General features: G+C 42.0%; 4 protein-coding genes, 1 long non-coding RNA gene and 1 pseudogene across 9 annotated transcripts; 4 read left to right on the forward strand and 2 right to left on the reverse strand.

The window, feature by feature from the left end:
- The first annotated feature begins 18352 nt into the window (after positions 1–18352).
- On the forward strand, positions 18353–19204 carry LOC115426856 (uncharacterized; annotated as a pseudogene).
- A 29485-nt stretch (positions 19205–48689) lies between these two features.
- LOC115426858 (uncharacterized) lies at positions 48690–63652 on the forward strand. Its single transcript, XM_030145086.1, has 10 exons — positions 48690–48877; positions 49229–49285; positions 49861–49917; positions 50493–50549; positions 51851–51907; positions 52599–52655; positions 54550–54648; positions 54758–54910; positions 56903–56959; positions 63390–63652. The coding sequence occupies exons 1-10, from the start codon at positions 48758–48760 to the stop codon at positions 63471–63473; spliced, it is 798 nt and encodes a 265-aa protein (XP_030000946.1). The 5' UTR covers positions 48690–48757; the 3' UTR covers positions 63474–63652.
- A 1570-nt stretch (positions 63653–65222) lies between these two features.
- On the forward strand, positions 65223–92420 carry LOC115426943 (nocturnin-like). 3 transcript variants are annotated; one of them, XM_030145226.1, is made up of 3 exons: positions 65223–65781; positions 88837–89130; positions 91204–92420. In XM_030145226.1, the coding sequence occupies exons 1-3, from the start codon at positions 65556–65558 to the stop codon at positions 92064–92066; spliced, it is 1383 nt and encodes a 460-aa protein (XP_030001086.1). In that variant the 5' UTR covers positions 65223–65555; the 3' UTR covers positions 92067–92420. The 3 variants fall into 3 exon arrangements, with proteins under 3 accessions (XP_030001086.1, XP_030001085.1, XP_030001087.1); XM_030145225.1 differs by lacking the exon at positions 65223–65781 and adding an exon at positions 85056–85197; XM_030145227.1 differs by lacking the exon at positions 65223–65781 and adding an exon at positions 87038–87164.
- Positions 92421–93242: 822 nt separating this feature from the next.
- On the reverse strand, positions 93243–181832 carry LOC115426941 (ETS-related transcription factor Elf-2-like). Of its 3 annotated transcripts, none has more exons than XM_030145224.1 (9): positions 181534–181832; positions 170434–170517; positions 155609–155849; positions 130884–130991; positions 129163–129276; positions 109796–109879; positions 98515–98707; positions 98158–98399; positions 93243–94423 (listed from the first exon to the last, which is right to left on the reverse strand). In XM_030145224.1, the coding sequence occupies exons 2-9, from the start codon at positions 170506–170508 to the stop codon at positions 93858–93860; spliced, it is 1623 nt and encodes a 540-aa protein (XP_030001084.1). In that variant the 5' UTR covers positions 170509–170517; positions 181534–181832; the 3' UTR covers positions 93243–93857. The 3 variants fall into 3 exon arrangements, with proteins under 3 accessions (XP_030001084.1, XP_030001082.1, XP_030001083.1); XM_030145222.1 differs by having other exon boundaries at positions 129163–129279; XM_030145223.1 differs by having other exon boundaries at positions 93243–94419; positions 98157–98399; positions 129163–129279.
- On the forward strand, positions 112124–131722 carry LOC115426944 (uncharacterized). The gene is made up of 3 exons (XR_003936408.1): positions 112124–112138; positions 118400–118405; positions 131549–131722. It is a non-coding gene; the product is annotated as an uncharacterized LOC115426944 (long non-coding RNA).
- Positions 181833–230094: 48262 nt separating the features above from the next.
- Positions 230095–257958, reverse strand: LOC115426668 (fibrous sheath CABYR-binding protein-like). Its single transcript, XM_030144803.1, has 9 exons — positions 257837–257958; positions 252298–252398; positions 251539–251644; positions 248586–248603; positions 234021–234359; positions 232036–232301; positions 231333–232000; positions 231044–231090; positions 230095–230846 (listed from the first exon to the last, which is right to left on the reverse strand). The coding sequence occupies exons 2-9, from the start codon at positions 252379–252381 to the stop codon at positions 230833–230835; spliced, it is 1542 nt and encodes a 513-aa protein (XP_030000663.1). The 5' UTR covers positions 252382–252398; positions 257837–257958; the 3' UTR covers positions 230095–230832.
- Between the last annotated feature and the right edge of the window lie 14570 nt (positions 257959–272528).

A 272528-nucleotide genomic window follows, 5' to 3' on the forward strand; every position in this document is an offset into this window, starting at 1 on the left:
CATTTGATACATTTGTTGGTTAAAAAAGGAATCTCATAATTATTTGCAGAATTTGGTCTTTCAATGACAGCAAAGAGTACTGCATTTAGACACAGTGACAGATTTTAAAGCAATATCTTATCACAGAAAAATATCTCAAGCTCTGAATACAAGAAAGCAATAATTTTGTGTATGTATTCATGTCAGTAATAACAAGTCAGTACTTTGTGACTTGCATTAATACCACCAATATGTACCTATTAACTCAGAAGGGAAGGCTTTGATTTTTTTTTGTCACAAATTAATACATTTCAGAGATGGATGTGCTGTAACTTACATGATCCTGCTTCATTTTCTGAATGTTCTCCTCAGCAATACCTCAGCTCTCCAGAAATATCCAAAGACTATCATCTTGTGGGAGGGAGCTATTTGAACACGTAGCCATAGCTGGCCCTGTACATTTGAAAAATGAAAACAAAACAAAAAAAAGCATGTCAAAATTAATTGCACCAACAAATCTGCTATATGCAAATAAAGGTCAGACATGTACCTTCACTAGTGTAACTGTATTAAATATGTAAAAAAAAAAAAACCAAACAAACAAAAAAAAAAAAAACTTTAAATGAGTTAAAAATGTTTACAGTGATTAAATCCAGTATTTTTATGATGTTTCCAAATGATATCAGAGCATGAATTATAATGAAGCTTAAAGGATGTTTGAAGTCTGTTTATGTTTTTATTAGTTTATTTGATTAGAACCACGCACAACACAGTTGTTAGGCCAGAGCAAGAAACTGCAGTCAAATTACATCTGTAGTCCTAAGCATTTTAGTTTGCACTTTTAAATCACCTGTTGCAAACACATTACTCAAACAGTAGTAATGCAGTGGTGACCAATCAAGTAGTACGACACATGTCACCCCCTTACTCATTGAGTTACACTGGCTACCCATAGCTGCCCGCATCAAATTCAAATCTTTAATCCTAGCCTACAAAATTCTCCGTGGGTCTGCTCCTGTCTACTTAGGTGCACTAATAAAAGCTTATGTCGCCCCACGACCACTCCGCTCGTCTGGGGAACGTAGTCTGGTGGTCCCCAGACCTTGTACAAGACAATCCAGGCTCTTTTCATGGGTCGTTCCACGTTGGTGGAACGCTCTACCAAGTGCTACAAGAACAGAGTCATCCCTGCCTATCTTCAAGAAGCTCCTGAAGACCCAGCTCTTCCGAGAGCACCTCCTGTCCTAGCACTTTCAAACATTCCATTTTAAATATTCTAATAAGGTTTTTCCCAGGACAACCACAGATTCTTTCACGATTATCTCTGGACCTGCTGCGGTGGTCCGGCCTCTTCCCTGCCCTCATCATCACCACTCACTTATCCTCAACCGCCTCCATGTGTCTCCCCCTACTCCCCCCTTCCCCCCCTCTCCCCCAGTCCCTATCTCTATCGCTCTCTCTTTTTCCCCTTCTCTACTCTCTCTCTTTAACCCCAACTGGTCAAGGCAGACGGCCATCCTCCAGGAGTCTGGGTCTGCTCGAGGTTTCTGCCTGTTAAAGGGAAGTTTTTCCTCGCCACTGTCACCAGTCACAAGTGTTTGCTCCAGGAGGATTCTGTTGGGTTTCTGTAGAATTGACTTAGAGTCTGGTTTTGACCAACTCTATATATAAAATGTCAAGAGATAACTTTTTTGTGATCTGGCGCTATATAAATAAAATTTGATTGATTGAGTGATTTAATTGGTTTTCCCCTGTAAGTCACTTTGGAAAAAAGCGTCTGCCAAATGCATAAACATAAACATAAACATAAACTCAACACATAAGACTACCTTAAGATAACGGTGTGGTACAGATAATACGGTCAGTATTACCTATGTGATTATTTGTTGTCATATGTAAAATACAAAGTAGAAGCCATGCAAACAGGTTTCTAGCCACAGCTAATTTGCGACCCCAGTCCATGGTTAGGCTTTTGGATTACTGTAATGTTATCATACAAGAAGTTTTAGCAGTTTTAAGGTATTACTGTACTCCTTTATTGTAGTTCACAACTAGTTAAAGAAAAAAAAAAACCTTGCATTTGAAGCACAGAGGAACAAAGATTGCTCGGAGAAGATCAGGGATGTAAACTGTACAGTAAATTGTGGACAGTCTTTTCACGAAGAGTCCGTTTTAAGTGTCTTTCAGCACAAAACAATCACTGTGTGTATGTGTATGTGTGTGTGTGTGTGTGTGTGTGTGTGTGTGTGTGTGCGCGTATGTTTGTACCATAAAGTATTTTTTTCCTCGTTATACCAGTGTGACACAAATATAACGAAGAAAAAAAATGCCTTATTCAAAAAGCCATAGTGTCTGTTTTGCAGTGTGAGAAGAAATTAGCTAGCTATTGATAGTACCAAAGTTGTGAACATTTGTACCCCTGCTCGATGCTTTTTGACTGACTGCAGTAACGTTATGCTACAGTACTGTCTTGTTACATTCCTTAGGCTATACAGTTAACTGTGTATTTAAATGTGTGCCCCTAGAAATATATACTTACATATATATTTAAAACACACAAAAAATTATACACTCTACATTGTGGAAATGTTGCAGCGGTATCATATACAGTTAGCTAGCTTATCATGCCAAGCAAGCATTGAGGCAATGCTAATAGTGAGACAAGTCGCAAACGATCACTTCGTTTGACCTCTTCCGTAACCTGTGCACAGCAAACACATTATCCCGACACATTATTAACATGTAACGTGTAAATTCTGCGTTAATACCTTATATGTTAACCCCGTTAGCTTTGAATCATCAAACTGTTGACGAAGCTCCAGCCTGGATCCGGCACCACTGTTCCACCGACACAAATAAACAGAGCTTTTTTTTTTTTTTTTTTTTTTTTTTTCCAGAAAACAGTATCTCGTAAACTCAGAAAAACAGAGCTTTTTTTTTTTTTTTCCGGAAAACAGTATCTCGTAAACTCATAAAAACAGAGCTTTTTTTTTTTTTTTTTTTTTTTTCGGAAAACAGTATCTCCTAAACTCATAAAAACAGAGCTTCTTTTTTTTCAGGAAACAGTATCTCATAAACTCAGAAAAACAGAGCTTTTTTTTTTTTTTTTCAGGAAACAGTATCTCATAAACTCAGAAAAACAGCGCCGATTTTTTTTTTAACTTATTTTTTCTCGTAATTATGAGATAATTATCTCATTAATTCAGAAAAACAGAGCCGAAATTTTTTTTTTTTTTTTTTGTGAATGCAATACGCTTCCGTACCAAAACAGCTTCTTATCGCGTGAAACGCTAAAAAATGACATTTTTGCCTCTTCTGCTCAGAAAAGCATGAAAACACTAAAAACAAGTCAAAAATAAGTGTTTTATGGCTGTTTTGTCAAAGTCTAATCAGTTCATGAAGTGTTGCTTGAGAAAAAAACATCCATGTGTCAAAGTGACCAAAACAGCTTCTTTTCGTCTGAAACGCTAAAAAATGACATTTTTGCCACTTCTACTCAGAAAAGTAGGAAAACGCTAAAAACAAGTATGAAATAAGTGGTTTATGGCCTTTTTGTTCAAGTCTTTTCAGTTCATAAAGTTTTCCTTGAGACAAACACATTCTTGTCTTAAAGTGAAAAAAACAGCTTCTCATCGTCTTAGACGCTCAAAAATGACATTTTTGCCTCTTCTTCTCAAAAAACAAGAAAAAACTGAGAGGTCTGGGCATTGTGGTGAGACTGTAGCCTGTAGCCCAGCGAAAGGAGCACGGAGCCTTGAGCCTGGAACTGAACACGAGACCGGAGCCTTGAGCCCATAAGCCTGGAAATGACCACAAACATGGAGCCCGGAGCTGAACCCGAGCCCGGAGTCTGGAGCCGGTAACCTGCAGAACGGAGCCTGCAACTTAAAAATAACCTGGAGCCTTGAGTCTGGAGGGCGGAGCCTGGAGCGCGAAGCTTAGAGCCACGGGCTTAAGGACTGGAACTCGGAGCCCAGATCCTCAAATTGACCCCGTGCCTGGAGCCATGAGCATGGAGCCGTTAGCCTGGAGCCGTGAGCATGGAGTTTTCAGCCTTGAGTCTGGAGCCTGGAAATGACCCCGTGCCTGAAACCTGGAGCTTTTAGCGCGGAGGAAGGAGCGTGGAGCAAAGAGCCCGTTCCTGGAGCCTGGAGCCTGGAACTGACCCCGAGCACGGAACCTTGAGTCCGGACCCAGGAGCCCGTAGACTGGAACTGACCCCGTTCCTGGAGCATGGATCTTGGAGCCTATAGCCCGGTGAATTGAGCCTTGAACTGACCCAGAGCCTTGAGCTTGGAGCCTGAAGCCGGGAGACTGGAACTTGGAACTGACTCCATGCCCGGAGCCTGGAGCCTGGAGCCTGGAGCCTAGAGTCTGGAGCCCGGAGCACGCAGCCCGCAGCCCGCAGCCTGCAGCCCAGAGCCCGGAGCCTGGGCACGGAGCCTGGAGCCGTGAACTGACACTGAGCCCGGAGCCTTGAGCCCAGAGCCTGAAGCATGGAGCCTGGAGCCTTGAATTGACCCCGTGAATGGAACCTGGATCCTGGATCCCAGAGCTTGTAGCATGGAGCCTGGAGAGCAGAGCCTGTAGCCTTGAGCGGGGAGCCCGGAGCCTGGAACTGACACTGAGCCCGGCGCCTGAAGCATGGAGCCTGGAACTGACCCCGAGCATGGAGCCTTTAGCCTGGATCCCAGAGACTGAAGCATGGACCCTGGAGAGCGGAACCTGGAGCATGGATCCTGGAGTCTTGAGCCCTGACCCCGGAGCATGGAGCCCAGAGCCTGGAACTGACACCGAGCCTAAAGCCAAGAGCTTGAAGCATGGCGCCTGGAGCCTGGAGCACGCAGCCTGCAGCCCGGAGCCCAGAGCCTGGTGCACGGAGCCTAGGGCACGGAGCCTGGAGCGTGGAGTCTGGAGTCTGGGGTCTGGAGTCTGGAGCCCTGACCCTGGAGCATGGAGCCCGGAGCCTGGAACTGACCCCGAGCCTGGATCCTGGAGCCAAGAGCTTGAAGCATGGTGCCTTGAGCCTGGAGCCCGGAGCCTAGAGCCTGGTGACTTAAGCCTGGAACTGACCCTGAGCCTTGGGCTTGGAGCCTTGAGCCCGGAGCAAGGAACTTAAACCGAGCCTGGAGCCTTGAGCTCAGTGCCTTAAGCCTGGAGCCTAGTGCTTGGAGCCTAGAGCCTGGAACGCATAGAAACGAACCTGGACTATGGAGCCTGTAGCCTGGAACTAACCCCAAGCCCGAAAAGTGGAGCCAAAAACCTGGAGACCGGAAGTTGGAACTGACCCCATGCCAAGAGCCTGGAGCACGGAGCCTGGAGCCTTGAGGGGGGAGCACGGAGCCTGGAACTGACACCGACCCTGGAGCCTGGAGCCTGGAGCCCAGAGCTTGAAGTATGGAGCCTTGAGCCTGGAGTCTAGAGCCTGGTGACTGGAGCCATGAACTGACCCTGAGCCTTGAGCCTCCAGCCCGGAGCCTTGAACCTGGAGCCAGGTGCCTGGAGCCTTGAATGCGTAGTCACGAGCCTTGAGCATAGAGCCTGTAGCCCTGAACTGAGCCCAAAATATGGAGCCTAAAACCTGGAATCCGGAGCCACGAACATACTCCGAGTCCAAAGCCTCGATCCCTTAGGAAGGAGCCTGGAGCCTGGAAATGACCCTCAGCAAGGAACCTGGAGCCTTGACCTTAAGTTTGGGTCATGGAGCCTGGAGCCTGGAGCCTGGAGCCTGGAGTCCGATGCGTAGTTCCTGAAACAGACCCCGAGCCTAGAGAAAGGAGCTTGGTGCCCGGAGCATGGAACTGACACCAAGCCTGGAGCCCTGTGCCTGGAACCAGGAGCCTGGAGCGCGGTGCCTGGATCCTTTAGCCTGGAACTGATCCCGAGCCAAGAGTCTTGAGCCGGTAGCCTGGAGAACAGAGTCTGCAACTGACCAAGACCCTGGAGCCTGGAGCCTTGAGCCTTGAGCCTGGAGCCATGAGCCTGGAGCCTGGAGCCTGGAGCCTGGAGCTTGGGGCCTGGAGCCATGAGCCTGGAGCCTAGAGCCTGGAGCCTAGAGCCTGGAAGAAGACCCCAAGCCCAAAGCCAAGAGCCCGAAGCCTGGAAAAAACCTCGTGCCGGGAGCCTGGAGCCTGGAACGCGTAGCAAGGAGCTTTGAAAATGGAGCCATTAGCCTGGAACTAACCTCGAGCCCGAAATGTGGAGCCTAAAACCTGGAGACTGGAACTTGGAACTGACCCCATGCCCAGAGCCTGGAGCCCAAAGCCTGGAGCCTTGAGCGGGAAGCCCGGAGCCTGGAACTGACACTGAGCCTGGAGCCTTGAGCCTGGAGCCTGAAGCATGGAGCCAGGAGCCTGGAACTGACCCCGTGAATGGAACCTTTAGCCTGGATCACAGAGCTTGTAGCATGGAGCCTGGAGAGCAGAGCCTGGAGCCTGGAGTCTGGAGTCTGGAGCCCTGACCCCGGAGCATGGAGCCCGGAGCCTGGAACTGACCCCGAGCCAAGAGTCTTGAGCCTGGAGCCCGGAGCATGGAACTGACCTCATGCCCTGTGTCTGAAACCAGGAGCCTTGAGCGCGGAGCCTGGATCCTTTAGCCCGGAGCGTGAAACTGATTCCGAGCCTGGAGTCTGGAACCGGTAGCCTGGAGAACGGAGACTGAAACTGACCAAGACCCTGGAGACTGGAGCCTGACACCTTGAGCCTGGAGCATGTAGCCGTGAGCCTGGAGCCTGGAGCCTTTAGCCTAGTGCATGGAATCTAGAGCCCAAACCTTAAAGACTGGAGCCCGGAACCCAGGTACTCGACGTGACCCCGAGCCTGGAGAAAAGAACCCGGAGCCTTGAACTGACCATGAACATTGAGTCTTGATCCCTGAGCCTGGAACCCAAACCCTGGAACTTACCCCAAGCCTGGATCCCGTAGCATGGAGCCGTGAGCTTGGAGCCTGGAGCATGGAGCCTGGAACTGACCTTAAGTCCGGACCTTGGAGCCTGGAGCCAAGAAATGATCCCGAGCCCGGAGCCCTGAACATGGAGCATGGAGCGCGGAGCCTGGAACTGACCCCGAGCACAGAACCTTTAGCTCGGAGCCTGGGGCCCGGAGCATGGAGCCGTGAGCCTGGAGCCGGGAGCCAAAAGTCTTGAACTGACCACGCGTCTGGAGCCTGGAGTCTTTAGCCCAGTGCCTGGAGCCTTGAGCCCAGAGTCTTGAACTGACCCCGAGCACAAAACCTTGAGCCAGGACCCTGAAGCCCAGACACTGGAACTGACCCCGAGCCTGGAGCCTGGAGCCTGGAGTCCGGAGCCTGGAACTGACCCAGAGTGCGGAGCCTTGAACCTGGATTCTGGAGCCCGGAGTGTGGAAATGACCCTGTTCTCAGAGCCTGGAGCCAGGGGCGTGGATCCCCGAGCATGGAACTTACCCCGAGCCCGAAGCCTGGAGCCTGAAGCCTGGAGTCCGGAGCCTGGAACTGACCCAGAGTGCGGAGCCTTGAACCTGGATTCTGGAGCCCGGAGTGTGGAAATGACCCTGTTCTCAGAGCCTGGAGCCAGGGGCGTGGATCCCCGAGCATGGAACTTACCCCGAGCCCGAAGCATGGAGCCTGAAGCCTGGAGCCTTGAGCCCAGATCCTGGAACAAAGAGCCTTGAGCCTGGAACCTGGAGCCTGGAGCATGTAGCCTTGAGCCTGGAACTTGAAGCTTGGAGCCTGGAGCCCCTAGCCTGAAGCCCGGAGCCTGGAACTGACATTGAGCCAAGAGCCCGGAGCCCTGAGTCCGGAACCAGGAGCCTTGAGCCTGGAGCCTGGAGCCTGGAGCCTGGAGCCTGGAGCCCGGAGCCTAGACCTGACCACACGTCCAGACCTTGGAGACCGGAGCCTAGAAATTACCACGTGCCTTGAGCTTGAGCCCAGAGCCTTGAGTGCAGGGCCTAGACGAAGGAGGCTGGAACCCAGAGCCTGGAATTGACCCTGAGCCTTGAGCGCGGAGCATGGAGTACGAAGCCTGGAACTGACCCTGAGACTGAAACCTGGAGCCTGGACCCTGGAACTAACCCTGAGCCAGGAGCCAGGAGCCAGGAGCAAGGAGCAAGGAGCCAGGAGCTTGGAGCATGGAGCCTGGAGCATGGAAATGATCCCGACCCTGGAGCCTGGAGCCTGGAGTCTGGAGCCTTGACCCAGGAGCCTTGAACTGACACCAATCCTGGAGTCTGGAGCCTTTAGCCTGGAGCTCGTAGCCTGGAAAAGACAAAAAGCTGGGATTCTGGAGCCTTTAGCCTGGAGCCTTGAGCCCGGAGCCTGGAACTGACCCCGAGCCCGGAGCAAGGAACGCGGAGCCTGGAGCGCGGAGCCTGGAGCCTGGAGCCCGGAGCCCGGAGCCCGGAGCCCGGAACTCAGAGCCTAGAGCCTTGAGCCTGGAGCCTGGAACCTGGAGCCTGGAGCCTGGAGCATGTAGCCTTGAGCCTGGAACTTGAAGCTTGGAGCCTGGAGCCCTGAGCCTGGAGCCCGGAGCCTGGAACTGACATTGAGCCCAGAGCCCAGATCCCTGAGCCCGGAACCAGGAGCCTGGAGCCCGGAGCCTAGAACTGACCACACATCCGGACCTTTGAGACCGGAGCCTAGAATGATCCCGTGCCTTGAGCCTGGAGCCTGGAGCCGTGAGTGCAGAGCCTTGACATAGGAGGCTGGAACACAGAGCCTGGAACTGACCCTGAGCTTTGAGTGCGGAGCATGGAGTACGAAGAATGGAACTGACCCTGAGAATGAAACCTCAATCCCGTAGCCTGGAACTAACCCTGAGCCTGGAGCCTGAAGCCTGGAGCCCGGAGCCCGGAGCCCGGAGCCAGGAGCTTGGAGCATGGAGCAAGGAGCCCGGAGCTTGGAGCATGGAGCCTGGAGCCCGGCGCCCGGAGCGTGGAACATGGAGTCTTGAATCTGTAGCCTGCAGCCCGGTGCCCAGAGCTTGGAACTGACCCCGAAACCAGAGCTTTGAGCCTGGAGCACGGAGCCTGGAGCATGGAAATGACCCCAACCCTGGAGCCTGGAGTCTGGAGCCTTGAGCCCGGAGCCTTGAACTGACCCCAATCCTTGAGTCTGGAGCCTTTAGCCTGGAGCTCGTAGTCTGGAAAAGACCAAAAGCTGGGATTCTGGAGCCTTTAGCCCGGAGCCCGGAGCCCGGAGCCCGGAGCCTACCTCGAGCCCGGAGCCATGAGCCATGAGCTTTGAGCTTGGAGGTTTGAGCCGGGAGAATTGAGCCTGGAGCCTGGAAGAAGACCCAAAGCCCAAAGCCTGGAGCCCGGAGACTGGAAATAGCCCCGTTCCCAGAGCATTGAGTCCAGGGCGTGGAACCCGGAGCCTGGCACTTACCCCGAGCCCGAAGCCTGGAGCCTGGAGCCTGGAGCCTGGAGCCTGGAGCCTGGGAGCCTGGAGCCTGGAGCCTGGAGCCTGGAGCCTGGATACCAGAACTAAAACCACTTATTTCTGACTCTTTTTAGTGTTTTCCTTCTTTACTGAGGAAAAGAGGCAAAAATGTCATTTTTGAGCGTTCAGACGATAAAAAGCTGTTTTTGTCACTTTGAGACAAGGATGAGTTTTTCTCAAGCAAAACTTCATGAAATGATAAGACTTTTACAAAACAGCCATAGAACACTTATTTCTGACTTGGTTTTAGTGTTTTCCTTCTTTTCTGAGTAGAAGAGGCAATAATGTCATTTTTGAGCGTCACAGACGATAAGAAACTTTTTTGGTCACTTTGAGGCAAGGATGTTTTTTCTCAAGCAGAACCTCATTGTCTGAGAAGACGTTGACAAAACAGCCATAAAACACTTATTTCTGACTTGTTTTTTGTGTTTTCATGCTTTTCTGACTATATTGGTAAAAATGTCCTTTTTGAGCGTTTCAGACGATAAAAAGCTGTTTTTGTCACTTTGAGACAAGTATTTTTTTTCTAAAGCAAATCTTCATGAACTGATAAGACTCGAAACAAAACAGCCATAAAACACTTATTTCTGACTTGTTTTCAGTGGTTTCCATCTTTTCTGAGGAGAAGAGGTAAAAATGTCATTTTTGAGCGTTTCAGACGATAAGAAGCTGTTGTTGTCACTTTGAGACAAAGACATTTTTTTCTAAAGCAAAACTTCATGAACTGATAAGACTCGAACAAAACAGCCATAAACCAGTTTTTTTCTGACTTGTTTTAGCGATTTTCTACTTTTCTGAGTAGAAGAGGCAAAAATGTCATTTTTGAGCGTTTCAAGCCATAAGAAGCTCTTTTTGTCACTTTGAGACAAGGACGTTTTTGCTCAAGCAGAACTTCATGATTTGAGAAGTCTTTGACAAAACAGCCATAAAAAACTTATTTGTGACTTGTTTTTAGTGTTTTCCTTCTTTTTTGAGTAGAAGAGGCAAAAATGTCATTTTTGAGCATTTCAGACGATAAGAAGCTGGTTTTGTCATTTTGAGACAAGGATGTTTTGTCAAGCAAGAACTTGATGACATGCTTTAGCACATTTACAAAACAGCAATAAACCACTTATTTCTGACTTGGTTTTAGTGTTTTCTTAATTTTCTGACTAGACTGGTAAAAATGTCATTTTTTTACGTTTCACGCAAGCAGAAGCTGTTTTGGTCGCTTTTGAGGCTAGGATGTTATCAAGCAGAACTTCATCACCTTCATCATTTCTCCGTTGACAAACAGCCAGAAACCACTTATTTTCTGACGTGTTTTTAGTGTTTTCTTGCATTTCTAAGTAGAGAAGGAAAAAATTTCTTTTTTGAGCGTTTCGCACGAAAATAAACGCTTTGAGACAAGGATGTTTTTTCTCAAGCAGAACTTCATGATACGACTTTGACAAAACAGCCACTTATTCCTGGCTTGTTTTTAACATTTTTCTGCTTTTCTGGGTAGAACCAGTAAAAATGTCATTTTTGAGTGTTTCGCTTCAAGAGAAGCTGTGGGACTTTTCAATTTTTCCAGCCTTTATCTTACTTTATTTTTTTCAAAGACAAAATCCTGGTTTACCTAACCCCCCTTTTTTTCTTTTTTTTTTTTTTTTTTTAACCTCCGGTGCTTCTCCTCATCTGGAGCTGGGAACCTAATCTCCTGGCCCGGTCTTACTTTTTTTTTTCTTTCTCGCTCCCCCTCTCTTCCCTCCAGCATCCTTAAAGTTGCACACTGAGTTCTGGCATTTTTCAAACTACCCCAGTGGAGAAGGAATGCTTCCCCACACCGAAAAAAAAACCCAGGGGTTAGAAAAAAAACCCAGGGGTTAGATCTCTGCTCCTCTTGGCCTAGTCTGACGTTTTTTTTCTGTCTCTCTCCCCCTCTTTTCTCTCCAGCGTCCTTAAAGCTTTACACTTAGTTGTGGCATTTTTCAATCCGCCCCGTGGAGATGGAATTCTGCCTCACATTGTAGCCACACACTAGTGGAAGAACTCTGTACATGGTCCTGATTCTTTGTCTTTCTTTCTCTCTCGCTCTCCCTCTTTCCTCCAACCCCCTTAAAGCTGCACACTGGCGTCCATGGACAAGGAAGAACACTGGGAAATGTCGCACTGACCCTTGTCAGGGTTCGAACAGGACGGCTGGTGGACGGTGTGGACTCATTCTTTTTTCCAGCCTGTGTGGGATATTGTTATTTTTCCAACGACAGAACACCGGTTAGCCTAACCCCTTTTTTAACCTCCGGTTCTTTTCTCATCTGGAGCTGGATAACGATGAAACATGAACCGCATGTTGAACTTTGTTATTTTTTTGTCCAGAGACAACCCCTGTAAGCCTAACACCTTTTTTATTAACCTCTGGGGCTTCTCCTCAACTTTCGCCGGAAACCTAACCTTGTTCCAGGTCTGACTCTTTTCCTCTCTCTCCCCCTCTCTTCTCTCCAGCCCCCTTAAAGCTGCTCACTGAGTTGTAGAACTTTTTCAAACCCCCCCAGTGGATACGGAATGCCTCCCCACATCAGAGCCTCACACTCGGGGAAGAACTCTCGCCCTGGTCCTGGTTCTTCTTTTTCCCGTCCCTCCCCCTTTTTCTTCCAGCCACCTTAAAGCTGCACGCTGGCTCTAGGCCTTTTTCAAACCCCCCAGTGGAGACGGAATGCACTACAGCCACACACTAGTGGCAGAACTTTTTCCCTGGTCCTGATTCTTTTTTTCTCTCTCTCTCTCTCCCCCTCTTTCTTCCAGTCACATTGGCATGCGCTGAGGAGGAGGAACGCCGGGAAGTGTCGCGCTGACCCAGGTCAGGATTAGGCCGGGACGGCCGGCGGACCGAGTGGACTCTGTCTTTTTTCCAGGCCTGTGTGGGACTTTGCTATTTTTCCAGGCCTGTGTGGGACTCTGTTATTTTTTTCAAAGACAGAACGCCGGTTAGCTGATCCCCTGTTAACCTCCGGTGCTTTTCTCATCCGGAGATGGATAACGGTAAAACTTGAACCATATGTGGGACTTTGTTATTTTTTTCCAGACAGAATCCCTGTAAGCCTAACCCCTTTTTGACCTCTGGTGCTTTTCTCACGTGGAGCTTGATAACGGTAAAACTCAAACCGTCTGTGGCCATTTTTCAGAACTCTGCTCCTCCTTACCCTGGTCTGAATCTTTTTTTCTGTCTCTCTCCCACTCTTTCCTCCAGCCACCTGAAAGCTGCACACTGAGTTCTGGCATTTTTCAAACTGCCCCGTGGAGAGCGAATGCTGCCCCACATTGCAGCCACACAGTGGGGGCTGAACTCTGGCCCTCCTTTCCTGTCTTCAGTGTGACTCGGGCTTCTACAAACTGATTGCAATTTCTGTATTTATCGTATTTTAAATGTATTGTAATTGTATTTTATTGTGTTTTTTATGGTATTTGAATTGTATTGTATTTGTACTGTCTATTTGTGCTTTGCACTGTAAAGAACTTTGTGACTGTGTCTGTGAAAAGTGCTCTATCAATAAAGTTTATTGACTATTTAGCCTACTTACTGTCTGACTGTTTTTTTTCCCCCTCTCTCCCCCTTTCTTCATCAGCCACCTTAAAGCTTCATGCTGGGGCTGAAAATCATGTCCTCTGGCCTGGATAGGGTTAGGGCTGAGGCCTGGGCCAGGGTTGGGGCTCCGGGCTCAGGCTCAGTTCCAGGGTTCAGGTTAGGGCTGAGGCCAGGGTTAGGGCTCCGGGCTCGGGCTCAGTTCCAGGGTTAGGGTTAGGGCTCAGTTCCAGGACCAGGGTTAGGGCTCCGGGCTTGGGCTCAGTTCCAGGGTTAGGGTTAGGGCTGAGGCCAGGGTCAGGGTTAGGGCTCCGAGCTCCAGCTCAGTTCCAGGCTCCAGGCTCAAGGCTCTAGGCTCTAGACTCAGGGTCAGTTCCAGGCTCCCGGCACAGGGCTCCATGCTCCAGGCAAAAGGCTCAAGGCTCAAGGCTCCAGGCTCCAGGCCCCAGGCTCAAGACTCCAGGCTCCAGGCTCCAGGCTCCAGGCTCCAGGCTCAAGGCTCAAGGCTCCAGACTCCAAACTAAGGGTCAAGGGTCCAGGCTCCATGTTTGGGGTCAGTTCTAAGCTCCGGGCTCCAGGCTCCAGGCTCCACGCTCCAGGGTCAAGATTCCAAGCGCTAAAAGAGGGCTCCTAGCGCTGGGCTACGGGCTACAGGCTCACCCCAATGCCCACACTTCTCGGTGAACCCATGTACCACACACTACAGCACTGCTTGCGGTGGAGCCAAGAAGGATGAAATCCCAGGCGCCGAAAGAATTGCACCCTTCGTAAAACCTTGTAGAAAAATAAAAAAAAAATTTTGAAAGAAGACTGAGAAGAAATTGACTTAGATTTCATTAATTTTAGTGTTTCACACGAAAAGAAGCTGTTTTGGTCACTTTGAGACTAGGATGTTTTTTTTTTTCTCAAGCGGAACTTCATGAACTGAAAAAGACTTGAACCAAACAACAATAAACCACTTATTTCTGACTTGTTTTTAGTGTTTCATGCTTTTCTGACTATATTGGTAAAATTGTCATTTTTGAGCGTGTTACACGATAAGAAGTCACTTTGAGAAAAGGATGTTTTTTCTCAAGCAGAACTTCATGATCTGAGAAGACTTTGATAAAACAGTCATAAAACACTTATTTCTGACTTGTTTTTAGTGTTTTCCTTCTTTTCTGAGGAGAAGAGGCAATAATGTTATTTTTGAGCGTTTCAGACGATAAGATGCTGTTTTTGTCACTTTGAGGCAAGGAAGTTTTTTCTCAAGCAGAACTTCATTAACTGAGAAGACTTTGACAAAACACCCATAAAACACTTATTTCTGACTTGTTTTTAGTGTTTTCCTTCTTTTCTGAGTAGAAGAGGCAAAATGTCATTTTTGAGCGTTTCAGACGATAAAAAGCTGTTTTTGTCACTTTGAGACAAGTGTAAGTGTCAGATAATATTTTCTTTGTCACATCCGGGGAGGAGTTATGTGAGGGTGGTGCTTAATTCACCGACGTAGTAAAATCAGCTGTTTGTACCTGTTTGAATGAATGAACTGAGGGGGTAAGGTCATACTTTTGCTGACCGCCGCCCAAGTATATTGTCTTGGGTGTTTTTTTAAATATTATTGGATTATTTCACTGTTTGTTTTTTTACCTTTAATAAACGTATGGACATTACTCTGGAGCTCATTTCCCTTTCTTTATTGTTTAGCAGCGCGTCCGGCAAATAAAGATTTTTTCCCTCGCTTAGCCTCTCGGCGACATTGTTTTTTTAAAAGTCGCCCCAACATTGTCAGCAAAAATGAGACAAAATAAACTGGACCGTTGCCGCGAATGAGTCGACAGGCCGTGGATGCGAAGCAAATGAAGATTGAATAAGTAATCACACACACGGACACCTCACAGCTCATCAGCCGGCAACATCGCATGGTGATCAGCGGTATGTAACCTGTTTGGTCTGTTGGAAACTGTATGAAATGGTTGCTGCTGGATGGAAGTCGGCGTGTTGCCTTGGTGTGTTCACTGACGCTGATGAAGAGGAGTTTAATGCAGTGTTTGGACTGATGCGTCCGGTCAGTGTGTGGTTGCTGTGCAGCGCTGGATTTCATGAAATTATTAATCCACGCGATTCCTGTGGCTGTTGATATTGCTGGCTTTGCATTGGATTGAATTGTCACTGTGATTATTATTTTGTGCATGAAAAATGAGCGCTACAAATGCTGGTTCAACTGTTGAGAAACCTGAAGAGAAAAGAAAAATAATTCTCACTGAAAAGGCCATGATGAATACAATTGAATCCATTCAAAAGGATCGTAAAAAGAAAGTGGATGAAATAAAACAACTAATTTTTTCTCTCAAATTGCTCATGGGGGATGAAAAAAATGTTTCACTGGTCAAATCTAAGCTGGATGTTTTAATGCAACTGTTTGATAATGCTACTGCTCTTCATGAATCTCTAATGCTTTTAATTCCCACTGATGAACAACAAAAACAAAAGCTATGTTTTTCAAAGGTCAATAAACACAAGGAAGGATGCATTGAGGATGTTGAAGCATGGTTTAAAATAATCCACATGTCTCAAGGTGAACCTTTATTGGAAACTCTGGAAGGCCCCAGCAGCAAGAGGCCTCGTCAGTGGAAAAGGATGCACAGGAGGATGTGGAAAATGGAGAACAATCTCAATTTCACCAAAATCTCCAAAATGATGATCAGGATGAAATAGCACCATGTGACAGCATTTCAAATCAAGGCAGTGTGAAATATAGCACAAAGTCTACTGTGTCATCTACTGCATCTGCACGTCTCAGAGCTGAGGCTGAAATGGCTGCTTTACTGGCTCGGCAAAAGTCACTCAGGGAAAAACATGCCCTGGAAGAGCAGGAAGAGCAAATAAGGAAACGAAAAGAGCAGCTCCAACTTGAAGCAGAGATAGCTGCATCCATGGCAAAGATAAATGTTTTGAGAACCTCTGGATCAAGTGTTAGGAGTGCTTCCTCTAAGAAATTGGATGGCATGGAGTCTTATTTTGAACAGAAACTTAATATCAATGCAGAGCCTTTTGTACCACAAAAGGATGGAAAAGATGGAGCAGGATCACCGCCTGTAATAAGAACTTTAAATCCATATTTTGGAGGTGCAAGATCAAAGCAATCTGAAGGAGCCAATTATTTACATCAGTCAAAACTCCAGAGCGCAGCTCCTAAGGATGAAGTGCCCTTAGTGTGTCATCTTAAAGATGCAACTGCACCTCCTTTCAGGAACCTCAGCAGTGAACATAACATAATGTCTGTAATGGAAAAACAAAATGAAATAACATCGATGCTGGTGCAGCAGCAAAGTTTAGCATCACTACCTAAAAGGGATATTCAGATCTTTGACGGCAATCCACTGCAATATCATGCTTTTATGCAGTCATTTGAACAAACAATAGAACAAAAGGCCGCCAATGGGATGGACTGTCTGCACTACCTGGAGCAATACACCAGGGGGCAACCACAGCAGTTAATCAGAAGCTGTCAACATATGACTGATGGAAATGGATATGCTACAGCAAAGGCTTTACTCCATGAACATTTTGGAAATAATCATGTCATAGCATCTGCTTATATGAATAAAATATTATCGTGGCCATCTATTAAATCAGAAGATACAAAGGCTTTGCAAGCATTCAGTCTGTTTTTACGTGGATGTTGTACCGCCATGAAAGATGTATATAATCTGTGTGATCTGAATACATCAGCAAATATGCTCACTGTGATTAAGAAGCTACCATACAAGCTTAGAGACAGGTGGCATACATCAGCTTGTGACATACAGGAAAGGTATCAACGCAGAGCTATGTTTGCTGATATTGTAACCTTTATTGAACGTCAAGTGAAGATTGCTATGGACCCCGTATTTGGAGACATACAGGATCCTCCAACACTGGTGGGAGTCAAGGAGAGTGGCAGAGTAAAATCTATGCCTTGTTCAAAGGTTGGTCGGAGCAGTTTCGCCACCACTGTTACGACCGTTAAAAGAGGAGCTCTTCCAGATAATAAGAGGGATGGATATGAGAAGGTCTGCCTCTACTGTAAAAACCAGGGACACACACTGGAATCGTGTACTCTACTGGAGAGAAAGGCTCACAGTGAAAAGATGAATTTCCTGAAAGCTAATGGAGTTTGCTTTGGCTGTTTGTGCACTGGGCACATCAGCAGAGAGTGTAGGAAGCGTCTTTCTTGTAAAATATGTGGCTCACGACACCCCAGTATGTTGCACATCCATCAAAAGGAAAATGAAAAGGCAGATGACAACAGTATGGTTGAAGTGCGAACTAGTGGTCTCACTGGGGCCGGTGACCAGGATTGTAAATTAGCCATCGTACCAGTCAAAGTCAGATCAAGTAAAGGCCAAAGGTCAGTGGAAACATATGCCTTTTTAGACCCAGGAAGTACTGCATCTTTCTGCACCATGGGTCTGATGGATAAGCTTGGTCTCTCTGGGAGAAAAACAATGATTCTTCTGTGTACAATGGGGCAAGAAAAGGTAGTTGACAGTCATATTGCGTCTTATTTGGAAGTTGCTGGATTGGACAATGACATGTATTGTGAAATACCAAAGTTATTTGTACAAAATAGGATGCCTGTTGACAAAAGCAACATCCCACGGCAGCAAGACTTGGAAAAATGGCCTCACTTGAAGCATATTTGTTTATCAGAAATAGATGCAGATGTGGGGATTTTGATGGGCATGAACGTTCCTAGTGCTTTGGAGCCCCTGGAAGTTATTAGGAGCATGAATGGAGGGCCATACACAGTCAAAACGGTGTTGGGTTGGACAGTAAATGGGCCACTTGGTGGATGCAGTGGTAGTCCTGGGTGTCAATCAGCAGTTACAGTAAATAGAATTTCAGCCATCACACTTGATGAGTTCTGGAACAAACAGTTTAAGACAGACTTCCCTGAGAACAACCAAGATGAGCTGCTGGGGATGTCAAGGGATGATTGCAGGTTCCTGGAAATGGCTGAAAGGTCTGTGAAACTGGTTGATGGTCATTACAGCATTGCTTTGCCTCTTAAAGACAGAAATATCAGTATGCCTAACAACCGCATAATTGCAGAACAACGCATTTTTAATCTGAAGAGGAGGTTTGTAAGGGAGCCATCATTCCATAAGGACTACATTGCATTCATGAATAATCTTATATCAAGTGGATTTGCAGAGAGTGCCAGACACAGATTTGGAACGCAGTGATGGCAAGGTTTGGTATATCCCTCATCATGGGGTATACCATCCTCAGAAGAAGAAGATGCGCGTTGTTTTTGATTGTGCAGCATCATTCAAAGAGGCCTCACTTAATGCACATCTCCTGCAAGGACCAGATCTCACAAGCACACTGATTGGTGTTTTAACCAGGTTCAGAAAGGAACCTATTGTACTGATGTCTGACATCGAGGCTATGTTTCACCAGGTTCGAGTGCCAGAAGAGGATGCAGACTTGTTACGTTTTCTATGGTGGCCCAATGGAGACTTTAGCCAGCGTTTGGAGGAGTATAGGATGGTTGTCCATCTGTTTGGGGCTACATCTTCCCCAAGCTGTGCTAATTTTGCTCTCCGGAGGTGCGCCACAGATAACAAAAACCTCTTCAGCCAGCAGGTGATTGAAACCATCATGCACAGCTTTTATGTTGATGACCTCCTTGCTTCAGTGGCCTCAGAGCAGCAAGCTATATGCCTGTATAAGGACCTAAGAAGGCTATGTGCTAAAGGAGGCTTCAATTTAACCAAGTGGACCAGTAATAGTCGCTGTGTGCTGGCAGCAATACCAGAGGAAGAAAGAGCAAAAGAGGTTGGAGACCTAGATCTGGATCAGGATATTTTACCAGTGGAGAGAGCACTGGGAGTGCAATGGTGAGCACAGTCTGACACATTTGGATTCAGTATAACCTTTCCAGATCGACCATTGACCCGAAGAGGAATCCTTTCAATTGTCAGCTCATTCTATGATCCTCTTGGAATCTTGTCTCCTGTGATTTTTACAGCTAAAAGGATCCTACAAGATCTGTGCCGCAAAGGGCTGGGATGGGATGACACTACAGCACCATCTGCTGCTGAGGAATGGACAGGCTGGGTGGAAGAGCTACAAACATTGGATGGCTTCAGCACCAGCAGATGTTTAATACCTCCCAACTTTGGAGAAATAGCCACCGCCCAGTTACATCATTTGCGGATGCAAGTGAAGAGGGATATGGGACCGTCACCTACCTGCTGTTGCACAATCACCAAGGTCTTTCACACAGTGCCTTTATAATGGGAAAATCCAGGGTTGCACCTTTAAAGCCTGTGACAATCCCACGAATGGAACTGACAGCAGCTGTGGTAGCAGCTCGCATGGACAAATTGTGGAGGAGAGAGCTGAGGATGATCCTACAAGATTCTGTTTTCTGGTCAGACAGTACCTCTGTTTTAAAATATATAAAGAATGAAACTACAAGATTTCGTGTCTTTTAGCTAACAGAGCCACAGAGATTCTAAAGACATCTAATCCATCTCAGTGGAGGTATGCGTCTACAAAACATAATCCTGCAGACCTTGTTTCCAGAGGTGTGAGAGTGGAATCTTTTTTAAAGAATGAAATGTGGATGTGTGGTCCCCCATTTCTCTTGGAGCCAAAGGAAACCTGGCCTGCTGATCCAGATGACTTGGGAGGGCTTCTGTTCGGAGATCCAGAAGTCAAGGTATCTGCAATGGTTTCTGTGGAACAAAAGGAAGAGAATGCTGTGACATGTTTGATAAACCGCAGCTCCTCCTGGACACGTCTCTTAAGAGTGATGGCCTGGATACTAAGACTCAAGGCCTTGTTATTAGAAATCAGGAAGAGGAAGGAAGTAAATGTACACTTTCCTGCATCAAATGTAAAGCAGCACAAGGATGTTAAGATGAGTTGTGGTCATCTCTCATTGGAAGAAATCAAAGCCAGTGAATTAGAAATAATCAAGTTCTGTCAGAGACAAAAATACTCAGAAGAATTTTCTTACCTCCAAAGGGGTGAGAGTGTGAGAGGGAACAGTCACATATACAAGCTCAATCCAATACAAGCTTAATCCAATACTGGATGATGGTGTTTTGAGAGTTGGAGGTCGGCTTAGTAAGGCGGCCATGCCTGAAGAGTCTAAACACCCAGCTATAATAGCTAAAGATCTTCATATCTCAGGTCTCATCATACGCCATATTCATCAAGAGGTCGGCCATGGTGGTAGGAACCATGTGTTATCAGGGTTACGTGAACGTTTTTGGATTCCCTCTGCCAGCATTGCCATAAGAAGGATTCTATCTAGATGTGTTGTCTGTCGCAGGTTACATGGAGCTGTCGGTCAACAACAAATGGCGGATCTGCCTGTCGACAGGATTTCACCAGATGAACCTCCCTTCAGTTATGTTGGGATAGATTATTTTGGACCTTTTGACATCAAGCGTGGAAGGAGTTTGATTAAAAGATACGGAGTCATCTTCACTTGTTTGGTGATAAGGGCGGTGCATATTGAAGTCGCTTCATCTTTGGACACAGACTCATTTATAAATGCGTTACGACGCTTTATTGCAAGAAGAGGACAGGTTAAGGAGCTCCGCTCAGACAATGGCACTAACTTCATTGGCGAAGAGCGTGAGTTAAAAAGAGCTATTGAAGAATGGAATCTGGAACAGGTCAACGACACACTCTCATTGAAAGGAATCAAATGGACCTTTAATCCTCCTACCAGATCATATCACGGTGGAGCATGGGAGAGGTTAATTCGTTCCATTAGAGGGGTTCTTAATTCAACTTTGAGAGCACAAAGTTTGGATGAGGAGGGACTCCAAACGGTTCTCTGTGAGGTTGAATCAATTCTCAATAGCAGACCTCTTACAAAGGAGTCTACAGATCTAAATGACTTGGAAGCATTAACACCGAACCATCTTCTGCTTCTAAAACCCAAGCCCTGTTTACCACCTGGTCTGTTTCACAAGGAGGACAGTTATGCACGTCGCAGATGGAAGCAAGTCCAATATATTTCTGATTTATTTTGGAAAAGGTGGACTAAGGAGTACTTACAACAACTACAGGAGTGCCAGAAGTGGACAAAGGTCAAGAGGAACTTCATTCCTGGGGACATCGTGTTAATAGTGGATGATTCTGCACCTCGGAATTCCTGGATCATTGGAAAGATCACTGAAGCAGTTACTGACAGAAGAGGATTAGTGCGGCAGGTCCAGATTAAGACCCGGACCAGTACTCTTTGTGGACCTGTGACCAAGATCTGCCTTCTACAGGAGTCTGCACAGTCTTAAAGGCTGTTTTGACTTATTTGACTTGACTGAGTGAATCAGGACATGTGCTGGAAACCTCTGTCCTAGACATGACTTGATTTGACTTGTGAAGACTGGGTCAAGATCTATGATGAACTGTATACATATGATGGAGACTAGTAAAGAAGATATGTAAAAAAAAAAAAAAAAAAAAAAAGGGGAGAAATGTAAATTGTATGTCTTCTGTCTTTTTACGTGGGTTATGTATTTGTAATTATTACTGGGGTAAGTGTAATAATTATGGGGCCGGAATGTAAGTGTCAGATAATATTTTCTTTGTCACATCCGGGGAGGAGTTATGTGAGGGTGGTGCTTATGTCACCGACGTAGTAAAATCAGCTGTTTGTACCCGTTTGAATGAATGAACTGAGGGGGGAAGGTCATACTTTTGCTGACCACCGCCAAAGTATATTGTCTTGGGTGTTTTTTTTTTAAATATTATTGGATTATTTCACTGTTTGTTTTTTACCTTTAATAAACGTATGCACATTACTCTGGAGCTCACTTCCCTATTTTTATTGTTTAGCAGCGCGTCCGGCAAATGAAGATTTTTTCCCTCGCTTAGCCTCTCGGCGACATTGTTTTTTAAAAGCTGCCCCAAACAACAAGGATGTTTTTTTCTCAAGCAAAACTTCATGAACTGATAAGACTTTTACAAAAAAAAGCCATAAACCACTTATTTCTGACTTGGTTTTAGTGTTTTCCTTCTTTTCTGAGTAGAAGAGGCATAAATGTCATTTTTGAGCGTTTCAGACGATAAGAAGCTGTTTTGGTCACTTTGAGACAAGGATGTTTTTTCTCAAGCAGAACTTCATTATCTGAGAAGACTTTGAAAAACAGCCATAAAACACTTATTTCTGACTTGTTTTTTGTGTGTTTATGCTTTTCTGACTATATTGATAAAAATGTCCTTTTTGAGTGTTTCAGACAATAAGACGCTGTTTTTGTCACTTTGAGACAAGGAAGTTTTTTCTCAAGCAGAACTTCCTTAACTGAGAAGACTTTGACAAAACAGCCATAAAACACTTATTTCTGACTTGTTTTTAGTGTTTTCCTTCTTTTCTGAGGAGAAGAGGCAAAAATGTAATTTTTGAGCGTTTCAGACGATAAAAAGCTGTTTTTTGTCACTTTGAGAAAAGGATGTTTTTTTCTCAAGCAAACTTCATGAACTGATAAGACTTTTACAAAACAGCCATAAACCACTTTTTTCTGACTTGGTTTTAGTGTTTTCCTTCTTTTCTGAGTAGAAGAGGCAAAAATGTCATTTTTGAGTGTTTCAGACGATAAGAAGCTGTTTTGGTCACTTTGAGACAAGGATGTTTTTTTTTCAAGCAGAACTTCATTATCTGAGAAGACTTTGGCAAAACAGCCATAAAACACTTACTTCTGACTTGTTTTTAGTGTTTTCCTTCTTTTCTGAGGAGAAGAGGCAATAGTGTCATTTTTGAGCGTTTCAGATGATAAAAAGCTGTTTTTGTCACTTTGAGACAAAAATGTTTTTTTCTGAAGCAAAACTTCATGAACTGATAAGACTTTTACAAAAAAAAGCCATAAAACACATATTTCTGACTTGGTTTTAGTGTTTCCTTCTTTTCTGAGTAGAAGAGGCAATAATGTCATTTTTGAGCGTTTCAGACGATAAAGAAGCTTTTTTGGTCACTTTCAGACAAGGATGTTTTTTTCTCAAGCAGAACTTCATTATCTGAGAAGACTTTGACAAAACAACCATAAAATACTTATTTCTGACTTGTTTTTAGTGTTTTCATGCTTTTCTGACTATATTGGTAAAAATGTCATTTTTGAGCGTTTTACACGATAAGCTGTTTTAGTCACTTCGAGACAAGGATGTTTTTTCTCAAGCAGAACTTCATTATCTGAGAAGACTTTGACAAAACGACCATAAAACACTTATTTCTGACTTGTTTTTAGTGTTTTCATGCTTTTTTTAATATATTGGTAAAAATGTCATTTTTGAGCGTTTTACACGATAAGAAGCTGTTTTGGTCACTTTGAGACAAGGATGTTATTTCCCAAGCAGAACTTCATTGTCTGAGAAGATGTTGACAAAACAGCCATACAACACTTATTTCTGACTTGTTTTTAGTGTTTTCATGCTTTTCTGAGTAGAAGAGGCAAAAATGTCATTTTTGAGCATTTCACGCCATAAGAAGCTCTTTTTGTCACTTTGAGACAAGGACGTTTTTTTTTCAAGCAAACCTTCATGACCTGAGAAGACTTTGACAAAACAGCCATAATACACTTATTTCTGACTTGTTTTTTGTGTTTTCATGCTTTTCTGACTATATTGGTAAAATGTCCTTTTTGAGTGTTTCAGACGATAAGACGCTGTGTTTGTCACTTTGAGATGAGTATGTTTTTTTCTAAAGCAAATCTTCATGAACTGATAAGACTCGAACAAAACAGCCATAAAACACTAATTTCTGACTTGTTTTTAGTGTTTTCCATCTTTTCTGAGGAGAAGAGGTAAAAATGTCATTTTTGAGCGTTTCAGACGATAAGAAGCTGTTGTCACTTTGAGACAAGGACATTTTTTTTCTAAAGCAAAACTTCAAGATTTGAGAAGTCTTTGACAAAACAGCCATAAAAAAAACTTATTTGTGACTTGTTTTTAGTGTTTTCCTTCTTTTTTGAATAGAAGAGGCAAAAATGTCATTTTTGAGCGTTTCAAATGATAAGAAGCTGGTTTTGTCATTTTGAGACAGGATGTTTTTTCAAACAAGAACTTGATGACATGCTTTAGCACATTGACAAAACGGCAATAAACCACTTATTTCTGACTTGGTTTTAGTGTTTTCTTAATTTTCTGACTAGACTGGTAAAATGTCCTTTTTGAGCGTTTCACGCAAGCAGAAGCTGTTTTGGTCACTTGTGAGACTAGGATGTTATTTCTGAAGCAGAACTTCATCACCTTCATCATTTCTCTGTTGACAAACAGCCAGAAACCACTTATTTTCTGACGTGTTTTAGTGTTTTCTTGCATTTCTAAGTAGAGAACGAAAAAAATTTCATTTTTGAGTGTTTCACACGAAAATAAACGCTTTGAGACAAGGATGTTTTTTCTCAAGTAGAACTTCATGATACGACTTTGACAAAACAGCCACTTATTCCTGGCTTGTTTTTAATATTTTTCTGCTTTTCTGGGTAGAACCAGTAAAAATGTCATTTTTGAGTGTTTCGCTTCAAGAGAAGCTGTGGGACTTTTCATTTTTCCAGCCTGTGTCTTACTTTATGTTTTTCAAAGACAAAACCCTGGTTTGCCTAACCTCCCCTTTTTTTTTTTTTTTTTTTAAAACCTCCAGTGCTTCTCCTCATCTGGAGCTGGGAACCTAATCTCCTGGCCCGGTCTGACTTTTTTTTTTCTGTCTCGCTCCCCCTCTCTTCCCTCCAGCATCCTTAAAGCTGCACACTGAGTTCTGGCATTTTTCAAACTACCCCAGTGGAGAAGGAATGCTTCCCCACACCGAAAAAAACCCAGGGGTTAGAAAAAAAACCCAGGGGTTAGATCTCTGCTCCTCTTGGCCTAGTCTGACTTTTTTTTTCTGTCTCTCTCCCCCTCTTTTCTCTCCAGCATCCTTAAAGCTTTACACTTAGTTGTGGCATTTTTCAATCCGCCCCGTGGAGATGGAATGCTGCCTCACATTGTAGCTAGTGGAAGAACTCTGTCCATGGTCCTGATTCTTTGTGTTTCTTTCTCTCTCGCTCTCTCTCTCCCTCTTTCCTCCAACCCCCTTAAAGCTGCACACTGGCGTCCATGGACGAGGAAGAACACTGGGAAATGTCGCACTGACCCTTGTCAGGGTTAGACCGGGACGGCTGGTGGATGGTGTGGACTCATTCTTTTTTCCAGCCTGTGTGGGATATTGTTATTTTTCCAACGACAGAACACCGGTTAGCCTAACCCCTTTTTTAACCTCCGGTTCTTTTCTTATCTGGAGCTGGATAACGATGAAACATGAACCGCATGTTTAACTTTGTTATTTTTTTGTCCAGAGACAACCCCTGTAAGCCTAACACCTTTTTTTGTTTTAACCTCTGGGGCTTCTCCTTAACTTTCGCCAGAAACCTAACCTTGTTCCAGGTCTGACTCTTTTCCTCTCTCTCCCCCTCTCTTCTCTCCAGCCCCCTTAAAGCTGCTCACTGAGTTGTAGAACTTTTTCAAACCCCCCCAGTGGAGACGGAATGCTTCCCCACATCAGAGCCTCACACTCGGGGAAGAACTCTCGCCCTGGTCCCGGTTCTTCATTTCTCCGTCCCTCCCCCTTTTTCTTCCAGCCACCTTAAAGCTGCACGCTGGCTCTAGGCCTTTTTCAAATCCCCCAGTGGAGACGGAATGCACTACAGCCACACACTAGTGGCAGACCTTTTTCCCTGGTCCTGATTCTTTTTCTCTCTCTCTCTCTCTCTCTCCTCTCTCTCTCTCTCTCTCTCTCTCCCCCTCTTTCTTCCAGCCACATTGGCATGCGCTGAGGAGGAGGAACGCCGGGAAGTGTCGCGCTGACCCGGGTCAGGATTAGGCCGGGACGGCCGGCGGACCGAGTGGACTCTGTCTTTTTTCCAGGCCTGTGTGGGACTTTGCTATTTTTCCAGGCCTGTGTGGGACTCTGTTATTTTTTTCAAAGACAGAACGCCGGTTAGCTGATCCCCTGTTAACCTCCGGTGCTTTTCTCATCCGGAGATGGATAACGGTAAAACTTGAACCATATGTGGGACTTTGTTATTTTTTTCCAGACAGAATCCCTGTAAGCCTAACCCCTTTTTGACCTCTGGTGCTTTTCTCAGGTGGAGCTTGATAACGGTAAAACTCAAACCGTCTGTGGCCATTTTTCGGAACTCTGCTCCTCCTTACCCTGGTCTGACTCTTTTTTTTCTGTCTCTCTCCCACTCTTTCCTCCAGCCACCTTAAAGCTGCACACTGAGTTCTGGCATTTTTCAAACCGCCCTGTGGAGACAGAATGCTGCCCCACATTGCAGCCACACAGTGGGGGCTGAATTCTGGCCCTCCTTGCCTGTCTTCAGTGTGACTCGGGCTTCTACAAACTGATTGCACTTGCTGTATTTATCATATTTTAAATGTATTGTAATTCTATTTATTGTGTTTTAATGGTATTTGAATTGTATCTTATTTGTACTGTTTATTTATGCTTTGCACTGTAAAGAACTTTGTGACTGTATCTGTGAAAAGTGCTCTATCAATAAAATTTATTGACTATTTAGCCTACTTACTGTCTGACTCTGTTTTTTTTCCCCCTCTCTCCCCCCTTCTTCATCAGCCACCTTAAAGCTTCACGCAGGGGCTGAAAATCATGTCCTCTGGCCCGGAAAGGGTTAGGGCTGAGGCCTGGGCTCCGGGCTCCGGGCTCAGGCTCCGTTCAAGGGTTTAGGGTTAGGGCTGAGGCCAGGGCCAGGGTTGGGGCTCCGGGCTCAGTTCCAGGGTTCAGGTTAGGGCTGAGGCCAGGGTTAGGGCTCCAGGCTCGGGCTCAGTTCCAGGGTTAGGGTTAGGGCTCAGTTCCAGGACCAGGGTTAGGGCTCCGGGCTTGGGCTCAGTTCCAGGGTTAGGGTTAGGGCTGAGGCCAGGGTCAGGGTTAGGGCTCCGAGCTCCGACTCAGTTCCAGGCTCTGGGCTCAAGGCTCTGGGCTCCGGGCTCAGTGATACAGGATCTCCGCTCCAGGCTTTTGGATCTGGGCTCAGGGCTCCGGATATTTGGTCAGTTCCATTCTCTGGGCTCAAGGCTCCAGCCTCTAGACTCAGGGTCAGTACCAGGCTCCCGGCACTGGGCTCCACGCTCCAGGCTTCGGGCTACAGGCTCAAGGCTCAAGGCTCAAGGCTCCAGTCTCTAGGCTCCAGGCTCCAAACTAATGGTCAAGGGTCCAGGCTCCATGTTTGGGGTCAGTTCTAAGCTTCGGGCTCCGGGCTCCATGCTCCAAGCTCCAGGTTCCAGGTTCCAGGCTCCAGGCTCCAGGTTCCAGGCTCCAGGCTCCGTGCTCAAGGCTCCATGCTCCAGGTTCCGGACATGGGGTCAGTTCAAAGTTCTGGGATCAAGGCTTCAGGCTCCAGGCTCCAGGCTTCGGGCTCGGGGTAAGTTCCAGGCTCCGGGTTCCACGCCCTGAGCTCAAGGCTCCAGGCACAGGGTTTTTTCCAGTCTCCGGGCTCCAGGCTTTGGGCTTTGGGTCTTCTTCCAGGCTCCAGGCTCCATGCTCCCGGCTCAAAGCTCCAGGTTCAAAGCTCATGGCTCATGGCTCCAGGCTCGGGATCAGTTCCAGGCTGCGGGCTCCAGGCCTCAGGTTCCGGGTTTGGGGTCAGTTCCAAGCTTGAAGCTTCGGTCTGAAGGCTCCGCAAACAAGGATCCAGGCTCCGGGCTCAGGGTCAGCTCCAGGCTCCGGGCTCCAGACTCCAGGCTCCAGGCTCCATTCTCCGGTTCAGTTCCAGTCTCGAGGTTCCTGGTTCAAGGCTCCGGGCTCCAGGCTTTTGGTTCGGGGTCTTCTTCCAGGCACCAGACTCCAGGCTCAAGGCTCAAAGCTCCAGGCTCCGCGCTCCAGGATATTGGCTCGTGATCAGTTCCAGGTTCTTGGCTCCAGGCTCCAGGTTCAGGGTTTGGGGTCAGTTCCAGGCTCCTGGCTCCAGGCTCCACGATCCAGGCTTTGGGCTCAGTGTCTTCTTCCATGCTCCAGACTCCAGGCTCCACACTCCAGGCTCTTGGCTCGTGATCATTTCCAGCCTTCGGGATCCAGGCTCCGGGCTCCGGGCTCCACGATCCCAGATCAATGCTCCGGAATCGGGGTTAGTTCCAGGCTCCAGTCTCGGGTTAAATTCCAGGCTCCAGGTTCCGGGTTCCAGGCTCCAGGCTCCAGGCTCCAGGCTCCAGGCTCCAGGCTCATGGCTTCAGGCTGCAGGCTCAAGTCTTGGGTTCAGTTTCAGGTTCCAGGTTCAGGGCTCCAGGCTCCAGACTCAGCACTAACGGCTCCAGGGCTCCAGGGCTCCAGGCTCCAGGCTCCAGGCTCCATGCACGGGGTCATTTCCAGGCTCCGGGCTCAAGACTTCAGGCCCCAAGCTCTGGACTCGGGGTCTGTTCAAGGCTTCAGGCTCCTGGCTCCAGGTTCACGGCTTTATGGTCACGGCTCCATGCTCAGAGCTCCAGGCTCCAAGCTCAAGGTTCCATGCTCGGGAATTGTTCCAGGCTCCGCGCTCCAGGCTCCATGTTCCCTGCACAGGGCTCCGGGCTCATGGTCATTTCTCAGCTCCGGGCTCCAAGGTCCAGGCTCCACGATCCAGGATCCGACTCCGGATTTGGGGTCACTTCCAGGCTCCAGTCTCCAGGCTCCAGTCTCAGGTTCAGTTCAAGGCTCCAGGTTTCGGGCTCCAGGCTCCAGCCTCCAGCCTCCAGGCTAAAGGCTCCAGGCTCATTGCCCCAAACTCCAGGTCAAGGCTCCAGGTTCCTTGCTCAGGGTCATTTCCAGGCTGCAGGCTCCAGGCTCCAGGCTCCAGGCTCCGGGCTCAGTGTCAGTTCCAGGCTTCGGGCTCCAAGCTCCATGCTCCATGCTCTGGGCTCGGGTTCAGTTAAGGGCTCCCGGCTCCAGTTCCAGGCTCCGTGCTCCATTCTCCGGTTTCCAGAATCCGGGCTAGGGTTAAGTTCAGGCTCCGGGCTGAGGGCTCAAGCCTCCAGTCTCCAGTCTTCAGATTCCGGGCTTCCTGCTCAAGGCTCTGAGCTCCACGCTCAAGGCTCCGGGCTCCAGGCTTCGGGCTCTGGGTCAGTTCCATGCTCCAAGCTCCAGGTACTGGGCTCCAGGCTACCCTCTCGGGGTTATTTCAAGGCTCCGGTATTCAGACCTTGGACTCGGGGTCAGTTCCAGGCTCCAGGCTCCAGGTTCAAGGCACCAGGCTCCAGGTTCCAGACTCCATGCTCCAGACTCCGGGATTGGGGTCAGTTTTTGGCTCCGGGCTCCGGTTTCCAGGCTCCAGGCTCCAGGCTCCAGGCTCATGGCACCGCACTCCTTCCTCAGGGTCCAGGCTTTGGGCTCGGAGTATGTTCCCAGCTCCGGGCTCCAGGTTTTAGGCTCCACATTTTGGGCTCAGTTCCAGGCTACAGGCTCTATGCTCCAGGCTCGTGACTACGTGTTCAAGGCTCCAGGCACCTGGCTCCAGGCTCAAGACTCCGGCCTGAGGGCTCCAGGCTGGGGGTCAGTTCCATGCTCCGGGTTCAAGACTCCAGGCTAAAGGCTCAGGGTCAGTTCATGGCTCCAGTCATCGGGCTCTAGACTCCAGGCTCCGGGCTCCTTGCTTCAGGCTCAGGGTCAAGGCTCCGGGCTCAGTGTCAGTTCCATGCTCCGGGCTCCCCGCTCAAGGCTCCAGGCTCTGGGCATGGGGTCATTTCCAAGTTCCAGTCTCCAGGTTTTAGGCTCCACATTTTGGGCTCGGGGTCAGTTCCAGGCTCCATGCTCCATGCCCCAGGCTCGTTGCTATGCGTTCCAGGCTCCTGGCTCCCGGCACCAGGCTCCAGGCTGAAAGCTCCAAGCTCAAGGCTCCAGGCTTGGGGTAAGTTCCATGCTCAAGGCTCCAAGCTCAAGGCTCGGGGTCTGTTCCAGGCTTGAGGCTCCGGGCTCAAGGCTCCATGCTTCAAGCTCTTGGCTCCAGACTCCAGGCTCGGGGTCAGTTCCAGGCTCCAGGCTCCATATTGGTCAGGGCTCCAGACTCCAGGATCCAGGCTCCACGCTCCAGGCTCCAGGCTCCAGGCTCCAGGCTCCAGACTCAGCTTTCCAGGCTCCGGGCTGTGGATGCCAGGTTCCGGGCTGCGGGCTCCAGGCTCCTCGCTCCTTCCTCAGGGATCCAGGCTTTGGGCTCAGAGTTTTTTCCTGGCTCCAGGCTCCAGGTGTTAGGCTCCACATTTCGAGCCCAGTTCCAGGCTACAGGATCTATGCTCTAGGCTTGTGACTATGCATTCCAGGCTCCAGGCACCTGGCTCAAGACTCCAGGCTCCGGACTCAGGGTCAGTTCATGGCTCCAGTCACCAGGCTCTAGACTCCAGGCTCAAGGCTCCATGCTTCAAGCTCTGAGCTCCAGGCTATAGGCTCCAGGCTCGGGGTCAATTTCAGGCTCCGGGCTCCATGCTTCAGGCTCCGGGCTAAAGGCTCCGGGCTCAGTGTCAGTCCCAGGCTCCGGGCTCCCCTCTCAAGGCTCCGGGCTCCAGGCTCCAGGGTCTTGGCATGGGGTCAGTTCCAGGTTCCGGTCTCCAGGTTTTAGGCTCAACATTTGGGCTCAGGGTCAGTTCCAGGCTATAGGCTCCATAGCCCAGGCTCATTGCTACACATTCCAGGCTCAAGGCTCCCAGCACCAGGCTCCAGGCTGAAGGCTCCAAGCTCAAGGCTCGAGGCTCGGGGTAAGTTCCATGCTCCGGGCTCCAGGCTCAAGGCTCTATGCTTCAAGCTCTTGGGTCCAGGCTCCGGGCTAAGGGTCAGTTCCAGGCTACAGGCTCTATGCTCTGGGGTCAGGGCTCCAGGCTCCGCTCTCCAGGCTCCAGGTTCCGCTCTCCAGGCTCCGGGCTGCGGGCTCCAGGCTCCGGGCTGCGGGCTCCAGGTTCCAGACTACAGGCTCCAGGTTCCGGACTACAGGCTCCAGGCTCCAGGCATGGAATCAGTTCCAAGTTCCGGTCTCCCGGCTTCAGGCTCCAGGCTTCTGGCTCAGGGTAATTTCCATGCTCTGGGTTCCACACACAGGGCTCCAGGCTCGGGGTTTTTTCAAGGCTCCGGGCTCCAGGCTTTGGGCTCTGGGTTGTCTTCCAGGGTCTAGGTTCCAGGCTCAAGGCTGATGGCTCCCGGCTCCCGGCTCCAGGCTCAAAGCTCCAGGCTCAAAGCTCCAGGCTCTGGGCTCGCCATCAGTTCCAGACTCCGGTCTCCAGGACCCAGGTTTCGGGTTCGGGGTGTATTCCATGCTCTGGCCTGCAGCCTCCAGGCTTCAGGCTCGGGGTAAGTTCCATGCTCAGGGTTCCACACCCTGGGCTCCAGCCTCCAAGAACGGGGTCAATTCCACACTCCTGGCTCCTAAATCCAGGTTCAAGGCTCCACACTTGGGGTCAGTTCAACGCTCCAGGCTCCAGGCTCCAAGCTCCATGCTCCGCGCTCCAGGCTATGGGCTCGTTATCAGTTCCAGGCTCCGGGCTCCAGGCCTCAGGCTCCAGGTTCTAGGCTCCAGGTTCGGATTTTGGGGTTAGTTCCAGGCTCCTTGCTCAAGGCTCCATGATCCAGGCTTTGGGCACGGTGTCTTCTTCCAGGCTCCAGACTCCGGGCTCGGGTGCAGTTCCAGCCTCGAGGTTCTTGGCTCAAGGCTCTGTGCTCCAGGCTTTGAGCTCGGGGTCTTCTTCCAGGCACCAGGCACCAGGCTCCAGGCTCTAAGCTCCAGACTCCAGGCTCCGCGCTACATGGCTATGGGACCGTAATCAGTTCCAGGCTCTAGGCTCCAGGTTCAGGGTTTGGGGTCAGTCCCAGGCTCCTGGCTCCAGGCTTCGCGATCCAGGCTTTTGGCTCGGTGTCTTCTTCCAGGTTCCAGACTAAAGCCTCCAGGCTCCGCGCTCCAGGCTCTTGGCTCGTGATCAGATGCAGATTCCGTGCTCCAGGCTACAGTTTCCGGGTTCGGACTCAGTTCTAGGCTCCGGGCTCAAGGCTCTGGGCTCCAGGCTCAAGGTTTGGGGTCAGTTTTAGGCTCCAGGCACCGGGCTCCAGGTTCCAAGTTCCAAGTTCAAGGCTCCAGGCTCCAGGCTCCAGGCTCATGGTCAGTTCCAGGCTCCGGAATCCAGGCTCCAGGCTCCAGGCTCCAGGCTCTTGGCTCGTGATCAGATGCAGATTCTGTGCTCCAGGCTACAGTTTCCGGGTTCAGATTCAGTTCTAGGTTCCGGGCTCCAGGCTCCGGGCTCCGGGCTCAAGGCTCTGGGCACCAGGCTCAAGGTCTGGGGTCAGTTTTAGGCTCCAGGCACCGGGCTCCAGGCTCCAAGTTCAAGGCTCCATGCTTCAAGCTCCAGGCTCCAGGCTCCAGGCTCCAGCCTCTAGGCTCAGTGTCAGTTCCAGGCTCCGCGCACCGGGCTCCAGGCTCCAGGTTCATTGCCCCAAACTCTGGGTCAAGGCTCCAGGTTCCTTGCTCAGGGTCATTTCCAGGCTCCCAGCTCAAGGCTTCAGGTTGCGGGCTCCAGGCTCCAGGCTCAGTGTTAGTTCCAGGCTTTGGGCTCCGGGCTCCAAGCTCCAGGCTCCATGCCCCGGGCTCGGGGTCAGTTAAGGGCTCCGGGCACCGGGCTCCAGCCTGCAGGCTCCGGGCTTGAGGCTCCACGCTCCATTCTCCGGTTTCCAGAATCCGGGCTAGGGTTAAGTTCCAGGCTCTGGGCTTAGGGCTCAAGCCTCCAGTCTCCAGCCTTCTGATTCCAGGCTTCCTGCTCAAGGCTCAAGGCTCCGCCCTGAAGGATCCAGGTTCCAGGCTTTAGGCTCCTGGCTTCGGGCTCTGGGTCAGTTCCAGGCTCTGGGCTGTAGGTACCAGGCTCCAGGCTCCACTTTTGGGGTTATTTCGAGGCTCAGGTATCCAGACCTTGGACTCGGGGTCAGTTCCAGGCTCCATGCTCCATGCTCCAGGCTCCAGGCTCCAGGCTCCAGGCTCCAGGTTCTGGGCACCAGGCTCCAGGTTCCAGATGCCATGCTCCAGGCTCTGGGATCGGGGTCAGTTCTAGGCTCTGGCCTCAAGGCTCCAGGATCAGGGTCAGTTTGTGGCTCCGGGCTCCGGTTTCCAGGCTCCAGAGTCTGGGTCATTTCCAGGCACCAGGCTCCGCGCTCCATGGTCCAGGCTCCGGGCTCTTGGTCTTTTCCTGCCTCCGGGCTACAGGCTCCAGGCTAAGGGTCAGTTCCAGGCTCTGGGCTCAAGGCCCAAGGCCCCAGGCTCCAGGCTTTGCGCTCCAGGCTACGGGTTCCAGGCTCCGGACTCGGGGTCAGGTCCAGGCTACGGGCTCCAGGCTCCATGTTTGGGATCAGTTCCAGGCTACGGGCTCCAAGCTCCAGGGTCAAGGCTCCAGGCTCGTGTTCAGTTCCAGGCTCCAAGCTCCGGGCTCCTATCTCCGGGCTACGGTCTACAGGCTCCAAGCTCTTGGCTCCAGGCTCTAGGCTCTGCACAACAGGCTTCTGGCTCCGGGCTCCGGGCTCCGGGCTCCGGGCTCTGGGCTCTGGGCTCCGGGCTCAGGGCGCTGGGTTCCGGGTTCCAGGCTCCAGGCTCTGGGCTCTGGGCTCGGGGTGAGTTCAGGGCTGTGGGCTCAGGGATCCAGATTCCGGGCTCGGGGTCAGTTAGAGACTCCGGGCTCCAGGCTCCAGGCATCAATGTTCCAAGCTCCAGGCTCCAGAATCGGGGCTCTGGGTTTGTTCTAGTCTCCAGACTAACGGCTCTTGGCTCCGGGCTCCAATCTCCGGGCTTGGGGTCAGTTCCATCCTCCGGGCTCCAGGCTTCAGGCTCCAGGCTCGGGGTCAGTTCAAGGCTCCAGGCTCCAGGCTCCAGGCTCCGGACTCCAGGCTCCAGGTCCATTTAAGGCTCTGGGCTCCAGGGTCAAGGTTCCGGGCTCTATGCTCCATTCACCAGGCTCAAGGCTCTGGCCTCCAGGCTGTGGGTCAGTTCCAGACCCCGGCCTCAAAGCTATCAGCTCAAGGATCCAGGCTCCAGGTTCCAGGCTCCGGCCTCCGGGCTTCAGGCTCTGGGTCAGTTCTAGGATCTGGGCTCCGGGCTCTGGGTTCCGGGTTTGGGGTTCGTTTCAGGCTCCAGGCTCCAGGCTCCAGGCTCCGGGCTCCAGGCTCCAGGCTCAGGGCTCCGGTTTTGTGGTAAGTTTCCTGCTCCTGGTTCCAGGCTCCAGGCTTGGGGTCAGTTCCAGGCTCAGGGCACCAGGCTCAGGGCACCAGGCTCTGGGCTCCTGGCTTCGGGCTCCAGGCTCCAAGCTTTGGGCTCCAGGCTCCAGGCTTCAGGCTTCAGGCTCTAGGCTCCAGGCTCCAAGCTCGAGGTCAGTTCCAGGCTCCAGGCTCCTGGGTTAAGGCTCCAGGCTCAGGGTCAGAACAAAGCTCTGGGCTCCCGGCTCCGGTTTCTAGATCCATGCTCCGGGTTCCAGACTCCAGGCTCCAGGCTCCGTGGTCATTGCTACGGGCTTGGGGTCAGTTCCAGGCTCAAGGCTCCGCGCTCCAGGCTCTTTGTTCCGGGCTCCAGAATCCATGCTCGGGGCCATTTCCAGGCTACAGGCTCCAGGCTAAATGCTCCCTGCTCCAGGCTCCAGGCTCCAGGCTCGGTGCTCTGGGTCAGTTTCAGGCTCTAGGCTCCAGGCTCCGGACTCCGGACTCCGGACTCCGGACTCCAGGCTCCAGCCTCCGGTTTCGGGGTCATTTCAAGGCTCTGGGCTCAACGCTCCAGGCTCCATGCTCTGGGCTCTGGGCTCGGGGCTCGGGGCTCGGGGCTCGGGGCTCGGGGCTCGGGGCTCGGGGTCAGTTCCAGGCTCCAGGCCCTGGGCTACTTGCTCCAGATCCCAGGCTCCATTCTCCAAGGTCCTTTATCCAGGCTCCATGCTCAGGGTTAGTTCCAGGCTGTAGCCTCAAGATTTCAGTTTCAGGGTCAGTTCCATGCTCCAGGCTCCGGGCTCCGGACTCCGGACTCCGGGCTTCGGGCACCGGGCTGTGCGCTACAGGCTCATGGCTCTGTGCTCGAGGGCCAGGGTTGGGGATCAGTTTCCGGAACTTTTTCAAACCCCCCAGTGGAGACGGAATGCTGCCCCACATTGCAGCCACACACTGGTGGAAGAAATTTTTTTCCTGGTCCTTGTCCCCCACCCCACCCCACCCCACCCTTCTTCAAGCCACCTTAAAGCTGCACTCTGGCTCTAGGCCTCTTTCAAACCCCCCAGTGAAGATGAAATGCTACCCCACATAAAAGCCACACACTGGGGGAAGAACTCTGGCCCTTATCCTGGTTCTTTTTTTCCCCCTCTCTCCCCCTCTCTTCACCAGCCACCTTAAAGCTTCACATGGGCTCTGGGCCTTTTTCAAAACGCCCCAGTGGAGACGAAATGCTGCCCCACACTGGGTGAAGAACTCTTGTCCTGGTTCTTTTTTTCCCCCTCTCTCCCCCTCTTTCTTCCAGCCATCTTTAATCTGCACACTGGCTCCAGGCCTCTTTCAAACCTCCCAGTGGAGATGGAATGCTGCCCCAAATCAGAGCCTCACACTCAAGGAAGAGCTCTCGCCCTGGTTCTTTTTTTCCATGTACCTCCCCCTTTTTATTCCAGCCACCTTAAAGCTGCACACTGGCTCTAGGCCTTTTTCAAACCCCCCAGTGGAGACGGAATACTGCCCTACATCAGAGCCACACACTGGGGTCAGAACTCTTCTCATCCTGGCCCTGGTCTGACTTTTTTTTTTTCCATCTCTCTCCCCCCCCTCTTCTCTACAACATCCTTAAAGCTGCACACTGGGTCTGGGCCTTTTTCAAACCGCCACGTGGAGATGGAATGCTGCCCCGTACTACAGCCACACAGTGGGGGCAGAACTTTTTCCCTGGTCCTGATTCTCTCTCTCTCTCTCTCTCTCTCTCTCTCTCTCTCTCTCTCTCTCTCCTCCTCTTTCTTCCAGCTACCTTAAAGCAGCACACTGGCGTGCGCTTAGGAGGAGGTACGCCAAGAAATGTAATGAAGTGTATGTGTAGTCGGCGGACCATGTGGACTCTGTCTTTTTTCCAGGCCTGTGTGGGACGTTGCCATTTTTCCAGGCCTGTGTGGGACTCTGTTATTTTTTTCAAAGACAAAACGCTGGTTAGCTGATCCCCTTTTTAACCTCCGGTGCTTTTCTCATCTGGAGCTGGATAACGGTAAAACGGTATGTGGGACTTTGTTATTTTTCCCTGACAGAACCCCTGTAAGCCTAACCCCTTTTTTATCTGTGGTGCTTTTCTACGTGGAGCTTGATAACGGTAAAACTCGGACCGTGTGTGGCCATTTTTCAGAACTCTGCTCCTCCTTGCTCTGGTCTGACTCTTTTTTTTTCTGTCTCTCCCCCACTCTTTCCTCCAGCCACCTGAAAGCTGCACACTGACTTCTGGCATTTTTCAAACTGCCCCATGGAGACGGAAGTCTGCCCCACATTGCAGCCACACACTGGGGGCTGAACTCTGGCCCTTCTTCCCTGTCTTCAGTGTGACTCGGGCTTCTACAAACTGATTGCACTTGCTGTATTTATTGTATCTTAAATGTATTGTAATTGTATTTTATTGTGTTTTAATGGTATTTGAATTGTATTTTATTCGTACTGGTTATTTAGGCTTTGTACTGTGAAGAACTTTTTGACTGTGTCTGTGAAAAGTGCTCTATCAATAAAATTTATTGACTATTTTTCCTACTTACTTGTCGTCGTCCCCCCCCCCCCCTTTTGTTCATCAGCCAGCTTAAAGCTTCACACTTGATCTGAAAATCATGTCCTCTGGCCCGGTTAGGGCTCTGGGCTCGGGCTCCACTCCAGGGTTAGGGATAGGGCTGAGGCCAGGGCCAGGGTTGGGGCTCCGGGCTCGGGCTCAGTTCCAGGGCCAGGGTTAGGGTCCGGGCTCGGGCTAAGTTCAAGTGTTAGGGTTAGGGCTGAGAGCAGGGTTAGGGTCAGGACTTTGGGCTCCGGGTCAGTTCAAGGCTCCTGGCTCCAGGCTCTAGGTCCTGGGATCCGGGCTCCAGGCTCCGCGCTCCAGGTTCCACGCTCCGGGCTCCAGGCTCCGGGCTCAGGGCTTGGGTTAGGGTTCGGGTTCGGGCTCCAGGCTCCAGTTAGAGTTAGGGTTAGGGCTCCAGGCTCTGGGCTCTGGTTAGAGGGTTAGGGTCAGGTTAGGGTTAGGGGGTTAGGGTAAGGGATTTTGAGTTAGGAGGTTTGGGTTAGGGTTAGAGGGATAGGGTTTGGGTTAGGGGGTTAGGGTTTTGGAGTTAGGGTTAGGGTTAAGGGGTTTGGGTTAGGGGGTTAGGGTTAGGGGAATAGGGTTAGGGGGTTAGGGTTCGGGCTCCAGGCTCTAGGCTCTGGTTAGGGTTAGGGCTCCAGGCTCCGGGCTCCGGTTAGCGGGTTAGGGTTTGGGTTAGAGGGTTAGGGTTAGGGTTAGGGGGTTAGGGTTAGGGAGTTAGAGTTAGGGTTAGGGGGTCAGGGCTAGGGAGTTAGGCAGTTAGGTTTAGGAGGTTAGGGTAAAGGGATTAGGATTAGGGTTTGGGGGTTAGGGTTAAGGTTAGGGGGTTAGGGTTAGTGTTAGGGTTAGTGAGTTTGGGTTAGGGGGTCAGGGTTAGGGTTAGGGGGTTACGGTTAGGGTAAGGGGGTTAGGGGGTTTGGGTTACGGTAAGGGGGTTAGGGAGTTAGGCCTAGGGTCAGGAGGTTAGGGTTAGGGGGTTAGGATTAGGGTTTGGGGGTTAGGGTTCAGGTTAGGGGGTTTGGGTTGGGGGGTTAGGGGGTTAGGGTTAGGGTTAGTTAAGGTTAGGGGGTTCGGAGGTTAGGGTTATGGTTAAGGGGTTAGGGGGTTAGGGTTAGGGTCAGGGGGTTTGGGTTAGGGGGTTAGGGTAGGGTTACGGTTAGAGTTATGGCCAGGGCCAGGGCCCCGGTTAGGGATTGGGTTAGAGCAGGATTACTACTGCAAAAACACATCATCAGTAGGGTAAAACTAACCTGTCTCACAACGGCCACGATCAATTGCCACCATTTGTCCAGCTCGTTCCTCTTCATTACATACACACAAAAACACAACAGAGAGTCTCCGGGTGCAGAGAGGTGCCATAGGCAGCACACAGGTTGGGTTCTGTCTGTGGTGCCATGACCCGGATCGTGGCACTTCGAGACCAAAGAGGAAGCTTGGGATTTACAGTGAATTTACAATGTAATATGTACAGAGTGCCAATTGGAGTTTTTATACAGTGAGTGGATAAAAACTCACTGTGTACAGACTGTACAGGAATACAGTCTGTAAAAATAAATAAATAAATAAATAAAATTATTATTATTATTATTATTATTATTATTATTATTATTATTATTATTATTGTAGCATCATGATGGTGCAGTCAGTGAACAGAGAACAGACTAGAGCTATTAATTAAATCATCTCTCTCTCCGTGTCAAACCAAATTCCTGAAAAGCCGTCCTGATCGGTTGGTATCAAGTCAAGGAAAGGACACCATTTTCAAATGACGTTTATGGTGACGGATGAGCTCCAAGAATGAACAAAGACAACAAAACTTAGACTCATTGTCACCTGTTCTTCATAAAGAGCCATCTCCCCTGTCGTGGTAATTTAGGGTACTCAGGAACTTAATGTTTACACTTAGTCGACCACCTTACTCTCAACATCTGTGTCCCATCTTTCTTGTTTTCCCAGAGGTGGAGGTAAACCAAAGGACAAAAGACTGAATAACAAAACTCGTATCTGTTGCCATGATTAATAGTGTCACAGTAATGTATTAATGTGATTGTACTCAGCATGTTAACTCTTTTATGTATACCTATGCATAAGCCATTTGCCTGACCTGTGGTTTCATATATGTGTGTCCTGTTCATGTTCACGGTGACTTATGTGAAAGTAAGAGTAATACTGCTTATAGCATGTCGGAATAATGGTGCTTATCTTACTGATGCTGAGTGAGGTTACAGGTGATGTATAAAGTTTGAGTGATCTTTTTTAAAGTTGGGAGAAGTTTTCTTACAAGTTTGCACAGTCCCGTCTCCCTCTCTAAGGGAGAAAGAGAAACTTGACGCCATTGGAGCATGCAAATGACTGGCAAAGTAGGCTGGATTAGCGCCAAAATGGACAAAGGAAGGCACGGCCCAGAGAGATCAATGACTCATCAATATGCACGAGGAGGGTGTGCTGGGTTGGTTCCTGGCCAAACTATAAAGGAAAAGGACCCAACTTCTCCCCATGCTTTTGCTTTTTGCTTTTTGCTTTATGCTTTTTGTTCTGTTCTTTTGTTCTTTCGGAGTCTTTAATCTTTAGCTTCGCCTTTGCTAACTCTCCAGTTCAGGCTCTTCAGTTTCGTGAGTTTCTTCTCAATTCTTTGGCCCTGTGCGTGCCTTCTCACCTCCTCGCCTCCTTGCCTTCTTGCCTCTTGCCTCCTCTGCTCGGGCCATGTCAACACCTGCTGCTGCTTCGAACTCTGTCAGAGATGTCATCACAACCTCCTCCATCCGCCGCAGAGACCGCTCCCAGCCGTTCCAGCTGTTTTCGTCCACACCGCTGCCATGTCACTCTAGCCGTGTTGGCTCCTTCTACAAAGTCAAGACCCGCATCCTTCAAAGACCTACAACCTGTAAGAAAACTTACTCCTGACTTATCTGAGTTGGTGTTATTCCCAATTTAAGTAGATTTACCTCACCTTAACCTCACTAACATTATAACATCTTGAATATAGCCATCTACCAATTTAGTTTACTTTTCTCCTGTCCACAATCTCCTGCTCCTTTTTGTCGTATTTGTCTCTTGTCTTTGTTTTATTTGTGTGTCTTAGTTTAGTTAATAAATTCTTTATGTGTGTATAAGTCCGCTGCCTCAGTTGTTCTTGTGTACTGTCTATTTTCACACTCGGGTTCCCTGTATAGTCATCGTCCCACCACCTTTGCAAGGTTTCCAAATTATTGGTTTGGGTTAATTTAAGTTTAAGATTTAATAGGTAGATGCGGGCATCTTCAACTATAAATCTGTAATTGAATTAAGCTATAAACCAATGCTCCTTTCTTAAATAATTTGGCTTCCTTTTGCTACATTATTATTATACACAGGAAACCCCACCACCCTCCCTTCCTCAACAACGACTCCACACCCTGGTCCCTGTCACAGCTGCCACTGCCCCCTCCCATTATCACACTCCCACCAAGTGGAAATCCCAACGTCATCTGTCACCCTGCCCATGGCCCACAGACAGTACATTACTTCCAACCATTATACCCACCATCATTTCATATCAAAGGCAAACCATTCGTCCTCCGTCCACTGTCATCCTTCTGTTGCCAACTTAAAAAACCTGATTTTAGTATCTCGACAACACATTAGCTTCCACACCATCTTTTACGCCAGTACATTTTGGCCTTTTAAATATTAGATCTTTAAACAACAAATCGTTTTTATGTCATGATTTTATTACTTTTAATAAATTGGAATTTTTTAATAATCACTGAGACCTAGCTTTCTGAAGGTGACTGTAGCCCCCTCATTGATGCAGCCCCCCCCAATTTTACTTACCTTCACCAACCCCAGCTGAAAGGCCAGGGAGGGGGGGATTGCTGTCATCTTCAGAAGATTTTAAATGCTCCCCCATCCCTCAGACTGATTTTACTACATTTGAATACCTTGGTTTTAAAATAGATCCTAAACACCGAGTTCTAATTTTAATAATCTACAGACCACCCAGGCCAAACAATGTTTTTATCCAAGAGTTTGCCAAGCTAGTATCTGGTTTTATTTCAAAGTTCAATAGAATTCTTATTTTAGGTGATTTTAACATACATGTGCGCTGCCCTGCTCAGTCTCTTGCCTCTGATTTTATGGATACATTGGATTCTTTTAATCTCACACAGATCATACAAGCTCCCACACATTCAAAAGGTCACACACTTGATGTTGTAATTCATCTCAGTCTCAATCCTGACAACCTCAATCTTAAGGATGTCTGTGTGTCAGACCATAAAACAATTTTATTTAAAGTAATCTTATCCAAACCACCTTTTAGTCACTTCGTTGTCGTGCTTTTAACTCTATGTCCACCAGATTGATTGGCTCTGGGAGTAGCAGAGAAGCTCCTGTTGGTGAAGACTACAGAGTTTAAATATTTCAAAATTTTAAATAAACCACATTGTCTCTATTTTCTGTGTAAATCATGTATTTTCCTATATTTAATTCACAGACCATGTCATAAAAAGTTCAGAGTAAATTCAAAAGTTTTTATATCAAAACAGAGAAAATCGATGAAAAAGTGTTTTTTTTTTCAGCAAAGAAATCTATCCTGAACATAAAATAAGTGTCTTCATCCACTATCATTGGTCAAACTACATGGTGAATCAGTGTTACAGAAGACGACAGTGTTTCCACGTTCAGAACATCGCCTCTGAATGTCCAAATGGGTCATATCTGATGATCATGAAAAGATGACAACCTGTATTTTACACCAATTATTTACATGTATTGATAGGATTAGTGGATCGACAGGTATTAAACATTTTACATCAGTAGATGCTTTTGGTCACCTGTGGCTGTTTCGGCCTTTATGAATTAAATAAAGAATCAAAAATATGTTTGCAGTTGATTTACAACTTAACACTAAATACACCATTACTTTTTACCCATTGTTCTTTTTTATTTTTTTTTTTCAAAACTTTTATCTTGTGTGTGTGTGTGTGTGTGTGTGTGTGTGTGTGTGTGTTCTTACTTATGTCCAAATTGGGGATTTTCATCAGCTCACACACCAGTTGATTGGGGACGCCATTGCCTTTGGGGACCAAAACCACGGTCCCCGATTAGATTTCATTGTAGTTGCATTCAGCATGCTCTAAAATGGGTTTCTGTATTAAAATCTCCATTGTCCCCAAAAATCACTTTTTTCAGATATTTTGTGTGTGTGTGTGGTCCCCCACCCCCGATCTGTGTATAACTCTACATCGCCCCTGATGGATGTGTGTGGAACTGCATGACCCCAAAGGTAGGGTAATAGGAAGGATACACAGTAAATGATAACTTAGCAAAAATAAAGTCTGACTGTGAAATAAATATATAATGTATATTTATGTATTATATTTAGATAATACATATTTATCTAGGGTTATCCATAGCAGGAAATGTAGCTGGCACTGCAGTAGCAGCATATACCAGTGCTATCTGCTCAAGTCATGTGGACTTGTCTAGGGTTTGCTTAACTTTAAATAAACCTAACTTGCTTAAAGTTAAGTACAGTTGTGAGTCACACTTTGTAAATTTTGAGAAACGTAATTCTTTTCACAGACTTTCAAGTTGCACTAACTTAGCAACATTAGCTAAGTGAATGTGCACTCCTATGTATTGCAAGCTATTGGAAGCGCATAGCTACCATTACTGAGCCTGCTTCTCCAAACCCTACTGTAGAAGTTGACTGCTGTCAGCGTGAGTCAAAGATAACACCAAATGCACATGACTGCATTTAATCTGTGTCTTCAGTAACTGGCAAGTGCGATACAGGACCCAAAGGAAAGTGAACCAGATCTCCATGCATTCTGACTGGATGAGAGTACACAGTACGGTGGCTCATGACAGTCAAACAGTATCATCATTCAGCCAAATGATCTACACCTACCAAGCAATCCAGACTGGAATGCATTAGTGTTCAAAGTCAGTACTGATATTCAGGAAGATATGATACTTGATACCATTTTTGACACCACAAGGGAGAAAATGATAACAGATTAAAGGAATAAAAAAATATTTTTGATAGTAAGAACAATGCTGAATGCAGTTCTCTGAGGTGTATCAATGTGTGTCATTCCTAAATGTGTATCCAGCTGGTTTATCTTGCTTTAATAAAATAATAATAGTAATGCATTTACATATGAATTTGTTCAGGAAATTTTGTCTATGCAAGTAGAGCTATTTTTGTTATGTTATGTTGTAAACAACATCTTGTTTATTTGCATTACCCCTCCATCACGAACCAGTGCCTACCTATAACCTCCCCAGTATTTAAGGTATTCTAAATCCTGTTACGCAGTTTCTAAGCTAGTCACCTACAGTAAACATCTCCTCACGATCTGCTAGCTGACTGTCCTCTGAATATGCTCTGAAAAAGTTCAGTCTGTGTGAACAACCCAGGCTGCACCAACCAGCCAGTCACTGACAAGAGGTACTGGGGGTTTGCATGCATGCACATGAAGTGGGGGTGGGAGAGTAGAGTAGATGAGAGAAGTTAGCTATAGGAGAGCGAGGACGGTAACACCGACAGAGAGACAACGAACAGTATTTTTTTGAAATTTGATATGGCTGACACAGGACCAAAAAGGAGACATTCAGGCGCTCATCTGGCCAAGAAGAGGGAAAAGGAGAAGGAACGAGCCAAGTCCTGTATTTATGCGTTCTAACCCTTATATGCATTCACGTCAGGGAGCACGAGAGGGGGAGAGGCAGAGATGGGGAGGGGCGAGAGACTATGTTTTGTTTGATAACATTTTTGAACGTCAACAGATGTGACGTCAGCCAACCATGCTTAGAGTACCTTTAACCTTATGACTTTTTTGTGACTGATTACATTTTTTTTGTCATTTGTTATGCTCCATTGTGTTTGCCTATTCCTGACATGATTATGAATGAAACTGGATCCATTGAGTTCCCTGCCTGCCATTTCCTGCATTGGATTCACCCAGGGGCATAGCCTTCATTTCAGAAGTGAAGGGGACAGATTGTTCAGGAGCAAGATGATTATAATCCTATAGATATTTCCTTAACCAGTTATAATGTCTCCTCACCTGTGAAGCCTCTCATTGACAGTCATCGCTGCTGCTTGGTCCCTGTCCTGATCCCTGAGGACTGCCTTCTGTCTGCTCTTTCTATTGCAATTATGGGCAATAAATATACGCAAAGAAAATCTAAATTGAGGGTAGAAATTAAGAAGAGTAGTTACAAAATATCTGTGGATATTACTCTAATTTTCACTCTCATCCTATAGATGTTTCCTTAACAAGCTATAATCTCTCCTCACCTGTGAAGCCTCTCCATGACAGTCATCACTGCTGCTGCTTGGTCGCTGTCCTGATCCCTGAGAACTGCCTTCTGTCTGCTCTTTCTATTGCAATATGAACAACAAATATATGTAAAGAAAATTTAAATTTAGCGTAGACATTAAGAAGATTAGGCATTAAATAACTTTGGAAATTCATGTCAAATTTACCTTCCAGCAGGACAATGACCCTAAACATAAAGCCAGAGCTACAATGGAATGGTTTTAAACAAAACATATTCATATGTTAGAATGGTCCAGTCAAAGTCCAGATCTAAATCCAATTGATAATCTGTGGCAAGATCTGAAAACTGCCATTCACAAAGGCTCTCCATCTAATCTGACTGAACTTGAGCTGTTTTGCAAAGAAGAATGGGCAAAAATTTCAGTCTCCAGATGTGCAAAGCTGGTAGAGACATACCACAAAAGACCTGCAGCTGTAACTGCAGCAAAAGGCAGTTCCACTCAGGGGGACTCAGGGGGGCTGAGTACTTTGAACATTGCACTTTGCAGTTTTTTATTTGTAAAAAAAAAAAAATAATTAAACCGTAAATTTCCAATAAAATATATCTATGCTTGTGGTTGTAACGTGACAAAATGTGGAAAAGTTCAAGGGGTATCAATACTTTTGCAAGTCACTGTAGCTTACATATGTAATGTCATTATTATGTTGCTGTTAGAAACATAGCATTCCATGACTGTACAATGCCAGATTTTTTTGTGACTCTGCTATAGTTGCTGCCTTCTAAACAAAAGAAATGTGTTGAACAAACAACTTATTCACAATAATATATTATGTAGCCATATTTTCAAATCTACACTCAACTTTGATGGACAAAGTTGCATTTCTGTTAAAAATGATGATACTTGCATAAAGCATTTTGATCTATAATACAAAATAAATAAATTATTATTGTGTTTGAGACAAATTATGATCTTAGATCCATAGCTCCATTTATGACTTTGCTGATTTTTTTTCTGCAAGTTACTAAAATGGACTTGTCTCTGTCTGTATGAACCATCGATGGAGCAAACCATGTTGATAGCTTGCTATTGCTAGTTAGCCTACATCGATCTTCTCTAGACCCACATGCCCCCCAACAACCATTTTAAGATACCTTAATGGGGAGGCCTTGTGCGTGTGCAGCCTTTTGTTGATACACAAATGATTAGAGTTAATTAACTTACTGACCTTCCTGCTTTATCAAAATAAACATTGTTATGTGTAGATTTTGGTTGATTTTGCATTCATTTATCATTGTTGCATGGGTGGAGTGCATGGTTGTTGAAATACAGAAACCTGAGAAAATAACCCACCGTATCAATAATATTATACTCACAAAAACAAAGGGATAGTTCATATACTACTCATTTATTTTCTTTTTCTTCTTCTTTTCCTTTCATCTTCGAAGCAGAATAAGAACACAGTGGGGACCAACACAGTAGTATTTGTTGTCATATGCTCTATGTCAGTTGTATTTAGTTCGAGGGACCCAAAACATTAAAGATGCACACTGTATAATGACTGACAACAATAAAGCCTCAAAACTCAAGAAACTCAATCTAGATGCAGAGTATAGAATTAGATCATTTTATACCAAAATGTGAAGAACTTGTTAGCTGTGGTTGATGTGAAACAGATCACTAAGGTTTGGAGTGATTCACATGGATCCAAATGGTCTGGGATAGAGGTAATAGGTTTTCATAACATGCATCCTTCGTTTTTGTCTTTCCTCAGCAGAGTTAATCTAATCTTGATTTAACCAAAGGTGAATGGAAGTAAGACTTATCAACATGCCATAAAGGGTATATAGCACTGCTGGATGAGTTTCAGTATTATGAAAATTGTAAACAATACTGCATATTAGGTGAGCAGTATTTGTGAATGTAGTTGAACTTAATACTACTACTACCACTATTACTAATAATAATTATTCTTTTAATTAATTAATTAAACACTCATATAACGCACAATTCAATCCACACATAACTACAAAGATCAACACCACCTCCAATAGCCAAAGCTAAATTTTGTGAAATCACGCACCACAGTCCATCCCCCACTCCGGACAGGAAGCGTGTCTCTTCCTGACAGCCCAGCGCATGCGCCACGGTCAATGTTGGAGGGAATGACAGCAGGATGTCATGAAGGAGTAACCTTCTAAGGTAGGCAAAACATTTTATTGCAATAGCAGGACTTTGTGCAGTGCGCCAACCGTGTAATGACTGTGACATCAGTAAAAATGTGCCGCTTCCGAGTTTCTGTTGAATTGGTGCAGATGACCGGACGTTTTAGCCCTGATGCTAATGACGCTAACGACGCTAACGTAGCATTAGCATAGCGGCGCTATGCAGGCTAATGGTAAGGTAAACTAGCGGAGTGAGTGACAGACGCAGGTGCACTAATTAGTTTGGGGGCAGATGAGTTGAGGGGTGCGCTGCGCAGATTAGCGTAGGTCTTTCTGAACTTTTTTTTGTGAATGTCGCTACAGTTTATGGTAAAAACTAATGATACAGTCTTTGGAGGAGGGAATAGCTCATTGAATTTTAAGTAGATTTTGCTGATTGCATTGACACTGAGATTTGCACTGAGATTTTCAATCAGTTATGGTTTAAATTTTGACAATGTGTTTAGTGTATTGTAATGAAAACACATTGTTCAAATTATTAAATTAAAAACTGTGTTCCAGGACTATACATCATCAGATTTTAAAGGGGATCTATAAATGACTATACTTATCTTGTGTGTATAATACAAATAAGCAATGTGTTTGATAGATTAGGGTTAATACTTCGATGATCTACACATTGTATTTGCTTTTTAAGAGGTTTTTATTATGAGGGTTAATAGTATGCATTAGTGTTTAGGTACGGCATCAATACAAAATTATGTCCAAGCATTTACAAAAGCAATGAATGGTACATGCTAGTTAACTGAGAATCTGTTAACTAATCTTGGTGACTCTCATAAATAAAAGTCTCCTCTCCAACAGATGAGATGGCTCACATTCGAAGTACAATGGAGAGAGTGAGGAAGAGAAAACGAGTCACTCCACAACAAGATGCAGAGCAACACATTCACTTGAAAATTGATAAGGCTGGACTCGAAGAGCGTTTTATCAATCTGCACAAAGGTTAGTTTTTAGATTTTTGATCTGATTTATGTTTTTTTTTTTTTGTATTAAGTCAGCACTGCATCTGATGCATATCTCATTTTTAATGGTAACTTTGTACAGGCTATGTGGATTGGGAGAGCTGGATTATGCAGTATTTTTGAGCCATTTTGGTAATATTTGGTTAAATTTTCTGTACATACATGTATTAATGAATCAGATGCTCAGAGAAATAACTCCACCCTACAATGCTGCCCACCCAGTATTTTTTTTCCCTGCTACAAGGTCATGCCATGTCTCTATATCAATGCAGAGTCTTCATGTCTGCATTATGATGTATCTTGTGATCAAAAAATGTCCGCACTTGTATTCATTACTTGTTGTATAATTGTGAATTTAGTAATACTCTGGTTTTGAAAACCTCCAAGGCACACCAGGACTTTTCTGATGGCCCACCATTTGGAAACCACTGCTCTTCTGATTTAAAATATGGCAGGCTGCTGTAGTAGATGAAAAATATTGATATGGTGTTTGCTTTTTCCTTATTTTAAAGGTCGGGGTGTTTTTGCTACTGAGGATTTCAGAAAAGGAGATTTTGTGCTTGAATACCGTGGCAACCTTCTCAAACAGGACAGCCCCCTTCATTTGAGGCACTATGATGACACTGAAGCAGTGTTCCTGTTTGATTTTAAGTGGAAAGGGAAAAGTTATTGGTAAGTAAGCGTGAATATGCTCCTTCCTTGCATGTGTAATCAGTAGGAATGCATGACATGGGCAGTTTTTTCCCCTTTCTTCCATGCAAATTAAATAGAAAAAAATTCCAATAGAAACCACTGATGAATATATTACCAACAGGAATGTTTAATGTAGAGACGTGTTGCAGGGATGACTTAAATTATCATACTGGTGTCATGCATCAAAAGATGTGAATGACACATTCTTGAAGCACTTTAGAAGAGTTTTTAAATTATTGAGATATATATTGTGTATCGTGATATAGCCTGAAATTATCGTGTCGCCCAGCCCTAATCTGTACAGTTTTATACACGAGAAAACTCAAATGAGACATTTGATGGTTAAATATGTTTAAATGGCTTAAACTCCTAAAACTCCTTCCTGCTTCACCTGATCTCAGTGAAACTCCGCACAGAGCGTGGGTGCTTCACGAGCATTTGGATTCTAGAGTTCCATGCCTTCACTGGCCTCATGTAAAAGGGATATTCACTCTAAATAAAGTACATTGTGTCAGGCGAAAATTGAAATATAGTGTAAATCTTCATTTAATCAGCCCCAGTAACAGATATTGTGATGCTTTCTCCTCTACAATAAACCCACAAGGGTTACCTTTGTTTTGATATTAAGATTATTCATATAGGTCTTGTAGTTGCAGAGATATTCTGTATTTTTCGTCCAGCTCTAGATTCATATCATACTTAAATGGCTTGCTCAGCGGTTGAATCAAACTTTCCCTTTTATCAAATCTTTCTTTATCCAAATTTTACATGATATTTTTAACTGTCTTAGTATGCTTAACAATGTATACAAACCAAGTAAGTAACTTTAACTCTGATCTTTATTGTTCTTTTTCTTAAGTCTTGATGCATCAGTTGAAGACAAGTCGCTGGGAAGGCTTGTGAATGATGACAACAAAAAGCCTAACTGCAAGATGAAAACTATTGATATTGGTGGGATGCCACATCTGTGCTTGTTTGCAATAAAAGACATTACCCCAGGTGAAGAAGTAACTTACAACTATGGGAATGCAGACTGGCCTTGGCGCAAGCAGGTACACCAGCATATCATGGATAATTGAATATGGAGCAATTTAACAAATGTTCGACTTTTCCTTTCAAATGATGAAAATATTACATAAGGTTAAATTGTGATAAAATTTGTTTAGGTTGTTTGAGTATGAATGTAACATGCTTTTCCATGACGTGTCCTGGAAATGGGTGGTATCCAGTTTTTGATGCATTTAAGCCTTGCATGAATTTAACTTGGTTGAACGTCTGTTAACACTGAGCAGTTAAAATGTTCCCAGACTTGACATAAATGGAGCCACCTTCATCCTCACACACTTAAATACAAACTTTAAGTCTTGTTGGTTTCTTAAATTGTATCTTGTTTCTGTTTCCAGCAGAAATCATCACCTGAAGTCAGCGAGCAGACTGTGGATGAGAGTGACAGACCTCAGGTAGGAGCCAGATTATAACACACTACTTAATCTCTCAGAGATCAGACAGTATTGGTTATCTGTGTTGTATATAGTGGGTCAGTGAGTATGAATGATGTCCCAGCACAGTCTTAAAGCAGCCCAAGTAGTCTGTGTCTGTAAGTACTTCTCATGTCTGTTGTTGGGATGGACTCTGTTTGTCAGTTACCACGCTACAAGTTTGGCTGGACTGATAAACTGGTGTCTAAAGGTTTCATCTAACGGGACGTCCCCAATTAGGTTTTGGTAGCAGGTGTGTGTGTGTTTTGAACGACCCCAAAAGTATGGCTCGACTAACAAACTGGTGTCAAAAGGTTTTGTCTACCAGACGTCCCCAATTAGGTTTTGGTAGCAAGTGTGTGTGTTTTGAACGACCCCAAAAGTATGGCTAGACTGACCAACTAAACTAAGTTTAACTTGGTTGAACGTCTGTTAACATTGAGCACTTACAATGTTCCCAGACTTGACATAAATGGAGCCACCTTCATCCTCACACACTTAAATACAAACTTTAAGTCTTGTTGGTTTCTTAAATTGTATCTTGTTTCTGTTTCCAGCAGAAATCATCACCTGAAGTCAGCGAGCAGACTGTGGATGAGAGTGACAGACCTCAGGTAGGAGCCAGATTATAACACACTACTTAATCTCTCAGAGATCAGACAGTATTGGTTATCTGTGTTGTATATAGTGGGTCAGTGAGTATGAATGACGTCCCAGCACAGTCTTAAAGCAGCCCAAGTAGTCTGTGTCTGTAAGTACTTCTCATGTCTGTTGTTGGGATGGACTCTGTTTGTCAGTTACCACGCTACAAGTTTGGCTGGACTGATAAACTGGTGTCTAAAGGTTTCATCTAACGGGACGTCCCCAATTAGGTTTTGGTAGCAGGTGTGTGTGTGTTTTGAACGACCCCAAAAGTATGGCTCGACTAACAAACTGGTGTCAAAAGGTTTTGTCTACCAGACGTCCCCAATTAGGTTTTGGTAGCAAGTGTGTGTGTTTTGAACGACCCCAAAAGTATGGCTAGACTGACCAACTAAACTAAGTTTAACTTGGTTGAACGTCTGTTAACATTGAGCACTTACAATGTTCCCAGACTTGACATAAATGGAGCCACCTTCATCCTCACACACTTAAATACAAACTTTAAGTCTTGTTGGTTTCTTAAATTGTATCTTGTTTCTGTTTCCAGCAGAAATCATCACCTGAAGTCAGCGAGCAGACTGTGGATGAGAGTGACAGACCTCAGGTAGGAGCCAGATTATAACACACTACTTAATCTCTCAGAGATCAGACAGTATTGGTTATCTGTGTTGTATATAGTGGGTCAGTGAGTATGAATGACGCCCCAGCACAAGTCAGCGAGCAGACTGTGGATGAGAGTGACAGACCTCAGGTAGGAGCCAGATTGTAACACACTACTTAATCCAGTGGTTCTTAACCTGGGTTCGATCGAACCCTAGGGGTTCGGTGAGTCAGTCTCAGGGGTTCGGCGGAGGTCAAGACACACACTCGACTCATTAGTCGGGTGTGTGTGTCGGGCTAGGTCTGTGTATGTAAACAAACGGCTTCGGAGACTCTTTCTCTGATTGACACCCAATATACGCAGTGTATTGTTGTTGCTTATAACACTACAACACATCCGGAAGTGTTTATAATCTCTTCGACTCGTCTGACGATGAATTATTTTCCACATCGTTGTTATGACTTTTGCTACTTCCTGTTAACCACGGAGGCAGCCATGTGTAGCGTTTGTTTACATTTTCAGTCACCGCACTGGTCAGTTACAATCATGTGACAACCGACGCACCGTCGCGGATGGAGAAAGAGAGTGGCACTTGCCAAGGTGAAGCCACGCATTTCTGAACTGGTCTGTCAAAGGCAACAGCAGAAGTCACACTGATTTGCAGTAAATATTCATTATTATTGTAGCCTGATGGAAATTAGGTGATGGGTGTGTGTTACAATGTTAAAAATGATAAATAGCATAAATACAATAAGTTCATTATTGGAATACATAAGGTTAAAAATTAAAACCATTTCAGTGTGGTAGTATTACAAAAGGTCATGTCTTTGTGAAAAGGTATGGAATTTGTTGTGACTTCATGCACTGTATTGGTTTTGTTCTTTGAACACAGTGATGTTAATGCACAGTTCATTTTGTGCACCAGTAAAACATATACCTGTGTCTTGAATTTGAAAAAAATAAAATTATATTTTTTAATAAAGAAGGGTTCGGTGAATGCACATATGAAACTGGTGGGGTTCAGTACCGCCAACAAGGTTAAGAACCACTGACTTAATCTCTCAGAGATCAGACAGTATTGGGTATCTGTGTTGTATATAGTGGGTCAGTGAGTATGAATGACGTCCCAGCACAGTCTTAAAGCAGCCCAAGTAGTCTCTGTCTGTAAGTACTTCTCAGGACTTCTCATTCACTTACAATGTTCCCAGACTTGACATAAATGGAGCCACCTTCATCCTCACACACTTAAATACAAACTTTAAGTCTTGTTGGTTTCTTAAATTGTATCTTGTTTCTGTTTCCAGCAGAAATCATCACCTGAAGTCAGCGAGCAGACTGTGGATGAGAGTGACAGACCTCAGGTAGGAGCCAGATTATAACACACTACTTAATCTCGCAGAGATCAGATCAATCATCAATATTTTTTAATAAAGAAGGGTTCGGTGAATGCACATATGAAACTGGTGGGGTTCAGTACCGCCAACAAGGTTAAGAACCACTGACTTAATCTCTCAGAGATCAGACAGTATTGGGTATCTGTGTTGTATATAGTGGGTCAGTGAGTATGAATGACGTCCCAGCACAGTCTTAAAGCAGCCCAAGTAGTCTCTGTCTGTAAGTACTTCTCATGTCTGTTGTTGGGATGGACTCTGTTTGTCAGTTACCACACTACAAGTTTGGCTGGACTGATAAACTGGTGTCTAAAGGTTTCATCTAACGGGACGTCCCCAATTAGGTTTTGGTAGCAGGTGTGTGTGTGTTTTGAACGACCCCAAAAGTATGGCTCGACTAACAAACTGGTGTCAAAAGGTTTTGTCTACCAGACGTCCCCAATTAGGTTTTGGTAGCAAGTGTGTGTGTTTTGAACGACCCCAAAAGTATGGCTAGACTGACCAACTAAACTAAGTTTAACTTGGTTGAACGTCTGTTAACATTGAGCACTTACAATATTCCCAGACTTGACATAAATGGAGCCACCTTCATCCTCACACACTTAAATACAAACTTTAAGTCTTGTTGGTTTCTTAAATTGTATCTTGTTTCTGTTTCCAGCAGAAATCATCACCTGAAGTCAGCGAGCAGACTGTGGATGAGAGTGACAGACCTCAGGTAGGAGCCAGATTATAACACACTACTTAATCTCGCAGAGATCAGACAGTATTGGTTATCTGTGTTGTATATAGTGGGTCAGTGAGTATGAATGACGTCCCAGCACAGTCTTAAAGCAGCCCAAGTAGTCTGTGTCTGTAAGTACTTCTCATGTCTGTTGTTGGGATGGACTCTGTTTGTCAGTTACCACACTACAAGTTTGGCTGGACTGATAAACTGGTGTCTAAAGGTTTCATCTAACGGGACGTCCCCAATTAGGTTTTGGTAGCAGGTGTGTGTGTGTTTTGAACAACCCCAGAAGTATGGCTCGACTAACAAACTGGTGTCAAAAGGTTTTGTCTACCAGACGTCCCCAAATAGGTTTGAGTAGCAAGTGTGTGTGTTTTGAACGACCCCAAAAGTATGGCTAGACTGACCAACTAAACTAAGTTTAACTTGGTTGAACGTCTGTTAACATTGAGCACTTACAATGTTCCCAGAAAAGGCCACTAAATAGCTTCATATTTGAAAATGAAAGTTTGGGGTTTTTTATCTGGGTTTACACAGACTTTTGATTATTCCACTACATGTGTTCCTAATAGGGCTGTCAGTTTTTCAAAAAAATCAACTTTTACAGGTCCTTTTAAATCCATCCAAATACGTGAGCCCACAAGTTTGTTTAGCAGCTGCTCCATGGTTTTGTTCCTTAATGTGCGCTACTGCAGTTCTCACCAGAAGCATTTCAGAAGCATTTCAGCAGTCGAGTGTTTTCCCCGCCTGATCATGTTTACTTGCTCAGATGTTTTTTGATTAGGTCCTCCTTCCTCGCTCTTGTGCGTCAACCATGGATAAGCAGCCTACGTAGTAAAATTGTTTTCTGTCTTTATGATCGTGAGTCAGGGTGTTTTATTTTGAAAATTAACCGGTTTCTACCCCCCTTTTCTATGTCTGACTTCCTGCCCGTTCAATCTGCTCTGTGTAAATTGTGTAAATAGACTTGCTGCTTAATGTCTGTGGAGCCGTGAGCCGCTTCTGGGATGAAGCTAAAACGTGCTGCAGCGCTTCTGGTGTAAACACGAACATTGACTGGAATGGGTGCATATCAGCTTGAGTGCTGCAGTGCAGCCATAAAGCAGTGCAGCCACGCCAATTAGCTGCTTTTTAGAAAGTCGACAAACAGCCTTATCTTTGTCCGTGACTTTGCCATCCACAGTGTAGAACCCAAAATACTTCCACAAGCTGCTTCTCAGATGTTTTGGTGTCGTGAATGTCCACTCAGGACGGCTTTCCTCGCTATTGTCCTTCATTTTTGCAGCAAAACTTCAACATTAGCTTCGTTTAGTGATAGATAGGGCATGCAATTATATTGATTTCATAGTGCGCCCTATTTTGGATCACACTGTCTGATGTACCTATTGAGACTGCAGCCGACATTTCGAACAGGTAATTACAGCTCGAACATGAACTTTTCACATCATGTCCCAACGAATGTTTGAAACTCAAATATAAAGTGCCCTTGTTCCTTTGATTTTTTAAAAAATTCAAATTCAACAAATGTTTTCTTAATTTATACTTTATATAGAAGTTTTGCACACTCCCTGGGATCTCTGGCACCCCCAACCCCAGGTGGAGAACCACTTCTGTAGAGAACAGCATGAATTTAATTTAATGAGCGTTCAATACAAGTGTGACAGTGCAGATTGCACGATATCAAAACATTGCAATTCATAATCAGCAATGCAGTACAATATTCTAGAGCCAAACCCATACCAACTTATGTTGGTATGGGTTTGGCTCTGAAACCACCAGTTTTCTTTTTCTTCACACAGTGCATAGGGTCTAAGGTTTGATACATTTTCATGTTGGCCAAAGAGTGTTCACTCACATGCTTACATATATGCTTTTTGTCTTTTAGCTGTTATCTGGTCCTGTAGATACATCAGTAATGGAAGATGAGATCAACTTCAACAGCAGCAATCCAGGGGCAAATAACAGCCATTTTTCATCTTTCAGTGTAATCACTATTACACCATTGCACATTTTTGACTGTAAAGTGTCTTGTTTCCAGGTAGTGTTTGCTTTGCTCAACAAGGTCTTACCTAATTTAATTGCTGTCCTCATAGTCTCGAATGGCCAAACTGAGAAAGCACCATGAAGAAAGCTTCAATCGACACAAAATTGCAGAGGAGCAGCGAAATGCTGAAGAAAGACGGCATACCGCGATTCTGTTAAAGCGTGCACGGCTGGCTCGGGAACTGGCAGAACTGGATGCTCTTGTGAGTAATGTGAACATTGCTGTCTGCCCAACTCATCATGTGTATTACCAGGAGATTCACTGCAAACCCAGCAGTATTGAATATCCTGTGTGTACAAGGGAACTGAACTTGAAGTAATGATTTCAAAATTCTGCTTAAATATTTGCAAGTAAATGTTTAATGATCAAATTAGAAGTAAATTTGAAGGTATAGGTACTTATTCAGTTCAATCAACTTAACCTCCTAATCAGATGTGTCACTCTGTACCGTGAGTAGCTGATGACAGCTGCAAATCTGGGGAAGAGGGCTGAATTAATTAAAAAAACTTGCTATTTAGAAGCTGATGTAGTTAACTCTATGTGTAGGCACAATTCTGTAGGTTTGCTTAAAGTCTTGCCCACACCACTACCTTATTTGTTACATGCCAACTCAGTTATATATACTGTGTACAACTTCTGAGTTGTACACAGTACACAATTGTCTCGTCTATCTTTTCACTGCAACTCTGTAGTCATGGAATCATAACTGTAGAAACTGACAGCTGTCAAACTCTGACATAGACAGAGGACAGAAGCAGCCCACCTGTAGTGTCAAAAATGTGGTAAAGAATAAGGTCAGTGTTTCTGAATACCAATACTACATGTATTTTGATTTATCTACAATATCAAAGAGAGATTAGAAAGTTACACAGTAATAATAATAAAAAAAGAGTATGAAGCATCTACACCAGGGGTCTCAAACTCCGATCCCTCTTCCAACACACCTGATTCAAATGATGAGCCTACCATCAAGCTCTGCAGAAGCCTGATAACGACCGTCAGGTGTGCTGGAAGAGGGAAACATCTAAAACATGCAGGATACCGGCCCTCGAGGATCGGAGTTTGAGACCCCTGATCTACACTGTCCAAGGTGCTTACCACGCCCACTCTGCCAACTGACAGAGACTTTTTTTAAAAAGACAATCATTCGATTAACTGGTGATGTAAGACCAGCTGCAGAAGCAACGCAGCGCTGTGTTTTGTCAAGTACAAATGGAAAACTTGCCATTGTACTCTATTTCAATCAGTCTTTAATTATTTTCCTCTTTAATGAAGAAGTGGAGCATTCTCACTCTCAGGCTTATTTATATTTAATATTGCATATTTAATTTATTTACAGGTTGATATATTTGCAGCTGTATATCCAAACAGGGAATGCAGTCATTTGCATTTTATTTTGATGAGTCTGTTTTCATTAAAAGTACTCTTGGCATCTCAGATATGGCTTTGACTTACAATTAAAAATTAAGAATTTAAAGGATAAGTTCGGTTTTTCGGTTAAATAAGGTCCAGGTGTCAAAAAAACGAACTTATCCTTTAATAATACCAAATGGATATCAGTGTAGACCCTAAAAATACAGAGACTTATTTTCTGTCTTCCTCTCAGTTATGACCACTATATGGAACCGCAGATTAGCTTCTCCTGGCATTATCACTGTGGAGTATTTGAATGTTTTGACCAAGTGAATTTGTGTGTGTAGAGGGCAAAATATAAGGCTGATCCACGTGCACACAATTTCAGCTGGACTGTTAAAATAAAGAGAACATTGAGTGCCGGTGTGTGTAGGCACTGTTTCATAAATCTGATTACTTTTTCTTTAGAGCATGCCATTTACATTTTTTGGGCACACGTGTGCTTTTAGTATAGATCCTGTGCAATGTTTTATAAATAAGATGAAGAACAGGAGGATCCAGCTTTCTGTGGCTTCAGCAAGGACACAGAGCCACATCCTTATGAGTTCTCAGTCTTGATTGGCTGAAGTGCGCTGGGATTCCAGAACATGTTTTTCCTTTTTTTCAAGACAGGGTACCGTGCCTTCTTTTATGACTTGCTGATTTTTACACATTAGTAAGAGTAAAGCATTATCAAAATTTTGTTTTTAATAACAATTGGTTTAATGTTACTGAAAGTTTCGTTATTGTACTTGAATAGAATATCATGTTTGCTTTAGTTGATTTTCTCTCTTTTCTTCAGCTGACTTCACAATCTCCCTTGGATGATGCCATTGAGGACGAGTGTGATGATGTTCAAGTATGTACAAAACTGACTGGGGCCAATGTTTACAATTACTCACATGTTCTTAATTAATCGAGCATTATTATAGCAGTGAAAGGGTTGCTATACATCTGCCTTTTTCTGAATGCAAACTGAATTTGAATATTGGAAATAGAAAGTTTGGTTTGTCCTTTTAGCCACTAGCCTCATCAGATGCTTCATCTGCGGATGAATCCACAATGGCCAGTGATTTAGTGGACAGTGGAGAGCCAGCAGCAACAACAAAGGTGACACTACTGCATTTTAACATTAGCTTGTTATTTGGTTTTCAGGAGTTTTCCACAGTATGGATAACATCAGTGTTATCATTTGACATCATTAATAAAAACATAATTCTAATTATCACTATTTTGTCAATTTTCATAATGCTGTTCAGAAATAAACTTTCTTCTTTATTTCCATAATGTTATTATCCGGGATGAGGATTGAAGTGTGATTTATCATTATGGTAGTGAATGGAAATTGTCAAAATCATGCCCTTTTAAAGGTCTGTATTGCCTATTGTTTATACAAGATTTATTCATACTGGAATGCTTTTATCCTTTTTGTTTGTCAGCCAAGAGCTCCTGTTATGTGTTCATCATCATCATCGTCAGCTTGTCCGAATCCTGAGGATTTTTCAGCGGATGACTCCAAAGGGAAGTCATTACGACAGAGAAAGGTATTCTCCTCCAATAATAAGTAAAGGTGTAACAGTATACAGAAGTCACAGTTTTGCGCATACCTTAACACAGGTATCACTGTTTAGAATGAGTTTGGTTCATTAATGTTTGACAGTAGTGCAGTTAGTGTTTTTGACCGACTTACAAATGAGATTTTTAAAAATTTTATGTAAAAAGACAATAAAACAAAGGACAATTTTTAAAAAATGTTTCATTAAATTAATTGCCTTTTAAATGCAATAACGAGACCAAGCAGATGACAACAGATTATAGAGGCTGATACCAAACTTAGCTAAAGCCACGGAGAACAGAAATGATTTAAGCCCTGCTTTAACTATCAATTGATGATTATTGGTTTAAATTTAGCAAACCTAAAGTCTTCAAAAAGATTGTTCTGCAGGTGGAGAGCTTAGAAACAAAAAGCTGCATCACCTTGTTTGGGAATGCATTAAGCAGTGAGCATACTCTCGCATGTGTCAGATTTTTATGTAAACAAAATAAAACAAAAAAACAAAAATAAATGTAATTTTAAATTACATTGTTAGTTTCTTTGGCCCTGCTTACTTTCACATATAGAAGCTACCCTAAAAACGGCAGGAATGTTGTTTATTAATTTTCTATTACTTTGTTCCAGTGATTGACACATGGTAAGTGATGCTGTCTATGTGTTAGCATGTTTGACATGTTTCCACTCTGTGGAACAATGCCAGCACAGCATCCTAACCCTTAGAGCTGATTTGAAAGCAGTGGGTGTGTCTTCCAGCTCCACTGTCTCATGAATTAGCTATAGTGCAACAGTGTCATCTTCTTTGTATTCATTTATTGTGTCATCTTTTGCTTTTTATGTTAAAAATGGCTGGAAAACAGCTTTGAGGCGCATTACTGCAATTTACTTAGTAGTGTACAATTTGATGTGTGAATTATCTCTTTTATTTAAATAAAATTTGGTAAATGTACCTTGTTTTCTCACATACAGCTAAAAGAGAGAAAGTTTATGTATGTGTAAAAAGTGCAGTCCATCTACACAGTGCAATAAACTTTGCATTTTTTTTTCCTCAAGGCCACTGCATGTAAGGAAAAATCCCCTGATGAATCTGATAACACAGACTACAATGATTCAGACTATGTTCCAGACACTGAAGGAAGTTATTCTGAGCCTGATGAGGACACAGAACTCCATCCAGTTGCAAAAAACCCTCTGCTATCTCTGCGAGATTCCCTTTTATCTTCAGCAAACCAAGCCATTGATTCTGGAACTCCTGTGAAAAACCCAACCAGAGACAACCCTAAGAAGTGGAACTCCAACACTCCAAGGAAGAGAAGGAGCTCATTTCCTCATTTGGGGAAGAGCAAGTCGAGCACTCCAAAGAAAAGCAGAGTCCAACATCTTTCTGACTCAATCAAAGTATGCCCTCCCTCAAAGTCTGGAAGTCGTCGAGTGTATAACAAAAGAAACTACTGTCTCTATTGCCTCAAGCCTTCTTCAAAAATTGGACGACACCTGGAAGCTGTGCACGGAAATGTAGAAGAGGTTGCCAGAGCAGTTCTACATCCAAAGAACTCAAAAGAGAGACGCAATGCATTAAATATTCTGAGACGGCGCGGAAACTTTGCCTATAATGCTCATGTTGTAAGTAAGGGAGCAGGAGAGCTCCAGGCCTGCTACAGACCTCGAAAAGCTAGATCTGCTGTTGAGTTTATTCATTGTTTTCATTGTCAAGGACTCTATGCCAAGAAGACTTTGTGGAAGCACATAAAAATCTGTCCAGCACGAGAAGAAACCGATGATGAATCCAGGACTGGGAAGCAGCGAGTTCGATCCAAATGTGCCCTTAAAACTGCTGTTGTTCAAGAGATTAGTGAGGGCTTGAAGAGTGTCATTTCCTGCATGAGCTATGATGAGGTCACTCTGACGATCCAAAATGACAAACTTCTGTTGCAGTTTGGACAACACCTCTTTGATCTAAATGGGTCAAGAAAGAACAGGCATGACTTGATAAGACAAAGACTTCGAGAGCTTGGGCGACTATTAGTAGTTGCTCAGAAGAAAACTCCTATACGGAAAGCAGAGGAACTCATCTATCCATCCAACTTCAACAGTGTGATATCTGCAGTGAAAGAGTTGGCTGGGTACAACACAGAGAACAACACATTTCGCACACCTTCCTTAGCCCTAAAAGTTGGCCACAGTCTGGGTGTACTTTGTGAGCTGGTAGAGACTGATAATCTGTCCACAGTTGACAGGGATGACAGCCTGGTGAAATATGCTCGCGAATTCAAGACCATTAAAAATTTCAGATGGAAGGCACTGATAACCAGAGGCGCAACAACCACTATGAAAGAGTTGAAGTGGAATGCACCACCAATTTTACCTTTCACTGAAGACGTCAAATGTTTGGACTCTCACATGGAGAAGGTTAAAGATGATGCTGAAAAAATGCTGAAACTCTGTCCCTCTGCAAACAGCTATGCAACACTTGCCAAAGTGACTCTGGCACAGGTGATCATTTTCAACAGAAGAAGAGAAGGAGAGGTGTCAAGAATGGAGTTGGCCACTTTCATGGCAAAGAAAACGTCAGAACTCAACAAGGACATGGAAGCCTGTCTCACCCCTCTTGAGAAGAAGATGTGTGATTTCTTCACCAGAGTAGAAATCAGGGGAAAACGAGGAAGAGGAGTCCCTGTGCTGCTAAAGCCATCGATGCTCTCAGCCATGGAGCTCCTAGCTGAAACTCGTGAGATGTGTGGAGTCCTCAAAGAGAACATTTACATGTTCGCTAGACCAGGTGCCTTGTCTGCTTACAGAGGGGGAGAATGCATCCAAAAGTTTGCAAGGGAGAGTGGTGCTAAAAATCCAGAGGCCTTAACATCAACAAGGCTGCGAAAGCACATAGCTACAATGTCTCAGGTACTCAACCTTCAAGAAAACGAATCAGACCAACTTGCAGACTTTCTGGGTCATGACATTCGTGTCCACAGGCAGTATTACCGCCTGCCACAGGGAACACTACAGCTCGCCAAAATGAGCAAAGTGCTTTTGGCAGTGGAGAAGGGGACCCTCTCACAGTATAAAGGCCAAGCCCTTGACGACATTGAGATTGACCCTGAAGGTATGGATGTCTGTATATTAGTACAATTAAGGTTAGATCACACCATGGCTATTGTCTCATGAGAAATGCATCATCACTGCTCTTTACCTGTAACAAACTCTTAATACTGTATTTGGTTATTTAAGTATAATGATAAAGAATCGTAACAATCTGTTTCACATTGGAGGAATGCAAATGTAGTCTGTCAAGTATTCTTTACATATTTTTCCTCATAGGCAATGTGTATATTATGTACAATATTAATATACAAAATTACTTTGTGTAAATGTGTAACTTAAGTAATGCAGGAAGTAGGGCTGCACGATTAATCGATTTTAAATCGAAATCGGATTTTTTAATTAGGACGATTTTTAAAACAGGGAAGTCGTAAAATCGATTTCATCTCTCTCGTGCCTGCGGGCCACGCGCTTGCGGGCTCCCGTAGGCTCCTCCTCCTATCAGTGACAGCGGTCTGTCCCAGAAGTCCGTGTAATGACCGGACTTTAAATGTGTTAATGAACCCGCAGTACTTATAGCAATGTAAGCTGTGGCTTCACGCACGGATCCCGCAACTGAAATAGAACTGCATTGGATCACTCATATTAACGTGGTCCACGCACGCACAACTGATGCCTGTCACTGACTTACATTGGTATCACTTCTTTGGGCCCAGATACCCAGGAAAAAAAAAAAAAAAATATATATATATATATATATAAAATACATATATATATATATATATATATATATATATATATATATATATATATATATATATTTTTTTTTTTTTTTTTTTTTTTTTTTTTAATAATTAATTTGGTCCTCTTACTTGCTAAATTTTTCATTCACAAATGTAAGTTCTGTAACACAAAACCAAATATTATTTATTTTTTGAAAGATGTTGAACTTTATTTAAAGCTGTTAGATAAATCTGGAAACAAAAAGGCAGGTATAAAAAAGGTATAAAAAACATAAGTATTTGCTCTGATTTGGACATTGTATTATAGTGTATTCCCCCTGGCAAACTTATGTTATTTTCTTGTTGTATACATTGCTTGTATACTCTACTTCATTCAATAAAGATTTAATTAAGAAAAAATAAAACTTCTGTGGGTTCATCACGTGATACCATCACAGATTTGAGGTCAGAGCAGTGCCTTGCATTGTGGGCTGCTCACGAAAACGACATGCTGACTTCTGTTGTCTTTTGTAGTTTTACCCAAAAATCGAAATCAAAATCGAAAATCGAGTTTTTAGAGGAAAAAATCGGGATTTTTTTTTTTTGCCAAAATCGTGCAGCCCTAGTAGGAAGTCCATAGTGAGTTTTTGTCTTAAGGCTACTACTCCTAAGGTTTCTTTTTTTGTACTTTTCTTACATTGTTACTTCAGAAAAAGTTGACTGTTCACAAGAACCAGATGTATCAAGTGATGAGGATGAGTCTGCCAATGTCAGCTCAGCCAGCTTCAGCTCAGCCACAGAGACCACAGCTGAAGACGACCATGAGGCAGAGGTGACATCTCCACTTCTCTCCACTTCCTCTGATGCCGCGCTCAATCAAGGTAAAAATAAGATAGGATTCATTTTTTGTATTAAGTGACAGTAATGTATCCAGTAAAACCCCAAAGTTGGGTATGATGACAGAATCTACACTGTAGTCAGCTGCTGTAGCAGTCCTATAGCAGGTTGTTGTGTTGGATAACCAGGTGGGAAGTAACAAAATACAAATACTTTGTCACTGTACTTAAGTAGATTTTTCAGGTATCTGTACTTTACTTGATTGTTTATTTGACGACTTTTTACTTTTACGCGCTACATGTGAACACAAATCTGTACTTTCCACTCCTTACATTATTAAAGAATAACTTACTTTTATTCAACTTCCACTGACATGACAACGGAACGTAAAAAAGACAGAACCAGAGACAACCAGACTTGTCACCCAACATTACATTACAGTGCCACAATGGCTGACAGTATCAGATAGACAGAAACCTGTGGTCCAGTCAGTCTTCAGCAACCTTCAGTCTTTTCAGTAACTTCTATCACCAGTAGTCACATTACCTTCACTGTCTGTGGGATAAAACAGCTCCATCACCTCTGGCTGCTGCTGCAGCTGCACGGGTTGTCAGCCTAAAACTGTGATTAATCAGATTAAAGTTTTCAGTCGATTGACAGCACTAATTTTTAGTTTTTTTCATTTTACCAAGTTATCAAACAAGTATTGTGTATAATTAACATAGTAAAAAATAATTTTTACTTTTGTACTTAAGTAAATTTCAGAGTGTGTACTTTACCCTGAGTGAAGGAGTTGAATCACTTTTTTTCAACTTTTACCAGAGTCTTTTTTCCACAAGTATCTGTACTTCTACTTAAGTACAGAGTGTGAGTACTTTTGCCACCTTTGTGGATAATTAGTAAAAGTAGTTAACATCTTCCACATTATTTTCAGATTAGTTCAAATTCATTTACATGTAATTTAAAATCACAAACTATGCCGCCTTTTTAGGAGTGTTTAAAAATTAAAAACTAGTGTAGTAAAACCTGCTACTCATGGTCTTCCATGATTTATCACTTGACCGCTGTTGTCCTTTCAAATTTAACGTTGGTACTGACAGAAGGGTAACTTGACATCACCTTTTCTCTTTTCTTTATAGAGATTTCACAGACACTTCTTAACAGAGACAACTCTAAACGTAAGTGGGATGACAGTGAGGTACGTGCTGTGGAAAGACACATGATGGACTTCATACACACTTGCAAGGTACCGCAAAAGATCGACTGTCTGCGGTGTATCAATGCAGAGCCTGACGCACTGAGAGACCGCAACTGGACTGGTGTAAAAAATTACGTCAGAAATCGAATCACTGCCTTGAAGAGAAAGGCTTGTGCTAAACAATAAGAACAGTTTTTGTTGCTTTTCAGATCATTGTTCACTTTATATTTCTCTTTTGGAGGAAATAGACTCAGCTTGTTATTTAGCTAACAGACAAAATCTTGAACTCTTCTGTTGTTAAAGTGTACTCTGGTAGAAGTATACTTGTTGATGTACACTGTTAGTTGGAAGTATACCTGTTATCTCAACCTTTTTCTGTATAAAAAATAGTGGCACTTTGAGGATGGCCCCTCCTGTTACCTAAATGGCAAATTATGGAGCCATTTGTATGTTTCTAGCCACAGAAATTGGTTCTCTGAGCTCTGCAGTCAATTATTTTTACTGACAGCACTGACCTGCTAGTCAAATTCTTGACCCCTGTACAAAATCTGTACTTTTAGAGGAGTTTCTATTTCCTCTGTTGTGCATGATGTTCACACATTGTGTTAGTAAAACACATTTTGACAGCATACCTTAGTTTGTTGGATGATGTTTATTTTTATGCAAATTTGATTCTGGTGCCAATGTGGCTAACATATTCAGTCTAAATCTTATTTAGAACAAAGTGTTTCCGATAGAATTTTATTGAATCTCAACTGTTGTTGATAGTCCTGCCAACATAAAACTTGTTAGTATGGCAAGGATTGGCCATTAGTTAAACCATTGTCCTTCAGTTGTTTTGGTTTATATTGAATAAGTTAAATAAGAATAAGTTAGTGCATTTCTTTAGATGTCAAGAGCTACTCAGGAGCAGTGTTGAGACTGAATTTGAGGGTTGAATATTCTCATAACTCAAACATAGCAAAAATACATGCTAAAATTACTTTTATAGATTTTTGTCCCCAAAGGAATTTGAGGCACCTAAAAGTGACTTTTATGAGTTTGTGTATCTGTGTACAGTTGAAGTCCCCAAAATGGACATTAAAATTATTTGTCCTCAATCTCAAGGTAAAAATTCTGGTTGGACAAAAGTTGTTTTAAACTAAAATCTGAGGTGATTTTCATAATCTGGGTATTCCTGGTGATACATCCCACTTGCTAGCATCTCTCTAAACCATTCAGAAAGTGGTGTTCCCGAAAGTAGGGTGTTTTGATGTGCGCCCCCAAAGAGGACATAAGTGAGTATACGTGTGTGTGTGTGTGTGTGTGTGTGTGTGTGTGTGTGTAGGAATGAGAATGGTGTGTATGGGGGACTGAGTGTTATGTTGTGAGTTGAAAGTTCAGCGTCCTGATGGCCTGGGGGAAAAAGCTCTTCTTATTTGTATAAACCAACAGGGCTACTGTACTAACCCCACCGTTTTAATCCTGCTCTTTCCGTAGAACAGGATGATGGGTATGATGAGTAATGTTGGCCAGTCTGCTCTTAATACACAACCAGTTTTCGAGGAAAGCTGATATATTTTGAGAGCACGCCGCTCTGACAGCTCAGGGACACGGCTTCTTGGGCCTGTATGTGACGTCAACGTCGGCATTAAGCGCACTGAACGCTGATTGGTTTAATTTTGAAGGCCCACCCCTTGTTCCACGTTCTGACTCTGGTTCTGCCTGGGAAGAACCACTTTTGACATTACGGGGGAACCTGCACTGGAGTTTTTTTCATTTCAAATGCTTAGATATAGTCAAGTGGAAGGTAAAGGCTGAGTGTTGTTTTTCTGCTAGTTTAATGTCAGTCTGAATTAAAAAGTTGGTTTTGTACTGAGTAGATACAGAGTAAAATGTGATTACATTATCCGCTCCCCTCCCATATTTCCACCCTCGTGTCCGTGACTCACTAGGGACATGATGTAATCCACCGGCTTTCACCTTTTACACGAGAAAACGAAGTTGGCGATTATTGTCCTGGACCAGGAACATTCTCGGGCTTTTTGTCAAATAATGGCGTGTTTTTGTTAGTGTATCTGGGTAACCGCCAGTAACGGACGGTTGGTTCAGCTTTGGACGGAGAAGAATGAACCCCACACGGCGCTGCTCGGCTCTGGTCAACCAGCTGTGCGCCTCCTCCAGAGGACCGGCCCGGAGTGGACCGGCACCCAGGACACTGTTCTTACCATCTGTACTGCCACGACCGGCGGCCGGAGTCCGAACGGGTGACCCCGGTGTTGGAGTCGGGGGGGTCAAAGGAACTCGACCCCAGCTGAAGCCCCGCGGAGCGTCCACCACGGCTACACCACCAGGTACTGTCCATTAGACCTTTTGTTCTGTCCAGTAGACATCTGGTACTGTCTATTTAACCCCAGGTACTGTCCATTTGACAGTTGGTACTGCCATTTGACAGCAGATACTGTTCATTTGACACCAGGTACTGTCCATTTAACTTAAGGTACTGTTAATTAGACAGCTGGTACTGTCCATTATACACCAGGTAGGCCTACTGTCCATTTAACGCCAGGTAACTGTGCATTTAACATCGAGTACTGTCCATTAGACACCGGGTGCTGCCGATTTCAGGATGGTCACCTGACTCGGGTAACCCACTATCACACTACTGCTGGAACTAGTTTAGACTGACAGGTTTCCAGTTCATAGAACTCCTGATACTAAGTCAAAAGGTGACTTTCGTATTGGACTGTAACCATACTAACATCTGACAGTCATTTCTAAAAGGTTCACCACTATAAGTTAACTTAGTTGACGATTGACTTTCCATCTGAATGGAGATTCAGGAGTTTTTGAGTTTTTTTGTTTTTTGTCTAATACTGATTTCCTCTGCTGTCCTCTTTAGATGTCACTGGGATTGGGTTTTCTTGAAATGTGGTCATGACACCAGTTCATAGATTATTACATGAATCAGTGGTGTGCAAAAATATTAGAACACTTGTCAGATCTTAAGAAACTGGTGGTTTATTTGTTCCCAGAGCCTGAATTTCACATTTTGCCATTGCAAAAGGTAAAGATGAAAGGTACTGAGAGTATTTCACCCTCAAATTCAAGTCCAGTCCTTTTTTTTTTTTTTTTTTTTTTTTTTTTACATTTTACTGTAATATTTAGTACGGTCCCCCTTGGCAACAATCACAGCAGTGCATCTTTCTGGCATTGTGTCGATGTATTTTCTGAGAGTTTCAACCCCAATGTCATTCCACTCTCTCAGAAGCTCATTCCACAAAGTTTCCTTACTTGGTTGCCAAGGAGGGCCAAGCAGACGTGAGCAGAACTTAGTAAAACCTGATCAAATCTGGTAGAGAATGAGGGCTTCTTAAAGCCACTGTACTCAATAATTATATTAGGAGAAAAGATTTAAAAAGGCCTGTTTGATTTATCTTCTTGGCATATATTGGCAAAATTGCACAAACTAAATTAAAAATGTTCTGGAAGGTTCTTTGGGCTAAATTTTTTTTTTTCTTTCAGGGCTATGTTTTACATAGGGAAATTGTTTGCACTGTTCAGAGACTTGCAAATTAATCTCAAAATCAGTGTAAAGAATCGTGATAAAATCGAGATTGTGATTTTATTTTTTAAAATCATGATATGATATTTTTGCCATATCTCCCACCCCTAATTGTTTATTATTATTGTTATTATTATTATCATTTTTATTATTATTCATCTTATGAACTGCTTGACTAGAACTACTATGACTAGATACCTCTGTGTAGATTAGGGGTGTAACGGTGCACTTGTTTGTACTGAACCATTTTGGTTCGGGGCCTTCAATACAATAAGGAGGTGTACCGAACGAATACATGTAGCTTATGTGAAGAATGCAAACACTACCCTTAAGTTTTCAAACGAACCTCAAAGCAGCACGCACACCGTATGAGCAGGGTGGCTGCAAGCATACATACATTCTGCACTGCTGCAGAATTGTCAGCACTGCTGCAACAAACACTTTATTCTGAGGCTGGGGTGCCGATAAGGGGGGGTAAACATGACAACAGAGAGTATAACAGAGGCACAGAAGCCGGGTCAGACAGTCGATGCATGTTAAGTTTCACTTTCAGTTTTTGGTAGTTAGGAGGCCCACCCCCCATTACCCCCCCCCCCCCCACACACACACACACACTGGTCTCCTTCACTGTACCGAAAACATTGAAAATGTGTCGAACCGAAGACCCCTGTACCGAAAACGTACCAAACTGAAATTTTTCTGTACCATTACATCCCTAGTGTAGATATTTATCTGTCTCTCCAGAAAAATTAGAGCAAAAATCTTTGATTATGCGATGGAATATGCAGGGTTTTTATGTGATTTTATGCTGTGAAATTGAGGGAATTTGCAAAGAAATGCTTGAAGTTGTGAAAATATGTGGGAACTGCAAAAACATGTGTTTTGATGAAAAAAACAGATTCTTCTCCCACACCCTGTGGAAGAAGAATCTGGGCTATTAGGCTATTATTAAATGAAAAATGTCTAATTTCATCCTATGATAAGTAAACATACAAAAAGTAAGAATACACTACAGAGAATAAGCATGGCTCAAACAAGTCTTTAACATTCCTGAGTCACAAGTGTCAAAAATGAAATAATTGCTTCCTGCTTCATAAAAGTGAGGCAGAATGGGCCATCTGTTTCAAGGCTATAGCTTATATGTTCATATAACATAATTTTCACTGCAGCAGAAAACATTTTCTAATATTTTGCATTGGAAAAGTGGCTGTCCACTGTTGGTTTTCTCTTATGTTGCAACGTACAGTAGTATCGGGTGCAAAATAGTATGCTGCTGCTTTCATGTAGGACATCGGGGTACTGGTTGGCTTTGTCTTTTGCAGATATTTATGTCAGCAAATGAGTCGCATTTTTCATCATCTTGCAGGATTATTTTCTGAGCTTTCTTCTATTGATTTTTGTTTTTGTTTTTTATTATTTTGCCATAGAAAAAGGCCATCACTTTTCAAAATAAGTTTATAACTAATGCTTTGTTTAGACCCACATTGAATAAATAAGTTTTTTCCTGTATTGTATTGTTAAATGTTAGAATATCAAATTTATTAAAAAGTCTGTTATGTGGGGTGGAATTGCTAGATCTATGTCTAACCCTCCTCCTTTATCTGGAATTGGGGCCAAGAAAGAGACTCAAAATACGTTTTTTTTTTCTTAACTTTGGTTTAGTTTCTAGCCTTCTGCTCCACCTAGGGGCCTACAACAACTCACTGTAAAACATACAAATTTTTTGGCCATAGCTATAACATTTTAAACTTTTTTTGTATTAATGGTTTTAACCTCCCAACATCCAAAAAGAGTCACTGTCAATGGCAATGTGAGAATTATGGTAACGGATTCGACTGCTGCGCAAGGCGACTGGGAGGCTGACCACCTGTGAGTGCTTTGGTATGGTGGAGGGGTTCATGGCAGCACCTGAGGCTCGTTGAGGACAGTACCTGCAGAGTGATGCATGCTTTCACATTAGAGTATCTAGAACATCAGGAAAGTATCCAGCAAGTAGTGCTGCAACAACGAATTGATTAAATTGATCCAAATTGATTCTGAAAAGAGTTGGCAACAAATTCGGCAGTTGATTCATTGGGTCTTGAGCACATTAGTATAGAGGGTATGCACGTGACGTCACCACTAGCGGAAGTCACCGCAGTTATGCCCAGTAAGTAGCAGAAAGAGGGAGATGAGTGGTAGCGTTGGCTTCAATACTGTCTAAACTTAAGAACAATATTCAATAAAAAAAAATGGGGAATAGCTGTTGTGTGATTGATTGTATGAACAGGTTTGAAAACCAGTCGGAGCTTTCGTTTTACAGACACCAAAAGCCAAAGAAAAGAGAAGTAGATGGATCCACAAATCCAAGAAACCAAACCTAGATTTGTGGTTCCCGTTTCGTGTCAGGTAACATTAATTTATGCTGTATTTTTGGGTAAAATCCTACTTTAAATTACGAATTGTTTTGGCTAACGTTACTTCTTAGTAAAGCTCTTGGTTTCAAGACCAGATCTTTCATGGTTTTTGTCTTAATTTTGTGATTCTGAACCTTGTGCTCCTACATGATTTGTAAACTAACTTAAAATGAGGCTAACACAGTTTTTCAAATACGGGGGTACTCCAGCACAAAGCTTCAACAGTTATTAGGGCCACATAAGAAAATAAAAACACTTGTTACTATGAGTATAAAGTCATAAAATATCGATATAAAACACATAATTTTATGATAATAAAGTCGAATACAAAAAGAATCACAATGTTATAAGAATAAAGTTGTTATTAAAAAAAAAACCTCATAATTTAACAAAAATGTCATTCGTTTATGAGATTAAAGTCATCATACTCTGACAATAAAGCCATAATATTACAAGAATAATGTAATTTAAAAACAGGTGGGGAAAGTATCATAATTTACAAGAATAAAGTTGTACCCTGCTCGTACAAAGCATCTGTGTTGTATAAAGTGACGTAAATCTCTCTTTATCTCTCTTTAAACCCCAACTGGTCAAGGCAGACGGCCATCCTCCAGGAGTCTGGGTCTGCTCGAGGTTTCTGCCTGTTAAAGGGAAGTTTTTCCTCGCCACTGTCACCAGTCACAAGTGTTTGCTCCTGGAGGATTCTGTTGGGTTTCTGTAAATTGACTTAGAGTCTGGTTTTGACCAACTCTATATATAAAATGTCAAGAGATAACTTTTTTGTGATCTGGCGCTATATAAATAAAATTTGATTGATTGAGTGATTTAATTGGTTTTCCCCTGTAAGTCGCTTTGGAAAAAAGCGTCTGCCAAATGCGTAAACATAAACATAAACATAAATATCCTCAGTACCAGTAGATTATGCATGTATTCACTAGGGTCAGTACATCTGTAAATGCATGGTGGATCAGTTGGTTCTCTGCCTAGTTTTGGACCCTGGTTGTCAGTAATGATGAAACCATGTATATTTGTTTCAGGTAAAAATAGTGATGATCCCCTACACCCTGGATGTCAGGTTACGCGATTTCGGGTCACATGTCAATGTCCGTGGACCACTTGTTCTTTGGTAGTTCCAACGGATCAATGTCGAGTCCAGTTGTCCTTAATTTCGTTTCATATTTCACATTTTCCCAGGCCCCACTGTGTTTACTGCTGTACTCCATCATGTTGAGCAGGTTGGTTTTTGCCACTCACTCTGACTTATAGAGGGGCGTGTCCTGGAGAGGAAGTGACGTATGTGCATACCCTCTATTGAGGCATGCCTGCACACTGTGTAGTGTAACAGAGGAAAACACAGAGCAGCATGCCTGAGGCTTCGGATGGTGGGCACCCCTGTTTGGCTGAAACGTAGTTTAGTTTATGTAACAAAACTTGAATATGGAGGAAAAAAATGGCCAAAAGCCTATGGTGCATTATGTTTCAGGCAAACAGGGCTACAGTGGCTACCAGGAATATAATGTAAACCTATCTTGAGATAGTCATGATTACTTTAACCTACTAGTTAGTTAGACACTATTGTGGTAATTATAATGTTTCCATCCATCTCTGTTTATCAGGCCACCAGACTAACATTACCTATCGTTGACTGGAACAAATACATACAACGCTGGTTTGATAGCCTAAAACCGGAGCTGGTTGAAGTCTATAGCTTTTTAGTCTCTAGTCATAACAAGTCTAGTGCCTGCTATCTATACCCGAAGCCATTGCAGGGGTGTAATCATTAGTGTCTTGTCTGCAGCCTATATTGCTTTGGGTTAAATACCGATCTTTGAGAATTGAGTCTTCTGTGTTTATCTGATGAATTGATTAGTTATTAAAATAATCTATCAATTATTAAAATCATCGTTAGTTGCAACAACACCAGAAAAAAAGTCACTAAATTGGTCCCTAGTTGCTTTTGAAAAAAAAAAAAAACAAAGTCAGCAAGAGAATTTGAATTTTAACCAGTCAACCAATTTTAACCAGTTATGTAGCCAGCCTACTTTTAGCCAGGACTAATGTCTATTTATTCCCTGACAAAATGGTTCAGGATGTTCCACATAGTGGAAGTGGAGTTCATAATCCAGTACTAGTATATGTGTGTGTGTGTGTGTGTGTGTGTTAACTAGCCCTCCCCCCATTGACAGGGGAAGATGGGTTCTAGTTTTAGATCATGGCTGCTAAGTCCCACAGACATACATGTACAGTGACATGGGTTTGAGATGATCTTGTTTAAGGGTGACTTTGGTGTGTGACTGGTAATGGAACTGGGTTCAGGTCTTGTGTGGCCTGGGTCTTTGGTGGCCTGGGTCCTCAGTTGCCTGGGTCTACGGCTACCTGGGTCTTGACAAGGATGGAACGACAATGAATTCAGTTCATTGTCATTTATCAGCAGTGGTCTCAAAACACCCTGACCTGAAGCCATTTCACAGATAAAGGTCACCATCTCAGACAGGAGTGTATGTAGTCAGTGTCAGCCCATGTTATTTGGACCCACACCCACTGAATAAAATGCCTTTTATTTTTACACAAATCCTACAGTGTGCCTTGGAATATTTTTTGAAATCTAGCATGCTTATGCAGATTTTTTTTTTTTTACTCTAACTGACTGTATTTGTCCCTTGAGTCTTGTGTCTGTTGATCTGCAACTGTTGTTTCTTTTCTTGTGTATTTGTGTTTGTCACGCTGGCCTGAAGGCTAAGGCTTTTATTAGACTGTTCTTATTTTACCAGGACGCTGCATCTGTGTGCTTAGCTTCTGCTTCATGGACACATCACGCACCACTTGATTCCATAAATGAAGTCGATTCACATCGTTCTTCCCCCTTTTTTTTTAATCTCTTTAATAAAGAGATAAAAAAAAAAACTGACTTATAATAAATAATTTAATAAAAACCTGGCTTATTCTGTACCTCACAGGAATGATAAAAGTTGTATAGTTTAATGTGTAATCTAATGAATCCAAATGAGCCAGTCATGTATTTATCTGAAGTGGAAAAGAAGAGTATTTTGTTTTTAAACTGAACATTATTTGGAATTGAAATTTGGTAGCAGAAGAACAAATGACCTCAAAATAGTCCATGAAAATGTGTCCAGTTTCATCTGTAAATCAGTGAGTGAATGTTTACCTGCCACAGTGGGTTGTGTACAGTATGGATCTACATGAACAACACATATACGTGCATTTATGGACAGGAGGAATCCAAGAGGGTCTGGCTGCAGACCTCCACTGTGAGGCACCTCCATTGTAAAGACCGGAAATACGCACTGGAAATACACAAACTTTCAAAATAAAATTAACCGCCACTGTCGGGACTGGAAATATAAAATTTTCAAAACAAAGCGTACTTCTGGTTATTTTAAGACTACAATAAGACTGAATAGCCTATTTGGAAAGTAAAATATTTAATTTGGTTGCCCAACAGTTTTTTGTTTTTTTTTAATTTTGCAAGATGGGGAAATGATTTTCTTCTGGATGTATTTATGAGGGAAAACGTGTGTGTGTGTGTATGGGGGGGGGGGGGGGATGTAACACTGGTCTACAAGTAAAATGTTTCCAGAATAAAAGTAGTGAAATTTTACCACATGTCACTGATAAAGAAAAATCCAGTCCTAAATGCTGGTTGGCTGAAGTTTCCAAAATACAGTCTTGGGTCAAAATGTGAAATTCAAGAATTAACGAGAGAATGGGTTTAACTCCAAAGGAATATTTGTCTCAGAGCTATCAGATCTACTTCAAAACACTGTCTGCACATGACAATACATTCACTTTACAAGTCCTATCTTGTGGAGCATTTATAAATCTATTATATAAATGTACATAAACCAACATATATGTGTAATAACACTTTATCATATACCTTGAAATCAGCAAACCAGCACTCGTCATTTGTTTTCCAATTAATCTTATTAAAATATGTAACATTTAACACATTTCATGTCAGAAGCAGATGGATAAAAAAAATTGTAAACCAGTGTAATATGCTTTTTTTCTTTTTTGTAACTTTTAATGTATGTCCTAACTGGTATAGATATTTATGCTGGAAAAGAATGTGTATTGGATGTTCTACCTGTGATATTGTCCTCCCTGCGTTGTAGGGACAAAATAGCACTTGTTGTATTACGATAGAGCAGTGGTTCCCAAACTTTTTTGGCTTGTGACCCCATTTTAACATCCCAAATTTCTTGCAACCCCAGACATTCAAAAAAGCGACATTTTTCTCTTGGAGATGTCTTAGCAGGGCCAGGCGGGCGAAGAAGTCTTTCCATTCTCTGAAGCACAGTGATGCATGACATGATCAGGTCAATCAAGATAGACCCTCTCAGATATTATATCCTGCATTTTATTTGAACTTCATTTTTATTAGGAAAAGTGTGTGGTGCTTTGATTATAATGGAATATATATTCAGGGTTCCTACACATTTGAAATTTCAAAATTCCATACTTTTTCCAGACCCTAATTTCCAGATGTCTTTGTAAAAAATTGCAACCAGCCAACCAGTCTTTAAATTTGGGATTTATGAGCCAGTCGTCAGAGATTTTACATCTACCCATCATGAGCTCTGCCAACAATCATACGAGGCATGTTGAATAGCTCGCTCTCAAACAGTTTGTGGACATCACTTGTCTGTCGAAGCAGCAGTGAAACTTGACAACACCTGGGCGGGCTTTAAAATTGGCTGGAGGAAGATAAGAGCAGAATGCTGGACATTCAACTTGTCCATCTGCCCAAATGTTTTCTGTAATGCGTAGGCTACTGTATGTGCTCTCACACAAACATTTTAAGCAGCTTAAAAAAACAGATCGATTCATTTCTTTTTTTAGATATTCATAATTTTATAGAATAGTGGTAACAGTCTGGGAAACATGAATATTTTTTCCATACATTTGTTTCCATTTTCCATACTTTTCCAGACCTGGAAATTTATAAAATCAAATTCCATACTTTTCCATATTTTCCACACTTGTGTAGGAACCTTGTATAATTTACAATAGTTTAAAAATTAAAATTTTTTAAAATTAATTTAAAAATATTTTTTTTAGCAATTTTTTTTTTTTTTAATCAATTACTAGAAATTTCAGGCGACCCCATTTGAATTCCAGGTGACCCCCACATGGAAAACACTGCAATAGAGAAAAAAATTAAAGCTTGCTTTTTCTCAGTATTTTCTAAAAATGCTTCTCATTTTACGATGCAAGGTCTGTACTGTGAAATTTTACAGATGCAATTATTTGAAGTGTATAGTGCATAAAGAACCAAAATAATGTAAGGAACAACCTCTCTTTTGCCTTATATTGTTTTAATTGAAAAGATCAAAGACAAAAACTCACTCTCCTTCAAATCACTTTTGTTCTCCGCATTCACAAAAACTTTTCTTTTGTTATCTTATTTTCTTTTGTTCAAAATTTCCTCAGTTAATGTCGACACATCTTCAACATTATAAAAATGAATTTGAATGGCTCGCAGATTGCCTCCCTGTCTTCTTCATCCACTGCATACCAGAGTTTCAGTTTCAGTTGGTGGCGGTAATGCGCCTCCAAGCTGGTTTGCCAGCCTCTATGACACAATAAAGCTGCAGAAAAAGAAGGAACAACCACAACAACAATGGCCGGTTTCAGAACAACATATGTGCTGCTAACTGTGCTCAATTTGCTGTTGCTTCTCCACCAAAAGTTAGACTTACTGCGGAGACGCATTTCTTATATTCGCCAATGCCTGAGTCAATCCCTAACGTACCATCGAAGGAGGACAGTTAGCAGATCGCCAGCTACTGGTCTGGCATGGCCACTACAGCGTATTCAGCCGTCCTCGCGGACTCATGTTAACGCAGATCGTTATCATAGCGGCTTCGTCTTAACGCGGAATGATTTTATAACGCAAAGGAGAAATCTTTGCGGAATTAGATCCTAGTGTTGCCGTGTAAACGTACCCTTATACTGCAGCCTCAGCCTCTTCCCCTGTGCACAGCACATCAGGCGGGTCAACTCTGCTGCATGTCTGCAGTCCTGAAAGATTCTAGTGTCCCATGTGTTCTATAAACATAACAGATAGAAAAATGAGCTTTCCAATGCTGCACCAATGTTGTCCAACAAGTAACTGCTTGCAAACCAGACTACCTCATCTACTGGTGTCTCAGTGTCTGCAACACTAGCACACTAAGCCTGCTGCTCCTCTTCCTGAAAATATATCTTCATAATTCAGAAACGCATCAGGCAAGATAAAAAATTCAGTTCTTTAGTTTACCCTTAAAACTGGTGAATTCCATTCAAGTTATTACAAACAGAAGTCGTACAAAAATGTCTAATTGTAAATCATCCTTCAGTACTATATATATGACAGCAATTTCATAGGATGATAAAGTTAGTTCATTTTTTTAACACTTGTTTTGTTTTCAAGATCCAGCAAAGACAAGATAAGATATTCCTTTATTAGTCCCACAAGGGGAAATTTGAGGTTTACAGCAGCAAAGTACAAGCACACAAGAGCAAAGAAGTGCAAAATCAAAATAAACACAAACAAGAAAGTTATATACACTATTTACAACTGAGCACATGCTGATCATGTCACATGTCATGTATTTGTTTATTGTACAGTTATTACACAGAATTTTTGGAGCAGTTCTTATTGTTGAGCCTGACAGCTGCAGGAAGGACAGACCTTCAATACCTCTCCTTCAAACACTTTGGGTGTCTCCTGACACTGATGAAGCTCTTTAGTGCAGTGAGTGTGTGTTGTAGGGGGTGGGAGTCTTTGTCCATGATGGAGGACAGCTTGGCTGTCAACTTCCTCTTCCCCACCTCCTCCACCTGCTCCAGAGGACATCCCAGGACAGAGCTGGCCTTCTTAATCAGTTTGTCCAGCCTCTTCCTGTCAGCTACTGTGATGATGCTCCCCCAGCAGACCACACCGTAGAAGACTGCAGAAGCCACAACTGAGTCTTAGAAAGTCTTCAGGAGTGCCCCCTGCACCACAAAGGACCTGAGCCTCCAGAGCAGATAGAGTCTGCTCTGACCTTTTTTGTAAAGTGCATTGGTGTTATCAGTCCAGTCCAGTTTATTGTTCAGATGAACACCCAGGTACTTGTAAGATGTCACCATCCCAGTGTCCCTTCCCTGGATGTTCACTGGTGATGTGGGGGTGTGGGGGTGCCGATGAAAGTCCACAACCATCTCCCTGGTCTTATTGGCATTGATCAGGAGGTGGTTTCACAGGCACCAGTCCACAAAGTCCTGGATAAGTCCTTTATACAACCTGTCGTCCCCATCCGTGATGAGTCCAACGATGGCAGAGTCGTCAGAGAACTTTTGCAGGTGGCAGGTGGATGAAAGGTGGGAAAAGTCAGCAGTGTAGAGGGTGAAGAGAAACGGCAGTACTGTTCCCTGGGGTGCCCCTACACTGCAGAGAACAGTCCCTGACACGCAGTCCCAGGTCCTCACATACTGTGGGCGCTTGGTGAGGTAGTCCACAATCCAGTATGTGAGGTGATGGTCTACCCCTGAAAGTTCCAGCTTGTCCTTCAGGGTGTGATTATGATGTTGAAAGCATTGCTCAGGTCCAGGAAGAGGACTCGTACAGGGCTCCCAGGTGACTCCAGGTGGGACAGAGCTCAATGGAGGAGGAAAATGATGGTGCCGTCCACTCTGATGCCATGCTGGTATGCGAACTGCAGCGGGTCCATGGATGAGCTCACCAGGGGACGCAGGTGGGCAAGGACCAGCTGCTCCAGGGCCTTCATGAGATGGGATGTTAAGGCCACCAGCCTGTAGCAGCTAAGGTCCTTGGGATGTGGGATCTTTGGTACGGGTACCACGCAGGACGTTTTCCAGAGGTGTGGCACCCTCCCCAGTTTCAGGCTCAGGTTGAACGGATATCCAATGATCCCACTCAGCGGGTCTCAGCAGGATCTGAGGAGCCTGGAACTGAGACCATCTGGTCCTGCAGCCTTCCTGGTCTTGATCCTCCTGAGCTGGTACCCCACCCTGAGAGGAAGAATTGATGGGAGGTTGAGAGGAGTATTGGGGGGTGAAGGTGTTGGTGAACTGAAAGACTGTAGGGAGGGAGGTGAGGGGGGGACTTTGGCAGAGTGTAGGGAGATCAGAGGAGGGGGGCTGCTGCAGGGCTGACACAGTTGGGGGAGGGGCTGATGTCTCCTCAAACCTACAGAAGTAGGTGTCTAGTTCATCTAAACAGCTGATCCCTAGCTGCCTAAGAGTTTGTCTCCTGATGGCCTGAAATGGTTTTCAGGCCTCTCCAAACTTCCCTGGTGTTGTTCTCCTGCAGCTGTTCCTCCATCTTCTTCTTATATTTGTCCTTCCCCTCTCTAATTTTCCTCCTCAGCTCCTTCTGGACAGTTTTCAGCTCCTCTTCATAATCCCAGATCATAAAACCAGATCATAATCCCATGTACATACATAGGACACAGACATCTGAATATACAGATTTCCGTACAAATTGCAATTTGCACTGGTATAACATACAATGAAGGGAGTTTGTTTTTTTAAAAGAATCACAAAGCTAAACCTTAGTTGAGATTTTTCATAAAGTTGTACCAAAGCTCAAAACGTGAATGGGTTTATAAATCAGTTGAGCGTTTTGTATAGATCAGTGAAAATGAACTGTGAGGGCCAAACCAACAGAGACATAGTAAGTTGAGCCTTTTGTATAGATCTGTAAAAATTAATGCAAAGTGATTAAGAATGTAAGGAATTAGGGTAAACTGATTAAGAAATTAATTAAAACAATGAACAGAAAATTCAGATTGCACCTGCATATGTGTTTTTATAAGAACAAATATATATATATATATATGGGGCCTGGGGATGCAAGCGTTCTGGGGGTATACAAGCATTCTGAATGAATGATGACTGAATGAGGTATACAGGGATCTATGAGCTGGAGCTGGGGCCAGGGGCCGTAGCTGGGGTTTGAGCCGGAGTTGGGGACAGAGCCAGAGTCCGCAAATTGTTGGTGTGCACTGCTTGTGAACCCTCGGGAACAAGCATTGCACGTGCCAGTACTCTGGAGGCGTGGCTTCGGAGGGATGTCTGAAGAAAGGGGTTTGGACTTTTGAATTGAGTATTTTCAAAATGTAGCTTGCTTAAACCATTTTTCTAAGATCTCGTACCCCACCTTTAACAAGTCAGTAATACTATGTGTAAAACTTGGTGATGTTACCTGACATGATGTCTTCATGGCAGCACCATAAGTTCTGATGTTTCACCATAAGGGAACAAATTGTTGTAACTCAGCTGTGCCAGGTCCAATCTGCATCAAATTTCACATGTAGAAGAAGAGTCCCACCCTCTACACTACAGAATGGGCGTGGCACATGGCCAAGTGAAACTCACTCAGTAGTGCCCCCTAAAGCCTGCTTCTTTCACCAATCTGCACCAAATTTGGTACATGTCTCACTGGGATGTCCAACAAAGTTTATTCGGTCTATGAACCCAGACCAACAGGAAATCCGCCATTTAGAATTTTGCAACCATTTTTGGCGATTTACTGCCAGTGTAATTTATATAACTTCTCCTGGGGATTTAACTCAGTTGACTTCAAACTTGGCCATTTACATTTTAAAAAATGTTTCATTCTAATTCTCTATTTATATAAATACCAAATTTCTCATTTTCCTTTTCACTTGTGGTTCTTTTCTACCTGTCTTTCTCTTGCAATGGTGTGTTGTATGTTGCTGCTGTCAACTGTGAAATTTCCCCATGGTGGGATCAATAAAGTCTTATCTTATCTTATCTTATCTTATCTTATCTTATCTTATCTTATCTTATCTTATCTTATCTTATCTTATCTTATCTTATCTTATCTTATCTTATCTTATCTTACCTTACCTTACCTTACCTTACCTTACCTTAAGTCTTAAGAGGTTGTAGATGAAAAGTTGCATACAGATTGGGTGGGTGACCTTGAAAGGGTTCAGGGCAGGACAGCGAATTTTGATGGCTCACCAATAAAAAAAATAAAATAAAATAAATAAATAAATAAATAAATACTGTTATAACTCAGCTATTTTTCATCCAATCAAAAACTAACTTCACGTATTTGATAGTAGTACCACCCTGAACAAAATGTCGTAACAATATTGAATCTAAATAATAGTGCCACCTATTGGTGGACAATGGAATTCACACTCAACTCAATATTGCTACATCCTCAGTCACGTCATACCTCCAGACCCCTGTGTTTCCGCAGTTGCAAAACCCCTCGACCATGACCCACCCTGAGTTGCGTGGGTGCGCAAGGGTCTGTCATAACTGCTCACAGTTACTAGGTTTTGGGGTTTTTTTATTTTTAGACTGGACTGAAAATCACTCTAGATTTATACTCACACATCATGCTGATTGTACTGTTTTTTTTTTTGTATCCCATTAGAGCAAATGGTTCTTTTGTCATTCAAGGTCAAAGTGTCTTTATTAGTCTCCCTTGGGAGAAATTTGTCTTGGACAGAGGGGTCCACTGCACAGACAACACATACCACTCATACAACAATAACATTAAGAAACACCCAGAATAAAGAAATAAATAAGTGAAATAAAAGTGCAATGCGTTATGACATTGGTTAAAAACAAAAGTGCAATGTGCAAATTTAGCATTATGTGTAAAAAGTAATACAGAACAGAACACACCCCTTGCACTGTTACACACAGTTATCTGGAAGACCTTACTGGCTTCCTGTCTTTCTGTTCATCCCGGGTAATCTGCTCATTAATGAGCTTCACTGACAAAGGGATGAATGAGTGTTTGTACCTGCAGTGGAACCCTGTACCTTCTTCCTGAGTTAAGTAGAATGTATTTAGGGTGCAGTGCATGAGAGGTATCTGATAAAATATTGTCTGCCTAGAGGGTCATTTGTCCAAACAGGTCTTGTGGGGTTAGAGGTGCTTGAGCACCGATGACTTTCCCTGCTGTCTTTAACAGATTAAGGGCCTGATTTACTAAGATCGCAAATAACAGGCGCAATGTGCTTGCTCGTGTTAAAAGATGCATGTGCTATTGATTTGTGTGTCACGGGTGATCAACTAAGATTGCCTGTGCAATAAAATGAGGATTTTGTGTGCACTACTGGTTGTCGTCAGGGAGACAGTGCGCCGTAATAGTTGCTCTGGGATATACCAGGACTCATAAATATGAAGCTGTTCTTTTTCCACACCAAGGGGTGAATTGGTACGTCTGTTGTTGTTTATCAGTGAAGTGTGTTATCAGTGAAATAAATACCTATATAATAGTATGTCGCTCTGTTTGGTGAATGAAAACTTTTAAGTCCATGGGCATGATAAAAAAATTTAAAAAAATAAAAAACATCTGCTTCTACTCCGGTTCCAGAGTCCATTCACAACGCCGTGGACAGCGCTGTTTCTCTGTGTGTGTGTGTGTGTGTGTGTGTGTGTGTGTGTATATGTGTGTGTGTATATGTGTGTGTGTATGTGTGTGTGTGTGTTGTGCAGCGCTAGAACCTGTCCCGTTTGGTCTCCCTTGCACGCGCGTGCGCGAGAGAGAGACATCTCTCAGGAGTCTGGTCCTGTCCTAATGGTGATGTGCCACTGGTGGAATCAGGCATGGGGGGCAGGCCCATAAAGTGGGGGGCCAAATGTCTTAAATTACTATTTTTTTCTCCCGTCATTCCAAAAATGTTGATGTGAAAAGAGCGGATTGCAGCTAAAATTTGCTTAGAGGTCTTATTTATGTCTTTGTGCATAAGAAATCAATATAAGTGAATCCCCAAAGGAACTTTGTGTGGGTAAATGCAAGTTATGCAAATTTACAGGACTTCAGTTTTGTTGCAACATGTTGATGGTCATATGAACTATGTTTTCAGGTCAAAAATGTCCAATTTCATCACAATTAATGGTATATTTTCATGTCACAAATGGCCAAGTTATATTTTAACTGAATTTACCTGAAAAACAAATATTTTATTCTTTTAGATTCCCCAATTTTTCCTATCTGATTATATACTACATATCACGTTTTATTTTTACAGGTTGCAATATGGTGTATCGTGCTGAGCCATCCTGCTTATGTTACGCGAATACATACATTAAGAATGTCACATGTCACTTTTTAAATCAACAGTTTTCTAATAATCATTTTTATAAAGAACTAACAATTCTATATTGTTATTTACTCTTTAGTATGATGATAAATGATACAATAAATAATTATGATACTAGTTTTTGCACAGGGATCATTTCTGGAAATGGTGACATGGCTGCCGTAACCACCATGTCACATCCGTCCACTGCCACATTTTGTGTTTTTGTTAAGCTATTATTGTTTTAGATCCACAATAGTAACATTTAGACAACATTTAGAGGATAATTAGCAATAGTAAGTATATAAATTTATTACTAATAAAGTACTGGTACTGACCAGATCATCATGGGTAATGTCATGTCCGTCCACTGTCAAGTCCGTCCACCGGCAAAAGTTTTCACATACACGTGCTATTCAAAATCCAATATTTCTGAAAATATAGTTTCTATTGTCAAATAATATCAGTAGTCTGTGCACAAATGTATTAGCGTAATTTCAACACAGTTCTATGCATTTCTTACAACTTTTTTTTTTTTTTTTTACAAAACTGGCCACTCATTTGACCCCCTAAGTCAGGCATGTCCAAAGTCCGGCCCGGGGGCCAATCATGGCCCGCGGTCAGATTTTAGACGGCCCACAGCTTGGGTTTTAGAATGTATTATTTATGGCCCGCTTGGACTGTTGAACTGAGTACATGAATCACAAAAGGTTCAAAATGCAGTTTCTCCTTTCGCCTCATGGTGGCAGCACCACTCTAACTCTATCTGGCTCTGTGACTTTGCCGTGAACCCTTCTCACTAATTTCTAACCATGGCGCCTGTAAATAAAAAAATGGAAGTTGACAGTGAGGGCCGCCGCTTCCAGGAGAGATGGGAATTACATTTTTTTTTTTCACTGAAAATCGAGGCGATTGTATTTGCCTAATTTGTCAAGAGACTGTTGCCTTGTTTAAGAAATTCAATGTAAAGACACACTAGCAGACAAAACAAGCTAACACATACAACAAGCTAGCAGGGAGTGAGCGTTCCGAAAAAGTGAAGCAAATTCAAGCTGCTTTAAACTCACAACAGTGACTCTTCATGTGAACCTGGGAGTTCAATGAATTCACCACCAAGGCAAGCTACCAAGTTGCCAGGTTAGTTGCCTATAACTGCTGGTGTTATGTACTTGTAGATGTGACACAAAATATTACTTTCTGAATGATTTTGTGAAAGACAAGAGTAAGAGTCATGTTTTCATCTGAAATGTTAACAGACTCTGCATTACTGAGTAATATATGAGTAATGATTACTTATATAAGTCATGTTTAAAATGAATGTGGGGTTAAGATTTTTTATCAACTTGGAAGTTTAAGATACTCCATACAGTTTGTTCTATGTTATCTGACTCCAGATGTGAAAGGAAGGCAGAAATGTTATTTTTTTTTTTTTTTTTTTTTTTTTTTTAATTTGTTCACACCTGAGTGGCTTAGATTTGGTTACATTGCCATTTAAAAAAATGATATTGTGACAATGAAAATAAAATTGTTGTAGAACAGCGCATTTATATGTAATTTTTACGGTTTAAAAAATGTCCAAAGGGACCACTGGCCCCTGGCAATGTCCACATTATCAGATCTGGCCCTCTTGAAAAAAAGTTTGGACACCCCTGCCCTAAGTAAATTTTAGCCGATTGGTTCTGTGTGTTGCCTTTGGTTGTGCCTATGCGCCTCCATGCTATAACACCTGCAGCCAGTTTTGCGTGAAGTTGTGCCAGTTAAAACCTGCCTTTCAGATGCGCTAAATATAGATGCAAAATCAGCCACCGCAATCAGTTTCAGGTTTGGTAAATAACATTGCACGCACTAAATAAATATTTGCATTTACTCCTCCCAATAATTTTTACGCGTTTTGGCAGAAACACCCATATTGCATATTCATCAGGGCAAACACGCTAAATGGGTTATGCAAGCTATTTTGACCATTTTAGAGGCACGCCCTGTTAGTAGATAAGCTTCAAAATGTCAAGTTTGCGCACATTTTTACACGCGCAAACCTTTCGTAAATCAGGCCCTAAGTATCTGAGCTTTTGACTTCACAGTCAGATTTCCAAACCAGCTGGTAATGCCATACCGTAACACAGACTCAATTGTTGCTCTGTAAAAATCTTTTTTTACGGACACCAAACAGCCTGAGTCGACGGAGGAAATGCAGGCGCTGGTGGATTCGAGCACAGACACATGCCACTTGTGTTAATTGCGTTTTATTGTCACTTTTGTTTTTGTCCTCTGTTTTATTTGCTTAGGGAAAGAAGGGAGGGGGTGGATTTCTTTTCCGTACTTTTTCTGTTCTGTGATGTATCTTACGTCAGTTCTTGAAAATGTAAAAAAAAAAAAAAATCTAAATAAATAATTAAAAAAATAAATAAACAAATGGTTGTCTTCTCTGTGTTTTTAGTGTTAATAGGCTATTACTGGAGCACTGCTCTCAAAAACAGTGGAGCAGACAGAAGCCTGTTTTTATCATATGCCAACTAGAGAAAATTACCAATAATTACCAAAACGTGAACAGTTGACCCAGTTGGCCACAGCTGATAATTCATCACACTGAATGACTGTCAGCAAAAAAAACATAACGTGCACGCGCTTGAAAACCCTCGGCCTGACTCATCAGGTGCACTACTGCCACCCAGTGGCCTGGCTTATCAAGTGCATACCAAAGTTTTTGGACAGATGGACAGACAGATGGATGACCAGCTGATGACAATACCCTGTGGCCAGTGTGGCCAGGAGTAAAAAGCAAAACACACATTGAATCCAATGCATGTCTTACAGGAGTTATGAAAAACCAATGTGTTAAACTTCTGATGGAACATAAAATATAAATATGAGGAAACTTTTAAAGAAAGCTTCAGTTAAAACTAGAAGCACTTGGAGAGCGCAGACCTCTGCCAAGGCTGATCAGTGGCCCCCCCCGTGGGCCCCCCCACCCCCGATCACCACCAAAATTTAATCATTTCTTCCTTATCCCATTTCCAACAAACCCTGAAAATTTCATCAAAATCTGTCCATAACTTTTTGAGTTATGTTGCACACTAACGGACAGACTAACAGACAGACAAACAAACCCTGGCAAAAACATAACCTCCTTGGCGGAGGTAATCAGCCGCTCACTGATGTTTTACAAATATTTGTCATAAAGAGGAAACTGAACACCATCAGCCTATACATGGAAAAGACAAAGAATAAGTTGGTTTGGTTTGGGTGCATTAACAGGTGTTTTGAATAATGTTTTTAATGTGAGACACCGGGGGTTGAGATCCTGGTGGGTTCTACAGAAGCGGGTTTATTCTGGACTTTCTCCACTCAACACCTCCTATTATGTTACACATGTACATACACCTCAGCTTTTGAAGAGATTTTAGTTTTATGGTGTATTTGAGTAGACATTTTGGCGTGAGGTTTAAGGAGTGGTATTAGAGTTGTGTTTGGGAATGTTACGTCAATGGGATGTCCTCACAAAGGCAGAAACATCCAAATGTGTGTGCGTGTGTGTGTGTGTGTGTGTGTGTGTGTGTGTATTGAATGAATGGCTGAGTGTCTGCCTTCATGTGTATGAAATGCAGTATTCAGTCAGTCACTACACCTTCCTACCATCCATCCTGTTCTGCAGAGATGGTAGCAATGGACAACTGAGCAGAGACAAGACAGTTGAATGCTGCTGTTTATATCCATCATTCACTCTGTGTGAGTATTATTCTTGTATTGTGTTTGTCTGTGGTCAGTCAGTGAATGTGATAGGACATGATGTCTGACTGTCAACACAATGAACATCCAGGTTTTGGGAATGACCATGAATGTGTATCATAGAAAAAAATGGCGTTTAGACCAAATGGTTGCTGTGTGTGTGTTTTTATATATATATATATATATATATATATATATATATATATATATATATATATATATATATATGTATATATATATATATATATATATATGTATATATATGTGTATATGTATATATATATATATATGTGTATATGTATATATATATATATATATGTGTATATGTATATATATATATATATGTGTATATGTATATATATATATATATATGTATATATATATATATGTGTGTGTGTGTGTGTGTGTGTGTGTGTATATATATATATATATATATATATATATATATATATATATACACATATGTATATATGGATGTCAAAGGTGCTAGAGAGGTGGTGCTTGGTTATACTTTATGATGTTAAGATGGTGTTAATCACACCAGTGAAGTGGGTGTGGTTCACATTTTTAACACATTTTGGCCAAAGTCCAAAGTGTCATCATCCAGAGCTGAAAAATGAGGTAGAAAAATATGCAGTTTGTTAAATGGTCAGTGGTTAGCCCTATACCTAAAATACTAAACCTTACAAGAGCATAAACGTGTACCTATTTGTGTTCCCATAGAAGCGTAATGGAAAGACCAAACACTGAGGCTTCGTTGTAGTTCTGTAATGAGTTTTTTTTATTCTTCCACCCTGCTGTCAAGTGTCAAGAGAATCAGTGCAATAGTTTTGTATGGTATTGTGTATTTCCACTGACAGGACTCCAGTTTACTACCAGCCTCAACCACTTTCGTGTATCTTTCTTTTGTCAAACGTGCTGCTGTCTAGTGTTGTAGACAAGTTAGATTAGGTAGATATATAGATAGACAAGGTAGATTATTTGGTAGATTTTTCTTCAATCACAGTGGTAATATTGACAAATAAATTAGACCACGCTGAGGCAGTTTAGTGATAGTCTTACATTTGTGGTCCTGACTGGTTGTAATACGTTTAGTCTTCGAAAAATGCTTGAGGAAAAAATTCCTATAATCCTAATGCTGTCACATTTCCCTGGGCTAATGGTCTAATTCTTGGCATGTCATCCTCTGATTTCATTTGATCAGTGCAGCTTTGGGGTTGGTAGTCGACAGCATTATGCATGTTTCACATAGTTTGAACCATGTTCAATATTCAAATCTTTACATGGTTTGAACAGAATAGGTTCAAATAGAAGTACAGAGGATGTTTTATGTGGGCATAATAGTTTTAGCAGCAATTCTGTGGAAAATAATGAATGCACATCAACCTCAAATCAGATTGAATGAGCAAGGTTTAAAAAAGAGAAGAGCTCAGCCTCTGCCTCTGCTTAATACAGAACACATGTCCTGCCATCCCCACCTGTTGGACAATGTGGTCCATTCTTACCAAACCCACTTACTGCATTAGTTAGGAAACGTCCTTATGATGCACACACCCATATAGCTCTAACACAGAAATGCTTCCTGTAGTTAGCATCTCATTACCATGACGATGGGGACAATGAACAGAGTTTATTGCTCACTAGGTGTCTGTCTGTCTCTCCATGTCTGAGACAGATTTACTATGTGAGCTGACAGTCCTGAGGTCAGTCTGTCAGAGCTTGGGGTGGGGTGAGGTGGAGGGGGGGGGGGGTGACTCAGAGGCAGAGGGAGGCAGACACACCAGTGGATAAAGGATTAGTCAAAGCAGAGACAGTGCAGGGAGTGACATTCAGAGGTTGGACTGTGAGCTGTGATAGGTGGGAAGACGGGTGGGAGGACAGGCTGGAGGAGAGGTGGGAGGACAAGTGGGAAGACAGGCAGGAGAGACCATTGGACAGACCATTGGACAGGCAGATGGAGCCTGTGGGTAAGACACCCTGCTTTTCCTATTCACAGCAGCTGAAGACCTCAGCCTTGGTTTAGGGTTCTAACTTGTCTGTGTCTGGGCCTTGGCCTCAGTCTCTACCACCGTCTCGGTCTTGCGTTAGGGTCCTAACTGGTCTGGGTCTGGGACTTGGCCTCAGTCTCTACCTCAGTCTTGATTTAGGGTTCTAACTGGTCTGGACCTTGGCCTCAGTTATAATCTCTGCCACCTTCTTGGTCTTAACACCCTAACTCAAGACTGAGGCCAAGGCCCAGACCCAGACCAGTTCGAATACTAACCTAACTGGTCTGGGTCTGGGCCTTGGCCTCAGTCTCAGTCTGTTTCTTGGTCTTGAGGTAGTATTCTAACTGGTCTTGTGTCTGGGCTTTGGCCTCAGTCTCTGCCTCGGTCTTGAGTTAGGGTTCTACCTGGTCTGGGTCTGGGTGGCCTCAGTCTCAGCCTCCTTCTCAGCCTTAGGTCAAATGCACCCAGCAACTCTGTCCTCTGGGCCCACATAAAAAAAAATTAAAAAATGAATAGAAAGATGAACCTGAACTCATCATTTCATTGTGATGAATTAATTTCATTTTTACTTCTAATTCTATATTTATATAAATATTTAAATAAGTACGAAATTTCTTATTTTTCCTCTTTATGTTTAATTTTTCACTTGTTTGTGGTTTTCTCTACCAATCTTTTTCTCTGAACTTGCTTGTTGTATGTCGCTGTTAACTGTGAAATTTCCCCACAGTGGGATAAATAAATTCTTATTTTTATCTTATTAGACATGGAGGGGAGCATCTCACACTGTTTGTGAGGGGGTAATTACTGCTGTTAATCACATGTTTAACCCCCATACATGTTTGAAAATGCCTATGATTAGTCAAAAACAGAGAAAAATGGACATAATTACCGGGTAGATTTTGCACAGTCTGGAAACAAGAATAGTTGATTTTTTCAGTCACAGTGAGTGCTGGTTCCTGACTGGTCCCCGGTCAGCCCAGAAATGAGTGGATCAAAAGAGACTCATAGTAGAGGTTTCTGACCAACTCTATCACACAATTTAACCAGATGTGAACAGGATTTTATGCTGTTTCCATCCACTGTTGTTCTGTAAATGGTAAGAGCTGCTTCTTCAACATCATAATTGTCAGCATGGCTTAAAACTTTGCCCAATTGAAACCTCTTATCTGGATCATAGTATAAGATTTCAGAATATTCCAGTTTGTCAAAAGTGTTTCATCACTGTCTTTTCTGTTTTTGGATGTTTCATTCTCTCAGTCTGCTTCCATTTCACTTAGTCAGATTAGATCGTTTTTCTCTAATCGATACACAAACATTCCCATATCTTCCAACATCTTGAGATTTCTTTCAGTGTTTTTCGGTTCCTGGACTGGCAGATATTTAGTCATCATGATGTGAGATGTTTAAAGGCCAAACTCACCAAAGTAGTAATAGAACAACTGACCCATGTGTGTTGACAGATAAGCTGTACTGTTTGTTCTGCTGAACCCGGCCCCATGTGTCCCTGTCACTGCTGTCTTTGGGTTGTTTGACCCTGAGTCAGTTGAACTGAGGAGAACTCAGATTCCCCTCATTCACAGAGTCTGGTTTAGACCGTCCTCCTGTCCAGTGTGTTCAGTGTGTGAACCTCTACTGTCTGTTATCTTGTCAGTTTGTCCAATGGGCAGCAGCAGCAGTCGACTGTTCGGTACGTTGGCCCAGCCTCTGAACAGCGCCCCCTTGGCCAAACAACATCTGTTCCCAGAGGTGAACACTGATCAGGACCTGGACCAGGATGAACTGACTGAAGTGGACCCAGACCAACTACTCCGAGAGTGTGAGGAGATCCTGCAGAGGCGTCCGGCCAGACCACACCGGGATCTGGTCTACCTGAGCCATGCAGCGCCTGCCCACCTCCAACACAACCCCACCATCAGGGTGATGCAGTGGAACATCCTTGCACAAGGTAAACCAGGCTTGCAAGAAGGACCACATCATACATGAGCTTCCGTACAGCTATTTTAATTAAATTACATTGATTATTTATTTCTTTACATTTTATTGAAGCTGGACAAACAGTGTTTCATTATACTAGACAAGCATGATGCTACGGATAGATATGTAGAAATAACTTTTTTTATGTGATGCTGTATAAATAAATTATTTCATTTAATAATTCTGATATCAGGAGTAGTAATTAATTAGGAGTATTGAAATTTAAATTCTAGTTTTTATTCCAAATACTAATGAGTTGAAATCCCAGTGTTGATGCTGTATAAAGTCAGTTCACCTGTTAACTGTACCAGTTGTTTTTGTGCTAGTTCGGACTTCTGAATATCTAATGCTAAATGTGGTAGGAGATATGAGTGATGGTACTTTTTAACAAAACTGAGCCTTTTCTCCTCATCTCCTGTGTATGACAGGAGTTGTTTTTTTTTGTGGTTTTCAGGTTTCCGTTGAGAGTGGATCTGTTTAAGGTCCACTGTTACCCCTTTTCCACCAAAAAGAACCTGGTTCGGTGCCAGTGCTTTACTGGTTCCAACCTGGTGCCTCCATAGGCCAAGAGCCAAGTCAGAGCTGCAGCATTACATCATTGTAAAAAGCGATCACGTGACTGGGTCTGGTGCGGGAGACACTTGCTCAGAAGAAAGTGCTGCTCTTTGTTTACAAGCCTTTATTGCAGTCCACAGGCAAAAAACACAAATATTCACTCTGTGGCATTTGTGATAAACATAAATATGTGGGTTTCTATATAACAAACGTAGACACATAATGCATGGATAGCCTGTAAACAGATAATTAGTGAGGTCAGCAGAACAGTATTCTTACCCAAGTTTATGTGAGGCATAGGAAAACATGGACAAAATGAACTTTATGCATTTCAAATGGGTTTATTCACACTGAAGTAAAAAAAAAAAAAAAGGCTCAAATAAAACATGCTTTCAAAACTTTGCTAAAGGGAAGAAAACTCCAGGTTGTGTTGGTGTGAATCTGCCTCCTCGTCCATGGACAACTGTAAAGAACAAAACAAAGAAACGGTGGTTTAATTTGACATGTTCTCCCCAATGTGGACAATAACCCTGTCTACTGGAACACGGTTCAGTTAACTACTGTTAGAACCATAACCCTGTCTACTGGAACACGGTTCAGTTAACTACTCGGTTCAGTTCTGACTTTTATGAACCCTCTGAGAAAACAGCGTTTTAGAGACAACACGGAAATGTTAATGTTAGCTTATTGTTAGCATACCAGTAGCTAGCGTTTTAACGTCCATAACGTTAGTAACTCGCTTTAATCTCTAAGGTTGACTTTTTGTGAACTATTAACCATGCGTTTGAACTACAGACTCATCCACAATCGAAAACCACCAGTCCGTGTCTGCTGTGGCCGAGTTCAGTGCACCCGTAGTCGGATTCCCTGGTCCCCAGTCCAGCAGGTCCAAATGTGGGATTCTTTTCAGCCATCCGCTGCGTCCAAGCTATCTTTTCTGGTCCCTGTAGTCCTTCTTTAACTTCTTGTGTTTGTTAAGAAGCTCGTCCAGGTCCGGTCGTAGTCATCTCTTCATATTTTAACACCAGTTTTGTCTTAGACTTTGGATGAAGCCCACAGTGCCAGTAAGCACTAGGTCTCCTCCTCTGTCCACAGTGGCTTTTTTTTGCTGTCTATTACTCTTTCTCTAAAAACTTAACTAAAAGCCTGCTGGCTGTAGTTTTAATATGCATTTGCATACTAATGCCGGTTCATAGGTTGTTCCCGTTTGGGTCTGTAACCCCCGCACTCCGATGACGCAGGGGTCGTGTCATCGGTTCTTAGTCTGGGCCCAGTTTAGCCCAGCTCGAAGTTGGTGTGTGCCTGGAACCACTTTGGAAGTGGTTTGGCTGGTGCTTAGGCGGTGGAAACACAAAGAACGGGTGCTAAGGCAGGCACCGGCTCCGAACCAGCCCTGGAACCAGTTTGGTGGAAAAGGGGTATGAGTGTTCTGTGGTATAAGCTGTCTGATCTGTCTTTGGATCTGTTTTTTGTTTGTGTTGTGGTTCAGCTCTGGGTGAGGGAAAGGACGGCTTCATTCGATGCCCTCTGGATGCTCTGAACTGGCAGGAGAGGAAGTATCTGATCCTGGAGGAGATACTCACCTACCGGCCCGACATCCTCTGTTTACAGGAAGTCGACCATTATTATGACACTTTCCAACCCATCATGTCTGGTCTCGGTTACCATGGCAGCTTCCTGGCCAAGCCCTGGTCTCCCTGTCTGGACGTGGAGCAGAATAATGGCCCCGACGGCTGCGCCCTGTTCTACCGCCGCTCACGCTTCTCCCTGCAGGCCACGGCCCACCTGCGCCTGTCAGCCATGATGCTGCCCACTAACCAGGTGGCCATTGTGCAAACACTTACCTGCAGGGCAACAGGTCGCCAGCTGTGTGTAGCAGTCACCCACTTGAAGGCTCGCAGTGGCTGGGAGAGGCTGCGCAGCGCTCAGGGCACCGACCTCCTGCACAGCCTCCGCACCATCACATCCCAGACCGCTGGCGGCCAAAACCAGGTGGTGTCTGCGCTGCCGCTGGTTGTATGTGGGGACTTTAATGCCGAACCCTCGGAAGACGTGTATCGGCGCTTCCGGTCATCCCCCCTTGGCCTGGACTCAGCGTACAAACTTCTGAGCTCAGACGGACAGACGGAGCCCCCCTACACCACATGGAAGATCCGGCCCTCTGGAGAGAGCTGCAGCACCCTGGACTACATCTGGTATACCCAGAATGCTTTGAGCGTGGAGTGTTTGTTAGACCTGCCCACTGAAGACCAGATTGGCCCAGACCGACTGCCATCCTACCACTACCCATCAGACCACCTGTCACTGCTCTGTGACATCAGCTTCAGGGATGAGCCCCATAGGCTGATGTAGCTGTCACTTAGCAGCTCTTGACCAATAGGAGAGCACCTCTGCTGTCCATCACTGTTTACATTTACATACAGCATAATCCTGGACCTGCCCTGTACAGACTTAAATAGACACACAAATATCATTATGGTCCATATGACAGGTTATGGGACTCACCTCCTCAGGATTTTATTGCTTCCACTGTACACTTAAGATTATGACTTTTAATTTGATGAACTTATTCTTTCCACAGGTTTTCACTGTTCATTCTACTTATTTAAAGATGGTTCTTCAGGATGACAATAAATCCCAACTCTTGTGGTTGTGACACATTGAATATGAGTAGAAATGTTATGAAATAAAATGTTTTCAAGCTGACGTTGTCCTCTTGAATTTCATCACAGTTCACTTCACCAATATTAATTTTACTTCTTTCATCCCAATAGTAGGAGTCATAGGAAAGTGTGGAGAGTGTCAACCGTTATGTTTAACTGGTTTCTATTTATCATCTATTCTGTTCCCAATAAACTGACCCTGACAGCACATGTGCAGTTGGATCCTGTTCACTGCTGTGCATCTCTGTTCTAAACAGCTGATGAATGCTGACTGGAAGACTGGAATTTAATTGGATTAGGAAATGTTTCCCTGTGACAGCCCAGAGAAAATGGTTGTGTTAATATATGGCCTAAAAACAAGGGCAATCACATGAGCTGAGGGGATTTGTCCACAGTACCTTATTCACATGGACGCAAACTCACTTAAAACTGTATGGTACCAAATGAAGTATTGAAATAAATTAAATCAATAAAACAATACAATGACTAACATAAAGGAGACACTGACTTATGTTGCTTTAAAACTAATACAGGTCGAATCATTCATTTGTAGAGTTTTCTTTTTCAAAAGGTCCTTATGCTCAAGTACAACATGTACAGCTTACTTTTGTATTTGATTTTCCAAACACTGGATATGGGTTCATCCATGATGAACCAAAAACCTGTTTTCATTAACAAGGCCACAGTAATTCATGATAATATAATAATAATAATAGTGTAAGACCATGATAGTTGTACTGTCACTTTGTGCCTCTACCTTCAGAAATGCTTCCAGAAGTGAACATTGCAGTTGTCATAGGGCAGTGACTCTACACCACCTCCTTGTGGCTGGGTGTCACTTTCTTAATGCACCTCTGAATAAAAGTACTCAGAACACTGTTTTAATCCACATTTGTCTTTTATAATACATATTTGAGTAAAATCTACTTCAATACACTGATAGTTCAAGGAAAAATTGTATATTTTGAATGAGGAACACACCATTGGGTTGTTTCCCGTGGAAGCAGACATTCATTCACTCCCTTTTTCTGAACAAAAAAAAAAAAGAAAAGGAAAACCAGACTGGAGCTGATGAAGACTGTGACACTGCAGTGTAGAAACAGAAGTGTGAACAGAGCAGGAAACTATGAGAACCTAAAGACAGAAGTCATACTACATGTGATACAGAGCATCGAGTATCAAAAAGGCTTTTTACAACGTCTCATCAGGCGTTTATATTAGGTTTGATTACAAAAAGGAGGTTTCATGTACAATCTAAGGCTGTGTGTCTGTGTGTTTGAACAACAGTCCCTTTATTCCTCTGAAGGGGCTTCATCTGCTCCAGAAGAGACAGTCTCAGCCAATCAGAGAGCAGCTATGCTCTGTAGAGAGGTGGGACTGGGGGTGGGATGTGTCCTGCGCTTCCTTAGCAGTGTCCTCAGTCACTTCCTTTCCCCCTCCCTCCCCCTGATCCTACTTCGTGGCCCACCTGAACAGGGCCTCAGGATGCTGGGGTCTCTGCAGCTACTGGGAGGGGACTGGAGGGGGGCGGGGCCTCTGCTTCCACCTCTGGTTGCACTGCTTCAGGCTGACTGCTGAGGTGCTTCTGACTCTGGGTTTTGGGCAGAACAGGCTGACTCACTTGGACAGAGAGCTGTGGCAATGGCTGAGCCACCGCTGCCGGTTTGGCCAGGATGAGCTGCGGCATTGGTCGTCCCGGTGTCAGCTGGACTGTGGTGGTGGCTGGTTTGGTGGTGGCGGTGGCTGGGGCATGTGCTAGCTGCGTAACCACGGGTTTGGCCTGGATGAGCTGCGTCACCTGACCTGAGGGTTGCATGAGTGTGGCCAGCTGATTGGCTGGGATAGTGATGATGGTGATCTTCTCTCCTGCTTTGGAACCGGCAGGTAGCACAGTGGGTAGGGCCTGGATCACCAGCTTTGGGGTTGCATTAGCGTTGGCCACTGTTACCGGGACTCCTGTGGTAGTGGTGAGGATGGGAGAGGAGTTTAATGTCACCTGACCTAACGAGTTGGTCATCACCACCGGCATGGCTCGGATCGGCCTGTAAACACAATACAAAGGACAGTTTACTACGATATAAATTACTGATTAACAAAATTATTTTCTTGACTCTGCTGACTATGTTTACTGATTGTCACCACTGTCAAAAAAAGAACTTTGGAACAAAATCAATTGTTCAATGTTTGCATTCACTTAAAGTTTATCTGTTTTGGTCATGCTTATGACATTAATTGTGCTTTGCATATTACATATAAGCAAGAGAGGGACAAATTCAGTAAAAAAAAAAAAAAAAAAATCACCATCAATGCACCACGATTTGCACCACATGATTTGCGGGTGGGCAGAACCTATGGGGAACAGCCATTGCCAGCCATAAGTGATGCACCCTTGTTGATTCCAGGTGATGAAGTGCAAGTAAGGCCTCAGTCACAAAGATTCTTAGGAACGATGGGCTCATAAGAATCTCCCAGTTCGTACGAAATCTGGAGTTCATAAACATTTGTGGAGGGAGCATTAGTTTCTTCTGGCCATCTTATGAAGTTGGTACAGCTACCGTTCAAATTGCCAGAGCAACTTGAGGTCTCTGTGAGAAAATTACATGATTTTGTGTCACACAAAGACCGTACAGTTGTCACGTTCTTCGTAAGGGTGCCTTGGGACCTTCCTGCATCATACCTTCATCCACTTCAGGAATTTTTTTGGTCGTAAGGTGGACATACGGCACCCCTATGTGCAACTCACGGCACTTTGATGTTGATGGTAGGAAGATCTTGCACTTTTTCAGAATATTTAGATCAGTATATAAACAGTGGCCGTGTACTAAAAGTCCTGTGTTGTGATCATTGCATTCAACATGGCAATAATGCCCACAACACTGAAACTTCTACAGCCACTGCAAGGTGAAGAAGAGGAAGATCAAGTGGTTGTGGCTGCTGTCTCAATCCAGCAGCAGCAGAAGGGGAGGGACATTCTAAAACGTTTAACGTAAAAAAAAAAAGCTTAATGTAGCTTAATGCTTAAGAACAGTGATCAATAATCACCAGAGTTAATGTGGGCATCTCTAGTCATATCCACTTTCACCTCACCAAAAATCACGATGACAACCCCAATTTTATGGATTCTGTCTACATTTTAAGCCTTTTCCTCTCCATATGCGCAAATAACAAATAAAAAAAACTCAACATAGTTTAATCTTAGAGTATCAGAGGTCGCGTTAACCGAAAATATTCCGTCATTGACAGATTTTTTTTTAAAATGACGGAAAATTCTGAAGGCCGTCCGTCATTTTGACAGATTCAAATACTGAGGGTAATCTACTGTTAACCTTTCCTGCTCGGCTCGTCCGACCGTAGTCAGCGAGCACAGGGCAGATTTCCTCCAGGGCCGATGTCGGGTTAACTCCCTTGCCGGTAGTGGAAGACAGCAGCTTTTATTTATGCACAGTATATCGATCTTTGTACACTTTTTCCTTCTGTCCTCTTACACACTCATACTCAAAACTGCCGCTCCCTCACCTTGCTCGACCACTCACACCATTCGTTCACGCACGCACCACACACCGCTCTCGCACTTAAAGGAACACACACACCAGTCTCATACTACCAAAGAAAGTTTTCACACAACACTGTGAGCAGAACCTGTTCGCAGAATCGCTGGTCTGTCTGTCTCTCTTAACGATGCATCAAACAGTCCATAACAGCATCCACCTGTACAGAACCAACAGCACCACTGTTCACAACTACACTGAATACAACAGCGGTACTGCAGTCACATGACTCACCGTTAGTCCACCTGTAGTAGACCCCCTGTCCAGTTAGTCCACCTGTAGTAGACCCCCTGTCCAGTTGATGGTGAGTGTGAACATTAATCAGTCAGTGTCCAGTCTTGTGTTGTTGTTTTGCTGACTTTAGCCAAAATTAGAGGCTACTTTTCTTGCGCAAACTGTGAAGACAGCCGAGTCTCCTTAGTTATTTTAGAAAACCCAGTTAAATCCGATGTCATTAATAAACGCGGTGAAAAAAGAGGGACGGATGCGGTGGAGGATGACGGAAAAGCAAGGAATACGCCAGTGGCATTTGGTGTGCTATATGTACGCATTTTCTACCTTTCATGTGTTATTTGATGGCATGTCAATTTGTGCGTAGATCTCTGGTTCATATAACCTGAACCCTAACCCTCAGTGCATAACACACCAATTATAAATGGCGTATATAATTATGCGAGTCGTGATATCACGTTGGTTTATCAGCCAGCAGCAACTACAGTTGCTGCATCATTGAAATGTTTTTGAACATTAAATACTACTAAATATATCTCTTTATCATTAAAAAATAAAAAATTGAAATGACGGATAATAATACGTTATGACGGAATTTTTACGACCCTGTCCGTCAAAATGACGGACAATAAAAATGTCTAGCGCAACCTCTGGAGTATTGTTTTTTCATTCATTCATTCACCTTCTGAACTGCTTTATCCTGGAGAGGGTCACGGGGGTGCTAGAGCTTTTCCTAGCCATAGATGTCCACGCATAATTTGGTGATGACTGATTGCTGTTTTCAGACATTAAGCTACATTTAGCTTTTTTACATTAAATGTTCTAGAATGTCCCAAAGAAGAGCAGAGAAGACAGAGACGTTAGTGGGTGCAGCCATAGATACAGAGGCAGCACCTCTATGAACAGTATGACACTGTCAGCCAAGACTTGACTCATTACTACCCTCCTGTTATTTTTCTGCAGGTAACAGAATTAAGTAATAAGGTAGAAGTTAGAGGAACATTGTTATATGAAGTAATGTGATGTCAAGTCAAGTTATTAAAATTTGGCCAGCATGTTTTCTGTGTGTTTGGGATTATGCGCTGTTCATGGTGCTGAATTACACACACCTGTAGAGAATACAGGGGGAAACACCTGACCTGCATCATTAAATGTAATAAAAATTTGGAGTCATAATAAGACACCAAATGAAGAAATTTGAAGTAGAAGGTATACAAAGGTAAAACAAAGATACACAAGAATAATAGAGGGAACTGAATATTAAAACACTAACAGATGGAGCGCCGAACTCTAACTGTCCATCACGCACATTCTCTCCATTACCCTGATCCTCGTCACCCTGTGGACTCTGCTTTATCTCCCTCCAGGTTTTGTGTTGTTTCTTCATGTTTATTTTTCTTTTAATAAAACACTTTCCATTCAGCACCTTGCATTTGAGTCCAGTCATTCACTCCATCTTGAAAATTTGTATGTGACCCCCTCTAAGAACGCTACGAATGCTGGACAAATGAAAAGTTGTGCGTTGTTCTTAGGTTGTTCTTAAGGCATTCTAAAGGCGATTTCCGAGCACGTTCATAGAAAAATTTTTTGTAAAACAAAAAAAAGAAAAGAGAGAAAAGAAAAGAAATTCACAATCTAAAGGATATCGTCAGATTATCCTGATCGGGAAATTAAAAAAAAAAAAATAATCAAGATATTTTTTTTGCCCATATTGCCCACCCCTAACAGGTACCCTTTAAAAAAAATTTGGCAATCATTGGTTTTAAAGGCTCCATATAAATTAAGTTCTCAGATAATCATTACCATCAAGACTATAGAAAACACTCATGATCATGTATAACTTCTATTTTTTTTTTACAGAGTTTATTATCTGTAATTAAACCATAGGCCAGTGGTCCATTCCAGCTGTTTTAAAATATGAACCACCTCCTGCCTTGACCCCAGGTGGATGATGGACTCCACCTGTGCTTCAGCAGCAGACTGGGATGTGTTTGTTGTACCTGGTGGTGTTGCTGGGGATGACAGTGACGTAGGTCTGGTGGGGCTGGGTGGGGGAGCTAGTGCCCAGGGTGGGGGGGCCCTGCTGGTGTGCTGGGTACTGAGCAGACACCGCTGCCTCGCCATCCTCCATGTCCTCGCCTTCATCGTCGTCGATGACCCGAATGTTCTTGGGCATGTCTTTGAACTGGTAGGCCAGACGCTGCCCCTCCACCTTGGCCAGAATGCCGCGCTGGTAATAATATCTATACAAAGGCATACAGTGTTAGTGTGTGAGATGGAGTGGCCGGTGCAGTGTGTGTGTTTTTGTTTTTTTTTTTTTTGGGGGGGGGGGGGGGGGGGGTACAACAGCAGCTTTACCTGAGGGCTCGGCCCATGGTCTCATAGTTCATGTCAGGCTTGTTCTTGTGTTTGCCCCACAGTCGAGACACGGCTTTGGAGTCAACCAGTTTAAAGATGCCCTTGTCCCTCTGCATCCACTTGATGTACCTGGGACATGTGTTTTTATCCTGCAGTAGTTCCAAGAGGAACTCCCACAGATATGTGGTATTACCTAGAGGACACGAAGCAAGGAAACAAAGAATGAGGAAGAATGAGAACCCATCATGTTCCTTATATTACATATATATATATATATATATATATATATATATATATATATATATATATATATATATATGTATGTATGTATGTTCCTTGTATATAATAAACACCAATCTTAAAACAAATAGATTAATCCTTGAAATTACATGAAATTGAGTTCAGATGCTGTTTCAACAAGTAAACATAACGTGCTGCGCAGTTTTAATACCCCTCGGCCAAATATAGATTCTATTGAAAGTTACTGCTCTTTAATTTAGATTAGACTGTCTTTGCATAAACTTACTACATACGTATATGTAATAATAATTACACAATTACTCATTACATTTATATTTGACAGTACTTATAACTGCAGAAGGCACAAGTCCACTTGACCTTGAAAAAGCAGGTCATGGTCACCTATATTCAATAGGCTTCTGCTGCATGCCAAGATGCATCCACAATACAAAATTTGGTGCAGATATCTCAATGCATTCTTCAGAAAATGTGATTACGTTGTTGAAAATACTTGTTGTCATGTGACCTTGAAAAAGTAGGTCAAGGTCACCTATTTTCACTTGGTTTGTGCTCCATGTCAAGATGTATCCACAGTATAAATTTGGTGTAGATATCTTAATGCATTCTTCAGATGAAGCAATTATGTCATTGAATGGACAGACAGATGGAGTAACAGACAACAAAACGATTACAATATCCCTTCAGCCAGAAGTTGGCCAAGGGGTAAAAACTGAGGACCATTAGCATTAGCTTAGCTCTGACAATGATTCATGATTGGTGTACTGTGAGCTGAAAGAGAGAGTGATCGACTAGAGATGGGGCGATGTGAGCAGAGGGGACAAACACAGCAGGTATACTGCAGTAAATGACTGTTATATGATAACAACTATGAACATTAAAGCTGCAAGCAGCATTGGGCGGGATCTCGCACCGGGCCTCCCATGGGTTCCGCCTCCCGTACGTTCTGCCTCCCGTACGTTCCGCCTCCCGTGTCCGTCGACACCTCCACTCCACTCACACCTCTCCGTCCCGACACCAGCCCCCTCCCTTTTGCATCCGTCCTCCTTTCATCCCTACAGAACTGCGCCCCTCTGCTGAAACCACCATCACCTTTTAATGAGGCTTTTATTTTGAAAAGCCTACTGTGTGTGTGTATGCATGTGTGAGTGACAGGCAGAATCCGTTTGAGTGAAATGAAATTGTCTTAACAGCTGAGCATAGAAGTGATAATTTACCATTTTTATAAAAGCTTTGATTTTGAAAAACTTTATAGTGTGAATGTGAGTGTGTCTGTGTGTGTGCGTACCATTCACATTTTTATCATGTCCTCATTTATGTATATATGTTGGTGTTAACTCTTGATGCACACTGGAACATTCGTAGTGCTCGATGGAATGAACATTTTGGCATTGGTTTCATGTCTCTCGGACATTCCTTCTGGCCACTATGGTGGTTTCCATGTTTTTTGACATAGGTGGTGCTAGAGAGCCCATTTTGACACCTACGGGGTTAATTTTTGCATTTTATCAAATTTTTTGCCGGACCTGACATACATGCCAAATCTGGTGAGTTTTCGAGCATGTTTAGGGGGTCAAAATCCAGTTCAAAGTGGTGGACGGAAAATAATTCAAACCGCAAGCGGTGTTAAGGCCCTTGCCCTCCCGTGCGACCGCCTCACGATGCAACCGCCGAGGCCACCGACAGTGAGAGGACACCGTATCGTAGGCTGGATCCGACATTCTTCGAGATAAGCAGTGTTATAATTTTGAAAATGACCACTTCATCGCGACCTCATCACAGCCACACCCAACATTTGATCAAAAATTTAGGTGATCACTTTTGATCACACATGTGTGTAGGTGATTTTCACCCAGTTTGGTCCAAATTGGATGTAAACCCTAGGAGGAGATGATGACAGTATGAGGGGTGGGAATCTGACAAAAACCCATTCATTTCTATGGCAGAGTTTGTGTTTTGTCATGGCAATACGATATTAAATAGGGGTGTGTCCTTAATGACTTTTTGGTTCAGTTTGGCATGAGGGATGTGTGTGCCAAATTTTGTTTGACTACGTCAAAAAACATTTTTTTTTGTCCCATTCAAAAACTGTAGGGGGCGCCAGAAAGCCATTTTACAATCCAAGTATACGAGTTCCATATTATCGTGTTCAGGTTGTCATTCCGCACAAATTTTACATTGGGTCCAACTCAATCTGACACTCGGTGTTTGAGATATACACACTTTTATACTCCTAAAAATGGCTGCTTCGTTGTGAGGTCATCACAGCCACACCCAACATTTGATCAAAAATGTAGATGATAACTTTTGATCACATGTGTGTGTAGGTGATTTTCACCCAGTTTGGTCCAAATTGGATGTAAGCCCTCAGAGGAGATGATGAAAGTATGAGGGATGGGATTTTAGAGGTCCACACTTCCACCCAATATGGCCGACTTCCTGTTGGGTTTAGGGTGGGGCCATAATGTAATTTTTTACTTGTCCTACCATGGGCTATGTCTGGACCAAGTTTCATGTTTGTACGTGGAAATTTTTTTTGGGTGGGTTCCCATCCGTGCAATGTATTTTCATATTTTGAGGGGGCGTGGCCGAGTCATTTTTCAATATTTTGAAAATTCTTCTTGCTGGAAAATTCTACTTTTCCACAGTGTAATTTTCAGTCTGTGTACCTTTAGTGAAACACAAAGAGTTTTTCAGCAATAACATCCTTGTGGAAAAACCCCATTCATTTGAATGACACAGTTTTGGTGTAGTCATGGCAACATGATTGTAAATAGGGGTGTGACGTCATTGGCTTTTTGGTTCAGTTTGGCATGAGGGATGTGTGTGCCAAATGTCTTTTTCCTATGTTAAAATTTTTTTTTCGTTCCCATTCAAAAACTGTAGGGGGTGTGAGAGAGCCATTTTACGATCCAACCATACGAGTTACATATCATCGTGTTCAGGTTGTCATTCCACACAAATGTTAAATTGGGTCCAACTCAATCTGAAACTGTCTGTGCGAGATATACACACTTTTATACTTCTGACAATGGCCGCTTCGTTATGAGGTCATCGCAGCCACGCCCAACATTTGATCAAAAATGTAGGTGATAACTTTTGATCACACATGTGTGTAGGTGATTTTCACCCAGTTTGGTCCAAATTGGATGTAAACCCTAGGAGGAGATGATGAAAGTATGAGGGGTGGGATTTTAGAGGTCCACACTTCCATCCAATATGGCCGACTTCCTGTTGGGTTTAGGGCGGGGCCATAATGTAATTTTTTACTTGTCCCAACATGGGGCATGTGTGTACCAAGTTTTATGTTTGTATGATGAAAAAAATTTGATTGCGTAATGTATTTTGATTTTTGAGGGGGCGCTACCGAGTCATTTTGCGATATTTTTTCTTGGCGACTTCAAATAAATAAATTTTTCTCCGGGCTTGAATTTTTGGTCAAATAAAATTGACTTTTCGTTAATGTTCAGGGGGTCAAATTTGCGTTCAAAGTGGCGAAAGTAAAATAATAAAAAAATTAAAGCTGCAAGCAGCATTGGGGGGGACCTTGCACCGGGTGATCTGCCTCCCCCGCGATCCGCCTCCCGTGACCATCCACACCTCAGCTCCACTCACACCTCTCCGTCCCAATGCCAGTTCCCACCCTTTAGTGTCCGTCCTCCTTACATCTCTACAGAACACCAGCAACCCTCTGCTGAAACCACCATCACCTTTAAATGAGACTTTTATTTTGGAAACCCTACTGTGTGTATGTGCATTTGTTTTGTATGTGAGAGAAAGAATCTGTTTGAAAAATGAATTGAAATTGTATGAATAATTGAGCATAAAAGTGATGATTTATCACATTTAAGGCTATTATTTTAGAAAAACCCTATTGTGTAAGCATGTGTGTCTGTGAGAAAGTACTTTTGAATGAAGAAACATTGTACAAACAGTTGAGCGTTTGGTCCTACAAGTGAAAAGAAGTTATGTAATTGAAATTATGCATTATTTTCAATAGGGGTTTTATTTTGAAAAAGTTTACTCCGTGTACTTTGTAATGTGTGCAAAATGTCCAATATTCACGATACAATGCAGCAAAACGTGTTTTAAAATGTGAGAGGTGGAGAATAAAAAAAAAAAAAAGAAAGAAAAAACTAAGTCACTGTCCTGTCTGGGGTTTGAGCTCATGTCTCCTGCACAACAGACCAGTGCTTTAACCACTGGTCTACTATCAGACACATGCATGTTTGCACTGGTAAGCCTTATATAGGGATTTTGTCATTGTGAAAAGTGAAACTAAACGTACTCTTCAAAAAAAAAAAATCGCCATTATTCCGTACCCATAGGTAGTATCTGAAAAATTCTTTCACTTTTGGATTCTGCGGACTTGTGGGAATTCAACGAGGTATAACTTTTGTGTCAAAAGCCTGAAATAAATAAGCAGTAATTGCAGAAACGTAGAGTAACTTTGAAAGGCAGATTGCCAACTTCCTGTTGGAGTTAGCTCATGAGTGTCAGTGTATGATTTGTCGGGCGCAATCAGACCAACATTTTGGCATTTGTTTCATGTTTCTGACATTCCTACTGGCCGCTAGGGCAGATTTTGTGTGTTTTTTTAGTACAAAGGTGGCACTACAGAGTCCATTTTGGCACCCAAGGGGTTAATTTTGATATTGAATCAAAGTGTTCAGCAGCCATGACATATATGGCAAATTTGGTGAGTTTTGGAGCATGTGAAGGGGGTCAAATGGCAGTTGAAAGTGGAAAAAGTATGAAAATAAACAAATTGCTATAAATCAATAACCGTACATCCTATCTCAAAAATTTTGCATGTGAGCGTTGTGCTGAGTCCCCTGAACGCGTAGATATGTCACGTGGGGAAAAACTCCAAAGTGAAAAATGAGTTCCAAACATCGCAACTTTGCGGGCTTCTAAAAAAAAACTAAGACAGTTATGGAAAAAGTGCGAAGTAACTTTTTTGAGGAGTGTTCACTCGATCTTTTGGTGCTATTTAGAAGTCAATACGACAAACAGTGTAATTGGAGTTAATTTTAAATTTGTATTTTGAAAGGCATATTGCGAACTTCCTGTTGGAGATAGCTCATAGGTGTCAGCATGTGATTTGTTGGGCTCGATTAAACGAAGGTTTTGGCGTTGGTTTCGTGTGTCTACGACATTCCTACCGGAAGTTTGCAATTTGAGCATTTTATTTTGAAAGGCAAATTCTGAACTTCCTGTTGGAGTTAGGTCATGAGTGCCCACGCGTGATTTGTTGGGCTCGATGAGACGAACATTTTGGCATTTGTTTCATGTTTCTATGACATTCCTACTGGCCGCTAGGGCCGTTTTTGTGTATCTAGGGGGTGCTAGAGAGCCCATTTTAGCATCTATGGGGTTAATTTTTTCATTTGATCAAATTTTTCGCCAGACCTGACATGCATGCCAAATTTGGTGAGTTTTTGAGCATGTTTAGGGGGTCAAAATCCAGTTCAAATTGATGATAGTATAATAATAAAAAACGAACAAATAACAATAGGGCCTTGCTTGCAGGCAAGGCCTCTCCTTGTGTGAGAGGGCCTTACCTTTCGGCTCGGTCCCTAATTAAAGCTGCAAGCAGCATTGGGCGGGACCTTGCACCAGACGTTCCGCCTACCCCGCGATCCGCCTCCCGTGACCGTCCACACCTCCGCTCCACTCACACCTCTCTGTCCCGATACCAGTTCCCACCCTTTAGTGTCCGTCCTCCTTACATCTGTACACAACAGCAGCGACCCTCTGCTGAAACCACCATCACCTTTAAATGAGACTTTTATTTTGGTAACCCTACTGTGTGTTTGTGCATTTGTTTTGTATGTCAGAGAAAGAATCAGTTTGAAAAATGAATTGAAATTGTATGAATAACTCAGCATAAAAGTGATGATTTATCACATTTAAGGCTATTATTTTGGAAAAACCCTATTGTGTGAGCATGTGTGTCTGTGAGAAAGAGTACTTTTGAATGAAGAAACATTGTACAAACAGTTGAGCGTTTGGTCATAAAAATGAAAAGAAGTTATGTAATAGACATTATGTATTATTTTAAATATTGGTTTTATTTTGAAAAAATTTACTCCGTGTACTTTGTAATGTGTGCAAAATGTCCAATATCCACAATATAATGCAGCAAAACCTGTTTTAAAATGTGAGGGTAAAAAAAAAGAGGAAAAAAAAGTCACTGACCTGCCGGGGGTTTGAACTCACACCTCCTGTACATTAGACGACTGCTCTATCCACTAGTCTATTGTCAGACACACAGGGACCTGTTCTGGAAAGCCTTATATAGGGATTTTATCATTGTGAGAGTGAAACTAAACATAGTCTCATAAAAATCGCCATTATTCCATAACCGTAGGTCGTATCTGAAAAATTCTTTCACTTTTGGATTCTGCAGACTTGTGGGAATTTAATGAGCTTTAACTTTTGTGTCAAAAGTCTGGGGGTCAAATGGCAGCCTAAAGTGGAAAAAGTATGAAAATAAACAAATTGTTATAAATCAATAACAGTACATCATATCTCAAAAAATTTTGCATGTGAGAGTTGTGCTGAGTCCCGTAAACAGATAGATATGTCACATGTGGGGAAAAACTCCAAAGTGAAAAATGAGTTCCAAACATCGCAACTTTGCGGGCTTCTAAAAAAAAAAAACTAAGACAGTTATAGAAAAGGTACGAAATCTTTATTTTGAGGAGGGTTCACTCTATCTTTTGGTGCTATTTAGAAGTCAATACGACAAACTGTGTCATCTGAGTTATTTTGAAAAATTTTATTTTGAAAGGCATATTGCAAACTTCCTGTTGAAGATAGGTCATCAGTGTCAGTGGATGATTTGTAGAGCATTGTCCAACCAACATTTTGGTGTTGGTTTCATGTCTCTACGACTTTCCTACCGGCCACTAGGGCAGTTGCCGTTTTTTTTCACATAGGTGGCGCTAGAGAGCCCATTTTGGCACCTATTGGGTTAATTTTTACATTTTATCAAATTTTTCGCCAGGCCTGACATGTGTGCCAAATTTGGTGAGTTTTCGAGCATGTTTAGGGGGTCAAAATCCAGGTCAAAGTGGTGTCTGAATAATACTAATAATTAAAGCTGCAAGCAGCATTGGGCGGGACCTCGCACTGGGCGATCCGCCTCCCACGCGATTCGCCTACCCTGCGATCCGCCTCCCGTGACCGTCGACACCTCAGCTCCACTCACACCTCTCTGTCCTGATACCAGTTCCCACCCTTTAGTGTCTGTCCTCCTTACATCTCTACAGAACACCAGCGACCCTCTCCTGAAACCACCATCACCTTTAAATGAGACTTTTATTTTGGTAACCCTACTGTGTGTATGTGCATTTGTTTTGTATGTCAGAGAAAGAATCAGTTTGAAAAATGAATTGAAATTGTATGAATAACTCAGCATAAAAGTGATGATTTATCACATTTAAGGCTATTATTTTGGAAAAACCCTATTGTGTGAGCATGTGTGTCTGTGAGAAAGAGTACTTTTGAATGAAGAAACATTGTACAAACAGTTGAGCGTTTGCTCATAAAAATGAAAAGAAGTTATGTAAGAGACATTATTTATTTTTTTCATAAGGGTTGTATTTTGAAAAAATGTACTCAGTGTACTTTGTAATGTGTGCAAAATGTCCAATATCCACGATACAATGCAGCAAAACCTGTTTTAACATGTGAGGGGGGGAGAAAAAAAAAAAAAAAAAAGTCAATGTCTCGCCTGGGGTTTGAACTCATGCCTCCCATGCAATAGACCACTGCTCTATCCGCTAGTCTATTATCAGACACATACATTTGTGCACTGGTAGTCCTTATATAGGGATTTTGTCATTGTCAAAAGTGAAACTAAACATACTCTTCAAAAAATCACCATTATTCCGTACCCGTAGGTCGTATCTGAAAAATTCTTTCACTTTTGGATTCTGCGGACTTGTGGGAATTCAACGAGGTATAACTTTTGTGTCAAAAGTCTGAAATGAATAAGCAGTAATTGCAGAAACGTAGAGTAACTTTCAAAGGCAGATTGCCAACTTCCTGTTGGAGTTAGCTCATGAGTGTCAGTGTATGATTTGTCGGGCTCAATCAGACCAACATTTTGGCATTTGTTTCATGTTTCTGTGACATTCCTACTGGCTGCTAGGGCAGATTTTGTGTGTTTTTTAGTACAAAGGTGGCGCTACAGAGTCCATTTTGGCACCCAAGGGGTTAATTTTGATATTGAATCAAAGTCTTCAGCAGCCATGACATATATGGCAAATTTGGTGAGTTTTGGAGCATGTTAAAGGGGTCAAATGGCAGTCTAAAGTGGAAAAAGTATGAAAATAAACAAATTGTTATAAATCAATAACCGTACATCGTATCTCAAAAATTTTTGCTTGTGAGAGTTGTGCTGAGTCCCGTAAACGGATAGATATGTCACATGTGGTGAAAATGTCTGAAGTGAAAAATGAGTTCCAAACATCGCAACTTTGCGGGCTTCTAAAAAAAAAAAACTAAGACGGTTATGGAAAAAGCCCGAGATCACTTTTTTGAAGAGGGTTCACTCTACCTTTTGGTGCTATTTAGAAGTCAATACGACAAACAGTGTCATACGAGTTAGTTTTAAAAATTTTATTTTGAAAGGCATATTGCGAACTTCCTGTTGGAGATAGCTCATAGGTGTCAGCACGTGATTTGTTGGGCTCGATTAAGCGAACATTTTGGCGTTGGTTTCGTGTGTGTACGACATTCCTACTGGAAGTTTGCAATTTGAGCATTTTATTTTGACAGGCAAATTCTGAACTTCCTGTTGAAGTTAGGTCATGAGTGTCAGTGCGTGATTTGTCGGGCTCAATGAGGCAAAAATTTTGGCGTTTGTTTCATGTTTCTACGACATTCCTACTGGGCGCTAGGGCCGTTTTTTTGTATATAAGGGGCACTAGAGAGCTCATTTTGGCACTTATTGGTATAATTTTTATATTTTATCAAATTTTTCGCCAGACCTGACATGTGTGCCAAATTTGGTGAATTTTTGAGCATATTTAGGGGGTCAAAATCCAGTACAAAGTGGCGGTCGGGAAAAAAAATATAAAAACGAACGAAAAACAATAGGGCCTTGCTTACAGGCAAGGCCTCTCACTGTGTGAGAGGGCCTTACCTTTCGGCGCGGGTCCCTAATAATATAAAAACAAACGAATAACAATAGGGCCTTGCTTACAGGCAAGGCCTCTCACTGTGTGAGAGGGCCTTACCTTTCGGCTCGGTCCCTAAAAAAATAACGGAACCATGCAATTTTAATAGGCCCTCGCCAACATGTATGTCTGGGCTCGGGCCTAATAATGAAAAATGAATGAAAAACAATAGGGGCCTTGCCTTCTGGCAAGTCCACTCACTGTGACTGGACCTGCCCTCTTGGCTCGGTCCCTAATAATTTCGTTTTTTACGAACGAAAAAAATAGGGGCCTTGCCTTCTGGCAAAAACTAATGTGGGTGTGGGTGGGTGTGTGTGTCTTTGTGTGTTTGTGTTTGTTTCTGGGTATGTGTGTGTACCATTCACGTTTTTATCATGTCTTCATTATTATTAAACTTTTATTCATATATAATTTTTTACATACATAAAAACATTTCTTAAGTAATTTTCGTATTTTTTCTGAATTGTTCAAATGTTCTTGTGTAGAGATTGACAGTGAAGAGTCTTGTCAAGTTTTTAAGTCAAACTAGGAATCTGACTGTCTGTTCATGGTCTTAGAGCACCACCTGGTGGTTTCATTGTATGCATTACACAGGAAAAGATTCAGCCAATCCACTTTCAGGCATCGGTATGCGAAGAATTTGGCAGGTCGTCACCTCTTTAAACTCTCAAAGAGGGAGACAGCTATTCTTTGAAGCAAACTGTTTAATTTATAACTACATCGTATCTCAAAAATTCTTGGACTAGAGGAAAACAGAAAGTGTCCTTTGTGGATTAATATATCATATTTGTAATAAGAGATTGAACTGAATAAGCAGTGATGGTGGAAAAGAGCCACTTCCAATGAATTCTTTGAAGGTAGAATACAGTCAGAGGCAGATTGCCAACTTCCTGTTGGATTTAGCTCATGAGTGTGAGTGTATGATTTGTCGGGTTCGATGAGACCAACATTTTGGCATTGGTTTCATGTCTGTACGACATTCCTACTGGCCACTAGGGCAGCTTTTGTGTGTTTTTGACTACATAGGTGGCACTACAGAGTCCATTTTGGCACCTAATGGGTTAATTTTGATATTGTATGAACGTATTCACCAGACTTGATATATGAGCCAAGTTTGGTGAGTTTCTGAGCATGCTGAGGGGGTCAAATGGCAGTTTAAAACGAAAAAAGCATAAAAACGAACAATTTCTTATAAATCCATAACTGTACATCCTATCTCAAAAATTTTTGCACGGGAGAATTGGGGTGAATTTTCTGAACGTGTGGATATATAACGTGAGGAAAAGTCGAAATTGAAAAATTAGTCCCAGACATCGCATTTTTCCGAGCTTATAAAAAATAACTAAGACATTAATTACAAATTTGCGAAGACAGTTTTTTAAGAAGGGTTTACTCTATCTTTTGATGCTATTTAGAAGCCAATATGACAAACTGGCTCATACTAGTTTTAAGTTGAGGGTTTTACTTTGAAAGGCAATTTGCCGACTTCCTGTTGGAGTTAGCTCTTGGTGCCCACTGGAACATTTGTAGTGCTCGATATAACAAACATTTTGGCATTAGTTTCATGTCTCTCAGACATTCCTGCTGGACGCTATGGCGTTTCCGTGTTTTTTGACATAGGTGGCGCTAGAGAGCCCATTTTGGCACCTACGGGGTTAATTTTTGCCTTTTATCAAATTTTTCGCCGGACCTGACGTTTGTGCCAAATTTGGTGAGTTTTCGAGCATGTTTAGGGGGTCAAAATCCAGTTCAAAGTTCACAGCACTCACTGTGTGAGTGGACCTGCCCTCTTGGCTTGGTCCCTAATGATAGATCCAGGTGGTGTCACTAACCTTTACCCTCCCTTGGTCTCTTCTTCATCCCCAGGTCAAAGGAGCCATTGGATGCAGGCTGGTGTGTTCTGGGTTTCCGTCCTCCTGCATTGAACACAGACACACAGTGAGAGCCTTATTTCTCCAGCTTTTAGGTCTTGACAGGTGTAATCACTGCTCCGATCTAATGTATTTCTTTTTGGATGTGGATCAGGTTAAATACAGCAGATTCAAGTCTGTCAGTTAAGCACACACTATAAGGTCCAATAAGTTCAATTCACCACTGTACAACCCGCCTTTTGGCTCAAAACCAGGTGAAAAACTGGTTTTGAATTGAATACTCATCAACAGGGCATTTGCTCTTTGTCAAAATAAAAATATTCCAGACTCCTTCAAAACTGCTACCCCCCCACCCCCCCAAGACCTTCACTTTATGTACTTTCATACAGAAAGATTAGGAACCAATGCATTACCTGACAGTCACAGCTGAAAATGAAAAGCTTGCAAAATGTGACACTAACTGCAGGCATGGTAAATCTATAGCAAACTCACAAATTTAACCAATTCATAATAACATTACCATATACAGGTCTGTGTACAAACTGCTGTAATTACACATCATCATGGGCATTCAGGCATGGCCTTTGCATTTACATGACACTACTGATCCAGGTTATTTTTTCTGCTACTGTTAATTTACTATATGATCAGGACCAAGTCATGGTAGGCAGTGGTTTAATTGGCTTTTGTGAGGAGGGGGAGCCTTTCTGTAGCCGACAGTCAATGGTCATCTTTTGTGATGAGCATTTACATTATTAACCTCACATTGGCCACAATTTATGTCATACTTTTTTTGGGTCAGTTTTAATTTGTAGGCCATTTGAATAATTATCTAAGCAACGAGGATGTTAATACTTTTCACTTTATCTTTTCAATTTCATCATGCAACATAAAGTTATTTATTTGTAACATTACAAAGCTGCACGAAGAATGCAGAGGTTGCTGTTTGTTGATTTCATCTCTGCTTTCAAGACCATCAACCTGGAAAAGGTGGTCAACAAGCTGCTCTCACTGGGCCTGGACTACCACCTCTGTAGATGGATTAAGGACTTCCTCTCCAACAGACCACAGCACACCACACACACACCACAGAATTGGGGATGACATCTCCTCGGATATCATCCTCAACACCAGTGCTCCCTCCAGTGCACCATAGAAAGCGTTCTGAGCTATACATAAAGCGCTATACAAATCTAATCCATTATTATTATTATTATTATTATTAGTTGGTTTTTTACAGTTCTAAACTGTGTGAAAGGTTGTCAGTTGCATCATTTAGGTTATCTACAGGCTAATTTTACAATCAAACTCTATCTAAGAACAATTAAAAAAAACATATATCTTGTTTCTCTCTAGTCTAGGTAGTATTTCAGACTCAGCAGGCCAGGGGTGTCTTATACGTCAATCGCGATTGTCTGGTAGATCGCATGGCATTAAAAATGAACTAAAGTTTGAATGGGTAATGCACTGGCTCCCTGTAAAAGCTACGACAGACTTTAAAATACTCCTACTCACTTACAAAGCCCTTCATGGCCAGGCACCTACTTATCTGAAAGAACTTTTAGTTCCATACAATCCATCAAGAGCACTACGCTCTCAACATGCAGGCTTACTGGTGGTCCCGAGAATCTCCAAAAGTAGGACAGGGGCCAGAACCTTCAGCTATCAAGCTCCATGATTGTAGAACCACCTCCCTGCCTCAGTCCTGGAGGCAGACACCATCTTTATGTTTAAGAGTAGGTTAAAAATGTTCCTTTTTGATGAATCCTATAGTTAGGGCGGCTCAGGCTGCTCTTAGTTCTGCTGCTATAGGCTTAGACAACTGGGAGACTCATCTGGACACACTGAGCTCTTCTCTGCTCCTCCTCCTCTCTGACCTTTTCTCTCTTACTTTTCTCCTCTATTTACACCCTAGCGTATACATATTACTGACTTGACTTCTTCCCCAGAGTTTCTGTGCTTTATCTCCTCACAGGTTCTGCCAGGATCATCACAGGTTTCCCATGGACCTACTCTGGACCTGCCTCTCTCCTGCCTTCATCGTCATCACTCACTTATTCATATAGCTGTGATGGTGTTTATCATATAGTACCATAGATGGTAGCTGTTTCTATTATTTGTACTAACTGTTGTGATAGCAGTATATCTACTGTTAGTACTTGTATTTGTAGTAGAGTCCAACCGATATGGGATTTTTGGGGCCGATGCTGATACTGATATTGGGGGCTAAAAAAAGGCGAGTTACAACTGACCCGTTACACCTGTCCCCACTCTACCCTACTCTAGTAATACCCAGGCCTGCCTGTAGAATTAAACTGTGAGGTAGACAGGAAGCACAGAGACATGGGTGTGTGTGTGGGGGGGTGAATATTTCATGGGGGGGGGTTAGTGGACCATCCTCCTCAGAGCGCAAGGTAGCAGTCCATGATTTTTGCCGGGGGGGGGGGGCCTTTGGAGCAGGGGGATTAGCAGTCCATCCTTGTCAGAGTGCATGAGCGGGGTGTAGCTCCGTGATTATGCGATTGTGTATGTGGGGGTGATAGCATCATTGTCCGAGCAGGAGTGAAAGTGAAACTAACTTGCTTTACTGTTCCTCTAGCTCTCCAGGCAGCTCACACACACAGGAGCAGTGAGCGACAGAATGTCCACGCAGCAAAAAAAATTAATACATCAGCAACATATTGGCCGATGTTGATTAATCGGTGATACACTATAATCAGCCCTCTAATTTGTAATAGTTGTACATCCACTGTTAATGCTTGTTATATAGTAGTAGTATTAACAGTCAAGGACCTTTGTTCTGGTTTCTAGTAATTATACTAACACCAGCTGATCTACTTTTGACAGTTCTAGTTCAGTTATCTGTGCGTCAATTGCATCCATGTGTCTCCCCCTACTCCCCCCCTTCTCCCACTCTCCCCCAGTCTCTCTATCTCTCTCTCTTTTTCTCCTCCTTTACCCTCTCTCTTTTGGCCCAACTGGTCAAGGCAAAAAGCCGTCCTCTAGGAGTCAGGGTTTGCTCGAGGTTTCTGCCGGTTAAAAGGAAGTTTTTACTCACCACTGCCACAAGTCAAGTGTTTGCTCCTGGAAGATTCTGTTGAGTTTCTGTAAATTAGCTTGAGAGTCTGGTTTTGACCAGCTCTATATGTAAAGTGTCATGAGATACCTTTTGTTATGATTTGACACTATATAAATAAAATTTGATTGGTTGACATGTCACTGTGACGGTATGAGCCGAATTTGACAAATGTTAGTCTCTATTGGGCGCTGCAAATATGTGAAATTTTTATCTTTGAAACGCCTTTACAGATTTCTATGAAATTTGGTGAGTATGATGTGGGGTCACTCCTGAGGCCAGCTGTAAAGTTTAGTAATGATTGGTCAATGTGAGTGTAATCTATTACAACAAATCCCAGTCCCCACACATTCCTCCTTTCACTCTACTGGTGCATTTGTCCCATTCCAGTGAATACAGCGGCTCAGACAGTGGAATACTAACTACAACTGTAAACCCTTATGTACAGGGGCCCAGCCTCCACCAGCTCAGCCCCAGACCATCGTCCTTCGGGGTCGACTTCCGTGGGCTCTGTGGGGCCTGGGGTCCGAGTGGGCGGGGAGGCTTGGCCCCCGTTCATAACTGCTTGCAGTTCTAGTTATTAGGGGGCCAAGCCCACGGGGGACTGGGGGACGCGTATGCCAGCATACGCGTTCCACAGTTCCAGTGGTGCTGCGGAACCCTATTGTTTTTGTACGGATTTTTATTCTTCAATATTATTTTTATTCTTCCATTGATAAAACTGTTACTGCAGCCTAAACCGTACATGGTACGGCAGTGCAATTTGAAGGATTGGTCCAGACACCTGCAGGGACCTCAGACACAAAAATGCGCATATATTCACAAGCAGGGGGCGCTATAATCAAGGATAACGCGTTTTTGTCTATAACTCCCACACCGTATGTTGCACATTCAAAAACCTTATATCCTCGGATTCCCAGACTACTACTGAATCACGTGGGCTAGGCCACGCCCACTTCCGCCATGACATTTTTCCCCGCAAAATCGCGAAAATTGAAAAACCTACTTTTTTGAACTCCGACTCTGGAGTTTGTCCGATCTGCATGAATTTTGGCACATACACTCTTCTCATGGACCTGATCCAAAGTTATCACAAGAATTTTGTTCAGTCGAAAAATGTGCAAACAAACAAATTTCTGTAGCTAGCTAAAAAAATCCTAAGTGTTACATATCTCGGTCATTGTAAAAGATATCAACACCAAATCTTAGATCCTTGGTTCACATGTGATTGTGAGGGTATGAGCCGAATTTTGTGAATGTTGGCCACTAGGGGGCGCTGCAAATATTGAAAATTTATATTTCTGAAACGGCTGCACCGATTTCTACGAAATTTGGTGGGTATGATGGAGGGCCTTTCCTGAGGCCATATCTTGAAGGTGGGTGTGGCTGAACAATGTGGGCGTGGCTTATTACAAGTTAAACAACAAACATTTCCTACAGCTGAACTGTTCTGCTGAGGGCTGTGAAATTTCTATGGACCCTATAGAATAGGACACAGATCTACCACAGCAAAAACTGTGGATGTACTCCACTAGGGGGCGCTATAAAAGACAAATCCGCGTTTTTTCCTCTAACTTCCACATTTTAAATGACACATTCATAAACTTTACATCTTTGTATTCCTTGGATAGAGATGAGTCTTCTGACAAAGGCCACGCCCACTTCCGCTGCATATTTTTCTTTCTTTCTTTCTAAGTCGCTACATATTGAAAACATACTTTTTCGAACTCCTACTAGGGTTTAAGACCCACTGGCTTCAAATTTTGCACATACAATCTCCAGAGGCTTCTGATCTAAAGTTATCACAATCAGCTTGCTGCTGTAAAAAATGTACTAGTTATGAACGAACAAATTTTTTTGCCAGCTAAAAAACAAATATTGTAACATATCTTTGTCAAAATAAATGCTATCAACATCAAACTTAAGATACTTGTTTTAGAGGTCAACCAGAGGCACTGTACCAAATTTGGTACATATCGGACAATAGGGGGCGCTATAAACGGAGAAATATCAAGTCACCAAAAAACTTGGTCAGATTCACACGAAATTTGGTGAGCATGATGGGGGGTCACTCCTGAGACCAGCTGTAAAGTTTGGTAATGATTGGTCAACGTGGGTGTAATTTATTACAACAAATCCCAGTCCCACACATTCATCCTTCTGCATTCCTATTGCATTGGTCCCATTCCAGTGAATGCAGGGAATCCGGCTCCAACTGTTCCTGCAGCCTAAAGCATACATGGTAGAGCGCTGACATTTGGAGGGTTGGTCCAGACCCCTGCACGGAACTGAGACGCAAACAATTATATATGTCCACCAACAGGGGGCCATAGAACCAAGGTATATGCATTTTGGTCTATAACTCCCACACTGCATATCGCACATTCAAAAACCTCATATCCTCAGATTCCCCGAATAGGGTTGAATCACATGGGCGTGGTCAGGCAGATTTTGGGGATGACTTTTTTTCCGGCAAAATTGTGAAAACTGGAAAACCTACTTTTTCAAACTCCTATTTGGGATTTGGGCCAATCTGCGTGAATCTTGGCATGTACGCTCTTCTTACAGACATGATACTAAGTTATCAAAAGAATTTTGTTCGGTCAAATAATGTTAAAATTATTAATTAATAAATTTCTGTAGGTACCTAAAACAATGTTGACTACTACATATCTCAGACAAATTAAATGCTATCAACACCAAATATTAGAAATTTGGTTGACAGGTCACTGTGAGGGTATGAGCCGAATTTGACAAATGTTAGCCTCTATTGGGCGCTGCAAATACTTGAAATTTTTATCTCTGAAACGCCTTTACAGATTTCTATGAAATTTGGTGAGTATGATGTGGGGTCACTCCTGAGGCCAGCTGTAAAGTTTGGTAATGATTGATCAACGTGAGTGTAATCTATTCCAACTAATCCCAGTCCCACACATTCCTCCTTCCACTCTACTGGTGCATTTGTCCCATTCCAGTGAATACAGCGGCTCAGACGGTGGAATACTAACTCCAACTGTAAACCCTTATGAACGGGGCCCAGCCTCCACCAGCTCAGCCCCAGACCATCGTCCTTCGGGGCCGACTTCCGTGGGCTCTGTGGGGCCTGGGGTCCGAGTGTGCGGGGAGGCTTGGCCCCCGTTCATAACTGCTCGCAGTTCTAGTCTTATTTTTATTTTTCCGTTGATAAAACTGTTACTGCAGCCTAAACCGTACATGGTACCGCGGTGCAATTTGGGGGGTTGGTCCAGACCCCTGCAGGGACCTCAGATGCTAAAATACACATATATCCACCTGCAGGGGGCGCTATAATCAAGGACAACACGTTTTGGTCTATAACTCCCACACCGTATGTCGCACATTCAAAAACCTTACATCCTTGGATTCCCTGAATAGTACTGAATCAAGTGAGCTAGGCCACGCCCATTTCCGCCATGACTTTTTTCCCCGCAAAATCGCGAAAATTGAAAAACCTACTTTTTCGAACTCCGACTTGGGAGTTTGTCCGATCTGCGTGAATTTTGGCATATACACTCTTCTCACAAGCCTGATCCAAAGTTATCACAAGAATTTTGGTTGGTCAAAAAATGCGCAAATAATTAAAGAACAAATTTCTGTAGCTAGCTAAAAAAATGCTAACTCTTACATATCTCAGTCAAAGTAAATGCTATCAACACCAGGTCTTAGATCCTTCGTTGTCATGTGACTGTGAGGGTATGAGTCGAATTTGGTGAATGTTGGCCACTAGGGGGCGTTGCAAATATGGAAAATTTATATCTCCTAAACGCCATCACCAATTTCTATGAAATTTGGTGGGTATGATGAAGGGCCGTTCCTGAGGCCATATCTTGAAGGTGGGTGTGGCTGAACAATGTGGGCGTGGTTTATTACAAGTTAAACAACAAACATTTACTACAGCTGACCTGTTCTGCTGAGGACTGTGAAATTTCTATGGACCCTGTACAATAGGACACAGATCTAGCATAGCAAAAATTGTCGATGTACTCCACTAGGTGGAGTACATCAGGTGTCCTATAATGGACAAATGCGCATTTTTTCCTCTAACTTCCAAAGTTTGAATGACACACTCATAAGCTTTACATCTTTGCATTCCTTGGATAGAGGTGAGTCTTCTGACATAGGCCACGCCCACTTCTGCTGCATATTTTTTTTTCTACATTGCTACATGTCAAAAACATACTTTTTCAAACTCCTACTAGGGTCTAAGCCCTATTGGCTTCAAACTTTGCACAATCTCCAGAGGCTTCTGATCTAAAGTTATCACAATCAGTTTGCTGCTGTAAAAAATGTGCTAGTTATAAACAAACAAATTTTTTTGCTAGCTAAAAAAAACACATATTGTTGCATACCTTTGACAAAGTATATGCTATCAACATCAAACTTAATTTACTTCTTTTTGAGGTCAACCAGATGCTCTGTGCCAAATTTGGTACAAATTGGAAAATAGGGGGCGCTATAAAATGAGAAATATCAAGTCAAAAAAAAATTGGTCCAATTCACACGAAATTTGGTGAGCATGATGTGGGGTCACTCCTGAGACCAGCTGTAAAGTTTGGTAATGATTGGTCAATGTGGGTGTAATTTATTGGTCCCATTCCAGTGAATGCAGGGAATCCGGCTCCAACTGTTCCTGCAGCCTAAAGCGTACATGGTAGAGCGCTGACATTTGGAGGGTTGGTCCAGACCCCTGCACTGAACTGAGACGCAAACAATTATATATGTCCACCAGCAGGGGGCAATATAGCCAAGGCATATGCATTTTGGTCTATAACTCCCACACTGTGTATCGCACATTAAAAAACCTCATATCCTCAGATTCTGTGAGTACAGCTGAATCACATGGGCGTGGTCAGGCAGATTTGGGGGACGACTGTTTTTTCCAGCAAAATTGCGACAACTGGAAAACCTACTTTTTCAAACTCCTTCTTGGGATTTTTTCCGATCTGCGTGAATCTTGGCATGTACGCTCTTCCCATAGACATGATACTAAGTTATCAATAGAATTTTGTTCAGTCAAAAAATTTGAAAATTATTGATGAATAAATTTCAGTAGCTAGCTTAAAAAATGTTAACTATTACATATCTCGGACAAATTGAATGCTATCAACACCAAATAGTAGATACTTGGTTAACATGTCACTGTGAGGGTATGTGCCGAATTTGATGAATGTTAGCCTCTACTGGGCGCTGCAAATATGTAAAATTTTTATCTCTGAAACGCCTTTACAGATTTCTATGAAATTTGGTGAGTATGATGTGGGGTCACTCCTGAGACCAGCTGTAAAGTTTAGTAATGATTGGTCAACGTGAGTGTAATCTATTCCAACTAATCCCAGTCCCACACATTCCTCCTTCCACTCTACTGGTGCATTTGTCCCATTCCAGTGAATACAGCGGCTCAGACGGTGGAATACTAACTCCAACTGTAAACCCTTATGAACGGGGCCCAGCCTCCACCAGCTCAGCCCCAGACCCACGTCCTTCGGGTCCGACTTCCGTGGGCTCTGTGGGGCCTGGGGTCCGAGTGGGCGGGGAGGCTTGGCCGCCGTTCATAACTGCTCGCAGTTCTAGTTATTAGGGGGCCAAGCCCGCGGGGACTGGGGGATGCGTATGCCAGCATACGTGTTCCACAGTTCCAGCGGTGCTGTGGAACCCTATTGTTTTTGTACGGATTTTTATTCATCAATATTATTATTCTTTTTATTTTTCCGCCGGTAAAACTGTTACTGCAGCCTAAACCGTACATGGTACGGCGGTGCAATTTGGAGGGTTGGTCCAGACCCCTGCAGGGGCCTCAGACGCAAAAATGCGCATATATTCACCAGTAGGGGGCGCTATAATCAAAGATAACGCGTTTTGGTCTATAACTCCCACACCGTATGTCGCACATTCAAAAACCTTATATCCTCAGATTCCCTGAATAGTACTGAATCACATGAGCAAGGCCACGCCCATTTCCGCCATGACTTTTCCCCCTGCAAAATCACGAAAACTGAAAAACCTACTTTTTCGAACTCCGACTTGGGATTTTATCTGATCTGCATGAATTTTGGCACATACACTCTTCTCATGGGCCTGATCCAAAGTTATCACAAGAATTTTGTTTGGTTGAAAAATGTTCAAATAATTAACGAACAAATTTCTGTAGCTAGCTAAAAAAATGCTAACTCTTACATATCTCGGTCAAAGTAAATGCTATCAACACCAGATCTTAGATCCTTGGTTCTCATGTGACTGTGAGGGTATAAGCTGAATTTGGTGAATGTTGGCCACTAGGGGGCGCTGCAAATATGGAAAATTTATATCTCCTAAACGGCTACACCGATTTCTACAAAATTTGGTGGGTATGATGAAGGGCCAATCCTGAGGCCATATCTTGAAGGTGGGTGTGGCTGAACAATGTGGGCATGGCTTATTACAAGTTAAACAACAAACATTTCCTACAGCTGAACTGTTCTGCTGAGGGCTGTGAAATTTCTATGGACCCTATAGAATAGGACACAGATCTACCAGAGCAAAAACTGTGGATGTACTCCACTAGGTGGCGCTATAACGGACAAATACGCGTTTTTTCCTATAACTTCCACATTTTGAATGACACATTCATAAACTTTACATCTTTGTATTCCTTGGAAAGAGATGAGTCGTTTGACATAGGCCACGCCCACTTCCACTGCATATTTTTCTTTCTAAGTTGCTAGATATCGAAAACATACTTTTTCGAACTCCAACTAGGGTTTAAGCCCCATTGGCTTCAAACTTTGCACATATAATCTCCAGAAGCTTCTGATATAAAGTTATCACAATCAGCTTGCTGCTGTAAAAAATGTGCTAGTTATGAATGAACAAATTTTTTTGCTAGCGAAAAAAATCATATTGTTGCATATCTTTCTCAAAATAAATGCTATCCACATCAAACTTTAGATAGTTTTATTAGAGGTCAACCAGAGGCTCTGTACCAAATTTAGTACAAATCGGACAATAGGGGGCGCTATAAAAAGAGAAATATCAAGTCACAAAAAAGTTGGTCCGATTCACACGAAATTCGGTGAGGATGATGTGGGGTCACTCCTGAGACCAGCTGTAAAGTTTGGTAATGATTGGTCAACGTGGGTGTAATTTATTACAACAAATCCCAGTCCCACACATTCCTCCTTTTGCATTCCTAATGCATTGGTCCCATTCCAGTGAATGCAGGGAATCTGGCTCCAACTGTTCCTGCAGCCTAAAGCGTACATGGTAGAGCGCTGACATTTGGAGGGTTGGTCCAAACCCCTGCACGGAACTGAGACGCAAACAATTATATATGTCCACCAGCAGGGGGCCATAGAACCAAGGCATATGCATTTTGGTCTATAACTCCCACACTGCATATCGCACATTGAAAAACCTCATATCCTCAGATTCCCTGAATAGGGTTGAATCACATGGGCGTGGTCAGGCAGATTTAGGGTACGACTTTTTAGGCGGCAAAATTGCGAAAACTGGAAAACCTACTTTTTAAAACTTCTACTTGGGATTTGGTCCAATCTCCTTGAATCTTACCATGTACGCTCTTCTCATAGACATGATACTAAGTTATCAATAGAATTTTGTTCGGTCAAAAAATTTGAAAATTATTGATGAATAAATTTCTGTAGCTAGCTAAAAAAATATTAACTATTACATGTCTCGGACAAATTAAATGCTATCAACACTAAATATTAGATACTTGGTTAACATGTCACTGTGAGGGTATGAGCCGAATTTGACGAATGTTAGCCTCTATTGGGCGCTGCAAATATGTGAAATTTTTATCTCTGAAACGCCTTTACAGATTTCAACGAAATTTGGTGAGTATGATGTGGGGTCACTGCTGAGACCAGCTGTAAAGTTTAGTAATGATTGGTCAACGTGGACATAATTTATTCCAGCTAATCCCAGTCCCACACATTCCTCCTTCCACTCTACTGGTGCATTTGTCCCATTCCAGTGAATACAGCGGCTCAGACGGTGGAATACTAACTCCAACTGTAAACCCTTATGAACGGGGCCCAGCCTCCACCAGCTCAGCCCCAGAGCCACGTCCTTCGGGGACGACTTCCGTGGGCTCTGTGGGGCCTGGGGTCCGAGTGGGCGGAGAGGCTTGGCCCCCGTTCATAACTGCTCGCAGTTCTAGTTTTCTTTCTAAGTCGCTACATATCGAAAACATATTTTTTCGAACTCCTACTAGGGTTTAAGCCCCATTGGCTTCAAACTTTGCACAGACAATCTCCAGAGGCTTCTGATCTAAATTTATCACAATCAGTTTGCTGCTGTAAAAAATGTGCTAGTTATAAACGAGCAAATTTTTTTGCTAGCTAAAAAACACACATTGTTGCATATTTTTTTCAAAGTAAATGCTATCAGCATCAAACTTAATATACTTATTTTAGAGGTCAACCAGATGCTCTGTACCAAATTTGGCGGTAATCGGACAATAGGGGGCGCTATAAATAGAGAAACACTGAGTCACAAAAAAGTTGGTCCGATTCACACGAAATTCGGTGAGGATGATGTGGGGTCACTCCTGAGACCAGCTGTAAAGTTTGGTAATGATTGGTCAACATGGGTGTAATTTATTACAACAAATCCCAGTCCCACACATTCCTCCTTTTGCATTCCTAATGCATTGGTCCCATTCCACTGAATGCAGGGAATCCGGCTCCAACTGTTCCTGCAGCCTAAAGCGTACATGGTAGAGCGCTGACATTTGGAGGGTTGGTCCAGACCCCTGCACGGAACTGAGACGCAAACAATTATATATGTCCACCAGCAGGGGGCCATAGAACCAAAGAAAATGCATTTTTTCCTATAACTCCCACACTGTATGTTGCACATTAAAAAACCTCATATCCTCAGATTTCCTGAATAGGGCTGAATCAAATGGGCGTGGTCAGGTTGATTTGGGGAGGACTTTTTTTCCAGCAAAACTGCGAAAACTGGAAAACCTACTTTTTCAAACTCCTACTTGGGATTTTTTCCGATCTGCATGAATCTTGGCATGTACGCTCTTCTCATAGACATGATACTAAGTTATCAAAAGGATTTTTTTCGGTCAAAAAATGTGAAATTTATCAATGAATAATTTTCTGTAGCTAGCTAAAAAAATTTTAATTATTACAAATCTCAGACAAATTAAATTCTTTCAACACCAAATATAAGATAGTTGGTTGACATGTCACTGTGAGGGTATGAGCTGAATTTGATGAATGTTAGCCTCTATTGGGCGCTGCAAATATGTGAAATTTTTATCTCTGAAACGCCTTTACAGATTTCAATGAAATTTGGTGAGTATGATGTGGGGTCACTCCTGAGACCAGCTGTACAGTTTAGTAATGACTGGTCAACGTGAGTGTAATCTATTCCAACTAATCCCAGTTCCCACACATTCCTCCTTCCACTCTACTGGTGCATTTGTCCCATTCCAGTGAATACAGCGGCTCAGACGGTGGAATACTAACTCCAACTGTAAACCCTTATGAACGGGGCCCAGCCTCCACCAGCTCAGCCCCAGACCCACGTCCTTCGGGGCCGACTTCCGTGGGCTCTGTGGGGCCTGGGGTCCGAGTGGGCGGGGAGGCTTGGCCCCCGTTCATAACTGCTCGCAGTTCTAGTCTTATTTTTATTTTTCCGTTGATAAAACTGTTACTGCAGCCTAAACCGTACATGGTACCGCGGTGCAATTTGGGGGGTTGGTCCAGACCCCTGCAGGGACCTCAGATGCTAAAATACACATATATCCACCTGCAGGGGGCGCTATAATCAAGGACAACACGTTTTGGTCTATAACTCCCACACTGCATATCACACATTCAAAATCATCATATCCTCAGATTCCCTGAATAGGGCTGAATCACATGGGCTAGATCAGGCAGATTTGGGGGAGGACTTGTTTTCCGGCAAAATTGCGAAAACTAAAAAACCTACTTTTTCAAACTCCTACATTGGATTTTATCCGATCTGCGTGAATCTTGGCATGTACGCTGTTGTCATAGACATGATACTAAGTTATCAAATGAATTTTGTTCGGTCAAAAAATGTGAAAATTAATGTATAAATAGACTCATGTCAGCTCTAACTGGAACCATACACAGTGACTCAGCACCTGGTCTGCTCACTCAGAGCAATGATGCTCATCCTCTGCTGAAGCTCTCAGCACATCATCTGCGGAGGACGGGATGTCCACATCGCTAGCAGACGCGGACACGGTCTCCAGCTGATCATTTTGGTCTGGATTTTCTGCCCTGTGTGGTGACTCCGTACACTCTTTCCTTGAGACAGAAGCCTTCGAAAAATGGTCCGCTATTGAGCGCTTCATCTGGTCTAAACAAGGCCAGTGGTTCTCAGAAACTTCTAGCCAATCATATACTTGATTGCTAACATCATGGAAATAACCACACCATTACGTTTGTTGGCCCTACTGCCAGCCAGCGCACTTCCGGGTTTGTGCAAGCAGGCGAAACGCAGGAAGTGTAACAATACCGGCATGTGTCAGCCGGGAGGGGAGTTTATTTGACCGCTTGTTTATGCCGGCGGGGCGTTTATTTTCACGCTTGAGTCAGCCAGTGTGGCATTGGGGCTTTTTTCCAGTGCTCCTGTCAGCATGTGGCTTTGTTCTGCAGCCCATTATCGAGGCGCAGGCCTATAGCTTTTGCTTAATTTTTGATAGTCACACCAGTGCAACCGTGATTTCATATTAAGTCGCACGTCCAAAACTATTGGCACATATGCGCCCATTTCGGTCGCAATCGAGAGCACTGGCATAGATATAACAGTCACGTAAAGAAGGTAGAGCCTGACCTCCTCTCTCCTTCGGCAACTGTAAGGTAGAAAATTTAACTCTTGGTCTCTTCTTGAGCCAGACAAATCTTGAAATGTGCTTATTCCATTCCCTAAACTGTTTGTCAGGGATAGGCACTGGTAGGAATAAAAGGAGATATAATAGTTTAGGCAGAATATTCATCTTGATTGTCTGTATCCTGTTGCCAAAGTCAAGGGTGAGCAGGCTCCAGCTGTTGAGGTCACTAATTATATCTTCATTAAAGCTATACCTACCGATGTGGCATTTCTCACAGCACTTAGTAAAAGTTTGAACATGAACAACCCGCCTCCCTCCAAAGCCCCGCCCCCTTCCCTCTGCCTGAGCTCTGAGGCTCCTCCTCCTCTCTCCTGATGCGCGATGCACACGGAGGAGGAAGCAGAGGTGGAGGTCCGGTCCGTTTTGGCGTGTCCGCGGACCCCTCCCTCAGTAATCAGATGCATGATCCACCTGCCGCGGGCCCGCGGCTCCTATTCAATCAGTAGACCTGGTCTGTGCAGTACTGGGTCAGTGTCTTCACTGCAGTGCCCAGGGGATGGGCGCGCGCACTGTGAACACGCGGCCTCCGTGAATTTTCCGTGTACATTTGAAGTTTCATAGTCCATACAATTATCATCCTACATCATCTTACATTGTGTGACACCATGTACATGTACCTGTATGAGTCCCACCGTCATAAAAGCTGAGCTTTATGCAGACCTGTTCAGTCCAGTACAGCTGACTTCCGGACTTTTATCTCCATCCTTCATTCATCAGACTCCCGTTTGTGCCCCTCAGTTTTCTGTTCATAAATCCATTTAATCCCTTCCACATGTGCATGTCAGTTCTATCCATACACATCCTAGACAGTAGACTGTGGTCAGTGACAGGAGAAGCAGCGCCAGTGAAGCGTCAGATTCAGAGGGACACATATCGGATGTGAGACGGCGATAATGGATCGGATGCTGGACGGCCGTAATGGATGATTGAAAGGAGGCTCAGTCAGGTTCGGCCAATTATTTTATTCGGACCGACTAAAATGATTGGTCAGACTTTTATTAGAAATATATGAGAATTAAACATTTTTGAGTTTCAATACCTGGTGGATTTCTTTTACATTTTAGTTTGACACACACTTATTAGGAGCATTTTAAGATGACAAAAGAAAAGTGTAAAAATGCCACATCATACGGTATAGCTTTAATGTGGTTATAATTATCAGCATACACCTGTGACAAATCTTTGGGTAGATACACTCCTAAATATTTTATGCGTTTTGAGTGCCAGTTAAAATTAAATTTGGAAATTATTTCTTGTGTAGGATAAAAGTTAAACGTTAAGACTTGGGTTTTTTGGACATTTAGAACATACCCTGAGTATGTACCGTACATTTCCAACATCTTCATTAACACCTGTAGACATGAATTAGGGTCTGTGATTGTAATGAGGATATCATCTGCATATAAGCATACTTTACATTCTTCCCCACCTATGTGTATACCTTTTAATGCAGTTTCCTTGCATATTGCTTGGGCTAGAGGTTCAATAAATAAATTAAACAGGTTGGGACTTGCAGGACACCCCTGCCTGCAGCCGCGTTGTAACTTAATAGGATTAGTAAGGCTACCATTTATTTTTAGTCTAGCAATAGGGGAAGAATATAATGTCTGGATACAATTTATAAAACCACTACAGAAACCAAATCTTTTCATTACTAAATACAGAAAATCCCCCTGGACTGAGTCGAAGGCTTTTTCAGCATCTAGACTGAGAATACTTGAACTAATTTTCCCCCTATTAATGTGTTCAATAATATGTGGAGCTCTCCTTATGTTATCCTGGGTTTGCCTATTTTTTGAAAACCAGTTTGGTCTTCATCAATCAATGAGGGCATAACTGCATCCATTCTCTTAACTAGAATGGTTGTATATAATTTATAATCCGTATTTAAAACACTTATTGGTCGGTATGCTTTGCAGTGTTTTGTCCTTTCCCTCCTTAGGTATCACAGATATAAAGGCCTCTTTCCAGGATGGAGGTGTTGCGCCTCCTTTCAAAATGTAATTAAAGCTTATTTCTAGAGTGGGTAGAAGGTATTCTCTCATCGCCTTGTACCATTCGGGTGGGAACCCATCAGTACCAGGCGACTTATTAGTATTTAGACTAGAAATGGCCTTATCTATTTCTTCGCGTGTTAAGTCTGTTTACAGACTTACATAAGTTTGTTATTTGCTTCCCTGCCAACTGAGGGGAGATCTAAGGAGTTCAGAAAATTTGTTTTTGCATCTTCATTAACTAATTCAGATTGACTATACAAAGATTTATAATAGGTTTCAAATGAATTTTGAATTTGGTCTAAATCAGTTACAATTTTGTTGTTTTTAGGATCTCTGATTTAAATATAGTATTTTCAGCTTGTTGCTTTTTTAGTCGCCATGCCAACAGTTTAGATGCTTTGGGGCCCACTTCGTAAAATCTCTGTTTCACGAAGCGTATGTTTTTCTCCACTTCTTCGCTTAGTATCTTACCTATTTCCTGTTGTTTGTCTAATTTGATTGGTTACAGTGGGGTTTTTGTTTATTAAATATGCCTCCTCTAAAACCTTTAATCTTCCCTGTAACTGTAATAATTCTTCAGTCTTTTGCTTTTTAAGCATGGCAGATCTCGCTAGTATTTTACCTCGGAGGACAGCTTTAGCTGCATCCCATATAATGCTTGGGTTTGTCTCTCCATTATCATTGTCCTGTAAATACAATCTCAGGTCAGTTGCCATCGTCTTGAAGAAAGATGAGTTCGTCAACATGCCTGTGTTTAGTCTCCATAATGTTTTTCTCCGTCACCCATCCAGATGCAGATTTAAATAAATTCCAGAGTGGTCAGAAAGAATTCTTTGACCAAGTCTACATTCTTTTATCCTGTTTAGATCCCAATTATACATGAAGCAATAATCTAATCTAGAGTGGACTGAGTGGTGTGCAGAGTAAAAAGTACATCCAGGGGCAGATCTGTGTACAGATCGCCACACATCAATGAGGCCCAAGTCTGATAACATTCTTTTCACGTGTTTCTCTACAGAGGAGCATTTTCTGCCTGTGTTAGTAGTATCCAGTCGGGGGTTTAACAGTAAATTGAAATCCCCTGCACAAATAAGACATCCATGAGATTCTGTGGTAATCAGATCAAATTTTTTTTTTTTAAAAACTCACATCGCTGAAAGGGTGCGCATAAATAAAGTGACATCCTTTTGGTCAATTTTTTCTTTTACTAAAATGAATCTGCCTTCCTTGTCTCTTATTTCAGATTTGAATTTAACTTTATTAGAAATTAAAATAGCCACTCCCCGTTTTTTACCACTTCTGTGAGATGAATAATATGTGTTTAACACCCATCTTTTTTAGTTTTTCATGTTCTGTGTTAGAAAGATGCATTTCTTGCCAATACACTATGTCTGTCTTTTCTTTTTTCATTTGTACCACCATTTTGCTCCTCTTTATGGGATTGTTTAATCCGTTAGCATTCAGTGACAGTACATTATAGTATTTATAAGACATCATTTGTGTATAAACAATATACCATCCCAGACCTCAAAGAAACAACCTTAAAACACAAACTCACTGAACAATAAAACCACACAACATTAAACTGAACTTCCACCGAGAAGGATACCATATTGTTCCTTGTTAGTGAGGGGACTTGCCACAAGGTGGGGCCCCTCTCCATGATGAGCATTGAGAAAAAACAAAAGAAGACAGCAATGTAGGCTGCAATGATAAAACTCAACAGTTACTTAGTGACTCTCTATCCATGTAGTAAGGCACTAGCCCTTCTACAGAAAATGAATTCGGACAGGACTACTAAGCCATTGGACATGAATAATCTGAAAAACAAGTCTCACCAGAACGTAGCCGAGTTCTCACATAGAATCCTCACTTGATTACCGGCAAGTTTCCCGACATTCTCCGGAATTCCTTAAGTTTCTCTTGAGCATGGTTTTGGAAATCCCAACGATGTGATGTCTGCGTCTCCCATGGTAAAAGCTGCCTCAGCGTTTCTGCCGTCATCTAAGTAGTTTTGGTCCCTGCTGTCACGACCAGCTCATCCACTGTTGCAGATCCTCCGCAGCTTGGGATGTGTTGTTGTAGAGCACACTTCCTGATGCATAAAAGACTCGCATCTTACTAAGTGGAGTCTGAAAGCGAATTCCTTTCTCCTTTAATGCTCTTTTAATAGGGATGTATTCTCTTCTTCTTTTCTGTATATCCAGCGCGTAATTGTGGTCAAAATACACTTTCTTACTGTGGACCTGTATTGTTTTTTTTCCCATGCGGCTCGGAGCACTTCTTCTTTGACTGTGAACCGGAGGAAGCGAATTATTATTGAGCTTGGGGATGTGCTTGCTGGTGGTTTTGGTCCCAAAGCACAATGGGCACGTTCAATGCCGAGGTTATATTCAGGGTTTAAGTCACCTCTGAGTTTGCTCTTTATAAGGTTCTCCACAAAAGTAATCATAGACGTGCCCTCAGAGCCTTCCGGAACACCACAGATTCGGATGTTATTTCACCTGGCGAAACCCTCTAAATCAGACACTTTTTCCTGGAGTGCCTGTTGATTTTGTAACAGTTGCACAAGCATGTCCTTAACCCCAATGTCCCATCGTTCCATCTCTGCCATACTGTCCTCAACCTGTTTCACACGGTTCACAGTTTCCTCCACCCGGTGAATAGTTTCTTGGAGCTTTTGGTGTATTTCTTTGGTAAAGTCGTCCTATCCGTTCTTTATATCCTCTCGGAGCGGAAAACTTGCAGGTCGTTCTTCAAGCCTGTTTGGAAGGTTGCCATCCCAGCCATCACAACCTCACTTATAGCATCTTGGATCAGGGTAATTGTGCTATCGTCATGTTGCCCTGATGCTAGGTCCGCTACATTAGCCAGGTCTACTTCTACCATTTCCCTGTAAGGAACGCTTCGTAGTCTGTGTCCACCTTTCGTAGTTTTATCCCCACTCATTACTGAACCGAAATGTTACAGTTTTTGCCAGATGTTGTCTTCAAGTTGGAGGAAATACTGAGCTAGCGCAGGAGCTCAGTTCTTATGTGACCATATTGGTCTGTGCGCCACCGGAAGGCTGTGTTACAGCTTTTGACATGAAATTTGGCAGAAACGTTTCTCTTTAGGTATATTTTTTATATCCAGTATCTTTTACTCTTCTGAGAGATTTATTTAAAAAATACCACAAAAAATGGAATACTTTCCATAAAACAGTAATGAATTTGTAAAAGCAGCCACTGGAGACTTGACATGCCATCGGTTTAAGTTGAGCTGAGGTGGCCAATAAACACTGCTGTAAATTATACCTGAAACCTGCTAAAAGTGCCTTTGATGCCAGATCAGACGTGTGTGTGCTGCTGACACTCACCTCCTCTCCTCTTCTTGGCTGCAGGTTCACAGTCAGGTGGGATGGGGAAGGACTCCTCCTCTATAGTTCCACATTCTGTAGAAACCTCCACCACTGTCTCCATCATCACATCCTCTGCTGAGGAACAAACAACAGCTCGCTAATGCTTTCAGCTAGCCCTTTACATACTAAGGGGTAGAGCCCAACTGGGCCAAATATAGCATATCACCAATTAATCAACATCGGTCAATATGTAACTGATGTATTAACTTTTTTGCAGCGCAGAGATTCTGTCACTCGCTGCTCCTGGGTGTCTGTGCTACCCAGATAGAGGATTAGTAAAGCATGTCACTTACACTTTCACTCCGACAATCATGCTAACCCCCACCATCCTTCCACCCCAACAAGCATGGACCCCCCCCCCCCCACACACACACACACACACACACACACAATCACGGACTGCCACCCACCCCCACTCCCCTGAAAATCATGGACCACTACTCTCCCCGTCTTACGAACTATTCATCCCCCACATCTACAACCTGTGGTTTCTCACGGGTCACATACTACTCTAATACCGTATGTCCCAAAAAAAATTACAATCGGACTTTCCACATTGATAACTTTCAAAATAATTAAGCAATCTAAATGCTATTTCAGGGTATGAAACTATAACTTGTTACCTACATCTTGCAGAAAACTCCCATTTAATTTGGTTCAGTGGTTACGGAGAAATGTGGATCTATGTAAAGCATGTCATGGGTTCATTTCTTCTTTCTTCAGGGCATCCCGATCAAACCTTTCTCGAAACTCCTCCCTTACAAAGTAAAGACTGTGGTTTGTTTCAGTGTACCTTAACACAATGAATGCTCTCTGAGCAGGAGTTAGTTAGGAGGTAGACCAACCATACTGAATTTGCAGTTTGAGAATTGGATAGGTAAGAATCAAAGTGAAATGCTTGTCAACAGATGTTAGCTCCTTAGGGAACAAATGCAAAATGGTAATTGAGAGATCAATGTCTTTCAACAACAAAACCTCACGAGTACAAACCTCTGATATTATGTTATGCACAGAATTTGAATTCATTTGTTAGTTGCCCTGTCAGTTGCGAGCAAAATATTTTCATTCATATGGATGCCAAGAGCATCCAAGTGCCAAACTTGGAAGAAACGAACCCATGACATGCTTTACAAAGATCCACATTTCTCTATGACCACTGAACCAAATTAAATGGGGTTTTCTGCAAGATGTAGATAACAAGTTTTAGTTTCATACCTTGAAATAGCATTTAGATTGTTGAATTATTTTGAAAGCAGAAAGTCCGTTTGTAATTTTTTTGGGGGCATATGGTATATCACTATTATACAGCATTTTAAAGTTGTGTAAATTATCTTTGTGAGATAAACAAAGATGCAACTGTTCATTCATATGTCCGCCATTATCTAATATAAGACTATTATATCCTGTGTATATCAATGTTGTTAGTTCATGTATTGGCCAATATATCAGTTGATATGTCGGGTAACAGCTTTTTTTAGCCCCCAATATTGGTATCGACCCAAAAATACCATATCGGTTGGGCTCTACTAGGAGGCTTCAAAAAGTTTGTGAAAAAAAGAACATAGCTCTGACATGGTTTAAATGGCATGGCCCTCAGTTTTATACAGATGGGCTTAAAGCCTAGTATCAATGCTTGCAGAAGTGGATTAATGTAGATGGAGCATATTCAGTGTGTTTACCTGTGTTGCGTTCAGAGGGCAGACCTCCAGGAGATTCCATGTGAAGCAGAGCTTCAGCTGCTTCAAACGTTTTGTCAAAGCAGACCATGTCATGAGCCGACATCTCCACTGAGAACAGGAGGACAAAGAAGACGTTAAGAAGGCTGAGGACAGACTGAAACAGCAGGCTGAGTGTGTCTTCTAACACAACATCCTCTTTCTGCTTTTAATTTAGTTTGTGCAATTTTGTGAATATGTGCCAAGAACACAAACATACCAAAAAGGTAAACAACATTCTGACTAAGCGCACTCTTGAACATAAAAACTAAACTGCACTTGCTTTCTGAGGTAGCTTTCAATAAATATGAAAAGAAAAAAAAAAAAAATACAGAACAAATTATCAATTATCAATGAAATTATCAAATTATCAACTGTTTCCAATAATCCTCCAGGCTTACAGAACAGGTGGCTGGTAGCTCTGGTTTTTCAACTGGTACTCAGTTTATTGGGTGGTCTTGGATGGAGGAAGAAGTCCAAAATGAGAAGAATAATCATCCAGGCACTCCAAAAAAGGAACGTACTTGCTACTCTTCTCATAGAGTGCCTTTACTAACTGCTTTAAAGTTTGCTTTTGTTTAATTCTACCTGTTGCCTCTGACTGCGGTGGGGCTGGTCTTCTAGTTCAGTTTGACTCTATTACTGTTTGGGATGCTGTCTCTTCAGCTGATTGAACAGTTTCGTAGTGTTGACATACATTATTCTAAGAGTATAACACGACAGACCTGTATGTGGAGGAAGTGGAGGACTGACATCGGGCATACTGTGCACACGTACTGTGAGCAGAGTGGACTCTGTGCGCACTGTCCACAAACCTCCAGGAATATATCAAGAAGAGAATACTGAAAATACTGGGAAGCAAAGAGCATCATGAAGTCCAAGGAACACACCAGACAGGTCAGGGATAAAGTTGTGAAGAACTTTAAAGCAGGGTTAGGCTATGAAAAGATTTCCCAAGCTTTGGACATCTCACGGAGCACTGTTCAATCCATCGTCCAGAAATGGAAAGAGTATAGCACAACTGCAAATCTGCCAAGGCACGGCCGTCCCCCTAAACTTACAGCCCAAACAAGGAGAGCACAGATCAGAGATGCAGCCAAGAGGCCCATGGAGACTGTGGGCCAACTACAGAGATCCACAGCTCAGGTGGGGGAATCTGTTCACAGGACAACTATTAGTCGTGCACCTTTATGGAAGAGTGGCAAGAAGAAAGCCATTGTTAAAAGAAAACCACAAGAAGTCCTGTTTGCAATTTGCCAGAAGTCGTGTGTGTGTTGGGGGGGGCAACAAACATATGGAAGAAGGTACTCAGGTAGGTACTAGTCAGATGACACCAAAATTGAACTTTTTGGCCTAAATGCAAAATGTTGTGTGGCAGAAAACTAACTCTGCACTTCACTTTGAACACACCATCCCCACTGTCAAACATGGTGGTGGCAGCATCATGCTCTGGGGGGGGCTTCTCTTCAGCAGGGACAGGGAAGATAGTCAGAGTTGATGGGAAGATGGATGGAGCCAAATACAGGGCAATCTTGGAAGATAACCTGTTGGAGTCTACAAAAGACTTGAGACTGGGGCAGAGGTCCACCTTCCAGCAGGACAACGACCCTAACCATAAAGCCAGGGCTACAATGGACTGGTTTAAAACAAAACATATTCATGTGTTAGAATGGTCCAGTCAAAGTCCAGACCTAAATCCAATTGAGAATCTCTGGCAAGATCTGAAAACTGCCGTTCAAAAACGCTCTCCATCTAATCTGACTGAACTTGAACTGTTTTGTAAAGAAGAATGGGCAAAAATTTCAGTCTCTAGATGTGCAAAGCTGGTAGACATACCCCAAAAGACTTGCAGCTGTAATTGCAGCAAAAGGCGGTTCAACAAAGTATTGACTCAGGGGGGCTGAATACTTTTGCACACCGCACTTTTAAGTTTTTTATTTGTACAAAAAATTTAAATCATGTATCATTTTCTCACTACTTCACAATTGTGTGCCACTTTGTGTAGGTCTTTGACATAAAATTCCAATAAAAATACAGTTATGTTTGTGGTTGTAACTTGACAAAATGTGGAAAACATCAAGGGATATGAATACTTTTGTAAGCCACTGTATCACAGAATCAATAAAACTGCCCAGCCTTAATGTGGATCACTCATCTTACGTCGTCCCGGATCTGTACCATACCGTCTTCTTCCGATCCGGGTCGCGGGGGCAGCAGCCTCAGCGGGGGAGCCAAGACAGCCCTCTCCCCAGCCACATCCACCAGCTCTGGGGATATTGAGGACTTGCAGCTGATGTCACTGGTCATGTGATTGTTGTTTACACCGCCATATTGGTAGGCACGCTATCTGGACCCAGAAAGTCAGAACTGTTGCTTTATATTGTGTTTTTCTTTGGACTCGTGTTTGCATGTTTTGTTATTTGCGGATATGTGTGCTTGTGATAAAGGCACCATATGCCACATTTCCACTACGTGGTACTGGCTCAGTTCGATTCGACCGTTTTGCGTTTCCATTATGAAAAACGACCTGGAATCTGGTACCCGGTACTACTTTTTTGGTATCACCTCCACCAAGGTTCCAAGACTGGGGAACAGATACTAAAACGCAATGTGTAAACACTGCAGACCGCTGATTGGTCAGAGAGTTGTCTCTGTGACCCACCGTTTTACAAAAGACAGATGCGGAAGTTTACAGTAAATGTAGTGGTAGGTTAATCTACATGATGACAGCCCACAAAACTACACCATTCTGTCAGGAGATTCAGTCTTTGATGGCTGACGTAAAAATTCAGCATGAGCTTGACGAGTCAACACGCAACAAGCGAGTTTATCAGCAACTCTGAGCAGATGACACAGAAGTAACGCGCTGCATCACTATGATGGTCTCCAGGAATAGTATCTGGTACCCGAGTCGAGTCGAGCCTGTTCCACGTAGTGGAAATGTGGTAATAGATGAGTTTCAATGTTTACTAAAAACAGTGATGTGCGGGCAATTCAGAGGCAAAAAGATGAGTACCAGCTACCAGCCGACTCACATCAGCCGTGTACACCTCCAGGCTCTCCCCTGGAACTTGTGAACGAGCCGATTTGTTAGCTCTAAAACGGTCCATTAACTTTCTCTGTTCAAAAGCCGATCCCATCTTCTCTTTCACGGCCACATAATTTGACTTGACCACATGGGGAAGGCTGTCCCATAGTAGAAAAGCAGACTTGCACAGACAGGTGGGGAGTATTGTCACCAGCTCCCCGCTAAACTCACCGGTGTTGCCCGCCATAGCTCCAACTGCCACTACCAGCTGCTTCACCCAGCTGAGAAAACTCTGGCTGCCATCGCCGGCAAAGGGAGCAGGTAGATCCACAATCACTCTGTCTCTGTAGGGCGATAGGTCAGGGGAAGCCCTGCTGGTAGGTTTAAAGGGGTCTTCATCACTGTACCACATGATGACAATTCTTTTTTTCCACGCCACTAAAGCGCAACAAGCACGCAGGCTAACTATACTGAGAAGCTACGCTAACCACGGTAATAACTATAAACAGCGGTCGGCAGAACAGAACCACCGCTGCCACCGATGGAACCGAGCGGTCTTTATGCCTAACTTATAATTGGTGAAAGCTAAGGGTGTATTCACACCTACCACGTTTGGTCCATTTAAAACGGACCAGAGTTCATTTCCCCAGAAAATCCGGACTTTTTTTTAGGTGTGAATACAAACATGTGAACTCTGATTCGAACCAAACAAGCGGACCAAGACTACCTAGAAGAGGTGGTCTCGCTCCACTTCCAAACGGACTCTGGGCCGGTTCACTTCTGGTGTGAATATAACCAACCGAACCAAACCAAGGAATCTTGCGCCTTTTTGTGCTTGACGAGCCACCATAGCTGCTGGAAGTAGCCGAGGTTTACGGGTGGTCAGAGCTAATAGCAGCAGCTATGAGCTGTGAACAGACGTGGAGCAATGAGGAAACTGAATCTGCCATTGACATTTCGTCAGATGCCTGTATTATGAAACTGGCTCCGACTGAGCTTTTCTTGAGTGTTAACATTATTTTCGAAAATTTGTGTCAGTAAAAATACAATTTATATTCCGAAAATGATAACTGTATGTAGGAGTACTACAATAATTTTCATCAACACCGGCCGTCTCTGGTTCACCCCGCCCCCGACTTTTCTGTCCAATGCTAGCGCAGTTCATCACATGCGTGCTTGTGTTCACGCATTTTGGTCCACTTGCAAAAAGCGCAATGTGAATGCGATCCGACCCAAATGAAAAAAATAAAGTCCACATTTGATCCGAATCAAATAAGCAGACTGAAGGACTTTTCAGGTGTGAATACACCTTAAGTTATAAACGGCACACAGGAGTTTAGCAGGTCCATCATTTAACACGCTGTACGATCCAAGGAAAGCTTGCCTACCAATATGGCGTTGTAAACAGACAACCATGTGATCATGTGACGTTTGTGCAAAACCTCAATAATCCCTCCAGTGTGTCCTGGGTCGGTCTCTTCCATGCACAGATCCCCCAACTTAAATATAACTGCATGGGGATCACTCATATTACATGGTCCACGCACACACGCATGACTGATGCCTGTCAGTGACTTACATTGGTATCACTTCTGTGGGCCCATCACGTGATACCATCACAGATTTGAGGTAGGGAGCAGTGCCTTGCACTATGGGCTGCTCACAAAAACAACATGGTGACTTCTGTTGTCTTTTGTGGTTCTGCCCAAATATTGAAATTGAAACTCGAGTTTTTAAAGTAAAAAAAAAAAAATTGGGATTTTATTTTTGACCAAAATTGTGCAGCCCTAAAGGACACAGATTTTTAGCAACAAAATCTGGGTTACTCTTGAGTCTTCCACCAACAGATGATGCCCTTCAGCAACACATCAAGTGTTCAGCTTTGGCAACAACAATCAGCAAGTCTTCACACATCACAAAATCAAACCTGTTGACTTCACATCATATGGCTGGACGCTGCAAGGTAATGTACTGAAACCCGTTTACCTGATCAAAGAAACATTGCTATGTAAATCTTCATATTCATGTCAGGTGCATGTACATGTGCAAAAAAAAAGTGTGCCAGAAATTGTATTTGGAATATGTGAATTTTTCGGTTAAAAAAATTTGACAACTGATATTTGTTCATAAGGCAGCAGTATAATGTACTAAATGAAAGCACATAGAAAGTCCTATCATGTAATACACATACTGCATATGAGGAGACCAGAGTAGCAGGTATCAGAAATAAAATACTGTAAAGAATTGAGCGGTCAGAAAACAATTGCATTCAACACTTCGGTTGCCTCAAATAATTTGTTCTTTTTTCAATACCATATTTACTAATAGCCTATATATAAGGGATGCAATGGTATTCGGGAAAACCATGTACAGTTTGGTCTGCACTGCACGGGACAATCCGCCCTTATGGACCGTGGGTTTTCAGTATTGCAATTGATTCTCTCTTGCTCTCTCTCTCATGACATGCATGTGAGTGTGCAGCACAGGGAAGCCCCACCCCTCAGTGAGAGACAGTGGACAGCCTGCCTGCAAGCCTGCACCCACCCATATCTGCAAACATTAGACTCGCAACCTGACCCGAAATTAACGCATTGGCTGCCAACCATTTTCAGAGCAGAGAGCCCCATACTGCCAGTGTATGGAGCATTTTGACTGATCTTTCAAGACCCACAGAATATTGAGTTATATGACCACATAAGCACTGAAACTATCAATACAAAGTGCAGACTCTCTTCTTTCATCAGGAAAAAAAGTTTGTTTCTTGCCTTTTGGGTTCTTTAGTAATTGGCAGTAGAACATAGGGTGGTTTCAGCATAAACACCTGTTTTGGACCAAAAAAACTGAGAAAATTTGCTTTTTGTGCAAAGAGGAATGTCAAGCAGAACAGTGATTTTGACACCAATATTTGTAGCTTTAGTGACACTTCAAACAACTGAACAGTTGTTTACTTCTATGAAACAACAAAAACACTGAAAAGAATATAGAAAATAGAATATGCATATAAAAAAGACCTATGTGTAAGTATAAAAAACAAAAAACTATGGTTCTCTGATAAAACCAAACTATTTCCAACACTGAATATGGCACAGTGCTATTGCACATTGAGTGAGGGATGAGGGGGTGGGGTGTTATGTTGATTTCAGTTATTGCAGTTTTATATTGTACACTGGACAGTCCTGTGTTCATACTACTACTACTACTATCCCTCATTCATTTACTGAATGGGGGGGGGGGGGGACTGAAAGAAGGATGAAAAAAAAAAATGTCTACACTGTCTTTTGATGCGGGGGTTGGTCCGTGGTCCTTTTGATCTGATGCATCTGGGGTCAGGCTCTGGTGATCCCACTTCCTCCAGATCCCATCCGATCGCTGAGCATGACAGCGGGCCACAGCGTGTGGTTTCACCACCACAGCCCAGCTCATCTGACAAATCCGGGTCAGACGAACCTGGGCTGTGGCAATGAAACCAGGCACCGTGACCCACCGTGACGCTCACTGCTCGGCAGGGATGTGCACAGATAGACCTGAGGTGTCACTTAAGACCTGCCCCTCTGGCCTCAGTGCCCTTCTGGCGATGTTTTTTTATTTATTTATTTATTTATTTATTTTTTTCCCTCATTCAAAGAAGACAATAGAGTCCGCATCAACATGACATTATAATCATATTTTAATATTAAGTTAAATTCAAATAATTCCCAGTGCCTCCTGTCCTTCCCCGAGTCCGCCTCCTGTAACTGCCTCTCTCCTGCTCCGCTTGTGTTCGACTCAAGCTGCTCAGTGCAGTCGGAGCTCCGCTATTTGCTGATCACACATCGCATGGCCTCGACTTTTTGCTAGAGACAAACTGGCAACAATAGCAGTGCCTTTGACTTACAAATGTTCAAGCAAATCTTTGGCCCGTTTCCCACAAGTTTGGCTGGTTAGTGTAGCCAGTAGCCCAATACTAGCATGTCGGGTGATTAGCTGTCACAAGCTGAGAGGTCACGGACCACGGCCCGGTAATGCTAATTCAGTGCATCTGATAATGTGAGGAGAGATGGAGGGACAAACCAGCAAACTGACGAAAATCCTCTGCTATTTATTTGCGTGAAAAATTGTGAGTACCCAGTATATTTTCAGAGTCACAAATATATAGTGGCCTATTAATCCAAACTGTGTCTAAAACTGCGTGTTGTTGTCGTGTCAGGCTGAACAGAGGCAGTGTAGTTTCTGGGGAGTCAATGAGAGAAGCAGATCAGAGGTGAGCACCCAGACACTAGGCTTCATGTTACATTCGCATTGATTGGAGTATTACACATAATATTAAAATTAAATCAGATCCCCTTTTTTGGAAATTATTAGATGTGAAGTTTCAGATTATTAAATTATTGTCAAAGTCATTGTCATTATAATAAGTTACACAAGCATAAAAAACAATCTGTATGTCTACAGTGTTCATTGTAGTGCACAATTTGATGTTTCTTATTCATCAATTGCAGCAAAATGCAAAGAAAGGAAAGAGTAAAGAAACAGAGGGAAAGAGACTTGCAGCAGGCAGCCCAGGGTACCAGCTCTCCTCTGTCCTGGATCAAGCCAAATGTCAATCAGCAGGTTCAGGATGCATGTCCAGGGACTGCAGAGACAATGACTTCAGACTCAGAAGAGTGTGAAGCTGAGTGCGAGATGGACACAGGGCATACCATAGCACAGACCATAAATGAGGAACAGCCTGAACCTGCAATGTGAAGTGCCACTGAGATGATTTAATTAGCAGCATCGCTACTATGCAGTACCCAACAGATCCTTTTCATGTCGAAAAATTTGGACATAAGTGTAATGAAAGATACATCAATCTGTGCTGCAGTGTAGGACCTTGTCAGCCAGATATAATTTACCCAAAAAACAACAAAAATCGGTCTTTTCAAAAACAATGGTTTTCCTGAAATGTGTGGCTAGAGTACACACCTTACTGTAATATTTCTCATTACACAGAAAGTACTTAGACCTTATGCACAGTTGTGTCAAGTGTGTAGTCCTAGATTGGTTATATGATAGTGGTTTGTTCAGTTGGTTGTGGTTGTTCAGTAAATTAGTGATTGTCATGGTTATGTTACTCAGTTTTGGCTTTGTAGGTTTTTACAAGGTTGGGTGGTTCATAATCCCTCTCTAGTCATTTTTTTGCTTTTGGACTCTTAAAGCCTATGCTCATTGTACTTTACAAGTAGAAAGTTTTTTGTTTGTTTTTTTCTAGTTATTTGGTCTAAGGCCATTGCAGTAGCAGTACATTGTTTTGTAGAATGCTAACATATGTGTAATACTGAATAAACAGTGATGGCAAGTTATTGCGGACCAATATTTATGAAAACGCTGCAGATCAGGATTGTCAGGAGAGGGGTGTCCTTTTGGGCAGGCTGAGGACCTGCCCCTCTAAATGTCTGTGCACGCCACTGCTGCTCGGCCCGCTTTAATTCTCTATGGCTGATTTTCAACGAAGCTCCCTCCTTTGATCGGTGCCTGTTGTCTTTTTGGCCGATTGCAACACTCTTCTTCTCGGAACTGCAGCGACACATACTCTGTCCGAGCAGGAGCTGCCTCAACTTTACAGATTTCATTCGTTTCACCATCTTCTCTCTCTCTCATTCTACCACTTCCTAGTGCACCACCGTCACCTTCTGTTCATGTAATTTATTCGTTCTACACATTATATATAATTTATTATTTATTTGTATATTGTTCACCTCTACGTTAAATTCTATGATTACAAGCATGATTTTCACCAACAAGCTGCCCCCATTTAAAAATGTAATTGACATTTATAGACGTCATTGGCAGTCAACGTTCAGATTTGAATTGACACGTATAGACGTCAATGGAAGCCAGTGAGTTACACACATTGTCGACACGGTAACTTACTTTTAAGGGTTTTATATTTGGCTAAAAGGCATACCATCAATACATCTCTAATATGTGCCGATCAAAGCAGTCTGTGGCCGGATGTAAACAGAGGTGAAACTCACTTCCCAATAAAACAAACTGGCTGTGCACTCAAAAAAATGATTCTTGGCTCTAATAAACATGAAGTAATATTTTAAAGTAAAATGTAACTGAAATATATGAAATTTAAAGTTTATTTATCCGAAAAAGTCAAACAAAATGTGAATATGCTTAGTATAAAGTGAATCTAAACAAATAAAGTAAACTTTATTTACTAGATCACATAAAAAGGCTGAGCGTCACAGTCAAACATAGTTTATGTAAAAGTTTGCATTAACTAAAGCAAATCTGACTGAAGGTATTTAATTTATTCATATTGACTCAATATGATAGAAAAAACATTGTATTAAATGCAACTCTTTACATTAAACTTATGTAATAAAATTACATGGGAAATTTACATGTAATGGGTTAATTATTTTTATGTGTGTGGCAGACAAACCATGATCTTTTCCTTAACCTAACCATGTATTTTTGTTGCAGAACCGTTCAAAACTGGCTTAAAACTGAAAATAATAAGTCTAAAAATGAAAAGTCAACACTCAACTTTAAGTTTCACATAGGACTCCTAGGGGACCATCCTGCTGCCCCAATTTTTAAAAATGACAAACTGTTACAATAGGCTCCATCAATAAATTCTGGGAAGACTTCATTTGTGCATTTAAACATTCTTGACCAGTTTTACTGCTATTTTTGCATCACCCTTTATTATCTTGACACTTTATTGAAAACATAAACACATGTTAAAACTTCAGAAATTAGACATAAGTTTAATTAGGCTGAGTTAACAGGTGATCTCATTATTTTTATTTCCTCTCCTCTTGGCCCTCATAAATATTGAGTAGTATAAATATGATATTTATGTAAAATGTAACTAAATTTTATGGAAAATAAATAAACACAATGTGAATCTACTTAGTATAAACTGAATGTAAACAAATCCAGTAACCTCTATGTGGCCAGATCCCATTTGGCGGCTATGTGCTTAATACTCCAACACAGCAGGTGGTGGTAGTGCACCTTAAGACTGGTTGCAACCTTACCCACCCAAAACCGGAATACCAACGTAACCCCTGGGCGCTGGTGAAGTTGACCCCGCAACCTCTACGCATGGCAAACGTTTGCCTCAACGACTGGGAAAATTGCGCCGAATGAGTGGCAGGTTCTGTAAGTATTTCAACCATTTTCCATTTGTTGTGTTACACCATGGTGATGTTATTGCGATAAGTGTATTAATTTAAATTTTGTTTTTTAATTTACTTAAGCGAATGTGATTGTTCTGCTGTGTATGAGGTCGGTGAATTTAGGTTAGCGCATCTGCTCTAGCTGCCTCATGTCCTGCTAGCAAGTGCTAGTACTAGCTGAGTGGCTCGTATCTCGCCAACCATGAACTTACAAGTACAGCCAAATTATTCATAGTTGTTGTGAGATGAGAGGACCTACGGTGAACAACACTGCTATAACCCAGGGCCGCTCGGGCTGCGTTGATAGCTCCACTATGTCATAGTCCTCTAGCAACTGCTAATTGGCTGAGCACTAGGTAGTAACACAGCTTCACTTTCTGACTTGCTCAACTCCATGAAACAACACTTGTCATATTTTACTGCGGTCTCTCGCTTCTGCAGCGAGATACAGAGTAGAGGCTGACATTTGTGTGGGAATGCCGCGGGATGGGAGTCAACTTTACTATTAATCACGTGATTGGGACGATACAGGAGTTAACGGGGGCATACGAGAGCGGGAATCAACCAATAGGACACACACACACCGAAAAACATGACAGGCGCACCGCCATTTTTGTAGTTTTCTTTCCATAAGCCTACACGGCAGTGCAAGTCAAAAGAACTACACGGCCCAGAACCCAACACTGCTTCTGGCCACTGCTTGCCTGCTTCCCACTGAAAATTAAACAACAGCGATGGAAGGAGCAAGCAGCAGCAGCGCAGAAGCCGAAAAAATTGAACTACAACGTAAAGTACACACAACATACACAAACATTCACACTTACGCATAACAGACTTATTATGCAAGAATGTGTTCAGTTATTCAAACAGCCCTAATTACTTTCAGGGCAGCGTTTTCTTGCAAATAATCAATAAAATTCAGAGTGGCAAACCAGACTGAAATGGCAGTTTTTATTTAATATTTGAATCTTATGCACTTTTTTTCTTTTTCCAAATAAATACTCTCCTGTATCACCACAGATGAACTGTTCCTGTTGCCAATTTTTTTAAAATAAAACTCCAGACTACAAAGTAATCTAAAAATAATCAGGAGAAGATCAAATCAAATTCAGTGTATGCATAGAGACTAGAAGGGAAAAAAATGGGAGCGGTACAGGAGTGGGAGTCACTTTACCGGAAGTGGGATGAGACAGGAATTTTTTTTCCCCTCTGGCCCGGGATTGGGACGGGACACAAATTTTCTCTGTGGGAGTGGGATGGGACAGGAATGAAAATCCAGTCCCGTGTCACCCTCTAATACAGAGTCGGCGGTGACACTGCTGCTCAGAATGCATCATTTGCAGAAGCTAATGTAGATGTAGAAGCTAGTGTAATTGGTCCCTAGTTTTAATCGGCTATCTCTTGCTGCTCTGACTCGACCCTCAATTTGCTAACACTTCATTGTTAATTTAATTATGTTTACGCCTCAACTGACCTGGTTGGTATTCAAAACTCATTGATAACAATAGTCGATCAAGTATCATTACAGGACCAAATATAGCACTAGCTAAATCCTGAAAAAATATTGGAGCGTAATAATTTGGATTTGCTTCACTACCCAGCCAGAAAATACACACGAGTAAGAAATGGTGTTATTAAAATGATCACATTCACTTGCAAGTCAGACTAAAAATTAAATTAAGCAAGCAACAGCAACAACAACAACAAAAAAACTATTCTGGACCAAATATTTTCATTTGACTACTTGGGAATAAGACCAAAACGGTCATCACTCCTTCCTCAATTATGCCTTGTTGATCATTAGTAAAACGCTTTGAATTTGGAAGAATATGCACTGCTCTGACCAGTTTGTTTGTCTTTTCTTTTGATGCCAGAATTATTTACGAAGACATGAACAGTAAAAACTCAAATCATGATTGAATTACTTTAGATTTATTGCTTAATTTACATATTGATCTTGCTTTAAGTCCTGCATGGGGTGCTGTTAATTTTTGTACATGACTGATTGTTCATGAAGTATTACATTCATGTATTCATTCTTATTGATACACAATGTCAGAAAAATGTATGTACCTTTACCATGAAGAGTTGTTACATACACACAAACCTGCAGCTGACTATTTCTTAACCTGGTTGGAAACTAACATTGTACTGTTTTTTCTTATTTACAGATACAACATCACAGGGCCAAATCAACAGAGTAGCTCACATCTTGAAAGGGCAACCTCTCAATTTAGGTGAGTACACATAATGTTGTGAGTAAGATCTATATTAACGCTTTCCTTCTTTTTTTTCCTTCAAAAATGGCAGCAAACTTACATCTTGACCATGTTCTTTTTTCTTTTCTAGCTACAATATGTGAATGGGCATGTGGGAAAGCAAGGTGTGCAGGATATCAGTAGTAAGCAGGTATGAATTACTGAAACACTACAAGCTAAAGCATGGGCACCATGGAAACAGACTCAGGCATCCATGCCCATATTCTGATTGTCCCTGCACATTTATCTTATGGAATAATCTTTTGAGTCAAATATACCGCAATCACCAAACCCAAGCATCTTCAAAGACATCTAAGTTATCTACATTTTCATGTCAGTTGTGTGCATGTCATGAGATTTCAAATGAAAGAGAGTATTTCAGTCATGTAAATGAACATTTACGTAGACATGAAACAGTAACATGTACAGTACAGGCCAAAAGTTTGGACACACCTTCTCATTCTTTGCATTTTCTTTATTTTCATGACTATTTACATTGTAGATTCTCACTGAAGGCATCAAAACTATGAATAAACACATGTGGAATTATGTACTTAACGAAAAAGTGTGAAATAACTGAAAACATATCTTATATTCTAGTTTCTTCAAAGTAGCCACCCTTAGCTCTGATGACTGCTTTGCACACTCTTGCCATTCTCTTGATGAGCATCAAGAGGTAGTCACCTGAAATGGTTTCCTAACAGTCTTGAAGAAGTTCCCAGAGATGCTTAGCACTTGTTGGCCCTTTTGCCTTCACTCTGCGGTCCAGCTCACCCCAAACCATCTCAATTGGGTTCAGGTCCAGTGACTGTGGAGGCCAGGTCATCTGGCGCAGCACTCCATCACTCTCCTTCTTGGTCAAATATCCCTCACACAGCCTGGAGGTGTGTTTGGGGTCATTGTCCTGTTGAAACATAAATGATGGTCCAACTAAACGCAAACCGGATGGAATGGCATGTCACTTCAGGATGCTGTGGTAGCCATGCTGATTCAGGTTGCCTTCAATCTTGAATAAATCCCCAACAGCGTCACCAGCAAAGCACCCTCACACCATCACACCTCCCCCTCCATGCTTCACAGTGGGAACCAGGCATGTAGCATCCATCCGTTCACCTTTTCTGCGTCGCACAAAGACACGGCGGTTGGATCCAAAGATCTCAAATTTGGACTCATCAGACCAAAGCACAGATTTCCACTGGTCTAATGTCCATTCCTTGGGTTTCTTGGCCCAAATAAATCTCTTGTGTTTGTTGCCTCTCCTGAGCAGTGGTTTCCTAGCAGCTATTTGACCATGAAGGCCTGATTCACGCAGTCTCCTCTTAACAGTTGTTGTAGAGATGTGTCTGCTGCTAGAGCTCTGTGTGGTATTCATCTGGTCTCTAATCTGAGCTGCTGTTAATTTGCGATTTCTGAGGCTGGTGACTCAGATGAACTTATCTTCAGCATCAGAGGTGACTCTTGGTCTTCCTTTCCTGGGGCGGTCCTCATGTGAGCCAGTTTCGTTGGAGCGCTTGATGGTTTTTGCAACTGCACTTGGGGACATATTCAAAGTTTTTGAAATTTTCTAGACTGACTGACCTTCATTTCTTAAAGTAATGATGGCCACTCGTTTGTCTTTACTTAGCTGATTGGTTCTCGCCATAATATGTATTCTAACAGTTGTCCAATAGGGCTGTCAGCTGTGCATCAACCTGACTTCTGCACAACACAACTGATGGTCCCAACCCCATCAATAAGGCAAGAAATTCCACTAAGTAACCCTGACAAGGCACAGCTATGAAGTGAAAACCATTTCAGGTGACTACCTCTTGATGCTCATCAAGAGAATGCCAAGGGTGTGCAAGGCAGTCATCAGAGCAAAGGGTGGCTACTTTGAAGAAACTAGAATATAAGATATGTTTTCAGTTATTTCACACTTTTTTGTTAAGTACATAATTCCACATGTGTTCATTCATAGTTTTGATGCCTTCAGTGAGAATCTACAATGTAAATAGTCATGAAAATAAAGAAAATGCGAAGAATGAGAAGGTGTGTCCAAACTTTTGGCCTGTACTGTATGTTTAAAGGTTGTGTGTTTAAAACTAATGTCTATAATACATTTCAAACACACCGAAACAGGAAGCACAATCCCCATACTTTAAATGATTTTAAACCTGAGGTTGTCAGTGTAGTTACTAGATTACAAGAATCAGTTGTTGACATTGAGTCTTGTGCTGCAGACACAGATGTAGAATCTGAAACTGATTTTGCTGCACATAGTTTATCTAGTATTGAAGATACTTCCAAAGTTGTTGAGGTCAGTCATCGCTTCAGTTCTGTTGAAGTTCGAACATATTTTGTTTGTACCATCCACAGCAATTAATGAATTACTACATGAATTACACTATTTGTTAAGCTCCCCATCTGTTCCCATCACCTTTAACAGTCAGTCTAACATTCTTAAAAATCAGTGTTCAAGTTGATGAGTCAGTTGTCAAAGAGCTTGCTCGAGAAGTGTGCAAGTCCAATCCTGTGGCCAAAGCCTTTGCAAAAGACGGGCCCCTGGCTACAGCTTACAAAAGGAAGCAGTATTATAAAAAAATATTTCAGTGTGGTGAGCCCAGTTGAGTACATCCTTTGTCCTAAGACCAATAAGACATTTCAGTATATTCCTATTTTGTCCTCTTTGCAGCATCTGTTAAGTAACAGTGACATTTTAAAAAGTGTAGTCCATACCCAGAAAACACAGGAAAATACTTCAGGTGTAGTGCAGTACAAATCGATAAGAGATGGAATTTACCATAAAGAAAATGTTTTTTTCACTGGAGAGGATTTGAAATTATCAATATCACTATATGTTGATGACTTTGAGGTTTGTAACCCCTTAGGCACATCAAGAAAAACTCATAAACTTTGTGGTGTCTACTGGATTTTGAATAATTTGCCACCTGGATCTCACTCAGCTCTTTCTTTCATCTACTTGGCTATATTATGCAGGATTACTGATGTAAATGTGTATGGCTATGAAAAAATTTTAGAGCCCTTTTTACAGGATTTGGTTATTTTAAAGAAGTATGGTGTTTTTGTTTCAGGTCTTGGAGAGTTTGTGAAAGGCACAATCGAGACAGTAATTGCAGATAATTTAGGAGCCCATGGGATTCACTGAAAGCTTTTCGGGTGTCTACTTCTGCAGGTTTTGTGCAGGTGAGCGATCAGATATTCAGACTAAGGCTGTTCAGTCAGGTCATTTTAACATTCGAACAAAAGACATACATGACAAACAAGTTACATTTGCAAGGGAAACCTCAACCATCTTTGTGGTGTAAAGGGAGAGTGTGTGTTTACCAAGAGTTTATCTTATTTTCATGTTACTCAGGGCTACCCCCCTGACATAGTTCATGACTTATTTGAGGGTGTTATTCCAGTAGAGATTGCCCTCTGCATTGATGTATTCATTTCCAAAAAGTATCTGTCTCTTAACTCTCTTAACGAATTAATCCTGAGCTTTCCATATAAGTGGGGCGATAGAACTAATAAACCTCATATTGTACCACGCACTTACGCCTCTACAAAGACCATTGGAGGTAACGCCCACGAAAACTGGAATTTACTGAGGTTGCTTCCTTTTACCATAAGAAACTTGATACCAGAAGTGGAGTCTGCTTGGCTTGTGTTGCTTGATTTACAAGAAATCGCTGAACTCGCTGTTGCCCCTCTTCATAACAAAGAGATGGTTGCCTACCTGGCTTGCAAAATCACAGAATACAGAGATAGATATTTGGAGCTTTTTCCTGAACGACTCTTACCAAAACATCACTTTCATGAGCACTACCCTCAAATGATTGAATGTTTTGGGCCTTTAGTGGGGCAATGGACTATGAGGTTTGAAGCAAAGCATAGCTTCTTTAAGGAAGTTGCTCGTCATACAAATTGTTTCAAGAATATACCACTCACACTAGCAACGAAACATCAGCAAATGATTGCATATCATATCAATGCATCCCATCTTAAATCCTCACTAGAAGTTGCAAATGTTTCTATCCTCCCTGTGGATGTATTGAACAAGGAAGTAGCAGCAAGCCTCAGGCAAAAATACCCCGTGATGAATGAGGTACATCTAGCCAAAAATGCAACTAACAAAGGAATCTCTTACAGAATTGGCATGTTGATTCCTTATGGTTCAACCTGTGGTCGGCCAGAGTTTACAGAAATTCTCCAAATGTGCATTGTCAAGAACAGCTTGAGCTTTTTTGTAAGAATATTGTGTGCATGGTATCATGAGCACTTCCGAGCATATGAAGTGACTATGTCACCTAATAGAGAGGTTGCCCTCGTTGATGTTCAAGACCTGGTTGATGCTTTTCCACTCTGTGAGTAGACTGTTGGTGTAAGACAGATGGTTACCTTGAAAAGGCATATCATTGTATAAAAGACATTATAGACCCTATAATGTCTTTTTTTCTCACTAATTTTATGAAGTAGGTGTGCAACAAATAACTGCATAACTAGTAAGCCATCTGAAAAAATATTGAATTATACTAAGCAATTCAAACAAAAATATGACTGGTATTGTGTGTTCATGTAATTTCTACTAATTCAAAATCTAACTATCTTTAATTTGCCTAAATTTCTAATACAGAAATGTGATGAGAAAAGTATACTTTTGAATAAAATCATGACAGAATCACTGATGAGAGCCCTACTATATATTTACATCCATATTCTGCTTTAATTGCCATATAAAAGTTAAGAGTTACTTCACTCATGAATCGTAATTCAGGTTTTTTTGGGCTAATTGTTGTTAAAGGGGGAATTCAGTATTTTTTAATCTATTTTCTCATGTTTTGATCTGAAGTGACTGATGGGAACAACAATTCTTGAAATCAGTCTGATATTGAAGAACATTTCAGCTGACAGAAGCAAAACTTTGGTTCAGTATAATTCTTCAAGGTAACTGTGCACTGTCCAAGTAAGTCCATTAAACGTGCTTATTTTTGCCTTGGACTGGCTTAGGTTGTTATCGTAAGTGTCTGAAAATATTAAGGAAAGAATCACTGAGACATACCATTTTAAAGAGCAAAATGTGTTTTATTTAACAAGAAACAGTTGTTTAATTGCTTTCTCCGAACTAATCAAATTCCCCTTACAAAATGATAATTTTGAAATCTTTATCTTCATGCAAACTCAACCAGATAAAACTCACCAAAACGGGCTTTCAATCACCTGGTCTGGTTTGGGTGAGATAAACCTCTTAGTCACAGACTTTGATGTGAAAAAATGTAGATTTATAAAAGTAAGGAGGTAGAGGTAGGGGGACATCCAAGAAGCAGCAGGGAGAAGCTGCATGTACAGCCAGGACATTTTCACGTCTAATGTGATGAATAATGGGTTATTTTGACAAAACCACCGTTGGTGAACATGAGTCAAGATGGTTTTGCTGGGTTTTATTTTTTCTGTTGAGTTTGTTGATTATGATGATGTTAAAATTAGAGTTTTGTGAAGGGAGTCTGGTGAAAATTGGCAAAACCACTGAAACTGCTGTTTCTGGATTAACCAACGCATCTTAAAATCTGTCTCTGTAGCAGTTCTTCCCATTATGTTGGTGGACACTTGCAAAAACAAACACATCTAGTGATGGTGTGAAGTTGCTTCTGCCAGCTACATCAAAAGTATTCAAAGCATTAAAGAGATTTTTTGGCACTTTTAGATTCATTTACGTGCCAAGATTTACTGCTGTGCCCTACAAGCTGCACCAAATGCACAGCCACTGCAATGTAACAAAGGAAGTCAAGGCTCAAGTTATACAGTTGGAGTGATCTTATGGGAAAACTTGGATCAATTAATGATGAAAATAACCATTGGCTGAAGTTCTGATATGAGGCTGTAATGGGTGTGTACTTTACATAACCTCTGTTTCCTACGTTTGTTCTCTAGAATAGGTTGAGTGAAAGATATCAAGTCCCATCCACCTGAGAATTGTTTTTGGTGGAGATGATGCCAGAAAATTTACTCTCACGTCAGGGATGCCAGCATCTGTGGATCAGCTTGTCCATGAGATAAAGACTGTTTTTGGACTTACAGAGGAGTTCAGGCTCCAATACAAGGATGTAGACTTTGGAAATGAATATGTTAATCTTATGTCAACCAGTGAAATAAGAGATGGGGATACTCTCAAAGTGATATTTTTTTCTTGTGAAGAAACGAGCTCCAGTATTCCAGAGACTCTACCATCTTGCAGCACCAGCACTCCAGTAACTTCACCCAGCACATCACACAGTTCTGAGATCCCAGGAAGCTTGTCTGCAAACACCCTCAACTCTCCATCCGTCAACCAAGTGAGTTTGTCCCCTGATCACTCATTTGGCAGTGCAGACACCATCATTTTGGATCCGATTCCAGAGTCAAGAACCTCCATTTGGCCTCCAATCTTCATTGTTCCCTGCTTTTCATATTTTGCTGAAATTCAACTCCAAACAGCAAATGCAGAATTCAGAGCAAATGGCACTCTTCTTATTCCTCCACCAAAGCAAAGAATGGATATCCTTGAAGGTATGGCTGAAGAGATCTTCAAACACACAGCATATCCCAGTGACTCCCAAATTGAAGAGGCTGCTTAAGTTCTGGTGCATACTCATCCATGCTTGATGCAAAGAGGAACTTGTGCTGGCCATGAGGGATGGAAACAATATCTAAAGACTAAGGTTGCCAATTTTCGCACAAAACTTTGCAAGATTGGACTCCTAGAGGTCAGCATAAACTCTCCCAAGAACAAGCACAGAGGTCAAGACAAGGCAGCTGCAAACATCAAAAAACCACGGAAAGCAGAGGTAAACTTCCTGCCATCCCTCCCTGGGGGTGAAACAAGAGAGAGTCTTGAAGATGAACGGGTAGCTCTCTTGACAGAGGTGAAACAGAGAAACAATGAAGCTGTGGTCAGGCAGAAAATGCAGAGGACCTTTTCCTACAGACGTCAGGAGGTTGTCCATAACGAACCTGTGATCGCTGAATTTGTAAACAGGTGGCCTGCCTTGTTTACAGTGAGTGAAGTGAGTATTAATATTCATGTTTTGCATGCTGTTTTATGTTCAGATATTTTTTCCCTGGTTAAAAGTTTGTTTAATTCAGTCTTCACATTTTTGCACTCTAAATTCCTTGTGAACTGTTATTTTCTATGGTATTATGTGGATAGTATTTCTTAAGAAAATGAATGTCAAAGACTGATTATAAAATATGATATTTAGTTGAAGTAAAATCCTGTGTAGAGGGTCGGCCCATTGTGGCACAGGGTTGCCCACTCTCATGTTAAAATTACATGACAATGAAGCAGCCTGCGCCAAACTGGAAAATTTTCATCCTGCTGTGTGGATAGCGAATGCTTTCAGGCTGCAATGTGTTGAAAATATGGTACTGATATCTTTAAGATCACATTTTGTAACTGTTTGCAATTTGGCAGTCCTAAACTAAGGGAAGCAAATTATAAAACTCACTACAAAATGTTACATCCAGACAACACATAATTCATGAAAATAGAGCTCTATTTTGGCTGTAATTCAACTGCCCAAGTTTCAAGGGATTATAAAAGATATTGCCCCAATAGCAATTCTCCTGTTAGAGTCAAAAGTCTGTTTGTTCTTCTCTTCAGCTCAGAAAATGTTTTTTTCTTAAAGCATGGAAATTTAGATCACTGCTGTTTAAATATCTCATGTATTTTCTTTCACCTTTTCTCATACAGATAAATGCTGAATTCATGCGTATAACAACTTTGCTGCTTCAAGCCAAGTTCTTCGGACAACTTGACCAATACACAGCTAACTTGATCAAGATCTTCAGCAGCAGAGGCGGGGCTGCCGGAAAGAAGATCCGATTGCTCATGGCTCCGATAGCTAAGGCAAGTGCATTCAACTGTTGCATTACTTAACTAAGTAAAATCTGTCTTTCAGTCTAACAATTGGTTGAGAAGGGTTACTATATTATTAAAACTGGAATTTTTAAATGGAATTTCACAAAGTTTTATACAAATTACTATATAACTCTGAGGATGTTTTTACAGCAGTAGTTTGGTTCATGTTGTCCAAACCAAGGAAAAAATGACGTCTTGTTGCATTTTAGCCCTGGTGTGGTTCATGTTGACACTGACATTTTACAAACGAATCAAGAGAAGTAAGCATTAAGTTATACAGACTGAAAGGTAACTCTAAGATTGTACAGCTTTGGCATATACAATCCTGCATCACCAGAGCCCATGTAGGAAAATCAAATTGCTGTGACTGACAGAAGTTTATGAAGCACTTAAATCATTCTGATGTTTTTATGTTCCTTGTGTGACAAAGAGTTCACAAAGAAACTGATTATAAACATAAGTATTTGACAGCAAATTGATTACATGTTACAAATAATGACCAACAGGTAGAGATAGGATGAAAAGGATGTGACTTATACAGTAATGATTTGGGGCTAAATCACTGTGGAATCACTGCCGCACACTTTTTGATGAACTTTATGAACTTGCAGAGTACATGGAGTAGGATATAAGCACAAAAGTTTTAATCGGTTTTGATCCATTGTTCAGGAAAAATATCCGCACTGACATGCTTCTGTGTTATAATGGTTACCAGATGATTTGCATAAATATACAGGGCTTATTCGTGGTTGCTTTAAGATGTCTTCCTGAACAGATTTCAAGATCAGCAGAAGGATTTATTTGTAGTTAAGCATCTAAAATTATTTTAACATCTAAAATCATTGTAAAATCGCATGCTGTCTGCTATCATAAAATCCTGTGGTTAATTGATTTGCTTTCACACCTCAAATGAACCACAACAGAGTTGGGCCAAAATCACACTTAAGACTATCTCAGTCTGGCTGTTTGGTCTGCACTGTGGACTGATTGACAGCATTTCTGAGGTTGATTGTAGGCCTAGCCTGTTGGTTCAGTTAAATTGGGCTATGGTTCATTTGCCCAGCTAGTTTGGTTCATGTGGACTACCGTGAAAGCTGTTGTGTGGACCAAAAACTGGACTGAAACTGCTTGAAAAGGTATGAGTCGGTCTGGTTCCAAATAGACTCTGATGTGGTTCATTTGTGGTGTGAAAGCAAATAAACCAGCCATAGGATTTTATGATGGCAAGTACAGGGGTTGGACAAAATAATGGAAACACCTTAAAAAATCAACAAAATATAATTTAATTGGGTGTAGGTCCGCCTTTTGCGGCAATTACAGCCTCAATTCTCCGAGGTATTGATTCATACAACTTGTGAATTGTTTCCAAAGGAATTTTAAGCCATTCTTCAGTTAGAATATCCTCCAACTCTTTTAGAGACGATGGGGGTGGAAATCGACGTCTTACTTGAATCTCTAAAACTGACCATAAATGCTCAATAATGTTGAGGTCTGGGGACTGTGCCGGCCATACGAGATGCTCGACTTCATTAGAATGTTCCTCATGCCATGCTTTAACAATTCTAGCTGTATGGATTGGGGCATTATCATCTTGAGGTGAAGGTGTTTCCATTATTTTGTCCAATCCCTGTATGTGATTTCAGCTAACTTCAAAAAATGTAACCTCCTAAGAAAATCCATCAGCTAATCATAAAATCTGTCTTGCAACAGATTAAACTAGGCACAAAAAGTTTGGAAACTTAACTTTGGTCGATCATATTTCCGTTGTTTGTTTTACCAATTTTATTGTATTATATATCATTAAAAAGCTTGTGTAATTTCCTTTCCTATGATACCCAACTCATTGTGATTGTGAACTCATGGAACGAGCACCAGGCCTACTGAGTGGGTCGCAGAAAAAAAGTGCTGAAATTTCCCTGCTGCACACCTGCGTCCTGCAGGTGTGAACCCAAAAATGAACACCTGTGGATAACGGTGCCGTCATCCACAGGTGTTCATTTTTTGTTGTTTTACACAAACATCGCCATCCTGCGTTTGTCTTATGTGGATAAGCTCCGTGCTATAGGGCAGGTTGAAGCTGGCGCCTGGCAGAGGGATGTTGCAGCATTACTTGGAGTGCACCCTGGTACCATCTCCAAACTGGTGGCCAAGTTCCGCACAACTTGTAATGTGAAAGAGGCCATGCACCGGATGTCCCAGGGTCACAACACCTGAGCAAGATCAGTTTCTTAGTCAAGCAGTACTGGGGGACCGCAGGCTGTCTTTCACATGTCTGCAGACAAGGTTCTCAGACCGTTACAGAAGATTTTCATGTCATCTCATTTTTGGGTTCACACCTGCAGGACGCAGGTGTGCTGCAGGGAAATTTCGGCACTTTTTTCTGTGACCCACTCACATTAGTAGGCCTGATGCTTGTTCCATGAGTTCACAATCACAATGAGTTGGGTATCAAAGGAAAGGAAATAACACAAGCTTTTTAATGATATATAATACAATAAAATCGGTAAAAAAAAAACAATGGAAATATGATCGACCAAAGTTAGGTTTCCAAACTTTTTGTGCCAAGTTTACTTGATCTTAATAAGCCATGTATCTAGCTTTATAAGCCATATCTATACCTATGTAAATAATTGGGTAAAGGTATGGACATTACCACGGGTATTTTCAATGATTAATATGCCAGTAAGCTGGTCAATCTACTGTGCTTCTGTCCTACTCCGTGTACTTTGTCATTTCATTAAGTCCATTAAAAAGTGTGTGAAAGCAATCTTGCAATAACGTCACACAAAAATTAGGTGAAAGGGAATATTTTTCCAGTGTTCTTTCTTGATTTGCTACTTGTTTTTAATCAGTTATTTTTTACTTCTGTTTGACACAAAAGATCACATGTATACACATCAGAAGCATTTTAGTGCTTGATTTCCCATACATTGGTCATGATTATGCAGGATGACAGTAGCCAAAACTGTCCAATTATTATGATACCTGACAGTCTATGTCATCATGAACAATAACAGAACTACAATGCAACTGTATATGCTCTTTCTTTTGGACCATAATTTCTGATCAAATACAAATAAACCTTGTGTACGCATAAATGTGCTGCCCCCTATTTTTTTTTTTTTGTTGTCTGTCATAATCATTGTATTAAGAATAAGACAGTGTCCTGGAAAATGTCTTAAATTTGCAAATTGGTATAAATGGGGCCTGCAGCACATCCTGTCGAGCTGCAAAACAGCTCTGGCTCAGGGTCGGTACAGGTGGCGCCACGATCAGGTCCTGCAGAAGCTGGCAGGAGTCCACGAGGCATGCAGGCTGGAATAGGCCCAAGACCATCCATCAACATCACAGAAACTGATACATTTTGTTGGACAAGGAGCAGGGGCTCAGAACATCGCCCAGAGACAGAGAAAATCTCTGTTAACACCTGGATGTGATTGGAACCTAAGAGTGGACATCGATCAGTAGCTCAAGGTCCCAACAGAGATGATCACAACCTCTCTGAGACAAGACATCATCCTGTGGTCCCCCTCAGTCCAAGCAGTGATCATGGCAGAGCTCATTGTCCCTTGGAAGGGAGGAATGGAGGCAGCTTACAAAAGAAAGAAGGACAAATACACCAAGCTGGCAGCTGAGAGTCGAGAAGCACGATGGTCAACTGTCATCTGCCCAGTGAAGGTTGGCTGTAGAGGGTTCATTAGATCTTCAATCCAGCGGCTCCTGAGGAATGTGGGACTGACAGGGCCTAAACTGAGGAAGGTCTCCAAGGAGCTAGCAGAGGAGGCAGAAAGAGCGAGTTTCTGGCTCTGGCTTAGAAGAAAGGATGGGGCGTGGAGTAAACAAGGGTCCTAGGAGGAGCTGAAGGGGGCAGTAGGGAGACGTCCCTACTGTTGGCTCCACCACTGCGAGATGTTCTGGGAATAATGGAGCGAAACATCAATGAAGGGTGGCTCCCGGCTGATGACCCTGCAGCTACCCCACAGGCACTAAATTGAATTTCACTTTTCCCTATGTGAGGGACGCACGGCATGGACCGCCCTGCCCCATATATAACCCCCAAACCCCCTGGACAACACGCACGCTCCCCCCCAGCCACCCCCCCCTTCCCCATTACACACTGCCACACCAAGAGATCAATTCCACAGGAAACACTGAGCTGTCATAAAGGTGGAATCCCCAAATCCCATGACTTGGCGACAACCCACTCATCACAATTATATCTATTTAATAATTATTATACATTCGTCTTTACTGCATTGCATGTACTCTTATGATGAGTTTTGACATATTTACATGACTATGGTGATAAAAATGCTATTTGTTAACCATCCCTACTCAAACGTAAAGTATAAAATGAGCTGACTCACCAGTGTCAGCCACCTCAGTGACTACCTCCTGCTCCTCAGCCACATCCTGCATCAGGTATGTCTCATCATCGTAGACCAGGACCTGGGCTGAGTAACACTCCTCCACCTGGGGGTTGGGCACCTCCTCCACAATGACAGCAGGGCAGCTCTCCTCCTGCAGCACTACGCCCTCCTCCACCTCCCCGGTGGACACGATCACAGCTTCCACCTCATCCTCTTCCTCAGCAGGCTGCTGCTCACACTGAAGAACAGGTACAAATGAGGAAAAAGAATGGTTTTACACATGGAGCCATAATCTCAGATCCTAGACGGGTTTGACTGAGTAACTAACATCAAACACAGACTGGTTGGACTAAGTAACTAACACCAACACAGACCGGTTGGACTGAGTAACCACCATCGACACAGACCGGTTGGACTTAGTAACCCACCACCGACACAGACCAAATGGACTAAGTAACACCGACTGGATGGACTGAATAACTAACACTGACACAGACTGGTTGGACTGAGTAACAACCACTGACACAAACCAGTTGGACTGAGTAACCAACACTGACTGGCTAGACTGAGTAATTAACACTGACAGGTCGGACTGAGTAACCACTGCCAACGCAAAATGGTTGGACTGAGTAACCACCGCCAACGCACACCGGTTGGACGGAGTAACAATCGCCCGATGCAGACCAGCTGGACAGAGTAACAACCGCTGACACAAACCGGTTGGACTGAGTAACCAACACTGATTGGTTGGACTGAGTAACTAACACTGATGGGTTGGACTGAGTAACCACCACCAACGCAGACCGGTTGGATGGAGTAACCATTGCCTGACGCAGATCGGTTAGACAGAGTAACAACCACCGACACAAACCAGTTGGACAGAGCAACTAACACAGACCAGTTGGACTGAGTAACCAACACTGACACAGACCGGTGGGACTGAGTAACTAACATCGACAAAGACCCGTTACACTGAATAACCAACACAGATACACACCAGCTAGACTGAGTAACCACCACCAACACAGGCAGGTTGGACTGAGTATCTAACACCGACACAGACCAGTTGGACTGAGTAACAACTAACGACAAAGACCAGTTGGACTGAGTAACCACCACCGACACAGACCTGTTCTACTGAGTAACCAACACCGACCAGTTGGACAGAGTAACTAACATAGACCAGCTGGACTGAGTATCTAACACCGACACAGACTGGTTTGACTGAGTAACCACCACCAACAGAGACCAGTTGGACTCAGTAACTAACACTGATACACATCGCTTGGATTGAGTAACCACGATCGACACAGATCAGTTGGACTGAGTAACTAACACAGACCGGATGGACTGAGTAACTACAGACACAGACCAGTTAGACTGAATAACCAACATTGATGCACACCGGTTGGACCGAGTAACCAACAGCAATACAGACTGGTTGAACTAAGAAAACCACACAGGCTGCAAATAGTTATATTTTAGATACTGTGGTAATGTTGGACTGTAGGTTTAGGTTTAGATACCATTGTAATGTTGGACTATAACCTAGGTTTACAGTTGAGGCCACAATTATTATGCCCCCCTTATGAAATTAGACAAAGCTCTTGATTTCTCCATGGAAATGATGATTAACATTAAGTGTTTAAAGTGTATTTGTTTCCAAAATAACAAAGACAAAATGTCCACTGAGTGGAGATTTAGATAATGTGGTAATGTTGCACTGTATCCCAGATTTAGATACTGAGGTAATGTTGGACTGTAGTCCAGATTTAGATACCGTGGTAATGGAGGACTGTATCAGAGATTTAGAAACCATGGTAATGTTTGACTGTCGAACAGACTAATATCATCGTAATTAGGGATGTACCGATATGGCATTTTTTAGAAGATCAAATCAGATTTACAAGATCTGGCTGATCCGGGGGGATCCTGGGGGAGGGCAAAAAAAATGTCCTGCCCCCTCAAATAAAGTTTCCGAAGATAGGGAAAAGCTGCACAACAGCAGGAGGCTTAGAGGAATTAGTAAAGCATCTATAAGTTTCACTTTCACTTTAGGGTCTGCGCGTACACAGTGATGCGTGAGTCAGGTTTTTTCAACCTGCAGGGCATTTGTGGAATTATTTGACCCGACCCAACCCACCCCATAGGGATGTAACGATACGAAAATTTCATATCATCGTTATTGTGACCAAAATTATCACTGTTATCATTATTATCGCAGTATTGTTGTAATGTGTTCAAAATGTTCAAAAAGTATTTATACACACACTGAAATAATGTAACCAAGTTCTGCAGGGTGGGGAAGCAAAATTTACAAAGAACATTTAGTTGTTTTTTCTCAGCAGGCACTACGTCAATTGTTTTGAAACCAAACATATATTGATGTCATAATCATACCTAATACTATTATCCATACCTTTTCAGAAACTTTTGCCCATATGAGTAATCAGGAAAGCAAACGTCAAAGAGTGGGTGATTTGCTGAATGCACTTGTCACACCAAAGGAGATTTCAAAAATAGTTGGAGTGTCCATAAAGACTGTTTATAATGTAAAGAAGAGAATGACTACGAGCAAAACTATTACGAGAAAGTCTGGAAGATACTATTAAAGAAGAATGGGAGAAGTTGTCACCCGAATATTTGAGGAACACTTGCGCAAGTTTCAGGAAGCGTGAAGGCAGTTATTGAGAAAGAAGGACACAGAATAAAAACATTTTCTTTTATGTAAATTTTCTTGTGGCAAATAAATTCTCATGACTTTCAATAAACTAATTGGTCATACACTGTCTTTCAATTCCTGCCTCAAAATATTGTAAATTTTGCTTCCCCACGCTGTATTTTGAAAAAAATAAATAAATAAATAACACACAATGTACTTTCTGTTGGCAGAAACATTAAAATATTGACATGTCAACATCAAACATACAAATGCGCATAAAAGATAGCACCTTACAGACATATCACATATCTGCACCAGGGGTGGGAATTGATAAGATTTTATCAATTTCAATGCCATTGTCTATTCTTCTTACCAATCCAGTTCCTTAACAATTCTCTTATTGACTCCTGAGTGTTTTTTTGAGTGGGAAAAAAAAGTAGTTGGACAGGTCACAGTGGAGCTTGTTTGACCATTTTCCATATCAAATCAATCACAATGTCACGTATACACCATTATACACACAAACACAAAGTGAAACACAATCATATTTTCCTGAACTGTTTAATGAACAATTACAGTACAGGCCAAAAGTTTGGACACACCTTCTCATTCTTTGCATTTTCTTTATTTTCATGACTATTTACATTGTAGATTCTCACTGAAGGTATCAAAACTATGAATGAACACATGTGGAATTATGTACTTAAAAAAGTGTGAAATAACTGAAAACATATCTTATATTCTAGTTTCTTCAAAGTAGCCACCCTTAGCTCTGATGACTGTTTTGCACACTCTTGGCATTCTCTTGATGAGCTTCAAGAGGTAGTCACCTGAAATGGTTTCCTAACAGTCTTGAAGAAGTTCCCAGAGATGCTTAGCACTTGTTGGCCCTTTTGCCTTCACTCTGCGGTCCAGCTCACCCCAAACCATCTCGATTGGGTTCAGGTCCGGTGACTGTGGAGGCCAGGTCATCTGGCGCAGCACTCCATCACTCTCCTTCTTGGTCAAATATCCCTCGCACAGCCTGGAGGTGTGTTTGGGGTCATTGTCCTGTTGAAACATAAATGATGGTCCAACTAAACGCAAACCGGATGGAATGGCATGTCACTTCAGGATGCTGTGGTAGCCATGCTGATTCAGGTTGCCTTCAATCTTGAATAAATCCCCAACAGCGTCACCAGCAAAGCACCCCCACACCATCACACCTCCCCCTCCATGCTTCACGGTGAGAACCAGGCATGTAGCATCCATCCGTTCACCTTTTCTGCGTCGCACAAAGACACGGCGGTTGGATCCAAAGATCTCAAATTTGGACTCATCAGACCAAAGCACAGATTTCCACTGGTCTAATGTCCATTCCTTGGGTTTCTTGGCCCAAATAAATCTCTTGTGTTTGTTGCCTCTCCTGAGCAGTGGTTTCCTAGCAGCTATTTGACCATGAAGGCCTGATTCACGCAGTCTCCTCTTAACAGTTGTTGTAGAGATGTGTCTGCTGCTAGAGCTCTGTGTGGTATTCATCTGGTCTCTAATCTGAGCTGCTGTTAATTTGCGATTTCTGAGGCTGGTGACTCAGATGAACTTATCTTCAGCATCAGAGGTGACTCTTGGTCTTCCTTTCCTGGGGCGGGTCCTCATGTGAGCCAGTTTTGTTGGAGCGCTTGATGGTTTTTTGCGACTGCACTTGGGGACACATTCAAAGTTTTTGAAATTTTCTAGACTGACTGACCTTCATTTCTTAAAGTAATGATGGCCACTCGTTTGTCTTTACTTAGCTGATTGGTTCTCGCCATAATATGCATTCTAACAGTTGTCCAATAGGGCTATCAGCTGTGCATCAACCTGACTTCTGCACAACACAACTGATGGTCCCAACCCCATCAATAAGGCAAGAAATTCCACTAAGTAACCCTGACAAGGCACAGCTATGAAGTGAAAACCATTTCAGGTGACTACCTCTTGATGCTCATCAAGAGAAAGCCAAGGGTGTGCAAGGCAGTCATCAGAGCAAAGGGTGGCTACTTTGAAGAAACTAGAATATAAGATATGTTTTCAGTTATTTCACACTTTTTTGTTAAGTACATAATTCCACATGTGTTCATTCATAGTTTTGATGCCTTCAGTGAGAATCTACAATGTAAATAGTCATGAAAATAAAGAAAATGCGAAGAATGAGAAGGTGTGTCCAAACTTTTGGCCTGTACTGTATAAATATTCTGAAAGTATGAGGATTTTAAAACATGTTAAGATGATCTAATCCAGACTGGTCAGTGGTGATCTGATCCTGACTGGTCAGTGGTTCACTCCTGGTGAGTGACAGACCAACCACAACAGTGGCATATGGTCCAGTTCCTCTGGAGGTCAGTCACTGGATTTACTGTTGAATGTCCTTCAGTTCATAAAGTCTCCTCTCCCTTGGTTTCTACACACATCATGTGTCTCTGTACAGTTCAAGTTCACTGGTTTGGGCCCCATTTGAATTGGCACGAGTTCGTCCTGAGGATCTATATTGAGACAGTTTCTCTGCTGGGTGAGGATCTGAAGCAGCGGAGGCCAGGGAGGGGTTAACACTAGCGCGGTCCCGGTCTGTGTGCGCGCGCTCGAAATAACCGGCTCCGTGCGCTTGCTCACTCGAATGGACCAGGTCCGTGCTCGTACAGACCGAGTCCATGCGCTTGCTCGCTCTGATGGACCTGGGTCCGTGCGCACGTGCTCGGATGGACCGGGTCCCTGCAGGAGGCCATTATCCCCAAACTCTGGAGCTCTGTCCATGCAGGTGCCTTCCACCATGTTTTCAGAGGCCAAACATTACAAACGGGCACACCTGGAGTGCCGCTGTTTCTCCAGGAAATGAGCAGTATCACTGTGATTTTCAAAGTGCGGTACTCGAACACGGTTATCATGATAATTAGAATTTAAATGGTAATACTAACCGTCAGAAATTTTACCGCGGTTTATCATTATACCGGTAATTGTTACATCCCACCGCCCCGCAAATCAACTGACATTCTGTTGACCCATCCCAACCTGACCCAAGTAACCCACTGATCCGTGCACCAATAACTGCACGGACTGCATTCCCATATAATACCTGGACGGACCTGTCCATAGACGCCCTACAGCTCTGGCAAACATATGGCCTGTGGGCCAAAAACAGCCTGCCAAAGGTTCTAATTTGGCCCACAGTATGAATTTGGAAAGTGCAAAAATTATACTAAAGTTATTAAGAGTCAAAAGTGTTATACTTGTTTTAGTTCAGGTTCCACATTCAGCCCAATTGTGATCTCAAATAAAATAATAGTATAATAAGCTATAAATAATGACTCCAAATACAAATCAAAATTTCACTGTAAAAAGTCTGTATCGGTATTGGATCTTGATCGGCAAAACTAATCCCAAAAAACAGATCTGAAGCAAAAAAATCCAGATCGGAATGTCACTAATGGTAATGTTGGACTGAAGACCAGATTTAGATACCGTGGTAATGTTGGACTTTAGCCTAGGTTTACATACTGTGGTAAAGTTGGACTGTAGTCTAGGTTTATATACCTTGGTAATGTTGGACTGTAGCCTAGGTTTCGATACCATGGTAATGTTGGACTGTAGCCTAGGTTTAGATACCGTGGTAATGTTGAAATATAAGTCCAGATTTAGATACTGTGGTAATGTCGAACTGTATTAGGGGTGAAACGATTCCTCGAGTTATTCGAGCGCCTCGATTACAAAAAATGATCGAGGAATTTTCTCTGCCTCGAGGAATCGCTTATTTAATTGTAAAGCTCAAAGCATGGTATTTTGTGCTTAATGGGACACAACGCACTTACGTCACTCACACAAAGGAAGATGACGGAGGACACGGAAGTGTTCGTTTGAAGCAGCGGGAAGATGGAAGAGGTGAGCATAGACAGGCGAGTGAATACAGCAGTGATGACAAAAGACAAAAAAACAATAAAAAAAAGACAGAAAATGTCAAAAGTATGGAAGCATTTCAGACTGAACACTAAGGTGAACGCTGTGATATGTATCCGTTGTAACACGGCCCTTCCATACCACAACAGCACATCTCTGATGTTGTAGCATCTTCTCCGAAGACACCCAGAGCGGAACAGAGGACCAGAGATAAAAATAAAATGAACGTAGGGCAAATCCATGAGATTAACGTTAATGTACCTTACTAACATAATGTTAGCCCTGCGGAGGGCTAGGTTTCTGTTAATTATGGCTACTGTTGAATGTGTGGCTAGTTTATTATGATTGTGACAAGAACAGATTTAGGCAGCGAGCTGTGCATCTGTGATTTCCACGGATAATTTCCCAAAAGCACGGGCAAAAAGTTGCACGGCTTGGTGAAAGTTTCTTTTACCTTATCACGGCTGAATTTTGGCAAAATCCAACTACTTTTTGCAAAAATTAAGCAAATCATCAATTAACTGGACGTGTGTGTGTGTGGGGGGGGTTATAGGTTATGACAGAGACAGACGGGTGGGGTGGCCATTGCCTTGATTCTCCTGAATACAGCAGAAATGTGTAAAACTGTTTATGCATGGACTTGTTCCAAGTTCCCGTTCAAATGTTCTTGATTCTTATATGCCACAACGCATTCCTGCTTTGTCTAAATTGTAAATTCTGAAACTTATAGCTGCCAAAGTTCAGTTGCACAACAAAAAGGCAATGTTTATGCTTCTTCTTTTTTTAAGTTATTAATGCCTTATATTTTTGATACTTACAAGAAATACTAAGTTGAAAGTAATTACCGTAAATTCCGGACTATAAGCCGCTACTTTTTTCCCACACTTTAAACACTGCGGCTTATACTCCGACGCGGCTTATACGACGATTTTACCTTATTGCCTGCCACACCCCAGGGAAGAATCTGTCTATCGTTACCAGGTATGCAGGAATGGATAACATTAACAACTTAACCTTTATAAAGTTAATGTTAACACACACAAAAGGGGAACTTTTAAGGAAAAATAGTAAACCTTCAAATGTTAATATTGTTTCACAAATATACAAAACAAAACTCTGAATGAAAACACCCAATAAAGCTCTCCAGAGACCGTCATAAATTTAAAGCATCTCAGAATTAATGTGCACATTGTGAGAGACAGCAAGTGCATATTGAGGCACAGACACCGCCAGTGGCTCACTTCCGGTACCACGGCTCGGTGCCGCGGCACCTCGGGGGCACCGCAGTGCCACGGCACCTACCGTTGGCCCCGACCCGTGGCCCCACCTTGGTGCGCCGCGGCACCGAGGCGGCACCACGGCTCAGTGCCAGGTGCCGTGGCACCGCTGTGCCACAGCTCGGTGCCAGGTGCCATGACGCCGTGGGACCATGGCTCGGTAACACAGCTCAGCTCGGTACCAGGTACCACAGCACAGTGCCAAGTACCATGGCATCTCGTCCCTACTGCACGTCGTGCGTAATGTTAAATGAAAATGATATTACAACAGACGTAATTACTTGTTTTTAATCTTTATATTTTAAAAATAAATTAAAAGTCCTACTCCAACAAAAAACAAAAATTTGTTCACTTTCAAGTGTCTTTCAAGTCATTTTAAGTCCTTGGATCCACAGCCGGCGCAAAAGCAAGTCAATCCCGTATCGGCACGAATCCAAAGGAAACCCGATAAGTCCACCGACAAAAAAAAAGAAAGAGAAAATGTGCTTTTATTACTATCCTTTTATTGCCTCGTTTTTTGTCTTTTGTTTTTTAATCATCATATTAACAACGAATCAACCTATAGATATGACAGCAAGCTCACACATATCATACCCATTTACATACAGGGAATAATTTCATTTGAACTCAAAGAAAACCTTTATCCAATTACCGTCCAGTTTTGACGCAATGAAAAAAAAAAGGTTCCACTCGGTCCCATAGACTCCCATAGAAGCCAGGCTTCAACGGGGAAATGCACTGACCATAGATCGTATGAGGAAACAGCACAACGGGAATGTATGAGAAGTGAACAACATCGAGTCTGATGATTTGTGATAAAGCTGATTCTGAACGAACTCGTCTGTGAGATGAACGTGTTTTAACACGTGTAGTCATTGAAATGTCAACGCAACCAAACATATTTAACCATTTAATTTTCGTAATGACAGGGGACGCCGGGCTTCTCTTGCAGTCTATGAGAATTCGCCACTGGTGGACACCCGCGGCGGCTTATAAACCGGCACGGCTTATACGTGTACAAAATTGATTTTCTTTCTAAAATTAGGGTCTGCGGCTTATATTCAGGTGTGGTCTGTAGTCCAGAATTGACAGTAAATTTTATTTATTTTTATACGTTTTATTTATTTTTATTTGTTTGCAATTGCCTCTGGAAATGTTTCAAGTCAAGAAAATACATTTTGTTATATATGCACAATATGAATGTAAGAAATAAAACTGTTAATTATCAAAAAAAAAAAAAAGGACACCAATTGGTCCTTCTTTATTAAGTGAAACACCTTATTTCCTCTTGTATATTTATAATTGCTCTTTAACCAAGCAAAAATAAATTTTATCCGATTACTCGATTAATCGAAGGAATTTTCAGTAGAATACTTGAATACTAAAATATTCAATAGCTGCAGCCCTAAACTGTATCCCAGATATAGATACCGAGGTAATGTAGGATTGCAGTCCAGATTTACATACTATGGTAATGTTGGACTGTGGCCTAGGTTGAGATACAATGGTAATGTTGGACTGACCAGATTTAGATACCAAGGTAATACTGGACTGTAGTCCAGATTTAGATACAGTGGTAATGTTGGACTGTGGCCTTGTTTTAGGTAATGTTGGACTGTAGACCAAATTTAGATACCGTGGTCATTTTGGACTGTAGTTTAGGTTTAGATACCATGGTAATGTTGGACTGTAGCCTAGGTTTCGATAACGTGATAGTGTTGGACTGTAGTTTAGGTTTAGATACCGTGGTAAAGTTGGACTATAGCCTAGGTTTACATACTGTCGTAACTTTGGACTGAACACCAGATTTAGATACCGTGGGAATGTTGGACTGTAGCCTAGGTTTAGATACCACAGTAATGGTGGCCTGTAATCCAGATTAGATACTGTGGTAATGTTGGACTGTAGCCAAGGCTTGGATACAATGGTAATGTTGGACTGTAGCCAAGGCTTAGATACAGTGGTAATGTTGGACTGTAGTCCAGATTTAGATACTGTGGTAATGTTGGACTATAGCCTAGGTCTACAGTAGAGACCATGGTAATGTTGGACTGTAGTCCAGATTAGATACCGTGGTAATGTTGTACTGTAGTACAGACTTCAATACTGTGGTTAATGTAGAACTACAGTCCAGATTTAGATACCATGGTAATGGTGGACTATAGCCTAGGTTTAGATACCATGGTAATGTTGGACTGTAGTCCAGAGTAGATACCGTGGTAATGCTGGACTGTAGACCAGATTTAGATACCGGGGTAATGTTGGACTGTAGCCTAGGTTTAGATACCGTGGTAATGTTGGACTGTAGTCCATTTTAGATACCATGGAAATGTTGGACTGTCGTGCAGATTTAGAAACCGTGGTAATGTTGGACTGAATTCCAGATTTAGATACCATGGTAATGTTGGACTGCAGCCTAGGTTTAGATACTGTGGTAATGTTGGACTGTAGCCTAGGACAGAGTCCTGCACTGGGTCGGGTACCCGTGGATACCAGATGGGTAACCCGCAAAAACATGCAGGGGCAAGTAAAAAAAGATAAGAATTTCAGTGGGTACGGGCACGGGTAAAATTAAATGAAATGCCGGCAGGTAGCGAAGTGAAAAAAGGAAGGAAGTCAAAAAATAAAAGAAGATTCATGGGTGAAAACAACATGCAGGACATTTAATGATGATGATCATCTGATCCTGTTTGTTTTATTTTGAAGTGAGCTTCACCTTTATTTACATCCGGCCAAGGACACCATTGAGCAGCGCAGACAGGTAGCCTGCACTGGCGGTGAAAAATAAAAAGCACTGAAGAGGTTGCGACACAGAGCCGGAGCATCACAATGGATGATATAAAGAGAAAGATAGCCAGCGGCGAATATACAATTGTGGACAATACATCCTCGAAGGCCAAGTTGGATGTTTGGTAGGCAGGTAGGCTGCCGCTGCATGTAAGTTATTTCATTCAACCAGAAGAAGGATGTTTTTTGTTCTGATTCAATCCTGAACACTTAGTGACAATGTTCCCTCGATGTGTTTCCTTCACCCAAGAACCTACACCAGTGGCTAGGAGAGGATCCATCATGTGCTCTCTGCAAAACCCCTGCAACACTCAGGCACATTCTCACCGGATGCAAAACCAGTTTGTCCCAAGGCCGGTACACCTGGAGAAACAACCAGGTCTTACGACAACTGGCGATCATCCTGGAAGGAAGAAGAACAACTAACAACGCCCTTCCTCCCCCAGTGCCTGGACAGCCGAACACCATCCCATTCATAAGGGCAGGGCAACTCTCAGCAACAACAGCTGCTAGAGTGGAAACGACCTTCCTGGCCAATGCCCGGGATTGGAAAATGCAGGCTGATCTAGACCAGAAGCTCATCTTTCCACCTGAGATAATTACAACTAATCTCAGACCAGACCTGGTCTTATGGTCAACATCGCAGAAGTCACTGCTCATCGTACAACTGACTGTACCATGGAATGCTGCTGTCAGTGAAGCATACAAATGCAAACGCCTGAAATATTCCGACATAACAGCAGAGGCAGAACAACGTGGCTGGCGTGCCCATGTGCTTCCTGTGGAGGTCGGATGCAGAGGCTTTGTTGCTGGATCCACAACCAAGCTTCAGAAGGGGATGGGAGTGTGAGGACAGGACCTTCACCAAGCCATCAGATCACTGTCGGAAGCCGCTGAGCGCAGCAGCAGCTGGCTATGGAGAAAGAAGAAGAACCCCATCTGGGCTGCAAAGTGACCACCGGGGGTCAAAGCCGAGGGGGGTCACACCAGGGACGCTTGGTGTCGCCGTTGAGCCCTGTGGAGATGTAGTGGGCCTATCAACGAAACATCAATGAAGCAGGGTGCCCAGCTGAAGACCCCAGTGAAGCTTTTACCCCTACCCCACTCATCACCAAGTGCCATTCAATCAGGAATTGTAATACCAAGTCCTATGTGCTCAACAGATCCACGCATAAATAGTCAAACCGTCGCGTACCTTTTTTTTTTTTTCTCTTTATAACGCCATCGACCCAAACCACCATCAAGGCAGGTAAGTATTTCTCCATCAACCCAATCAACCCAAACTGCCATCAAGCCAGGTAAGTAGTCGCCATCGATCCAAACCGCCATTGTGGCCCTATCGACGAAACATCAACGAAGCAGGGTGCCCACCTGAAGACCCCAGTGAAGCTTTTACCCCTACCCTACTCATCACCAAGTGCTGATCAATTAGGGATTATAATACCAAGTCCTATTAGCTCAACTAACTGTAATTAGCGCACTGTTCTTTGACAAAATGTGTTGATGGAGACCGACATTTTTTCTTTTACTTTATTGTTGCACTTTTGGACTGTGTATTGCCACTTGGGCGTTTTTAAAAATGTTTTTATTGCTCGTGTATGTGAGCAATGTATATTTAAGATATTAGACATTTATTGATGGCATACGTTTAGCCAAAAATATAGTCCTTAAAAGTGAGTTACTGTGTAGACAATATGTTTAATCACAGGTCGGTTTGGGTTGCGGGTTTAATGTACACGGGTAAGGGTGGGTGTGGATTGGGCATGAAAAAAATGCAGGTAGCGGGTTGGGTTGTGGTAATCAGCTTTCCGGGTACAAGGGGGTGCAGGTTTAGAAAAGTGGACCTGTGCAGGACTCTGGCCTAGGTTTATATACTGTCGTACAGTTTGACAGTCGAAAGATTTAGATTCCATGGTAATGTTGGACTGTAGCCGAGGTTTAGATAGTGGTAATGTTAGACTGTAGTCTAGATTAATAGTCATGGGCAAAGTTGGACTATAGTTTAGATTTAGATACCATGGTAATGTTGGACTGTAATCTAGATTTAGATACCGTGGTAATGTTGGCTTGTAGCCTAGGTTTAGATACCGTGGTAAAGTTGGACTGCAGCCTAGGGTTACACACTGTGGTAAAGTTGGACTGAAGACCAGTTGATGCAGTATAGATACCTGTTTTTTCAGGAACAGTGTTGTATAAAGTACTGGAAAGTTACACTTGAGTAGACGTACAGGTACTCTACCAAAAAATTACTTTGGTAGAACTTTGGTCACCAACTGAAATGCTACTCAAGTGAAAGTCTTTAAGTATCTGGTATTTACTGTACTTAAGTACATCAAGAAATCTACAATTAAATGTGCTCAAGTAATGAATGAAATGAATGAAAAGTACAAATAAATGTTAATTACATCCAAAGGCAGTGAGAACTTTGAATATTATAAAGTTTTTCCAGGATTTTAAAACATGGTAAAGTAAAAGACAAGTGGTCAAAATATTGAAAATGATGCAATCATCACACATTTCAAAAAGCTAAACAGGAGTGGGCTACTGCTAGTATTATAAATGTCAGAATTTTGAAGGAAAAAAAAAAAGAAAACTATGAAGTAGATACTGGTATCGGTATCAGGCCCAATAATCAACGTGCGTACTTGTACTCATACTTGTAAAAGTACTCTGATACAACTGCACCGATACCACTTATGGCAGCGTGACATTTGCAGTTAAGTGCAGCAGGTACGCGACAGAGGAGTAATGTAGGCAGTGTGGAGATTTTTCAAAATAAATGATGGTGAAAAAAGTAACACTGACTGCAAGAAATGTTAAAGACACAGACAGATACCGATGGAGCGCTCTGTCCATCCTTTGCCTACATTCCATCAGTTTTCCAGGTGCTCACGGATGCGTACCCAGATGGAGATTACCACCGGGAACCATAGCAGATCTGTTCAAAGAGCGACTGTGTGAGTTAGTGAAAAACTACTGACATATTTATGACAACTACCCTCATCAATATCAATATTAGTATCCACATTAGTGTTACCTCTGTCGTCTCCATGTTTATTATTACTGACTTTCTTCTTCTCAAAAAACTTAACTTTTCTTTGTGGTATTCGGCCAGTATGGTTAATTAAGAGCAGTGCTCCCTGGTGGATTGATTGAGAAGTGCTCATTCAAACACATTAAATGTCAGTAGCAGCACTTTGTTACAGTCAGACATTACAGACAGAACTGTCATGGTATTATTAAGTACTCATGTCGGTACTCAGTATCAGCAAATACTCAAATGTAAGTACTTGTTCTCCGTCTGGAAAAAAGTGGTATCGGTGCATCCCTACTATGAAGTTTATGTGGCACCTCAAAATCAATTAAATTAATATGTGTAACGTGTGCAGCGCACGCTGTGTGTAGTGTGTGTAATGTCTGCTGTGTGTAATGTGTGCTGTGCACGCTGTGTGTAATGTGTGTAATATACACTGTGTGGTGTGTGTGTAATGTCCACTGTGTGTAGTGTATGCTTTGTATAGTCTGTGTAGTGTAAGGTGCATGTAGTGTACATTGTGTGTAGTGTGCACTGTGTGTAATGTACAGGGGTTGGACAAAATAATGGAAACACCTTAAAAAATCAACAAAATATAATTTAATAGGGTGTAGGTCCGCCTTTTGCGGCAATTACAGCCTCAATTCTCCGAGGTATTGATTCATACAACTTGTGAATTGTTTCCAAAGGAATTTTAAGCCATTCTTCAGTTAGAATACCCTCCAACTCTTTTAGAGACAATGGGGGTGGAAATCGACATCTTACTTGAATCTCTAAAACTGACCATAAATGTTCAATAATGTTGAGGTCTGGGGACTGTGCCGGCCATACGAGATGCTCGACTTCATTAGAATGTTCCTCATGCCATTCTTTAACAATTCTAGCTGTATGGATTGGGGCATTATCATCTTGAGGTGAAGGTGTTTCCATTATTTTGTCCAACCCCTGTATGTAGTGTATGCTGTATGTGTAGTGTAACCAGTGTGTGTAGTGTACACAGTGTTTGTACCTGCCGTGTGTACTGTAGTGTATTGTGTGTGCCTGTTGTGTGTACCTGTTATGTGTGTTTAAGTGTGTATTGTGTGTACTTGTCATGTGTAGTTTTATTTTGTGTACTTCTTTTGTGTACATTGTGTGTAGTGTGTATTGTGTGTACCTGTTGGGGCTCCTCCACCACAGTCACATACTCCACTATGTTGCCTCCACTGTCTGACACCACCACAGAGGTCATCACTCATTCCTGCCAAAACAAAAGCAGGGGTACAAAATAACACAAGCTCAGACCTTTTTTTTTTTTAAATTTATTTAATCATATTGTGTGTGTGTGTGTGTGTATGTGTGTGTGTGTGTGTGTGTGTGTGTGTGTGTATGTGTGTTTTTCATGACTCCCAATAAGGATATCTATGTTTATTCTTGAAACAGAACAACATAATTCCTGGCATCCAAACACACCTTATAATGTGTCCGATACATCTGCGTAACAGGACAAAGGGAATTTTGTTACTCCTTATTTTGTGTAACTAATTTTAAAGTTTAAATAACTCATTGCCATTCTTTGCATTTCATACTAGTGCCTAAAGGTGGGTGATGTAGTCAAACTCTTCTGTAACTGTACATAATATTATTATTATGAGGTGAACTCATAACAGGCCCTGGACATGAAGAAAAGTTTATGTGGGAAGCATATTTCTTCAAAAAGCCCATTGAAGTATGAAAGCCTTTAAAACAACCCAGACATAAAACATAATGAGAACTAAGAGCAAGAGCTTATGTGAATATAAAAATACCATAAAAAGATAAAGATGAAAAGTCAAATATTATTCACACTGAAAGAAATGAAAATTATGAAAAAAGATGAAAAATATGGGCAAGGTCAAGGACGTCATGGATGGACAGCCCACTACTTTTTGATTCATAACTTTTGAACCAGACAAGTTTAAGACAAATATGACACATAATTGGAAAGGTCTAAATGCTGTCTTAAACATACTCAAAGGGCAAAATTTAGTTTCAAATATTTTTAAATGAAAAATATCAAAAAATACTGTGTCACAGATGTACAAAAAATTAACATCTATTTTTTGCAAGACTTACTCAAAAGTGTAATTCTTATGGCATTTTCATCCTAAAATGTATTCAGCATATACTTTAAACCCTCTATTTTACAACCTAATAATTGGTTAGAGGAAAAAAATATCTTATCATACCCAAATAGCAAGAGACAAAATGGCAGCGTCACAGATGGACAAAGCCAAAAACATTATGGATGGACAACAAAAGTAAATATCAAATTAAACATCTGTTATTTAAATTGTCAATATCATTTTTTTTTTTTTTTTTTTTTTTTTACAATATTTACAACATACAAATAATACTAACATTATATTCAAATGTATTTTGCATAGATAAATGCATTTATTAATGTTAAACACTGTGTGTTTAGAATATGACAAATAATATAATACTCAAGTGTCAATGTTAGGGCTGCACAATTTTGGCAAAAAAAACAAAAAAAACAAAAATCCCAATTTTTTTCCTTTAAAAACACGATTTTCAATTTTTGGGTAAAACTACAAAAGACAACAGAAGCCAGCATGTCGTTTTCATGAGCAGCCCACAATGCAAGGCACTGCTCTGACCTCAAATCTGTGATGGTATCATGTGATGAACCCACAGAAGTTTTTTTTTCTTAATTAAATCTTTATTGAATGAAGTAGAGTATACAAACAATGTATACAACAAGAAAATAACATAAGTTTGCCAGGGGGAGTACACTATAATACAATGTCCAAATCAGAGCAAATACTTATGTTTTTTATAGCCTTTTTGTTTCCAGATTTATCTAACAGCTTTAAATAAAGTTCAACATCTTTCAAAAAATAAATATTTGGTTTTGTGTTAAAGAACTTACCTTTGTGAATGAAAAATTTAGCGAGTAAGAGGACTAAATTATTTAAAAAAAAATTTTTTTCTTTTTGGGGTATCTGGACTCACAGAAGTGAAACCAATGTAAGACAGAGACAGGCATCAGTCGTGTGTGCGTGGACCACAGAATATGAGTGATCCCCATGTGGTTCTATTTAAACTGGGGGATCCGTGCGTGGAACAGACTGACCCAGGACACACTAGAGCAGGCATGTCCAAAGTCCGGCCCGGGGGCCAATCACGGCCCGCGGTCAGATTTAATACGGCCCACAGCTTGGGTTTTAGAATGTATTATTTATGGCCCACTTGGACTGTTGATCCGAGTCCATGAATCATAAAAGGTTCCAAATGCAGTTTCTCCTTTCACCTCATGGTGGCAGCACCACTCTAACTCTATCTGGCTCTGTGACTTCGCCGTGAACCCTTTTCGCTAATTTCTAACCATGGCGCCTGTCAATAAAAAAACGGAAGTTCACAGTGAGGGCCGCCGCTTCCAGGAGAAATGGGAATTACAATTTTTTTTCACTGAAAATCGAGACAATTGTGTTTGCCTAATTTGTCAACAGACTGTTGCCTTGTTTAAGGAATTCAATGTAAAGAGACACGAGCAGACAAAACATGCTAACGCATACGACAAGCTAGCAGGGAGTGAGCGCTCCGAAAAAGTGAAGCAAATTCAAGCTGCTTTAAACTCACAACAATGACTCTTCATGTGAACCTGGGAGTTCAATGAATTCACCACCAAGGCAGGCTACCAAGTTGCCAGGTTAGTTGCCTCTAACTGCTGATGTTATGTACTTGTAGATGTGACACAAAATATTACTTTCTGAATGATTTTGTGAAAGACAAGAGTAAGAATCATATGTTTTCATCTTAAATGTTAACAGACTTTGCATTACTGAGTAATATATGAGTAATGATTACTCATATAAGTCATGTTTAAAATGAATGTGGGGTTAAGATTTTTATCAACTTGGAAGTTTAAGATACTCTATACAGTTTGTTCCATGTTATCTGACTCCAGATGTGAAAGGAAGGCAGAATTGTTTTTTATTTATTTATTTATTTTTTAATTTGTTCACACCTGAGTGGCGTAGATTTGGTTACACTGCCATTTAAAAAAAATGATATTGTGACAATGAAAATAAAATTGTTGTAGAACAGCACATTTATATGTAATTTTTACTGTTTAAAAAATGTCTGAAGGGACCACTGGCCCCTGGCAATGTCCACATTATCAGATCTGGCCCTCTTGAAAAAAAAGTTTGGACACCCCTGCACTAGAGGGATTCTATCTGTGGAGCTGGTGGATGTGTGTGGGCAGAGGGCTGTCTGGGCTCCTCTGATGAGGCTGATGACCCTGAGACCCAGACCCGGATCGGAAGAAGACAGCACGGTACGGATCCGGGACAATGTAAGATGAGTGATGCAGTTCTATTTCAGTTGCGGGATCCGTGCGTGAAGCCACGGCTTACATTGCTATAAGTACTGCGGGCTCCTTAACAGATTTAAAGTCCGGTCATTACACGGACTTCTGTGACAGACCGCTGTCACTGATAGGAGGAAGAGCCTACGGTAGCCCGCAAGCACGCAGCCCGGAGGCATGAGAAAGATGAAATTGATTTTACGATTTCCCTTTTTTAAAAATTGTCCTAATTAAAAAATCCGATTTTGATTTAAAATCAATTAATCGTGCAGCCCTAATCAATGTATTTGGAATAAATTTAGTTTATTTATGAGAGTTTATAAAATGAACCCAGAATGAAGGCAGAAAACTTGTCACTCTCCAAACATTCAGTCATAAAAATCCTCAAATTTTTTTTCACAAATTTCTTTTCATTTCAAAATACATTTTCCTGAAAATATAAGTAATTACCTACCCAAAAATATAAGTTTAGTGTAGATTATTGTAATTTAATTTTTTTGACCAGATGTTAACCTTCCCTTTACTTCACCTTTTTTGACTAATTTGAACTGACTTATTTTGCAGCACTGGTCAGTATCCCTTCTACTGTACAGCTGATTTCCAAAGAAACTGGTTATTATTGTTAGACAGAAATAACAATAAGTCACCACTGACCAAGTATTCAACAAAACTGTGTAATAAGTAAATCATTCAATCCCATTCATTCATTGGACCAATAAATATTTAGATACAGTAAATGCCATTAAAATTACTATAATGGACTTTCATCACATTTGATTATTTCACATTTCTGTTGGGAACCTATTAGGGCTGCACGATATTGGAAAAACTGACATTGCGATTTTTTAATCGTCATATATTGTGATATGATAAAATACTTAGGAGCATATAATAGCTGTTTGCTGTCGACGTAAATGGTCAAACTAATAAGTTGTGTTTACTCTTGTGGCAAGAGGTGCAAGGCACTATCAACACAGAACACGTGTTTCAATATCATCCTTCTTGTAGCCGAAGAAATTCCAGAAAACTGACGTTGCTTTTCTTTTTGGCGCCAAGTTTTTATTTACAGTGATTTACTCGTTCGTTGCTAATTTGTCAATATTGTTACCAGCAACTCACTCCAAACTGAAGACTTAAGAATGACTGTGATTAGTGGATCACTGCATGCAGTGTGTGCCAAGTACTCTTGAAATTAGATGAGAACACATTGAGTTCATTTGCCTCTTAAATTGCAGGACCAGCGATGTGACTATTGCGCACACGTACATCGCAGTGACGATGCTCAAACGATATGTTGCGCAGCTCCAGAAGCTGCAAACTAAATTTTTGCTCAGAATTCCAACATTGTATGTTAAGGTCACTTTCTCAAGGCTTCTCTTGCATTCATGTTAATTTCCTGCTGAATTTTTGCCATATGGAAGAACACAAAATACACAACAATTACTGTCACAGAAGGTGATTTGGCATGTGCATATAAAACCAAGGGTTTTTCTTGACCGGGGAACAGGGGCGCTGCACCCTCATACTTTCAGCTAGCGCCCGCTCATCGAAATTTACAACATTATTAGGCTCGAGCCGAGTAAAGCCGGCGCAGGGCCTATTGAGTCTGCAGTGGGCGCATGGGGATGAAATCGCCAGTGACGCGGTCGCCTTTTGCCACTCACACATATTCACCTTCACGGCATTGAGACCTTTCCGAAGATGTACATAACATAATGCACAAATCGGATATTTACACCTGCTCAGAATGTATAAGAGTCAATGGGCCACATCCACTCGGGGTCAGTCATGTGGGTGTAAGTGCACGACATGTGACATCTGACCCCACAGATATGCGGGGGAGCTCGAGAGCTTTCAAATAAGGCCAAATATGTGGTTGCCATAGAAACGGCTATATTGTTCTTGCTCAGATTATTTAGGCCCGAGCCGAGTAAAGCCGGCGCAGGGCCTATTGAGTCTGCAGTGGGCACATGGGGATGAAATCGCCAGTGACGCGGTCGCCTTTCGCCACTGTCACCACTCTCACACATATTCACGTTCACGGCACTGAGACCTTTCCAAAGATGTACATGACATGTGCACAAACCGCATATTTACACCTGCTCAGAATGAATGGGAGTCAATGGGACACGCCCACTCGGGGTCAGTCATGTGAGTGTAAGTGCACGACACGTGACATCTGACCCCACAGACATGTGGGGGAGCTCGAGAGCTTTCAAATAATATATAATATAATAATACATTATTAATATATAATAATATAATATGTGGTTGCCATGGAAACGGCTATATTGTTCTAGCTCAGATTCTTTTTTTTTTTTTTTTTTTTCTCCTGCTCTTTGAGCTCAAATTTGACCCCCTGAACATTTACGAAAACTCACCAAATTTTGCCTAAAACTCAGAAGTGCGAGAAATTGAATTTACATATAGGTTTCGTAGATGTCGGTAAAGAAATGTTGCAGCAGCGCGTCCTTGAAAAATGGAAATGCATTACGCCAATGGGAGCGCGTCCAACATAAAGTTTGTCGTAGAGCCACGAAAATCGGTACACAGATTCATCATGAGGAGACAAACAAAAAATATTATTATAGCCACGCCCCAAACCCAACCCTTAGTCGGCCATATTGGATTGAATTTCCAAAATGCTGAGTCAGCGTTTTCGCTGACGTCATATTTTAACTAGAAGCACTCGGAGAGCGCAGACCTCCGCCAAGGCTGATCAGTGGCCCCCCCCCGTGGGCCCCCCCACCCCCAATCACCACCAAAATTTAATCATTTCTTCCTTATCCCATTTCCAACAAACCCTGAAAATGTCATCCAAATCTGTCCATAACTTTTTGAGTTATGTTGCACACTAACGATCAGTGCCCCCCCCCCCGTGGGCCCCCCCACCCCCGATCACCACCAAAATTTAATCATTTGTTCCTTATCCCATTTCCAACAAACCCTGAAAATTTCATCCAAATCTGTCCATAACTTTTTGAATTATGTTGCACACTAACGATCAGTGGCCCCCCCCCCGCCCCCGATCACCACCAAAATTTAATCATTTCTTCCTTATCCCATTTCCAACAAACCCTGAAAATTTCATCCAAATCTGTCCACAACTTTTTGAGTTATGTTGCACACTAACGATCAGAGGCCCCCCCCGTGGGCCCCCCCACCCCCGATCACCACCAAAATTTATTCATTTCTTCCTTATCCCATTTCCAACAAACCCTGAAAATTTCATCCAAATCTGTCCATAACTTTTTGAGTTATGTTGCACACTAACGGACAGACAAACAAACAAACAAACAAACAAACAAACAGACAAACAAACAAACCCTGGCAAAAACATAACCTCCTTGGCGGAGGTAACTATCTCCTCCTTGGGCATTTGGCTGAATGAGCTCAAATTTGGGATACAGTATCTAGAGAAGTGGGGCATCAAATTTAGCCGAATTTTTTGAATCGGTGTCACCATTTTTGTGCGACGAGGTCGCAAACTTTGCAAAGTTTTTTCGAAAAGTTACCATCACAAAAATTGCTTCAGCTCAGACATTCAAACACCGATTTTGCTTACATTCCAATCAGATGTCTATCTCCCAGGCCTACACCCATTTATTAAAAGAAATTGAAATTTCGCACTATAGCGCCCCCTACAAATGTACATTTACAAAAATGACATCAGTTTGGACATACAAACACCGATTTGGCTCAAATTTGACTCAGACATCTGTCTCCCAGGCCTACACCTATTTGTCAAAAGAAACTGAAATTTTGCACTACAGCGCCCCCTACAAAATTTTTTTAAATTGCTTCAGTTTGGACATACGAACACCGATTTGGCTCAAATTTGACTCAGACGTCTATCTCCCAGGCCTACACTCATTTATCAGGAAAATTTGAAATTCGGTGCTATAGCGCCCCCTACAATTTTACCTTTACGAAAATTACTTCACGTTAGACATACGAACACCAATTCGGCTCAAATTTGAATCAGTTGTCAATCTCCCAGGCCTACACCCATTTATCAAAAAAAATTGCCATTTCGCTCAGTAGCACCCTCTAAAAATTTACCTTCACGAAAATTGCATCAATTCAGACATACGAACACCGATTTGGCTCAAATTTGACTCAGTGGTACATCTCGCAGACCTACACCCATTCAATGGAAGAAATTTAATTTTAGCTGCTTAACACCCCCTACAGATTTACTTATACAAAACATTCTTTAGTTCGGACATACAAACAAAGATTTGCCTCAAATTTGAATCAGTTGTCAACCTCCCAGGCCTACACCCATTCATCAGAAGACATTGAAATTTGGTGCTAGAGCGCCACCTGCTGAACGATGGACATACTTCTACTGAACGTGCCCGTGGCGAGGGCCTTTAGATGCCGCTTGCGGCTTTAATTACACTTCTAACAGAAGAATAAGTTACTCTTCAATTGGTTGTAGGGGTGAAACGATTCCTTGAGTAATTCAAGTACCTTGATTACACAAAATGGTTGAGGAATATTCTCTGCCTCAAGGAATCGCTTATTTAATTGTAAAGCTCAAAGCACGGCATTTCGCACGGATTATTTAATGTGTCACAACGCGCCTACGTTACTCACGCAAAGGAAGATGACAGAGGATGCGGAAGTGTTAGGATGAAGCAGCGGGAAGATAGAAGAGGCGAGCATAGACAGGCGAGTGAATACAATAATGATGACAAAAGACAAAAAAAAAAAAAAACACAATAAAAAAGACAGAAAATGTCGTTAGCGTGGAAGCATTTCAGACTGAACAGCAAGGTAAAACACTGTGTCATGTGTCCGTTGTAACACGGCCCTTCCGTAAAACAACATCACATTTCCGATGTAGCATCTTCTCATAAAACACCCAGAATGGAGCGGAGGACCCTGGATAAAATAGAACTAACATAGTGCAAATCAATGAGATTAACGTCAATATACCTTACTAACATGGCGTTAGCCCTGCAGAGGGCTAGGTTTGTGTTAATTATGGCTACTGTCGATTGTGTGGCTAGTTTATTACAATTTCACAACCATAGATTTAGGCAGCGAGCCGTGACTTGCATGGTTAATTTACCAAAAGCACGGCCAAAATGGTGCACGGCTTGGTGAAAGCTTTCTCTTACCTTGTCATGGCCAAATTTTGGCAAAATCCAACTACTTTTTGCTAAAATGAAGTGAAACAACTGGACGTGTGTGTGTGTGTGTGTGGGGGGGAGTTATAAGTTATGCGACAGATGAGGTGGGGGGGGGGCATTGCCTTGATTCTCCTAAATATAGCAGAAATATGTAAAACTGTTCATGCATGGACTCGTTCCAAGACCCCATTCAAATGTTCTTGCCTCTTATATGCCACATTCCTGTTAAGTCTAAATTGAAAATTCTGAAACTTACAGCTGCCAAAGTTAAGGTACACGTCAAAAAGGCAATGTTCATGCCTTTTTTTTTTAAATTTATTAATGCCTTATAGGTTTGATACTTACAAGAAATACTAAGTTGAAAGTAATTAAATTTTATGTATTTTTATTTGTATTTGCAATTGCCTCTGAAAATGTTTCTAGTCAAGAAAATACATTTTGATGCATATGCAAAATATGAATGTAACAAATTAAACTGCTAATTATTAAAAAAAAAAAAAAAAAAAAAGGAAATCAATTGGTCCTTCATTATTAAGTGAAATACCTTATTTCCTCTTGTGCATTTATAATTGCTCTTTAACCAAGCAAAAATAAGTTTTATCCGATTACTTGAAATAATCGAAGGAATTTTCAGTAGAATACTCAAATACTAAAATATTTGATAGCCACAGCCCTAATTGGTTGCTTTAAAAAAATTGCAGGAGGGCCACTAGAGTTCCAGTATCCCTCTCAGATAGTCTCAGAATGTTCCATTTTTACCTAAATTTTTCAAAAGGGAAACTCCCCCTTCAGCACCACACTTGGTCGCTTCGCTCTCTCACCTACCTTTGCTCCCTCTTACTAATTTTTTCTAGAAAACGCCCTGAAAACTTTTTTTTTTCTCATCACACAATATGTTATGTCATATTGCACAATTCTTTTTCTGGCTGTATGGTTGCAGGACTTGACAGTATTTTGGCATCATTTGGCCTGAGTTTACCCATTCCCTTTCAGGTTAAGCACTTAATTCTTCCCCTTTCTGTGATGTCAAGCTGTAGAAAATCTGATGAAAACACTAATCAGTGGTGTTTTCAGACAGATAAACTAGGGATGCACCAATACCACTTTTGTCCAGACCATGTACAAGTACTTACATTTGATTACTTGCTGATACTGAGTACCGATATGAGTACTGAATAATACCATTACAGTTCTTGGTTACTGTTGAAAATGTGCTTTATTGTTATTGTCACTAGTCTGACTATAACAAAGTGCTGCCACTGAGATTTAATGCATTGGAATGAGCGTTTCTCAATCAATCCATGACAAGGCGCTGCTCTTAATTAACCATACTTGCCAAGTATTACAAAGAATAGTAACGTTTTTTGAGACGAAGAAGAAGAAAGTCAGCAAAAACAAACATGGCCACAACAGAGGAGGTAATACTAATGTGGATGCTAATGTTGATATTGATGAGTAGTTGTCATAAATATGTCAGTTGTTTTTCACCAACTCACACTTTCACTCTTTGGAAAGATCCGCTATCTCCATGGTTCCCAGTGGTAGTGCTCCATATTCTCCGTCTGAGCATGCATCCGCGAGTACCCGGAAAACGTACAGAATTACAAAAAGAATGTAGGTAGAGGATGAACAGAACGCTCCATCCGTATCCGTCTGCGTTTTCAACATAACTTTCAGTCACTGTTACTTTTGTCACCATCATGTATTTGAAAAATCTCCCCACTACTGACATTACTCCTCTGTCGCATACCTGCTGCACATAACTGTGAACATCACGCTGTCATAAAGTGGTATCGGTGTGTTTGTATCGGAGCACTTTTACGAGTTTGAGCAGAAGTACACACACTCAGTATTGGACCTATACCCGATATTGGTATCAACATCTAGTTTAAACAGATTTTTTTTTTCCTTTTTAATTTCAGGTCCAGCAGCTTTAACATGGCAAGTGCATTTACCCTGAACCATCACATATCTGTACATTCTTTCAGGCCATGATCACACTACATTTGAATAGGGACAAATTTAAAAAAGCAACCTTTATTATAACAGTTGATGCATGCTGGCTGCTCCCATTGTTGTTGAACAGCTTCAACAACAACCAGGTTTCCCTTTCATTTGTCAACAGTCCCGTTATATAAACAGAATCTATTCACCCGGGGTCTCAGGGTTGCAAACTCATAGAAACATTACATGGAAACTAGTCTGTTGTGGATGTGGCTCACTGACGCTTCACTGTCTACAGTGTTGAGCACTAATAACAAACTACAAATGTAAGCCTGAAGCTAAAGGCCAGGAGCACTACCTTCACAGAGACAGCCTTTGTGAAACGCATCTGAGCAGAGGTGTAGTACGGGTGTAGTGTTGGTGTAGATGACGGTCCATCCTCTGCCTGTTTACTTTATGTGTCGGAGTCACGGTCCTCTTACCTCTACGCTATTCTACTACTGAACACAACCAACTTATTTATCACTGATGCTCGTCTTATAAACTTTGCAGAGACATATTTTATATTCAAGTTTAAAAAAAAACATTACCAATCACCCCTCTTTATAAAGGACAAAACCGTGCGCGTATAACTTGGTGTTGGGTAGTAAGTGAAGATAGTTATTGAGTACGAAACAGTTAGCAGACGGCTAAATGACGTGTATAACATATTCCAGGTTCAGTTTGTCGTGTAGAGTAAGTCACTAACAAGCCACCACATAAGTTCAAACATATGTCAGTGTGCCTTGATATGTTAATGCAGCGTGTTTCCTCCCCTTACCTTGTTTTGCTTTTGCTACAAAAACTAAGCTCCACGGCTGTCGCTAGCTGGGCCTTTCGTTAGCGAATGTTAGCCAAGTTGACGAGGCCAAAACGCTCCCTTCGTTCACATAAACCGGTGTTTGGAAGACCCCCGTCCGTCAAGAAGCCCTTTGCTGGACCTGCTGGCTTTCTGCATTGAAATGAAAGAAGTCTATGTGGGCGCAGGGCCTGGAGTTTGTGTTTTGATTGCTGCGCGTTTCTTGCTAGCCTGTAGCTTTCCGGCGCGCCGCCTCTCCGCTCGGATTGATCCAGCGGGTGAACGCACGGAGCGCCATGACGTCACAAGGCAGACCCCACGACCACGTTACAGCGGCGCCGGTCTGCTTTTATCCTAAAACATATCATAAAGCATAACAAACATAAACCGAAACACATGACCAGGGAGTAAAATTAATGTTTTATCTCATCTGCCATTGGCTAGTGACCTCCAAAAACTTAGCGGTCAAAAATATTATCAACGACCATATTAAAAAAATCTTGCCTTATTTGACTTAAAATATTTACCATACGTTTTTATTATGAAAATCCAACTTAAGCATCAATTAAAGATAAGATATATATATATATATATATATATATATATATATATATATATATATATATATAGATAGATAGATAGATAGATAGATAGATAGATAGATAGATAGATAGATGTGTGTGTGTGTGTGTGTGTGTGTGTGTGTGTGTGTGTGTGTGTGTGTGTGTGCGTGCGTGCGTGCGTGCGTATATACAGGGTGGGGAAGCAAAATTTACAATATTATGAGGCAGGAATTGAAAGACAGTGTATGACCAATTAGTTTATTGAAAGTCATGAGAATTTATTTGCCACAAGAAAATTTATATAATAGAAAATGTTTTAATTCTATGTGTCCTCCTTCTTTCTCAATAACTGCCTTCACACGCTTCCTGAAATTTGCGCAAGTGTTCCTCAAATATTCGGGTGACAACTTCTCCCATTCTTCTTTAATAGTATCTTCCAGACTTTCTCGTAATAGTTTTGCTCATAGTCATTCGCTTCTTTACATTATAAACAGTCTTTATGGACACTCCAACTATTTTTGAAATCTCCTTTGGTGTGACGAGTGCATTCAGCAAATCACCCACTCTTTGACGTTTGCTTTCCTGATTACTCATATGGGCAAAAGTTTCTGAAAAGGTACGGATAATAGTGTTAGGTATGATTATGACATCAATATATGTTTGGTTTCAAAACAATTGATGTAGTGCCTGCTGAGAAAAAACAACTAAATGTTCATTGTAAATTTTGCTTCCCCACCCTGTATGTATGTATGTGTATATATATATATATATATGTATGTGTATATATATATATATATATATATATATATATATATATATATATATATATATATATATATATATATATATATATATATATATATATACAGGGTGTCCCACAAGTCTCCATACATAGGAGACATAATACATTCCATACATATATGGTTCTAACATGTGTTTCTTTATATTTCTTCTTTATAGTTCTTCAGCATGTGGAGGACACGCATTGAAATGTGTTCCCGACAAAATGGCAGTCATATAGAGCATATTATATAAATAAAAATGGTTCATGTCAAGAAATGTTTACTTTTCCTATGTATGGAGACTTATGGGACACCCTGTATATATATATATATATATATATATATATATATATATATATATATATATATATATATATATGTGTGTGTGTGTGTGTGTGTGTGTGTGTGTGTATGTATGTATGTATGTATGTATGTATGTACGTACAGATCAAATCAGATTATTGCCATTTTATTAGGTTTTATTTCATTTCAAAATGACTGCTGCATCATTTTGTAATAAAAATTTTCAAAAGTGCAAACTTTGACAATGACTGAGTCAAATGTCTGTGTCACAGCATTAACAGGAACATTCCATTTAACCCGCAGGAAAAGGGAAAAGAATTGGGGAAAAAACAAACAAACAAACAAAAAACATCTACTGAGATTGAGTCTACATGAAATGAACTTCACAGACCATACATAATTTTCTAGAATGCTATATGAATACTAGGGTTTGATCAATTTTATTTTAGTTTTGCGTTATCGAGTAATAGTGGATGAGCTAGATTTTTCCGAGAGTACCAGAACCGGGTACCGCTGAGGTCCGTCTCACGGGCCCCTGTGTGAGACGGAGTATTTCGATCTCGCTCGCGCCAGCTCTGGCTCAGGAGGTCCGCGGAGGAAGGGTAAGGAAAAGACCTCCGCGGGAGGTCCTCCCGACCTCAAAGCCGAATCTGACCGTCTGGTCGGCGGAGGCTCTCCGAAGCGGGTTGCGGAAGCCGGTCATTCTAGGAATATTAACTTGGTGGTTCCACACTCAGCCATAGGTGATACTATCACCTATGACACCGGGTCGGATAGCCGACCAGACTGTGGCTCTGGTAATCACCACATCATCAGCCTGAGTCAAACATGTCTGAGCCTCTGTCAGCAACCTGTTTAGAATGATCCGGCAGAAATGGTAGAATGTATGAAAACGAAAACTCACATGTAAAATTTTCCATCGGCCACTGGCGGGTGTGTGTTTTTGTTTACACGCCAAACTAATTTTTTACCCACCATTGGCGCTTGGCTGGCACGTGCAAAGCAGGGGCCGGGGGGCTTGAGCCCCTGCTGCTTTGATCCTCTGCCTACAAGTGTCCTTTTTAGTCGTTTTTGGGTTTTTTTGTTTTGTTTTGTTTTGTTTTGTTTTTCGCAAAATACTGCATGGCTAAAATTTTCGTGAATAAAATTTTGATCAATGATAATAAATGTTACGAGTGGTTTAATTTGGCTGTCACTTGACCTGGTCATGGTGCCTTTCATCTCTGTCACGCCCCGCCCCTTCCTCCTGTGCAACCTTGCTTGCAACACATACACGCGCGCGCGCGCACATGTCCTGATCTGGAGAATGAACGAGGAGGAGGGAAGCTCCACGATTCAAGGTACGTGAGAGTCCACCCAACTATCTGGCCAAAACATTCACTTGTCGCTCTGGTCCTATTCTTCAACAACTATAGTTTTGGGGCCAAAAACCGATCGTAAGTGAGTAAATAATTAAATATCACCGTCACGTCATGGAATGAGCTCACAGACTAGCACACTCTAACAGCTGGGTGCCCACCTGAGTCTGAGTCCTCACTGAAGTAGTCACACATACTTCCTTATGTTTTATTTCTATAAACTGTTGAGTTTTAGCCGCAAAATTGTAACACATGGTCATAGTCCTCACTTTTGAGACTGAGAGATATATATTTTACATTGTAGAAAATGCACATCTTTTACAGTAGCCTAATGCAGCCTACTATACACAGAATAGGTGCAGTCTGAGTCTAGTCTAATTAGTCATATAAATTTATTGAATGAAAATAGGCAACAGCCAGCCCACAGTTTTCAAATAATTTTAACAATGTATTTCCAAGGACTTGCTTGGAATGTGGACTCTGGAAAATAATGATAATACTGAATGATAATAATACTGATAATGATACTAATGATGATAATACTGAATGATAATAATAAATATAGTAATAATGATGATGATGAAGATGTAGCATTAGTATTATAAATCTTTTTTGGAAACTCAGTGACACTTTTCATTGGATTTTGTATTCATTCCATACACATTGGTGGCAAACTACTGTTGTAGCCACATCTGCCCACCACCAACCACTCACTCACCCCTTACATTCACTCATGAATAATAAAATAACTTGATGTACTTGTTGTATCTGTTATATATTTTATTGTTTTGTTATTTAGTTTGAAGATGCCTCGCAAACAAAGACACATTAAACAAAAAAAAGGAGCTACTTGAAGCTGCTAAAGTAGCGGATCCCTTACCAACTGGGTGAAGTACTACAGGTAAGCACAATATGAGGAATAACATTACATACTATTCATGGGCATTACGTACACCATTCACACACATTAATTATCCTCCTGTAAATGTCTGCAGTTCCAGAATTTGCCACATTTGGGATGGGGATTATTCAAGACCAGTGAGACCATCCTTTTCAGAGTGATCTTCACCTGGCCTGCAAGGAGGCTACAACAAGAAAGAATTTCAAACCTAATTTTTATCACTTTATTCAACTTCATAAGTTATTACATAATGTTATTGTAGCTGTCTGCCAAACTAATGTAAAAATGTATACTTTGTGTAATGATTTATTAAACATTTCAAATCATATGTAATTGGTGGTTGTTCGTTTTCATGTGCCCTTTTGGAAGTTTGAGCCCCTGCCCCTTTATAACTCTCTGCACGGCCCTTGTGCTTGGTGTTAATTTTACGCCCTGCACATGACACAGGGTGACTGTTACTGTTAGGCAGAGTCCTATAAAGAGAGTTAGACACACTTTGATATTGCCCCTCCGATGATCACGTGGTTCATGTTCCAAACAAACCAAGCGCTCTCATGTTATTCTATGGGACAAATAGCAGTGAGCGTGGTAAATCTCAAAATAAACCACACACAACCATTGTTGCACTACTGCATGTAGGTTGCAAGGAGGTTATGTTTTTGCCGGCATTGGTTTGTCTGTCTGTCTGTGCATGTGCAAGATAACTCAAAAAGTTATGGACGGATTTAGATGAAAATTTCAGGAAATGTTGATACTGGAACAAGGAACAAATGCTTAATTTATTTATTTATTTATTTTTTGGGGGGGGGGTCTGATCTGCCTTGGCGGAGGTCTGCGCTCTCCGAGTGCTTTTCTAGTTGTGTGTGTGTTATACTTTTGGGTAGTTGCGTTGACCATACGGTGCCCAAGCAATGCAAAACACATTTGCATTTCAAAAAAAACGCATTAACAAATTTGAAAACAAAATAGCATGTAGAAAACACTTTTACATTTTGAAAACAAATTTACATTTCATAAAACACGTTTCACAAATGTGAAAGCAAATTTACATTTTAGGAAACAAATTTACAAAATATTAAACACTTGTACAAGTGCTGAGACAAATTTAAAAGTGGCAAAACACAAATACAACTCCCTAAATAAATTAACAAAAGGCAGCTCTTAATGGAAAGGGAATGTCCTAACGCCAGAGATGAGAGCAGTATCTGTTGTGATTGGTCCAATCAAGCAACCAAAACAGATGAGAGGTGGAGGAAGTAATGCTGCATTCCAGGCCACCTGTAACTCATGTTTTTCCAACCTTCTACAGGTGAAAAAGCACTGGAATGGCAGTCAAACCTGTGACTTCCCACCCGTGAACTTGTACTAGATCGATGTACTCCTAGTTCCAAGCTCTGACATCACATAGCCTGTGAAACAACAATGGCGGCCCCCATGGATGCAGTGTTTATGCAAATTTTTTATTAAAACAAGGTATTTCTCTAACCTTATTTATTTGCAAATGTTCTGCTTAATCAACAGCTACTCTATCATTAGCTAGTTTTCAGTCCATTGAGCGCAAGAATAAATTAAAGCTATACCGTATGATGTGGCATTTTTACATTTTTCTTTTGTCATCTTTAAATGCTCCTAATAAGTGTGTGTCAAACTAAAATGTAAAAGAAATCCACCAGGTATTGAAACTAAAAAATGTTTAATTCTCATATATTTCTAATAAAAGTCTGACCAATCATTTTAGTCCGTCCGAATGAAATAATTGGCCTAACCTGACTGAGCCTCCTGTCAATCATCCATTACGGCCGTCCAGCATCCGATCCATTATCTCCGTCTCACATCCGATATGTGTACCTCTGAATCTGGCGCTTCACTGGCACTGCTTCTCCTGTCACTGACCACAGTCTACTGTCTAGGATATGTATGGATAGAACTGACATGCACATGTGGAAGGGATTAAACGGATTTATGAACAGAAACGACAACTGAGGGGCACAAACGGGAGTCTGATTAGTGAAAGATGGAGATAAAAGTCTGGAAGTCAGCTGTACTGGACTAAACAGGTCTGCATAAAGCTCAGCTTTTATGATGGTGGGACTCATACAGGTGCAATTACATGGTGTCACACAATGTAAGATGATGTAGGATGATAAATGTATGGACTATGAAACTTCAAATGTCCACGGAAAATTCGCGGAGGCCGCACGTTCACAGTGCATGCGCCCATCCCCTGGGCACTGCAGTGAAGACGCTGACCCAGCGCTGCACAGACCCAGTCTACTGATGAAACAGGAGCCACGGGCCCGCGGCAGGTGGATGATGCGTCTGATTACTGAGGGAGGGGTCCGCGGACACGCCAAAACGGACCGGACCTCCACCTCTGCTTCCTCCTCCGTTTCCATCGCGCATCAGGTGAGAGGAGGAGAAAGGAGGGGAGCCTCAGTGCTCAGACAGAGGGAAGGGGGCGGGGCTTTGGAGGGAGGCGGGTTGTTCATGTTCAAACTTTTACTAAGTGCTGTGAGAAATGCCACATCAGTAGGTATAGCTTTAACAGAGTTTTTTTTTTTTATTATTATTATTTATTTGTTTTTTGTTTTACAGATCAGGGGCCTGTTGCACAAAACTAGGATAAGGGATTAAGCTGGGATATGTTGGTTATCCTGGCGCAACTTATCCTTGATCCGGCTGCACAAAAGCAGGATCGGTTATAGCAGGATATGTTTTGATATAGGTTACCATGGAGATTTATTCTGTGGAGCTAGCCTGCTCCAGACCAGGCTAAATTCCAGGATTTATTTAATCTCTTCCCTTATCTCAGTCAACAGTCACCACAAATGGAAACCAGTAGTTATTCCACTGCCCACCACACAATGGAATCACAGGAACTAGACCCACTGTCAGTATATAAACATTTGTGATTATTAATATCAATAATTTTACATTGATGATTTTAGATGATTTTGCAATCATTAGACCAGTTCAGTTCAATTGTGTTTACTCAGACATTTCAAATATTAGACATTTATGCAGATACAATGTTTAAAAACTAAAGTCTATAAAGGAATAGGTTGAAGCCTAAGCTCATTCTGCTGACCCCCCGATCCATTCATATCACCAAACCAAATAAAATAAAATAGATACCAATGCCTTTAGCTTGGTAACAACAGAAACAACAAAAACTAAATAATTCAATAGTCTGAGTGGAAAAATGAACATTCACATTTTTCATATACACTATATTGCCAAAAGTATTTGCTCACCTGCCTTGACTCGCATATGAATTTAAGTGACATCCCATTCTTAGTCAATGGGGTTCAATATGACGTCGGTCCACCCTTTGCAGCTATAACAGCTTCAACTCTTCTGGGAAGGCTGTCCACAAGGTTTAGGAGTGTGTTCATGGGAATTTTTGACCATTCTTCCAGAAGCGCATTTTTGAGGTCACACACTGATGTTGGATGAGAAGGCCTGGCTCTCAGTCTCTGCTCTAATTCATCCCAAAGGTGTTCTGTCGGGTTGAGGTCAGGACTCTGTGCAGGCCAGTCAAGTTCATCCACACCAGACTCTGTCATCCATGTCTTCATGGACCTTGCTTTGTGCACAGGTGCACAGTCATGTTGGAAGAGGAAGGGGCCAGCTCCAAACTGTTCCCACAAAGTTGGGAGCATGGAATTGTCCAAAATGTCTTGGTATGCTGAAGCATTCACAGTTCCTCTCACTGGAACTAAGGGGCCAAGCCCAGCTCCTGAAAAACAACCCCACACCATAATCCCCCCTCCACCAAACTTTACACTTGGCACAATCTGGTCCGACAAGTATCGTTCTCCTGGCAACCACCAAACCCAGACCCGTCCATCAGATTGCCAGATGGAGAAGTGCGATTCGTCACTCCAGAGAATGCACCTCCACTGCTCTATAGTCCAGTGGCGGCGTGCTTTACACCACTGCATCCGGCGCTTTGCATTGCACTTGGTGATGTATGGCTTGGATGCAGCTGCTCGGCCACAGAAACCCATTCCATGAAGCTCTCTGCGCACTGTTCTTGAGCTAATCTGAAGGCCACATGAAGTTTGGAGGTCTGTAGCGATTGACTCTGCAGAAAGTTGGCAACCTCTTCGCACTATGCGCCTCAGCATCCGCTGACCCTGCTCCGTCAGTTTATGTGGCCTACCACTTCGTGGCTGAGTTGCTGTCGTTCCCGAACACTTCCACTTTCTTATAATACAGCTGACAGTTGACTGTGGAATATTTAGGAGCGAGGAAATTTCATGACTGGATTTGTTGCACAGGTGGCATCCTATCACAGTTCCACGCTGGAATTCACTGAGCTCCTGAGAGCGACCCATTCTTTCACAAATGTTTGTAAAAGCAGTCTGCATGCCTAGATGCTTGATTTTATACACCTGTGGCCATGGAAGTGATTGGAACACCTGATTCTGATTATTTGGATGGGTGAGCAAATACTTTTGGCAATATAGTGTATTTTCATGACATTTAAACATAGTTTTAAAAATAAATAACATTGTATAGTCTTTAAACTCAGGATTGAACTTGTTCCAAACATTTACTCCAACACAGAGACTAAATGTCTTCATATTTGTTCTAAGATAAGGTTTGTTGAACACATGATTTCCTCTGAAATTAGAAACTTTCCCATATTTTATTCAAGCTCTCAATATGAACAGGCTGCAGATTTTTTATTTTGAACATAAATTGTGTTGTTTTAAAGTGGACTAAGTCACTAAACTTTAAAGCTTTTAATTTGATAATAAACTGAAGTGTGTGTCCCGTACAGGACACTTTATTGATCATTGGTATTGGCCTCTTCTGAATAATGGTGATTGGATTTGATGTAGTTCTGTCAGTATTCCCCCACACCTCCATGCACTACGTCACAGAACAACTTAACTTCTTGTGTATACTTATTCCAAGGAATTTGACTACATTTACCCTTTCAGTCTCTGTATCATTTATACTTAGATAACTGACAGTTTCCCATAGACTATATATGCCATATAAATATAAATACATTAAAAGTTACATGATGTTCCTTTACTGAATAAGGCTAAATCAAAGCAATACACAACAAATGAACAGACAAATGAAAGAATGGTTTCAGTGGAGCAGTGACTGTGTACTTGTGCACTACTTACTCGTTCAGGCGGTCTGTAGTCCTTCGCCATGCTGTCTCTTGTTGTTTTTGTAACTGTGGCAATGTTGTCTTTCTTTTTGATTTGGTCCTTTACATCCTCGTAAGCCAAAATGAGGAGTTTTGCATCAGACGGGGAAAAGTACATTGCTCTAGTTGCCATGGTGAATTGGTGAATCTGTGATCGATGTCGGGGTCTATTGAGGAAGCCGGGTGCGCGCACTTATCCAGGATGAGTAATACACCTGGCTTGATGAATCCATGTCTGTTCATCCTAGCTTATTCTTTGTGCAACCGATTAAGCCTGGACACCCTTGTTTTGGACTCGTTGAACACAGCTCAGTCAGTTATCCTGGATAACGGAATCCTAGGTTTGTGCAATGGGCCCCAGGTGAGTCAGGTGTCCACTCCAGATCACATGATTTGCATAACATGACAACAAAATAATCAAAATAAAAATTACATTGTGTTGATTGAGAAAACTATTTCTAGCCTTTGATCAGTAGAATTTTCTTAACAATGAAATTGTCAATAAGAGCAAAGGTGCCCTTCAAGATCTGTGGAGTTAAGCCATCAGTGGCTGTCAAGGAATGTGTTACGACAGTGATGTCGAGGAATGTGTTACAACAATGAATGATTTGCGACAAGGTTTACAACTGTCAAAAGTTTTCAAGCGGCCAGTACATGTAGAAGAGTCAATAAAGAAGTTAGCATGTTCGCCAGCCATTATCTCCAGGTGTTATTACTTTTAGAATAAACAGACAAGTTTATTACATTGTGTCAGAAGTACGCTAAAATGGCGAAGTTTAAACCACCGAAGAGTTTTTGTTTCGAGAAGCCAGCGGAGTGGCCTGAATGGAAGAAACGCTTCTCCCGGTATCGGACAGCTACTAAACTGGACCAGGAAGATGAGCCAGTTCAAGGGAGCACGCTGGTATATGCGCTCGGTAAGGAGGCGGAGAATATCCTGAGCTCTTTCACCTACAGAGAGGGGGAAGATGAAGACCAGTATGAGGTAGTAATGGCAAAGTTTGATGCTTATTTCATCCCGACACGCAATATTATACTTGAACGCGCCTGCTTTAACCAGAGAGTGCAGCATGTGCTCAAGTGTGCACAGACACTTATTTGCGCTCTTTATGAACTGTCCGAACATTGTGACTTCAGTGCAAAACGAGAAGAGCACATCAGAGACCGGATTGTGGTTGGCATCTCAGACAAAGAATTGTCACAGAGGCTGCAGCTGATCCCGAATCTCACTCTGGATATGACTGTGCAGGAAGTGTGGCAGTCGGAGGAGGTTAAAGTGCCAGTTAATCAGCAGGGAGAACAAGCCTGTGCAGTTCAAGAAGGTTAACACCTCACAAGGTGTGAATGACCCTAATTTACATTTAAATGTCACTGGTGCCTGCCATGTCTGGCCAGACACACCCATTGGATGTTTTTTTTTTTCCTTTTTATAGCAACCCATTGGATGTTACCACAGACATTTCAAAGGACAGCTCACATGTGATTGGTCATCTGTGCAGCATTATAATATGCCCCACCCATTAAAAATATTATTATTATTGTGTTTTATTATTCAGGTATTTATTTATTTACATATTTATTGTTGCAGGGTAATAATTCACATGCTGAAAACATCACCACCAGTATCAGTTAAAGCTATACCTACCGATGTGGCATTTCTCACAGCACTTGGTAAAAGTTTGAACATGAACAACCCGCCTCCCTCCAAAGCCCCGCCCCCTTCCCTCTGTCTGAGCACTCCGGCTCCCCTCCTTTCTCCTCCTCTCACCTGATGTGCGATGGAAACGGAGGAGGAAGCAGAGGTGGAGGTCCGGTCCGTTTTGGCGTGTCCGCGGACCCCTCGCTCAGTAACCAGATGCATCATCCACCTGCCGCGGGCCCGTGGCTCCTGTTTCATCAGTAGACCGGGTCTGTGCAGCGCTGGGTCAGCATCTTCACTGCAGTGCCCTGGGGATGGGCGCGCGCACTGTGAACGCGCGGCCTCTGCAAATTTTCCGTGGACATTTGAAATTTCATAGTCCATACATTTATCATCCTACCTCATCTTACATTGTGTGACACCATGTAATTGCACCTGTATGAGTCCCACCGTCATAAAAGCTGAGCTTTGTGCAGACCTGTTTAGTCCAGTACAGCTGACTTCCGGACTTTTATCTCCATCTTTCACTAATCAGACTCCCGTTTGTGCCCCTCAGTTGTCTTTTCTGTTCATAAATTCGTTTAATCCCTTCCACATGTGCATGTCAGTTCTATCCATACATATCCTAGACAGTAGACTGTGGTCAGTGACAGGAGAAGCAGTGCCAGTGAAGCGCCAGATTCAGAGGTACACATATCGGATGTGAGACGGAGATAATGGATCGGATGCTGGACGGCCGTAATGGATGACTGACAGGAGGCTCAGTCAGGTTCGGCCAATTATTTCATTCGGACCAACTAAAATGATTGGTCAGACTTTTATTAGAAATATATGAGAATTAAACATTTTTTAGTTTCAATACCTGGTGGATTTCTTTTACATTTTAGTTTGACACACACTTATTAGGAGCATTTAAAGATGACAAAAGAAAAGTGTAAAAATGCCACATCATACGGTATAGCTTTAATAGCTGTTCATGAAGTCCTTTTCCTCTCCTTTGACAATGACAATTTCTTGTTCACTCCCAGCATCATGTATCTTCCTCAGTCACAGAAACACCCATCAGCCAGTAGTTCTGTGTTCTCAGAAATTAAAAGAGAGATTCTCAATAAAACTGTCCAGATTTTAGACCCACATTAAAGTAAGCATGAAACTGACCTGTCATTTGGCAAATTATAGGTAAGTTATGATTAATGTATGTTACTATTAGGCCTGTAACGGTACACAAAATTTTCGGTTCGGTACGTTTTTGGTTTTCAAAGCCACGGTTCGGTTTTTTTCAGTTCGGTACGGGAAGAAAGAAACCCCTCAAAATGTCTATTAATGCATTTATGAATTTTTTAACATTTTCCCCCAATTTTTGGAGACAATAGAATATAGAAAAACAGGAATAATATAATTCTGCTGCTACAAATCAAATAGAAAATAAAATAAATTATTAATATTACTAAATATATTTTAAACATTAGTATTGCACTTTTCCCTGAAAGCTAGTTTCGAACAAACAAGAAAAATCTAATCACAGTTCTGTCAGTTCACATTCTGCAAAAAAATAACAAAAAAATTCCACATGAAGAGCAACATTAACAAGAGGGTAAACTGGTATTCTGTTTAAACAAACTGAAGAGAAACATTGACAACACAATGAACCGAATTATTTATTTTAGGACAGAGAACAAACTGTTTAGGACACTGTGTGTATTTGTGTGTGCCTGTGTGCATGGGGGATTTTTTTATTTATTTTTTTGTCGGGGCTGGGGTGTAGGGGGGCACACAGTTATATACCTGGGGGTGTGGTCCATAACTAACATAATGAACGCTGTTGTGAAACGAAAGTGAAACTTTACAGCCTTTCAACGTTCTGTTTATTCCTCTATTATACAGCGTGCGTGATAGACAGACAGACAGAGCTAGTGTAAGTGTTTTAGAACTACCATAGTTCATAGGGGCCAAACAACATCCGTCTTATTAACGTCTCTTTCCTCGTTGTTGTCTTTCACCTGAACCTGAACCGATGAAAACTGGACTGTAATGATGGTGGAGGGTCTTCAGTCTCTTCCTTCTAGGTTCACATCATATTTGTTGTTTTTTTTTTAACCTTATATCAGCTGCTATTTCATATTTCGGGTCAATGTGTGCTCCTTCAATATGTCCGTGTGAAACTTGCGTGGATTTAAAGTGCCGCATCGAACAATGTCTTTCATTCCTTTTTCTTTTTTGTCATCATACTGTGCTGTTTCGGTACAGCTGTGTACTGAACCAAACAGGTGTGTACCAAAACAGTTCGGTTCGGTACGTGTACCGTTACAGGCCTAGTTACTATGACTACTTGCAAAAAGAATTATCAGTCTACTTCAATTAATAGCCTATCACTGCAATGGAGAGCTGATCCAAGAGCAGCAGCTTTGCCAAACTATGCCCAACAGCATAATAGGCTTTTTAGGCATTTCCATAAAACAAACTAACATTTGTTCCAACATAAGCAGCAGAAGACCTAACAGTGAACTATGAACTATGAACTTAGGAACTGATGAACCTACCTCAGGTTGGTGCTAGTATGACCCATGTGAAATCAAGCCATCTTCTGAATTCATTCACTGGAGCCTCTCATTGTAACAGTCTTTTTATTAATTCTGCCAGCCTGTATGTCTAATGAGAAAAACAACAGTAGAATGGCAATTCTCGAATTAGCCACATACATACCAGCCTGGAATAATTCCTCTGTTGCTGTGTGGAATTTACAATATATTAAAATGTAGTAACATGTTGGGAACATATGGTGGATATTTTTAACTTTGCATTTCACCATGACATTGCAAAAGTACAATTTGTATGCAAAGAACAAATCTTTGTGTTTTATAAACCACAATATTCTCAGTAAATGTCCAAGACAACATACATGTAAGTGTAACAAGAAAAACAAAAGTAGAATGGTGATTCTCAAATTAGCCGCACAGACACCAGCCTGAAAGATATGTGATGTTAATATTAGCCGTTGCTAGTGATCTTTTAACATCCATAAAACATACAAAAGCAAAAAGTTAGCTCATCAATAACATGGTGAAATTACAGTTGAAACACTCAACAATAAACCAGGTATAATCATCATCAGTTGTATGTGTGTTAATGTAAACTTAATTGTACATTCTCAGAACTCATTTTAAAGGTGCAGTGCAGACTTTCTACGTGATCTTGAAAAAGTGTCATTTTTATAAATATGCCTGATCATAGTCCGCAATTTAAAATGAGATAATTAGCACCAAAATAGGTTATTTCCAAATGCTATTTCCAGCTTTCATGGTCAGGCCAGACAAGACTGGACGGAAAGGACTGCATTTATTACTTTGAAAACTTAAATTTTGTGGGGAAAGGTTTGTGTTAGCTTGGATAGACTACTTACGTGAATGGTGCTAACTTTACAAGTTCATTTATTCTGCAATTGTACTGTACTGGTAAGGAGATAGACAATTTACTATTTTTAAGTTTTACTGTATAGAACTGAGGTACAAGCAGAAAACAGTGGTGAACTGTGTGAACACTGTGTGTCTGCCAAGCCCTGCTCTGATAACACACACAATAAGACATTAACCAGGAGATAGCATAGCAGCTACCTTAGCCTGCTAGTGTTACCACGGATGCTAAACTCATTAAAAAGTCAACATTAGCAAACTCAAATGTCAACAGAATTCTTACAGGATGAGTCTGATATTACAAACGCCAAGTTAAAGAAGTTTGGCCTCCTTTAACTCATGAATACTAACTTTAATGAACGTTTATTGGCAGAGCTCAGCTCTACAGCAACTCTCCTCCTAATTAGCACATTACCTCAGCTGACAAACTTAAAGGTGCTGTATGTAAGAATTCTGTTCCAAGTAATCATAAAATGGCCCTGACTGTCACCACACATTAAGGAATAGTGATGTGACGTTCATGAACGGATCAAATCTTTTGAACGGCTCTTTGAAATGAAAGATGAGAACCGAGTCTTTGTAAAGAACCATTCTTTTTTTTTTTTTAAGGAGGGAGTGTCCAATTGCCTGTCAGTTTAGGCATTGGGCAGGAGGAGAATGTTCGAGCAGAAAAAAAAGAGTGCTTGCACACTGCACATGTCTCATGGCAAGAAGTTAGCAAAAAAAAAAAAAAAAGTTTGAAGCGTGAGGTGAGCATACTCGAGGAGGCAGAGCTGGAAGACTGGTTGAAACCAGAGAAAAGTTTGAGAGGGAGTGAGTGACCACCTGTGAGTAATGAGCCAAAGAAAAATGTTATTTCATAAGAAAATGTTTTATTTTCTTCGTCATTTTTAGGCTACAGACTAGTCCACATAATGTACCGTGATGTTTTTTTTGTCAAATTCCAGCATTTGCCTAATGTCACCTCTCATGTCATGTATTTAGCCCACACATTTTAACTAACTATTCTGTTTTACGGTAAAATAATATTTACTGCCGCACCAATTAAACACCTTAAAATGTAATGTCAATCAGCACATGTAGCCTATTTAGTCATTAAACATTGGTGTTTAGAAAAAATGTAAAAAAAAACCCATAAAAGAACCAGTCTTTTGAACGGCTCTTTTCAGTGAACGGCTCCTGATTGAACGCTCCCTTCAGAGAGCCAAAAGTCCCATCACTATTAAGGAATCATGTTCATTTCAAATACTGACATCAGTGACAGTAGTAGTCCAGCCAGAATATTTACATTTGAAAAGTTAAGTGTCAGCCCCTAAATAATGTTTATGTTGTCATTTTTTGTTTTGGTCTGATGCTCCACCCATCACCTATCTCCCACTCACCAAGTCAGTATTGTTTCAGCATCCAGGTTGCCAGTTCCCACTGAGCTGCAGCTGGAACATTTCTGATCATAAATGTCTGACATTACTAAACCTGAAAGGTCTCTTATTATTCCCAAATACATAGTGACAAAGCGAGAAACAAAACAAGGATATGTATAGGACATGCTTTTGAAACACGGAGATGGCTGAAAGCAGAGAAGAATTTGAAGACGGACGCTGGCTCTCCCGTGGTCTCTCCTGGGTTCAATGGCTCTTACCGGGTGTTGAGACTGTGGGCCCAAGCCACGATGTCTTCTTTTTTGTTTTTCTCCTAACTTTATCTTGTCCAGCATCATAACAGCAGATGGCTGCCTTTTGGTGCTGAACAAATTTGCTTTGCCAAGGAAAACTTCATAAAGTATATGAAGCTCCCCTTAATATTCTACTGTCTATATTATAAGTTTTGTTGAACCACATTTCGATGCCGGACCTGACATTTGGGGGGTGCAAGAAAGACGAAGGAGGCGAAGACCTCACAAGAAAGTAGCAACAATACAAACAGTAAACAACCATGGTGATAATTATAATGGTAACAATACAACAACCAGAACTGAGTGAACTGGACAGAAGAGAGAGAAAAAAGCAAAAACAAACAAACAAAATTACAATAAAATAAATAAAAGATATAAGCCCTATTAAATGGTGAATATAAGAAAAGAAAGCAGAACAGAATATCATACACCACGTCCGCCCAAATAATACCAGAAACAAACAACTCGATGTCTTCTCCTGGGGCCGAGCCGCAGTGTGTTTCTCCCGGGCTGAGCCACGGCGTTTTCTCCCTGGCCGAGCCCAGGTGAAGAGACCTACAGCCTGGATGAAGAGGCCGCGGTCCTGCCCCAGGAAAAGCACCGTAGCCTGGTCCCGGGAGAAGAGACTGTGGCCCAGGTGAAGAGACTTGGCCCGCTATAAGTACCGAGTACTTGTCGCTTGCCATGGTAGCTCCTTGTTGTAGACGCTCCTGCTGGATCTGGCAACCCCTAGTCTGGGGGGAGGGGGAGCGGATACCATGTCTACAGTATTTTGATTGGGATTGCAGTACCAGTTTTGGCCACAATCCTACATACGACTCCTTTAACCAAACACCACCAGGGGCCTGTTTCACAAAACTAGGATAAGGGATTAAGTCGGGATATGTTGCTATCCTGACTCAACTCCTGATCTGGTTTCACAAAAGCAGGATAGGGGAAAGCAGGATATGTTTTGATATAAGTTACCATGGAGATGTAGTCTGTGGAGCTAGCCTGGTCCCAGACCAGGCTAAGTTCCAGGATTTATTTTATCTCATCCCTCATCTCAGTCAACAGTCACCACGAATGGAAACCAATAGTTATTCACTGCCCATTAAACAATGGAATCACAGTAACCAGACCCACTGTCAGTATTTAAACATTTGTGATTATTAATTTCAATAATTTTACATAAATGATGATTTTAGATGATTTTGCAATCATTAGATCAGTTCTGTTCAATTGTGTTTATTCAGACATTTCAAACATTAGACATTTATGCAGATACAATGTTTAAAAACTAAAGAGTCTGATAAAGGAATAGGTTTGAAGTCTAAGATCATTCTGCTGACCCCCTCATTCATATCACCAAACAAAATTAAATAAATTAGATACCAATGCCTTAGCTTAGTAACAATAGCAAACACCAAAAAACTAAACAATTCAGTAGTTTGAGTGGAAAATTGAACATTCACATTATTCATATATTTTCATGACATTTAAACATAGTTTTAAACATAAATAGTGTTGTACAGTCTTGAACTCAGGATTTGAACTTGTTCCAAACATTTTCTCCAACACAGAGACCATGGGCCGGATCTACTAAGATCCCAATTTGCTTGTAGTAATTTGCTTGCGCAATCTAGAATTTTGCGTGTGGGGTGTGACCATGGTTTGCGGGTGATTTACCAAGATTGCTTACGCAAATTACAACAGGTGCAAAGTCTTGCAGACCGCCCTATTTAAATGAGGGTTTTGCGTGCGCTACTGGAGACAATACACTGGAAAAAACTGCAGTGGGATAAAGCAGCACTACTGGGAACGGTGCACTGAATGATCCAGAGGAACGGAAATGTAACGTTGGAGAGTTTTGTCATAGAAGGTATTGCATGACTCAGTCATTCATTCATTTATTTTTCATTTTAAAAGTGTGTGTGTGTGCGTCCCTGCGCGCGGGGTGGGTGGGGGGTTGTATTTGGATAGAAGGACTGTCAGGCGCACATAATTTTGTCATGCTGTAGCCCAGGGGTCTCAAACTGGCGGCCGCAGTATGTGAATTTGTGGCCCCCCACTTGATACCAAAGGTTAAGCAGCCCACAAGTTTTTTCTCACAGGATCTATTTTTTGTGGGGGAATTTATTTAAAAAAGTAATTATTTATAGCTACTTGTTGCGTTCCCTTTCATTAATGTTGATGTTTGGAATTCCGACGCCCGTGAACGCACCTCGCATATGCGCGATTAGTGAAGGAGGACGCGACAAGTAAGTGACATAAACATGTATCCTGTCCCAGTCATGGCTTTTTCAAAACCTACCGTGGAGAGAAAGATTAGCGACAAGCACAGACAATTCCAGGAGAAGTGGGAGATGGACTATTTATTTGTTGAGCACAGGAGGACCCAGACGGGTCTGATATACACAGAAAAAGTTGCAGTGCACAAAGAATACAACATCAAACGTCATTATTGAACTGGACATGATGAGCATCTGCAAGACATACTGAGGGTCTCCACTGCTTCCTCCCCGAAGCCAAATGTGGCTCATGTGTGCAGGAGGACGTGCTGCCAGACGTCTGGGAGCAACAAGAAGTCAATGGAAGCCTGTTCTGAAGAAACGTTCATGTTTGAAGAAATGTTCATGTTCAGAAGAAGCATTTGTGTTCAGAGGAAGTGTTCTTGTTGTGGAGAACTTGATGCGGCCCAGCCTCACCCAGACTCAACCTCCAGCAGCCCCCAGGTAAATTGAGTTTGAGACCCCTGCTGTAGCTATACATCGGCGCGTATTTTTTTCCACAATCATCAGGAGTGGAAAAGCGTCCTGTAAAGTGTGTGTGTGTGGGGGGGTGCATATGTCTCAGTTATTTTTTCTTCCATCACTCCAAAAATGTTCACATGAGGGTGAAAAATATGTTCTCTGCATCTGGTTTCATCATTTCTGTGTCTCCTAACCGCAGCCATGTGTTAGGACTGATGGTACGTGAACTGGACCCAGATGCAAGACCCTCAGACAGGAATACAGTTAAAAGGGATTTATTAGATACAGTCAGAGTAATAGGTTCACACAGGAAAGTAATGGATAATTCTTCAGCTGGACTGTGTTGGGGAATCGTCTCGGCTTCAGATTTCAAGTGAACCACTTTACAGCCCAGGTCGGGAGCACACGAGGGGAACCCGACTAGGAGAGAACAAAGGAGAGTCAGGGGGCAGACCAGGTCATACACGGGCGGACAATCAGACAGGCAAACGTACATAGGGATAGGCAGGCTCACGTACCGATAGTCCAGGCAGGGGTCGAAACCAGGATAGAGCGCCGAGGCGGATGAACAGACAGGAGTCAGGCGAATTCTCAAGTGTGATGGACAACCAGGTCAAAGACAGACGAGCAGGCAGATGAGGAACAGGCAGAGACGGTGGTTGAAGGGCAAAACGGGTCACAACAGGCAGGCAAACAGGCAGGATCCAAAAACGCTGGTAAGTTATCACACCAAAAAGGAGAAAAACGAACTGGCAACGAACAGGGGAAAACACAGGGTTTAAATACACAAGAGGGCGGGAAGACAATTGGACACAGGTGGAGACAATCAGGGAGGAGTCAGGTAATCAGCACAGGTGGACACAATCAGGGAAGGGAAGTAAAGACACCAGACATGACACATGAGGGAAACTTAACAAAATAAAACAGGAAGCGACACACAAGACAGACAAAACAAGTAAAAGTCCGGGGACTGATATGAAAGTACCCCCCCCTCAAGGGACGGCTCCAGACGGACCAGGAACCTCAGGATGGCGGTGATGGAAATCCCTGATGAGGTCCAGGTCCAGATGAAGGACGCAGGGACCCAGGATCGCTCTTCTGGTCAGTACCCCTCCCAGTCCACCAGATACTGGAATCCTCTTCCACGGCGGCGGGCCGCTAGGAGTCGACGTACTGAGTACCACCGGGTCACCATCGATGAGCCGAGGCGGCGGGGGGGCTGGGTGGGGGGTACCAACCGGCTTTCCTTCGCAGGCTTGACTTGGCTGACATGAAACGTTGGATGGATCTTCATGGTTCGGGGCAGCCTTAAACGGACTGAAACAGGGTTAATAACTTTTGAGATGGGAAACGGGTCAACAAACCTGGGCGCCAGCTTACGGTTCTCCACCCTCAATGGAAGATGTCGTGTGAATAGCCATACCTGCTGGTCCTGCTCATAGGCCGGCGCTGGGGTCCTGCGGCGGTCCGCCATGGTCTTATAATAACCGACCGACTTTAATAAAGTCTGTCTAGCCCGCAGCCAGGTCCTCCTGTAACGTCTGATGAGGGCCTGGGCAGAAGGAACGCTGACCTCTCTCTCTGATGACGAGAACAGGGGCGGATGATATCCATACACAACATGGAACGGAGACAAACCAGATGAGGCACAGGATAGCGAATTGTGTGCAAACTCGACCCAAACCAGCTGACGGCTCCAGGAGGCCGGATTATGAGAGGCCAACACACGCAGACCGGCTTCCAAAATCTGGTTGACCCGCTCTGTTTGTCCATTGCTCTGTGGTGATATCCAGAGGAGAGACTGACAGATGCCCCTATGAGGGCACAAAAAGCCCGCCAGAAGCGAGCCGCAAACTGTGGACCCCTATCGGACACCACATCTTTAGGAAAGCCATGTAGTCTACACACATTAAGCAACAGAGCCTCAGCCGTCTCCTTCGCAGTAGGGAGTTTAGGCATGGCGACAAAATGAACCATTTTAGAAAACCTATCTACAATAGTGAGTACAGTGGTGTTACCGTCTGAGGGGGGCAGAACCGTCACGAAGTCCAGGGAAATATCTGACCATGGCCTCTTAGGAACTGGTAGGGGATGTAACTGACCGGCTGGAGCTGCGTGCGATGGCTTACATGATGCACAGGTGGGACACGCGGCCACATATTCAGCCACCTCTTTGTCCATCCCGGACCACCAGAACCGCTGTTTAATGATGAACATCGTACGTCGAACACCTGGGTGGCACGCCATTCTGGAAGTGTGAGCCATCTGGAAGTGTGAGCCCACTGGATCACCTGCGGCAGAGACAAACAGGGACAAACAGCCGACTCCGGTGGCACCCCCTCCGGGACGTCACAGTCTTTTAGAGCTCCACTAACAAGACTTCTCGATAGCCCATTGAAAAGCCCACACTACACAGGACTCTGGCAAAATAGTTGCAGGTTCTAGGACAGATTCAGTGGCAGAAAACATTCTGGACAGGGCGTCAGGCTTGCCATTTTTAGAGCCCGGCCGATAGGACAAGGAAAAATTGAAACGGGTAAAAAAGAGAGCCCACCTGGCCTGCCTGGAGTTAAGACACTTAGCGGAACGCAGGTATTCCAGGTTCTTATGGTCAGTCCAAACCAGGAATGGGACCTCTGTTCCCTCCAACCAGTGCCTCCATTCCTCTAGCGCCACCTTGATGGCCAACAGCTCCCGGTTCCCGATGTCATAGTTCCTTTCAGCTTTAGACAGCCTCCGTGACAGGAAAGCACAGGGGTGAAGTTTATTGTCACTCGGGGATCTCTGTGAGATGACAGCTCCCACCTCCACATCAGAAGCATCCACCTCCACCACAAACTGCAGGGCCGGATCAGGGACGGACAGGATCGGTGCTGATGTGAAAGCCTCTTTAAGGCGGCCAAACGCCTCCTCGGCTTCGGGGCTCCAACTGAAAACAGTCTTAGGGGAGGTGAGACAGTGCAAGGGGGCAGCCACATTGCTGAACCCCCGAATGAATTTGCGGTAGAAATTAGCAAACCCCAGAAATCTCTGTACCTCTTTGCGAGATGTGGGTGTGGGCCAATCCCTGACGGCGCTGACCTTCTCCGGGCCCATCTGGACACTCCCCTCACCAATGATGAACTAAGAAAGGAGACGGAGGACCGGTGGAATTCACATTCTCGGCTTTAAGATACAGTTGATTCTCGAGTAATCTCTGCAGGACCTGACGGACATGCTGGATATGTGACTTCTCATCGGGGAGAAAATCAAAATGCCATCCAGATAGACGAACACGAACAGGTTAAGCATATCATGGAGGACATCATTAACTAGGGCCTGAAAGACAGCAGGAGCATTAGTCAAACCAAAAGGCATCACCAAATATTCATAGTGTCCACTAGGGGTGTTAAATGCCGTCTTCCACTCATCTCCCTCTCTTATTCTCACCAGATGATATGCATTTCTGAGATCCAGTTTGGTAAAAATCCGGGCTCCATGCAGGAGCTCGAAAGCAGATGACATCAAGGGTAACGGGTATCGATTACGGATAGTAATCTCATTGAGACCTCTAATCAATACAAGGTCTCAGAGTTTTGTCCTTCTTATCTACAAAGAAAAACCCTGCCCCTGCAGGCGACGAGGACGGTCTAATTAACCCTGCTGCCAGTGACTCATCAATATATTTTTGCATGGCGGCGGTCTCTGGACCCGACAGGGAATATAACCTCCCTCTAGGGGGACAGGTTCCAGGCCGGAGGTCTATGGCGCAGTCGTAGGGTCTGTGTGGGGGTAGAGATGTAGCCCGGGTCTTACTAAATACCTGTTTCAGGTCATGATACTGTTCTGGTACTTTACTGAGGGCCGGGAAATCCGCCTCATCCACCTTAAAGGACTGGACTGAAGCCACCATGGTACGGGGAAACTGGGATAGTGGCTCAGACTGAATACCCCCTACTAGACAAGAGGCGCACTCCTCCCCCCATGCCCGGACCTTCCCTGTGCTCCAGTCCATACAGGGGTTGTGACGCTGGAGCCAGGGGAAACCTAAAATAAGGGGGTGAGCCTCAGACTGATACACATGAAAGGACAGAGATTCTGAGTGACCGTCAGAGAACCGGACAGTCACAGGTTGAGTGCGCTGGGTAATACGGCAAATTAACCGGTCATCTAGAGCTTTAGCCTCCAGCGGTCTTTCAAGGGGCATCAGACCGAGTCCCAGCTTCAGGGCGAGGCTGATGTCCATTAGATTGGCGTCCGAACCGGAGTCTATTAACACGGTGTGCTGTAATGACAGGGAGGCAGAACTGAGAAGAATCATAGGTTGCAGACGAGAAGAGTCGGAAACACATACAGTTCGGCTAATTAATCTGTCCTCACCTGTGGCTGACTTGTTCTTGCTGGGACAGTTAGCAACCCGATGACCATCCTGACCACAGTAGAGGCAGAGCCCTGCCACTAGACGGCGCCGATGTTCCTCCGCAGAGAGACGAGTGCGACCCAGCTGCATGGCCTCCTCCTTAGGCCCGTCACCTGCCTCAGTAACCGGGAATGGGAGTCTTGACGTTGGATTGCCTTCAGCCGCCTGGGATAACGGATGGGTCTGTGACGGTTCCGCGTTCCAGAAGGTCATCTGGTCGGAGGTCTGGATGGCAGCCTCGATGACATCATCCAGGGTCCTTAACTCCTGACGGAGCGCCATCTCGCGTCCGATGGATCGAGTGAGACCCGACTGAAAAGCAGTTATTAAAGCTTTCTCGTTCCACTCTGACTCAACCGCCAGAGAACGGAACTCACACACATACTGCTTAATCGTCCGCTCCCCCTGCCTCAGTCTCATAAGCTGTAGGGCAGCCTGCTGACCCCGAACGGGGTGATCATACACGCGTTTAAATTCGGCACATAATCTGGAATAGGAGCGAGCCACTGGGGATTCCTTTTCCAACAAGACGTTGAAATAACTTAGGGGAGGGCCCTCCAATAAACTAGCCACGTACGCTATTTTAGCAGAGTCATTGGAGAAACGCCGTGGCTGAGCCTCAATGATTAACTGAATCTGAGTAAAGAAATTCCTACAAGTCTCTGGGTTACCTGAGTACTTGTTCGGAGGAGGGATATTAGGTTCGTCCGGGGCTCGTGCGGACGAAGCAGGAGGCACAGACTCAGCTGACTGGGCCGGCACCGAAGCCTGAGTAAGGGAGGACTGGGCGATCTGGGCAGAGAGCTGGTTCATTTTGTCGAGGAGGGTTTGTAACGCCTGCTCGTGCCCCCCTAACCGTTGCCCCTGTGCCCGAATTGCCTCCCGGACCTGGTCAAGGTCTGCTGGGTCCATATCTGGCCAGTTCGTACTGTTAGGACTGATGGTACGTGAACTGGACCCAGATGCAAGACCCTCAGACAGGAATACAGTTAAAAGGGATTTATTAGATACAGTCAGAGTAATAGGTTCACACAGGAAAGCAATGGATAATTCTTCAGCTGGACTGTGTTAGGGAATCGTCTCGGCTTCAGATTTCAAGTGAACCACTTTACAGCCCAGGTCGGGAGCACACGAGGGGAACCCGACTAGGAGAGAACAAAGGAGAGTCAGGGGGCAGACCAGGTCATACACGGGCGGACAATCAGACAGGCAAACGTACATAGGGATAGGCAGGCTCACGTACCGATAGTCCAGGCAGGGGTCGAAACCAGGATAGAGAGCCGAGGCGGATGAACAGACAGGAGTCAGGCGAATTCTCAGGTGTGATGGACAAACCAGGTCAAAGACAGACGAGCAGGCAGACGAGGAACAGGCAGAGACGGTGGTTGAAGGGCAAAACGGGTCACAACAGGCAGGCAAACAGGCAGGATCCAAAAACGCTGGTAAGTTATCACACCAAAAGGAGGAAAACGAACTGGCAACGAACAGGGGAAAACACAGGGTTTAAATACACAAGAGGGCGGGAAGACAATTGGACACAGGTGGAGACAATCAGGGAGGAGTCAGGTAATCAGCACAGGTGGACACAATCAGGGAAGGGAAGTAAAGACACCAGACATGACACATGAGGGAAACTTAACAAAATAAAACAGGAAGCAACACACAGACAGACAAACAAGTAAAAGTCCGGGGACTGATATGACACTATGTGTGCGCACTTACGCATCCAAACCGTTTGCACCTCCTTTTGAGACGTGGTAAATATAGAGGCAGTTTCTATGAGCAAAATTGCTTTTGGGTTTGATAAATCACTTTGCGAGTGCTAAATTAATATATTTACATTTTCTCCTCCCACAACACGCACAACTGCGTGTAAACGCCCCATATTGCATATTCATTGAGGTAAACGTACTAACTGGATGCAGATGCGCTATTTTGCACCTTTGAAAGACGTAACCCTTATTGCGCACTGTTAGTAAATCAGTTTGTACATTTTTTTGCGCGTGCAATGAGTTTGCACACATTCTAATACGCGCAAACCTTTGATAGATCCGGCCCTAAATGTCTTCATATTTGTTCTAACAGAAGGTTTATTGAACACGACTTCCACTGAAATTAGAAATAATTTCCCATATTTTAATCAAGCTCTGAATATGAACAGGCAAACCGATTTTTTAAATTTTCAACATGAATTGTTTTGTTTTAAAGTAGACTAAGTTACCGAACTTTAAAACTTTTAGTTTGATCATAAACTGATGTGTGTGTTCCCTATAGGATACTGTATTGATCAGTGGTATTGGCCTTTTCTGAATAATGTTGATTGGATTTGTATTAGTTCTGTCAGTATTCACCCACACCTCCATGCACTACAACATCTTCACTTCTTTTGTATAGTTATTCCAAGGAATTTGATTACATTGACCCTTTCAGTCTCTGTATTATTTATACTTAGGTAACTGACAGTTTCCCATAGACTATGTATGTCATATAAATATTAATTCACAAAGAGTAACATGATGTTCCTTTATTGAATAAGGATCAATCAAAGCAAGTACAACCATCAGCTCCTTTAAAACTGAAGTCACACAGTGACTGTACAAGATAGAAAGAACAGAACCAAAGCATATGATAGAACAGAAGAATAAATACACTTCTAAAGGTAGAATACAGCCCACATGTCTATACACTGAAAGAAATGCAAGACAAATCCATACGTAACAAATGAACAGATAAATGAATGGATGCAGTAGCCTCCCTGCAACACAGTACACACAGTAAACACACAGTATGTACACAGTATACACACAGTATATACACAGTATACATACAGTATACACACAGTATATACACAGTATGTAACACAAACGTCAAAACAGGCGAAATCAATTTAAATTGAATAACAAAAAAAAAAAACAAAAAAAAAAACAAATCCCTCTGCCCCTGCAGGACATATTTACCTTAAATCATGCACCTGAACTAAAATAATTGAACACATATTGGTCCCTGGCCAGCTGATCACTGTGGTCATCAGGGAAGATGGCAGGATTGTCCCAGTCTATGTGTGATGCACTTTTTTTTTGGGGGGGGGGGGGGGCCTCCCCCCCTCCCTCTCCTTCCTCAGGCCACATTGTGGAGGACAGTATAGGCCACGGTGATGTCACATGACCTCAAAGGGCTGATCCTTAAGTGGTGAAGACAGTGAAAGCGTTCCTTCAGGAGGTCAAAGGTCCTTTGGATCCTGGTCCTTGTCCTGTAGGCCTGCTGTGGTTCCTGGGGGTCTGTGTATGGTGTCAGGAGAAAACGATGGTAGGTAGACCCCCTGTCCCCCAGAAACACACCAGACAATTCACCTGTCAACACAAAACCTCAGCATCACAACCTCATAAATATAGTGACATTCTGGACACAGATCTGATGGAAACAGTGGTTGTTAATAGAGGCTGTGTGGCTCACCTTGTGATCGGCGCTGACAGATTCCAGAGGTCCAATAGACTCAGGAGTCATGGACCGAGCCAGAACCAGACCACTGAGACACAACACTGATGAGACAGTCAGCATGGACCATCTGAAATGATAAGATGAATATTAAACCAAACAACGAACATCACAAACAATGAACAGTGTTCATTAACCCATAAAGGCCCAGCACTACTTTAATGTCAGTTCACAAATGAATTTTCTCTATATCTAACCTTTCTTAAGTGATTTGTCTCCATCTGTTATAATATTATCTTCTGTAGTTTGTATTTTATCAGTATAAATTAGATATTTTCCTATATTTAATTCACTGATCATGTAGATGTTAATTAAAGATCAGATTACAGTTGATGGTTATTCTATCAGAAACAAATCAAACTGAATAAACAGTGTCTTTTTCAGTCCAATCTGTCATTAACTGAACATAAACCCAGTGTGTCCATCCACTGTCATTGATCCAACTCCATGGGTTTGACTGATGAATCAATGTTGTAGAAGATGACGGTGTTTCCACGTTCACTACGGAGCCTCTGAACGTCCAAATGGGTCATATCTGATGACCATGAGAGGATGAAGAACTGTATTTTCCGCTAATTATTGACATGGATTAATAGGATTAGTGGATCAACAGGGATTAAACAGTTTAGATCAGTAGTGATTGATGTCTGGGTCTTTATGGGTTAATTAACAATATCAAAGTCATGAATCATGATAAGATAAAACAAGATAAGATAAGTTTATTTATCCCAAAGGTAAATTCACTGAAGTCAGCAAGCTCATCTATTTATCAGAGTTATTCAGTCTGATGCAGTTACATTTACACAATTTCACTCATATCTACAGTTAGTTTAACTTACAATTTCACAACTCCGTTTTCACAGATGTTAATTAACTATTTGGGTTGTAATTGTGATGGTTTCAGCGGAGCGGTCAGTGTGTGTTTGTGCACTACTTACTCATTCAGGCTGTCTGTAGTCCTTCGCCACGCTGTCTCTGGTTGTTTTTGTAATTGTGGCGGTGTTGTGTTTCTTTTTGATTCGGTCCTTTACTTCCTCGTTAGCCAAAGTGAGGAGTTTTGCATCTGACGGGATAAAGTCCACTGCTCTAGTTGCCATGGTGAATCAGTGAATCTGTGATCGATGTCGGGGTCTATTGAGGAAGCCGGGTGCGCGCACTTATCCAGGATGAGTTACACCTGGCTTGATGAATCCGTGTCTGTTCATCCTGGCTTGGTCTTTGTGAAACCGATTAAGCCTGGACTCCCATGTTTTGGATTCGTTGAACGCGGCTTAGTCAGTCATCCTGGATGACGGAATCCTAGTTTTGTGAAACAGGCCCCAGGTTCAGCAAAACAACTACAATAAAACCCACTGATAACAACATTTGTACTAACATTACCTAATCTTAAAAACTCCATAATTTGTGGTTATAGTGGTTAAATCTCAACAGCTGGCCAAGTCAAGCTAGCTAACTATTGTTCTACTACAGAAAATCAAACTTAACAGTTGTTTAAGATATAAATTTATACAAATGCTAACACATACCAAAGAAAACGAATTTACAACATAAATGGAATTGCTAGATCAGCTGCAATAGAAAGAATGTGTTTGAACACAGCTACACTCAATCTTTGGAACAATCCATAACTCCATAACCCGGAAGTACATCCATATTCGTCTTGCCTTTTTTTTTTTTTTTACAACCAGAGTCTATGAAAGTGTCTCAACTCTGTTTATATCAAAGACTCTGGTGTTAGGGTTAGGGTTAGGGGGATAATGGATCCATGTGCCATTCACTGACTCAGTGTACTTTAGTTCTGTGCTATGCTAAAACAGATTTCTTCATAGTCAGTGCATTTTGTTGGGCTGTACATGGATGTAAAGTATAGATCTACACCTGTTCCATATAAAAACTAACATATATCAGACAACACATGAGTGAAAACATGGAATAAGGGAATGAATAGTGTGTTATTATACACTAGGGATGCAACGGCACAGGTTATCCAGGGTTCAGTATATATTGCGGTTCTGAGTAACGGTTCACAGTATGGTACAGTATGGACGCAGAGGCTGGGTGGAGCCTGGCTGTGTGCTGAAACATAACTAGGAGCTGATGGAGAGCCTTAAGGCTCATTTATGTTGCTTTATGTACGTAAATAGGTACGTCTGTTTCTAATGATGTCATGCATCACTGCCCTTCATATTTCATCCTGTACATTTGAATGAGCGTTTCTCAATCCATCCACTAGAGGGTGCCGTTACCATACTGCTAAATACCACGAAGAAGAGTAAAGGTTTTTGAGAAGAAGAAGATGAAAGTCATAATAACAAATATGTCGATGTGAGAGGAGGTTTTACTATGGGATACTAATGTTAATATTGAGAAGGGTAGTTTGAAGTAGACAAGGTGCGCTCTGCATCTGGGCTCGGGCCTGGCTCCGCCGAGTCTGTCTCTAATGGCTCCGCTGCGTCCAGCTTTAGATGGGCTCCACTGCATAAGGCTTTAGACGGGCTATGCATCCAGTTCCAACTAAAGACTAAAGACGTTCATTTTGTCTTCTGTTTATGTAAATATAGTTTTTTCTTTTGTTCAGACAAGGAATAGTTTTAGTTTTAGATGTTACCTGCTTGCAGTTTCGACTGTGACTCCAGTCTTCCTCAGAAGCATCATCCGACGTGTTGCTGACGTGTCATTTATCAGCTGGTCGGCTCGACAGACCAATCAGTGTCCGTCGAGCCGACCGTGCCTCCTCCGCCTTGGGTGGTCTCTGGAGGAGGGAATCCCAGGTGTGAGAGAGGGTGTACGCCCCAACGGGACGATTTCAACCGGGACAATTTCAAGCACCACCCACACTGGAGAAGATCATGGAGGAGGAAATAACCGCACACTTAAAACGCACGAATGAACAAGAGTTTGGCAACACAAGAAACTGAACAAAACTAATGCAAATAAGACACAAAACCAGACAAACACACTTCAAAACCAATGAAAAATGGTTGCGGAACCTATCAAAACGCACCCTCACGGAATCAGAGAAAACCGTAACAAAAGGACTAAATTTTGCCATCACACCCAAAAAATACCCACATGATGAATATATACTTGCCACAGAACTAGCATGCCATAAAATCCAAAACCAGGGACAGAAAGCGAACTCCGGAACGCGGTAGCAGGGATCCTCAAATCAGCCAACCACCACACAGGAACATTACGAAGGAGGAAGAAATGGCCATAAACTCACTAAAACACGACAAAACCATCACCATCCTACCATCCGACAAAGGCAGGAACCACAGTTGTAATGGACACGGAAACATATGAACAACAGATGGACAGAATGTTAGGAGACAGAAACACATATAAAATACTGAAAAAAGACCCCACAGAGGAAAAGAAAAGGACACTAAAACACTACTGAAACCACTACTGGAAAACAACAAAATAACACGGGACACATATGACCACCTCGTACCCACAGCTAACATCATCCCTCGGATATACGGAACCCCCTAAAATCCATAAAAAGGACATCCCTCTACGGCCAATAGTAGACAGCATCGGTTCAGTCACATACAATCTCTCCAAAGCCTAGTAGAAAATACTCAAACCCCTCCTAGGCACAACACAACACCACTGTAAGAATTCAAAACAACTAGCTCAAGAACTCAACAATATAACTGTAGAAAAAAACGAAATCCTCATTTCACACGATGTCATATCCCTGTTCACCAAAACCCCCGTAGACGTCACACTACACATCGTACAAGAACGCTTAAAACAAGACCGGACCCTCAAAAAACGCACAAACCTGACAGCTGATGACATATCCACACTTCTACATTTCGTTGCCAAATCCACATACTTTCAGTTCAAAATATAATATACAGACAGAAAGAAGGCTTCGCTATGGGAGACCCACTATCTGCAATCATGAGCAGTTTTTTCATGGAGGACCTGGAAACCAAAGCCATCCACACAGCAACCACACACTGCAAACCATCACTGTGGAAAAGATATGTAGACGACATTCTGGAAAAAATAGAAACCGGACACACACAAGAGCTCACAGACCACTTAAACAATATTGATAAAACTGGCAATATACAATTCACCCACGAAGAAGAAATAACTGGACCATATCATTCCTGGACATGAACATCCCCACAGAGAAGACGGCAGGCATTAAAATCACAGTTACAGAAAACCCACACATACCGACCAGTACCTCCTCTGAACATCAGAACACCCCACAGCACACAAACTATCAGTCGTCAGAACACTACATGAACGAGCACCATCATAACTGATGAACACGACAGACAGGAGGAGGAAAACATATTCAACACGCACTTACAGTCGTCCTCAAAATTATTCATACCCCTGCCATTTTTTGTAACTTTTTGTTTTTGTGATGAAATGAATGAGTTTTGTCAAGTTTGTTTGTGACTTATATGTGATACACAAGTGAGGAAATAAGAACAAATGATACTTGGAGAAATACTTTATTTCAGGAGTATTTTATTAGAGGATTTCCAAAAATGCCACGTTCAAAATTATTTATACCCTAGGTTTATTAAGTCCAATGTCTTTTCTTAATAGTCAGTAGAATAGCCTTTGTTCTTGATATGGTCCTGTAAGTGTCCACAGGTTCTCTTCTGTCTCCTGTGGGGATTTGGGTCCACTCTTCCTGGACCAAAGCCTCTAGCTGGGTCCGGTTGGATGGTCTCCTACCCAATCACGCTAGTCTTTGGCTCCCTCCACAGTTCTCTATAGGATTTAGGTCAGAGCTTTGACTGGGTCATGTCCTTGAACACTACTGCACTACCTTGATGGTATGCTTGGGGTCAGTGTCCTGCTGGGACGTCAGTCAGGACCAATCTAGAGTTTCTCAGCAGACACTTCCACATTGTCATCCAGGATGTTGATATAATCCTCCTTTTCATGATGTGTATGTTTATGTTTACGCATTTGGCAGACGCTTTTTTCCAAAGCGACTTACAGGGGAAAACCAATTAAATCACTCAATCAATCAAATTTTATTTATATAGCGCCAGATCACAAAAAAGTTATCTCTTGACATTTTATATATGAGTTGGTCAAAACCAGACTCTAAGTCAATTCTACAGAAACCAACAGAACCTCCTGGAGCAAACACTTGTGACTGGTGACAGTGGCGAGGAAAAACTTCCCTTTAACAGGCAGAAACCTCGAGCAGACCCAGACTCCTGGAGGATGGCCGTCTGCCTTGACCAGTTGGGGTTAAAGAGAGAGAGTAGAGAAGGGAAAAAGAGAGAGCGATAGAGATAGGGACTGGGGGAGAGGGGGAGAAGGGGGGAGTAGGGGGAGACACATGGAGGCGGTTGAGGATAAGTGAGTGGTGATGATGAGGGCAGGGAGAGGCCGGACCACCGCAGCAGGTCCAGAGATAATCGTGAAAGAATCTGTGGTTGTCCTGGGAAAACCTTATTAGATATTTAAAATGGAATGTTTGAAAGTGCTAGGACAGGAGGTGCTCTCGGAAGAGCTGGGTCCTTCAGGAGCTTCTTGAAGATAGGCAGGGATGACTCTGTTCTTGTAGCACTTGTAGAGCGTTCCACCAACGTGGAACGACCCATGAAAAGAGCCTGGATTGTCTTGTACAAGGTCTGGGGACCACCAGACTACGTTCCCCAGACGAGCGGAGTGGTCGTGGGGCGACATAAGCTTTATTAGTGCACCTAAGTAGACAGGAGCAGACCCACGGAGAATTTTTGTAGCTAGGATTAAAGATTTGAATTTGATGCGGGCAGCTATGGGTAGCCAGTGTAACTCAATGAGTAAGGGGGTGACATGTGCCCTTTTAGGCTGATTGAAGACCAGACGTGCTGCTGCATTCTGGACCATCTGTAGTGGTTTGACAACACAAGCTGGGAGGCCCGTTAGAAGAGCATTGCAGTAGTCAAGACGGGAGATAACCATAGTCTGCACCAGGAGCTGGGTGGCCTGTTCGGTTAGGTATGGCCTGATCTTTCTTAGGTTGAACAGAGTGAAACGGCATGATCGGGTGACAGAGGCAACGTGATCCGTGAAGGTCAACTGATTATCAATCATGACTCCCAAGTTACGTACTACACTGGTAGGAGCCAGAGGTATGGAGTCAAAAGTGATGGAGATGTCCTGCTGTATGGTTGGCTTAGCTGGGAAGACCAGCAGTTCAGTTTTGGACAGGTTCAGCTGAAGGTGATGGGCTTTCATCCATGCAGATATGTCAGAGAGACAATCTGAGATCCGCACTGAGACTGTGGAGTCCTCAGGTGGGAATGACAGATAGAGCTGGGTATCATCAGCATAGCAATGATATGAGAAGCGTTGTGAGTGGATGATCTGACCGAGTTGAGGTGGTGTATATGGCAAAAAGGAGGGGGCCCAACACAGAGCCTTGGGGGACCCCCGTGGTGAGGCGGTGAACTGCCGATGTGTGCCCTAGCCAGGAACACACTGAAGGACCGACCAGTAAGGGTAAGATTGAAACCAGGAGTGTGCGTGGGCCTTTGATGCCCATGTTCCAGAGTATGGATAACAGGATATCATGATTGACAGTGTCAAATGCTGCTGATAAGTCCAGTAGAATGAGTACTGAAGACTTGGCTGCTGCTCTAGCCTCTTTCAAGGCTTCTGTCACAGACAACAGAAGCCGTTTCAGTGGAGTGGCCGATTTTGAAGCCAGATTGGTTGATGTCAAGGAGGTTATTTTGGGAGAGGAATTCTGTGACCTGTTTGAAGACCGCCCTTTCGATGATCTAGAAAGGTATGGGAGGAGGTAGACTGGTCGATAATTCTCCACTTGAGTGGGGGTGAGGGAAGGTTTTTTGAGTAGTGGTGTTACCTGCGCTTGTTTAAATACTTGTAGGAAATGTTCCTGAAGTCAGTGAAGCATTAATCACATGTGTGATTGGTGCTGTGATATGTAGGGGCTACAGACTGTAAGAGGTTGGATGGAATAGGGTCCAACAGGCATGTTGTAGGACGGCTAGAGGAAAGGAGTTTAGACACCTCGTTCTCTGTGAGGGGAGTAAATGAGGGGAATGACGCAGTTGGGCTTTTATCAGTTGAGTTAGTAGTAGCCATAGTCTGGGGAGAGGAAGCAGTGTGTGAGATGATGATGTTGAAGAAGGAGGCGTGCAGTCTATGGGTGGATCAGTGAACTGACTGCTGATAGTAGACACTTTATTTGTGAAAAATGAAGCAAAATTGTCTGCTGTCAGATTAGTAGTGGGCGGTGGAGGTGGAGGGTGAGTAGTGTTTTAAGGTTGAGAATAGTTTCTTGGTTGTCGGTTGGCAGAATGAATTTTGTTTATAGTAAGCCTCTTCGCAGCAGTGACACTGGATGAGAAGGATACCATAGTGACTGGAATGTGATCAGGTCAGAAGAGCTTTTTGTTTTGTGCCATTTTCTCTCTGCGGCTCTGAGGTTGGTACGCAGCGACCGGAGGTTATCATTGAGCCATGGGTGGGACTGGGAGGATCGAGCGGGTCTAGTAGATAGAGGGCACAGATTATCCAGACAGGAGTTAAGTGTAAAGCACAGAGACTCAGTGGCATCATTAACCTCTAAGGAGGAAAAAGTGCTGGGGGGAGGGAGAGCGGAGGCTACGACAGTGGAGAAGTGGGTGGGGGACAAATTGCGGAGGTTGCGGCGGAAAGAGACCATGGGGGAGGGAGCAGAGTGTTTTTCAGGGAGAGACACACTGAACTGAATGAAATAGTGGTCAGACAGGTGTAAAGGTGTGACTGTGAGGGCATCTGTGATGCAGTTTCGGGTGAAAATGAGATCGAGCTCTTTACCAGCTTTGTGGGTTGGAGGACTGCAAACCCGCTGTAGCTCAAAAGAGTATTAGTGACATGAAATCTGAGAAGCTGGGATTGTCTAAGTGGATGTTCATGTCACCGAGGACTAGCATGGGGCAGTCATGCTCTGGGATGGAGGAAAGCAGAGTGTCAAGCTCATCAGGAAAATCACCCAGTTGCCCTGGTGGACGATAAATGACAATTATGTAAAGTTTGACTGGTGCTGTCACTAGGATGGCATGGTATTCAAAGGAGTTGTATTTGACTGAAGGTAGGAGTTGATTGTGTTTCCATTTGTTGGAAATTAACAGACCCACCCACCTCCTCGTCCAGATGGACGAGAGGTATGAGAGAATGTGTGGCTGATAGAAAGTGCGGCTGGGGTTGCATTGTTTTCAGGCGTAATCCAGGTTTCAGTGAGAGCCAGGATGTCCAGTGTGTGATGGTTGGCATAGGCAGCAATAAAATCTGCTTTGTTCACTGCAGATTGGCAATTCCATAACCCTATAGAGAAGGACGCACCAATGACTGCGGTGTATATTAATGGGCGGAGATTGGTGATATTACGATGCCTTTTAGCAGTGTGAAACCCCATACGCGAACTGAAAATAACAGGAATGGGATGGTGACCAGTAGAGAGATTGTTCCTCAAAGGTGAGCTGGTGTGAGTGAGGGGTGTAGCTGTCATTAGTGAGGGGCTGGGAGAGGAGGAGATCAGCTGGGGTGGTATTCAGTCTGACTACAGACTGTACAGGAGACGTGGAACGTGGAACGTGGAACTGAATGATGCCCTGTATCTTAATGAGGTTCTCGGTGCCACTAGCAGAAAAGCAACCCCATAGCATTATGTTGCCACCACCATGCTTGATGGTTGGGGCTGTGTTCAGCTTGCGTTCTTCTCCTTGCTTCCTTCAGATGCAGTCAACATCCATGTGGCCAAACAACTCCATCTCTGTTTCATCAAATCACTGGATTGATGACCAAAAGCTTGGATCTTGGTTAAGAAGAGCTCTAGGAAATGCCAGATGAGCCTCCTGATGTTTCATCCTGAGTCATGCCATCTTCCTGTGTCTGCATCCATGGAGAACTCCTTTGTGCAATACTGGCTGGATGGATGTCTGTGATACCTTCATACCTCGGTTATTTTGGTGGCAACATAATGCTATGGTTATAACCTATAATGCTAGGATGCTTCTCTGCTAGTGGCACTGGAAACCTCATGAAGTTACAAGGCATCATGAATTTAACATAATTATATCAACGTCGTGGATGACAGCGTGAAAGTGCTGAGAAACTCTAGACTGGTCCTGACTGGATGTCCCAGCAGGACACTGACGCCTAGCATACCACCTAGGTAGTGCAGTAGTGGTTCAAGGACGTGACTCAGTCAAAGTCCTAACCTAAATCATTTAGAGGATCTGTGGAGGGAGCTAAAGACCAGAGTGATGGGTAGGAGACCATCCAACCGGACCCAGCTGGAGGCTTTGGTCCAGGAAGAGTGGACCAAAACCCCACAGGAGACAGAAGAGAACTTATGGACACTTACAGGAACCATTATCAAGGAAAAAAGGCTACTCTATTGACTATTAAGAAAGACTTTGGATTTAATAAACCTAGGGTATGAATAATTTTGAACATGGCGTTTTTTAGAAATCCTCTAATAAAATACTCCTGAAATAAAGTATTTCTCCAAGTATCATTTGTTCTTATTTCCTCACTTGTGTATCACATATAAGTCACAAACAAACTTGACAAAACTCATTCATTTCATCACAAAAACAAAAAGTTACAAAAAATGGCAGGGGTATGAATAATTTTGAGGACGACTGTACACTGTGTCAGTACCCCAAATGGGCCATCAACAAAGGAAGACAACAAGTCAAAAACAAAGACAAGAAGAGCAAGGACAAAAAAACAAAACGCACAAAAAAGACCGATGATAAACCAAAAGATTTCATAACCATACCATACATCCGGGGGATAACAGAACCCATACAGAGGGTCATGAAAAAACACCACATCAACACTGTCATCAAACCACACACGAAACTCCGCCAACTACTTGTACACCCAAAGGACAAAATAGCACCGGAACAGAAATGTAATGTCATATCTGAGATACCGTGCAAATCATGCAACAAAACATACATCGGGGAAACGGGACGATCATTCAACACAAGGAAAAAAGAACACCAAAAAGAATGCGAAAAGGAGACAGCGGGGAGATTCACACGGACTCAAAAGGAAAAAGCAGAACAGGAGAACTTAAAATCTGCCATCACGGACCACTGCAGGAGACATAATCATATCATGGACTGGGATAAGGGCACAATTATAACATCCGAAACGAACAAATTCAAACGTTGGATCAAGGAGACAATAGAGATCAGGAAGCGGGCGAGTGACACCATCAACCGGGACGAGGGGTGTACACCCTCTCTCACACTGGGATTCCCTCCTCCAGAGACCACCCAAGGCGGAGGAGGCACGGTCGGCTCGACGGACTCTGACTGGTCCGTCGAGCCGACCTGCTGATAAATGACACGTCAGCAACACGTCGGATGATGCTTCTGAGGAAGACTGGAGTCACAGTAGAAACTGTCAAGCAGGTAACATCTAAAAACTAAAAACTATTCCTTGTCTGAACAAAAGAAAAAAACTATATTTATAATGACAAAAGAATTCTGTACGTCAGTCATCTTGCAAAGCTCTAATATAAGGGGGAATTGCCCGGAAATGCCATTTGAAAATTACAAAAGAGCCATACCGCAATACATGCTCGTACCAAACCGTGAGGGGCATACCAACGGTATGACATGTACCGTTGCACCCCTATCATACACAGCTTCACGAGTTGATGATGTATGCGAAATGCAAATGGACTACGGGTGAGGAAAGAGATGTGGATTGGCATTAAAGTGTCATGCCTGCAGCCGACGCTAGTCTGGTCTTGTCTGTCTTTCATGTTTGTTTGTCACTTCCTGTTTTATTTTGTTAATTTCCCCCATGTGTCTGTCTGTCGTCTTTACTTCCCTTCCTGGATCGTGTCACCTTTCCCCTGATTACCTGTCTCCGCCCTGATTTGTGCCACCTGTCTAGTTGTCTTCCCTCCCTTTTGTGTATTTAAAGTCAGTCTCTTGCCCTGGTCAGATGCCAGTTTGTAACTCTCGTAGTTCTTACCAGCGTTCTGATTCTTGTCTGTTGTTTGATTACCTGTTTTTGACCCGTTTTTGCCTGCCCGGTTTTGTCTACTGCCGCTCCCTGTCGGTTTTGTCTGCCTCATCTGCTACCCTGGTTCTGATCGCCTTGCCTGACTTCTGGTACGTAAGTTTAGTCTACCCTTATGTCCTGTCGCCTGTTTGATAGCTTGCCTGTGTATGACCTGTTTCCGTCCCTGACCTCCCTCTGCTTTTCCCTAGTCGGGAAAAAGGCCCTGGTAACCGTACGGAGAAAGGGATTATGTCCTCAGCCCGGAGGATGAATCCGAAGAAAACCTCCATCAAATCCTCAATTGTGTCAATCATTATCATTTTCCATTTGTTTGTGACTAATAAATCCCTTGAACTTTATATTCCGTCTGAGTTCTGCATTTGGATTCTGTGCCTGTACTAGCGCCATTACGTAAAGGAACTCTATCTGTGAAGCTGTCCGGGGTATTGCAATTGTTTTTTTGTTTTTTTTAATGAAATCAACCAGGACCGCAAGATCCGAGTATGCTTTGCAATGTGAAAGTTCTCTCTCGCTGAAGAATCTTTTTAGATGTCTCTCACTAACATCGAACCCATGTCTACTGCCAAGCACTGTTTTAATATCTTTGTATATTAGGCCCAGGTCAAAATAAAACTCAATAAACTTCTCCCACCCCAGTGTTATGTCTATTTTGTTTTCGTTCTGAGCATGGATGACCCGGAAGAACGTTGCTTAATGCAGTGTTTGTCAATCTTTTTTGAGCAAACACCCCTTTGTTATCATGACCCTCACAAACACCCAAATACAAATTGCGAAGGAGGGGGGGGCAATAAGTTGTGTGGGGTGGTTGTACTGCACTTTAAAGAATTGTCGGGGGGGGTCTGATCAGCTTATATACCATAGAAAGCCCATTGACCATTCCAGCGTTTCTGCTGGTAAGGCTTTGCTGTGGCGCTGCTGTCACCACACCATACATTTAATACAAAACAATCATTACCATTACACTGGACTTATTAAACATATGTGTAATATAATATGCCAGGACAAACATCTTGCCCCCTCAAAAAAATAAGTTTGAAGCTTCAGGAGGTGGGGAAAAGTTAAATGAGCGTTAAGTTTAATTTTCGCTTCTGTACACCCATAGTATTATAACTGGCCAGAAACCGGCCGAACCTTGCCCCCCGCCAACCCCCCAACCGACCATCCATCCACCGAAACGAGTGCTCCTCTCTCTTGTACTGCAGGGGTCTACTGTGCATGTAGCATTTATAGTGAGAGTGTATTATGGTAAACAGAGAGCCTTTCTTCAAGATTTTTGCGCCCCAAAAAGGAAACACATGACTTGACTGCTCACTAACAACCGTAGACATTAAACTAGTTTTGAATGCAGATTTTACATGGTACACGCAGGCTATATCATGTGTCACGTTTTTTTTAAATATTAATTTTTTGTAAAATTATTTTAGGTCATTTCTATCGTCTTCTTCATGTGAGACAGGCGGGGTGGCACCTTTAGTGCCCTCTCCCCGAGCTGCTACTGACGGTCAGTCAGAGACACTACTTTTATCAGTGTTTTGCCGGGTTTTAGTGGTGTTTTTGCCATGAATTCTTGTAAAATTGCATAGTGATAGTGCTGTTTTAGAGTGTTTTACCAGTGTGTTTTGGTCGACAGAAAGCGAACAGAGGCAAAAAATGACGAGAAATAACTAAACATAAGAAGCTGGAACATGGACACTGAATGATTGAGAAAAAACTAAAATGTTTGAGCACATGTAAAATAGATGAAGTTTATTTCTGTAATCTCAAAGTTTTGTTAAGCACATATACAGCTGTTTGTTTACACACACACACACCACACACACACACACACACATATATATATATATACATATATATATATATATATATATATATATTATATATATATAATATATAATATGCTAAAAATTCAAGTCTGGCTTTCCTGTTTCTGGATACACTATTGTTCACTGATCTGTATTCAATCAGCTGCAGTTCTGTGTCCCTGAGTCCATAAAACACATCCAATTGTCATTCTACCACTTCACATATGATACAGTATAGAGGAACATGATGGAGCTGATAAGTGAAGGTACAAGTTCTAAACAAATGGATATAAGGAATTTGGTGGTAGCGAATGTTAGCATCCAAGCTAATCAGTTCCCAGTGCATCTGCCTAACAGATCTTCATGTATTCACTTGATAAAGAAAATGCTTTTGTGAGGCATTTCCACATCTTCAAACTCCATATTTTGTTCATCAGTCCTTTATCTGTTGTGTCCAGTTCAGTGGAAGGTAAATGAAGTAATAATTTATGTCTGTGCACAGCAGTCTTCATGAACTAAAGACAAAACATGATTGAAAAACAGACTGCAGCTTTTAATGACATACACAACTAATACAGTTTGAATCGGAGTTCAAACCCTTTTTCATCTGCTGTGTCACACCAGAAAAGCAGTTTGTGGAGCTACATATTAGATAGATGCAGTAGTGTGCAGTGTGACTTCTCAGTTCTGTTTGAAAATCTTAGGAAAAAAAAAAAGGCTACTTTAACCGGGAATTAAACCCAGATCTTCTGCATTGTAGTCCGATACATTACCAAGTGAGCTAAATGTCTGTTGTATATTGGATTGACCTATTCACCATATGATTGCCTTAGTACTTTTTGGGATGTACATGATGGTCTAGACACGATATAAGGAGGGCACTGATTGGCTCTGTGGTGATAGACAAACCAATATTTTGTGCCACAGTACTGTGTCAATAGCCACTTTGTTTTTATAAAGTGCAGTGGTATTATCAGTCCAGTCTAGTTTATGGTTCAGATGAACACCCAGGTACTTCTAAGATGTCACCATCTCATTGTCCTTTCCCTGGATGTTCACTGGTGATGGGGGGGGGGGGGGGGGGGGGTGTCAGGGCACCGACGAAAGTCCACAACCTGCCCCTTGGTCTTACTGGCATTGATCAGGAGTGGTTTCACTTATGGGGCCCGAATGTAAAATTCAGTTACTGTTTAAAGGTGACATTTTGTGAACATTTAGCTCACTTTTCTCACATTTAGCTCATCTTTCTTTAATTTGAGACACAAATTTGTGTAAACTGCATGTTCTTTACATTTGTTAAAATGTGTACAAATGAAAAATAAATCCTAAATCTAAATGTAAATAATCTAAATGTAACATGTAACTATACTCAAATCTAAATTAAATCTAAATGTAAATCTAATAAATGTAACTAAATCTAAATGTTAAATCTAAATCTAAATGTTAAATCTAAATCCTAAATCTAAATCTAAATGTAAATCTAAATCTAAATCTAAATCTAAATGTTAAATCTAATCTAAATGTAAATCTAAATGTTAAATCTAAATCCTAAATCTAAATGTTAAATCTAAATCCTAAATCTAAATGTAAATCTAAATCTAAATCCTAAATCTAAATGTTTAGAAAATATGCAAATTAGGCAGGTTGGCCCACACCCTTTGCCTCAGCCCCGCCCACATCACCGACAGCAGAAAGAAGAGACATGGTGGGCTCGGAAATCGAGAGGGCAGTTATAGCTGGCGTACGGGCTGCCCTTCAGGGCACTGCTCCACCGGTGCAGTCCACACCACAAACGGTAAGTCAAGCGGTTGAATTTCAACTTTTTAGCTCTTCATGAACAGAGTTACCGCTAACTTGAAGCGTGAAGTTGGTTCCGTAAACGGAACCAGTTCCGAGTTCCGAAAACGGAACTGCTCCGTTTACGGAACCAGTTCCGTTTTCGGAACTCGCAACCAGTTCCGTTTAAGGGTCCAGTCCCGTTTAAGTGTCATGGAAGTAAGCCGTGCTCCGACCTCCATGCACCGCTTAGCGTCCTCCAAGCCCGGCTCCTGCGGGGCTTGGAGCTGCTCTAACCCAGTGAATCGCGAGAACAAGCCGGTCCTCCACGGACCTCGGATCTCGTTCTGAATAATGCTCTCCATCAGGTCCGACCCATAAATTAATACACATGTGCACTCTTCTGCTGTTTAGATTTTCTTTAATGCTGGCGAATGTCATTTTATTTTACTTCATTAACGCCAACCCAACTTCCACATCGCCCGTTGTGCCCTGCACAAAGCGGGCTCCAGGCTTCTAGCGCCAGCTTGCAGACCGTGCACTAAGCCGCTGTGACCCGGTACACCACGCCGCAGCACGGACCTCCAAGCTCCAGGCTCATCAGGTCTTCCAAGGCCGGCTTCTGTGGGCCTGGGAGGTGCTCTAAAACGGGCTGAACCGGGAGACCAAGCCGCCTCTCCACGGACCTCGGATCTAGTTCAGAATAATGCTCTCCTTCAGGTCTGAGCCAAAAGTAATACACATTTGCACTCCTCTGCTGTTTACATTTTCTTTAATGCTGGTGAATGTCATTTATGACTTCCTTAATGTTAACTCCAACTCCCAACACATCGCGCATGCCATGGAAGCCGTCCTACGGGGTCCGAACGCCGGCCTCTGCGGCTTGCAAAGCCGCGCAGCGAGCCGCTGCGACCCGGGGCGCGGATCCAGTTCCGACAACCGTTTTCGTTCACAGAACTCGGAACCAAGCCAGGCTGGATGCTCTACTTTGACCATGAAAAGATGACAAATTGCATTTACACCAATTATTTGCATGTATTGATTGGATAAGTGGTTAAGAAGTTCTTAAACATTTTAGAGCAGTAGGATTTTGGACTGTGGTGGTTTGGGTCTGTATGGGCTGAATAGAGTTATTGCGTCATACAGTCATATATTCCTTGAACGGTATGATTATAGAACGTTATGACATGTTTAAAGTTAAGGGGGAAAAATCTATAATGTGATATGAGGAATGAATCGTGCGCTGTCCGTTGTGCTGAATCCGAGACCCTTACACGGAAGCAGATGCGAGAAAGTTTATCTTTGTTTTGAATGTGTTTGAAAGAAGGTGTTTCAGGGGAGTCACTCATCCGATTTTATTGAGAACTTATTGTTTTGTATTTTTGTTGTTGTGTTTGTTTTATGTTTAAGAAAAGTTTTTGTTTTACTTCAAACAATGACTTTACCTGTATTTCTATTAGCCTGTACGCTGCATATGTGTAATACAGCACCATAGACAGCGCACGAGTCATTCCTATATCACATTGTATTATAATTTTATTCCTTATACAACAAACATGTCATAACGTTCTATATCATACCGTTCAAGGAATATATGACTGTATGACACAATAACTCTATTCAGCCCATACAGACCCAAACCACCACAGTCCAAATCACCTACTGCTCTAAAATGTTTAATAACTTCTTAACCACTAATCCGATCAATACATGCAAATAATTGGTGTAAAATGCAATTTGTCATCTTTTCATGGTCAAAGTAGAGCATCCAGCCTGGCTTGGTTCCGAGTTCTGTGAACGAAAACGGTTGTCGGAACTGGATCCGCGCCCCGGGTCGCAGCGGCTCGCTGCGCGGCTTTGCAAGCCGCAGAGGCCGGCATTCGGACCCCGTAGGACGGCTTCCATGGCATGCGGCGATGTGGGAGTTGGAGTTAACATTAAGGAAGTCATAAATGACATTCGCCAGCATTAAAGAAAATCTAAACAGCAGAAGATGCACATGTGTATTAATTTATGGGTCGGACCTGATGGAGAGCATTATTCAGAACGAGATCCGAGGTCCGTGGAGGACCGGCTTGTTCTCGCGATTCACTGCTGGTTAGAGCAGCTCCAAGCCCCGCAGGAGCCGGGCTTGGAGGACGCTAAGCGGTGTATAGAGGTCGGAGCACGGCTTACTTCCATGACACTTAAACGGGACTGGACCCTTAAACGGAACTGGTTGCGAGTTCCGAAAACGGAACTGGTTCCGTAAACGGAGCAGTTCCGTTTTCGGAACTCGGAACTGGTTCCGTTTACGGAACCAACTTCACGCTTCAAGTTAGCGGTAACTCTGTTCATGAAGAGCTAAAAAGTTGAAATTCAACCGCTTGACTTACCGTTTGTGGTGTGGACTGCACCGGTGGAGCAGTGCCCTGAAGGGCAGCCCGTACGCCAGCAATAACTGCCCTCTCGATTTCCGAGCCCACCATGTCTCTTCTTTCTGCTGTCGGTGATGTGGGCGGGGCTGAGGCAAAGGGTGTGGGCCAACCTGCCTAATTTGCATATTTTCTAAACATTTAGATTTAGATTTAGGATTTAGATTTAACATTTAGATTTAGGATTTAGATTTAACATTTAGATTTAGGATTTAGATTTAGATTTAACATTTAGATTTAACATTTAGATTTAGATTTAACATTTAGATTTAGGATTTAGATTTAGATTTAACATTTAGATTTAGGATTTAGATTTAACATTTAGATTTAGGATTTAGATTTAACATTTAGATTTAACATTTAGATTTAGATTTAGATTTAGGATTTAGATTTAGATTAACATTTAGATTTAGGATTTAGATTTAACATTTAGATTTAGGATTTAGATTTAACATTTAGATTTAGAGTTCACATTTACATTTAGATTTAACATTTAGATTTAGGATTTATTTTTCATTTGTACACATTTTTAACAAATGTAAAGAACATGCAGTTTTACACAAATTTGTGTCTCAAATTAAAGAAAGATGAGCTAAATGTGAGAAAAGTGTGCTAAATGTTCACAAAATGTCACCTTTAAACAGTGACTGAATTTTTACATTTGGCGCCCCATATTCACTGGCACCAGTCCACAAAGTCCTGGATAAGTTCTCTGTACAACCTGTTGTCCTCATCTGTGATGAGGCCAACGATGGCAGAGTTGTCAGAGAACTTCTGCAGGTGGCAGTTTTTAAGTTTTTGCCCTTACGTGGATTTTCTTATTTTTTTAACGCCATGAAATTTACATATGAAAACTAAATGACATTGTGTATTTTGATTTTAATTTGAATAAATATTTTAAAATAGCATATGTTTTTTGGCATATCCTTGTGGTGATATGTGGTTATAGTGCAGCTGAAAACCAACTTGCATATTATGCCCTACCAAAAAACATTTCACCAGTTGCCATTGTTATTAATATAACCATAAACCAAATGTATCCTACTCAGTAAGACTGCTTATTTTGTTTACAGAACACACTACGCATTACGGTCATATTTCAGAACACTATACACTTTTTTCTTAACTAGATACGTCTGCTGGCAAATTCGCTCTTTTTGGAAAGTGTTCATTAACAAAAACTAAAACAAATAACTAATCCTATGGCTTAGATGTAGTAGTAGCATAAGTTTTTTCTACTTCGTAGTAGGCTTACTAGTAGTTCATACACAAAAATGTGTGCACATGTAGAATACTTTACCATCTGTCATGCAAACACTACAACAATTCACAAGATGCTGACACATGTCCAACAGCCAGTAAATGCAGTTAAATGCATCTACACACGCCAGTCAGACATAGGCCTGTTTGACAACTATTGTGCAATTCACTCAATCCCTTTGCTCTTGTTTTGTAGCAAATGCCATGCAGTTATACAGTTGTGATTATAATAATACAGTGAATTATAATTGTCTCTTTGATTATTATACTTTAGTCTAGTTCAGATTTAACTCCCGCTACCATATAAATGCTAGTTATAAATGGCGCATGCGCAGCCCCAGCCCAGCTGAAGTGGTGATTTTTTTCTGCAAATTTTCAAACAAGGCACAGTGCCACTAGGTAAATCTGCCATTGCTACAGTGAAAGGATGTTTGGGAGAAATATCAGTAACTTCATCAAAAACCAAAGTCATAGACATTCTCATTCAGTGCTAATTTCCCTATTTTTCACAATAACCATTATAAGTAACTAAGTAACTGTAGGTAAACCAAACTCAGTAAACGTGACAGAAAATATATTCATTTTCATTTTTCTTTATCTCAAGAGATTTTGACTAGAGATCTTCAAATGTTTTCCATTGACAAAAGAAATGAAGAAACTGAGCATTTACACTGATAATTAAATGTAATTAATTGCTTTTTTTTTTTTTTTTAAAGAGCTGCCTCTACTATTGAAGGTAACGCCGTTCCAGAGGAAGTTACATAGCCTAAATCTTAAAACTAGAATGTTTTGGTTAAGTCTTTAGAATAAAAACTCAAATGTAGCTTTACTTTCATAACCCAAACTATATTCACATTCACACATTTAATTTTCAGGACCAATATAACTTGCCAGCTGAAGACAATTTTACCACCTTTGTTACTAAAAAGAGGTAACTTGTGGCGTTACAGTGATGCAAGTACATAGAAATGGGATTTCCATTTTAGTCTGTAAGTTATAACTAACCAAACCCAACTGAATGAGCTGTAACCCCATAATTAGCCATTATCTCTTTCATAGTTAGCCTCAGTAATAATAAGCACAGCTAATATCTCAATCGTACTGCACATCACTTCATTATGTGATTTAACAGACAATTCAAAAGACAAAATTGTGGTTCAAATTCTCTTTATTTAGCAAAAACAAGCAAAACAAGTGTTAATTTTCCTTTACTAACTAAAAAGAATCCATTTATATCTTAGCAGAGAAACCCACCTACAAGCACAAAGCACATACAAGAATGTGCATTCCTAAATTGTAAAATGTGTATTGTACAGTTCTTCCCTCAGTGATTGGCATAGCTCTGTCAGAAAAACTTAAGAAGTCAGAAATACAAGTGTAAGGGTGACAGGGGAATCTAAAAGAAGAAAGAAAACCAAGACCACCAAAGCATTTCACAGACTTTTTTCAGTCACACTTCCCAGCACAAAACTGTCAGTCTGTCTCATCAATATTATAACATACTTCCTGCTAGCCTTTAAGTTACACATCCAAATAGTTGTGACTACTGCAAAAACACAGGAAAAGCTCTTCAAGAACATCAAAGCAGAGACACAAAGAGGATGTCCCTGCTTATATCACCAAGCCTGTTATACTTCTCAGTAACCCGATGTAAAATGTCCCTTATTGACCTGAAATATTTAAATGTGCTAATAGCCGTGGAGAAATATATGAGAAGGACTATCATATTCGACAAAACCAAATGGGAATTGTGCAAATTCATTTCCAACTAAATATTAGGGAGGTTTCCCTGATATTTGTACATTCAATTCAATACTGCTAGACTGTGTAAAAAGTTTGCATTAAGTATCAGAACAGACAAAAAAGATTCAGTGTTGAATAGTAAATATTCACATGGCAGTCGGTTACCTCAGACGTCACCAAAAGGAACTGATAAGATATAGTACATAACACAAAGTAGAATGAAACTGCAGAGGGAGACTGGGTGTATTTCAAGGCAAAATGACCCATTTCCTGCTGTTAAACACCTGACGACCACATGATATATTTAAAAAAAAAAAAAACATTAATTGAATTAGAAATATTCACTCATATTTGCCTTTGAGTCTTTATTTTTTTCAGAAATGTTCTGCTAAAGCTTACTGCTGATGCCTGCGTATGTAGATGAAACAAGTTTACGGCTGTCCTATCATCTAATGCAGGGGTGTCCAAACTTTTTTTCAAGAGGGCCAGATCTGATAATGTGGACATTGCCAGGGGCCAGTGGTCCCTTTGGACATTTTTTAAACCGTAAAAATTACATATAAATGCGCTGTTCTACAACAATTTTATTTTCATTGTCACAATATCATTTTTTTTAAATGGCAATGTAACCAAATCTAAGCCACTCAGGTGTGAACAAATTAAAAAAAAAACAAAAAAAAACAAAAAAAACATTTCTGCCTTCCTTTCACATCTGGAGTCAGATAACATAGAACAAACTGTATGGAGTATCTTAAACTTCCAAGTTGATAAAAAATCTTAACCCCACATTCATTTTAAACATGACTTATATAAGTAATCATTACTCATATATTACTCAGTAATGCAGAGTCTGTTAACATTTCAGATGAAAACATATGACTCTTACTCTTGTCTTTCACAAAATCATTCAGAAAGTAATATTTTGTGTCACATCTACAAGTACATAACACCAGCAGTTATAGGCAACTAACCTGGCAACTTGGTAGCTTGCCTTGGTGGTGAATTCATTGAACTCCCAGGTTCACATGAAGAGTCACTGTTGTGAGTTTAAAGCAGCTTGAATTTGCTTCACTTTTTCGGAACGCTCACTCCCTGCTAGCTTGTTGTATGTGTTAGCTTGTTTTGTCTGCTAGTGTGTCTTTACATTGAATTTCTTAAACAAGGCAACAGTCTCTTGACAAATTAGGCAAATACAATCGCCTCGATTTTCAGTGAAAAAAAAAAAATTGTAATTCCCATCTCTCCTGGAAGCGGCGGCCCTCACTGTCAACTTCCATTTTTTTATTTACAGGCGCCATGGTTAGAAATTAGTGAGAAGGGTTCACGGCAAAGTCACAGAGCCAGATAGAGTTAGAGTGGTGCTGCCACCATGAGGCGAAAGGAGAAACTGCATTTGGAACCTTTTGTGATTCATGTACTCAGTTCAACAGTCCAAGCGGGCCATAAATAATACATTCTAAAACCCAAGCTGTGGGCCGTCTAAAATCTGACCGCGGGCCATGATTGGCCCCCGGGCCGGACTTTGGACATGCCTGCATTAAATGTAAGTAGCAGCACTGTCAGTCAGACTACTGACAACGACAATAAAGCACATTTACAAAAGGAACTAAGAACTGGAATGGGATTATTAAGTACTCGTATCGGTACTCGGTATCGGCAAGTACTCAAATGTAAGTACTTGTACTCGGTCTGGAAAAAAGTGGTATCGGTGCATCCCTAGATTTTTCCAACAGTAGCTCATGGGTTGCCAAATATTTTTACCTTGAAATATGTCTTGATGTCCCTCTGGATTTTTACCATTCATCACCTTAGTTTCTAATCAACTGCAAAGTGATGAAATTATATTTGTCAGGTTCTCTGTTTATATGACTAGAACATAGAAATATGGCTTCTGACAACATATCTGAGCTAATCACATGGCCACAATGTGAATATTGTCTAAGGAATGAAAAAATCCTTAAAAGACCAGGTGTGAAACCTGTTTGGAGGTTTAGATCCAATGAGAATAGTCAGACAATGCAGAATTACACCATTAGACCAATTAGACTGAATTTTTTTTAGTCTTAGTGGTCATGTTCCAAACGTGTTTATTGAAGTCCTACACTGTTGTAACTGTCCTGTCATGTTGGCTTTGGTACTGTAACACTGTTAATGCATCAGGAAGAAGAGGTCTGGAGTATTGCTAAGAAAACCGATAACAGGAGGAAAAGTGAGGTAGCAAGGCCCGTGGACTCAGGAGGGCTCAGTGTGATTCTGTATTTTTAAAGAAGTTGATGATCCCCTTTCATTTTCACATTAAAACCTGAGCTGAGGTGCTGTCAGCGATGCTGTCTGACTCATTACACCTCAAGAGATAACACTGGAGGTTCATAGCACGAGGGTCTGGGCAGTGCTTGGGTTAAAAGGATGCAGTGACAGCTTAAAGGTATTCCAGAAGACATCCTAAAGTGTCCTTTAGTATATCTATGGAACAGTGAAGGAGAAAGTGACAACAAAGCTCAGTATTTTCCGAAGATACAAATAGACTGCACTTCACAGACACTATTACTGTTGTTGGCTACTAGGAAACAAAGCATTGTAACTCTGCATATTGAGTGTTCATATACCCAAAGACTGTCAGGGGAGTAGTGTACTACATGTCAGGGTGGAATGAGGGAAGAAGTGCAAGGACAGTTATTCCATAAAACAGGCATTGATCCAAACATTGTATATTATGCGTCTTTACTCTGGAATACACATGAATCCCTTATGGCTCAGAGTAAAAGGAAAGAGCTGGAGAAAGGCACATCCTCTTCTGCAGGATATAATGTCATCATTCAGGAGGAGTTTACTGTGATGGAGGACAGAAGCACAACACATCAATAGTGCAAACACCTTTTGTCTATATGAATATTCTTTTTCTTCACTCTAAATAATTACAGAACTTTAGAGATAGAATGTTTACTTCAAATTACAACATTGGTTCCACAATTATTCTTATTATGCTAACCTTAATCCTAACCCATTGTATAATCAAAGGCTCAGTACCTTCTGTGGAACTACTGCATTTGCATCCTAAGAAGACGTCGCCTACCCTGAGCAGCAAAATTCAAAAATCCATGTCAAGTGTGCTTTTAAAACAAGCCCTACAGGGAAATGTATGAAAGGTACTAGATTCATAGAATAAAGTATCTATAAAAAAATAAAATTCTTTCTTTACTAGATATTTTTTACTCCAGTACTATAATAGGCAACAACTAAGATTTGAAACTTTATTTTAATTACTGTATAGATGCTAACTATACCAAAATGTCTTAGTCGGAGGTTAATCTTGTACCTCAGAAGGAGGGCATGGTCATCATCTGGAGCTGGGATTAACCTTCCCGTCATCGGCCCCACTCCTATCACCTTGGGCCTCTCGTCTGATTTAGGTGTTCCCTCTAAAACTACAACAATGTACTCTCTCTTAGGATCCCCTGTTATGTTCTCCACGGGAGTTGCAGCTACAAGACTCGGCATTTCTGCAGGAGCAATGGCTGGCTCTGGTGTATCTACAACCACTGGGACAGCTTCTTCAACTACTGGAGCATCTTCTTCTGGGGTTGCTTCTTCCACCACTGGCACAACAGCTACTGGTGTATCTTCAACCACTGGTGTAACTTGTGAAGCTTCTTCAACCACTGGTGCAGTTTCTGCCGGTGCAACTACATCTTCAGCCACTAGTACAGAGATCTGTACAACTGCTGCAGCAGCTTCTTTGGCAGGTGCTGCATCAACTGCTGCAGGGGCCTCTTCGGCAGGGGCTACCTCAACTGCTGTGGCAGCCTCTTCAGCAGGCGTTGCCTCAACTGATGCAGCAGCCTCGTCAGCAGGGCTTGCCTCAACTGTTGCGGCAGCCACTTCAGCAGGTGCAGCCTCAACTGATGCGGCAACCTCTTTGGCAGGTGGAGCCTCAACTGCTGTAGCAGCCACTTCGGCTGGCGCAGCCTCAACTGCTGCGGCAGCCTCTTCGCAGGTGCCAACTCCACTGCAGTGGCGGCCTCTTCGGCTGGTGCCAACTCAACTGCTGCAGTGGCCTCTTCGGTGGGTGCTGCCTCAGCTGCTGTGGCAGCCTCTTCAGCAGGTGCTGTCTCAACTAGTGCAGGGGTCTCTTCTGTTTGTCTAACTTCTTCAACACGTACTTCAGCTGATGCCAGGGACTCCTCTGTGGGAACAACTTCCTTGACTTCTTCAATAGCAGGTTCCAGCTCTTCCTTTACTTCATCTATCTTGGGTACTTCTAGAGTTGAGGCAGCGGCCAGCAGCACTGCAACACAAAGCCCAGCCACCCAAATATCACTGTTGCTCAGGTCAGATTTTCCCACATTTGGCTTTCACAACTTCATGTGGTTAGCCATGGTAATCTGTTTTGAATTTGGAATAAAACCTTCTAGATTTTTGATTTAGTGCCTTTAAACATCTTTAGTGGAATGTGATGACAAAAACAGTCCCACATGACTTTGCAAATCTAACAAATGTAACCCTCTTTTTGAATCATTTAAGTAAACTTCCTAAAGCTAGTGTAATATATTACAGAGTTGCATGATGAAAATTCTGATAAAGCCAGTGGAGAGTCTGAAAAAGCTAATATGGAAAGTAAGTTACCACTATTATGAATCGGAAATAAATTTGTAACTTTCTAAAAAAAATTGTGCCTAGTCCCAACTTAGGTCATTGTATAAATTATAACAAAGAGACCAAATTCAGACAAATTAATGATGGCAGTAAACCTTTCCAGTTCAATAAAAACTTTATTTTATGGTTTGATAAATTGTCGCAAATGGATGACAGTGCTCATTATCCAGTTATAAGCAAAATAAAAATATGATCACACATGATTCAAGCCACTAACCTTATGACCCCCCCCCCCCCCCCCCTTTTTTTTTTTTTTTTTTTTTTTACAATTTCACATTGCACTTAAGGAAAATAAAACACACTGATAGAATTTGTACAGTTGTACAGTCACAGAGTTTGTTCACAAAGCCAGGGCCATCTCAATTTGCTGTAGTTGCACAACTGTGGATCAACAGGTATTTACCTTTCTCTGTTAAAGGAAAGCAATAATACAGGGGTTTCCAGTGTTGGGTCAAAGTTAGAAACTAGCATTAGCGCCTTTGTACCAATAACATTTACAACTACTTCACAGTATTTTAGGGGTGTTTCTTTTCTCCTGCCACCTCTCCTCTATATAGTTGTGTTTGGATGAATCTCTAAACCTATAGAATATGAAGGTGTATGGTAAGTCAATTCATGTGACAAGCATGAATGATTGTTTTTACAGAGTGATCACATTTATTTCACCCATAACTGCAAAAGAGCTTCGTGTATAGAACTCACTGCAATTTTGGAAATGTGTCATTGGGTCATACAGACATGAATTAATGAAGGATCCTGCTGTAAAGATGGCCTTACTGGTTTTTAGCAATCAGGCCACACAATAATTGGCATCAAACACAGTGATCTATGCTGCAAAGAAAAAGAAAAATTCAAGTCTTCATTATGTGAAGAAAAAACAGAATAATCTGCATTGTCTTCCTTCTCATACTTCATTTGCACAAACTGAAGCCCTTTATACACACTCCAATAAATATAAGAGTCAATATAGGTACACTTTCAGGAAGACAGAACAGAATGACTGGTAACAGGTGAAGTCAGATACCTAAAGAGTAGCAGCAAAGCCCAAGTGGTTCTAAAAACAGTGACTGGACATTACCCGCTTTTATTGTTCCCAATGTTGTATGGGAGTAAAGACCTGCTGTCAGGAGCTTTTTAAAAGAGGTCAGACAGTAAAGTGTCTCTGGTAAGTATGCATCTGGTCTCCTCAATTTCCTGAGGGCTCTGCCCAAAGGATCAATAAAGTTTTATCTAATCTAATCTAAATGTGTTTCTGGTAAGTGTGGTCTGGTAAGTGTGTGTCCCTGCAGTGAATGTGTGTGCCCTCAGGCCTCCGAGGCACCTGCCTCCTCCTCGGACGAAGAAGTCGTACCGTTGCTTTCAGGCTCCTCAGCAGCAGTAGCAACAGCTGGTTCAACCACAGCCATGGCAGCTTCCTCAACAGCCTCTGCAACTTCCTCAACAGCCTCTGCCACTTTAGCCACTTCCTCTGCGATGGCCTCCACTTCCTGTGCAGCCAGGGCAACGACCTCGGCCACGTCTTCAACGACTTCAGCGACCTCAGCCACAGGTTCAACTGCAGTTTCAACTACAGTCTCTGGCTCACTGCCAGCAGATGCAGCCACATCCACCTCAGCAGCCTCAGGTTCTGCAGCCAGTTCCTCAGCAGCAATGTCCTCAGCCTCACCTGCTGTCTCCTCCTCTTCTCCACCTGCAACATAACAACCAGAGGAAAGACTGTGTCAGCATGGATTGAGAAAACATTGTGCAAAATACTATAGAGCAGTGAGCAGCCAGTAGCCTACATTTTACAACCCCCAGCAACCCACTACAGGGTGTGTCAGAAAAAAGTAGACTCTCAGAAAAAACATTAAACCAAAATGTAAAGACATTTTGAAAATCTGGTCATATGTGTTTATTTACTATGTAATTCTCCCTTGATTGACACCAGTATCCCGGGCCAGTTTGCATGCTTCAGTGAACAACGCTAATTTGTATTGTGCAAAATGAAAGTCTATTGTGCATCGAAGTGTAAGGGTTAATATGAAATCTGTCGCCATGGATGACAAGTTCCATTGGTCTTTTACTTGCATGCATAAAACAAGAAAAAATAATTACATGTTAACCCCTTACCATCAATACATAAATAAACACGTACAACCAGATTTTCAAAATGTCTTCGCATTTTGGTGTTATGTTGTTTTTTCTGAGAGTCTACTTTATTCTGATACACCCTGTATGGAAGTTTAGAACTGAGCAGCCACTACAGGTGAATTTAAAAGATACAAAACTGAGTTTCCATCCAGTGAGATGTAACTACAACAAGGAGAGAAAATTGTTTTGCAAGACCTAGAGATGCACAGACACACCTGATCAAAATTTTAAGACCAGTTGAAAAATTGCATGAATTTACATTTTGCACTGTTGGATCTTAAGAAGGTTCTAAGGTGAGCTTCAATATGCAAAAGAAGAAATGGGAGTGTGACCAAAAAAAAAAAAATCTGAGCAAGCAATTTATTGAAAACAACAGTTTAACTGAAATAGGCTGTTTATCAGCTGATCAAAAGTTAAAGACCACAGCCTCTAAAAGCCAAATCTGCACAAACATGTGGTTCAATGTCATTTTCTGTCAGGTACACTGTCATGACCTCCTGATGGCATAGATTAAAAGCTTTCTCTCTTTGAACATGGTCAGATTGTTGAGCAAGGCCACTTGCAACGTGCCATCGCTGCTGAGGTTGGACGCAGTAAACATTCATTTGGAATTTCTTAAAAAATCCTGAGGGTTATGGAACAAAAAAGTCAGTGGTAGACCCAAAACATTTCACCAGCACTGAGCCAGAGGATCTGATTGGCTGTCCATCAAGACACGGGATGACCTGGACCCAAATTAAGGCTGTGACTGGTCCAGACTACAGCCCAGAAACCATCAGATGGCATCTGCCAGAGAAGGGCTTTAAGAACAAAAAACGTCTTCAAAAGGCCTCGTCTCCATCAACACCACAAAATTACCCATTTGGACTTTGTAAAGAGTACCAAACATGGGACATTGAAAGGTGAAAGAAAGTTTTATTCTCTGATGACAAAAAATTTAACCTTGACGTTCCTGATGACTTCCAACGTTTCTGGCATGACAAAGAGATCCCACTTGAGATGTTCTCTACACGGCACAGTGGAGGGTGCACCATCATGATCTGGGGTGCTTTTTCCTTCAGTATAACAATGGAGGTTCAAACGGTGGCAGACTATGTGGAGATGTTGCAGGGGGCATCCCTCATGACTGAGGGCCCTCGTCTGTGTGGTAATGACTGGGTTTTTCAACAGGACACTTGCATCAAGCATGCCGAAATGAATTTCTGAAGTGATCAACAAGAACAGTTGAGCTACTCATTACTGAGTCTTTTTTTGAAACTTTAATTTTTGTTTTAGGGGGTTTCAGGGTTTTTTGAGCTATGGTCTTAAACTTTGATGGACGGCCTATTTCAGTTTAATTGTTGTTTTCAATAAATTGCTTACTAAGTTTCATTTCTTTTTTTTAACCTTTTGAAACTCTACTTAGAACCTTATTAAGATCCAACAGTGCAAAATGTGAATTCTTGCAATTTTTCAGCTGGTCTTAAAATTTTGATCAGGAGTGTATTACAGAACATGTTTGAACATGTGTAGATGTTTCCCCCAGTGTTTATCTGGCCCCTGCATGAGCTTAGCTGTGTGTAACCACACTCCTTTCACTTTGATTTTAAGTCAGGTTCAATATGTTATGAAACCGTTCCAAGTGTCTTGCCTGTATCTGACCTGTGAACATCTCAAGCTGTAAGTGTTCAAATTGAAAGTTGAAGTTGCAATACTTGACAGTTTGTTTTGGCATCTTTCAATGAAAATTAAATGATTACCTTTCACATATGCAATAGAAGTGGTGTGACAAGAAGTAAAAGCACTTAGAGTTGAATACTGAGTTCTTCTTCTCTAGACTCCTGACAATCACGGTTATGATTCAGTCAGGCATGTCTCTGCTATTCTACTCCACGGTACCAAGATGTGTATGTAGTCCTTCAATTTGGATAGAGAGAAGGGGTGTATTTACAAATTCTGGTGTTTCAGCTCGTGCAGCTGTAATTTAAGTCCAATGAAACTGTAACGAAATTTATGTTGCCAACAATTGGCATGCTAGTAGTTAGCATAACAAGAAACTGGAAAAAGTTAAAAAGCAAATTCAAAAGACTGTTGCTGGCATCAGCTACAAGCCAGATCATTATTTAAACATCACTATCTATAAAGGGCCTAAAATACGATGTCTCTTCAGTGTATTAAGGTTTTCTTGTGATCTATGTTGATTTTGTCTCATTTGGTTAAATGATAAAAACGGGTGCTTTTATTTTGGCGGTGGAAATGCAGAAGGAAGTAAAATAGATATGTATAATGGTAAATGTGAACAAGTGTTTCTTCCAGAAAAAGGAAAAGTCATCTGTTTACTTTGTTTACTTAGCACCGGGTTGAAAAAGGCACAAGGTTTGTCAGTGTTTATGTCATTTGTGTGCAACATTGAGTTACGCTTTTCTTAGAAGTTTTTTCAGTTTATATTGAGTAGGCCTGTGTGTGTAAGTTAGCTAAATTGTCATATTAGTAGTGATGTGACATTCATAAACGAATCGAATCTTTTGAACGCCTCTTTGAAATGAACGATGGGAACCAAGTCTTTGTAAAGAGCCGTTCATTTTTTTTTTTTTTTTTTAAGGAGGGAGTGTCCGATTGCCTGTCAATTTAGTGTCATTGGGGAGGCACTGGGCAGGAGGAGAATGTTCGAGCAGAAAAAAAGAGTGCTTGTGCACTGTGCATGTCTCATGGCAAGAAGTTAGCAAAAAAACAACGGTTTGAAGCGTGAGGTGAGCATACTCGAGGAGGCAGAGCTGGAAGACTGGTCGAAACCAGAGAAAAGTTTGAGAGGGAGTGAGTGACCACCTGTGAGTAATAAGCCAAAGAAAAATGTTATTTCATAAGAAAATGTTTTATTTTCTTCTTCATTTTTAGGCTACAGACTAGTCCACATAATGTACCGTGATGTTTTTTTTTGTCAAATTCCAGCATTTGACTAACGTCACCTCTCATGTCATGTATTTAGCCCACATATTTTAACTAACTATTCTTTATTATGGTAAGATAATATTTACTGTCACACCAATTAAACACCTTTAAAATGTAATGTCAATCATCACATGAAGCCTATTTAGTCATTAAAACATTGGTGTTTCAAAATAATGCAAAAAACATAAAAGAGCCAGTCTTTTGAACGGCTCTTGTCAGTGAACGGCTCCTGATTGAATGGCTCCCTTCAAAGAGCCAAAAGTCCCATCACTACATATTAGCCATGATACATCAAAATTCTGTTATCATTGCTATTCTTTGGCTAAATTAAGATTGCTATTAAGAGGAAACTCATGTTTAAGCTGTAAGATTTGTTCTGCAAAAACTGCAGTAAATTTGAATGTGGGAGAAAGCTTTTGAAACTGTAGTTTATGTGTAATTTGCACTTTTTTGTGTGATTTATGTTGTATTATTATAGCACTCTATTGGAGATTATCACTAATTGTTAAAAACGGTTAAAAAGGGTCATTTCATAAATGTATTTGAATGGAAAAGTTAATTCATTTTCAGATTTAGGCTTTAATTTACAGTAAAATGTATTCCATTGTGATTAAATGTTACTGGAATGTTTTCAAAGGGACAGAATGTTAAAATATCTTTGTTTTTTCATTTTCTTCCAAGCTGTTACAGTGTGTTCAGAGCAAAGTTTAAGAGCTACAGTGTTATAAATAAAGACAGATGAACAATCATTTGGAGAGTAAGACCATCATTCAACCGGGGATGCTATAACTGTAACTGAATTTATTCTGGCAGCAATTAGCATGCTAGTGGTTAGCATAACAACAATGTAGAAAAAGTTAAAAATCAAATTCAAAAGACTGCTGTTAGCATCAGCTATAAGCCAAATCATTATTTAAACGTCAGTGTCTGCCCAGAACTTTTTCAGCTGGTGCATCCCTAATACCTGCAAACTGTATATGGATAACATGATTAGGTTAAAATGACACCAAATCTGGTTAAGTATGATCGACATGGCTCTAAACCAATCATATCTCTTGATGAAATAACACATTCAAAGGCCCTCCTCAGTTCCACAAGGATATTAAACTGTGTCATGGCATCTTTCACTGCATAATCAACTCAGTATACATAGAAGCCCACAGAAAACATAGGTCTAATAAATCTATTCAAGTTCTTTTTCAGTTCAATGTATTCGCAGAAACGATGATGAAAATACTGAACCATTAAAGCAAATGCATTTGTGACATTATCTTGTACTAGTTGAATCAGAGATAGTATGGCTGTTGTATTCTTTGCTCACTAGGGGAAAACTAAATTAATCTCAATATATAAATGGTGCGAATAGATGGATGGAAACATAGTTATGTGTTGTCTGGCTGCTCTGCCAATATTATAGTACCACCGCCTCTGTGAATACTTCATCTGGAAAAAAACAGAAAAGGCGACATTCACTGCACAAACATGCAAACTCAAAGAAAACAGGGAGGGGGCAGCAGAACAAAGGGGAAAAAGGGTTCAGGTTGCAGGGCAGAGGGGTGAAGTCGAGTCTCGGTTCTTACCAATTAACATGCTATCAGTTATCTGGAACTCTGCAAGTCTGACAGGTAGACACACAGAGGCAGCCCAGGAAGGTTGTGCATCTTTAATTGTAAACTCACAGATCTGCACCATTTGTTTCACATTTTAACCACCAACTCTAATGCACCAAGCTGTGAGAGACTGGCCCCTGCATCAGCTTTGACATTAATGGTCAACACAAAGACAGAAAACTAAGAATGGGCAAGAATGGCAACATTGGAATTAATGGACTACTACAGTCCCTAAAAACTCACTTAGACTAATGTCATGTTTCCTAATCTAATTTACATTTCATGTAAGTGATGATGCCTAACATACTTTTTCACACTTCAAGCTACAGTAACATTAAATGTTTAAGTTATGATATCGAAAAACATACCAGTGGCTGGAAAAAGCTGGACTGAAAGACAGCACAGAGGCACTAAAAATGTCTGCACAGGCCCTGAACACCAGAGCAACAGAGGCCGGGGTCTACCACACCAGACAACCCCAGGTGTAGGCTGTGAGAAGCCCCTGAGACAGTCCAGCACATCACAGCAGGATGTAAGATGCTGGCAGGCAAGGCATACATGGGGCGGCATAACCAGGTAGTGGGCATAGTGTAGAGGAACATCTGTACCGAGTATGGACTGGAGGTCCCAGGGTCCAGATGGGAGACACCCTCGAAGGTGACAAAGAACAAACAGGCCAAGATCCTGTGGGACTTCCAAATCCAGGCTGACAAGATGGTGATGGCCAGTCAGCCTGACATAGTGGTGGTGGATAAACATTGGAAGACAGTGGTAGTGACAGATGTAGCAATCCCAAGTGATAGCAGCATCATAAAGAAAGAACATGAGAAGCTTGACAAATACCAAGGGCTGAAAGAGGAGATAGAGAAAATGTGGGGTGTGAAGGCAACAGTGGTACCAGTAGTGATTGGGGTACTAGGGGCAGTGACCCCCAAACTGAGTGGATGGCACCCACAGGTATCAGGAACAACATCAGAGATCTGAGTCTAAAAAGAGCGCAGTCCTAGGAATAGCTAAGATCCTGCGCAGAACCCTCATGCCCCCAGGCCTCTGGTACAGGACCCGAGCCTGAAGGACACACTGCCCAGGTGGACGAGAAAAGACTTTATGTATGTATGTATGTATGTGTGTATATATATATATATATATATATATATATATATATTATATATATATATATATATCAATGGAGGTCAACTTGTATATATTACAGAAAATTTGGAGTCTAAAAAAGGATTAATTTTGTAGTGTATACTTTTTAGGGACTCCTATTCTTACAATGCTTGTACATCACCACAATTCACCTATCATTACATGTATAATTCTGCTGCAAAATTTGCTGAAAATGAACTACAAATAGAGACTGTATAAGCTGAGCCAGTAAAATGCTACCATCCACAGAAGTGATGTATATGTGTTGGCTACTGTAGTCAACAGCTGAGCCAAAGCCAGTCTCCCAAAAAACACAGTATCTAGTGTCATTTGGTAAGTCTGTACAAACAAGCAAACAAAGAAATATCTGAATAGTTCAATAAGGTCCTGCTTTATCCTGTTGCAAACTCATTAACATTAACAGTCAGAAGCAACACAAATGTGTGCAGAAACATATTCTTCAGAGTCTTGTCCATTAGTTTTGAGTAAAGAACTTAGTCTTTCTTAGTACAGGACAGGAGGAAAGGAGGACAGAGGATTTGTTTTCCTGTTCAGATCCACAGAGTCCAGTTCTAGGATGAATATCCATGCGGCCACAGAGGACCTTAGATTTACCATTACACTGAAAAGAGTAAAGACACAGAGTTAGAGAAAGGGAAAATAAGTTACCTTACAATGTCACTATCAATGTTAACTCAGTTACAGATGCAAAGCATGCAGGTTTATCTTAAAGTGGATATTTGGCCACTAGCAAAATGCACTGGTTATGTCAGTGGTGTTTCAGAAGAATGATAATTTGTCCTTGTCATCTGTCTGAAAATTAATTGGGTTCTATAATTTTGTTTTCATTTTCAGATGGAGAAATATATGTCAGGGTTTGAGGAAAACAGTGAAGAAGAAGAGGGAAAGAGTGGTATCAAATAAATAAGATAAAGTCAGATGAGGTGACATCAGGGTCATTTAAGGACACATTTGTCAAGGACGTTTCAACAATTAAGTCTGACCAACCTGCAACACAGGATCTACAACTGGAGGTTAATGCCTCTGGAAATCTAAATACATATTCACCTTTGCAATCATTGCCCCGTGTGCATAAGAGTAAAAGATTTACAAATTAGATTCAATAAAAATTTGACATACTGTCAGACATTTTTGAAAACACTTCAATACTTGGTTTGATTTGGGCTTGTGATTGATTTTGCAGTCATAGTGAGACTTTCCTGTAACGACAATGCCGCGTTTCCACTTTGTGGAACCAACTCGACTTGACTCGACTCAGGTACCAGGTACTATTCCTGGAGACCGTTTCCATTACAGGATACTACAAACTTTAGAGTGCCTAGACGTCATAGCGATGCGGCGCGTTACTTCTGTGTCGTCTGCTCAGGGAGTTGCTGATAAACTCGCCACTTGCGTGTTGTCTCGTCAAGCTCATGCTGAATTTTTATGTTGGCCACCAAAGACTGAATCTCCTCGACCAACCATGGTGTAGTTTTGCGGGCTGTCATCATGTGGATTAACCTACCGCTATATTTACTGTAAACTTCCGCATCTGTTTTTTGTATAACAGCGGTTACAGAGACAACTCTCTGACCAATCAGTGGTCTGCAGTGTTTACACATCATGTTTTAGTATCTGTTCTCCAGTCTTGGATCCTCAGCAGAGGTGATACAAAAAATCTAGTACCGGGTACCAGATACCTGGGGCCTCATGTACAAACGTGCGTACGCACAAAAACCTGGCGTACGCCCTTTTCCACGCTCACGTTCAGATGTAAAACTGAAATGACCGTGGAAATGTGCGCTCCTTCACGCCAAGTCCATAGCTGGCGTACGCACGTTTCTAGTGCTTTGGAACCATTGGCGACACTTAGAGGTGACACTTAGAAACTGTTAATAATGTGGAAAAGGTCATTCCTCTGATTGATGTGCACATTGGAGATACACAGAACAATGAACACACCGGCACGTCATCCTACTGTCAGAGCAGCACATCCACCACCAGAACCAGAACCAGAACCAATTAGACCCTGTATCCATCAATGCCAATCCTGTCCGGATGGACATTCAGCAACAACCATATAAGAGACAAGGACATAAAATTCATTGGTTGATAAATATAGTGTTCATGTCTGTGAGAACATTTATTAGTCGGTCCAGTCGCTCATTGACTCCGCCGATTGTCCTCACGATGTCCTAATGTGACTCGGGTCAGCACAGACCCATGCCAGTCGGACGGGCACCAGCAGTGGGCTGTGGCGGACCGGAGGACCAGCTAACGCTGGGAGTCAACAGGAAGCCTCTGTGAAAGGAGGATACTGGGTCTGACTGTCTTCTGTCTCATTGTTGGAAAATAATAATTTGAGTGATTAAACATGAGTCAAAGTCTTTGATTTCCTCTTTGATATCCTGACATGATTACACATGAACCTTTATCCTGTTTGGCTGTGATCAGACTGTTGTATGACCCGTAGAATGAACTAATGTGTGACTTACACTAATACTAAATATACATTTATCTTGGGGGTGATCCGCATCAGCCCTGCAAGAAAAGTGTCACAATATCGGCGACTCTTTCCTCGAACGGTCTCAGTTCGTCTCTTTTCCCTTCCGCCTGTTTCGGCCTCCGCTTCGCGTCCACCTTGACGTCATCGTCTGATCCTGCAGACAGGGGAATCCCAGAGGGAACCCCACCTGCAGACCCCGTTTATGCTGATTTGCATATTTAAATGTGGGCGTGGAGGGGGAGGAGTCAGGTACTCCAACATATGCGGATCAATTCCACGCTGATTGGGATGAATAAAGGAAGTGTACTTGGATTCGGGCGTACGCACAGTTTCATACATCTGGATTTTTTTGTGCGTTCGGACTTTTCTGGATTTGGGCGTACGGCAGGTTTCAGTATGAAATCCACGCAAGTCTTTGTACATGAGGCCCCTGGTCCTTTTTCGTAATGGAAACGCAAAAGGCCGAGTTGAGTCGAGTCGAGACGGTACCACGTAGTGGAAACACGGCATAAGCCCAGACTGGAGGTGGTACAAGTTAAGGAATGGTGTAGAGGAAACAACCTGCATGTCATTGCGGAGAAGACTAAGGAGGAAATTAAGGATTTTAAGAGAGATGGTCACACACACCCACAGCAACCCTGTCCTGACTGCTTTCTACAGTTGCGGTAGAGAGCATCCTCAGGTCCTGTCTCACAGTCTGGTATGGGAACTGCTCTGAACGAACAGGAGGGCTTTGCAGAGGGCGTGTTAAGGCAGCACGAAATCACAAACTGCTGTCTCCCCCCATCAAAGACTTTAACATCAACAGGTGAGGAGCAGAGCTTGCTGCATTATGAAGAACCCCCCCACCCTTCAAATGGACTGTTTTGTTCTTCCACTTTGGCAGGAGGCTGAGAAACCTCAAATCGTGGACAACAAGGCTGAAATGCAGCTTCTTTCCACAGGCTGTGAGGCTGATGAGCTCTCTAAGTGCACTGAGCTGCACTGTATGTCATACATGCACATGCACTTTATTTTGCTTGGCTGCTAGGGAATCCTACTATAATGGACGTTTCTGTGTCCAGTGTGTGTTTGTCTGACGCGTGTCCTGATGTTGCAGCGCTGGAGGGCGTACAGGTGCAATGCCGCTGTTGCACCACGGGAGGGCGCTATCGTACAATGGCACCACGGGTACAAATGCTGCTAGTGTCTTTTAAACAGTGAATGTTTTTGTGTATTTACTTATGTATGTATTTTTAATTGCCCTTTTGTTAAATACTTTTACTGTTTTTATCTTATTGTTTAGATTATCGCACTGGGACCCAAGTACAAGTTTTGTTCTGTCGTGTGCAACATGGAATGAACAATAAAACAACAATAGAATGAACCTTGAAAACACTGAACTATACGAAGTACCTATCCATCTAGGTTGACATCCACAGTCTTTTACATGGAATGAACTTCTCTAGTTTTATGGCATTGTTCCCGTTTCCATCTTTCATCTCTGCTGTGTCCTCCCTCTTCACAGATCACATGACCCAGTGTCCCAAAACACAGAGTGTAATGCCATATTTCCACTATGTGGAACCGGCTCAACTCAACTCAACTCTGGTACCAGATACTATTCCTAGGGACCGTTTCCATTACAGGATACTACTGACTTTAGAGTACCTGGACATCATAGTGATGCAGCATGTAACTTCCGTGATGTCTGCTCCGAGAGTTGCTGATAAACTCGCTCATTGCACCATCAAGCTCACGCTGAATTTTTTATTGGCCACTAAGGACAGAAATGTCTGAACTTCCTTGACTGACCATGGTGTAGTTTTGTGGGCTGCCATCATGTGGATTAACCGGTATACTTATCGTAAACTTCTGAATCAGTGATTTTTTTTTTTTTTTTTAAAAAGGGGAGGGGGTCACACATTGATGACGCAATGACACAGAGACAACTCTCTGACCAATCAGTGGTCTGCAGTGTTTACATGTCACATTTTAGTATCTCTTCCCAGTTCTGTAACCTCGCAGAAACAGATACCAAAAATTTGTACCAGGTACCAGATTCCAGGTTACTTGACGTAATGGAAACGTAGTAAGGCCGAGTCAACTCGAGTCCAGCCAGTACTACATAGTGGAAACATGGCATCCAAACCACAGACAGTAGACGATATTTAAGGTTGTGTAACTTTCAGATTTTGGTGGCACTGTTAGCCCTGATGGTGAAAGGACTAATGAAAAGCCCATTAAAATGTTTTAACCACTTTTGAATGAGGTTAGGAACATTTATTTTCACTCAACTTTCTACATTAATTTTGATACCAAATGGATATTGCACTATTTTGAGCCAAATTTCCAGAGGCAATAACTGGTGACACAGAATTTTCCAATCACTGAAATTTAAAGTGTCCTATCAATTTATATTAAAAAAACAAAACAAACAAAACACCACTTTATACATAAAATGAAAGTGTTTTCTAACTTCTAAAATTTAAAGATACTCTTACACTCCTTATCCCTACAAAGTGACTCCTCTTAAATCACATCACAGTGTAAACGTCTGTATAAGAGGGTAATGTACTCATTTTAATTCATAATTTAAAATATATGCCTTATCCACTATGAATTAACAGAAAATGTTAGTAAATGTCTACAGTCAAGATGGAGTAGAACCTCTGAGTATGAGTGCACCACTGTACCAATTATTTGCTTTACAAGCTACAGCTTGTGAGTATTTTTGTCTTGAAATACGAGTGAAAATCCACAGTAAGAGTGAGCTTCATACTAACCGTCACTATTCAGCACTGAGCTCACACATGCTCTCCCAACAGGAGCAGCCTCTGTTCAAGATTGCAAAGGAGAACGCAATAGTGATTCTCCTTCCAAAGAAGTGGTTGCAGGCGCAACAAACCCCACCCTCACACGTATTGTAGCTTATTTTGGCATCGATCCAGCTGATGTCATCATGTCTACGTGTGTGCTAATGTCAGCATATCAACTGCCTCTATACATGTGCCAAGTTTGAAGTAAATTTAAACAAAATAGATGTTTTTATAGACGTGAAATTTTGCCCATTATAAGTAAATGGGGAAAAAAAGATTTTAACAATTCATAAAAAATTGAAACTTTGACCTACTTTTCCCAAAATGTAATGACATCTATTCTGGGTCACTGGCAGTCTATAAACCCAATTTGGTATGAATTCAACCAATAGTTTTGCTGCTAGAGTGTTAACAACCAAACAAACAAACCGAACCAAAAACAATACCCCTTGCCTCTCCTTCGAGGGGCGGGGTAAAAATAATCATCCTCCTCATCCACAGTCTTCCTGTCACACAGATCTTTAAGGTAAATAAGTACCGTAAATTCCGGACTATAGACCGCACCTGAATATAAGCCGCAGACCCTAATTTTAGAAAGAAAATCAATTTTGTACACATATAAGCCGCGTCAGTTTATAAGCCGCGGGTGTCCACCAGTGGCGATTTCTCATAGACTGCAAGAGAAGCCCGGCTTCCCCCATCATTATGAAAATTAAATGGTTAAATATGTTTGGTTGTGCTGACATTTCATTGACTACACGTGTTAAAACACGTTCATCTCACAGACGAGTTCGTTCAGAATCAGCTTTATCACAAATCATCAGACTCTGTGTTGTTCACTTCTCATACATTCCCGTTGCACTGTTTCCTCATATGATCTATGGTCAATGCATTTCCCCGTGAAGCCTGGCTTCTATGGGAGTCTATGGGACCGAGTGGAACCTTTTTTTTCATTGCGTCAAAACTGGACGGTAATTGGATAAAGGTTTTCTTTGAGTTCAAATGAAATTATTCCCTGTATGTAAATGGGTATGATATGTGTGAGTATCTTGGGGTCTTGTTCACGAGTGAGGGAAGGATGGAGCGTGAGATTGACAGACAGATCGGTGCAGCGTCTGCAGTGATGCAGTCGCTGTACCGGTCTGTCGTGGTGAAGAAGGAGCTGAGCCAAGAGGTGAAGCTCTCAATTTACCGGTCAATCTATGTTCCTACCCTCACCTACGGTCATGAGCTTTGGGTCAGGACCGAAAGAATAAGATCCCGGATACAAGCGGTCGAAATGAGTTTCCTCCGTAAGGTGGCTGGGAGCACTCTTAGGGATAGGGTGAGAAGCTCAGTCACCAGGGAGGAGCTCGGAGTAGAGCCGCTGCTCCTCCGTGTTGAGAGGGGCCAGCTGAGGTGGCTCAGGCGTCTGTTTCGGATGCCTCCTGGACGCCTCCCTGGGGAGGTGCTCCGGGTATGTCCCACCAGGAGGAGGCCTCGGGGAAGACCCAGGACACGCTGGACAGACTATGTCTCTCGGCTGGCCTGGGAACACCTTGGGTCCCCCCGGAAGAGCAGGAGGAGGAGTCTGGGCATCCCTGATTAGACTGTTACCCCCGCGACCCGGCCCCGGATAAAGCGGAGGATAATGAATGAATGAATGAATGTGGAGCTTGCTGTCATATCTATAGGTTGATTCGTTGTTAATATGATGATTAAAAACAAAAGACAAAAAAAGGCAATAAAAGGATAGTAATAAAAGCACATTTTCTCTTTGTTTTTTTTTGTCAGTGGACTTATCGGGTTTCCTTTGGATTCGTGCCGATACAGGATTGACTGTTTTTGCACCGGCTGTGGATTCACAGACTTAAAATGACTTGAAAGACACTTGAAAGTGAACAAATTTTTGTTTTCGTTAGAGTAGGACTTTCAATTTATTTTTAAAATATAAAGATTAAAAACAAGTAATTACGTCTGTTGTAATATCATTTTCATTTAACATTACGCATGACGTGTGCATTAATTCTGAGATGCTTTAAATTTATGACGGTCTCTGGAGAGCTTTATTGGGTGTTTTCATTCAGTTTTGTTTTGTATATTTGTGAAACAATATTAACATTTGAAGGTTTACTATTTTTCCTTAAAAGTTCCCCTTTTGTGTGTGTTAATATTAACTTTATAAAGGTTAACTTGTTAATGTTATCCATTCCTGCATACCTGGTAACAATAGACAGATTCTCCCCTGGGGTGTGGCAGGCAATAAGGTAAAGTCGTCGTGTAAGCCGCATCGGAGTATAAGCCGCAGTGTTTAAAGCGTGGGAAAAAAGTAGCGTCTTACAGTCCGGAATTTACGGTAAATAAAACCAGTTAAATTTTTGCATTCTCTTATTGTGTTTTTATAATTGTTATTTTCTTTCTAACGGCGCACTTTTTCTGTTTTAAAAACCCTTAAAAAATTATTGTAAGGTGTTTTTGGGGGACTGGAAGGGATTAATTAGATTTCAATTAATTTCAAGAGGGAAAATTGATTTGTAAATGTAAAAAAATGAGTAAATGCAAAACGGATCTCAGTCATGCAACAAATGAAACTCATACTACGAGGTTCTACTGCATATGGTTGATTATAAATAAGGTAATTAGGATAAATACGATCTATTTGAACTATTGAAAGAATCAGAATAGTGAAAGTGTTAGAAATACAGTGAAGCCCAAGCCAACATTTCCTTATGCCCGGGTCAACATTTCAGTGAGCATTCACAGGTTCTAAGGCAGTGATTCAGGAAGAAGTTATGCATGCATCTTCTTACCATCTTCCTCATCTTTGCCTGCATGAAAAAAGAAAAAAGAAACAAGTGTTAGGATCAAACACAAACAAGCCACAATGAGCGTAACCAGAGCAGCTAATGGCCAGTGGACTGCAAATTTATGGCATATTTCATATCATATATGAAGACACTGAAACAGGAGTGGACAATATTTCCAATACCTCTGTTTCAAATTAACCTAAACATAAAAAACTGCCCAGGTATTAACACCAGTGGCTCAGTTCTGTTTTTTCTATGTATGTGCACTATGCCACTCTGCCATTCTAAATAATCACACACAAACAGAAAACAATAATAATTCAACTGATAAAAATGTAATAATAACCAACAAATATCCAACCCTTTAAATTAAGTTCTCTACAAAATAACACAATTCCATCTCTTACACTAACCACCCAGGATCTGCATTGGAGAGCCCTCTCACACAGATATATCCAAAAGAGTTTTAACAAGTTACTGGTGCGTAATCATTTACTATTTTACAAATAATTACATTAAAGTACTGCTTATTAATGTACCAATTGTAGCAAATCAGTACCAAAGCCAAGCAATCAGTATTGGACCTAAAAATGTCCGATTAATTCACCCAAGTCATAATTGTGTTTTGTGAGTTCATTATTACATTGTCCTTTGTCTCCTCAACTTCAAACTGGATATTTTGACGAATTAAAAAAAAAAATTCTGAACATGATCCTGACGTGGTGTGCAAACAAGAAAAGGACAACCCAAAAAATGAATTAGGCCAACACTGTCAGTGGAACCGAGGCATAAAATTACTAACAATGGCTTATTTTGACACTGGTCTGAGTCTACAATAGCAGAACTAGTGCTGTGACGTGATATGGCAGTGACAGTGATATGATGATGATACGACAATGATTAGATCTTCCTAAATGCACTGGACAGTCCACAGTGACTGTACAGCTCCTGATGGTATCACTACTTAAAACATAATGTGCATGCACTTGAAAACCCTTAGCCTTCAGTCCATTCCAAAGTTTTTGCACATACAGACGGACGGACGATGTGCCAGACCCCCCCCCCCCCCCGACCTCAATCCGTCCTCAATCCAGACCTCAGTACATAATTCTACAAGTAATGCGATGGACCTGTATAGAGCTGGGTATCATGGCAAATTTCCTTAATCCATGCGATTTCGATTTATAAGGTTCTGAATCAATTAATCACGATTTGATTTGATCCAATATGGATGCAATTCAGTATTAATTTCTTGATTCAGATTCATTTAGTGATACCAAAGTACAATTTTGATCTGTAACCTGATTATTTGACTACCACAGTCATGCAGCACATCAATAATGGTATCAATATTGACATTAGAAAGGAAATAAGTATGAAATTTCAGCAGTAAATAGCTGAATCTACTCTTAAATAATGAATGGGAATGGGTCGAACCGAGAACTACCAAGAAGAACGATGACCTGGGCAAATGAGAACTTACACAGGCATCGATGGACAAAGAATGCAAACAAGTCTATGCTGAATATAATACCATCTAAGTATGTTTAAAACATTTTTCTAAAAAATAAAAACCGTCACGTGCCCACACATGAAAACCCTTGGTCTTCCGTCCACGCCAGGGTTTCCGTATCATTGTTGACTATCTGCTGAGCCCCCCAGTTGAGAACTACTGGTGCATGCCAGTTTTTGCACATAAGGACAGACAACGAACCGATGATAACACCCTACGGCAAGGGCCGAGGGTAACTTGTGCTGCACACTAGAAGTAATGTACTTTCAAAATATGTAAGTCTTAAAAAGGTGATTTTAAATTTATTTTTTGATCTACTTGACTTTTTTAAGGATCATTTATGCTCGCTTTTCGTACATAAACAGGTACATCCATTTGTAACGCTGTCATGCATCCCGCGCATTGAAATAGGTGTTTCTCAATCAATCCACCAGAGGGCGCCGCTCTTAATTACCATACTGGCTGAATACCATGAAAAAGAGTAAAGTTTTTTGAGAAGAGGAAAGTGAAAAATAACAAACATGGCGATGACAGAGGAGGTTTTACTAATGTGGATACTAATGTTAATATTCAGAAGGGTAGTTGTCATAAATATGTCAGTAGTTTTTCCCTAACTCACACAGTCGCTCTTTGAAAAGTTCCACTATTTGTGGAAATTATTCTGTTCAAATCTCAACACCGCTTCCACTGTTCCTGGGGATACTGCTCTGTACTCTGTCTAGGTACAGATCTGCAAACTCCCGGAAAACGGACAGAATTACGTACAGAATGTTCGCAGGGGACAGACAGAACGCTCCATCGTATCTGTCTGCGTCTTTAACGTAGAGCATAAATGAGCCCTAAGACTACTTAGAACAGAATTTAATGCCCATTTCACGGCCATCCAGGCAAAAATTTCTGACTCCTAGAATTTAGGGAAAAAGTATTTATTTACTCCAATGCCTTGATTCCCATCATTCCAAGTCATTTCTCACCAGGGGCTGCAATGTTAGCGATAATTGGTTCCTAATTTCAATATAAATTATCGGGTTGGAACAGGTGGAACTGAGTAGACTAACGTTACTTTCTTTGCAACTTGGACATTTCCCAGACACATTTAAACACAATACAGTGAACAAGTTTATGGCAACATAACTTAAGAGCTACCATATCAAATTTACCTTTTAAAGATTTTTTTAAGGTATTACATGCAGATTTGTAAATTCAAGACTTTTAAGACTTTCAAGACGTGCAGGAACCCTGAGTAGTACTCCTATAGTACTCATGCAGTACTCATACAATCCTCATATAGTAATCCTCATATAGTTCTCATATAGTCCTCATATGGTATTCATAAAATCTTCATATAGAAGTACTCATATTGTACTCATGGTAGCACTCATAGAGTCCTCATATAGTAGTACTTGTGTAGTAGTCCTCATATTGCACTCATGTAGTACTCACTCTTAGGAGGCCACGGTTTGGGCTCCCACTCCGACTTGGGTCTGGCGTTGATCTCTGCAATCCGTTCATTGAACCTGGCCTGGTCTGATGTCACTGTGCTAACAGCCTGAGGACAGATGACGGTACATAACAGTTTTCTTCTCATTTTGGGAACAAAGAGGTGCAGAAATAAAGAAATATTCTTTTCACCTCATTTTATGAAAAATGCTTTTTTTTTCTTTTTTTTTAGATTTCTTTAGAGGTCATTTAAAAGTAGACCAATATGACTTTTTTTTTTTTTTTAAACAATTCATCAATGTTTGTAGGTTTGGTACCTGAGTTAACAGGCTTCCAAAGTCAAATAACAGAGGACAAAAATTACTCTAAAATGGAAAAATTGCTTCTAACTACAGGTTACAGGGTTTGCAGTTCCAGATGTATTGATTATTTACTTGATTATTATTTTGTGTCATACTTAATTTCAGACACATTATATTTTTTATGCAGGGGAGGGTATGGGAATGAATAAATAATCAGTTATCAGCGCTTTCATGCTTTAAGCAAGTATTATTAGATCAGCTTTTAGAAATCAAAATCAAAAAATTTTTTTATATTTCTTAGCATTTTGCCTTTATATCCCTGTTCACTCTCTCCTTTCACTCACAGCTTGCTTGACCATTGCTTTCTCTCCTTCATCCATTGGCTTTGTGTGTCTTAGCAATAATAGAGTGTGAAGGTAATTTGTTAAATGAAAATGATCATATAATAAAAACTACTAACATATGTCACAGCGCCGACGAAGGCTCCTCCACACAGAATGGCGTAGACAATATTCTCCCCGGACCCGCCAGGAAGTGATGACATCGGCCTCCGCTGGACAGCTGAAAAAAGGTAATGTCCATGTTAGAGATGACAAAATCATGTCCAAGGCCAAAACAGATCTAATTCAATAAAATATTTTTGGATGCATAACATAAAATAAGATGTTATTCAGTGATGACAGTGCATGATGTTTATCTGTTTAATTGTAGGAAATGTTTAATAACTATATGATTAAATGTGTGTTCATTCAAAGACAGTGTTGTTCAAGGGCTGAAAGTTCACTTAAGTTAATTAGAATTAATGTTACAGTCACACAAAACGGGTAATAAATAACACCCAAGAAATTACAGCAGAAAACAATTTCTGTGAGTTATTGGTGCTGCTGTTATGCCTCCATGTTTGATAAAGGACGCTGGTGACTGTTCTACAGGACAATAACAATATTGTCCTGGGATTGGGATATCTTGTGTCTGTATTAGGAATAATGTGCTGCACAAGCCTATAAGCTTCAGTGTCAGTGTGAAAGGGATTAGTGACAAAGCACCTGAAGGTGATCTGCTGCTCATGATGCCTCCCTCTGATTGGATTGGGACCAATAGGTTTACACAGCCCTAACTATGCTGACCAGCACATGGTTAACCCCTGTTGGGGTCGTTTTATACACGTCATGGAATTCCATAGTGACATTTAGCTCATTCCTGTTTTTTTTTTCCAGGTAATGGTGGTGTGGGAAAAATGTTCAAATCTTTGAGTTCATCAAAGTTTGTTTCTATGGTATAGGTTAAGCCTTTTATAAAAGTCAAGTACATAATTTTCTTCTCCAAATGCCCTTTTACCAGAGGTGGCAAAAATCTACACATTTTTTACTCCAACAAACACATTTTTTACTATAGTAAAAGTGGAAAAATCCATTTTTTGAAATGCAGTTAATGTATAAATGCCAAAAATCCATCTCTGGGGAACATTACTTTTCATTTCTATTCTATTTAAAGCAAAATTAACCTTAGGGCTTATTAACATGAAAAGTAGAGGTATTTGTGTTACAAATATAAGGAAAAGGAAAAGATAATCAAAATAAAACTTATTCAGTTAAAGCACAGATATCTGAGAATGAATTATAAATGATTTGTTCTTTGTTGCCTCCTACCTCGGTTACCTTTGCCAAAATTAAAGGCAACGAGACTTGGACCAAAGTTAGTAGCTTAACTCTTGCCAAAAACTCATCAAGTCATCAGCTGTATAAACACTGCAGACGCTGAAGGTAAAAAGTCCCCCATCCATGAATCCAAACACTGCTGTGGATATTCTATAATCAAAAAGGCTGTGTTTAACTTTAGGACTGAACAGAACCTCTGGAATTTTACATGATAAAAATTAAAATTGTAATTTACTACACAAAAATCAATGACCTTGCTCCAATAGTTTTAACATTCTCTGTGAGATGGCCTCAGTCTGGGTTATGGGTTAGAGTTACTAGACTGTTATGTCCAGTATTGATGGTCTATAACTTCTCTTTTAGTGAGACTAACCCACCACGACTCCTCCACCCTCCCCTTACTGACACTAGGGTTAATGTTAGCCTTAGATAATCACCTCAGGCCGATAGTTGTGAACCAGTGGAGCACATACAAGTCATAGGATTAGACCATGATACCACCCACTGATTAAATGGACCCCCAGATGGGAGAGTTACTGCAGTCAGTTACTGCAGACTCCTGGTCGAGGGTTTTGACTTACAAATAATAGATAATAGTCTAGTGAAGCCGATGTATGACTGAGACCAACAAACACATCTGAGAACAACGTAAAAACATCTGGATTCTGATCCACCTGAACCATAAACAGGGGGAAAATTTTGACCAAATACATATTACACATCTTTCTGGTGCGTTGAAATTGTTAATGTGGTAACAGATCCAATTCTTGGGGGGATCATGTCTGTGAAAATTATTTCTGTGAAAATGTTAGCCATGTGACTGCCCCAAGATGCACCAATATTGGAGTGGTATCCATGGGACTTTAATCGGTCTTTAAAGTTCATATTACCGAATACTTTGTAAATCTATATCTTGGTGATGTCGCTTTACTAGAACGGAGGGAGGATACAAAATTATTACAGGCGCTTTTAGCAGCCAGCAGGAAATCTATTACAAGAAGGTGGTGAAACCGAACTCTATCAACAATAAAAGATTGGTATGAGAGCATCTTGCAAATATTCAAAATGAAAAAACTGACTGACTATCAGAATCCAGAGGGATAAACTTTTATCATATTTGGGACAAATGGATTAAGTTTGTATCCTCTAGCCACCCAGAATTTGTATCACTCCTCTAAAAATGTCCTCTTTTTATAATCTCCCAGTATTCTTTCTACGATTTATGTTTTCCTGCATAAACATGTTCAATGTTTAAAGAACCCAGAGGTAATGTAACGCTATGATTGTTTTTAAGTGAGAAATACCTAAACTGTAAGCACCCAGTTCATATGTTAGGTTATTGTTTGTTTGTTTTTTACACTTTTGTATGTATTAAATAAGAAATACGAAAACGGCTCTACAAAACAAAACAAAACAAAACAAAATAAAATTATATATATATTATATATTATATATATATATTATATATATATATATTATATATATATATATATATATGAATACTGCAAAAAAAAAAAAAAAAAAACATTTCATTCTGGAAATATAATTACAGTAACAAACTACCCTTTAACAATTAAATGTGAATAACCTGAACAAATACAAAAAACCTGAAATGTCTCAAGAAAATCAAGTGCAATTTTAACAATATTCTGCCTGTTATTAAATGTTTTGTGCCTTTGTAGATTCGATCCGTAACGCACGTTTAAATGATAAGTTACCTTATTCCGTAAAATCCTACAAAAATTCCAGTCTGTTTTTTTTTTTTTTTTTTGTCTATTATTCCACTTAAAACACACAGTAAAGCAAAACCTTATCTTTTCACAATCTTTTTTCTTGAAAGTAGAAGTAGTCCTGAAAAAAAGGACACAAGCACATACGCACAGCAGCTTTTACGACACTTCTACAGCTAGAATAATAAAATAATTCCGAGCAGCCTCTTTCACTGAAATATTTTTTCTGGGGTTATAGGCGCTTTGCGCAGAATACTACAGTACTTACATAGCATGTGAACCCTTAACCTAAGCATAACCTTAACACCTAACTCCAACTGCAATCATCCTCAACCTTTAACCATGAAACCCCTAACCTAAGCATAACCGTAACCCCAACTATAAACCCCCAATCACGAACCCTAACCCTTAAATGAACCTCTAATCTAAACATAACCCTAACCCAGGGTGTCCAAACTTTTTTCAAGAGGGCCAGATCTGATAATGTGGACATTGCCAGGGGCCAGTGGTCCCTTTGGACATTTTTTAAACCGTAAAAATTACATATAAATGCGCTGTTCTACAATTTTATTTTCATTGTCACAATATCATTTTTTTAAATGGCAATGTAACCAAATCTAAGCCACTCAGGTGTGAACAAATTAAAAAAAAACAAAATTTCTGCCTTCCTTTCACATCTGGAGTCAGATAACATAGAACAAACTGTATGGAGTATCTTAAACTTCCAAGTTGATAAAAAATCTTAACCCCACATTCATTTTAAACATGACTTATATAAGTAATCATTACTCATATATTACTCAGTAATGCAGAGTCTGTTAACATTTCAGATGAAAACATATGACTCTTACTCTTGTCTTTCACAAAATCATTCAGAAAGTAATATTTTGTGTCACATCTACAAGTACATAACACCAGCAGTTATAGGCAACTAACCTGGCAACTTGGTAGCTTGCCTTGGTGGTGAATTCATTGAATTCCCAGGTTCACATGAAGAGTCACTGTTGTGAGTTTAAAGCAGATTGAATTTGCTTCACTTTTTCGGAACGCTCACTCCCTGCTAGCTTGTTGTATGTGTTAGCTTGTTTTGTCTGCTAGTGTGTCTTTACATTGAATTTCTTAAACAAGGCAACAGTCTCTTGACAAATTAGGCAAATACAATCGCCTCGATTTTCAGTGAAAAAAAAAAATTGTAATTCCCATCTCTCCTGGAAGCGGCGGCCTCACTGTCAACTTCCATTTTTTTTTTACAGGGCATGGTTAGAAATTAGTGAGAAGGGTTCACGGCAAAGTCACAGAGCCAGATAGAGTTAGAGTGGTGCTGCCACCATGAGGCGAAAGGAGAAACTGCATTTGGAACCTTTTGTGATTCATGTACTCAGTTCAACAGTCCAAGCGGGCCATAAATAATACATTCTAAAACCCAAGCTGTGGGCCGTCTAAAATCTGACCGCGGGCCATGATTGGCCCCCGGGCCGGACTTTGGACATGCCTGCCCTAACCCAACTATAAACCCCCCACCCTAACCCTTAACCATGAACTGTTAACCTAAGCATAACCCCTTGAACATTGCCCATTTACTTAACTTGTATTTTAAAACAACACACTCAGTAAAAATAAATATGTAATTATTTCAAAACCTTATTATTTCAATATTTACTGTTAAGGGGCTGATACCACACTACATGCGAATCAATTTGCTAGCTAAACATAGTGACGTACCGCAGATGTGTGGCTCGAGCTCCACCTGGAGCTCACCTTCATCACGTCAACACAGACTATTTCCACGGGGACCACGCACCGTGACTGTTATATAATGTTACGTGACACAGCGAACCTCCTGGTTTGTCTAATTTGGGGAGGGGGGTTCCCCGACCGCTGGACTCAGCTGTATGGCTCTTGCCTTTACATTTGGATACCGTCACACATGCACACCACGTGACACACAGTGGCGACCATGTTTCCATTGGTACATACAGACTAATGAAGGTCACACACTAATGTACACACGGTGCACAAGTTTGAATAAAAGACACTAATAAGAGCTGAAACAACATGTAACAGGGACTCTGACTAAAGTCCATAGATCAAAAATAAACAGCTTAGTCTATTCGCGGTGAAGTAAAGAATATCAACAACCTGCCAAACAGGATTAGTTTAGATCAAACAGTCTGAGGATCCGATAAACACTGGCACCACCGAGTTTCACCTAAATAAACCATAAAAGTCAGTGTTTGACCCACAAATAAACAGTACAAGTCAGCGTTTCAGTCTGTGGAGAACAACTACATGTTGAACAAAGTTACACAAAGTACAAACTACCTTTGTACTTTAAAAAATAAAATGATGAATGGACAAAAATAATCCAAAAAGTTTTTTGTTACCAGCCCCGTTACCCTCCCCATGCCTCGGTCATTTCCATCCTCTGGTCCATGTACGCTGTGGGGCCCGTAAACCCACGCGGGGACAGAGTGTACTATTCCACTGAATCAGTGAGAAGATACGGACCGACCACACAACGGCATATGGACACAGGCAAAGTGAATCAGTGAATAAATGTGTTCAGTTTGTGTGTATGCATGGCCCTGTGGCCTTGGCGGAGGTCACTCACTGTCCCGGAGGGGTCTCCACGCCACCCTTCGGGCCAAAGGCCCACACCTCTGCCAGGCCGCTCTGCACCAAAATCACTGCTCCGAGGGGTTGGACGCTGCAGCTTCAGCGGAGGGTGGATGAATGGAATGGAGATGGGCTCCGGAACAGAAACAGGCCAGGGGGGCGGGGGGAGGGGGGGGCGGGGCAGATACGTCTTCTGTTGCGCAACGTGTGTGTATGACGTCTCAGCGGAGCCCGAGATATGAGCGCATGTTAATGCCACAGACACAAGACTCGTGGACTGGATTAAAAGACAGGTGGTGTTGAATGAAATAACACAGAGGAAGTACTGAAAAACAGACATACATTTGAGAAACAGGTCCACAAATCCAGTGAATGCTCATAAACCCCAATTTTAAATGTTTAACATAAGGAACCATTTGGAGTCATAGTCCTGTCTTCATTACTGTAAAACAGATGACATAAACATACACATTATATGCATGTATGTAACATGTGAATGGTGGTCCATGGACAGAACCAAAACATGTTTTTTCCTGTTTGAATTGTGTCTACATTTACATGTGATGTTTATCAATTTAAAGAAAAAATATACATGTCAAGGAAGTCACAATTTGTGGTAAAGATAATAAAGTAACATCTAGTTTTGTCTGAAACCATTTGACAGACTCATCTGTCATATCCAATACATGTGATAAACTTTAACACGGCCGTGACTGTATTGAAAGCAGTAAACACCAGTGCAGTCTGGGCATATTAAAGCTGTGGAAACATCCTCAGACTCTGAACAGACAGAACAAACACTTATGAAGACACCACCTCTGTGATTTTCTGCTGTGTCATCTTTATGTATATGCATGGTCTGAACAAACTGCAACTTTCTTGACTAAACAGAAAAAAGTCATGTGTTAATATGTAAATGATGACATAATTCAAGCATAATCAAAAACCTTACTCGTCTCTTGCCATTGGCAGTAATACAATTTAAAATAAGAGGATGTTTACATGTAGGAGGGGATTTTTGAAAACGGAGACTTTTCTTTGCATTTGTGCCTATTGTTTACATGACAACGACGCACCGAAAATGAAGGTTTCTAAAAACTCCAGCCAAGTGGTGATTTTGGCAAATGTCCATTTTCGCATTTGCATGTAAACAGAGGGAAACACGAAAATGGCAATTCTCAGGCAGACGTCCTAGTTTCGAAGGAAATATTCTACTGAGTTCACATGTGATGATACAGTTTAGACAGTGGTGTAGTAGTCCCTGGATAAATGGGTATACTCTAATTTTTTTTGTTTTTTTTTAAGTAATCCAGAATAAAGCCATGTTTTAGAAGCAGGGACATGTAAGACTACTCTAGGGCGTCCCATTTTTGGGATTTCTTTTCTGATCAAGCTCTTAATTTGACCAGTTAATCTCTTATATATATGTAACTCCCATAAAAATTTCAGCCCAATCCGTAAAGTTTTAGACCCCCCATCACCACCATCTTTAGGGTGCCTGTCAGCCAAGTGCAGAAAACCCATTTTTCAATGGAAAATTATGAATTTGGTTAGTTATGCCATATTTGCTCATGCAAATGTCATATTAGAGGTTTTGGGGGATGCTACTGTCATTTATGAAGGTCTCAAATCATGTACAGGTCCAGGTCACATGATTTTAGAGAAGGTCAAAGTCATTTGACACTGAAAAATGGGTAAAAATCACACGTTTTTGCTGATTCTTTATTGCCTAGTCTTATTTCAAAGATGCAGTATGCACTCAGGGCTTTCACTGGAGAGCATTTTATCCTAGATTACCCATCTGGTACCCTCCCTTTTCTTTACTTCAGCAGGTACCAGATTTCTTTTTCCAGAGACGGGTAACACATTTTCAGTGTAAATATACCAAGTCATCCTAAAGGCAAAACACCCAAGAGTCGTGAAGAGAAGAAGGTGAAGCACCCTGGGGGGCCTTTGAAGAGAAAAAGTGGCCCTGCAGATGAATGGGAAGAAGTTATTGGTCCTTCACTGAATACTATTCTAGTCACTCAGCTTCCTTTGGTAAGAACAGTCCTTCAAAGGTACAGATCACTGCGAACAGAAAAGCCAATAGAAGACAGCAAAACCATAGCAAAAGAATATCTCTAGATATGAATTCTATATTGATCAATTTCAACTTGAAATTGAATAGAGAATTCCTAATTAGTCTCCCAGTTGTACTTCTGTGCCTCAGACTTCATTTTCACCTTTGAGATGTTCCTCATCAAAGACCTGAGGTTCTGAAGATGGTCATCCTCACTAATATTCCTCCCCTGAGCCTGGGTTTAAGATCTAACAGTGAGTCTAATTAGATTTTATATTAGTCAGATCTCAGGGTTATGACAGTCTCTCCAGAGGCTGATCACATCACACACAGGTAGAACACAGTTATGGTGGGCCTTTGTTGGAACTCTGGCTTTATTCCATACTGCCTCAACTTTTTGCTATGGTTTTGCTGTCTTCTAATGGCTTGTCTATTCGCAGTGATCTGTACCTTTGAAGGACTGTTCTTACCAAATGAAGCTGAGTGGCTGGTATAGCATTCAGTGAAGGGCCAGTAACTTCCTCCCATTCATCTGCAGGGTTGTAGTATTTGCTCACTATTATATAATTATCATGACTTGATCAGGAGCAGTTTGTAGGTATTACTGGTCATACAAGCAGCCTGTACGAACGTCAAATGTATTCAACACGAGGCAAACATAGGATAACATTAGCCTTTCGTAATTTTAGCTTACTCACACAGTTTAACTGTTGATGACAAAATCTCTTGTCCTCTAAATGTAGAGTCATATGGTCAGTAGTTTAAAACAATGACTCATTTGGAAACCACCTTAAAACTTACCTCAGAATTATGTATTCCATGAAAGCAGGTACGCTCGATATGTGTCACTCAATTGAAAGACATTTATTCTGCCATTCTTGTTCACATTTCCAATAATCGCACATCTTTCAACGAGATATGTAGTGATCTGTCAATCAACTGGGGTGGCACTGGCACCTGAGGTGTCCAATCAGGTTCCACAGGTGGCCTGCGCTAGTTAGCAATATTTTCCTCAGAATGACCTGCCCTACTCCACCTCTGATTGGCTAAAGTTATGCCTAAAGTTAACCAATCTAATTAGTGAAGGCACCAAGTACTAGCCAATAAGGGGCAGAGTAGGGGGGGTCATGGTTTCACCATCTGAGGGGAAAAAATGGACAATTTGGCTCACAGATACTACTGAATGGTGCGCATCAGCGGGATTCAGAAGTGGGTGTATGCAATGCTGACTGAAAAATAAGTAGGTATACGCCATATACAGCTGTATACCCTGGACTACACCACGGAGTTTAGAGGAAGAGGATGGTGCTGATAAGTGAAGTTACAAGGATTAAAGGGGTCATATTTTACTAAACCCACTTTATTAGTCTTTGGTACCTTTATTTGTGTATGTGGGGACCCTAATAGTTCAAAAAGTTTGAATTTGAACCCTCCAGGTGCTGCAAAGCTGTCTTATATTCATTCCAGCAAAAAACGAGTGGATTTCTACAACCATTTCAACAGGCTCTGTGCACAGTTCCACTACTTCCTGAACTTCAGGTGGCTCCTTTATTTCTGTCTTTAATTATTGGACATACTGATTAATCCAAGTGTGCCTAATTAGTAGTCACAACAAGAAGCAGCAGGCACATCTGGATTAATCAGTGTGTCCAATAATGAAAGACAAGAAATAAAGGAGCCACCTGAAGTTCAGGATGTAGTGGGGCTGTGCATAATCATATGCTATTTTTAATAAAAGTTTTCTTGTCTTTTCTCTATTGTTGCTACTTTTATAAATCATATTGAATTTAATAGGATCATCATTACATCATCACACTGTGACATGGGACACATTTAAATAGCTAAACCATTACAGTGGACAGGCTATATTTGTATTTTACTCATGCAAGTGTGCAACCTTGTGGTCCAGTGCAGTGTTGCACATGTTCTTTTGTGTAGTGGCCGAGGCTGAAGAGTTGGAATGATAATCAGTCTGAATGTACCATCAGATTGCAGCTCAGGAAACACGTTATGTGCAATTCTTCTTGATCAACTGCCAACAGTTGCTGGAGTGAATATATGTAAAACAAAATATGGATCAATGATATGTGATAGTAGGGAACCGCACACCTGCAAATCAAAGCCAGGGTGTTAATCTATTGCAGGGGTCACCAACCCTGGTCCTCGACAGCTACTATCCTGCATGTTTTAGATGTTTCCCTCTTCCACCCCACCTGATGGGTTGTTACCAGGCTTCTGCAGAGCTTGATGATAGGCTTATCATTTGAATCAGGTGTGTTGGAAGAGTGATACATCTAAAACATGCAGGATGGTAGCTCTCGAGGAACAGGGCTGGTGACCCCTGATCTAATGTAAATCCAACCTTGTGCACAGTGGTACTTGTTCAGGCGTTTTCATTGGCACTGATCGTCCTTCATAACTGTCTCCTCCCCAAACCCTTTTACTAATGTCATGCACAGAAGGTCAACAACCAAATGTGGACAAATTGTTCTTTTACTATATATATAGGAAACTTGGACTATTCCCACCAGATTAACTGTAATGCACAGGGGATATTATGGTTGTCCTTTTGGATTTTAGACAAACAATAACTTCTCCCAATGTGAAGTTATGAGTGAGCACCGTATTCGGCTGTAAAACCATCTTCTCAAAATTAATATATATATTATATATATATATATATATATATATTATATATATATATATATATATATATATTTATATGTATGTGTGTGTATATATATATATACGTATATATATGTATTATATATACTATATGCATATATATGTATATATATGTATATATGTATATTTATATGTGTGTGTGTATATATAGTATATATATATGTATATATATATAGTATATGTATATTGTGTGTGTATATATTATATATATATTAATAATATATGTATATATATATATATATATATATATATCTATATATGGTATATACTGAACAACAAAAGAAACGCAAGTATGTTTCGGTATTATATCCAGCTGTGAAATTTACAGTGGGTCTCTCTTGCTGTCCTTGTAGCACTGAGTTGGCAGTCACGGAGATGGGCCAACGAATATGGTGATCCTGATTACGGGTGGTCACACGTGGTCTTCCGGATCTTGGTCTGTCCCGAGTGGTCCCTGTGTCACGGAATCGTGTCCTCAGCCTACTGATGGTGGACTCGTGCACTTGCAGATGTCTGGCAACGTTTGAACCGTTAAACCAGCATCAAGCATACCAATGGCGCGTTCTCTCAGATTATCGTTAAGGCGAGGCATCGTGGTAATGCAGTAACTTTTGAATCTTACCATTTCTTTTTATAGCCCCTGGATAAACAAAGGGAATTGCCACTCCCTTTGTTGCTCCCCTACCATATCACTCAAAACGTACCGCACCTCCGTACTTTGTACACTGCTTCAACACCACTCGTGGTCGTGTTTGCCTGCAAACACACACTCCAATGGTTACAACTCACTTATTGTAATGTGATCTCAGTTGACAACTCAACAGGACAGCTGAACTCTTGCCTAAATTAACGACAAAAACTTGCGTTTCTTTTGTTGTTATATATATATATATATATATAATATATATATATTATATATAATATATGTGTGTGTGTGTGTGTGTATGTGTATAATATCTACATAATATATATATATATATATATATATATATACACACACACCACACACACACACAACACACACTGCCTGGCCCCCCCAAAAAGTTGCACATGTAATATTTCACTGCATCACCTTTGCTTTTGATTACAGGAGACATTCCCTGTGACATATTTTTTGTCACATAATGGTTACGTACGCGTCACAATAAGGTTCATAATACTTTCTCCATCCATAGTTGCGTTAATTTTTGATTTGGATGATGGAGAATCGAACAGCTGCATCAAGTCTTTATCACATCCCAAATTCGAGTCTGGGCTTTATGGAGGCTAATCCTGTGTGAAAATGATGTCTCATTCTTCCTGAACCATTCTGTCACAAGCCTGACGACCCTGGTGAATCCTGGCATTGTCCAGTCTTTTCGACAATAAAGCATGAAAGGCTACTTACTGCATCAGTTAGAGTTAAATAGCTTGTAACAGCTGAAACATTATTACCTCGCAAGGAGGTTATGTTTTTGCCAGGGTTTGTTTGTCTGTCCGTTAGTGTGCAACATAACTCAAAAAGTTATGGACAGATTTTGATGAAATTTTCAGGGTTTGTTGGAAATGGATAAGGAAGAAATATTAACTTTTGGGGGTGATCGGGGTGGGGGGGCCCACTGATCAGCCTTGGCAGAGGTCTGCGCTCTCCGAGTGCTTCTAGTTATCCACTGCAGTACTGATGGAAGGATCTGAAATAATTGCTTAGTTAAATCCAGGCAGTTACTTTTTTTTGGCCAGGCTGTTTTTTAATTCTAACCAACAGACCAACAGAACTGAACCATTAATGTCCTGTCCCTTTGACATCAATTATCATGAAATGCTATAGGAAACTCCTGCTGAACATGATTCTGCCATTTGTCACCCCCTATCTGGACCCCCTCCAGTTTACGTACAAATCCAAAAGAGGTAATCAGGATGTCGTGGCCTGCCTGCCGCACCCTCTCCTTCACCACGTGGGCTCACCTGGCAACTTTGCCAGACTTCTCTCTGTGGACTTCAGTTCCACCTTCAACACTATCCAGAAACACCTGCAATGTAATAAATTTTATCGTTTAAGAGTAAAATACTGGCAGCTAGAGTTGCCAGCATGCTACTGTTATTCTACAGTATCTCTACTGTAATCTACAACTACAGTTTCTTACTGTAAAAAGTATTACGTACTGGGCTGTAATAATGTTCCTTTTACAGTAAAATACTTTAGCCACAGTTGCTGCATTTTACAGTAACTACCGTATTCCAAGAAACAATATATTACTGTAAAACATTTAATGTAATATTTACAGTATAACAGCAAAAAGCTAGGATTTTAACATTTCAATTACATTTTAAAATACAAAATCATGAACATTGCTAGAAAAAGCTCAAACAAGAGATGACCTTATAACATTGAGCTTTTATTAAATTCACTGCAACAGCAGCAGCATTGTGATGAAGCTTGGTTGGAGGCCTTCACAGACAACATGGCTTTCAATGCTCATCATCCAACTTCCAGATGTGACTTCATCACCTGCAACTGATGGAGACAAGAACTGAGGTTAATGTCCCAAAACGGTATCAGATATATTGTTTACCAAGAACCTATGTAGTCACTGTAAGGTATGAAAATTGGTTACGATGAACCCAAAATTCTGAGTGATACATTTATTCTATACTTTTTTCGTACTTTATTTAAATTTGGTATCATAAGTTATACTGCTACCACTTACGGCTATTCTTGTCTTACAGTGGCAGACACTGTCATGGAAGGGCAAAAGCAGTTATTTTATTACTCAGATATAGACAGACAGCTAATAGGCAGACTGAATGACAGACAGACCACAGCCACACAACACATAATACAGACACTTCCCAGCAGTATTAGTCTGGGACTGGCTGGAGGGTCAGGATGAGCTCAGTATCAGCTGCAGTGGAAGACATTTGGACAATGGTAGATCAATTATGAATGACAGTGTTTATAGAGCTAAAACATACAGAGATTCAATAATGCACACATCCTATACAAACTGCCCAACAAGAGGGAAAAATTAGCCTTAGTCACTTACTTTTATTAAAACAGTGGTTAATTATCTCAGTTAATATGGATGTCCAAGTTAGTAAATTCCACTTTACAGATTTAATGTCTTAGAAATGTAACCCTGGGGCAGCGAAAACCACACAAATTGACACGCTGTTTAGTTTAACTGTGTCCACTTCGCAGCTAGCTAGTATGCTTCAGCTTAAATTAGCTGCATGTTTGCTACATAAGGGTAACACCCCCAAATATGAAGCAGTATTACACTGCCTGTTACACCACGCAAGTTGCATCCGGTGAACGCGGTTTATGGAGGCAATTTAATGTTAAATGAACCCAAAATGCCACAGCATGGTGACAGTTCCACTGATAAAAAAAAGTTTTTTCTGTATTTATTTTTTCCTTCTGTTTCGTAAAAGAACCACTAACCTTTGATGCAGCCAGTCTATAGTCAACATTCGTTAGATTGAATCTTTTTCTAAGTGATCTGGTGGACTTGATGCCAGATGACTTTGTTCGGACCAGTTCTGGGCAGACAGCAGTGGAGGAGCTGAAGAAAATACTTAATACCGTCAAATTTTACAGTAGCTTACTGTTTTAAATTTCTTCCTTAAAGACCTCATTATTTACAGCATTATACTATTTACAAATAACAGTATGATACCATACAAAATTTACTGTTTACAGTAATTTGTTACTGTGTGCTGATCTGGAAACTGCACCACCTCAACATCCCCACCTGTTTGATTCACCTTATCCACAACTTCCTCAGCGACAGACTACTGTAACAGACTTAGTACAGAGGCTGAACCCAATGCAAGACCAATAGACAGATGAAAAGTTGAGTGTTTATTAAACACAATCACTGGGAAAAACAACACAATAGTTAACACGTCTGTTAAGGTGTGGGAATCTGGACTCGACGTCCGGCTGGGAGCGGGGTCAGCGGCGGTCCGCACAGCCGAGCCAGAGTAATCCCGACAGCAACCCGACTAGGCAGAACAGAGGGATGTCAAAAAACAGGCCAGGTCATACACGGGAGAGCACAACAGAAGGCAACAGGACATGAGTGACAGGCTAACTCATGGTCAAAATCCAGGCGAGGATCAAAATACACAGGTAATCGTTGGAGACTGAGGTAATCAGGGGAAAAGGCAGAATTGGAAGTCGGATGAACGAACCAGGTCACAAACGATGAGCAGGCAGATCAGGAACAGGCAGAATTGGTGGTCGGTAGACAAAAACGGGTCACAACGGGTAAACAGACAGGATCCAAAAACACTGCTGAGTAAGCACACGAGTGTAGCAAACAAACAGTGGAAGACACAGGGTTTAAATACACGAGGGCGGGAAGACAATTAGACACAGGTGGAACATCAGGGCGGAGACAGGTAATCAGACACAGGTGAAACAATCAAGGAGGGGAAGTAAAGACACCAGACATGACACATGAGGGAAACTCAACAAAATAAAACAGGAAATGACAGATGAAACAGAAAAGACAGACAAGACAGACAAAATCCAGACACAGTCTGGGAGCCGACATGACAACTACAAGAAGTGAGAGTGGGCTCAGCCACATCCCAGGTGCTCACCTTTAACACCGGAGCTCAACAGGGATGTCTGCTGAGCTCTTTCCTGTACACTCTATACACCAATGACTGTATAAGCCCATCACCTACTGTCTCAAATATTCAGACGACATGGCCATCCTCGCACTTCTTTCTGATACCAACTCTACTGTGGACTATCACAACACAGTCACACATTTCCCCCAGTGGTGCATTGACAACCATAGTCACATCAATGTCAATAAAACCAAAGAGATAGTGTTCACCCCCACCCCCCCCCACCACCACACACACACACACACACACACACACACACACACACACACACACACACACACCACACACACACACACACACACACACCCCAGTACCCCATCACCATTGACAACCAGACAGTTGAAACCATGGACAGTTTTAAATACCTTGGAATAACATTGGACAATAAACTCAGTTTTGATCAACACATCAGACACCTTCACAAAAGAAGCCAACAACGACTGTCAGTAATCAGAAAACTGAAAGCACTCTCCAGCCGTTTCCACGTCATGTTTGTTGCAGCTGCTGCTGTCAGGCAGAGTTCCACTTCCCACCAGCCGTTTCCACATTTCAGCCATTTCCATGTCGTGTTTGTTGCAGCCATATAACATCATATGGTTACACTGCCACTGCCAGGTGGCTGTGCAAACCTTCGCTTTCCACAATGCATGTCGTGACAAAATTCCGAAGGTGCCCAAGTTATCTACTGGCTCTGTTTGTAAACAAATGGTTTGTTTATGGTGGATAGCACGTTGAAATTGTTCACTGTGAGGGAAGAGATTCAGGTGAGTAATCACAGAAAGACTTACAGATTCGTGATACTGAGGGTATGACTGGGGTTTTACAGATTTGATGAAAAATTGGTGACGAAAGTCTCCTGCAGCTTTAAACAACAGACCCACTGACTTTCTCCTCCTTCTCATATCTGTTGCCATATTTGTCGCCATGTTCACCACAACTAAGTGTGTTTGTGATGTCTGCCTTTTCTATATGTTTTTCTTTTCTATTTCATGTCAATGTGTGTGTTTGTGTGACAATTCTACATACAGTCAAGTGGAAACAAATCTCCCTTCTGGGACGACTAAAGTCTAAGTCTAAGTCTAACTGCAGTAAGTAGCCTCTCATGTCTTTATTGTCAAAAAGACTGGACAATGCCAGGATTCACCAGGGTCATCAGGCTTGTGAAAGAATGGTTCAGGGAGAATGAGCCATTAAATTCACACATGGATTAGCCACCATAAAGTCCAGACTCTAATTTGGGATGTGATAAAGACTTGATGCAGCGGCCCGATTCTCCATGATCAAAAATCAAAAATTAATGCAACTATAGATGGAAAAAATATTATGAACATTATTATGACACTACATAACCATTATGTGACAAAAAAGATGTCACGGTAATTGTCTCCTGTAATCAAAACCAAAGGTGGTGCAGTGAAATATTGCATGTGCAACTTTTTTTTTTTTTGGCCAGGCAGTGTACATTTACACAGGGAGGGGTTTTAGCATGAGGGGTATCTTTGACTGCTGTGACCTGAACAAAGGTCATACTTCCCTTGTTTCTACCATGTTAGAAACATGGTGGTGACTGGTGAAAATGTTATAATTTCGCAGACATTTCTTAAGTATTATTCTTGGGTATATAAGTCTTTCATAGAAAAAAAAATTATTCTTTGTATTCCTTATTAACAATCCCCTTAAAACAATGTTGATGAAATTCAAAACCTCACATCTATTTAAAATGTATAACGAGTCTACTTAATGTTAATAAATGGTTGATTAATCCTTAAATCCCCCCAAAACAAGGCAAGTGTTAGCTGTGACACCACTCATTTATAGAGAAAACACCTACTGTTACGATACCACATTTTAATTAATTATAACACAGAATTTTTTTTATTAAACTGAAAATAGCAAGTGCCTTCTGGAACTGTCAACAATCCAATTCTTTATATTATTCATAAAATGTAAATGTATATTTTTTACAGGGTCAGCTTGATGGCATTCAATATTTTCCATTTCTAAAAATTATTGATATGTTGTTTTTTATTTAATGGCTTGGAGCACAAAAACATATACTACAACTGTGCATGCATTTTAGGTCACTGTGGGTTAAGTCTTCAGATTTCAGGTTAAAAATGTCAAATATGGCATTAAATTGGGTAAAATTTGACCAAGACTATTTGTGAGAGTTAAATGATACAATACAAATTTACAGTCAAGCTCAGGAATTTACTATCTTAAATTCAGGGTGAAGACATACAAATAAAAATTTTGTCCAGATGCACTGTGCAAATGAATTTACCTCTTAAAAATCATGAAATACTACTTTGGTGTTGAACAATAAACTATACCATATGAGAGATGCAATGTGCTTCAAAATGAAAAGAATGATGGCATTCAACTGTGTTGAAGTTGTATAAATGTAGAAAATGAACAACTTGATATTCCTTCAATCCTTCCCTATTTATTAATTCAAAATAAAATGAACAGAGAAAATGTGGATGGATATCAAACCAGGTTTCAAAGTAGGACATATTTATAATGGACAAACAACAGCTTGCATTGTGTTTATCAGACTAACATTGATCCGATGATGTTACTCATATGTAGTTGTCATGATACAGTGGGAGAGTGTGTTTCAGACACTTGGTCATGTAAAACTATAGCAAGAGAGATACTTCAAAGTTGTTTTACATGGTTCCAGCTATATCACATCATAGTATCAGACAGTAATATTATCTACACAGTAGCTGAATGCTAACCTTAACAGTTGTCTCATGTAGCTAAAGGACTACAAATTTTGTTTTAATTCAAAATATGGTCTAGTATTTGTTCAGAATTTCAGTTTTGTCAGATTATCTGTTGATGTGACATAAACACAGCAATATGCCATTACGTTTTTCAATACCATCATTAAACTTCTCATCTCAAACATGTTAACAGAGGAAAACTAAAAAGCATTGGTAGAACACTGTTGAACTGATGATGAAAAAAGTAAACAATTTTACTTCAGATTTGAAAAGCTGAGTTTTATGGCTCATTTTCATAAGAAAATAATTTATTTGTGAAATGTAATACCTCTGGTAGCCAGCATCACAATCAGTAATTGCTCACAATCCATGAATGTTTGGCATGACATACATTTATTGAACACAAAGTGGAGCAGTGACAATAGAAACAAATGGACTACAGGTGTTTTATCGATGAGATTTCAGGACCCCTGTAAAGGACAACAATCAACCAAACAGGAAGTCAAACTTTGTACCCATTATAGAAGTGACATCTTCACACCAATGACACTATAACAATACTATATCAGAACATTAATATATTCATATTTTAAACAATAGAAAAAACATGACAAAATACACTTTAATTAAACATAGTATGTATTTTAGTATCATGACAGTCAGACAACTCACACTGAGGTCTGGTGCATTATTCCAGGCCATTCCTCACTTTGTACTCATGGACGTCTGTGCTGTGCTGCTGAAGAGCTGCAGAACAACACAAAGTTAACATTTAACAGTAACTGCTCACAATACAGCATGTCCATAAAGTCTCTTTACAATTTAACAAATTTATTTCAAAAGCAAATGATTAGACAAATCTGTGGAAATTATTACAATATTAAAAGTAGATCTTGAAGTGTTTTCCCATTTAATACACCTCTATACGGGCACCATTAGTTGCATGAAGCACATCAAGACAGTACTTGATTACTTTCTGAGAAACTGTTCTCTGTTGAAATTAATTTGGAAAGAAGAAAAGGATGTATGCATTTACCAGTCCCCAAAAGCAGCCGCTGCGCCAAAGGCGAGGCCCACTCTGACCCAGTTGGGGTTGGCAGTGTCCGGCTTGGAGCTGGTGAACATACACCTGGATCCAACTGCAAACATACACAGGTACCAATGAACAACCGCAGTGATTCACTCAGGTTACTGTTAGGTCAGGTCAGGTCACTGTTAGCCAGGACAAAAACCACCAAAGAATTCCCTGAACAGGACACAATGTAAAGCTGGCAGAAAATGACATCTTTTATTTCAATACATAGACATTTTAACCGTTTTCGTTTCCACAATCTGCACTTTTCGTACATTTGTTTTAGTGAAAAATTGTGGCGGAAATAATGACGCAAACCCGAAATCCTAAAAAAAAAGTCTTCCTTTAACTGATGGTTTGAATTAAATGAATGCGTCATTAAATCAGTCCAGTTCGGAGGTCTGTATTGACAAACCGTTGAAACGTTTTGCGAGTGTAAGCACAATAAACCTTGAAGATTAATCATCATTGTTCACAATCAACATTGTCACGCCTGAATATAAACCACAAATATAAAGCACAAGGTCCAATTCTGATGATTAGTAACAGTTGTTTTACAATTTTTAACAATTTACATTGATACTAATTTATGTTGAAAAAGCTGGGCTGCTACAAAACATTGTTTCTATTGTCGATTTAATGATGATTTACTATTATGCTGATCGATCGCCCCAGAATCACGCGTGGGTGAAGTTGCATCATTATAATTATTGTATTACAAAAGTCTGGATTATTAAGAATGTTTTAGTAACGTGTAATGAAGCGGCTAAAACCCAGAACGAGGTAGAAAACACCTGTGACAAACGTAGATGCTAAGCTAAGGTCAGGCCTCAAGACAAACTCGGCGTTAAAGTTGTAAATAGCAAAGTAAGGCCCCAGTCTTTCAAAATTAGAGCCATTAATTCATAAACCATATGCTACCATCTCACCTCTGCTGTTAAGAATGGTTCGAAATAGTAGCCGGTTGAAAGTCATTGTTAGCTTGAGTGTAGCCCCAATTATTCCACTGACGAGCCTTTCGCTCTGCGGTCGATTGAACTTCCTGGCAGGACTGAGAGGACTCAGAGATCACCGATACACCGAACGAACTAACACCATGGTGACGAACGCCGAGCAGAGCATGATACCCATGTTTGGAATTAAAAGTCATTTGTCGGATTAAGTACACCCTTTATCTACTCTCTAAAATTTTACAGTATAAATGACAATGATGCACAACTTAAAATACAGATGACAAGGAGTTTAAAAGTTCAACTTTTAACTGTAACACAAACATATTAATATAAAACTACTCATATTAAAAATAATTTGGTGAGTGATTTGTATTTTTAGATACAAAAATACTGGTGGAATATTTATATTTTGCATGGAATTTATGTTCCCGACCAGTGAAAGTGAACAGGACACAGATGTCAACTGTTACATATCATTCATTGAAACGTTTCTCGACTTACTGACGCGCCGCCTGGCTGTGTTTTTGTATGAAAACGCCATAGATTGTATATTATTGGCCAAA

This window comes from Sphaeramia orbicularis, chromosome 10 (genome assembly GCF_902148855.1).
Source record: "Sphaeramia orbicularis chromosome 10, fSphaOr1.1, whole genome shotgun sequence".
Classification (NCBI taxonomy): Eukaryota; Metazoa; Chordata; class Actinopteri; order Kurtiformes; family Apogonidae; genus Sphaeramia; species Sphaeramia orbicularis.

What these genes read in the sequence shown, in the direction of transcription:
- LOC115426858 (XM_030145086.1), top strand. Translation starts at nt 48,758, where the DNA reads ATGAAAACTATTGATATTGGTGGGATGCCACATCTGTGCTTGTTTGCA. An exon ending in ATGAGAGTGACAGACCTCAG is followed by an intron (nt 50,550 to 51,850) that starts GTAGGAGCCAGA and finishes TTCTGTTTCCAG; the next exon opens with CAGAAATCATCACCTGAAGT. An exon ending in ATGAGAGTGACAGACCTCAG is followed by an intron (nt 51,908 to 52,598) that starts GTAGGAGCCAGA and finishes TTCTGTTTCCAG; the next exon opens with CAGAAATCATCACCTGAAGT.
- LOC115426943 (XM_030145226.1), top strand. Translation starts at nt 65,556, where the DNA reads ATGAACCCCACACGGCGCTGCTCGGCTCTGGTCAACCAGCTGTGCGCC. An exon ending in CACCACGGCTACACCACCAG is followed by an intron (nt 65,782 to 88,836) that starts GTACTGTCCATT and finishes TTATCTTGTCAG; the next exon opens with TTTGTCCAATGGGCAGCAGC. An exon ending in GTGGAACATCCTTGCACAAG is followed by an intron (nt 89,131 to 91,203) that starts GTAAACCAGGCT and finishes GTTGTGGTTCAG; the next exon opens with CTCTGGGTGAGGGAAAGGAC.
- LOC115426941 (XM_030145222.1), bottom strand. Translation starts at nt 170,508, where the DNA reads ATGACCTCTGTGGTGGTGTCAGACAGTGGAGGCAACATAGTGGAGTAT. An exon ending in TGGTGGAGGAGCCCCAACAG is followed by an intron (nt 155,850 to 170,433) that starts GTACACACAATA and finishes CCTGTTCTTCAG; the next exon opens with TGTGAGCAGCAGCCTGCTGA. An exon ending in AGCCAAGAAGAGGAGAGGAG is followed by an intron (nt 109,880 to 129,162) that starts GTGAGTGTCAGC and finishes TGTTCAATGCAG; the next exon opens with GAGGACGGAAACCCAGAACA.
- LOC115426668 (XM_030144803.1), bottom strand. Translation starts at nt 252,381, where the DNA reads ATGTCATCACTTCCTGGCGGGTCCGGGGAGAATATTGTCTACGCCATT. An exon ending in TCGTCGGCGCTGTGACATAT is followed by an intron (nt 251,645 to 252,297) that starts GTTAGTAGTTTT and finishes ATCTGTCCTCAG; the next exon opens with GCTGTTAGCACAGTGACATC. An exon ending in TGAGGAGCCTGAAAGCAACG is followed by an intron (nt 232,302 to 234,020) that starts GTACGACTTCTT and finishes TTTGTGTTGCAG; the next exon opens with TGCTGCTGGCCGCTGCCTCA.